Below are 288,358 nucleotides of genomic sequence, written 5' to 3'. Positions count from 1 at the left end.
AGAAAACACAACAAAAAAGGCGTAGGACCAACAGCAGAGAAATGACGACGGAAAAACCAGCAGCAGAAAAATTGAGAAAATACGTTTTTCGTTTTTTGGCTGTAACTTTTGATCCGTTGCTCGCAGCGCATTCGGACTGCGGTCAATCGATTTCTCTCGCAAAATTACGTCGGAATAGGGCTCGAAAGAATTTATTGCAGCACTTTTCAGAATCGTCGAAATTTTCGCAAAAAATCCAAAGGGGTTAGCCCTACTTTTTTGGTCATTTTTGGAGCCGAGAATTTTTCGTCTCCGAATCGATTTGTATGACCCTTTCTAGACTAATTGGACGCCCAGGAACTCAGCAAACACAACAAAAAAGGCGTAGGACCAATAGCAAAGAAATTACGACGGAAAAACCAGCAGCAGAAAAATTGAGAAAATACGTCTTTCGTTTTTTGGCTGTAACTTTTGATCCGTTGCTCGCAGCGCATTCGGACTGCGGCCAATCGATTTCTCTCGCGAAATTACGTCGGAATAGGGCTTGAAAGAATTTATTGCAGCACTTGTCAGAATCGTCGAAATTTTCGCAAAAAATCCAAAGGGGTTAGCCTTACTTTTTTGGTCATTTTTGGAGCCGAGAATTTTTCGTCTCCTAATCGATTTGTATGACCCTTTCTAGACTAATTGGACGCCCAGGAACTCAGAAAACACAACAAAAAAGGCGTAGGACCAATAGCAAAGAAATTACGACGGAAAAACCAGCAGCAGAAAAATTGAGAAAATACGTCTTTCGTTTTTTGGCTGTAACTTTTGATCCGTTGCTCGCAGCGCATTCGGACTGCGGCCAATCGATTTCTCTCTCAAAATTACGTCGGAATAGGGCTTGAAAGAATTTATTGCAGCACTTTTCAGAATCGTCGAAATTTTCGCAAAAAATCCAAAGGGGTTAGCCTTACTTTTTTGGTCATTTTTGGAGCCGAGAATTTTTCGTCTCCGAATCGATTTGTATGACCCTTTCTAGACTAATTGGACGCCCAGGAACTCAGAAAACACAACAAAAAAGGCGTAGGACCAACAGAAGAGAAATGACGACGGAAAAACCAGCAGCAGAAAAATTGAGAAAATACGTTTTTCGTTTTTTGGCTGTAACTTTTGATCCGTTGCTCGCAGCGCATTCGGACTGCGGTCAATCGATTTCTCTCGCAAAATTACGTCGGAATAGGGCTTGAAAGAATTTATTGCAGCACTTTTCAGAATCGTCGAAATTTTCGCAAAAAATCCAAAGGGGTTAGCCCTACTTTTTTGGTCATTTTTGGAGCCGAGAATTTTTCGTCTCCGAATCGATTTGTATGACCCTTTCTAGACTAATTGGACGCCCAGGAACTCAGCAAACACAACAAAAAAGGCGTAGGACCAATAGCAAAGAAATTACGACGGAAAAACCAGCAGCAGAAAAATTGAGAAAATACGTCTTTCGTTTTTTGGCTGTAACTTTTGATCCGTTGCTCGCAGCGCATTCGGACTGCGGCCAATCGATTTCTCTCGCGAAATTACGTCGGAATAGGGCTTGAAAGAATTTATTGCAGCACTTGTCAGAATCGTCGAAATTTTCGCATAAAATCCAAAGGGGTTAGCCTTACTTTTTTGGTCATTTTTGGAGCCGAGAATTTTTCGTCTCCGAATCGATTTGTATGACCCTCTCTAGACTAATTGGACGCCCAGGAACTCAGAAAACACAACAAAAAAGGCGTAGGACCAACAGCAGAGAAATGACGACGGAAAAACCAGCAGCAGAAAAATTGAGAAAATACGTTTTTCGTTTTTTGGCTGTAACTTTTGATCCGTTGCTCGCAGCGCATTCGGACTGCGGTCAATCGATTTCTCTCGCAAAATTACGTCGGAATAGGGCTTGAAAGAATTTATTGCAGCACTTTTCAGAATCGTCGAAATTTTCGCAAAAAATCCAAAGGGGTTAGCCTTACTTTTTTGGTCATTTTTGGAGCCGAGAATTTTTCGTCTCCAAATCGATTTGTATGACCCTTTCTAGACTAATTGGACGCCCAGGAACTCAGAAAACACAACAAAAAAGGCGTAGGACCAATAGCAAAGAAATTACGACGGAAAAACCAGCAGCAGAAAAATTGAGAAAATACGTCTTTCGTTTCTTGGCTGTAACTTTTGATCCGTTGCTCGCAGCGCATTCGGACTGCGGTCAATCGATTTCTCTCGCAAAATTACGTCGGAATAGGGCTTGAAAGAATTTATTGCAGCACTTTTCAGAATCGTCGAAATTTTCGCAAAAAATCCAAAGGGGTTAGCCTTACTTTTTTGGTCATTTTTGGAGCCGAGAATTTTTCGTCTCCGAATCGATTTGTATGACCCTTTCTAGACTAATTGGACGCCCAGGAACTCAGAAAACACAACAAAAAAGGCGTAGGACCAACAGCAGAGAAATGACGACGGAAAAACCAGCAGCAGAAAAATTGAGAAAATACGTCTTTCGTTTTTTGGCTGTAACTTTTGATCCGTTGCTCGCAGCGCATTCGGACTGCGGCCAATCGATTTCTCTCTCAAAATTACGTCGGAATAGGGCTTGAAAGAATTTATTGCAGCACTTTTCAGAATCGTCGAAATTTTCGCAAAAAATCCAAAGGGGTTAGCCTTACTTTTTTGGTCATTTTTGGAGCCGAGAATTTTTCGTCTCCGAATCGATTTGTATGACCCTTTCTAGACTAATTGGACGCCCGGGAACTCAGAAAACACAACAAAAAAGGCGTAGGACCAACAGCAGAGAAATGACGACGGAAAAACCAGCAGCAGAAAAATTGAGAAAATACGTTTTTCGTTTTTTGGCTGTCTCTTTTGATCCGTTGCTCGCAGCGCATTCGGACTGCGGTCAATCGATTTCTCTCGCAAAATTACGTCGGAATAGGGCTTGAAAGAATTTATTGCAGCACTTTTCAGAAACGTCGAAATTTTCGCAAAAAATCCAAAGGGGTTAGCCTTACTTTTTTGGTCATTTTTGGAGCCGAGAATTTTTCGTCTCCTAATCGATTTGTATGACCCTTTCTAGACTAATTGGACGCCCAGGAACTCAGAAAACACAACAAAAAAGGCGTAGGACCAATAGCAAAGAAATTACGACGGAAAAACCAGCAGCAGAAAAATTGAGAAAATACGTCTTTCGTTTTTTGGCTGTAACTTTTGATCCGTTGCTCGCAGCGCATTCGGACTGCGGCCAATCGATTTCTCTCTCAAAATTACGTCGGAATAGGGCTTGAAAGAATTTATTGCAGCACTTTTCAGAATCGTCGAAATTTTCGCAAAAAATCCAAAGGGGTTAGCCTTACTTTTTTGGTCATTTTTGGAGCCGAGAATTTTTCGTCTCCGAATCGATTTGTATGACCCTTTCTAGACTAATTGGACGCCCAGGAACTCAGAAAACACAACAAAAAAGGCGTAGGACCAACAGAAGAGAAATGACGACGGAAAAACCAGCAGCAGAAAAATTGAGAAAATACGTTTTTCGTTTTTTGGCTGTAACTTTTGATCCGTTGCTCGCAGCGCATTCGGACTGCGGTCAATCGATTTCTCTCGCAAAATTACGTCGGAATAGGGCTTGAAAGAATTTATTGCAGCACTTTTCAGAATCGTCGAAATTTTCGCAAAAAATCCAAAGGGGTTAGCCCTACTTTTTTGGTCATTTTTGGAGCCGAGAATTTTTCGTCTCCGAATCGATTTGTATGACCCTTTCTAGACTAATTGGACGCCCAGGAACTCAGCAAACACAACAAAAAAGGCGTAGGACCAATAGCAAAGAAATTACGACGGAAAAACCAGCAGCAGAAAAATTGAGAAAATACGTCTTTCGTTTTTTGGCTGTAACTTTTGATCCGTTGCTCGCAGCGCATTCGGACTGCGGCCAATCGATTTCTCTCGCGAAATTACGTCGGAATAGGGCTTGAAAGAATTTATTGCAGCACTTGTCAGAATCGTCGAAATTTTCGCATAAAATCCAAAGGGGTTAGCCTTACTTTTTTGGTCATTTTTGGAGCCGAGAATTTTTCGTCTCCGAATCGATTTGTATGACCCTCTCTAGACTAATTGGACGCCCAGGAACTCAGAAAACACAACAAAAAAGGCGTAGGACCAACAGCAGAGAAATGACGACGGAAAAACCAGCAGCAGAAAAATTGAGAAAATACGTTTTTCGTTTTTTGGCTGTAACTTTTGATCCGTTGCTCGCAGCGCATTCGGACTGCGGTCAATCGATTTCTCTCGCAAAATTACGTCGGAATAGGGCTTGAAAGAATTTATTGCAGCACTTTTCAGAATCGTCGAAATTTTCGCAAAAAATCCAAAGGGGTTAGCCTTACTTTTTTGGTCATTTTTGGAGCCGAGAATTTTTCGTCTCCAAATCGATTTGTATGACCCTTTCTAGACTAATTGGACGCCCAGGAACTCAGAAAACACAACAAAAAAGGCGTAGGACCAATAGCAAAGAAATTACGACGGAAAAACCAGCAGCAGAAAAATTGAGAAAATACGTCTTTCGTTTCTTGGCTGTAACTTTTGATCCGTTGCTCGCAGCGCATTCGGACTGCGGTCAATCGATTTCTCTCGCAAAATTACGTCGGAATAGGGCTTGAAAGAATTTATTGCAGCACTTTTCAGAATCGTCGAAATTTTCGCAAAAAATCCAAAGGGGTTAGCCTTACTTTTTTGGTCATTTTTGGAGCCGAGAATTTTTCGTCTCCGAATCGATTTGTATGACCCTTTCTAGACTAATTGGACGCCCAGGAACTCAGAAAACACAACAAAAAAGGCGTAGGACCAACAGCAGAGAAATGACGACGGAAAAACCAGCAGCAGAAAAATTGAGAAAATACGTCTTTCGTTTTTTGGCTGTAACTTTTGATCCGTTGCTCGCAGCGCATTCGGACTGCGGCCAATCGATTTCTCTCTCAAAATTACGTCGGAATAGGGCTTGAAAGAATTTATTGCAGCACTTTTCAGAATCGTCGAAATTTTCGCAAAAAATCCAAAGGGGTTAGCCTTACTTTTTTGGTCATTTTTGGAGCCGAGAATTTTTCGTCTCCGAATCGATTTGTATGACCCTTTCTAGACTAATTGGACGCCCGGGAACTCAGAAAACACAACAAAAAAGGCGTAGGACCAACAGCAGAGAAATGACGACGGAAAAACCAGCAGCAGAAAAATTGAGAAAATACGTTTTTCGTTTTTTGGCTGTCTCTTTTGATCCGTTGCTCGCAGCGCATTCGGACTGCGGTCAATCGATTTCTCTCGCAAAATTACGTCGGAATAGGGCTTGAAAGAATTTATTGCAGCACTTTTCAGAAACGTCGAAATTTTCGCAAAAAATCCAAAGGGGTTAGCCTTACTTTTTTGGTCATTTTTGGAGCCGAGAATTTTTCGTCTCCGAATCGATTTGTATGACCCTTTCTAGACTAATTGGACGCCCAGGAACTCAGAAAACACAACAAAAAAGGCGTAGGACCAATAGCAAAGAAATTACGACGGAAAAACCAGCAGCAGAAAAATTGAGAAAATACGTCTTTCGTTTCTTGGCTGTAACTTTTGATCCGTTGCTCGCAGCGCATTCGGACTGCGGTCAATCGATTTCTCTCGCAAAATTACGTCGGAATAGGGCTTGAAAGAATTTATTGCAGCACTTTTCAGAATCGTCGAAATTTTCGCAAAAAATCCAAAGGGGTTAGCCTTACTTTTTTGGTCATTTTTGGAGCCGAGAATTTTTCGTCTCCGAATCGATTTGTATGACCCTTTCTAGACTAATTGGACGCCCAGGAACTCAGAAAACACAACAAAAAAGGCGTAGGACCAACAGCAGAGAAATGACGACGGAAAAACCAGCAGCAGAAAAATTGAGAAAATACGTCTTTCGTTTTTTGGCTGTAACTTTTGATCCGTTGCTCGCAGCGCATTCGGACTGCGGCCAATCGATTTCTCTCTCAAAATTACGTCGGAATAGGGCTTGAAAGAATTTATTGCAGCACTTTTCAGAATCGTCGAAATTTTCGCAAAAAATCCAAAGGGGTTAGCCTTACTTTTTTGGTCATTTTTGGAGCCGAGAATTTTTCGTCTCCGAATCGATTTGTATGACCCTTTCTAGACTAATTGGACGCCCGGGAACTCAGAAAACACAACAAAAAAGGCGTAGGACCAACAGCAGAGAAATGACGACGGAAAAACCAGCAGCAGAAAAATTGAGAAAATACGTTTTTCGTTTTTTGGCTGTCTCTTTTGATCCGTTGCTCGCAGCGCATTCGGACTGCGGTCAATCGATTTCTCTCGCAAAATTACGTCGGAATAGGGCTTGAAAGAATTTATTGCAGCACTTTTCAGAAACGTCGAAATTTTCGCAAAAAATCCAAAGGGGTTAGCCTTACTTTTTTGGTCATTTTTGGAGCCGAGAATTTTTCGTCTCCTAATCGATTTGTATGACCCTTTCTAGACTAATTGGACGCCCAGGAACTCAGAAAACACAACAAAAAAGGCGTAGGACCAATAGCAAAGAAATTACGACGGAAAAACCAGCAGCAGAAAAATTGAGAAAATACGTCTTTCGTTTTTTGGCTGTAACTTTTGATCCGTTGCTCGCAGCGCATTCGGACTGCGGCCAATCGATTTCTCTCTCAAAATTACGTCGGAATAGGGCTTGAAAGAATTTATTGCAGCACTTTTCAGAATCGTCGAAATTTTCGCAAAAAATCCAAAGGGGTTAGCCTTACTTTTTTGGTCATTTTTGGAGCCGAGAATTTTTCGTCTCCGAATCGATTTGTATGACCCTTTCTAGACTAATTGGACGCCCAGGAACTCAGAAAACACAACAAAAAAGGCGTAGGACCAACAGAAGAGAAATGACGACGGAAAAACCAGCAGCAGAAAAATTGAGAAAATACGTTTTTCGTTTTTTGGCTGTAACTTTTGATCCGTTGCTCGCAGCGCATTCGGACTGCGGTCAATCGATTTCTCTCGCAAAATTACGTCGGAATAGGGCTTGAAAGAATTTATTGCAGCACTTTTCAGAATCGTCGAAATTTTCGCAAAAAATCCAAAGGGGTTAGCCCTACTTTTTTGGTCATTTTTGGAGCCGAGAATTTTTCGTCTCCGAATCGATTTGTATGACCCTTTCTAGACTAATTGGACGCCCAGGAACTCAGCAAACACAACAAAAAAGGCGTAGGACCAATAGCAAAGAAATTACGACGGAAAAACCAGCAGCAGAAAAATTGAGAAAATACGTCTTTCGTTTTTTGGCTGTAACTTTTGATCCGTTGCTCGCAGCGCATTCGGACTGCGGCCAATCGATTTCTCTCGCGAAATTACGTCGGAATAGGGCTTGAAAGAATTTATTGCAGCACTTGTCAGAATCGTCGAAATTTTCGCATAAAATCCAAAGGGGTTAGCCTTACTTTTTTGGTCATTTTTGGAGCCGAGAATTTTTCGTCTCCGAATCGATTTGTATGACCCTCTCTAGACTAATTGGACGCCCAGGAACTCAGAAAACACAACAAAAAAGGCGTAGGACCAACAGCAGAGAAATGACGACGGAAAAACCAGCAGCAGAAAAATTGAGAAAATACGTTTTTCGTTTTTTGGCTGTAACTTTTGATCCGTTGCTCGCAGCGCATTCGGACTGCGGTCAATCGATTTCTCTCGCAAAATTACGTCGGAATAGGGCTTGAAAGAATTTATTGCAGCACTTTTCAGAATCGTCGAAATTTTCGCAAAAAATCCAAAGGGGTTAGCCTTACTTTTTTGGTCATTTTTGGAGCCGAGAATTTTTCGTCTCCAAATCGATTTGTATGACCCTTTCTAGACTAATTGGACGCCCAGGAACTCAGAAAACACAACAAAAAAGGCGTAGGACCAATAGCAAAGAAATTACGACGGAAAAACCAGCAGCAGAAAAATTGAGAAAATACGTCTTTCGTTTCTTGGCTGTAACTTTTGATCCGTTGCTCGCAGCGCATTCGGACTGCGGTCAATCGATTTCTCTCGCAAAATTACGTCGGAATAGGGCTTGAAAGAATTTATTGCAGCACTTTTCAGAATCGTCGAAATTTTCGCAAAAAATCCAAAGGGGTTAGCCTTACTTTTTTGGTCATTTTTGGAGCCGAGAATTTTTCGTCTCCGAATCGATTTGTATGACCCTTTCTAGACTAATTGGACGCCCAGGAACTCAGAAAACACAACAAAAAAGGCGTAGGACCAACAGCAGAGAAATGACGACGGAAAAACCAGCAGCAGAAAAATTGAGAAAATACGTCTTTCGTTTTTTGGCTGTAACTTTTGATCCGTTGCTCGCAGCGCATTCGGACTGCGGCCAATCGATTTCTCTCTCAAAATTACGTCGGAATAGGGCTTGAAAGAATTTATTGCAGCACTTTTCAGAATCGTCGAAATTTTCGCAAAAAATCCAAAGGGGTTAGCCTTACTTTTTTGGTCATTTTTGGAGCCGAGAATTTTTCGTCTCCGAATCGATTTGTATGACCCTTTCTAGACTAATTGGACGCCCGGGAACTCAGAAAACACAACAAAAAAGGCGTAGGACCAACAGCAGAGAAATGACGACGGAAAAACCAGCAGCAGAAAAATTGAGAAAATACGTTTTTCGTTTTTTGGCTGTCTCTTTTGATCCGTTGCTCGCAGCGCATTCGGACTGCGGTCAATCGATTTCTCTCGCAAAATTACGTCGGAATAGGGCTTGAAAGAATTTATTGCAGCACTTTTCAGAAACGTCGAAATTTTCGCAAAAAATCCAAAGGGGTTAGCCTTACTTTTTTGGTCATTTTTGGAGCCGAGAATTTTTCGTCTCCGAATCGATTTGTATGACCCTTTCTAGACTAATTGGACGCCCAGGAACTCAGAAAACACAACAAAAAAGGCGTAGGACCAATAGCAAAGAAATTACGACGGAAAAACCAGCTGCAGAAAAATTGAGAAAATACGTCTTTCGTTTTTTGGCTGTAACTTTCGATCCGTTGCTCGCAGCGCATTCGGACTGCGGTCAATCGATTTCTCTCGCAAAATTACGTCGGAATAGGGCTTGAAAGAATTTATTGCAGCACTTTTCAGAATCGTCGAAATTTTCGCAAAAAATCCAAAGGGGTTAGCCTTACTTTTTTGGTCATTTTTGGAGCTGAGAATTTTTCGTCTCCAAATCGATTTGTATGACCCTTTCTAGACTAATTGGACGCCCAGGAACTCAGAAAACACAACAAAAAAGGCGTAGGACCAATAGCAAAGAAATTACGACGGAAAAACCAGCAGCAGAAAAATTGAGAAAATACGTCTTTCGTTTTTTGGCTGTAACTTTTGATCCGTTGCTCGCAGCGCATTCGGACTGCGGCCAATCGATTTCTCTCTCAAAATTACGTCGGAATAGGGCTTGAAAGAATTTATTGCAGCACTTTTCAGAATCGTCGAAATTTTCGCAAAAAATCCAAAGGGGTTAGCCTTACTTTTTTGGTCATTTTTGGATCCGAGAATTTTTCGTCTCCGAATCGATTTGTATGACCCTTTCTAGACTAATTGGACGCCCAGGAACTCAGAAAACACAACAAAAAAGGCGTAGGACCAACAGAAGAGAAATGACGACGGAAAAACCAGCAGCAGAAAAATTGAGAAAATACGTTTTTCGTTTTTTGGCTGTAACTTTTGATCCGTTGCTCGCAGCGCATTCGGACTGCGGTCAATCGATTTCTCTCGCAAAATTACGTCGGAATAGGGCTTGAAAGAATTTATTGCAGCACTTTTCAGAATCGTCGAAATTTTCGCAAAAAATCCAAAGGGGTTAGCCTTACTTTTTTGGTCATTTTTGGAGCCGAGAATTTTTCGTCTCCGAATCGATCTGTATGACCCTTTCTAGACTAATTGGACGCCCAGGAACTCAGAAAACACAACAAAAAAGGCGTAGGACCAATAGCAAAGAAATTACGACGGAAAAACCAGCAGCAGAAAAATTGAGAAAATACGTCTTTCGTTTTTTGGCTGTAACTTTTGATCCGTTGCTCGCAGCGCATTCGGACTGCGGCCAATCGATTTCTCTCTCAAAATTACGTCGGAATAGGGCTTGAAAGAATTTATTGCAGCACTTTTCAGAATCGTCGAAATTTTCGCAAAAAATCCAAAGGGGTTAGCCTTACTTTTTTGGTCATTTTTGGAGCCGAGAATTTTTCGTCTCCGAATCGATTTGTATGACCCTTTCTAGACTAATTGGACGCCCAGGAACTCAGAAAACACAACAAAAAAGGCGTAGGACCAACAGCAGAGAAATGACGACGGAAAAACCAGCAGCAGAAAAATTGAGAAAATACGTCTTTCGTTTTTTGGCTGTAACTTTTGATCCGTTGCTCGCAGCGCATTCGGACTGCGGCCAACCGATTTCTCTCTCAAAATTACGTCGGAATAGGGCTTGAAAGAATTTATTGCAGCACTTTTCCGAATCGTCGAAATTTTCGCAAAAAATCCAAAGGGGTTAGCCTTACTTTTTTGGTCATTTTCGGAGCCGAGAATTTTTCGTCTCTGAATCGATTTGTATGACCCTTTCTAGACTAATTGGACGCCCAGGAACTCAGAAAACACAACAAAAAAGGCGTAGGACCAACAGAAGAGAAATGACGACGGAAAAACCAGCAGCAGAAAAATTGAGAAAATACGTTTTTCGTTTTTTGGCTGTAACTTTTGATCCGTTGCTCGCAGCGCATTCGGACTGCGGTCAATCGATTTCTCTCGCAAAATTACGTCGGAATAGGGCTTGAAGGAATTTATTGCAGCACTTTTCAGAATCGTCGAAATTTTCGCAAAAAATCCAAAGGGGTTAGCCTTACTTTTTTGGTCATTTTTGGAGCCGAGAATTTTTCGTCTCCGAATCGATCTGTATGACCCTTTCTAGACTAATTGGACGCCCAGGAACTCAGAAAACACAACAAAAAAGGCGTAGGACCAATAGCAAAGAAATTACGACGGAAAAACCAGCAGCAGAAAAATTGAGAAAATACGTCTTTCGTTTTTTGGCTGTAACTTTTGATCCGTTGCTCGCAGCGCATTCGGACTGCGGCCAATCAATTTCTCTCGCAAAATTACGTCGGAATAGGGCTTGAAAGAATTTATTGCAGCACTTTTCAGAATCGTCGAAATTTTCGCAAAAAATCCAAAGGGTTTAGCCTTACTTTTTTGGTCATTTTTGGAGCCGAGAATTTTTCGTCTCCGAATCGATTTGTATGACCCTTTCTAGACTAATTGGACGCCCAGGAACTCAGAAAACACAACAAAAAAGGCGTAGGACCAATAGCAAAGAAATTACGACGGAAAAACCAGCAGCAGAAAAATTGAGAAAATACGTCTTTCGTTTTTTGGCTGTAACTTTTGATCCGTTGCTCGCAGCGCATTCGGACTGCGGCCAATCGATTTCTCTCTCAAAATTACGTCGGAATAGGGCTTGAAAGAATTTATTGCAACACTTTTCAGAATCGTCGAAATTTTCGCGAAAAATCCAAAGGGGTTAGCCTTACTTTTTTGGTCATTTTTGGAGCCGAGAATTTTTCGTCTCCGAATCGATTTGTATGACCCTTTCTAGACTAATTGGACGCCCAGGAACTCAGAAAACACAACAAAAAAGGCGTAGGACCAACAGCAGAGAAATGACGACGGAAAAACCAGCAGCAGAAAAATTGAGAAAATACGTCTTTCGTTTTTTGGCTGTAACTTTTGATCCGTTGCTCGCAGCGCATTCGGACTGCGGCCAACCGATTTCTCTCTCAAAATTACGTCGGAATAGGGCTTGAAAGAATTTATTGCAGCACTTTTCCGAATCGTCGAAATTTTCGCAAAAAATCCAAAGGGGTTAGCCTTACTTTTTTGGTCATTTTCGGAGCCGAGAATTTTTCGTCTCCGAATCGATTTGTATGACCCTTTCTAGACTAATTGGACGCCCAGGAACTCAGAAAACACAACAAAAAAGGCGTAGGACCAACAGAAGAGAAATGACGACGGAAAAACCAGCAGCAGAAAAATTGAGAAAATACGTTTTTCGTTTTTTGGCTGTAACTTTTGATCCGTTGCTCGCAGCGCATTCGGACTGCGGTCAATCGATTTCTCTCGCAAAATTACGTCGGAATAGGGCTTGAAAGAATTTATTGCAGCACTTTTCAGAATCGTCGAAATTTTCGCAAAAAATCCAAAGGGGTTAGCCCTACTTTTTTGGTCATTTTTGGAGCCGAGAATTTTTCGTCTCCGAATCGATTTGTATGACCCTTTCTAGACTAATTGGACGCCCAGGAACTCAGCAAACACAACAAAAAAGGCGTAGGACCAATAGCAAAGAAATTACGACGGAAAAACCAGCAGCAGAAAAATTGAGAAAATACGTCTTTCGTTTTTTGGCTGTAACTTTTGATCCGTTGCTCGCAGCGCATTCGGACTGCGGCCAATCGATTTCTCTCGCGAAATTACGTCGGAATAGGGCTTGAAAGAATTTATTGCAGCACTTGTCAGAATCGTCGAAATTTTCGCAAAAAATCCAAAGGGGTTAGCCTTACTTTTTTGGTCATTTTTGGAGCCGAGAATTTTTCGTCTCCAAATCGATTTGTATGACCCTTTCTAGACTAATTGGACGCCCAGGAACTCAGAAAACACAACAAAAAAGGCGTAGGACCAATAGCAAAGAAATTACGACGGAAAAACCAGCAGCAGAAAAATTGAGAAAATACGTCTTTCGTTTTTTGGCTGTAACTTTTGATCCGTTGCTCGCAGCGCATTCGGACTGCGGCCAATCGATTTCTCTCTCAAAATTACGTCGGAATAGGGCTTGAAAGAATTTATTGCAGCACTTTTCAGAATCGTCGAAATTTTCGCAAAAAATCCAAAGGGGTTAGCCTTACTTTTTTGGTCATTTTTGGAGCCGAGAATTTTTCGTCTCCGAATCGATTTGTATGACCCTTTCTAGACTAATTGGACGCCCAGGAACTCAGAAAACACAACAAAAAAGGCGTAGGACCAACAGAAGAGAAATGACGACGGAAAAACCAGCAGCAGAAAAATTGAGAAAATACGTTTTTCGTTTTTTGGCTGTAACTTTTGATCCGTTGCTCGCAGCGCATTCGGACTGCGGTCAATCGATTTCTCTCGCAAAATTACGTCGGAATAGGGCTTGAAAGAATTTATTGCAGCACTTTTCAGAATCGTCGAAATTTTCGCAAAAAATCCAAAGGGGTTAGCCCTACTTTTTTGGTCATTTTTGGAGCCGAGAATTTTTCGTCTCCGAATCGATTTGTATGACCCTTTCTAGACTAATTGGACGCCCAGGAACTCAGCAAACACAACAAAAAAGGCGTAGGACCAATAGCAAAGAAATTACGACGGAAAAACCAGCAGCAGAAAAATTGAGAAAATACGTCTTTCGTTTTTTGGCTGTAACTTTTGATCCGTTGCTCGCAGCGCATTCGGACTGCGGCCAATCGATTTCTCTCGCGAAATTACGTCGGAATAGGCCTTGAAAGAATTTATTGCAGCACTTGTCAGAATCGTCGAAATTTTCGCAAAAAATCCAAAGGGGTTAGCCTTACTTTTTTGGTCATTTTTGGAGCCGAGAATTTTTCGTCTCCGAATCGATTTGTATGACCCTTTCTAGACTAATTGGACGCCCAGGAACTCAGAAAACACAACAAAAAAGGCGTAGGACCAACAGCAGAGAAATGACGACGGAAAAACCAGCAGCAGAAAAATTGAGAAAATACGTCTTTCGTTTTTTGGCTGTAACTTTTGATCCGTTGCTCGCAGCGCATTCGGACTGCGGCCAACCGATTTCTCTCTCAAAATTACGTCGGAATAGGGCTTGAAAGAATTTATTGCAGCACTTTTCCGAATCGTCGAAATTTTCGCAAAAAATCCAAAGGGGTTAGCCTTACTTTTTTGGTCATTTTCGGAGCCGAGAATTTTTCGTCTCCGAATCGATTTGTATGACCCTTTCTAGACTAATTGGACGCCCAGGAACTCAGAAAACACAACAAAAAAGGCGTAGGACCAACAGAAGAGAAATGACGACGGAAAAACCAGCAGCAGAAAAATTGAGAAAATACGTTTTTCGTTTTTTGGCTGTAACTTTTGATCCGTTGCTCGCAGCGCATTCGGACTGCGGTCAATCGATTTCTCTCGCAAAATCACGTCGGAATAGGGCTTGAAAGAATTTATTGCAGCACTTTTCAGAATCGTCGAAATTTTCGCAAAAAATCCAAAGGGGTTAGCCCTTCTTTTTTGGTCATTTTTGGAGCCGAGAATTTTTCGTCTCCGAATCGATTTGTATGACCCTTTCTAGACTAATTGGACGCCCAGGAACTCAGCAAACACAACAAAAAAGGCGTAGGACCAATAGCAAAGAAATTACGACGGAAAAACCAGCAGCAGAAAAATTGAGAAAATACGTCTTTCGTTTTTTGGCTGTAACTTTTGATCCGTTGCTCGCAGCGCATTCGGACTGCGGCCAATCGATTTCTCTCGCGAAATTACGTCGGAATAGGGCTTGAAAGAATTTATTGCAGCACTTGTCAGAATCGTCGAAATTTTCGCAAAAAATCCAAAGGGGTTAGCCTTACTTTTTTGGTCATTTTTGGAGCCGAGAATTTTTCGTCTCCTAATCGATTTGTATGACCCTTTCTAGACTAATTGGACGCCCAGGAACTCAGAAAACACAACAAAAAAGGCGTAGGACCAATAGCAAAGAAATTACGACGGAAAAACCAGCAGCAGAAAAATTGAGAAAATACGTCTTTCGTTTTTTGGCTGTAACTTTTGATCCGTTGCTCGCAGCGCATTCGGACTGCGGCCAATCGATTTCTCTCTCAAAATTACGTCGGAATAGGGCTTGAAAGAATTTATTGCAGCACTTTTCAGAATCGTCGAAATTTTCGCAAAAAATCCAAAGGGGTTAGCCTTACTTTTTTGGTCATTTTTGGAGCCGAGAATTTTTCGTCTCCGAATCGATTTGTATGACCCTTTCTAGACTAATTGGACGCCCAGGAACTCAGAAAACACAACAAAAAAGGCGTAGGACCAACAGAAGAGAAATGACGACGGAAAAACCAGCAGCAGAAAAATTGAGAAAATACGTTTTTCGTTTTTTGGCTGTAACTTTTGATCCGTTGCTCGCAGCGCATTCGGACTGCGGTCAATCGATTTCTCTCGCAAAATTACGTCGGAATAGGGCTTGAAAGAATTTATTGCAGCACTTTTCAGAATCGTCGAAATTTTCGCAAAAAATCCAAAGGGGTTAGCCCTACTTTTTTGGTCATTTTTGGAGCCGAGAATTTTTCGTCTCCGAATCGATTTGTATGACCCTTTCTAGACTAATTGGACGCCCAGGAACTCAGCAAACACAACAAAAAAGGCGTAGGACCAATAGCAAAGAAATTACGACGGAAAAACCAGCAGCAGAAAAATTGAGAAAATACGTCTTTCGTTTTTTGGCTGTAACTTTTGATCCGTTGCTCGCAGCGCATTCGGACTGCGGCCAATCGATTTCTCTCGCGAAATTACGTCGGAATAGGGCTTGAAAGAATTTATTGCAGCACTTGTCAGAATCGTCGAAATTTTCGCAAAAAATCCAAAGGGGTTAGCCTTACTTTTTTGGTCATTTTTGGAGCCGAGAATTTTTCGTCTCCGAATCGATTTGTATGACCCTCTCTAGACTAATTGGACGCCCAGGAACTCAGAAAACACAACAAAAAAGGCGTAGGACCAACAGCAGAGAAATGACGACGGAAAAACCAGCAGCAGAAAAATTGAGAAAATACGTTTTTCGTTTTTTGGCTGTAACTTTTGATCCGTTGCTCGCAGCGCATTCGGACTGCGGTCAATCGATTTCTCTCGCAAAATTACGTCGGAATAGGGCTTGAAAGAATTTATTGCAGCACTTTTCAGAATCGTCGAAATTTTCGCAAAAAATCCAAAGGGGTTAGCCTTACTTTTTTGGTCATTTTTGGAGCCGAGAATTTTTCGTCTCCAAATCGATTTGTATGACCCTTTCTAGACTAATTGGACGCCCAGGAACTCAGAAAACACAACAAAAAAGGCGTAGGACCAATAGCAAAGAAATTACGACGGAAAAACCAGCAGCAGAAAAATTGAGAAAATACGTCTTTCGTTTCTTGGCTGTAACTTTTGATCCGTTGCTCGCAGCGCATTCGGACTGCGGTCAATCGATTTCTCTCGCAAAATTACGTCGGAATAGGGCTTGAAAGAATTTTCTGCAGCACTTTTCAGAATCGTCGAAATTTTCGCAAAAAATCCAAAGGGGTTAGCCTTACTTTTTTGGTCATTTCTGGAGCCGAGAATTTTTCGTCTCCGAATCGATTTGTATGACCCTTTCTAGACTAATTGGACGCCCAGGAACTCAGAAAACACAACAAAAAAGGCGTAGGACCAACAGCAGAGAAATGACGACGGAAAAACCAGCAGCAGAAAAATTGAGAAAATACGTCTTTTGTTTTTTGGCTGTAACTTTTGATCCGTTGCTCGCAGCGCATTCGGACTGCGGCCAATCGATTTCTCTTTCAAAATTACGTCGGAATAGGGCTTGAAAGAATTTATTGCAGCACTTTTCAGAATCGTCGAAATTTTCGCAAAAAATCCAAAGGGGTTAGCCTTACTTTTTTGGTCATTTTTGGAGCCGAGAATTTTTCGTCTCCGAATCGATTTGTATGACCCTTTCTAGACTAATTGGACGCCCGGGAACTCAGAAAACACAACAAAAAAGGCGTAGGACCAACAGCAGAGAAATGACGACGGAAAAACCAGCAGCAGAAAAATTGAGAAAATACGTTTTTCGTTTTTTGGCTGTCTCTTTTGATCCGTTGCTCGCAGCGCATTCGGACTGCGGTCAATCGATTTCTCTCGCAAAATTACGTCGGAATAGGGCTTGAAAGAATTTATTGCAGCACTTTTCAGAAACGTCGAAATTTTCGCAAAAAATCCAAAGGGGTTAGCCTTACTTTTTTGGTCATTTTTGGAGCCGAGAATTTTTCGTCTCCGAATCGATTTGTATGACCCTTTCTAGACTAATTGGACCCCCAGGAACTCAGAAAACACAACAAAAAAGGCGTAGGACCAATAGCAAAGAAATTACGACGGAAAAACCAGCTGCAGAAAAATTGAGAAAATACGTCTTTCGTTTTTTGGCTGTAACTTTCGATCCGTTGCTCGCAGCGCATTCGGACTGCGGTCAATCGATTTCTCTCGCAAAATTACGTCGGAATAGGGCTTGAAAGAATTTATTGCAGCACTTTTCAGAATCGTCGAAATTTTCGCAAAAAATCCAAAGGGGTTAGCCTTACTTTTTTGGTCATTTTTGGATCCGAGAATTTTTCGTCTCCGAATCGATTTGTATGACCCTTTCTAGACTAATTGGACGCCCAGGAACTCAGAAAACACAACAAAAAAGGCGTAGGACCAACAGAAGAGAAATGACGACGGAAAAACCAGCAGCAGAAAAATTGAGAAAATACGTTTTTCGTTTTTTGGCCGTAACTTTTGATCCGTTGCTCGCAGCGCATTCGGACTGCGGTCAATCGATTTCTCTCGCAAAATTACGTCGGAATAGGGCTTGAAAGAATTTATTGCAGCACTTTTCAGAATCGTCGAAATTTTCGCAAAAAATCCAAAGGGGTTAGCCTTACTTTTTTGGTCATTTTTGGAGCCGAGAATTTTTCGTCTCCGAATCGATCTGTATGACCCTTTCTAGACTAATTGGACGCCCAGGAACTCAGAAAACACAACAAAAAAGGCGTAGGACCAATAGCAAAGAAATTACGACGGAAAAACCAGCAGCAGAAAAATTGAGAAAATACGTCTTTCGTTTTTTGGCTGTAACTTTTGATCCGTTGCTCGCAGCGCATTCGGACTGCGGCCAATCGATTTCTCTCTCAAAATTACGTCGGAATAGGGCTTGAAAGAATTTATTGCAGCACTTTTCAGAATCGTCGAAATTTTCGCAAAAAATCCAAAGGGGTTAGCCTTACTTTTTTGGTCATTTTTGGAGCCGAGAATTTTTCGTCTCCGAATCGATTTGTATGACCCTTTCTAGACTAATTGGACGCCCAGGAACTCAGAAAACACAACAAAAAAGGCGTAGGACCAACAGCAGAGAAATGACGACGGAAAAACCAGCAGCAGAAAAATTGAGAAAATACGTCTTTCGTTTTTTGGCTGTAACTTTTGATCCGTTGCTCGCAGCGCATTCGGACTGCGGCCAACCGATTTCTCTCTCAAAATTACGTCGGAATAGGGCTTGAAAGAATTTATTGCAGCACTTTTCCGAATCGTCGAAATTTTCGCAAAAAATCCAAAGGGGTTAGCCTTACTTTTTTGGTCATTTTCGGAGCCGAGAATTTTTCGTCTCTGAATCGATTTGTATGACCCTTTCTAGACTAATTGGACGCCCAGGAACTCAGAAAACACAACAAAAAAGGCGTAGGACCAACAGAAGAGAAATGACGACGGAAAAACCAGCAGCAGAAAAATTGAGAAAATACGTTTTTCGTTTTTTGGCTGTAACTTTTGATCCGTTGCTCGCAGCGCATTCGGACTGCGGTCAATCGATTTCTCTCGCAAAATTACGTCGGAATAGGGCTTGGAGGAAGTTATTGCAGCACTTTTCAGAATCGTCGAAATTTTCGCAAAAAATCCAAAGGGGTTAGCCTTACTTTTTTGGTCATTTTTGGAGCCGAGAATTTTTCGTCTCCGAATCGATCTGTATGACCCTTTCTAGACTAATTGGACGCCCAGGAACTCAGAAAACACAACAAAAAAGGCGTAGGACCAATAGCAAAGAAATTACGACGGAAAAACCAGCAGCAGAAAAATTGAGAAAATACGTCTTTCGTTTTTTGGCTGTAACTTTTGATCCGTTGCTCGCAGCGCATTCGGACTGCGGCCAATCAATTTCTCTCGCAAAATTACGTCGGAATAGGGCTTGAAAGAATTTATTGCAGCACTTTTCAGAATCGTCGAAATTTTCGCAAAAAATCCAAAGGGGTTAGCCTTACTTTTTTGGTCATTTTTGGAGCCGAGAATTTTTCGTCTCCGAATCGATTTGTATGACCCTTTCTAGACTAATTGGACGCCCAGGAACTCAGAAAACACAACAAAAAAGGCGTAGGACCAATAGCAAAGAAATTACGACGGAAAAACCAGCAGCAGAAAAATTGAGAAAATACGTCTTTCGTTTTTTGGCTGTAACTTTTGATCCGTTGCTCGCAGCGCATTCGGACTGCAGCCAATCGATTTCTCTCTCAAAATTACGTCGGAATAGGGCTTGAAAGAATTTATTGCAGCACTTTTCAGAATCGTCGAAATTTTCGCAAAAAATCCACAGGGGTTAGCCTTACTTTTTTGGTCATTTTTGGAGCCGAGAATTTTTCGTCTCCGAATCGATTTGTATGACCCTTTCTAGACTAATTGGACGCCCAGGAACTCAGAAAACACAACAAAAAAGGCGTAGGACCAACAGCAGAGAAATGACGACGGAAAAACCAGCAGCAGAAAAATTGAGAAAATACGTCTTTCGTTTTTTGGCTGTAACTTTCGATCCGTTGCTCGCAGCGCATTCGGACTGCGGTCAATCGATTTCTCTCGCAAAATTACGTCGGAATAGGGCTTGAAAGAATTTATTGCAGCACTTTTCAGAATCGTCGAAATTTTCGCAAAAAATCCAAAGGGGTTAGCCTTACTTTTTTGGTCATTTTTGGAGCTGAGAATTTTTCGTCTCCAAATCGATTTGTATGACCCTTTCTAGACTAATTGGACGCCCAGGAACTCAGAAAACACAACAAAAAAGGCGTAGGACCAATAGCAAAGAAATTACGACGGAAAAACCAGCAGCAGAAAAATTGAGAAAATACGTCTTTCGTTTTTTGGCTGTAACTTTTGATCCGTTGCTCGCAGCGCATTCGGACTGCGGCCAATCGATTTCTCTCTCAAAATTACGTCGGAATAGGGCTTGAAAGAATTTATTGCAGCACTTTTCAGAATCGTCGAAATTTTCGCAAAAAATCCAAAGGGGTTAGCCTTACTTTTTTGGTCATTTTTGGATCCGAGAATTTTTCGTCTCCGAATCGATTTGTATGACCCTTTCTAGACTAATTGGACGCCCAGGAACTCAGAAAACACAACAAAAAAGGCGTAGGACCAACAGAAGAGAAATGACGACGGAAAAACCAGCAGCAGAAAAATTGAGAAAATACGTTTTTCGTTTTTTGGCTGTAACTTTTGATCCGTTGCTCGCAGCGCATTCGGACTGCGGTCAATCGATTTCTCTCGCAAAATTACGTCGGAATAGGGCTTGAAAGAATTTATTGCAGCACTTTTCAGAATCGTCGAAATTTTCGCAAAAAATCCAAAGGGGTTAGCCTTACTTTTTTGGTCATTTTTGGAGCCGAGAATTTTTCGTCTCCGAATCGATCTGTATGACCCTTTCTAGACTAATTGGACGCCCAGGAACTCAGAAAACACAACAAAAAAGGCGTAGGACCAATAGCAAAGAAATTACGACGGAAAAACCAGCAGCAGAAAAATTGAGAAAATACGTCTTTCGTTTTTTGGCTGTAACTTTTGATCCGTTGCTCGCAGCGCATTCGGACTGCGGCCAATCGATTTCTCTCTCAAAATTACGTCGGAATAGGGCTTGAAAGAATTTATTGCAGCACTTTTCAGAATCGTCGAAATTTTCGCAAAAAATCCAAAGGGGTTAGCCTTACTTTTTTGGTCATTTTTGGAGCCGAGAATTTTTCGTCTCCGAATCGATTTGTATGACCCTTTCTAGACTAATTGGACGCCCAGGAACTCAGAAAACACAACAAAAAAGGCGTAGGACCAACAGCAGAGAAATGACGACGGAAAAACCAGCAGCAGAAAAATTGAGAAAATACGTCTTTCGTTTTTTGGCTGTAACTTTTGATCCGTTGCTCGCAGCGCATTCGGACTGCGGCCAACCGATTTCTCTCTCAAAATTACGTCGGAATAGGGCTTGAAAGAATTTATTGCAGCACTTTTCCGAATCGTCGAAATTTTCGCAAAAAATCCAAAGGGGTTAGCCTTACTTTTTTGGTCATTTTCGGAGCCGAGAATTTTTCGTCTCTGAATCGATTTGTATGACCCTTTCTAGACTAATTGGACGCCCAGGAACTCAGAAAACACAACAAAAAAGGCGTAGGACCAACAGAAGAGAAATGACGACGGAAAAACCAGCAGCAGAAAAATTGAGAAAATACGTTTTTCGTTTTTTGGCTGTAACTTTTGATCCGTTGCTCGCAGCGCATTCGGACTGCGGTCAATCGATTTCTCTCGCAAAATTACGTCGGAATAGGGCTTGAAGGAATTTATTGCAGCACTTTTCAGAATCGTCGAAATTTTCGCAAAAAATCCAAAGGGGTTAGCCTTACTTTTTTGGTCATTTTTGGAGCCGAGAATTTTTCGTCTCCGAATCGATCTGTATGACCCTTTCTAGACTAATTGGACGCCCAGGAACTCAGAAAACACAACAAAAAAGGCGTAGGACCAATAGCAAAGAAATTACGACGGAAAAACCAGCAGCAGAAAAATTGAGAAAATACGTCTTTCGTTTTTTGGCTGTAACTTTTGATCCGTTGCTCGCAGCGCATTCGGACTGCGGCCAATCAATTTCTCTCGCTAAATTACGTCGGAATAGGGCTTGAAAGAATTTATTGCAGCACTTTTCAGAATCGTCGAAATTTTCGCAAAAAATCCAAAGGGGTTAGCCTTACTTTTTTGGTCATTTTTGGAGCCGAGAATTTTTCGTCTCCGAATCGATTTGTATGACCCTTTCTAGACTAATTGGACGCCCAGGAACTCAGAAAACACAACAAAAAAGGCGTAGGACCAATAGCAAAGAAATTACGACGGAAAAACCAGCAGCAGAAAAATTGAGAAAATACGTCTTTCGTTTTTTGGCTGTAACTTTTGATCCGTTGCTCGCAGCGCATTCGGACTGCGGCCAATCGATTTCTCTCTCAAAATTACGTCGGAATAGGGCTTGAAAGAATTTATTGCAGCACTTTTCAGAATCGTCGAAATTTTCGCAAAAAATCCAAAGGGGTTAGCCTTACTTTTTTGGTCATTTTTGGAGCCGAGAATTTTTCGTCTCCGAATCGATTTGTATGACCCTTTCTAGACTAATTGGACGCCCAGGAACTCAGAAAACACAACAAAAAAGGCGTAGGACCAACAGCAGAGAAATGACGACGGAAAAACCAGCAGCAGAAAAATTGAGAAAATACGTCTTTCGTTTTTTGGCTGTAACTTTTGATCCGTTGCTCGCAGCGCATTCGGACTGCGGCCAACCGATTTCTCTCTCAAAATTACGTCGGAATAGGGCTTGAAAGAATTTATTGCAGCACTTTTCCGAATCGTCGAAATTTTCGCAAAAAATCCAAAGGGGTTAGCCTTACTTTTTTGGTCATTTTCGGAGCCGAGAATTTTTCGTATCCGAATCGATTTGTATGACCCTTTCTAGACTAATTGGACGCCCAGGAACTCAGAAAACACAACAAAAAAGGCGTAGGACCAACAGAAGAGAAATGACGACGGAAAAACCAGCAGCAGAAAAATTGAGAAAATACGTTTTTCGTTTTTTGGCTGTAACTTTTGATCCGTTGCTCGCAGCGCATTCGGACTGCGGTCAATCGATTTCTCTCGCAAAATTACGTCGGAATAGGGCTTGAAAGAATTTATTGCAGCACTTTTCAGAATCGTCGAAATTTTCGCAAAAAATCCAAAGGGGTTAGCCCTACTTTTTTGGTCATTTTTGGAGCCGAGAATTTTTCGTCTCCGAATCGATTTGTATGACCCTTTCTAGACTAATTGGACGCCCAGGAACTCAGCAAACACAACAAAAAAGGCGTAGGACCAATAGCAAAGAAATTACGACGGAAAAACCAGCAGCAGAAAAATTGAGAAAATACGTCTTTCGTTTTTTGGCTGTAACTTTTGATCCGTTGCTCGCAGCGCATTCGGACTGCGGCCAATCGATTTCTCTCGCGAAATTACGTCGGAATAGGGCTTGAAAGAATTTATTGCAGCACTTGTCAGAATCGTCGAAATTTTCGCAAAAAATCCAAAGGGGTTAGCCTTACTTTTTTGGTCATTTTTGGAGCCGAGAATTTTTCGTCTCCAAATCGATTTGTATGACCCTTTCTAGACTAATTGGACGCCCAGGAACTCAGAAAACACAACAAAAAAGGCGTAGGACCAATAGCAAAGAAATTACGACGGAAAAACCAGCAGCAGAAAAATTGAGAAAATACGTCTTTCGTTTTTTGGCTGTAACTTTTGATCCGTTGCTCGCAGCGCATTCGGACTGCGGCCAATCGATTTCTCTCTCAAAATTACGTCGGAATAGGGCTTGAAAGAATTTATTGCAGCACTTTTCAGAATCGTCGAAATTTTCGCAAAAAATCCAAAGGGGTTAGCCTTACTTTTTTGGTCATTTTTGGAGCCGAGAATTTTTCGTCTCCGAATCGATTTGTATGACCCTTTCTAGACTAATTGGACGCCCAGGAACTCAGAAAACACAACAAAAAAGGCGTAGGACCAACAGAAGAGAAATGACGACGGAAAAACCAGCAGCAGAAAAATTGAGAAAATACGTTTTTCGTTTTTTGGCTGTAACTTTTGATCCGTTGCTCGCAGCGCATTCGGACTGCGGTCAATCGATTTCTCTCGCAAAATTACGTCGGAATAGGGCTTGAAAGAATTTATTGCAGCACTTTTCAGAATCGTCGAAATTTTCGCAAAAAATCCAAAGGGGTTAGCCCTACTTTTTTGGTCATTTTTGGAGCCGAGAATTTTTCGTCTCCGAATCGATTTGTATGACCCTTTCTAGACTAATTGGACGCCCAGGAACTCAGCAAACACAACAAAAAAGGCGTAGGACCAATAGCAAAGAAATTACGACGGAAAAACCAGCAGCAGAAAAATTGAGAAAATACGTCTTTCGTTTTTTGGCTGTAACTTTTGATCCGTTGCTCGCAGCGCATTCGGACTGCGGCCAATCGATTTCTCTCGCGAAATTACGTCGGAATAGGGCTTGAAAGAATTTATTGCAGCACTTGTCAGAATCGTCGAAATTTTCGCAAAAAATCCAAAGGGGTTAGCCTTACTTTTTTGGTCATTTTTGGAGCCGAGAATTTTTCGTCTCCGAATCGATTTGTATGACCCTTTCTAGACTAATTGGACGCCCAGGAACTCAGAAAACACAACAAAAAAGGCGTAGGACCAACAGAAGAGAAATGACGACGGAAAAACCAGCAGCAGAAAAATTGAGAAAATACGTTTTTCGTTTTTTGGCTGTAACTTTTGATCCGTTTCTCGCAGCGCATTCGGACTGCGGTCAATCGATTTCTCTCGCAAAATTACGTCGGAATAGGGCTTGAAAGAATTTATTGCAGCACTTTTCAGAATCGTCGAAATTTTCGCAAAAAATCCAAAGGGGTTAGCCCTACTTTTTTGGTCATTTTTGGAGCCGAGAATTTTTCGTCTCCGAATCGATTTGTATGACCCTTTCTAGACTAATTGGACGCCCAGGAACTCAGCAAACACAACAAAAAAGGCGTAGGACCAATAGCAAAGAAATTACGACGGAAAAACCAGCAGCAGAAAAATTGAGAAAATACGTCTTTCGTTTTTTGGCTGTAACTTTTGATCCGTTGCTCGCAGCGCATTCGGACTGCGGCCAATCGATTTCTCTCGCGAAATTACGTCGGAATAGGGCTTGAAAGAATTTATTGCAGCACTTGTCAGAATCGTCGAAATTTTCGCAAAAAATCCAAAGGGGTTAGCCTTACTTTTTTGGTCATTTTTGGAGCCGAGAATTTTTCGTCTCCGAATCGATTTGTATGACCCTTTCTAGACTAATTGGACGCCCAGGAACTCAGAAAACACAACAAAAAAGGCGTAGGACCAACAGCAGAGAAATGACGACGGAAAAACCAGCAGCAGAAAAATTGAGAAAATACGTTTTTCGTTTTTTGGCTGTAACTTTTGATCCGTTGCTCGCAGCGCATTCGGACTGCGGTCAATCGATTTCTCTCGCAAAATTACGTCGGAATAGGGCTTGAAAGAATTTATTGCAGCACTTTTCAGAATCGTCGAAATTTTCGCAAAAAATCCAAAGGGGTTAGCCTTACTTTTTTGGTCATTTTTGGAGCCGAGAATTTTTCGTCTCCAAATCGATTTGTATGACCCTTTCTAGACTAATTGGACGCCCAGGAACTCAGAAAACACAACAAAAAAGGCGTAGGACCAATAGCAAAGAAATTACGACGGAAAAACCAGCAGCAGAAAAATTGAGAAAATACGTCTTTCGTTTTTTGGCTGTAACTTTTGATCCGTTGCTCGCAGCGCATTCGGACTGCGGCCAATCGATTTCTCTCTCAAAATTACGTCGGAATAGGGCTTGAAAGAATTTATTGCAGCACTTTTCAGAATCGTCGAAATTTTCGCAAAAAATCCAAAGGGGTTAGCCTTACTTTTTTGGTCATTTTTGGAGCCGAGAATTTTTCGTCTCCGAATCGATTTGTATGACCCTTTCTAGACTAATTGGACGCCCAGGAACTCAGAAAACACAACAAAAAAGGCGTAGGACCAACAGCAGAGAAATGACGACGGAAAAACCAGCAGCAGAAAAATTGAGAAAATACGTCTTTCGTTTTTTGGCTGTAACTTTTGATCCGTTGCTCGCAGCGCATTCGGACTGCGGCCAACCGATTTCTCTCTCAAAATTACGTCGGAATAGGGCTTGAAAGAATTTATTGCAGCACTTTTCCGAATCGTCGAAATTTTCGCAAAAAATCCAAAGGGGTTAGCCTTACTTTTTTGGTCATTTTCGGAGCCGAGAATTTTTCGTCTCCGAATCGATTTGTATGACCCTTTCTAGACTAATTGGACCCCCAGGAACTCAGAAAACACAACAAAAAAGGCGTAGGACCAACAGAAGAGAAATGACGACGGAAAAACCAGCAGCAGAAAAATTGAGAAAATACGTTTTTCGTTTTTTGGCTGTAACTTTTGATCCGTTGCTCGCAGCGCATTCGGACTGCGGTCAATCGATTTCTCTCGCAAAATTACGTCGGAATAGGGCTTGAAAGAATTTATTGCAGCACTTTTCAGAATCGTCGAAATTTTCGCAAAAAATCCAAAGGGGTTAGCCTTACTTTTTTGGTCATTTTTGGAGCCGAGAATTTTTCGTTTCCGAATCGATCTGTATGACCCTTTCTAGACTAATTGGACGCCCAGGAACTCAGAAAACACAACAAAAAAGGCGTAGGACCAATAGCAAAGAAATTACGACGGAAAAACCAGCAGCAGAAAAATTGAGAAAATACGTCTTTCGTTTTTTGGCTGTAACTTTTGATCCGTTGCTCGCAGCGCATTCGGACTGCGGCCAATCGATTTCTCTCTCAAAATTACGTCGGAATAGGGCTTGAAAGAATTTATTGCAGCACTTTTCAGAATCGTCGAAATTTTCGCAAAAAATCCAAAGGGGTTAGCCTTACTTTTTTGGTCATTTTTGGAGCCGAGAATTTTTCGTCTCCGAATCGATTTGTATGACCCTTTCTAGACTAATTGGACGCCCAGGAACTCAGAAAACACAACAAAAAAGGCCTAGGACCAACAGCAGAGAAATGACGACGGAAAAACCAGCAGCAGAAAAATTGAGAAAATACGTGTTTCGTTTTTTGGCTGTAACTTCTGATCCGTTGCTCGCAGCGCATTCGGACTGCGGTCAATCGATTTCTCTCGCAAAATTACGTCGGAATAGGGCTTGAAAGAATTTATTGCAGCACTTTTCAGAATCGTCGAAATTTTCGCAAAAAATCCAAAGGGGTTAGCCTTACTTTTTTGGTCATTTTTGGAGCCGAGAATTTTTCGTCTCCGAATCGATTTGTATGACCCTTTCTAGACCAATTGGACGCCCAGGAACTCAGAAAACACAACAAAAAAGGCGTAGGACTAACAGCAGAGAAATGACGACGGAAAAACCAGCAGCAGAAAAACCGAGAAAATACGTCTTTCGTTTTTTGGCTGTAACTTTTGATCCGTTGCTCGCAGCGCATTCGGACTGCGGTCAATCGATTTCTCTCGCAAAATTACGTCGGAATAGGGCTTGAAAGAATTTATTGCAGCACTTTACAGAATCGTCGAAATTTTCGCAAAAAATCCAAAGGGGTTAGCCTTACTTTTTTGGTCATTTTTGGAGCCGAGAATTTTTCGTCTCCGAATCGATTTGTATGACCCTTTCTAGACTAATTGGACGCCCAGGAACTCAGAAAACACAACAAAAAAGGCGTAGGACCAATAGCAAAGAAATTACGACGGAAAAACCAGCAGCAGAAAAATTGAGAAAATACGTCTTTCGTTTTTTGGCTGTAACTTTTGATCCGTTGCTCGCAGCGCATTCGGACTGCGGCCAATCGATTTCTCTCTCAAAATTACGTCGGAATAGGGCTTGAAAGAATTTATTGCAGCACTTTTCAGAATCGTCGAAATTTTCGCAAAAAATCCAAAGGGGTTAGCCTTACTTTTTTGGTCATTTTTGGAGCCGAGAATTTTTCGTCTCCGAATCGATTTGTATGACCCTTTCTAGACTAATTGGACGCCCAGGAACTCAGAAAACACAACAAAAAAGGCGTAGGACCAACAGCAGAGAAATGACGACGGAAAAACCAGCAGCAGAAAAATTGAGAAAATACGTTTTTCGTTTTTTGGCTGTAACTCTTGATCCGTTGCTCGCAGCGCATTCGGACTGCGGTCAATCGATTTCTCTCGCAAAATTACGTCGGAATAGGGCTTGAAAGAATTTATTGCAGCACTTTTCAGAATCGTCGAAATTTTCGCAAAAAATCCAAAGGGGTTAGCCTTACTTTTTTGGTCATTTTTGGAGCCGAGAATTTTTCGTCTCCGAATCGATTTGTATGACCCTTTCTAGACCAATTGGACGCCCAGGAACTCAGAAAACACAACAAAAAAGGCGTAGGACTAACAGCAGAGAAATGACGACGGAAAAACCAGCAGCAGAAAAACCGAGAAAATACGTCTTTCGTTTTTTGGCTGTAACTTTTGATCCGTTGCTCGCAGCGCATTCGGACTGCGGTCAATCGATTCCTCTCGCAAAATTACGTCGGAATAGGGCTTGAAAGAATTTATCGCAGCACTTTTCAGAATCGTCGAAATTTTCGCAAAAAATCCAAATGGGTTAGCCTTACTTTTTTGGTCATTTTTGGAGCCGAGAATTTTTCGTCTCCGAATCGATTTGTATGACCCTTTCTAGACCAATTGGACGCCCAGGAACTCAGAAAACACAACAAAAAAGGCGTAGGACCAACAGCAGAGAAATGACGACGGAAAAACCAGCAGCAGAAAAATTGAGAAAATACGTGTTTCGTTTTTTGGCTGTAACTCTTGATCCGTTGCTCGCAGCGCATTCGGACTGCGGTCAATCGATTTCTCTCGCAAAATTACGTCGGAATAGGGCTTGAAAGAATTTATTGCAGCACTTTTCAGAATCGTCGAAATTTTCGCAAAAAATCCAAAGGGGTTAGCCTTACTTTTTTGGTCATTTTTGGAGCCGAGAATTTTTCGTCTCCGAATCGATTTGTATGACCCTTTCTAGACCAATTGGACGCCCAGGAACTCAGAAAACACAACAAAAAAGGCGTAGGACTAACAGCAGAGAAATGACGACGGAAAAACCAGCAGCAGAAAAATTGAGAAAATACGTCTTTCGTTTTTTGGCTGTAACTTTTGATCCGTTGCTCGCAGCGCATTCGGACTGCGGCCAATCGATTTTTCTCGCAAAATTACGTCGGAATAGGGCTTGAAAGAATTTATTGCAGCACTTTTCAGAATCGTCGAAATTTTCGCAAAAAATCCAAAGGGGTTAGCCTCACTTTTTTGGTCATTTTTGGAGCCGAGAATTTTTCGTCTCCGAATCGATTTGTATGACCCTTTCTAGACTAATTGGACGCCCAGGAACTCAGAAAACACAACAAAAAAGGCGTAGGACCAACAGCAGAGAAATGACGACGGAAAAACCAGCAGCAGAAAAATTCAGAAAATACGTCATCCGTTTTTTGGCTGTAACTTTTGATCCGTTGCTCGCAGCGCATTCGGACTGCGGCCAATCGATTTCTCTCGCGAAATTACGTCGGAATAGGGCTTGAAAGAATTTATTGCAGCACTTTTCAGAATCGTCGAAATTTTCGCAAAAAATCCAAAGGGGTTAGCCTTACTTTTTTGGTCATTTTTGGAGCCGAGAATTTTTCGTCTCCGAATCGATTTGTATGACCCTTTCTAGACTAATTGGACGCCCAGGAACTCAGAAAACACAACAAAAAAGGCGTAGGACCAACAGCAGAGAAATGACGACGGAAAAACCAGCAGCAGAAAAATTCAGAAAATACGTCATCCGTTTTTTGGCTGTAACTTTTGATTTGTTGCTCGCAGCGCATTCGGACTGCGGCCAATCGATTTCTCTCGCGAAATTACGTCGGAATAGGGCTTGAAAGAATTTATTGCAGCACTTTTCAGAATCGTCGAAATTTTCGCAAAAAATCCAAAGGGGTTAGCCTTACTTTTTTGGTCATTTTTGGAGCCGAGAATTTTTCGTCTCCGAATCGATTTGTATGACCCTTTCTAGACTAATTGGACGCCCAGGAACTCAGAAAACACAACAAAAAAGGCGTAGGACCAACAGCAGAGAAATGACGACGGAAAAACCAGCAGCAGAAAAATTGAGAAAATACGTTTTGCGTTTTTTGGCTGTAACTTTTGATCCGTTGCTCGCAGCGCATTCGGACTGCGGTCAATCGATTTCTCTCGCAAAATTACGTCGGAATAGGGCTTGAAAGAATTTATTGCAGCACTTTTCAGAGTCGTCGAAATTTTCGCAAAAAATCCAAAGGGGTTAGCCTTACTTTTTTGGTAATTTTTGGAGCCGAGAATTTTTCGTCTCCGAATCGATTTGTATGACCCTTTCTAGACTAATTGGACGCCCAGGAACTCAGAAAACACAACAAAAAAGGCGTAGGACCAACAGCAGAGAAATTACGACGGAAAAACCAGCAGCAGAAAAATTGAGAAAATACATCTTTCGTTTCTTGGCTGTAACTTTTTATCCATCGCTCACAGCGTATTTGGCCCACGCACAATCGATTTTCCTCACAAAGTTTTGTCGCTACAGGTTATCTTTAATGAATTCCGTTATAGTTATTCAACGGTTAATCTGCGGTGAATCAATTCGAAGCCTTTCTTTTTCTGCAATTTTCAGCGCCATAAATTCCAGAATCAATTCTGAACATTCTGTACAAAGAATGAGCATAAAGATCGAATGGTCGAGCTACCACTTTTCGTAAGATCCGTAAAACCCTGAGCACATACGATATACCATGCACAGCACATCATATATTGGCCTTTGGCGAAAAGTAGTACGTCACAGATCTGTGACAAAAACTAGCATGCTGGGCTATCTACGGCGAGAATTCATACGTCTCAATTTAGATCAGTGATAGTATCATCGCCGGATAGAAATATCCACACAGATTGATCTAGTCATCCGCAATAAGATACAATAGTTGTTACAATTGTAAAAAGATTCAACATAGTTCAGGTATAGACATGTTGATATAAATATGACAAGACCAATTGATATCTATACCAATAAAAAAATCTGGAACAAATTCAGAACATCTGTCACGAACCTGTATAAAAAGCATTAATTTTTCTAAGGTCATCATTGACAACACAACATCGTGGACATTTATAACTTTATTTTTACGCGAAAACGTACACTTCTTAGAAAGTCTATTTTGCATTAAACGAGACATGATCGTTTTTGCGGCAATAACTGAAGCGTGCTTGTTGTCGTGGTGAACGGCGAAACATGCTAGTTTTCGTAAAAAGCTAAAACATGCTTCTTTTCGTAGAGGCGTCGACATCTTTGTAACACTGCCTTGAAGTCACTGTCGCAGTATTTTATCTAATCAAGTACTTTCATATACTCCATATTATTTTTTGTCAAGCGATACCGACATTTTTGATGGAAAAGTTCAATCAACATTTAACTCCATTTCGAGAGTAGGATGAATCACGACGAACCAAAACTTTAATGGCGTAAAAATCAAGATAAACGTCACCCTGAACCAATTTGATAAATTTGTCTTATGTTTTATCACTATTCAACAAGTTTTTCTTTCTTCGTTCGATCAAATGGTCGTACCCGTATGTGTAAAAATTAAATATTGACTCTTTACCATCGCAGATTAACCACACGTTCGGGCAATAATAGTCTACGATGATTGCCTAATACACACCATTTTTTGTACATAACAATAGATTGTGGAATGGACGAATTTCTTAAGATCCAGAGAGATATTGCTGAAAGAGCTGTGCAACTACGTTTTGGAGATATTTCTACAAAAAGAGTTTCAGTCTTACAATAATCGCTAGCCAAGGTCATATGCACACTGCGATTCTTCAAGGCGGCCACACCGACCATTGCGTGTCCATTGTTGGCATGCATTGTCCTAAACAATGAGTATCACGGGAGCAAAGTACAACCTTATTTCGTGAAAAATATTCAATTGAAATGAAGGTGAAGATGGTCACTTTCTGGTCGCATAATCGTTGAATTCAGATAAGATTCAGACTCATAAGGAAGTGCCGTAGTGCATCGGATATGAGTCAGAACTAGATTACAAGAAGACTTAGCGTGAACGGATTTTATAATTATCTGAGTATCTCTTACTACTCAAGTATTCTCCAATCATGGATCTTCACAATTACGTGTTATACACGTTCTTAGCTAAGGATTCGGTCCTCACATTGACCTTCAAAATCTTGCAATTGTTCCGAATTTTTTAGTCATACCGCTATTTGATTAACCAACTTCGCTTATTCATACTTTGAAGAAATTTTCAAAATAATTGCGGTTGCTGAGGAAGAGAGGAAATTTGTTCGTTTGTTTGAAAAACACTTGTTTTATTGACGCCATAAACTAGAAGTCTGGTATAAAATCTTTGACCTTATGAATTTTAATTACTCATTCAAAATTTTTTTCACAACATACTCGAGAATTAGCCGACCTTGTCTGCAGTCGAATAACAATTACTCTAATTATATCCAGTTCCTTAAACTGCAACTTATAGTCAGAAGGTTACAGCGAATTTGTTTAAGATATAATCCGTAATAAATGAGTCTATAAATAATACATTTCGCAAATGGAAAAACTAGATATATACATAAATATATATAAATAATAACCTTTGTGCTCTATTGTCACAATAGCAATATATATGCCATTATTTGGCAAAAGTAAATTGTAATTGTGCGACTTAGTTTACATAATATAATATACATATAATTTATGCTGGACTTAGCATTTCACTAATGACATAGCGAGTGAATAGTATAGTAATGTAATCATATTTTGGGTACTACAGATGTCTTTATAAAATTGTGTTTGTAAAAGCACGAAGTGTTTGCTTTAAATATATTGGATGAGCAGCGTGGACGCATATTCCCTACTCTTTATATCAAATCGCATTTTCCATTTTTTCTCTCTGTCTGCCTCCCCCTCCTCCCCCCTCCGCCCGTTTATTTGTTGTTTTTCTAATTTGTACGTATAAAAATAGTTTGTGTCAACTTGATACTTACGGTACCATGATTTTCATTTCGGACTAGAATATACAATGTGTAACTACGTAGTAAAAACATCAGCACTTAACGGGAATGTGATCATCAGTTCCGTATATATTGCCGTTGGAACTGACACGTGCGAAACTTGACAGTTTATATAATAAGTAACAGATAGATAGAGACCCAGAGACATTTCCGAATCGTTCGAATGCGTCTCATTGTGTGATCACAGAAACAACGGCAATATGCATACAATTCATTCACACCTGGATACATGCATACATACAAAGCGAAGTTCACTCAAGGAATAATGATTTTTTGAAATCTGTAATATTATAATACACCTTGTAAAAATTGACGTAACGTTAAAGTTTCTTTTTTTTACCACCATCGCCTCCTCTCCCATTCGACGGAACTTCCTCAACATTGTTGCAAAGTTGGGCTTTATGAAACGAGATGTGGGAATAAACGAAATTGAATGCATCCTTTCCGGCACATATCAAATTGCAAATGATCTGTGAAGGCGATTCATACTCGTTTGGAACAATGCCGTCAACCGACGACTCGAAGAAGCTGAACAGTGGAAACCAAATTCTTGTTCGATTGGAATCCCGTTGCATTAAGGCTTGATTGTTAGCCAGTGTATGATAATATAAAAAGAGTCGAGAAGTTATGTAAAATGCAACAAACACGTCGATAGAGTAGTGCTCGTGTGCTGCCAGAATAAAAAATATTCCAAACATATTGAGCATCCACGTGAACGTGTGCAGGAAGTACAACTGCCTTGATGTATCTGTAAAAATCAAAAGATTGAGTTGATAGCATTTATGCCCCATATCTTAATGCAATTTGATATTAGCTACACTGAATGACGTCACTCACATTCAGTTATGAAGAAGTTCAACATAGTCAATGCCACTGTATGCCCGCTGAACATGTAATCACCGCAAGTTCGAACTCCCTGAATAGACATGCCAGCGCCTCGCCAGATTACATACGCCATGGATATCTTGTTGTAGAGTTCACCATATGCAGTCCTATAAAAAGACAATAATGTATAATCGGTACTGAAAATCACGTTTATCTGCGTAAAAATGAGATCTTATACGCAAGCATACCCCGACCATTCTTCATCAGACCCCTTCCTTGGCTGACACTGCAGATGAGCACCAGGTACAGACAGAGAAGTTATGAGCATGGTTACGCATCTCAAAAGGAAGACTGTCCCAGACAGGGCGAAGAATCTTCGCAGTAATATAAACCTGGTGAAAATGTCAAGTCGAGATTATAATAGGTTTCGGATAGTACAAACAGACTTGACGTAAAAATCTCAAATCAACTTGATAAGATTGAGCCAATGTAATTCGATATGTTAGATTACCTATATCTGTGAAAGATTAGCACCACCAGCCAAATTGCAAACAGTAAGGTCCCTGTTACTTCGCACATGTCAAAGGCCCACGGTATGTGTGGAACATTATCTAAAAATATGTCTGGCAATGGTGGGTATTTTTTCATATCAGGTACTCGATCGTGAACAATGACCATAACGAAGGCAGTAATCCATGTGACAATGAAGAGGTACCCTAAGCTTATAAAAGTTTTCCAAATTTCTGGTGGTAGATGAGATGCTTGACCATCTTCAGACACGGATGCCGAGTAAGATTCGTGTTCCATAGAGCCGTCATTGGTAACCACTCCGTTGCTAGGTACCTACAACATTATTAAAACATTGTTTCCAATACTGACTAATTTTGAATAATAACATTTTTGACCATATCTACTTTGTTTGGAAAATTCGATTCAAAAAAATAAGAAAAATTTGCGTGAAACTTTGTCACATGATTTCCAGTGTCATTTCACCTTAAGGAAGTTTACTAGTTTTATGAACATGTAAAGAAATATTCAAAATTTTTTTCAATATTCTCCCCACAATTGTAGATAAACCTGGATTAATTGAAAATTTTTGTCTACACCGTTTACTCATAATGAAAAGAAAAAATTGAATTTTCATGCATGGGCTCTTATGGAAGATGCAATGAAATATTGCATTTTCAATTGAAAGTGAGTAATTAAACAGAAGAATGCCGAAAAAAGAACTATTGAAACTACAGAGATGATACTTAGAAAGTCGCGTGAAAAATTTATTTCGCTTTACCTACATCATTCAAGAGTAAACAACACAAAGGTAAGCAAATGTGCTAGTTTATAGGTTTCGCCAATGCATAGAGCAGCTGGTGGGGAAGGCCTATTGCACATTTCACTAGTCCTCTCAGTCACCCTCAGCGACAAAGCTAATGAACCTCCCTAATACTCACTATTTTTTATCCATACTTTTGTAGCTTGACAAATTTAAACCTTGTTCATTTACTCACTTCGTGACGTTGATGAGTATAGTAATTGGGTGATGGGAACAAATCGATGTGTCCCAGCTCATACAAAGTAGTGATGTTGTCTCTTTGCAACTGTTTAATACTGATGTGCAGTCTTTTGATATCTCCAATGCATCTGATGTTCATCCATTCAGGCTTCAGATCCTCCTCCGTTAGGGTCAAGAGTGCTCTGCCATCTATTCCATGAACGTTGAAGGCAGACTTAAATCGGGAATGACCATTTTCTTCCAGCCAGGTCGCGACATCTTGGAATGTCCATTCTGCCACATTCTTTGTGCCCATGTTCTTGATTATGCATTAATTTCGCTATCGTACAATTTTCTAACTGTGCGTTTTGCTGGTTGGGACAAAGGAAAGTTTCCTGGAAAATGAGAAAATTAAATACATACAGTAATAACACTAGACAAGTTAATATTGATAACAAGAACGTATGTCTTGTCTTGGTATTAAATATAACAATCCATTGTAGAGGGTGATGAGTTTTTACATTTTTTGTTAGAACACCAAGAATTTAGTTCATAAATTATTATTGGTGCTCCACTGCAATACTGCAACATACCGATTAACGTTCAAATAGAGAAATACATCATCAGACAGCTCAGAAGTTAAAATTAAAATACACCTTTCATGGCTGCAATAAGAGGGCAATTAGAGGTGTTTGGTATCTAGAAATAGAACTGCAAAATAAGTGTTGCTACATTTTGAGTGTACCAAACAGCGTAGATGAAAATTATAGCAGATAAAAATAAGGAGAGTATATACGTATTACTGCATAAAAATTTTATGATTATGACTGGTCAAAGGTCTCTCGTTACTGAGGAACTGCAATTGTGCTACTAATGTTGTGTGGAAATATGTGTGAACGTGTCAACAAAGAACGGCGTAGCGAATGTCGACGTTAAAAAACGAATTACTGCTTACCAATATTCAATAGTGCAACAAGTGAGAAATAACTGCAGATCTAACAGAACTTTTATTGGTCATTATATCAGCTCTGCGGGTAAAATTAAGAGCTGAGGATGTGATATTTTTAAATTTAATACATGTATACACACTTACGTACACACATGCTACAAAGTAAATTTGTTATTTAGTAACAATTGCGTCAATCATTGACGGTTATAGCCACAAACTACGCCTGGCAGAGTAGATAACACTTATCGCGCGCATCGGCATGCGCAAAATTCTATCCAAAAGACAAGAAACATTTACAGTACGTGTAGAAAATGAGGACATAACAGTACATGTGAGCGGACAGTCACTGCGCTGCCTGCTGCTGCCTGCCAAAGAACGCGTGTTGCACAGATGCACAGGTGAAATCTTACTCCAAATTCTACGATAGTTGCGTGGGATAAAATCAGAGTATTACCAGAATTACACGTCGACGATACGCTGTCTTTTCTTGGAGAAAAGGAACAATCGGAATAACGCGGAACGCAACATCTGCGAATGGGAATATTTCGAACCGAGAATCAAAATAAAAGACACTGTGCGAATTCTTTGACGACGCGCGAGCTCTTGCTAGGCCCACCAGCTGACTGCAGCTGACCAGCTGAACGAACGCGGGTCAATTGGAACGCACCATGTTACGAGATACGGTATATACTGAAGTTGCCCGCACGCATAGGGATGACTCATCTGTCGGTAAAACAGCGTCACGAGCGCGCCGGATGGACTCTGCCGCGGCTCAAAGGTTGTATCAGCGTAGCAGAGTACAGTAGAGATAGCAGAAAGATAAAGAGGGACCAGAAATTCAATTGAACCCGTTGAATTCGCCATACTCTTACCGCATGATGATGATGAATCTGATGACAATTTCGAATTATGTGTTGCTGAAAAAAAAAACTAACCCAGGCGAGGTTTCCTGCGACAAAAACTACGCGCACGCGCCAAATTTTATGAAATTCAAATTCACTCGGAGCTGCACGTGACTGTGCATTGCCTACAAAAGAATATCGAAAATATGAAGAAGCATACGCTTCGAAATTCGTTGATGTTACAATAGCGAAAGCTGATTTGGGTCTGTTTATCACCAGGCAGGGTGAGCTGCTCTCTTTTTCAATATACGTACTATTGTCAAACGAAGTCACGAGCGACGTAGATACGAGGTGTAAATAAACTGAGATGTTTTGTAACAATAAGGAGAAGAATAATGACACGACACAACGGACTGCTAGGCTATTTCTTTGTACAGTAAATTGTACGCTCGATTTAACACTGGAGCAGGTGAATATCGCAAATGACGAATATGAACTGACCTAAACGCGCAATCACCGTTTCGTATATCCTATTACGTCTATGCCGTACATAGGCGTGATTGATATGCGCATAAGAGATGTACTATACAGATATCAGCACAAATAACAGAAAATATATTTGATGGCGAAATATCGATGAAAACATACAGTACAGAGTATCATTCTATTTACAGATCACATCTACTACTATGTACTGTATATTGGCAGAGCACGTGACATGCGCGTGTCAATTGTCACGAGAATATATTTGTAGCTTTTACTACTTCATGCCGCGTATTGTATTTAAAATTCTGATGCGTTGATATGCTGTTTGTCGCGAGAACCCGAGCTTTGTACCTTATATACATATATGAATGATAACGTTTGAAAAAATAATACGAAATACCTGTGTACGTAAATCGCATTACACAGTACCTGTACGTATGCATTAGCTGTGTTATTTTTCCTGCTAGTTCATGAGCGATGATATCCATAACAAATCGTTCGATTTACAGTTACCGATTCCGTGAACTATTTAATGAAAGTTATCACTGTATGGATGTAATTAGCGTGTCCATCGGCACTCAGCACCTCATAAGTACATCAGATTCCTGTGTGCTCACCGCAGCAATCAATCGCTAGATAATTATAGAGATAGAATTTATTCGACAGTATTTGTTTATACCTTCTACTGTAGTAGATGATTGTGTTTAGTCATCCAAATAAATACTTGACAAATATCCGGTCGTGTTAATCGTAAACGGGAGTACAAAAAATGGTGTACAATGATCTTGACTTGAATACTTACTCAAGTGTTTTAAAATACTGCGAATATACATTTCAAGGATATATACCAATCGGCCTTAACCTTGGCTTGAAACTCAGACGGGTCACAAGACAGGAAAAATGTCATTTCAACCATAAAAATATTTCCTAATCACAACACTATAGATTTTGTCTCACAATTAAATACACGATTGTTTTGGAATGCAGTTCCAACTATTTCTATTTTTCGAACTCCCGTTATTAAAACGATAAAGCAACTTACAGAATTTGTAATTATAACCTGATTATAAACTGTGCAGCTTTAATCACCCCATTTCATGCTAGAGCACGCAGGAGCTGGTGAGCGATATTCGTTACAGGAAAAATTCTGCGAGTGTATCATTGCCTAAAATTGATTGACTTCCTCTGTCTTAGGGATACGAAATTTTTTTCTGTATCTAATACAGTGATGTTTCAATTTATATAACTAAAATGGGGCTCAGGCTGCTGCGCTCCTAAAAAAACAAGAGCGCATGTAGATTAGGTACAGCTATAGTCACGGTGTATGTCGCCTACTGGATAGGCAACATAAGTTGAACGTGTAACTTCAGATGCCTATTCTGTAGGCGACAGATACCGTAACCATTGCTGTACATCCGATAAGCCGGGTACTTTGATCAATTATTGGGCAGTAGAAATAATTTTTTCTTTTATTATAGCTCACGTTCAATCAAATATTGAATCGCTTTATCGAGCTCCGATCTGCCAGATAGCTACAGATTTATTTGTGCATTTGGAATGACTTCTGATGCACTCACGTAACTGTTCTGAATACTTGGGGCCGGATAATATTAGATATCTTATCAAGATCTGTATGTGCGTCACGCAGTAATTATTAATGGGTTCAAAGTTCAATTAATTATCTTCTATGCCGGTTTAAATTTCCTCTGTAAATTGATCTCTTATGAAAATCTTACGATCTGTTTACAGAGACAAAGTGTGAACGATAATAAATTATCATGGAAGAGTTCACAGTAAAAATATCCCTTATTATATATTGTCCTCTCACAGTCTGCATATACGATACATTCTTGCAAAACTATAATATCAAGTATACTATTGAAAAAAAGAATCGATTTCACCACTTTGATTTTCCATACATTCGTATAAATTCTTCATAAAATTGCAGAGCGTGATCGATTGTCTTTTATACCTATACATTTTACACCCTATCAACTATAGTCAGTCCCGCTATCGTGTACTGTTTCGCATTTGGAAGATATCAGTACGTTGCACATTTATACGGATAGCCTGGAAACCAAAATTACCCAACTAGTTCTCGAATACTTGAAAAATTTTGTCCGACGACGTTCTGGACTGTATTTCGTGGGCTTGATTATCATCGCTTGCAGGACGCTCCAAGGAGCAATCGGCACTTGAGGTGTCCGAATCCCTGTTTCTTCGCTGGCACTTGTTATCATTTTCATTTAAAGCACAGAGATTCGGCGTGCTTGCAGCCGTCTGGGCGATGATTATTTGAGCAGTTGGAACGCTGCCGATGGTTTTCCTCCGATTGGTCGGCTCGCCTGTATCATCAACGACAGATTTCCACCGAACACCCTTTTTCTTACCGCTCCCCATCGACTTGTGCCGTCGAACAAGATACTTGGGTGAGTTATTTGCGCGCAAAGGAGGCCGCGAGCCCGTGTTGTGTTGACAAAAGTTTTTGCGACGCACGCACGAATGTTTTTTACACGTTTCCAAACTGTTCTCATCATGAGCACTATCCCAACTGCAGTTGGTACTGTTTTCCTCCCTCTTCTTGTAGCTACAAGGCGACAATCGCTCCTGGGAAAACGCCGTGTTAACGATGCCCTGCACACCGCATTGCACCGCGTTTCGAACTTGCTCAACGGGCGCAGATTGCTCGCCCCCGTTATAATGGGGGCATTGCTTCACCTTGAGGGAACTTTTTCTCTGTGGAGTATAATTAACGTCTATGGTTTCGGCCGCAGGTACGGGCATTGCGGAAAGCTGCATGTCTCCGGAATTTTGTGCGTTGTACCGCGCAATGTTCGTGGCGCTTGGCCACGGCTGGAGATTGGCCGTGACCTTTCCACTGCCAAAAAACGACTTTTTCGCCGCTTGAGGCGTAACGTTGTAAAGAGACTTTGACGCGAGCTTTCTCACAGCGTCTGCTATTGTTCGGTGTTCTCTTTCCGACTCGATCGAAGCCTCACCAAACTGGATAATGGTTTCAGAAAGGTTTCGAGGTAATCGCGGAGTAGCTGGAGGGGACTCGCTGATCTGGCTGAAACAAACGAAATTAATTTACTAACGATCATGACTCCAGATTTTGAATTTCCCTTCTTTCCCTCTTTATATTTGATGTTCTTATTCAAACTTATGTATGCAAACTCCATAACTGTTTCTAATCAGCTTCAACCTTACCGCCTGTTATTTAGAGGACTATCAGTTGCGTGAGTAGCTAAGCTCGCTGATGATGCACGCGGTGTCGGTAACGTCGCTCCGGTCTCTTCAAGTTCTTCGGAAATGTCGGGTAAAAACATGGTTTGTTTTTCTTCCGGTACCCTAGACACGCGCATGGTTTAAATATCGTACAAATTGAAAGTAAGCAAATCTACCGAACTCTGCAAGAGCCTAAATGCGAAAGTCCATAATATCCAATAGATTTTCATAATTTTTGCTGAATTGCTGACGAATATTTCACAATTGAGGTGGGTGACTTACGTCATGTTGGCAACGCTTCCACGATACGTTTTCTTCTTATAGGGAACCGATGCTTCAGTGTACGGAAGCGTCAAGTCCTCGGTGTCGAAGTAAATATCTTTGACTAATGGTGGACACCTCATCATCAAAGTATCAACGCCCAAATAGGAAACCTGCCAAAAAGTAATCATTTGCTAATTTATCGCCCTGGCAAAATGTCCAATTTTCGACGTATGTTTGAAATTTCGAGATCTAAAAATTATTTAAACAAAGTATTTTGTTTGACTATCCGCCAGTTACCTTCGTATGCCTGTCGATCAGCCAGTTCAACTCAAAGTCCTCATCATCATCTCCGAATGGATTGATCAGTTGCTCGGCAACCTATAAAAAAATTATAGCTCAACTGATCTGCACCTTACTATACTGTAGAAAGTATTTCAATACGGTTTGATGTTGGTCAAAAGGCTGTGCAGTACCTTGAGCAGCCCCATGAAGAAGAAGAACTGCAAAATCGTGAAAAGTGGCAGGTAAATGTCGACTTGCATTTGGAAGGGCTTTTTAGCTCCTTCTATATACTGACGACCAACGAGAGCAATTGCGAAGAAGCTGTACGTTGCCAAAGTAACGACCTGGGTGTACACCAATGGGATTGATACCCAGTCGTAGCTCCATAGAAGACCGCATTTGGATCGAAATTCGTTAAATTCCTGTGTCGAGAAAAAACCGGATGTAAGATTTACGTTTTTTGAATCTACTCGAACGTGCAATCGGGGACATTAAATTCGATCATAAATATACATGGTTTTTGCTCCATGATTAACTTGACGAAGCTCGACATTAATTGATTATTGCCCAATGAGAAGGTTTGCTACAAACCTCCATTATTATCTTGAGGCCCTGCGAATCTGTCAACCGTTGACTATGACGTGCTTCCTTTAGTAAATTGATAAACCACGTGCATGGTATCCAGTAGGTGTTGAACTCCACACTGGGTACGGATTGGAACAGCTCTAATTCCAAAGCAGTCATAAAGCCTGTTGAACAAACACAACCGCAGCTGAATAAATTCGCAACAAATTCGAATCAAAGCCACTTCAAAGGTGAGCCATTTTGCACGGACAATAAGTGAAAATAGCACAAAAGTATAGTTGGATCGTTCCTATTCATAGTTCAGACGACGGTAGGGCATATAGTTCATTGAAGAATGTAGACGTGGCCAACAGACGGTCCAGCTATACTTTTTCCTCAGTGACTCAGCTCGTACTCTCAGATATCTCGTAAAGACGAATTCTTACCAACAGGTGCCAGACGACTGTGAATCGGCTTTCGCAACATGCTTGAATTTTTCTCACCTGAATCGACGACGTGGTCGAGGGTTGGAAAACGCCTTTTAACAGCTGAGCTGATTGACCGAAGGACCAGAATCAAGGAGAGATTTAGGTAGCGCATTAAGGACCTCCTCAGTACGCGTCCATACTCGTCATTACCAGTCACATAAAGCGCCACGGAATGCATCACTCTTAAACGTGATAAATTTTGCCTTTAATGCTATGCGGAGCAATATAAATGGGATTGTAAAACATGATAACGCTTATTCTCTTAAACTCACTTATCAGGCCAAGGTATGGCCATGTATTGTTCCCACCATCGACCAGCGACGTATGATACGTAAAATCCGAGCACAAAACTCAGAGGAATCAAGCTGATGAAAGTGTCACAGTATACCACAATCTGTTCAAAATCTCTGAAAAGGAATAGTTTTACATATGTGTTCGTCAGCCAAAACTTACCAAATCCCACTCTGTACCTCCTTAGAAGTGAAACACATTTGTGATACTGGAAATGTCCTATAGACAAACCTTTTTTGGGTGGCGGTAAATACGTTGCGATAAAGGGTTGAGAGAATGGCGAAGAGTACCAGGAAGAGTAGAAGTTCCCTGTAGATCAGTTTGTACAGTGATCCACGCCACATGAGCAGCAGCCTAGTAAAACCCCCGCTAGTTGAGCTAGCAACCTCATATTGATACGAGACCGTCATTGTGCCGACTTGACTTGCTACCCCTTCTCAGACTGTCGTTGTCCTCGCAGCCTCAAACACCTTTTTCGTAAGGCTTCTGTTCATTTCGCACGTCCTAGGATGATCATAGCTCACTGGATCAGCGGATGACTGACAAATATCTAGTCGAAGCAATGGATCGCCGTGTATCGCTGCGTCTTTTCCACATCATCACAACCCATTCGTAGTCACTCGGATGTGCAGATTTTTGCTGCCTGAATACTCGAGGCCTCATTTTATATGCTAACAGCAATTGACACTGTTTCTCTAGCGGTTTCAATCTGCGCCCTTTTGTCAGACCACATCGCTTTTGAAATCGGGATAGTATAGGCACGATAAAACTGAAATATGACCCTAAAAAGTTCACAAGGATTCAATCTAGGTGTTGAGGAAATGTTCCAGGGGAAAGGGCAAGACGAAACCAAGAGCTTGCGTGGCACGACGAACTTGGTCTTGGAGAAGCGCAAGGCCACCCTTGACAAACTCAAGGGAAAAAACCGGGCGTTTCACGTACTCTGAATATTCTAGCTTGTAAAATATCGCACATACCGCAGCAGCAATGTTTGCTGGAAATAACCGCTGAATAATCGTAGGACATACATCAGGACAGTATGTGCGTTTGGATCGGGCAAAAATCCACGTTCATTTCCATCCAAGATGCAGATTGCTCTCTGTAGTTATTTTCGCAACTTTTATTGCTTTATCCGATTTGTTAAATGTGTTTTTTTCCCACTGCGTGACAAATTGCTAGTGTAATTTGCGGAGGTATGCATCTTGAACTGATGCCTAACGTAGAGATGAAAGAAATGATCTTCAATTAGCTACAGAAGGTTGTAGTGAGTAAAGGATTCGCGAGGTTCATAACGATATAACGATGTTATTAATAAAATCGTTGGTCAATATTGTATTTTGTAAACGATCCTAGGCGTTTCTCTGCAGTTTCCGGTCAGCCTCATGTGTTATTATAAAATAAACGCGAATATGGATCGTTAAAAAGTCGTACGACATGCACTGAATCGATAAAAGCAAAACGATCCGCGTTATGAATCGTGCATGCGAAGTCAGAATACGATCGTGTTTTAAATTTAATAACTAATCGTCGTTCTGTTTATGTAATAACCAAAGCATGTCGGAACTGACGCGTTGCCATAGGGTGATCTATAAAAACGCGAAATTTGCTTAATTACAGCAAACTCTGATTGTCTCGAGTATCTACAGCTGGAACAGAGAAATCCGGATCAAACACTCCGAGTATAAACGCCTGACATTTATGGCGGGTATTTTGAATCGTACGCGGTTTGAAGACTGAAAATATAATTCGGATGCTTTCCGCCTTTGTTGAGCAAGCCGATCAATCGTGCGGCTCACGAGAGTGGAGGTCATTCTGTTCTCTTTGAGACACGCCGTAGAGCCTCGCAGCGTGGGAATCGCGCCAGTATGCAGCCCGGCGGTAAATATAGCTGTGTCCAAAAATGATTTCGCCTGAGAAAATAGTTTTATATTAGATTTCCGGGGCTGTCCAATCGCGTTTACCCGGCTTGCTCGATTCAATCATGAGATAACGATATCGCGCTACCTTTTCTTTGCGCCTTTTGATCATCGCAGAATATCGAAGCTGTTCATTAAGATCCAACTTTGATTCGACACGGAGCAAACGAGCACAGCATATGAATAATTAGTCGTTACAGGTGCATCGCGTGAATTCGTTTTATTAAAAATCATAAAATTGTAATATTTTTCATTCGGTTTGACGGCGAGGAAATATTACGACTCGACCTCCGTCAATTCGGTACAACGACTATTCGTATTTTAATATAGGTATCGTTCTTCGAGACAAACTTTAGAGTCCGAAATCTGAATACGAGAATAGAAAGAAAATAATAATAATAAGAGTGATGATAATACTCGGAGCGTTGACTTATCCTCACTGGTCATTGCACTGAGTGATTGACCCAGTGAAGAATGTGTTAACAGGATATTGCTATGCATTTTTTCACTCTAGTATAAATATTTGCTTTTTTAAAGCTACCGAGAATGCCGGGTTTGAAAACATTCCTGGATAAATATGACTACACAGGCAATATCGGCTCAGAAGGCTTGCACCGCGATTAAGTGCATGCAGTGCATTAAATTCATTGCACCGCCTGACGAACTCGTTACGTAGCTAACAGTAGATACGTTTGATACGGTAATAATCACTCGACTGAAATGAATTTTAGGAAATTAATAAACGACGGTGGACGCCCAAGTTTGTTTCCATCATTTCACAACGAGTTTAACGGAATTTCGATGGGAAATCCATCGGCTTCAGGTAGTGTAACACTTGCTAACACTCGAACCGTAGATTACAGATGGTTGAGTTAATCCCTCCCATTCGTTTCTTGGCGAACGTCAGCGAAAAGCTTTTTGGAAAATTGTTAGCTCTTGCAAGTTGACGACAAACTGATTTCATCTCACACGACAGGTCGAATGCGGTATAAGTAGGTGCATCAGCTATGCGCTATTTCGCAACCGCCGCGGAGAAGAATTTTCAGCCACAGAGTGATGTGCAGTCGAGTATCAAGGGGAACGAGAGTGTTTACGAGCATTCCTAAACGTTCCTTTACGGTAAGTGATCAGAAATAAAATGCACGCCTGCGATTTTTGGTATTTTACACCACAGTTCCCAAAACGATGAACCCATTTTATCAAACGATAAGGTGACAAGGTTTTGATAAGGCCATCAAAGACCTGCACGAACCGGACAATTTGCAGTGTATCCTCTCTACGTTTATCAACACGCATTCATTAGATGAGCGATTGAAAGAATATGGTGCAATTCATTGTAGGAAATATTTGATGTTGTTTTTGCAAGGAATGAACACGAGCGTATATATCAATAATAACTTCGATTAACATCGTGAGATTGTTTATACGTATAAGGAGAGCAACGAAGCAGGTGACATGCTCTTCAAAGAACTTATAACACCGTCTACCGCTGGCCTATTTTTGGTCTCCTGTTGCCGAATTTTATTTTTGTTGTTCCTTTTCGCGCGGTGCTTCTATGATATATACTGTTAGACCATCTCGGACGTATCACGTATCTTATTATTAAAACGGCCGTTGAATTACCTTCGCAAAATTTCAGATCTACTTCACTCTGTCATTGTAGCAGATCGTTTCGCGTCTTTGGAATGGTCCCAAGAATTCACCAACTGATTTCTAGAAATTACGAATTATTTTATAAGAGCGCTCATGCTTTACATCTCGACTGCATCCACTTGTAGGGTGGTTTTATTTTGTTTTTATTTTCTTAAAAAGTGTACGAATCCGAGCAACACTGACCAGCCGTTATCAATCACGAACACAGTATTTTAATTTGGCTGATTTTTTGCATGTGTGTGGTCCATAGGAGCTTGAAAGCAAATGCAAAAATTGAAGTATTTTAATTCTCAACGCGAGATATGCAGTGTTTATTATGTAACAAAACCGATAAATTCATCAAATAAAATTATTGGGAAATAGAATGTCACTAGTTTACAACTAACAAATTTTGATCACTATATCCACCACGAAGTGTTAGGGTATAATTTCGAAAATTGGTTGTCCAATGCAGACCCGCAAAACACACAGGTGTGTTACCATCGGGCGTTACTCGCTTACTGGTGCGAACTGGCATCACAAAACTGGCCGGCAGCCACTCGTCTGTGCATCGTGGCAATAATTAACATTAAGGCTAGTCGATCTTGATTCGATGGCAGTTTCCCAAAATCTAAAAGGGTCGAATGTCAAGCTCAATGCCTGCATCCTCGGCAGTGCTTAACACACGCTGCGACGTTATCCAGTTCCCTTCATCCTTCACGAAAGTTTGATAATCTGCACTGTATCCTTTGCCTGGAAAAATACTGCACTCAAATATCTTCAGCAGAGTTATTTGGCAATAGTGAATAATGTATAGTGTGGCCAAAAATGACCCGCCAAAAATATAAACGAAAGCAAAGTTGATTTTTGTTACTTTTTCTAAGACTACCTGAAGTAGTTAGAAAAAGAAATCACTCCCCTTCCATTTCAATTTCTTGACGTTGGATGAACTCTTTCAAAGTCATTTTCCCTGTAAGACAATCAGAAATGCAATCTCAGGTGTATGTACCTTATTCTTGAACAGTGCGCGGGTAGATTCTTAAGCTTTTAAAGAACGCTGTATTCTTCGAGCAAATGTGGTACAATTGAGAACTATCGTCTGGCCTGCGGGGATCCATTTAAGCTACTTTCCCTCATACATGCCCATAGGTAATGTTTCGCAAGACCATCGATTATTTTATCTTCAATTACAGATATTAAACAAGGTTGTAATTATGACTCATAAAAATGGAATCGTCAAATTCTGAAACAGTTGAAAAATTTATTCTTAAGACTAACTTACGGTTAGTTTATTTTTTCGCATACGTAATCCGTACGCGTGCTATCTTACCTTTCGATAGACGTGCCATTCCTCACGAAGTAACAAACAAACTTATTGCTACCCACATGTGAGAGGAGATAATATAAAATATGAATGGACAGTTGATCGGTAACCAATGGAAGAAGATTTCATTTTCTTCCGCAAGGTCGAAACGCAGGTTTCTATTACTTTGCACGGTATATTTTACAAATTCACCTGCACCATTGACTCTGAAAACCGATAATGCTAATTAATATATTTTGAAGTGTATAAATGTATTGTAATTTTTCTCATTCACTTCTATGTATGACATTGTGAATTTCTATTCACAAATGTAAATGCTGCTATATGAATGCCCAAGAAAGAGCCAGATAAAAACGTGCGGAATTTCCCAAGTAACGCTTTTATTTGAAATTTACTGCGCAAAATTATAATTTAAATAGTTCGTAAGTATACGATAGAGCGAATATCGCGGCAGTGTTGCTTTATTGAATAATAAAACTGCCAGCGATAAAGACTTTCCTTCCCATAAATTAAGTTCGACCCAATTCCTTGCAACTTGGTCCGCCACCATACGAGTGACCTTAGTCCGATTCTACTGATCATCTATCACATTTCGCAAAAATAAGTCTTATTCCAGCCACGAATGAATTATGTACATTTACTTTGGGCAAAAAAAAAAAAACGACGGAAAAATAATCGACAGCAGAACGGAATGTAACAAGAAATTGTAACTACATTTTTAAATAATATGTATACATTAACCTTATAATGTTCACCAATAATTATCTAATTAGACAATGACCCGATACCACTAGTTCATTTATTCATTGGTGCATTCTTACTACCCTTCGTAAGTTGTAAGTGATGCAACAGAGTATGCAATAAGATGTATTTTTAATTCGAGGACAATTGCATAATATATGGTCAATCTCGTACGCGCCTCTATTCGTATTGTCTTTCTTCGGAGTTTGATGATCGTGTTCGTTGACCGATGACTGTTAATTAAAATGTGTGTCTCAGGGGATCGCGTGTTAAACGGCTTCCGCTAATAAAGAAACTACCTGGTGGCTAACACGATTTCTTAAGGTCTCAGGCAACTGGGTAATTTGAATTCTTCCATCAATGTCGCGTTGGCGTTGACTGACGACGTTGGTCGTGTTCAATTATTCTACATTTAAACAACGATTTAAATAGCGCTGAAAACGGCGAACGCGAAGCACTAAATCGCATTTATTCAAATTACCCGCCAAACGAAACTGACTTTGCATGTCATCTTTGAATGTTTGATCAATGGTTGTGTCGAGTTTGATGCCAACCATGCCGACCATAGACTCTGCAAGTTTATGATGTCCACAGCTGATTCAATTCAAAACACAAAACACCGAGAAGTTGGATATTTTGGGATTCGGGATTTAGAAGAAATTCAGCAACTGAGAAGTTAAACAAGCGTGACACGCAGCCGTTTCACCGAAATTCACGCGATATTTTATCGCTTACTTGGACGTGTGAGTAAAATTCCACGAAAGTATCAAACCATAACCTATAAAGCTGTTTTTTGCCTGTCAGTTATTCACTCGTAATGAAGATTTATTCAAATAGTTGCGAGTTATTTTTACGATATGTGGATGACAAATAGTGAATCAGTTCCAACAAATAAATATAAGAATAAAATTTTGGGACATGAGCAAAAATGGAACAAAATAAAAGGAACAATTTGTGAGAATCAATGCGTACCTGAATCTCCAATTCTGAAATCGGTTTTATTTCAGGTATAATGGAGGTGGACAGATCGATACTCCTGCAAAAGCAGGTCCGTGACAATTCTTCCGATCTGCAAAGCGAATTTTTTGACATGAAAAACTGGGAAGAACAAATGAAGCGCAAAGACTCCGAGCTTTTGCATGCGTCGGGAGATCAGGTATACTTTCCTATATAACCATTTCATTATTATCACAAAGTTTGAGTTAAGAAGGAATCGATCAGTTTCTTAATTCAATTGCAATTGCTATCTCGTACGAAAGGTACTTCCACCAATTAGAAGCCGTAAAAAGAGTGCTGCCAAACAAGTTCAGCCAAAAAGAACAGAGAATGAAGCAAACCGAAAACGAATCAAGTCGTCAGATTACGCTTCGTGGGATAAATTTGATGTGGTAAATGTCACAAGCTCAGAGTTGGAGATTTTTAATCTAATCACTAGCTTTGCATAGTCTCTGGAATAATTTTGAGTTCCTTTACCTTGAATTTGCTGACCTTCCAGGACAAAGCCTGTGAAGAATTGGATAGGCAGGATGAACACGAATCATCAGACGAGGAATTGTCCAAAGAAGAACTTGAAAAAAATCACAATCAAGCATTAGCTCATAAAGAGAAAGGAAATGCTTTTGTCAAAAAACAAGAGTGGAGCCAAGCGGTTCAGTCTTACGACGAGGCAATTAAAGTATTTCCCTATGATGCTGTGTTCTACGCTAATCGAGCACTCTGCCATCTCAAGATGGACAAGTGAGTTTTCTGTGCTCAAAGTGCGAAATTATGGATTGCTTGCGATTTTCATTCGTGGACGATTCATTCTAATAGCATAATGAGCTTGTGATTCGATACCTTCGATAACAAGAGAAATTTCTTTTCTACTAGTTTATATTCGGCAGAAGCTGATTGCACAGCAGCTATTCAGCTTGATGAACTTTATATAAAAGCCTATCACCGACGAGCCACAGCGAGAAAAGAACTCAAGCAATATAAAGAGGCAATGGAGGATTTAGAAAAAGTGTTGAAACTGGATCCCACAAACAAGGATGCTAGCAAAATGTTGACACTAGTGGAAAAAAAAATTGAAAGCTCAAAGGTGAGGTGAAAAATGACCGAAATCTTAACGTTTCGATTTGCAATTGTCGATAGGTGCATCGGGAATTCGTAAAATGTAAAACAGATGCCATAAAAATTTTACAATTTTAGCCCTTAGTTGTATCACAATCTGACCTTATTGATGATACACCAATTGAAAAGAAAATTGGGGAAAAACTATGTGGTGGTCCTGTTAAAAAGTCTGAGAATATAGAAGGCAAGCCTTCAGTGGTTCCAAAACCAAAAATTCCTTGTTGGTCATTGGGAGAGGGAGAAGATGTCGCTATTATACAACCGGTCACAAAACCTCCTCATCAGAGATCTAAAGTAGGTGTTGAGACAAGTGACAATAAAACCATTTCGTTTATCAATAGTCGTAATTCCCAATGAATATCTGCTATATTACCATGAAAGAAATTATTGCATTAAAATTTTCAGAAACCACTGCGAAGAATAGAAGTTAAAGAAACCGAATTCAAGAAAAGCAATATAGAAGGTACCGTTGAAAAAATAGAATCATTCACGAGTGAAGTGATTCCTGAGCAAGAGGTTGAGCGCGATAAAGTCAAACCAACAAACCCAGAGCCTGTTGGATTACCACCTGTGCCAAGAACTACTGTACAATTTTTTATGAATTGGAAAAAAAATAAGGACCCGGAATTTCGCTTTATGTACTTGGAGGTAACTTGTGACGATAATTCTACAAGGCTTAGCAGTCTGAACAATCAATTCAATACATTGTCACCTATTTTTCATATTCTTTCAGCAAATGCCTGTCGATACGATACACAAGTTATTTAAAGACTCTATGGAACCGGATACATTCAGTGAGATATTAACAATTCTGTCAACCGAATTTATAAACAGAAAAAAGCCACTATTTCGATATCTAGAAGACCTTGCACAGGTAAAGCGATTCGGGGCTCTAACTATGTTCATGTCTACTGCTGACAAAAATGGTAAGATATTTGGAAGCAACTACACATTACAGAAATGATTGAATTCTATTTTTGTAGAGAAATATATGTGCATAATAATCTTTTACAGCGTTGAAAACGATATTCAAATACTGTGAAGTGTCTGAAAATAAATCGCAAGATGAAGTTGCATCTCTACAAAAGAAGTATGAAATTTAAAGAGAACCAAGTCATTCCATATGCTTGATTCGACGCAGCAGCTAGCTTATAAGGTGCTAAATTGACGGTAAAATAGCTACTATAGTTGACGATTTCACTTAAATTTAAGAAAATAGAATTTAACAGTTTTGTGTTTGTAAATTTTTACATCTTGAGATATCATATTCCAGGAGCTTGTGAGAATTGATTCATTATCTGTTCCTAACAAAATAAAAAGATTGAATTTTCTGATTCAAGATTCTACTGTTCAGCCCGACTATTGATAACGAACCTGATTGCGCAGATCTTCAATATTCAAATTTTTCTTGTTAATTCAGCAATATACATCACAACCACGTTTCTTATGGTAAATAAAAGTGACGGTTTTGAAAAACAAATTTGTTTTGTGCTATTTTCACCCCTTCCCCCTATAATATTACGATTCTTTTTTTGCCACCTGTTCTTCGGATTTAACGTAGGTTCAGGTTTACGAAGCATGCTTATAGCACAGAGGTTTACAAGTTACGATCACCGCCCTTCTTTTTCTTGGACATTTTAAAGCGAAACTTTCACGTTTTCCGTAAAAGTTGTTCAAAACGCATTCAGACAATTCTTCTTACGTTACCTCAAAACTGGGGAAAAGTTTAGTTTGCATCTATTAATAAGAAGTTTGAAACAATCGTGGGTGGCGCGCGAGGCATGGCGCATGCGCAGGATTTGGCGTATGTAAGGGACTCTGCATTGTTTCTACGCGGCCGTGATAACACGCGACAGAATAGTCGAACTGTCGAAGCCCGAACTTGAGATGCGGGATTAGAGTCAAACCGAGCTAATCGCGGCCGAGGAGATAATTATTTCTAAATTTTAAAATACTCACTCGCCATATTCTGCTATCAAACACGGACGCCGGTAAGTCAGCGTCCTGTAGATCGGCGCAACTGATTTACGTGATTCGGTAGCTTCGACAGTCAGCTGTTGTAAAACCTCCGTTAGAAGTGGTTCGATCTTCCTGTCGTCTGCACTGCAGCGGTGAGATCGCTGCGCGCTGTAACTTCGATCACACGGCACATGGGAGAAAAATTTTGGGTCACGAACCGAAGACCTGGCGAGCGAAACTGGTACTAAACGTAAATATTCCTCGGATGGAGGTTCTTTTGAAACGAAAAGACAATTTCATACATCTTTCTTTTCCACTTGTTAGATTCCTCGAGCCAAATGGCAAGCTCGACGACGGTCAAATACGTCGCGGCGCTCGACGTCGGGACGACGACTGTGCGATGTCACATCCTAGACAAGAATGTGAGAACCGTTGGTGCTGCTTCGGGAAAGGTTTGATCTATTGCAATACGTCTAGATTGATTAAAAGTGTAACACCCAACACGGAATTAGCTTCACATTTCTGTACAGAATCGCGGTATATCTCATTGCTTGTATAGTTACGCAAGTGCTACACTATAATCTTGAGTGATAAATTATTAAGGCTACATGGAGATCAATCGATTATCTAGATCTGGCAGTATCTATGCGTCACATCAGAATAGCGACCAGAATCATAATTTTAAATATTCATTATTCGTAATTTATAACAATGCGTGTAATAGCAAGTTCCTTTCGAATTATTCTGTTACATTTTTCTGCATAAAAATCGGAAAATTGACTACGGAAAGAAGCAATAATATCACTCTAGAGGTTTCAATTCGTTACACGTATTTCGCGATACACAACGCACATTTAATTTGTAAAAAAGACTTCACAGACAGAATACATGCATAGATAAAGTCTGAATGACCGTCTCTAATATTTACATTATCCGTGATTAAAGCATTTTACGGATATTGTACGTATTTTAAAAGTTTTCGGGTTACTTGTACTTTCGAAAACCGCTGCTGTATTGTTTTAATTAACCCCATCGGCAAAATAGTCTCTTTTGTATACATTATAACTAGACTAGATAACGGTAAACATGTGTGACATTATTGATTAAAAAAAACGATCTATTTTCCACGGGTAAGTTAATTGAATAGTCCCATTCATTACAATTGTCTTCCAGTGAAAATATACTGATGCTCACATAGATTCAGGCTATCCGTAATTACTTGTAAACTGCCAAGCCTGGTTTCGCGATAAGACGGTATACATAATAAGTATAATAATAGATTACATAATATTGAAATTAGATATGTTAAAATTTATAAGGTCCTAGATTTTAGTATGCAACGCAGAAGGATTAGAACAGTTTTACAAATATTTATGTATCTTATTCAGTGTTCACTGAATTTTTCAAAGCTCCTTTGTCAGCGTAAGTTGAGAAGAATGAGCGTCGTTACTGAGAATCCACGTCCGATGGAAATAACACTTTTTTTCTTGGTCGGTGTAGAAAACTAAATTCGGACCACGTTGTGCATTAAATTTCTGTTGACTTTGCTGCGAAACTGACTAAGTATACATACTCACGAATCATATTGCAACGTGAACTTCACCAGCTGCAATAAAACTTGGAGCCTTTTACTCGGAATCTATTACAGTGTCAATAGATCGTGACTGTGAAGTAAAGAAATTGCTGTCGACCATTGCAATTTTCGGTCACTTCTCGCTAGCCCGCAGTAATTTATTTCCAAATTGATTTCCGGTGACCTTCGAAGCTGCATGTCTGAATTGAAATAAAAAACACAAAAAACAATCCTGAATAATGTAACGTCGTTGAATGCACTGCCGTTATCAAGCCTTGCACTCAGCGTTGCTGTAATTATGTATCACGATATAAAGACGGATAAATGTATGACTGCCACGGGCGCTTTTATTAGTAGCTATGTGAGAGCGAGCTGTGTGTAGTACCGTTACATGTATTTTATAGTAATTGTCTGACTGTGCTTGATACCAAAAGCGTAGTCTCTAAAGTTGCGAACACGCTGTTTCCACGAATACTTTTGTACAGCGCGCCTAATTCGGTGCAGCCTGTGTCTAATTATTTTATACAAACTTGATTATTCCGCTCAAATCTATAATATGAGCGGGTTAATGTTATTGGTCGCTTACAATTAGACATCGTTCAAACACTTGTCGGAACTTTCCGAACGCTTCGGTTATATAAGAAACTAAGATATGGGAATGTTAAGCTGTTATGGCTACGACGAGTTTTGGGATTTTTAAATAACATTTAAACGATTATGCGATGACTACTGCATCAAACTTAATCGTGAACCTTTTTGCAGGTAGAAATAATATATCCGAAACCCGGATATGTGGAAATCGACCCGAACCGGTTATGGGAGACTATAATTCGAACGATGAAAGATGCTTTGCAAGGTGTTTCTTTTTACCGATCAGTTGAAAAGAGTTTAAAATGAAACACTCGACAGAATATTCCTTATACCAATAAAATTTTTTCACTACAGATGCAAACTTGGAAGCTAATCAGATTACTTGTATTGGTATATCGACACAGCGGGGCAGCTTCACAACGTGGAATCGAGAGACAGGGAAACATTATCACAAGTACGTTGTGATCTTCAATATGATATATTTTACAGATCGGGCCTCGTTCTCGACTAAAATTACTACTGTACCGAATTTACCCGTTATTATTAATTCGATGCAGTTTTATCACCTGGAAGGACTTACGAGCGGACCAAATGGTGAAGGAATGGAATTCTTCCTTAACAATGAAGGGCTTGCGTTCTGGTGCACACTTTCTCTACATGATTTCTGGGAGTAAACGTTTCCTAGCCGGCAGCGTTTTGAAGCTAATGAACACCCAGGTGCATTTTATACAATATTAGTACGCTCGGATAGACGGGATTTGAGTGAGTACGTTATAGCTACCTCGATTTTCTCAGTATCATCGACTTACGTAATACACGGTACTTACGTAGATCCCACGTTTTCGCCTACGAATACGTAAAATTATCCAACAGATTTCAAGAGACTTGAATAATCTAATCCTCATATACATACATTAATTATTCTTTTTTTTTTTTTAACGCAGCACTTTTCTATACGTAAATAATACGTGAAAGTGTCACGTCCACTTGCTTTAGTTAATATTCCAATGAATATAAATATAAATTTGACATTTCACTTATATCTATACTCTGTTTAGAATATAAATTCTTGCTGATCCCACCAACGACAGCTTCATACAATATATTTACCTTAACAAAGTTGAGTTTCTTCTCTCACTGTACTATGTTTAAGCTGAGTTTAGGATACTATATTTATACCGCTATATTTTACGATATATAATTACCTTTCAGACGACGTTGCGATTGACTTGGGCGTTGCACAATGTGCCTGGTCTGAAGGAAGCTGCGGCGGAAGGCAGAGCGATCTTCGGAGGAGTAGATTGCTGGCTTCTCTACAAATTTACCGGTTGGCATACCTATTATCGTTTTTATCAATATATCAGAGATCGTGAATCGTTATATGAATGGATTGTTGAGATCTGATTCGATGCCATTGGAGCGTGGAAGAATTCTACCCGACTCCAACTTAAATTGTGCAACAAATAAAGTAATTCAAGTATCAATTTGGCTACTCACCAATATAAAATGTAATTCAGGTAAACATGTAACCGACGCATCCAGCGCCTCCGCCACCGGACTCTTCGATCCTTTTACAATGCAATGGGCAGGCTGGGCTATAAAGATGTTCAAACTGCCCCGAAACATGTTCCCCGAGGTAGTCGACACTGCTGGAGACTTCGGTACTCTGCCGAAGAATTTACTCGGGGCTGAAATACCAATTCGTTGCTCGGTAAGTAAATCTTCGAGGAAAAGACACTGTTTTTTGGCAAGGCGTTTGAATAGCTGCACTTTGCGTGAATTCATTTCAGATATAAAATGGTTTTCCACTCATGATGAACAAGTGTTGATTTATCATTTCCTAAATTTATTTTAATTATTAGTATACTTTGAAACATGCAGGGAGTGATCCATATCATTCTTATGCGTATGTATATCCAAATAAGTTTCATAAAATCATCTCATAATAATTTTCATTTCACGTTTCGAAGATGGCAGATCAAGCAGCCTCCTTATTTGGATCGACCAGTTTTCGGCCCGGGGATTTAAAGATCACCCTGGGAACGGGGACTTTCGTGAATGTTAACACAGGCCGCAATCCTCACGCCTCTGTGACTGGTGAAAACTTTATGCCATGTTCCTCTCCTCCCTTCTCCCCTTCCCCCTATTTCAACGTCTATACTTACATCAATTCAAATTCATGCAGGGTTGTATCCACTCGTGGGCTGGCGATTAGGAGCAGAAACGGTCTACGTGGTCGAAGGTGCCTCGAACGACACGGGATCCCTCATTGAATGGGCTAAGTCCATTGGTGGGTGAGGACTAACCGTTTAAATGCATTTATAACTTACTATTTCAATATTTGCACCTGATTTTTCGATAGGTGCATTAATTGCGAATGTAATTGTACGACTTGATTTCGTAAAAGAACTGAGAAAATTTGCATTCCATTTCTTCTGAGGCAGTCAATGTGATGAATTTTTATAAGAGTACTATGTATTCGTATACGGATTCTCGTACAATGTTGAAATTTACAGGAATAATTAATCATCCTGCGGAAACGTCCGACCTAGCAAAATCCGTCCAAGACTCCGATGGAGTTTATTTCATCCCCGCGTTCAGTGGATTGCAAGTGAGTTCTCAATTTTTATTTCACATCGTTATTACAATCGTTGCTTGTACATGTTATAAGTGAAATACTTAGTAAATGAATAATCGATTTCCTGCATCGACAGGCACCAATTAATGATCACACCGCGGCCGCGGGTTTCCTCGCAGTGAAGCCTACGTCTAGCAAGGCGCATCTAGTTCGCTCGATCCTCGAAAGTATTGTATTCAGGATACTTTTGATATACGAGTCTCTGCAGCAGGAAACAGAATTCTCATATCACACGATAAGGTGCGTCTAATAAATCAGGCCATAATCACATGGCACAAAGTCCATTCTTATCATGTTAACGAAGTCTTTTGCAAAAAGCATTATATTTTACATCTGCACCGTATATTGCATGAATACAACATAACTTGGGGAAATTTTATATTCTTAGAGTTGACGGTGGTGTCTCGAAAAACGATTTCATAATGCAGCTACTTGCTGACGTGACTGGTTTGCAAGTCGAACGTGCCAAAAGCAGCGAAATGTCTGTTTTAGGGGTTGCATTTTTGGCTGGGTTATCCTTTGGTAAGTCAGTCTTCGGTTAAAACAGCACAGCCATGAAACACCGTTTAACGTGGGTTGCAATTTTGCGTATTGAACATCAATTTTTCACAAATTTTTGTTCAAGCAACATCTGATAGGTGTTACATAGAACTATATGCGATATATTGAACTTCTTCTAATTCACTTGCGTATGCGTATAGGTGTGTGGAACAGCAAGGAAGAATTACTCCAACTTCGTGAAGTAGAGAAAGTGTTCAGTCCAAAACGTGAAAGGCAGCTGGATTATCAGTCGATAGTGGAGCTGTGGCAAAAGGCAGTTGAACGGTTCAAGGATTGGTATTGACAGCCAATAAAAATAATTAGATAAAGTTTCCATATCGTTCCTCATCAAAGAGTGACTTTCAGTCGCATCTGTAACTGAATCATGAAAAATATTTTTCCGCGAAAAATCTGAAAGTACCAAAATATTGGTTCTGTGTTTGAAAGTCGATCAGATGTATTTATAACTATAATTGAAGCTGTTCAAAAATATACGAGAATTAAATATTTTATCCAATTCTATTCGGCGCTAGCAACATTATGTACATATCATATAGTAATTAAAAATCGTTACCTAGTTTATATTCTTTGTGCATACGTACATATCGTGTTATGATAATAAATCCAGTTGCCATTAAATTAAATATTTACATACTGGAATGACCGGCTAGCTTTTCAACAGCTCATACGATGATTGCTGCAATATACATAACACCTTGATTAAAAATCTGAAAGATGAATCGATTTTTAAATAAGCCATGCATTTAAACTTGCAAACCTAGTTGGCAACGCTCATTGTGTAGTGCTCAAGTGCCTTGTTCAAACTTATAATTAATCTGGAAACCAAAGGATTATACATGGATATATAGATATACATGTTGTTGTTCTTTATTGTTTTTTCTCTTCGAACTTATAGCGTAAATTGAAAAATATTTTTGTCGTATGATAAATGAATAAATCGTTACGTTTTATAACCATACATTTCTGAGTTCTGAATGGCCCTCCAAAAACACGTATTGCGTAACTATTATAGATTTTATTCACCGATGAATAGCGTTTCTATTTCGTTAATTTCGTATAACAGTGCACCAATCCATATTTGTTCCTGAACCAGCTGAGTGACTTACAGTAGAAGTAAAAGGCTGAATCGATTCGGGTTCTTGTCCCAAATCGAAGCCTTTAATTATTCAACCGAATCTCAGTTGAATATGTCGACAATTTTTTTCGAGGCAATTTATCAGATATCAGTTTCATAAGTTGTGTTCTAGCTCCGCGCGATTATTCAGTGTATCCCATTCAATATTGATGTTACAGGTTTTTTTTTTTTTAACGAGTACTGGATTTCGTTCATTGGTTTAATTTTTCGCGGCAACAACGTCTACATGCAATATCAATGTATCTGCCTCGTTGTCACATAAGCAAGCATTTTCATTATAATAAAAGAATGTAAGGATATTTTAATTTAATAACTTGTGAATATAAATGATTGTTGGATTATTTAATTAATTATTTCACCGATAGTTTACTCCATCATATAATTATATCAATCGTCGCCCAGTATATTCCCGAGAGTCGTCCAGAAAGTGATAGCAAATAGTTGCGTCAGAATACACATGTTTCACCATCACCGACCTAATGTTCTAAATGCATAATTTATATTTTCACTATTTTGCTAATGAAAAAAAATTCGGCCCGAACTTTTCCCAGAAAAACCATCTCTTACTTTAGTCAGTCGGATTATTGCAGGTATAGTACCAAAGTTGTCAATAATTCAAAATGAAAAAAAAATCAACAAGAAACTTTCTTCACCAAAAATTGTTTACAAAGGATATTAATTTGGCAGCAAACCATGGTGATGTAATTTCATCCGTACCTCAAATACCAATTATGAATAAAAAGTAAATTAAAAACTCACCCAAGTCGCCGTTGAGACTCGATTAATACGTGGTTTTCGTTAGAGTTTCAAGTCCAAATTACTTCATTGAATGTATACTCGTATGAATTCGGAAATAGGTGAAGTCCCGATTAATTGATAGTAGTATACATGTATAATAAGTATTCCTCGCAAATGCTTAATTGTGATGTATCTAGAAAATATAGTGTTTAATCGTCCATTACCGTTCCTGCACTCTATAAGGAGATTGAATAAATTCGCGTGTACCTGAACTTTCCGCAAAATTAACCTCTGACGTTATGAAATATATAGCGATAATCAAGTAAATAAAATAAATATCTGTTGCAATTAAATATCGAATGTATATAGTTGTAGTCGAATGCTAGGAAGTATTCGAGAGTATCAAGAATAAAAAGTATTCACACAGGTATCCTCGGCAGCAGTATTCTGCGAGAGTCCCCGCCGTTTTTGTCAGAAGGGGTAAATAAGCCTACACAGAGTAACTTACGCGTCGAACGTGTATGGTATAAATGTGCTCGACCGCTTCTCTTCACTACAATTTAACAGAGATCAGGTTTCTCACGCGTTCTTACCGACGTATAACTTGACATAATAATAATATGCGTGTGTAACGTGAGCACCAGTGAACTTTATCGCAATACTTAACTGCAGGAAAATACGGAAACTTTTGCTGACTCGAATCGCTCAAGTGTCACTCTCAGTGTAGTCGGCATTTTTCCCCGCAATTGCACGGTGAGCATGGTGAGTATATATAAAGTCTCAAACAGTTGTACTGTGGTTGCGAATTGACGCTAATGGAAATTTGAAAAATCTGAGAAAAATCGTTTTCGTATTTCGCTAATATACGAGCGCGATGCTCTCAGGACCGTAACTCGTTCAGGTTGATAGGTTGAAAGTTTGTCCGAGCAGACTTTCTAGTTCACATAATCGTGGAGAGTGAGAGTCAGTCAGATCTGCAATTGTGTGCTTATCCACTTGCATGGGGAAATGTGTTCGCGTTATAGATATGTGTATTGGATTTGTTATATCACGAAACAGGCAATCGAACGGCGACTCGAGCGAGTACCGGCGTATAATAATCTGCTGTAGCCATCTATACGAGCGTGTACAAATGTGACTTATTGCCGTGACTTTTTGTACGAGTTGATAAACGAGCCATCTTGTGATGATTATAAATTAAAATAATGCCCGAAGGTTGAACTCAAAATACACGACTGTCATTCGTCCCAGTCATTAGAGTCGACCGCCATATTAAATTTGTGAGTTGAAGCTGCGATCTTTAGTAGTCGGTCACTCATGGAGGCTGGAATATTGAAGAACTCGTCGCGCGTACGTAGTTTGAGTGTTACTGTTTACCCAGTTTAAATTACATAAGTACTCTGGATTTTGAGCCCTTGAAAATCGAATGATTTTTCAGGGTGATTACAAAAGCGCCGTGGTTGACTTGACGGGAGCCGTTCCTGCAGACGTTCGTGTGGTTCCCAGCTACGGGATTGACTTTTCATCCTGTGAAAGTTCGGACCGCAAGCATGAATCTGCACAAAACGTCGACGAGTCTAAAGTGAATCTGTTACAACCTACGGATGTCGTTCTACAAGTCGGTGAAACTTGTGAGTAAATTATCAATCAATTGTTAGAGATAATCCCTGTCGCCGTCAGCTTGCTGATAGCGAGAAGTACATTCCATTGTCAATGAAAACACAATGAAAAAAGTATCTCTCTTTGATCCGTTTCTATAATCTACGCTCACCGCGCACCGGTGTGAAATTGTTATACACAGTTTGTATTTATTTATACAAATTTGATCAAGGTTCAAGCCGCCAAATTGGTTTAATCGAGGATTAAATACCTGTCAGTAAGGTACGGTTAAATTTAAATTTTGAATTGATAAGTTCACCGCCATTCAACAGTCTCATTAAACTGCAAGCTTAAGTGTTTTGTGTTGTGCATTTATCGTCTCTTCATCAGCATCGCACAACACGCATTGTATAACTTATTGACTGCTTTCGGTAAAGATGATTAGTATAATGTTTTTCCACACTTCGTGCTTCCTTATTTGTCAAGTTGTATTGTACTTTTGTAAGTTGACGGTCAACTGTTAGGTAAAACGGGGAAAGCGGACGTTGTAAACTGATTATAGCCAGTCACGAATCGCTCTGTCGAACAAGATCAGAAAGCACGATGGAAATGAAAGAAATCGCGTGGAAATTGTTCATAATTCTGTGATATATCATCCGTGCACTTTCTTCGCTTTCGTTTTTACTGATTACCGTGTAATACACGCGTTATATCGATCAAATATGCAATTAGTAGTTCAATGCAAGACCGGAATTACTCTCAGACCGTATGAGTAATGCATGGAATTTTACAGCAGTTTTGCGTATGCTAATTATTTATTATTTATGCGCCGTGTACACGTGTTCGATTTCCACGACAGTCCTGCTTCTGTATAACACGCGAGTCGTAATTTCACGGCCAATATATTCATAAGGGGGGGGGATTATCGAACAACTACTGTATTTGTACCGATAAGCATAAGATTACAGGTAGGTACGTTAGTTATAAAACATTGAAATATTTTCCATTACATCGATTCCAAATAACAATGCAGGGTAGATAATTGTCACACTAGAACTTTCAAACATGCAATTGTCCAACTTCCGCGTAAATACAGAGATTTTCGACTAGGTAGCATTATAGGTATTAAATAAGTGCGCCACGTGTTTTCGGAAACTCATAATGCGTTTTATTAGATTTGCGATCAATTAAACCCAATTTGCACGTGTGAAAGGTACTTATAGCAATTGCTACAAATAGGCTGAAAAATTTACAGATTGTTGTATCAACCAGATATTTGCTTCATCACCTATAACCGTTCGGTTGACTGTGAAACATACTTTTTTTGATTCAACGATTTTTACTAACCCTGTACAGACACCGGGTATGCTAATCTGACGCTTTATAGGTGTGAATACCGATATACACATGAATGCTGCATAAAACAGCATATAGCGATCACGTGCATCGTGTATATTCTTACGCACATACTATAGCTGTAAATCTTTTGGCAACTACAGTGCATATATAGTTAAGCGCAGGCAAAGATTTGACATTGCTCAAAAAATCGCACAACGCTGACTTATCAACACTCGCGAGTACCGGCCGAGTTGGAGATACTTTGAGTGACTCGTGGTACTTCGGACTCTCTGCTGTACGCCAGTGACATAATTCGTAAGTAATCGGCCCCTCCGATGGCCAGTCGACGAGTTTTCTTTTTTTGAGAGTCACGTCCTCGCTTTCGTACCCACACTAACTCCAGTCTGGCCGTCAACTGACTAGGCGCAACAATTGATAACAGGTGAGATCGATTATATCGAGTATGTTGTGATTAATATGCGAGTTGTGCAGGTTTCATTTTATGACAATAGCCATGCGTGCGTAGAGTGTTTTCTGGTTTTAAAGATCACTTTCATTTCTGCACGAGAGACTTATCGGCAGTCTCAGCCGTCCCGAGTGTTCACAGATAGAGATAAACGAAGTGTATTGAGTTCATAAGAAGACAGATCATAGTTGTGGATGGAAATCTTGGCGCCAATTCGATGGTACACACGTTGCGAGGTTCATTGCGATTTTTCGTACTTTCTGTCTAACGAGGTGAATTCCTGGTTTGAATTGAATCGAAAAATATTTTAAAAACTTGGCATTCGTTGATCGCTGTGTTTCGTACTGTTTTCGAAATTCTTTGAGAAAAAATGTACCGAGTTAATGATTCAACGGAATAAGTTAATTGACTTTCAAAGTGTAATACGTTACTTACTTCCTCTGACTTCGGTATGAAAATCATTAAAGAACAATCATACTTTTAAATAGGGATTATAATGTAGCCAGAGAATGTGACTGAGGAAAATTCCAGTACAGTTCGAATAATTCCTTGCTGTGCGACATATTCCTGTGAATATATGTGTCATACACGTTGGTCAGTAACTTTAATACAAGTAGTTTTAACACAATATGAATTTAATAACGTCAACACGAATTTTGATGCCGAGTTCTAGATGTCAAATTTTCATTTCTTCCACGTAACTGATAAAAGTTCGGGTTTTAAGAAAGATTACCTATTTTTTCAAACATTTATTGTAAATAACAATTAAACAAACTTCAGTTTCGTATTTAAATCACTTTTATTAAAAAATTTAAGTGCGAGACTGAAATTTGTTTAATTGTTATTTACACCAAATATTTGAGAAAATAGGTAAATTTTCTTAAAATACAAAATATCGTTCAGGTTTTTACAAAGTCAAACTTCACCTAATGAAAATGTTTTTTATTTTATTAGTTACTAGTTACGCAGAAGAAATTAAAATTTGACATCTATAGAACCCAGACTCAAAATTCATCTTGATCGGTGATTATTTAACAACGTAAAAAAGACAAAAGCAAACTTTAGAAGTAATAAATGAAGACTTTTGTTATTAATTATTCGATGTATAGAATCAAAATTTCTTTCTTTCAGTATAAATTCAATAAAAATTTCATTTTTTTTTGTTGACCTGTGTAATCAAGCACGGGTATTCGGAGCAGATATGTGTAGCCTATACTAAAATACATGAGTTATCTATTCGTAGCATGTAAAAAATGTGAATTATCCCGGCAATTTACGGTTAGCGTTTTGCGTGACCAAATAGAACCCCGTTTACGCAGGTGCGTATAACCACCCTTCTCTCACGTGAATAATTTAACCTTTTACACGTGTACGCATGTGTAGTAAATTGCGGTTGTAGATTTGCTAGTCTAATCTAGTCACTAGTTCTAATTTGTGTGTGAAGTGTTGTACTTATAACGATCCCGATAAAACTAAAAGGTGGACGTTCCCAAATTGAAAATCAAGACCAGTTATTTATTGTTAGACCCATATCACCAGACTCAAGATTCGACTTTTGCCAGAGATTTCTAAAGGCCATAAGTTTATACAGTGACTGGATAAATTGAATGAAGAGAAATCGCATCAATTTAATACCTAACCTTGGACGACGGACTCCGAATTTAGTGACGCAGATGTATCGCTAATAAATATTGCAGTCGTCTGGGATTAATCCATCGTTCTATTCAATTTGTATCACTATTTTTCCGTCTACATTTGTGCTTTTTATCGCCAAACGAAATTAATAATTATCGAAGTTGAAAATCTGTTGATATAAATTATGTCGGCAGAAATTGTTTTCCGAACCGGATCACTCGACTCGGTCAAATCCTCCGGAGTGCTGACTGAAATCCTCACAGAAACAGGCTCTAGGGAGTCGCAAAACTCTGTCAAGATTCTCGTAGAACCATCGCCGTATCAAAATGAATCTTCGCCAATTCATGGTACGATATTCCGACGATTAAATCGCGACAGCAATTAAAATATCGTGCACGCCGTAAGAGATTACGAATAATATTAGTGTCACGTGTATTATAAATACCTACACCAATACGAAGATACGTGCGAAGAATGATGCATCATACCTATACTGCGCATAACTGCAAGCATCTAAAGCTCTTTTACTCATTATAATGTTTCTCTCTCGTGCAGGTAATGAGAAAATCTGTTGCCATAAATGACTCGCGTTTTTGAACAAGAAATTCTACAAATTGACGTCACCTGCGACACCTGTAAAAACATTATCGACTATATTTTTAAAACCAATTTACCCAGCAATAACGCCATGTTAGTTGTATACAGTAAAAACGCCCGAGGCGTATTTTGTGACCGGTATCGACGCAATCGCTTCGTGCCGATTGGATCACACCTTCCTGACCATGGCCTCTGACAGCATAAATTTACATACAAACTGGATCTGATTGCGAGGATGGGAATGCTTTCTGGAATTTTCTTTGCGGTTCGACAATTCTTTTGTTACACTAGGGTAATTGGACTCGTTTTCCGATTAGCGAGTGATTTCCTTATCGTGAAATCCGAGCTGTGGTTTTATAAAAGATTAACACGTTTCATATTGTAAACATTCAATCCGCACGTTCACAATCTCTTCGTGTTTTAGTCAGGCACGCAATCGTCAATTTATCGTCATATTAAAACGAAGGGTTTCGCATCAGTAGCATATTATATTATAGTGCATTACTTTCAAAGGTTAAAAGGAAATAAAATATTTTAGCTTGGTGATACGCGCGTTGAAGCGTGTGGTACCTGTAAGAAATTACAATATTATACCCATACAATGCAGGGTCGCGGGAAAAAGTTGTTGGCATTGAAAACGGATCAATATACGCTGTATTGGTTAATTGGGACAAGATAATAAATGTTATTTTAAAGGTCTAACTTTGGCTCATCGGTTGATGTTACCATGGGAACAAATGCAATGAATTGCGATAAACGAATTGTACAAATGACCTCCTGCGGTTTTGCAATACCTCTATGATTGCGTGACAATATTACAATATACCCAGTCATCACAAACTTCTGCCTTAAAATACATGTTTTCAGGACATTGACAAGAAATATTTTTTACTCCAATATTTTACAAGGTTATAATATATTTGATGATTGACGATCAAGCTCTAATATTGTTTAGCACCTTCCGTAATCGATTTTTAATAAATCAATTTCTAAACCAGTCCACAGATGGTTTTATCAAAACTAGTCGTAAAAATAGTCATTTTTTTATATAGTTTTCATCATTTTACAAAACAATTCAATTACTAGGAGTACCATCAAGTATGGTTAAAATCTTATGTCGTTAAAACTGTCTTTTTTCCATAAAGTTGTTTCCTATTACATTAATAATTTTATTGCTATTGAATGTAAAGTGGTTTGAATTTTTGATTTTTTAATCGAGACATTTTTGAGATCGTCAGGACAGACTGACATTATTCTCAAAACCTGTTTTGGGGATACTAGAGCTCTAAAAACGTAAAGATTAGTGGACTTCGGAAGAAACGATTAGCGACTGACACCGAATTTTTCCTATTTCACCGAATGAAGACGAAAAACAAGTAGGATCCGGCTGAAATATAATCTTATGCGTAATTATACAGTAATATGTTTGAGACAGCCTGAAAGAATTATACGTGATAGAATATTCTACTGATTTCTTTTAAATTATTAATTTACGATAGTGTCGGTATCTTCTATTATCAATAGACCTAATATTGAGCAAAGTGGAACAGGCCATAAAATTCATGTATCGTTAATCATTCTCCAAGTATCATTAGGTTGCATGTGAGTGAATGCACACTGCTGGATAAAAGGCGTCAATAGATCCATTTGAAATGAAGAATGGAAAATTTTTTCAATAACATAATTGAAATGGCTGAATATAAATGGTTACATTGAGAACATTTAGAATGTTAAATGTAAAATGCCATTTACATATTAAATGCCTATTTTAAACGAAACCCTTTCGAATATTACCCAGCAGTAAGTGAATGATAACGTCTCTTTGTCCTTCGAGAAGATATACGTCGATATTAGAAGCCTACAATATTTACTCGCCGAAATGCCCAATCATATTTTAAATGCATGAGAAAATCTTTCCAAACCTTTAAGACGTATAAAAATCGAACCATGGTGCTGTACATCGTATAAGAATAGACGAAGGTCTCTAGTTCTTGGAGTTAGTAAAATTTGCATCTTTCTCCTGAGAAATCTTAATTTGTTCATTTTAATGATTACCATCGATCCCTGAGGATAACTATACACGTATTTATATATATATATACAGTAAAATGTATAGCATCAGTGCCTGCACGCGTAAAAACTTGATATACATACTTATGGGGTATTTTAGGTCAATTTGACTATGGTCTTACCGTCACCCTCACCATTTTGGGTCTTAGTAACCTAAATGAAAATAAATTTCAAAACTGTACCTACAAACCATTCGCAGAAATGATTCAATAGTTTGTCAATGTTTTCGGATTTTGAATACCCATTGTTTGTAAATAAATACCCGGTGATAACGACGTGCAGAATGTTGTCACGAAATTAAGATAATAAACGAGGACAGACCTGTTTTATCTCGGTTACGCTGCCACCGCTGTCGGTAACGGCCTTTGTTGATCAGGGGCTTTAATTTCGTGGTTTGAAAATTAGTTTTAAGAAGGGGAACCCCGCTGATCGCGCGTGCGCAGTGAGTCAGCTGTGAAGTTAGCTTCGGTTTGCATTCTCATTCGAGGCAGCTCCTGAGCTCACTGATCAGCTGATTGACGAAACAATTGAAGACGAGGGGAAGATATTTCGCGGTAATGACAAGTTCGATTTCTCACTTTCTCAGAACTATGCAACTATACTTTATTTGAATGTTACGCTTGAACCTTTCTTGAATTGCATCTGAAAAATTGTTTGAATCTTACAATTAGGGTTACATTGACTATTGTTACTTCTCCAATGACAGCTACTCGGGAAACGATTCCTGCAGTTGATTTCTGAATCGCAATTGTTTTGTAAAGCTGGAATAAAGTCTCAGAAATTTTTTAACGACTACGCGTTTCATAAACTGTTTGTTAATTCTCGCACTGCATGTAATTTGTGGCAATCACTACAAATGTTTTATCTATTTTCTAACATTATTTTTCCTTGTTTACAGCCCAAGCGAACGGAACAGCACCACCAACTATGTCAAACTACGCCGATGTGAGTTTGTCTTCTTTGTATTTTTACAAGTGACTCAACTTTAATTAATCAACTTATGTCCTCATTTTATTCAAGGATGTATTTTTCATTGCATAATTATCACTCATCTGACCACCTTAAGATGATGATAAAGGACTAAAAAACTTGATCTTAGTTTAACGTATTTCCTCTACAATTCAAACAGACATCTCGATACTGCTAAGTAAAATTGTACTTCAATAATACAAAAGTGTAAATATACAATTCCATTGAATTTACAGTTATTCTTGTACTTTTTCTGAGTGAATACAATATCAGTTACTACTCGATATTCCACTCCTTCAACAAAACATGTTACAGCTCATGGAGATGTTAATTTTAAGCATAAGTCAAATAACCAAAGTCATAATGCATATTCAATCAGTGGTCATTTTAGAGTCAAGTTTATGACTGCTCGACTCAACGTAATGGCTATCATTTTAAAAGCAGTGCAGCTCACTCGAAAAGATAAATATACTGCACAGTTACGATGAAATTAAATCAATTATGCAGAGAAATAATTGAATATGTCAATGTGTCATCCTTCTTTTTCAATACTCTTTTAAAAATACCAGTTTAATATAATATGTGTACTTCGTTAGTTTGAAACAGTATACTTTAATAAGTAAGCCAAGGAAGATCGAGGCTCTACTGATTAAGTTACTTTCTTGTTCCAGATTGTACAAAGATCGAGAGACGCATTCCTAAGTGGTAAGACACGCCCACTGAAATGGAGAATCCAACAAGTGAAAGCATTTATCAAAATGATAGATGAAAACGTTGCTGATATACACGCAGCTCTAACCACTGATTTGAGACGAGTACGTAAAATTGTTTCTTACTCTGCTATACTCAGAGTTATTTTTCCTATATTGCCTTAATAAGTAACACAATTTTTGTTTTAGTGCAAATATGAGAACGTTGTTTTGGACTTGGACTTTGCAAAAAATGAAGCTACACTTTTATTGGACAATCTAGCAGAGTGGTCAGCCCCAGAGGAGGTAGATTTCTTGATTTTTATGGCTTGTATTGCATTTTTACAGCCGTCGATGTTGAACTTTTTGAAATAATTTCAGCCACCCAAAGGGATCGTCAATATTTTGGATTCCGTTAAAATATATAAGGATCCATACGGAGTAGTTCTAGTTATAGGACCGTGGAATTATCCTTTCCAACTTTCGGTGGTTCCTATGATAGCTGCTATAGCTGCCGGTAACTGTGTTATTCTTAAACCTTCGGAAGTTTCCCCAGCAACGTCAAAAATTATGGCTGAGTTGATCCCGAAGTATTTGGACAACGTAAGTTCACCTATCTCTTTACTTTTTTATGAAAATAAACTGCAGAAAATTGTATCGAGCTTCTAAATTTCACTCCAGGAATGCTGTCAAGTGATATTGGGTGGTGTCCCTGAGACAACAGAACTGTTGAAACAAAGATTTGATTATATATTCTATACGGGATCAACAATGGTTGGAAGAATTGTTCGTGATGCTGCAAACAAGTATTTGACTCCAGTAACGCTTGAGCTCGGTGGGAAAAGGTCAGTTGTTAAGCTGATTTTTTACTTTCTACCATTTTGAAAACCATCCCAAGCTTTATAACACGTTTCTTTTCCAGCCCGGTATACATAGACAGCACTGCAGACATAAGGATTACTACTAGACGACTATTATGGGGGAAATGTATAAATTCTGGACAGACTTGCGTTGCTCCAGATTATGTACTATGTACTCACGAAGTACAGGAGGCACTCATTAACGAAGCTAAAAAAGTCCTTAAAGAGTGGTACGGCGACAATCCAAAGGACAGTCCAGATCTTACTCGGATGATCAGCGATCGTCATTTTCAGTGAGGCCAACTTTATACTTGGATCGTCTAGATAGCAAAAGATTTGTACAAAGAACCATAAATAATAGAATTAAAATTTTTGACAAGGCGTTTAGCTGGCTTTCTGTCTGGAAATGGTAAAACTGCTGTCGGAGGAGAGACAGACCCTGCTGAGAAATTCATTGCCCCAACAATCTTGGTTGATGTTAAACCAACGGATCCAATAATGAATGATGAAATATTTGGACCTATTCTACCTGTCGTTTCCATAGCAAACGCATACGAAGCCATCAAATTCATTAATAGCCGGTATGATTGTACTATTTTACTAGATGAATTTGGCCACAAAGCAAGTTTTTCAACACACTTTTTACTCTTTAACCTCATCATTTTTGCAAAACTCGTTTGGCCGAAACACAATAATGGAAAGAAATTGCCTCGCAATAATAATAACGTGTCTATTAAATATCTTTGGTACAGGGAGAAGCCACTGGCGATGTACATATTCAGTAAAAACGAAGCTGACGTATCTCTGATTTTGGAAAATACAAGCAGCGGAGGTGTATGCGTAAATGAAACGGTGTTACATCTCGCAGGTATATGGGCAATCATTTTCTCAATACGTAAAAGTCATTCGTTCCATTTCAAATAACTTTGACATGCTTTGATTTGATAGTACTTGTTGGTGTTTTTTTTTGTTGCATAATACATCTTCCCAACCCATACTTTTGTTGCAATGTAATCAGGTTTAAATTACTAATCAGAAATAGTCTAGTCAGGTTCAATATTGCATGACATGATGTATTGTATATCATTTTTGAGATATACATTTTTAATTGTCAAAACTAATTTATCACCGGTTAATACCAAGTGTTTCTCTGATTTAGTTGAAACATTGCCATTCGGTGGCGTCGGCGCTTCAGGAATGGGATCTTATCATGGAAAGTACAGCTTTGATACGTTTGTACATAAAAAAAGTGTCCTCATCAAATCGTTCAATGGTTTGGGAGAGGCTATTGCCGCGTGAGTATTACCTTCCACTTTAATTTTGCTGCATCTTTGATGCTTTTATTTGACCTCAGGTTTGGTTTCATACTGAATTATTTATTCTTAATGATAATTCCAGGTGTCGCTACCCACCATATACTGATGGCAAATTGAAGATGCTCGGCATATTGACCGCGAAGCGGAATATTCCTGGACTCAAATACTTGCCCCATGCCGTAATGTTCGGCTTAGGAATTCTCGTTACTATTGGCTTTAAAGCTGCTCTGAAGGTACACTCCGTTAAGTCGTCATAAATATAAAATGCGTCACAATTTCATATTTTTCCAATGATCATCCCCCATTATACGTATATAGCGAACCTAATCGAAGCTTTCATAGATTTTTTCTTCAGATCATTAACGAAATAAATATTTTTTTTATTACAGTATTATAACATACTATTTTTATTTCTGATTTTTGATGTACATATCTGTACTCGCAGTCTTACCATTCCCATTTTTTTGTATCATTATATATTTCATTCCCTATCTGTTACGCCATAACTTTCGCACTTGTTTCAAATTGATGAAAATTTCATGCTCGTTGCAAAAAAGTGGCGAATTGCCAAAACGATCTTAGCTTTCGCTAATAGTCTTCCAGTGAGAAATATACAGAATCAATTCTTCCCAGTACAATCGTTTCATAGATCTATTTACTATAGAGACTATGTTGAAATAGGAAAAAGAGTGAAACTAGTCAAGGATTACGGACCCGAATAGGTGGTCTTAACTTCCATACGTTCGAAAATGCAAGTCTCACTTTTCCACGTGATAAGCGGACAAAACTGTGAAACTTACCTATACATCTATATCCTATTATCCTGTGCATTCTATGTATTTTATAGTTGCAAATGACATATGTATACGCACAATTATCTGCGCGCCCAAGCTTTATAATATTACGTATAAGATTATACTCATCCAAATATAATTTTCAGTATTCTATTATACAGAATATGTAATTGTGTGATAATAAATATGATACACATTATTCGTTCAATGTTCTGTAAACAGCAGCGTGTTGTTCTTCTTTCTGCTGTATTGCAAATTTTAGGTACACTTGAAAGTTCCGTAAATTCAATTTAGAAACTTGGTTCTTTGATTATTCGCTGAAAATTAATAATTCATCTGAGCCATTCATAAAGTCACTGAAGCACGTAACTTAAAATGAATTGGATATATGAAAACTCCGACTCATCTGCAAAAATGTATTTTTTCAGAGTTTCGGCAGCAACGAGGAATGAATTTATCACAGCGATACTTTTGAAATTATTGTGATTTGGCCTGCATTCCTAACTATACTGTACAGAGGTTTTTTCTACCAACATGGATTATACGTATTCGAACTAACAAACAAGTAAAATTACGCGCTAGTCGTTTAAAGTTACATTTATGCAATTTTCAACATAAAAAACATACTTCAAATTCTTCTAGCACAATTGGCGCAGAAAGTAGATATGCTCTAATGTTTACCAATATTTGCAGGGAAAAAAGATTAGTGAAACATACTCTAACAAATTTCCATCCAAAATAGTAATTTTTGAAACATTTATCAGGTGAAAAATAATAAAAGTTGTAAATATGTAATATTTAATGGAATCAGGACTAAAGTTATTCCCGCATAGATTTTTTAATGCATTGTTAAATATTATTGTATTATATTAGTTTAATATTATTTTTATACCCTGATTAAAAAATGTCCCTTACTATTATTGCTATTTCATTCCGGTGGTTGTAAAGTTGAACGGATTCTCAGTAATCAGCACATCACATTATTATACTGTAATTTTCATAGTTTAATTAAAAATGAAAACTAATGGATTATATTGTACCGTTGACTGAAATGTTCAGCGGCTGCTTACAAACACGGTGAAAATAAAAATTATGATTTGTTCATTGCCACGCTTACTCATTTGAAACCTTATGCATAATTTTATAAACCTCGTTCGAGTTATTTGCCATGATCAATAAAGCGCTCCCAAAGGCGCTCAACCTACTCAAAACTCTGTATGATGCGACGTTCATTTATAACCAATCTACCGCGTTTTTAGAATTTATACACCGGTGTTCGAGGCTGGAATATCAGCTGATCAAGTACACGGCTTGCATATTCAATTTGCATAAGACTAAAGGTCACCGAAAAGCTAATAGAATATAAGCTATAGAGTATAAGGTGCGTACATATCGGGACATCAACCATATTTTTAAGTATACGTACTAATGAGTGCCAAAATGAAAATGTATAAACTTCGAAATTAGAAACGATGCATGTATCACATAAACGGCGCAAAATAATAAGATTAAAATACCTTTTCAAATTATTTTACCGACTTTTTAAAATTCCATTCCACAATCCGCAGAAAACCGATCACTCGCAGAATACAGGTATAAGGTGCACGATCAGCGTTCAAAACGCGTTTTTCCTAAATATTTATTGGAATGCTAATGTAGAATCTGATCTTGACACTGGCACAGTAGCAGTCGTTAGACGCGACAGTACTGATACTTAATTGAGGTCTTTATTTTCTCCTTGAAAAAATGATTATACGGATATGAGTAATTAAAAAATGTACAGCAGGAGCCTGTTTTCTTAAGCAAACACCTTCGGCGGTGTTATATATTATCATTTTTTTTACGCAGGTATAATAGGAAAACGATAAAATTACCGATCAAAACACGTTTTACTGCAGGTTACGAGCTATAAGTATAGGTATGGGTACAAAACTATAATTTCATCGATTTGATGCGAAAATTAATATGCAGAATGCAATGAGTGTATGGCGTGACTGTCGGTCACATTATATTGATTATATCCGATTATCTTGGTATCTACGTAGAAAAGGAAATTTCCGACTATTGCGTGATATGTTTAGTTGGAACTTGTAATTCCATCGCGGAATTTCAGGTACATATAACGATTCGGATAATTATGCTTGGGAATCTCTAGCGAATTTTGGATGGGGAAATTCGTGGTCGAAAAATGATGCAATGGCTAATTGTAAGTAAATATCGTTCTACGATATAGTAAACAGGTAAGGATACCTTATGCAAATTTCACTCAACTATCAAAGTAACCACATACATGAACGAGGTTGTGCTGCGAGTCGTAAAAACGTAAATTTTGGCAATTGGCTGACAACCAAACACGCACGTTCATTAGATATATCCAACTTTTACGCGAAAAGACTGTCATAGACGTGCGTTACGTGTAATTTTTCTATCCGAATAGGCGACATTACGCTTGATAAAACCTGTAGTTGGCTGCAATTTCAAATCTATAAATGACACGTGAAAAAATGGGGGAAACGCAGATTCCGTTCGCTCGTTTGACAGACAGGAACCTGAGTAGTTTTCTTCAGGGTTTGCACGGTTAAATTCTGCGGCTGAATCACATTGTTTAAGACAAGAGTTGATCGGTCGATACACGATGCGCAATAATCACTCAGTGCATTGAGGGTGCACATTGAAATTATGCAACGGAGAAACTAACAAGTGTGCATCATACCCTGGGGTGCATTTATGCAGATATGCATTACTTATGCTTATCTATGGGTGGAAATAGTGTTGCATAACGGTAGATCTCGATGTGGGATAGGAAATTTCCATACTTACAAGCAAAAGGCTTACATCGGTCATTGGATCGTCAAGAAATTTTCTGTCTGACTGTTTTCGGGGTCGAAAATGCAGCCTCTTTTTATCGTGCTGTGTTTGGCGACGGTTTGCGAATTCGTAAGAACGGAACGGATCGTCACTGGTCATTTGATCGAGGATTTTTTTCAACAGAAATACGTTCACCAGGTCACTGTTTTTGCCTGTTGGAATAATTTTGGTAGGTTCATCCAAAGGCAGTTGTCCCGAATTAGCAACTTACGCACAATTAAATGCATAATTTTTTTCACAATCAGATTACGGCTTAATAGCTGATTTAAGGCTGAGATCGAAGCAAAGATTAGATTGATTTGAACGAGTTTAATATGTACCTCAACTTGTTTGTCCGATTAAAAACAGCACATTATGTTTCTTCGTTGAACACTATTTTTCGCACATTTTTTTCTTCATTGCTATCAATATTGAACCGCTCAAGATCTGCGCCACATTGAAAACTGAACAGGGTTTTAATCATCCATAACAGAAGCAGCGGCATTCAATCGAGACCTGATGAACTCTGGTATAAAAACCGGATTCGTCTACGTTCCCAACAGGAATTTGAATATGCGCCAAATTTTGACTGTCAACTATTACAAGCTCGGCGTTGTCTTGGACTTGGACTGTCCGGGGAGCCACTTGGTTCTTGATCAGGTGAAGTATCAGTTAGGCTTTCCATTTCGGAAGGTTTTCGCAATGTAACAATTTCCACCCTTTTCACTTCTCACGCACAGAAAACGTTGAATGAAATCCATAACGCGAACGAAATATTTCTATAGTTTACAGAACAAAATATCCCCTTCAACGAGTCCTACTCTTGGTTACTCGTCACCAACGAGACGATGCCGAGGACTTTACTGAGCACGTTGCCTCTTACCATCGAAACCGAGTTAGTCGTTGCTCTTCTCGTAGCCGACGACACTTTCGAACTCTACGATGTTTACAACCCGAGTTATCGACACGGGGGTGATCTAAACGTGACTTACATGGGGAAATGGAATATTCAACAAGGTCTGACCGTCAATTTGACTCAGTACAAGTACCAAAGACGTGGCGATCTTCGCGGACTTTCCCTCAACGTCTCGATCGCTGTACGCTGCAAATGCACTGATTTGTTGATCGTTATTTTTTTTTCAAATCCAACTCACCAGCCTCAATAATTTCAGTAACAATTCGATTTTGTTTTTAGATAACTCATACTCCTGCTCCAGACTTCATGACATACATCTCGTATCCCATTAACCGGCACCTGGATACGATGCACCGTTTCAATTACGCCCTGGTTTGTCAGCTACGTGACTCTTACAATTTCAAGTAACTCTTACACATATTTATTCCAATTTTATTCCAGAATATTTCGCACTGATTCAGAGAAAAAAAAACATGCACTTGTCAAGTCACGGTGCAACTAGTTGTGGGACATAACACGCTCAACGTTCAACGGACTTTATTAAAAGGGATTTCACTTTTTATCGGTAAATTTATCTCCTTTTTCTAATTTTCTGGTGAAGAAATTATGCAACGGATCAAGGCGAAATTCGGCATGTGGATTTATTTATCTCTGTTCACAAAAAAATTGAAAATGATTGAAATGATGAGCAATGAAAAAAAGTAAATCCCCCCCTTTAATGGTCCAAAGCACGCCCCGCTAATTTACTGCCAGACTTATGTCGCGATTAACGTGTGCTTCTTTAGGATGAATTTAATGAGAGCCACTTCGTGGGGATATCTGTTGGATAACGGTTCGTTTAATGGAATGCTTGGTGACATGATTGCCGGCAGAGTTGATATCGGCGCAACGCCTCTGCAGTTCAAGGAAGAACGAATCGACGTCGCCGAATTCACTGTTCAAACTTGGCTGGCGAGGTTGAAATTATTATTGTTATATTATGAAAACAACATTCAAATCACGGAATTTGGGTTTCTCCAGAAGCGGAATCCGTGTCCAATATACTCAGGAATAAAGAACCCAGATAATCGCTTGACAAAGAAGTTAATTTCCAACTCTATTGCAAAATAAGCAAATACGTAGCGTAATGGAACCTTGAAAATCTAGGCAAATATACGTAACATTGATTAATTCGGTTCTTTGCTTACGAACAGACCCTGCTTCATATTTCGCCACCCAAAGAAAAGCACAGTTCGCAACGGTTTTCTTCGGCCCTTCGCCCCCGACGTTTGGATGCTCACGATGTTGACGGCCTTAGTGTGCTGGTTTCTATTGTACATTATAGTCAAGGTAGAACCTCGTTTGACTCACCGTGCTGCCAAAACTACCCTCGACATTCACGCTGCTTCGGAGACTGCTCTGATCGTTGCCGCTTCTTTGTGCCAGCAAGGTAAATTGCCAAGGTTTTCACCTGCTCCGGAATCATCTTTATGTAAACTTGATCGTAGACTTTATTCACTGTACAAAGATGCCAATATCTGTACGCCACTAAACTTTTCTGCGTCACCTTCTCGTCGGAGATACGCGACGTGACTGCGAGTCGTCAAGCGAGCCGAATGAGCTCAATACTGTTTTGTTTTGATTCGGAATTGTTTACTTCACCTTGGGTGTGTATATACCCCTAATAGGTCGTTCCGGGCGAATGTTACCTTAACTTTGCCAATGTTTTACAATATTTGATCAATCAATTCTGGTTAGGAAAACTGAGAGAGCTTTTTCAGATTTTTGAAACTCACTGTTGAAGCAGGATATCACTTTTCACTGATTTTACTGAAGAATGACCTATCAGAGGTACGTAATTTCCAGGTCTGACGGATGGACCGCAGTTGATCTCCGGGCGTGTCGTCTTCATCTTCCTCTTCATCTGGGGCCTGCTTCTGTATCAGTTTTACTCAGCGAGTATCGTGGGTTCCTTACTCGCTCAGCACCCTAGGTATATAAACACCCTGAAGGACCTCCTGGATAGTGATCTGCGAGTAGGAATCGAGGATATCGCCTACAACTACGATTTTTTTGCGGTAAAGCTGGCCTCTTGCCTCATCCTTCTGATTTCGTATTCGCCTTTTTATCCGTAAACTTTCGATCTGATGGCAGACGACCACTGATCCAGTGGCGCTACGGCTCTACAAGAAAAAAGTAGCACCTGCCAGGAACCGGAAACAGCCAGCGTATTACAGCCCTCGCGAGGGTCTTCGCCGCGTGCAAAAGGGCGGGTTTGCGTTTCACGTCGACGTTGCCACTGCCTACAAGATAATCACGGTAACCTTTCAATAGTCGCCTGATCTACTTCCGGAATTCACTTACCACGTTCCCAATTTTCAGGACACTTTTGCCGAGGACGAAATATGCGATCTCGTAGAAATCCAATTGTTTCCTCCGAAACATACGGCTACAGTTACGAGTAAGCATTCGCCGTTCAAAAAAATGGTCACTTACGGGTAAGTGAGGCTTCTTGCTTGTGGAAATACCTCGAAACCACAAAAGTCTTTAGAGTTATTTTTTTTTCTTGCACAGGATGCGGAAAATCATCGAACGAGGGATGGCCGAACGTCTGCGGCACGTTTGGCACTACCGGAAGCCGATTTGTCCAGAGAGTCACAGTGCGATCCCGGTCCCTGTGTCCCTTGAAGAATTTTCGCCAGCCTTATTTTTGCTCTCGATGGGTATGACGCTGGCTGGCGCTCTTGTGTACGTCGAGAAATACGCCAAGCGCCAAAACGCTTTAAAAAAGAAACGGCACTTTTTCGTGACATGTTAGCTCATCACCATTCGCTTATACTTACTCTCGGGTGCAAAATATTGTTCTACAATACTGCAGGTTTTTTCCTAAATCCTTTTTGTTTTCTTATACGATTCTTGATGAGCATGGCTTCTAGCCGTATACACTGATGAGTGAACCCATAATTATTCTTGCACAGCAGATGACTGTAAAGAATATGAATATGATAAGATAATGATATGATAAGACACGTAGTATCGAGTATGGAGGATAGGCGGTCATGTCGTAAATGTCTCGTTGAGGTATTCAGAAAGGTATGACAGTTCGGGTAAAGGGATATTTCCGCGTGTAAACTGTCGTCACGCCAAAGCAGGAAAATGATCAAAGGATTCTCGTGAAAAGGTAATAGATGCATGAGAGGTCTTTCAGTATCTATCTAGGTAGTTGAGAGACTCGTTGAAATTCACCCCACATATCCCCTTCGATTTAAGGAATGAACGTAACGTGATGTTTGGGTTTCTTTTAGCCCCAAGGTAACGTGTCCGTGTCTTAGATATTGAAACGTGTTCGAGTAGATTGTGCATACATTTATGTGTATTGATTCAAAGTTGAGACCAGAAGCAATAAAAATATGTAGATAGTATAGCACGGAATCAATGGCAATAAGAGTAGGTATCAGTCGCACGTAATCGTTCCAAGCTAATGCTCAAGCTTTAAATACTTGGTTAACGCAAGAGATTCGTTGGAATTAAAAAATGCAATACTCGAGCAGTCAGACATACAAAGATAATCCACGCCTTTAAATTTTTATAGGTACATTTAATTCAAGGTTCGTTGTTATTCACTTGGAATAATCAAGTTTTTTCTTAAGATTTTTTTTGCAGTGAAAGCGTTGAATTGTTGGCCAAACTGTGCTCACGGCCAGCAGGTTCCAAAATTTATTTGATTGTCGAGAAGTGGTCCTCTTGACGCTTGACCTTACTTCTAACACTAAAGTCAAACTCATAAAATGTAACGAGTGCTGATCACGTAGCATTTCACGCTTTATAGTTCAATAAATGACTAACGTAAATGGGAGTGTGCCTAACATTTCACACATCTGCAATGCTTTAGCCTTTCTTTCGATGTCAAAAAACAGTTATATCCAGATGTGATCTCTTACAGTTATACCTGACAAATGGTTTCTGCTTCTGGAAGATATGCATCTTTCCATTTTTCTGACCTTCGCACTACTGTTGGCCGGTGTAACGGCCTCGATAGATCGGAACGAGCTAAGCAATTTAATCATCGACTACGTTAATTACAAAAATGCCAGTCGTTTGATTTCAGCATTCCTTTGTCTACGAGATCTTGGTAAGAACATTGATTTTTCCATCCACAGTAGGTACATTTCAACCAACTTTTTTTTAGGGTTTTTTAGTGACATTTTAGTACAATCTGTCATTTTTAGTAGGTACAATTAAATATTATCGATATCTTCGTTCTTTCATTCACAGACTCGGTTTCACTGAGCCGCAGGATCATGAATGCCTCGATTAGCGCGGCAATTTTTAATTCATTGAAAATCTGCGACGATAAAGAACCGCTGGAGAATCTCCTTCGCTATAATTATCATAGTATAAATATCATAACAGACCTTGATTGCGACAGGAGCAAGGAACTGCTGATTGGGGTAACATTGCGTACTCATGTGAATGTAGAGTTCGAAAGTTGATTTTAGGTTAATGGTGATATGAATATAGCAGACTTGTTTACTTTCCAGATTTCGGCTGGTAATATGTTCAACTATTCCTATTCCTGGCTTTTGACTAGCAATAATAAGAGCGACGCTCTAGAGTTCATGGAAGGGTTGAACCTGAGCGTTGATACCGACGTCGTATTGGCAATCACAGCTGAGGAAACCGTTAGATTATACGATATATTTAACACCGGAAGTGATCGAAACGGGACATTGAACGCGACATTTATTGGCACCTGGCGGTCGTTGTCTCCTCGTTTGAACATCATCAAACTTCAGAGCCCGGTTTATCGGCGCCAAAACCTCACCGGGATAACTCTAAAATTTGCTGCCGTGGTGAGACCATCGCGACCACGCATTTATCCCCTTTTTGCACTCCAACTGTCAGTCTACCTCGATTGATTTTACAAAGGTAGCTACTGACCGTATTACTCACTTGCAGACCATGTATATGGATCCGAAGGAAGATGATCCGATCAAGTACCTTTCCAACCCTGCGAACAGAACCTACGACGCCATCTCCAAGGTCAATTACGCCCTGGGTGTAATCCCTCGAGATTTTTTCAACTATTCGTAAGTTCAACTGGTTTGACTATTCGAACAGCCCATAACCGAGTGAATACATGGTATACGGACGCTGAGAAAACTTCTTACCACAGAGTGGAAGTATCCACGTGGTCCGACTTCGGTGGACGCTGGAATGGGACCCCCTTCTTCGGGATGATGGGTGCCTTGGGACGCAGGGAGGCCGACTTTACCCTTGGTGGTACCGTTATGACGCAAGAACGGTTGGAGTATTGCACTCCAATCGTGCAGAACTACCCCTTTTGGCGAGCAATGCTTTCAGTCACTACTTTGATTAATGCGCGAGATTGATTCCAAAAATCACTTAAATGAAACGACTTACAGGACTGGTTTCCTGTTCAAACATCCCGCCAGCCATTCTGTCAGGAATGTTTTCCTGGAACCGTTGTCGCCTTCTTCGTGGAACGCAGTGGTTGTCTTGTCTCTTCTTGTCATCGTCATTATGAGTATCGCGTCGCGCTATCACAGGAAAGAATATGAGAATCCTTGGTCCTTTGGGATCTATTCGACACTGGCGACACTCTTCCAGCAAGGTGCAGATTTGAGAAGCCATCGTTGTTGCGGATCGTGATTTCAAACCCCTCGATATCTCAAATTCCAACTGTTCTCAGGGTGGCACAGCTCTCTCCCTGGTCACAGCGGGCACATACTCTTCGTAGTTTTTACGCTCTTCAGCATGCTGCTATACAATTTTTACAGCGCTTCTGTTGTTTCGTCGCTCCTCTCGGACCCCCCGCAAAACATTCGTACGATTGGGGACTTGCTGAATTTTGGAATGCCATCTGCCTACGAGAATGCTTCGTATGTTCCACACTATTTCAAAGTAGGTGTATTTCTTCTTGCTGCTCGATCGCAGCCGAGTTACACCGGATGCAGTTTTACTTGGTTTAACTTTCTCGGGCTTTCCAATGAGTATAGATATCAACTGTATCATCGGAAAGGATGTTCTACGAGAAGAAGCTGCTGGATAAAGGGAAACCAAAGATTCTTCCCCGCTCTGAAGGTATCCGAAGGGTTAAGGAAGGAGGATTCGCCTATCACACCACCCCTGCTGACGCTTATGAGGAGATTGCCCACGAATTCGCTCAGCCTGAGATCTGCAGCTTGGCCGAGATCCCCTTCATTAAGAAGTCGGTGCTTGCGATGTGGGCTTCGCGGGAGAATCCTTACAGAGAGCATCTAAAGATCATGTGAGCATATACAAGGCAAGACAAGGACGACAGCTTCGTAAAATGCAAGCAAAATTTATGCACTTTTGAATTCTGACACGGCACAGACATCGGCGTCTGGAGGAAGTCGGAATCCTGGTCAGGGAACACAGGCGTTGGTTTGCTCCAAAACCGGAATGCCTCGGTAGCACTGCAGTTCTTAACAGCATCACGTTGAACGATGTAGCACCGGCATTTCTGGGACTTCTGTGTGGAATTTTTGCTGCAGTTTTCATATTCGCTCTGGAGCTCGCACACCATTCATTGGAAGAAAAGAGGTGGAGAAATGCATTTTTTTTTCTACCACATTCCCACCTTTTACCCAACATCTGTAGCAAGGCGGCACAGTTTGTGAAACGAAATTTATTCGTAAATGAATACTTGCGATCAGTTTGGGTAAAAAATACGACCGATGACCCAAATTTTGTGAAGATCATGCTGGTTATGGTAATTTGTTTCATTGTAGCCAAGCCTCAAGGCGTCATCGGCGGAAAAAAATTCAGAGTTGGAAAACAACGAGATCCAACCACGGTTAATCAGCGCATCTCGTATTCAAGTCACTGATGGGCTCGTGTCCTTGTCGACCGTCACAAAATGACCGAAGGTTTTGGCGCTGTCTCCGTTCTCATACATTTAATGTAGTTTTGTGTAAATGACACAGCATATCAATATCATTTTCCTCGTCATGTATCGCGCACACGATATATTTATACCCGCACGTTACTTGCATACTAAATAAAAATCCGGTTTGAAGCAACGAAACACGTTAGTTATTGTTCACCATCAACTTCTGAAGGCCTGCGAATCAAGAGCATCATCGATGCAATTCCCTCGTTCGTTTGGATTTCAATCTTTTCTCGTCTGTGATATATCGTTAATTGTACAAGTAAATAACGCATTTTTATAACTCTAACTATTTATAACAATGCGGAAAACATCTTGCAGGCACATTATATTTGAGGAAAAAGATCCTGGCTCATTGTAAAGTCGGAGCAGATATTATCCATTAGGATGAATTTTTTAGTACAGATGGATCGTTTGCGAGCATCAATGCCACGTGCTAATGTATTATTGCCCCTCAAGAAGAATAGTGACACAAGGAAAAAGCACTAGCGGAGTATACGGGATGAATTCGTGCTGCATTCAAATGAAACGTTCACATATTTATCCGCATTTGGGTGGCACCACGACCTTTAGGTTAAGTGGGGGATAAACTCATGGCAGGGTATAATACTCACCTGCAATTGCCCTCAGTTTTCACTTTGCTTTGTCTTGTCGATAGTCTTCTGCAGCGAAAGTGATTTCGGTAAGTGGCAATTAAAAGGCGCTGCACTGTGATTAATTGATTATTGTGCATCGAATAATATCGTCACGAATTGCTTAAGGACAATTCATAGTCAATTTCTGCAGTGATCTGCAATGTTATTGTAGTAAAATTGAGATTCTTGTCCTAATTGCGTTATCTTGATACAATTGTATGAATACTAGGGAGTCCAATTTATAGGATCAATGAGCATCAGCTCTTTTTTGTTTATTTTCATTTATTTTTTTCCCAAAAATTGATGTCATTGATCGTTGATTATCCAACTTCTATGCATATTCATTGTTCAGGCATGCAATCAACGATGATGGTATTACCGGCACTGGTTGTTGTGCTCTTTACCTTGGGATCGACAGTGTCCCTTGAGACTCCAACGTATTCCAACAAATACGACGACGTTAACATAGACCTCATCCTCAACAGTGAACGACTCTTAAAGCAATACATAGCCTGCGTCTTGGACAAGGGACCTTGCTCTCCGGACGGAAGATATTTCCGAAGTGAGTATTACAAATTTACAAGCGACTGTCAAAACGGTTTATTTGGAAGGTCACTGCTGTTGTCGATTTTTTTCATCCAGAATTTATTATGTTTGCACGTGGCCTGCATTTATTAAGCTTATATGTTTGCGGCAGTAAAAGTACGAGTGATAATTTCGACTTTTTCGTTTACCAGTTCAAATATTATTTGCAAACACAATGATTAACTGATATTTGAACAGAACTGATTCGTGCAAAAGTACACGAGGCACAAATATTGACTCTTTTATATGTATATTATTTCAGTATGGTTTGAAGCAGTTTCGGAAAATTTGATGAAATTGAAATTCGAAAGGGACTGAGAAACAAAATTGCTAACTTATGATTTTTTGCCCAGTTATATTTATTAACGAAAATTTATTTCTGCTTTCTTCAGCTGTTCTACCCGATGCACTCGCTACGAACTGTGCTAAGTGTACGGACAAAATGAAGGGTAATGTTCGAAAGGTGTCGAACCACATTATGGAGCGGAGACCCGACGACTGGGCTAAGTTTGTTAAGAAATATGACAGTGATGGGAAATACAGACAATCTTTCTCACGTTTTCTGAACGAACAGAGCTAGACGACATGTGATATGAACTGTATCACGATTTCCGATCTGAATCTCGAAATCTTCACTTAAGGCTATTCGTCGATAAGTTTATTTTACTAGAATTATATAATTGAATATTATACTTTTATTACTGTGCGGCATAAGGAATTGTTGAGTAAAATAAGAAAAACTCACTTTTTCGAATAAATAAATAACAACTCATCGTTTCATTCGAATGATTCAAAAACATTAATATTCATCGTTGCGTAACTTTCCTTCGTCATAGTTTCACTCAACAAAAACAACGTTTTGAATAAGTTATAACTCTAGCACGATCGTTAGCATAAAAATGGCGTGCCTCGTATATTTGTCATTGCGAACAAACGTCGGATCGAGACGAATCATAAAATTACCAGGGAAACACGATTTTCACCCAAAAAAGATTTGGCAGATATTTTCTAAAGTTGATTTATGCGAGCACACATGTCTTGCGGTTAGAGTTCCAGTCGAACCATTAAACCGATTTGGATGAAATTTACTGTTCTTATCCAGAAGCACTGCCGATATAAGATTTTGGGCCCCACCACATTTCCGGTATCGAAACAGCGGCTACTAACTCCGCCATTCTTCGAGATATTCGAAATCAGCTATCAGGCAAATCAGCACTGTGCAATCGCAGTTTTAGACTCAGATCCGTTACGTATTTTGTTAGGTTTTGTATGCTTATTTTTTCAAATTTATCCGACGCAATAAGACTTCTGTTGGATTATTTTTCACCAGAACTTTCCGTAGGTAAGTATTTTGTTTATTATATTTATAGTATCGTACGTTTTAATAAAATCATAATAACAAACAATTCAACAGTAATAACAAAATGTACATGTGTGTTCTAAAAACGACTGAGATTCGGGACAGAAATGCCACGTTATCGCTTAGTCAACATCCATCGCGAATCGATGTTTCTTCAGCATTCGCGTGCATTTCCCTCATTGAGTAAATGTGCTTTCTCAATGTTTCTGCTTCTGGGCATTTTCAAGAAAATGCTTGACCAGGGTGTTCCAGTCATCCGGCTGATGTTCGACGTACCATGCCACCAAAATATCCAAACTCTCCTTTTGCTTTTCTGTACATTTACGGCACTTCGTCAATACTGCTTCCGGAAAGAAACCTATTTTAATAAATAAAGCGACGGGTCAGGTAGGAGTCTCTACACGAAAAAATTGCGTTTGGCGTGAAACTTGAAATCTTTTCTTTGATAAAATGTGCTTTTGCAGGATATTTAACTCGTATTATTGTAACAATCCCGACATTGTGTTTTTCACCAAAAGTTCCACTGATGATATATTTACCACGATCACTACTGTTTACTTACGATGATCGACACCTGTTATGATTCAATAGTTGCAACGGTGGAAAAATTTTGGGATTAAATCGATTCTAAACTTGAAATAACGATTTTACATGCGATTTACACATATCGATGAGACTTCCGAGCCAGATTCGGGATTTCAAAATTATCTGCGTTCTATAGATTTTGCATGGATTCGAGGTGTGAAATATAGTATGAATATTATCTCTCACAATTAAAATACGAAATAAATTAGGTAAGTTAAATTCAGAAAAATACGTTCCTTTGAAGAATTGCGCATCAGCGGTAACGCAAGGTCCCGCGTCCATGAAGCATTTGTAGTACTGCTTACGGAGGCGATCGTTTTCAACAATTCCTAACGGGTCAATCCCGTCGTACTTGTCGGGGTACAATTCCTCGGTTGCGACGATCCCCAAAATGGCGAGAGCAAAGCCGACAACAAACGTGAAGCGGAGCATTGTTGATAGTGTCGAAATAATCTTTCACATCACACTGACACCGATTACCGGTTAAGCCCCGATATTTATACGGTTATTTAACACGCGAGGGAGATCCTTCGGTGAGCTGATGCTTATGCAATCACCATCCCCTCCTCGCCCGTCATGCCACTTAATGCGGATAAACATGCCATTACAAACTCCTGTCAGGTGATGTCTAATTCCTAGTGTGCAGATAAGGTTGTGATTGGTACTGCGTATCTTGTTCACTTTTAAGATTTGCATATGTTTTTTTTTTCTTTTTTATTTATTATTTTTTTTCGCGCCGTGCCAATAAAACGCAAACGCTGTACACCAGGAGTTACAACCGTGGTCTGAATCTGAGATGCTGATGTGTTAAAAGTAGGTATGACAAAATGCAAAAAATTTTGTCTATAATTACAAGGATATGCAACTTTTTCTTACTATGTTGAAGACGTTCTTCAGTCTTCTGACACTATAAAAATACGATGATCCCGTTATTTTAACCATTTGGAGTCCTGTTCCCACGGTTTTATCTTTCTCGTACAATTTATTTGCCTAGCAGGCTCTAGAAAGCTCTGGCAATGAATACTATGTCTAGACCTTGACACCGTTTGTGGTTGAAACTTTTTTTCCGATCTCATGAACGTGAATTCATCGACCTTTCGGCAAGTAAAAAATATTCTGGGTAATGATCAGTCTCTTCCTATAGAAAAAGTTTGCTGTGTCGTAGAGGTATTAAATGGTCGGTCGTTCGAAGGATAACGCAATAATTGGACGCCTGCAATATTATTGTGGAATTCAATTGGATGCTGTTACGAAAGCATAATAATTATCTGTTATGTGATTAATATATCAGTTAGAACTGCACGACTTAAACGCAATTAAATCTTTGTTATTGGTTTCTCACCGTATTCTACGTCAGTTTTAAATTAAATCAAACTCGCTATACTTACATACAGCCTGTCAACAACATATATGAAAAAAGGAATTGAAATTCCTGTTCGATAATTTTTAATTCTCGGTATACCCGAGTTCCGGAATTACCACTACTGAATTTTTTTTCGTTGTTGAATATTTTTTTCTTTTTCTGTATCGCGAAGTATCTTTATTTTGATATGTTGGCCTGACGTGCAGATAAAATTTTTATTTAAATACTTTTGAGCAAAGCTTTGAACAAGAAATATTGCATTGAACATCCATGATTGTACGTCGGAACAATAATGTGCTTTCACAAGAATTTCAACAACAATAACGAAATACGCATACAGAATTTTGATATTACAAGCATATACAATTGAAATACCAAGATGTAGTAATTAATATTGGGTATCCAGGAGTTTTCACTCAATGGTCGGCATTCTAGGATCGATGTTCCTTCAGCCTCTGCCTTATTTCCCGGCGTGGGCATCCGCGATGCCCTTAGCGATCAGAGATTTCCACTCTTCCGGTTCGTTTTCGGTGTACCATACAGCCACGGTGTCGAAATGCTCCCTCTGCTTATCCGTGCATCTACGGCAGTGACTGGCTACTGCATCCGGAAAATGTCCTGTTTCGATAAACGTGAATTAGCGGTTAGATGCGAAACTCTGTACGGCAAATTAGTGACGTTTGGGAAAAATTTCGGTCAAATTTATAACGAGGAAATGTGCTTTTGTAAGAAACATTGCATAATTCTTTTTTTCAAACTAATGTCTTGATGATTTATAATCCAGGTAGAAAATATATTCACCATACGCACTACTGTTTACTCATAACCATCGAAACCTGTTATAATTTATTATCCATGAGGGTTGAAAATATCAGGTGAATATTGGTTGAAGATAGTTTTGTTGCGTATTCGAAAGGACAACTCAACATGTATCCTTCGAGTAAGATTTATATTTGAAAATTTACTTGCAGCGACTCGAGGTGTACAACTTTGATTAGAATTTCGCGTATTTATTAAAACGAACTTAATCCTCTCGGTAACTCGATTTAAAGTTAAGGACAGATACGTTCCTTTGAAGAATTTCGCGTCCTCGGTAAGGCATGGTCCCAAATCCATGAAGCACTCGTAATATTTCCTGCGAACCTCAGGGTTTTCGAGAATTCCCATCACGTCAATGTCGTCGTGTATGTCGGAGTAGAGTTCCTCGGCTGAAACCATCGCCAGAGCGGCGATAAGGAAACCGGCGACAAGGGTGATTCGAAACATCGTTGACAGTAGATGTCGAGATAACGTTTCACGTTAGACTAACTCCGACGACTCGATAACCCCTAATATTTATACGGTTATTTAACGTGCGGAAGTGCTTTGCTGAGTTAATAGACGTGCAATCAACCTCCACCTCCTTGCCAACCCTTGTCACCCAGGGGAGATACGGTATGGAATTATAACTTACAGCCCGGTAATGACCGCAGGTGTGCACTTCGGGCTGTGATCATTCCTGCGGTGCTTGCCGCGTTTTATCATTCGCAAAAGGCTTTATGTCGCCTTATACCGTGGACTGATGAAACGCAGGAACTGTTGCGAGGAGTTGACCACCGATATTGTAAATTTCATGTTTGCACACGACTAAACCGTCAATTCTAAAAAATTGCATGAAATTGTTGTATCATATCGCAAGTCATTACAGAGATTTCAGATAATGACAAGCTTTGAAAATGGCCACCGACTACTGTCAATTACTGCCGATCACAGTGAATTACACGGGGAAATTATTTCAAAGCACATTGCATGTTTAAAGGACTCGTCATTTGCACGATGCTTCGTAATGCGTAAAGCGGACAGCATTTAATAATTCTGCCGCTTACGATTAGATATGTCCATCCACAAATGCACAAACATTTATTTGAATATGAAAATAAATCTTCGACATATGGTGAAGGACATGTGGAATCGCTAAAATTTGGCAAGTCACAGAGAAAAGATTTATTGATTGAAATGACAGATAGAAACCGCTGCAATCGCTGCAATCAACCAAATTTTACCAGGGTCAAATATTATGGCGAGATAGGTAGAATTTTTTTGATTCCAACAAATAATTCTCTGCATATTAATTTTCGTTGCTTTATTCTGCTACAGTGACGTTTCACAGCACTTTCAGTCGCGAAACAGCGTTGAGAGTAACGGCAACGATTTTTTCAATCCTACATCCAGTGAAGAATACAGATTCCTGTGAGGACATCCGAATTTTATAGTTAAGATGATTATTTTCACTGTGTGCTAAACTTTAATATTGTATGCGGAACAATGGTTAAAATAATGCGGCGGTTTATCACGAAAATAGTTAAATATATCCTTTCCTACAACTCTACCATCGCATTTCTGACCTCCACTGTTTTTGTGATCGGCAATTTTTTGTTGATACAATTTAAACGATTGGCAGGCTTTAGCGCGTTCCAACTCTCCCGCATTGAACTCTAAAGACTAATTGCAAACGTCAATTTTTTACCGGTTTTGCCGTCGAAAATTGCTCGATCTTTGAGTTGGCAGATATATTGATTAGATTATGAGTGTTTTTTATCGGCTAAGGCTTCCGGGTTTAGTGAATGTATTGAATGTTCAAGAAATGCAACAATTGCGTAACTCCGATTTAGCGTATGTAACTAATTACAATAAGATGCTGTCACGACATTATACACAATCCAATGGGTAGGCAACATCCGTTAATGCATAACTCGATTCAAGCTTCTCAATATATTCATTAGAATATCACACCTAATTCAGTGTAAACTTTGTTTTTTTTCACAAATCAAATCCTCATTATGGGTGATGAAAATCACTTATCTAAATACACTGACGTCGAATCGATTTGCATGACGATAAAAACATTTTTTCTTCCACACGGTAGACGACTCGGTAATCTGTTAAAAAAAATAAAATTACATTTATTGAACAATAATAATTCAACAGTGCTCACACCGCCGAGTTGTAGAATTGCAAATGCTGAATAAATAAAACCAGTATACGGTTTCATGTGTAATCCGGTTAGAAAATTACAATTGTATAATGGTTTTTAATCGGCGGAGCTTTTTTACCAAAATCCAATGCGAAATACGAAAAAATGTTATCACTACATGCATTTGGGTAAGAAAATTTACATCCCAAGATTGAATCTTCCCTAATCTGTCTAATCTACATACGGCTATAGACTATAAATCGCAGTACAGCGATTAGAAATCTGCATTACCCGTGTCACGACGAAAAACAGGAATGATCTAGTCAGCTCCTATTTAGTCGATCGTAGGTAGAAGGCTTGGCGGTATGAAGACTGTGGTAAAAAGGTTTCTGCAGACCTCGCGATCACCTGCAGGTATCATTGCCGTCTGACAGTAAAGCGCGATACAAAGATCGTTAGCCGGTACTTTCTAGACTTCTGTCGATCGATCAGCGGTTCAACTTGTCGGACTTCCATCGATCAGAATATACGAGTATTCCAGAAAAATGCCGGACAGTTCGAAATTCGGACGACACGATATGCCTGTAGCCTCTCGTTTAATTTGGTGTAAAAATTGTCCGAATAAGCACAATTGACAGTGAGATTAAGTTGAATGCTGAAACAGCTTAACGTTTCGGGAGGAAAGAGAGAACCGCATACAACGTGCTTTTTATTAGATCGAATCTTTCGCTCCAGCTTAGATGTATAAAATATACTCTATAACGCATGTAAAACTTTTCTGGTTTTTGCGTTTACATCGTTTTTATAAAAAAAAAAAGATCATGACGAACTGGTCGGAACATTTGACTCCGAACATTTGTTTGTTTCCTGATCTTTAAGGCCTCTAAACAGTGTATTTTTCATCACTGCCAATAGAATGATACCTGCTCTTTTTGCCACGCATCATCCGTTTTGCATTATCCGCACGCGTGATTATAGTAGCAATTAAAAAGCAAAGATCAATTATCGACAATCGAGCAACGACCGGCCTTGTCATTACACGCACACGCACTCTATACAATCGGGCAAAATGCAGGTCACGCGAAAGTTGTACGAATCAGGTATTTCACTCGAAACGGAACCAGAAATGTAAACATCATGACTAGTCGTCTTGGTCCGAGGTTCAACCGGTTGTAGTTATCTACAGCCAGTTTCTGAGGCACAGATCATCCTCGTGATCGAAATCCATCATCAAGATCATTCAATAGAAAAGAGATGAACGCGTTTTACGGATATCGGAGGTGTTACGGCACTGCAGAGATGTAAACATACAATTTCTCCCCCTTCCTGCAATGTGAAATACCGTTTCGTTTACTCGAATGTCAACAAATCCCACAAGTCAGGATAAATGTATACATGTATACATGCATGCATTATATACGTTATATACACCGTGGTGAGATAAAATATCGTTGCCGTTTTACTGCACAAGCTCTGGTACACTTTCGCAACCGTTAACCTACATCGCGTTTCAGCTGTTCCTATGATGTTATTATTGACTTTGGAAAATCATGCTAATTTATTTGTGATTAGAGATCACAGATCTTAACTAAGAAATATCATTTCAACCTTTTTTTTCCTCTCATTTTCGTTCGTAAGCATCAACAAGGAATTCGCGTGTATAATTTATGCGAAGTAAGTAAGATTACTTGACAGCTCCAATAAATTATATGTGTGGGAATGAAAAGATGGGAAATCTTGTTTGAGTTTATTGTAGCTTGGAAAACATACGCAGTTATACGTTTGTTTCATCGAAACTTTACAAAACGGTAGTCTCTTGTCACATTTGATGCCAGGCTTTAATGAGGACTCAGTGACGCTTCTGATCCAGTAAATGTAACCGGGAACTGCTATTATAACCTCGTGCAATTTGAGTTTGCGAAATCAGCCTGGTCACGTATCAACGACTTTTTGACACACCCGCATTCTTGCGAGTTCAACGCGTATAAACAGACATCGCAATTATAGGCAATGTAATTTGAATTCTGAAATCGTCACTCAGATCCAGTGACTTAAGCTTGGAGATTTAGTATTTTCGATTCACCAATGAAATCTCAAAGTATCTTTCAAGAACATATACGAGTCATCATTACTGAATCTCAAAGTAGAATTTTCGGCAATTGTAGTTGACATATTCTATCTCGTGGATCTTTCGAAATATTCAAAACATCCTTTCTCTAACAATAAGCTCTTTGTCCGTTTCGAATTCTCATATACCTACACGAGCATTGAGCATGAGCATTATGCGATATTGACATAAAATACGTGATCACTGCAAATGCGTGCTAACGACACGTGGTACGTGTAATGATTGAGAGGTTGATTTCGAGCATGGTTTGCAACTAGATTTGGCAAGTTGAATGCCCGCGCATCGTAACGGGACATTGCGAACCATATAAACAATACCTTATCTGCAGACCGACGCCATCGACAGTTTCCTTTCAATCACGGAGGCATTTTTCACCGATTTATAAACGTACGTACGTCAATCCGACTTATAGATTCAGAACACCGATTTGCGGTTTCATACAGTGAGTAAGTGCGCAGTAGTTTGAATAATTTTTTTTGTCAATTATTTATGGTAACATCTGAGATAGGTTTGAAGAATTTTTATTGCGATGTAGCGGTGGATTGTGTCTTCGGGCAATCGATACAAAACAGGTATTGATTTTTAATCCGATGAGCTACCGAAGTGCCGATATCCCGTATAACTTTCTGACATTTATAAAATCATGTGGAGTTATCGACTGTTCGAAAAATAAAAGAAAAAGATCAAAACCAGTTTATCTAGGTAACATACTTCATTAGAGAATGATAAGACTGTCAAGTAACCCGTTTCACCTGAAAACTATGCGTCGTAGTCAAACCTGTCAGTCTACATTTTAAATTCTGCACTTCTATTGGCATCGAGTTCAAACTCTTCAAACACTGACCACAATAGGATTGTATTACTTCAAAATCATGAAAACTTTGATCTACACTTATTTCAATTCAAACATTTCGAGATACGAAGAGACAGTGTAAAGTATCTTTAAAATTTTTCTAAAGTATCGCGTTATGAATAGCTATTCGGCAATCAAATTAATAGGTAGAAGTCGGCAAATTTTGTGCAACGGTGTTCTGGCCTCGGATAAATTTCGGGAAGACCCAAAAAAAAAAAATTGCCCAATTATTGAGCTATCGCATTTATTGCTATTCGCGGTTCCCTCGATAATGCGCGTAATTCGAAAAACACTGAGAACCGATGGTTCAAGAAATATGCGCAAGAATGTTCCAGACCGAATCCTGACGCTGGTTACCGTGTTATTAAAACGCTAATAGTTGTTTTTGCGTTGGTCCGATATCTGCTACGGTCGCTATAAGATCTCTGAATAACGATGATGATTGATACTTATATACGGAAGTCAATTCTATAAAGCTTTTATCTATATATATGTCTGATACTGTTAGTGAAGGAATATGTTAAAAACTTATGAAAACCTCCTGAAATCGCATTTGGAAAAAGATGTAAAGACCGTTAGTTCTATTTAAAAAAAATCGCCTGGAAAAATGTTTCGAGGGTTTACATAACCAGTTGTTCTTATTTTGATCAGATACAGTTCGAATACAAATATTGCCGGTTAAATGAATGAGAAGGATGGGTATATAAAGCAATGAATTGATGAAGCTCATCCGTAAAATTTGAAAGCACATTATGGTGAGGTGGCTGTGGTTGATAGCTTTCGGTTTTCATGTACAAAAAAATGATCCTTACCACATGAGTGATTACTACTGATCAAAATCCTTGCGATGTGCACACATGGTTCATCGCCTGTTCATCACCTGAACGACCAGTGGCCACCTTCTGGCGAAAAAACGTCCCTCTTACCCACACCGCGGTTCGCTCATATATATATAAACGGGCACGGCATGAAATCTGGCCAGAATAAAGGCTCGCCTGAAGGGGGCCAACTTCGATGCAAGCTACTGCGTTGGATCGGGCGAGAGCCACCTATAAAACCAAGGTTGAATATTCCATTTCGCGTACTCCGGTTCAACATGGCCTCCAGAGTGCTCGCCCTGACAGTGGTGTGCTTCCTGGTGATCGTCGCCTCGACGGAAGTTCACGGATATATTTGGCCGAAGCAGAACACCTATTCGACCCGATGGGATAAGGTCAACATCGACGACATCCTCGACAGCAAGCGACTTCTGCGGTACTATTTCAAGTGCTTGATGGGAACTGGTCCATGCCCTCCTGACGGCCAGGAGCTTAAGAGTGAGTTTCCTCATCATCTAATTTCCATTCAACAGACGCGTCTCAATTTCCATCCTGCTCGTTTTGCGGTTTTGCGGTTTTGCGGTTTACGGCTCGTGCTTATTAGCAAAGTATAACGTACGTTTGACGTACCCGAGTGCACGCTGATGGGGTGAGGATGATTTACCGGTACCATTCTTGAACAAGATACTTCATTCTCATCTTTCTTATACTCGATTCCATTAAAGGCAATGATTTATAGACTTTACTCGACGCTTTGAGCCATACTGGTGAGCTTTCTTCCAACCTGTTTAATATCCACTTTTTGTATATTTAAAGAACTTTTCGATATACTTCTTTCCGGTTTTTTTTTTGCTATTTCTGATGGCATACTAACAGGTTTTCAACACTCGAGAGAAATTATTGCGAAATAATGTGAATTGTTATTGTAAGAAACAAACTGATTGAGAAAAATCGTAAAAATTGAAGGATTAATTCATTTTTGAGAAAGCTAATTTTTTTAATTACAAGTGTTTGGGGTCACTGATTACGAATCTGAAATCAGATTTTGAAAATTCGGCATAGCGAATCCAATTGGGGACCCCGAAAACCCATGCAAAGAGTTTTTTGACCGTATTCGATCGATTTTTAAACTTTTAAACAATAAGATTATTCAGAAATCAGAGTTCGGCACTCAAATTATTAGTCTTCTTAAACGTGGCAATGGAGATAGACTCTTCGGCATTCCGGATTCGCAAGTAAGACGAATCATTAACCATTCTGCAAGTAAATTTACGAAATTCAGAGGCACGATACTAGACACAGTTAACAAATCAAACCTCATTAGCAATGCGGAAGTAGAAATTATTCTACTGTGCCAGTTTTGCTAACATTATTTTCACTTCTTGACCTTGGAGGTATCCGACTGTGGTTCACTGTGATGGACTTTCGGCGTGGGGACGTAATTGATGCATTCACTTTTAAATTTGGTGCCAATCACCCTGTCACAACACCTGCAATATATGTCATTCAATGTAACCGAGTTATTCCCAGTAAGGCAGTGTCGGGGATGATAATTTCGGTCGCTCACTCAATGCACTGTGCTAAGTGCGTGTGGCAGTCATTAATCAAGTACTCGCATCCATTACTTAAGTAATACACATCCTTACCAGCGGGAGAGAGAGAGAAAGATAGAGAGAGTGAGCAAGAAAACATCAATAATCCGCTGACCCATTATCGAAATCGAATCGATCGCCATCGCAATATCAGATTCGTTCTTAAATTTCCTCTCAGTAACTCTTGAATGAATGTTATACCCTGTGAAAAAATGTAATACACACAGAGAGACTTTTTACGAACAAAAATTAAATCGTTGCACGTACCATTGATTTTCTTCATACATTTCAATGAAGGTGAATGTTCGGAATACGTGAAACGTAATAATGTCAGAAGTGATTGTTCACTCACATTATACGGACAAGACTTGTGATCTGAAAAAGAAAGGGAACGTTTCATACGAGCGTCTCTGAATCTGGATTTCCAGCCTGACCTTCGTCAAGGTGATGGACTTCTGATGAAATCGCAAGATCAACGAACCTCGTGTCCGTTCTTTGGTAGCAAGTTTCTCCAAGTACAACAGACCTGATTCGTCTTTTCAATTTTTGACACGTTCCAAATATTTTCCTTCGAAAACTTTTTCAATCAAAAATTCAATCATTTTTTCAAAATTATCATTGCAATGCATGCTTTGCGGTACTCATGGCCTCGTTCTATGAACCAAGCCGACGACAGAGGAGTTTCATAAAAGTCCGGGCGATACCCGAGGGGAGATGATTACCTGATGCTCGCCGCTTAAACCTCCGAGCGAATCGTTAGTTTCTGCACGCAAGGAGGCGATAAGCTCTATACGTAATCGCTAAACCTCGCTTCATATTCCGGGAGCGTTTTGTCATTTCTCAGTAGCGAACCACACCTTGTCTTGGAGGCACGAACTATCGCTCTGTTTGACGTTCCTACAAATGTAGACCGTTAATTTCCGGGCGTTGAAGAATCTCGTGTTTCTGCACGATTCCTTTCTTTACCTGCGAAACTGGTAGTGACTTTTCACTTTTCTTGGTTTCAGGGGTGCTGCCGGAAGCCTTGGAAACGGCCTGCGCGAAATGCACCAAGAGTCAAATGGAAGGAGCGGCCAAGGTGATAGGATTTTTGAGGTGAGTCTGCCCCCCCCCCCTCCCCTCTTCCCCTTCGAAGAAAAAAAATCTGCTCTTAAGCATCATACGAAGAAACGTCGGAGTAATTTCTCCGTCTAATAGCGATATTAACGATATAGAAAAAAAGAAAATTTAAAGATATTTGCAAGGTGAGAATGATGAGATAGGTTTGTTTACAGACCGGGAATAATGATTCGCGTGTAATTGGTCATAATTAATTCAGCATTGCGTCATTCTCCAGGCACCCACGTATTCGAAAAGCCTGATTTGTTATGCTGTATGAGTGGAAGGATTCCTCGGCTTGCACGCGGATTACATTGTCTGAGATTGGATCTCGAGATGTGCGTGATAGGAATCTGCAAAAAATCATTTCCGGCGTTATGCAAGGCAGTCGCATACTTACGAGTCACACGGCACGTACATTCACGCTACTTGTGATGATCAGTCCGACCTCTGACCAGGCATTAAATCTTTACACTTTTTAATAACAATCTACAATACTTTTAATGATTTCTGAAGATTCCCAATTCACTGCGGCGAAATGTGGCGAATGTGTTTAGCCGTTTATCTCACCGCGGGCTATAAATGCCAGACAGTAAAGACGCTGATGGAAATTTTGCGGAATCATAGACGTCACACCACCTTATAGGACTTATGCCGTCGGCCTTTCGGCCTGATATCAACAAGGATTATCGTTATAATAATTTAGCCGTATTTGTTTCGTGTCATGCTGTAGATATAACATATATCGTGAAATCCGAATGATTCCATTAAATTTTGAAGAGACAGCCAATCTGGCAACTTGCTGTTTTTACTATAAGAAAACAAGTTTTTGTTGTTCCGTTTGAGGCTTGTATTTTTCGCAAACGTTACCTAATTCTCAAATCAAGGACAATTGCTCCGTATTTCCTGTTACCGTTATCATTATTATTTGGGATTAAATAGATGCATGAAATGGGTTCTTTACAAACGGTTGAATTATAGTATTACGTACGATAATGTTGTAGGTTGTTTTTTTAACATATTTTTTTTTTTCGCGAAGAAACATGCATTATATATCGTTGAATTGGTGAAAGCAATTCACGTGTGTAATAGTACATCTTCTAAAAAAAACAGGTTTTTTGATTACTGTTCCGAATTCAAATTTACATATTTGCATTAAACAACGATTTATATGAAAAGAACTTCAAGGCTGTTCATCAGGCCGGAGTAATTTGGAAAACTTAAAACGTGTAAACCAATTTTTTTTTCATCTGTTTTATTTTTTAAGTCATGCCGATAAACGTGTCATCGCTCCAGCTCCAGTCTCAGGAATAATCAGTTAGGTAGTGCCACGCAAAACCGAAAAGTCCAGAATGCGTGCAGAGTTCAGTGGGTTCACCTTGAACCTATGACACGACAATCAATCTTTACAGTCTTGTAGCTTGATTGTTAATGCAAAAACAAATTTTACCAAGTAATATATGAACTGCAATAATTTTTGACAGATTTACAAGTCAGAAGTGAATGCCACGAAATGCATGAGGGAATAACAGCATGTATGTGTATGTGTGTGACAGAGAGAGAGAGAGAGAGAGAGAGAGAGAGAGAGCGGGAAAAGGAGGAAGGAAATTCTCTATTGATGCTGCTTATTTGAATTTCAGGGAAAACCGGCAGGACGATTGGGAGCAGCTTTGTGAAAAGTACGATCCGGACGGGAAGTATCGTCAAAAATACATCGAACCATCTCCGGATAACAACACGGCTTGAAAGTTGTTACCTATTTTACAAGTGGTTCCTTAATTTTTTGAATATTCGCTTTTTCTTTCCTCTGCGCGTCACTTGCGCACCTGTCATGTACATGCCATTTTTATTTTTATATTTAGATATGTAGAATATTTATACAACCTTTTTCTCAAACCTATTTTTTTTTTTTCCATTATTAAGTTTTTTCACCAAACTTTGACTCCCATCCTAAAATGATTTTTTTTTCTTACTCTCAAGTATATTTAGACTGAGAATATCCCCAGAATCGTTGAACGTATGTCAAGTTGATGAATCGGTCGGTGAAGACTCCTTGACGAATACTCTCCAGGTGTTATTATCAGCGACCTTCATACTATTCAAGTTACCTTGAGTATTTCAATCGATCCGGAATCAAAAATTGGTCCAGTATCAAGAACCTCACGGGATTCAGATGCAGGTAATAAACCAGTCGTTGATAAATTGGGGACCTTGTCTAGTTGTAGGAGCAGTTCTGATTACATTGAGCAATTGGATCGAAGCTCTCGCATCTCGGGAAGTTCTTAGGGGGTGGGGGAACGAACCCATGAACTCTGAAGACAACCGACATTCCGATTGACATATGCCACTCGAAATGGCAGTGGAAGAGCCAGTCACCAGGATTTCCGGTATAAAATCGAATTCTCGTCGAACCGTTTTGGGGTATAGAAACCGTGTCCTTAAGTGGGGGGATTTTATTATGACTTTGCGAGCCCGACATCCGCAGCGATTCGTTGCTACGCGCTATTTCCATAACGTAAAATTTGTAGCCGTGTAAATGAAAGGGGTGAGACAGCGGTGGATAAGTAGCTGGAAATACAGAAGCAAAACGTTATTCTTAGCGACAAAGCATCGTTTTCTACACTCGGAAGACTTACGTGGATTTATATCCATCAAGACCAATTCTATGTTAGCCTTGTAAGGTAATTCTATGACGTGGGTGCAGATGCAAAAGCTGCCATTGGCACACTTGGAGGGTTTGTTCTGCGCGTTGCAGAAGGTCGCGTTTGAGCTTCTATTCAGCATCATTACAGTGTCGGGAAATTCGTTCGTGATGCCGTTCACTATTCCGGTTTCCAATATCAACGGAGGCCTCACTGTAGGTGACATTTCGTGAGGAGGTTTACTTTTTCAATGATTGAAATCAACTTTAATAAAGAAAATTGTAAAAACTTCTCGGTTGCACCTACGTTGAAATGGGTTGAACTCCGTTGTTGGATTACTGACTGTCCCGTGCAACGTTTCCACTGTCCATTCCCAGTATCCGAAGGTAACGTTCATCCGAGTGATGTCCGCTTTGCCCAGGACATCTGACGACGACGAGGCTTTGTATCCCTGCAATTCGCTCACGCAAATTTCAGACGCTGACGCCACGCATGACGCGTTCGGGTAATTAAGACGAATTTTGAATGGAAGAGGATTATCCTGCGTGGGCTCCGGTGTGTCAGGATAAATCCCCGTGGCACCATCTGCGGTACCATAGGACAAAACTCCAACCTGCAAGGCACGTTTCAATTAGGCTTTTAACCAGCCCCTTATTTCGTTGGATTGGTGGAATTATTTTCGCGAGTAATTCTACAAATTGTAATAACTTGTGGCATTCTGGTATTGAGCTTTGAAACAACGTTTCCTTTCGCGATGATATCGATGCTCCGATATCCAAGCGACCTTCGGCCACTTATAACTGAATTTCAAGCCGAATATCAAGCTAACGCAAAGCTGCTAGCCTCGAAACGAGTGGTATCGACATCCAGCTATCGCGAGTCGCTGACCTGGTCAACGCGATCGACGTCGTCGCAGACGAACAGTCCCCTGACATAGATCCAGTAGGCACCGGATTTTCGACTAGCGTTGACTATGACGTCGAAACGTTCACCCGATTGGGAAACCAACGCGTCGACGGTTTTAGGATGGACGTCACTTCCATCGGTAGCGATGACGGTCATAGTGTGATTTTCGATCTGGAATTGCATCGGGCAAATCAAACTGGCGGCGTTGATGATCCTTATACGGTAAGACTTTCCGGTCTGAACGTGAAAAGTAGCCAAGGGTGTCTGGGTCGTCCGATTCGTTTCCGGCTAAAATTTGAATGACAGAAGGTAAAATTTGACGTGGTGAAATCGTTCCTGATTAAACAAGTCGGATTTCATCTCGAAGGGGAAAAGATTCAAGCCTCATGCACTAGGTAAAAATTGTTTCGCAGTGAATTGTTGGTAGATCATGCAGCTCGCTTTCCACGAGAAATCATATCTTACATCACGCCATCGACCAAGACCGTTGATCAGAAAGCTAGCCGGTGCTATTCCCGGATTTCTCGTTAAAAGCCCCGGGAAGAACAATTCGGCATACTCGTGCATGTAGTCCGTCAAGACTATGACGTGACTGGGTTTATCCTCGGAGTACAATTTCCTGGCAGGTTCATCACGGATCGGCCGCCTGACTATCAGCGCTCCGTTGTGGCCGTTGGTTTTCTGGAAGCCTTGGTAAAAGCACCGCGTTAATAAGCAAGCAGCAGCAGCTCGGACGGTTCTGAACGTCGAAACACTCACCTGAGTGACTGTGATAGAAGTAGGTGCCGGACTCGTTGACGAAAAAAACGTATCTAAAACTGCTGCTCTCAGGTATGCCGCACTGAGTGATTTTCGGCACTCCATCCATCCACTGGGTTCCCTCCTGGAGTATGCCGTGCCAATGGATGGTCGACTCTGTGCCGCCCATTTGGTTCTTGATGTTGACGGCGACGAGGTCTCCAAGGCAAACCTGGAGCCAGTCGGATGGAAAATGGATGAAGAGGCTCCGCGGTAATGTGATCAATAATTCACTGGGTACGAACCCAGCTACGGTTACCTGAATGCTTGGCCCGATTCCCATCCTGTTGATAGACATCAGACCCCGCTCAGTACCGTCTCCAGTAATGCACTGCGGGTGCATGCAGTCCTTCAGGACGCCACGAGAGCAGTTTCCACACGCGCTGTAAGGAAGGTGCATCAGGTTAATTGGTTGCACTTGATCAAGGTCGGACTGTATGCGCTAAGTGATTGCTGAACCCTGAGGCGTAGCCGGAGTGAGTGGCAGGTGAATCAGAAATGCGTCTTACTGGCGTTGCGAGGTTTTCGCCAATTTTTTTGCCGCACTTTTTTCACGAACGGTAGCGAACTTGTCTTGTGGGACTTTCTATACTTACGAACCCATCGCGTGGTAGTGCTCGAGGACGAATGTGTAAACGCAGACTCTGCTGGTCCCGTTTGCCTTGCAGGTTCGGTTGCAGTCCGTTGAGTTTAAATTTTGCACACCCATTCCGTGGAGCCAACAGTAGAGATTATCCATGGTAACCCGGGACGGTATTTCTAGGTGATCATAAATCGTCTCGTTATAAATCATTTGTTTATCACTTTTACACAATATTGTGCGTAATCTATCTATACTGTCTTTGTGTGTTTCTTTTTCTTCAACGCGAAATAATCGCCTTAAATTTTAACCGTTGCGTTATATCCGAAAAATCTCATACAGTTCCGCCATCAGCAGCTATAACTCAGTTTACATAATTGTTGACAGTCTCCTCTGAATCTTGTAAATTGATTCACCCTTGCGTCAGCCAATATTGACCCTCGTCATCTCGTCATTCCAATTCATTCGAGCTTATCCCGGCTTCTCTGTCGTTTGTCATTTGCGTAATTTGACGCGATCTAGTTCCGTCCATGACTTTTATTGCAGTTGGGTATTATAAAGACACGTAAACGCGGATTTTCAATTCGAAATTAATCCGAAAGAGCGCGGATATCGAGTTTACCTATAACAGGGCCCTGAGCGATGGAGCTGGCAACAATAGATATCGTTAGTAAATATTTATACGGAATTGCCATTTTTATTTTCCTCTCTTCTGCGTATATAACTCACTGAACGAAAAATTCTAAGCAAATCGTACAGCTCTCGAAAAAACCTCGCACTAGACATCGTCCGCATCCTGCAGAGTTTATATTGTAACGTATTTTGTTTATTTGAAAGTAATAAAAACATTTTTCCTGATAACAATTCTTATCTATTAAGAAAACACGTTGCTTCTATACATATTTTACCTTTCGATCTTACCTGCGCAATAATCATCAATAAGTGTAAATACATGTAATTGAATGAAAAGCGTAAGTATTAGAAAACTGCAATAATGTTTCATAGAATAGAATTTTTCGCAAAATAAATAAACCTCGCTCAGGCTAAATTGCCTCTATGTTTTCACCTGTTCTCCTATCCTGCATTGCACTCGTTTACAGATAATGAGATTTCATTAATTTAACGTTCTAATTACGCCTCGAAGCACAGCTGCGACCGGATCAGAACATATTATTGTCATCTCAACGCTTCCGATGCGATGTACAATTGGATTCCTTGTATATGGCAGAGACGTTAGCAGCATCGACCGTGTCTCTTCAATGCCTTTGGTGCGCAACTTGCGAAACAAATATGTTTATTACTTCATGGATAATTCGCAGCGCTGACAGTTGGATGCTCAGCGTTTTGTTTCTCGGTATTCTTTTCAATTCCGCACTCGCGTCATTTAAATCGCATAATTGGTTATTCAGCGTATTCACACTGTCAATAGTTTCTATCTCGCAACGATACTTAGTTTTCACAATCTTGGCAAATTCAAGTATGCCATATTTCCACCGCGATGCATCATGTTATACTCCTACAATGTCTCTGGAACTCCTTGACGGATATACATATACATATAAAAATCGACGTTAATTAGCTGCGATATCAGATTTATCGCAAGAATTACAGCCGTCGGCTTTACGAAAAGGTATTACAAGCTGTAATTATGTGGAAACAAAAGATACAAGACTTGATTGAACTGGATTTAGAATGTTAAGCCAGTAAATTGAAACCGTGAACGGCTGATTTCTTTTTCAATCAGGATAAATAACGTACAACAGATAAGCCAGTCTACAGCCGAGTAAATAATGAGTCGTATTCTCCACCACAATGCCATGGATTAACGGAGGTGTCGTTGTGCTGCGAATCGGATCGAAGCCTCTGAAGGTTTTATGAAAAATATGTCCGCGGTGCGATTTTACGATAAAAGGAACTTGCGCTATTCCGCTATTTCCGACTTACCGAGAATTATGCCTTCTCATATCATTAATGCTTGAACAACCTGTAAAAATATTCAGCTCCTTTTTAAAAACTGTTCAAATTTGAAATATTCTTAGTAAAATAAAAGTCGCTGAAGCCGTTCCTGGAAAATCGCGCACGAATAATTTTATTACACAGTGTTTGTCAGACTGATATAAGTATGAAAGTACGTCTACCCACGTACATGTATTTCTCCCTCGTACCGAAACAATGAATCAATAGCAAGTAAAATCACGCAGACACCGTATATTAAAACTGGAATTGGACAATGGGCTCGAACCACGTTGGGCAGGCGGAAAAACACAAAGGACCGTTGAACTTTGTCCTGTTAATCATTCTGAATTAGTGATATCGGGCGATGCGCCGGTGAATCCTGGTTCGCGAAATTTATTTTTTAACTATATTATATGATATGTGTAGACCTGGATGTATTTGCTGTACGTTTCCAGACGCATTTTACAACCCTGAGGTTTGAAAGAGAGTGGTTGAACGGAAGAGCAATGAATTGTGTAAAATACAGGTCTGCCTAATCCTTATTCAGAACGAACAATAAAGGATAATCTGATTACTCGGGAGATTAGAATCAATCTGAGCGGAGATACGAACAAGTTAACCGGTATTATAAATTCGAAAGTTCCGAAGTAATTACTTAAGATCGTAATTGCTTGAAATAACATCTTTGTAAATCACTCACTTCAGACTCCGCAACGGTTCGGTAAATTACAGGTAATGATGTACATGATTATCAGAGCAAAAATATTTTATTACATATTAATTAATCGAATTTAGGAAAAAACAAAATCAAACGAAACAAAACAAAATAGAACAACTAACATAAAATTACCGCGAGACTCGTCGATTAATATACAATTTCAAGTCTCGGGTTTTCCGGAAATTGATGTTTAAGTGCATCCCTCAAGCTTCCCAAATTTCTCTTCGAACGCAGCGCGATATTTTTGGTCCGGGTCAAACTTTGCGAGAAGTCTGTCGAAAGACGCTCTCTGCTTCATGCATAAGTACCCGAGAGTGTCTTTGATTTTATCTTTCTGTTCTGGCGAGCACTTGGCACATGATGTTTCCAGCGCCTCCGGAAGAACCTCTGCAAACGAATAAAATAACAATGTTAGATCTCCGTCTTTGAGTCAATATTGACTGTCATTCGTTGTCAGTATATTAATTACATCAAATGATTTATGGCTGTAGGATTATTTTTTTTCCTCACTTTCGATAATTCGAAACTGTGACAAAAGCGTCCTTCTAAATGGCACAAGAATTGTCGCACAGAAATTAACTTCCAATTAAACTGACACCTTTTGGCCAAGTCTCCTTCAAAATTTCGCTTCAAGTAATAGGAAAACATGCCAAGCTTATTTGCCTTTGAGTGGTAACTGACAATGAGCTAAAGCTTAGTTTGAGTTTGTTCAAAGCTGGCGACTAGACGATGCTACACTCGCGCGATTCGACTGGTTCTCACATATTCCAGGACATGTAATTATCCTTATACGTCTTATCGACGTCTTCGCTGGCTCCTCGGAAAATGTTTTACAAGCGTACAGATGTACGTTAATAACACCGACTGCCTAAGCTCTTGAGCCAGCTGAGTGTTGACATTTTAATTCAGCAATTCGCTTTCTGTCTACCTTCATTTTGCAGCCGACACTTGTAAAATCGCGAATATAATAAATCGATTTAACTACGCAATACTGAGCTGATTATGATCAAAGGTAATGCTTGTCTACATGAAGAACTCCACGAAGAGAGTTCGAAAAATTGTGCCCATGCGAATCGTTACTCACTTTTTAGCTCCAAGGCGTCCTGAGGGCAGCCGGTTGCCTTCTCTTCCACTACGCACTCCTCGTACTTCTTTAAGAGTCGATTGTTATTAACAATCGCGTGCGTGTCCAAGTTGTTCCATTTCCCATTGTAATATTCATCGGCTGCAGCCACTGCGGCGATACAAGCCAAAACCATGACGCAGTAACACTTCATGTTGAATTGGTTTTCGTCCCCGGGTTGTTAGGATGATCTAAATTGAAGAAGAATAGTAAGGATGCTGACTGAGCGACGCTGTGCCACGAACTGATTGAATCCTGCGTTATTCGCTTATTTATACTAAGCAGGACTTGCCTTCGTTTCTTTCTATGCAGTTGAGGTTGAGGTTGCCGTGACCTCAACCCGCTTGGCATGAAAACAAAAACCTGTTCGTTAGGTAGGCTCGGTTGCAAGGCGAGAGAGTGCAACAAAATATGCAAGCGTCATCAGATGTCGGTTAACGTTTAATGGACTGCAGCTTCATTAATTCGCGATGAGAATCATGCAATTTCCCAGCTTACATCAGAGCACACAGTGTATGAAAATCGATCATCACCTCTTTAACCGTGTTTTCCAGACACTAGCTGACTGTGTCTATCGATGCAAAATTTCCACAGGGAATTGCGTAATTGAGTTGGCCAGTGAAGTTTAGTACCATTACTCTTATTGACTTCGCTCACTTGCGCTCTTACTTCACACATGCACGCACTCCAGTCTCCGGTCAGCCTTACTCCGTTACGTAACTCCAGATGGGACGTACCTTACCAGTAGAAACACACATTACATAAAAGTAGAGTGTAAGTTTTTTGAAATATAATAATTATTCCTGAAACATACGTGTCTAGGCTTTTTTTCGTTGCATTCCTTCTCAGTATCTTCGTCATTGGTGTAAGTATCAACTGAAATTTGTTTTCAATATTACAATAGTCTCAGTTCTCGGTATCTCCACAACGAAGCTGCATGTTGTGGTTTATTTCGCAAAAGGTTCGACTGACAATGAAACCAAATGTAGTAATGTTTACTGCTATTGATTTCTGAGAATAAAATCTGCGTGACGTATGTACTCCATATATATATTAATCGCACCTGATCGCAACCACGTTCGCTTGTTTCCGACCAAGCAGTTCAGCGCTAATTGACAGTTATATGCATTAATTATCTGGATGTAAATGTCGCGGCAAACCATCGGAGTAAAATGTATCCTCTCGGTGCAGAAAATTGATCGAGAAGTCAAATGACAAAAGTCCTAAAACCGCCGACTTATAACTCTCTTGACTATGAGCCTTAATCACGAATCCGCCAGTCCTAAAAGTCCACCGATAAAACGCAGAAGGAATAAGGTTAGAAAAAAGCCACCCCACGAAACCTGCGAGCCCGTGGTGACTGGGATTGCCTGCGTTTCACGAGATCGACGTTGTGCCTGCTGTGGAGGGCTGCTGTGTTCACCGGAGCCCTGCCATAATCTGAAACTCCCTGATTTCGAGGACAAAGATTTCCTTCCATCAGAAGTTGAGTCCTTGTTATCCTGCAGGGGAACGGAGGAAGTTAACGCCTCAGAACATCAGCTGTGTGAAAACTCTTCGCCAACATTATGCGATAATGGGGTGCAGGACGAGTGCAGAGGGTACAGCGAGCGAGAAATTAGTCGCTTCGTCGAGATCATTGAACGGAAGCTAAAGGCGTCTCTGCGGAAAAGAGCCGGGTCGTCGGTTTGCGGTGAGGATCCTGCGGCCCGTGAATCCGCGCTTTCGACCAGAGTCTGCAGCGAAGAGTCCTTCGAGGAAACTTACCGCGGTGCAGTTTCTCTCGATCAGGGAAAAGTTTGCGCGAGATATTCTCATACGTGCGAATGTATCGCGGAAAATTTCTCCAAGGATAGTGTTCGCGGGCTTGTAAAGCCCTCGGAATATGAGAACCAAAGTGTTTGCGAGTCTCGCAAGCCGGTCGTATTGCAACACGAGAAGCGATATAAGAGGTATCCTCACGTTACCGGAAGCGAGGAGGACATCAAGTTCGATTTCAAGATCGGAAATATCGGGAAATCGGACGAGTTGAGCAAGTGGGGAAAGCTCGACGTCGCCGACCGGCTCGTGGCCAAGACGAAGATCGGCTCGAGAGGGATCAAGGACAACTTCGAGGACCTCGAGAGGTTTTCACAACTAGATAAAAAGGACTTCGCTACGATTTGCAGACAGTTGTTCAGATGGTAATTCCTACCAACGAGACGCCGATGTCTGCATTAATTCTGTACAAACTTGTAGGTCAAGTCGGCTGTCTAATAGATGGCGATGTGTCACCGGTGAGTCACACGTCGTAATTCATCTGCCGTCCATGGGTTACCCTTCGGAAATCAGAGGCCGAGCCTTGAGGAGTTTCAATCTTCTTCAAAATCTGCAGGTAACCGAATCAACCCGGTGAATTGTCAATTTGGTCGTGTCAAAGCAACTCAGATCCGCCTATTTCCCTTTCGAAAGTTCACGCGATTGGGATGGCTTGCGAACGAGAATGCCCAAGTGCTGTACATTCTCCCGAGCGACGAAAGCCCGGAGATGATAGCGCTGCTTCGTGATCTGGTGAAAAAGGTTCGCCCAGACGTCTCGGAAGACAGGCTGTGGGTGATTCAGCCCGACGGTGCCAAATGGTTCGTATCCGTTATTTGGCTTCTGATTTGTATCCCGCGTTCAAGCAGTTCTCCGTTTCTTTAAAATTCCTCCGCCGCGCTTCGGTCTCGCGGAATACAAACCAGAGGAAAAATTGTCCCAGCAGATCTCGCCCTAACGTATTGCCGAAAAAAACATCGAGACATCGAGAGCATAGCTATTGCCTGCTTAGGAAGAAAATCCCCGGCATTATTCGGCAGGCGATTAGTTTTAACGCTGTTCGTTATTTACCGGTTTCTCACCATACCTTGCAGCCCAAAGTCCCGATCCTTGAATGGTTCTCGAGTCCTTTTTCAAAGCCCGGAAACTTACCGACGTGTCAGAATGCTGACCGCTGGTCGCCAGGCGTTCATAGTGCCCGGAGTCATGGAGGAAATCGACGTTCTCATTGCTGCGGAGCTGAGATCGCCCATGATGGGTAAGTCGATGGTTCGTTCTCTTCTCTTATCTCGTACTCTTATCTTGGGGAGCAAAGGGCTGTCGTTGTTGCTGCGTGAAACTAATTGTTAGTGCGTTATATTGCCGCTCCACCCCTGATGCGTTTCACCCTTCGATCAATATTATATGGATTGGGGAATATACGTGGCATCGCAGGGGCGGAAGTCGAGTGTGCAGACTGCAGGAAGCCATCTTCCACATCGATAATTGATACGCTAACCAGCCTTCACGCGCCGCTGAATTATCTCCCGAGAGATCCGTGCGGCGTGATACTAACCAGAGATGCGATACCCAGTTATCTGTTTTGCTGCGCGTAGTGTTCGGCCACTGTTTTTACTTCGCATCTCCGGGGGTTTTGCTGACCCAGCTGCGGTAAATCGGCTGATCGATATTTTCCCAATACGCGGATATAAAATGCGGTGTTAAAAAAAGTGCTTGGCGAAATATCGAAATCTTTTTACACTGCGTGTTGTTCCCACGGTGTGAATGGAAGTAAACTGAGTTACCGTAATGACGTGGATCAGTGTAATTAATCTTTCAAACTCGAAGGACAACCGTTCTAGTCATTTTCTATGTGCTCGAATTACGCATACCAAAGCAATGCCGGTTGTATGCGCGAAACGGCTGGAAAATAAGACTGGAACATATTTTTTTCTGAACAATTGTTACGACTCAAAAACTCAAAAGTCGTTTTCCGCGTGGATATCGAATTCATTTTAGTTTCATTAATCCATGAATCTGACTTATCATAAAAAAATTGTAATGACGGTAGAGAATATTCCAGTTGCTTCGAGTAAGTCATTAGTCTAGGTGGAATATAATTAGTAGCTTGATCGTTGCATTCGGCTAAATCGTTGAACGGATATCGAACGAGGTTCGTGTAGTTGAGTAAAAAACATGGCGCGCGTTACGTAACTCGTACGAGATGTATCATTAATTTCTTGCTCTTTCGTACAGTTCATAGTCTAAGACAAGGTGTGGAGAATCGTACTAGGCGACTGTGTTAGAATTGGTTTTTATAGATAAGTTGCGTTTAGTTTTTATAGTATAATGGATTTGCACGTCGTTATTTTCGTCCATTAATCATGTCTCGTGTACATTCAATTCTTCAACGTCCAGCAATTAAGAATGCAATAAATCTGTCAAATGGATGAAAAAAATTTCCATAATTTGCACGTAATCGATCGTTCGACGGACTAAATCGTTAAACGCTGCAGTTTTCATCAAGAGAAAAATCGTAAGTGTCAAATAAAATCATACACGAGTAATCACCTCGGTTTTACCAATCTTACAGTTCCGCATTTTGCGTTTCATAACGAAAAAAATTTGTTTCAGGCCCGCCGCTCAGCTTTCAAAATTACCTTTTGAATAAATCGAACGTTGCGAATTTTCTGCAAGAGACGAAAGTTGAGCAGCCCCCTTTCGTCTCGAATCTTCGTACTTTTGCAGAGGTAAGCAAGATCGGCGATGAAACTGTACTTAAGAAAGTCTAAGTTGATCTGATGTACTTTTAATTACGCCTGATCCAGCTCTGCGAGGGGCTTGCTCATCTGATGATAGCCTTCCCGAAATACGTTACGTGGTTGATAAAAATCAATTACGGTTTCTGTGGACTTCAGACCGCATTTATCAGCTTTAAAAAGAGTCCTTCGAGTGAGATCATCGCATCTAAGGTAAGGCTGGGTTTTTTTTTTTTTTTTCTCTTTATGTAAGCCAGCAAGCACGACGGTTTCACTAATCGATTATCTCTGCCCGTTGCACATCACGTGAGAAATACCCGTCTAAAACCGGCGAAAAAACACTGGCGATCTTTCTGATGGAAATTTTACCGTGCGAAATATCGTTCAACAAAGGTGCCTACAAATGTTACACAGAATTTCTTAGCGACTTTGAAAAATACGGTAAGTACGTACGTATCTCTCAATTACCATATTACGACATTAACAAGATTCTCAGCAAACAATGGCGGCTTGTTTTCAAAATCAATATTATTCAAGGTCGTGTCCTCGGGAACGTTGAGTCTTAAAGAGATCGCCGAAACGAAATGTATAAATTTCAGACACGAAGGCGTTTCGCCGGCCATAACGCTTTGGAAAATTTTTGAAATACCAGATTTCACTAGACCCAGATTCCCTCCTTACAGGAGGCCTAGTGCAGCCCTGTCCGCACGCCGATTACCGAGTGCTGAGTCTCGGCGTGTTTTTGGAGAACGACATGGCGGAGCCGAGGATCTGCGCTTCCGGCGACGTCTTCCAGGCGAAGGGCGATTTGGCCGTCGATTTGTGTTTTGGCGTTCCTCAGACGGCGGGGCTGCTGTCTTCTCTGGATAATTTGGCCCGCAGTGTGGGAACCGAGCTTCGGGAACGGCAACATGTCGGTTACTTCGGTCTGGACGTGATTACCTTCGTGGATACGAACAGCGTGAGCTTTTTATACGTTTGTTAACGCGGCTGTTTTGCTATCCCGACGTTGCAGATTCCCTTTGTGCCGCATGTCCCACGGCCATGCGGGTATATAAGGGAAGGAGCTTGCGGTTGAGCGCGCTTTTGATGCTTCAGAAACATCACCGCGCTCAAGTGGAAATTATCAAGTCTAGATTAGCTACGTTTAGGTATATGTATATACGTACAAAATCCCAGCTGATGGATTAGCTTCGCGCGTAACGTACGTGTAGAGGTATAATAAACACTTGCTAAAGCAAAAACATCGCTGGGAATATTACCTCATCGCAGCCTGCAGCAAAATACACAATTGTCACGAACATGTGGCAAAGTTTTACCCCTAAAATGCCAGACACCCTTCGCCATATTTGATTCTCACATTTGTTACATCAACTTGCGATTAGACACGGAGGTTTTGGGTCGTCGACGTCGATCCACACTACACGGATCTAATCGCTTTTACCGACTGGGTGAAGTTCTGCCTCGAAGTCAGATCGCCCCGCCAATTCTGTCGATCAAAGTGAGCCAAAATGTCTTTTACAAGGCTCGTTAATTTGTCCAAAAATTTTTTTCCTGTCACACTTTGTAATTCCATCCAACTGAATCATACCGACTAAAAATAAGAAGTTATGGTTTTATTCTCATGCAGGATTCCATCTTCGAGTGGAAAGAAAAACCGAATTAAGGACCCGTGCAAAATGACCAAGCCGAACGATACGATGGAAAGATACGCGATGTGCAGCGGAAAGTTGTACAGTAACGGGCTAGCGAAATACGGGGGATCAACTTTAGTCAGCCTGTGCGAGGAACGTAACGTGCGTTACGATCCAAAGGTACATACAAAATACTTTGCAAGCCTTTGCGAGAAGATCGAGTTTTCGAATCAAATGTAAATGACCGTGAAACGATTATCGCCATAGAGAAAACAAGGCTCGATGATATGTCCGATAGACGGGCAGCGCCGCGCCCTCGGGCTCGTTACTCTCTATCCTAAAAGGTTCCGGGCCATTCAGGAGTTCGCGAGAAGTCTCAAAGTTATCCACGAGCTCTCCCTCGAAAAGCACAACGATAAAATAAAATCCAACATGCTGGTAAGCCGTTTGTCAATCAAGATTTAAACAGCATCAATTTTATTTTTATTCTAATATGTCAAAGTTTTTTTAACTTTCAAAATGCGATGCTAACCTTGTTTTTTTCTTTTTTTTCAACCAAACCAGCCATTGGTGCAAACCCTGAAAAGGATGGAACTATCTGGGCGAACTGAAAAAAACAACAATAACGAATGCGTGGAATATTGATGATTATGATAACCGAAAAAAATTTACCGGTACTTCAGATTTTATTGGCACGCAAGATGACTAGGCAATGAGTGGAGTCATCGGTGCGTTGTGCTAATGAGTAATTAATGACGCTGTTTTAAATCCGTTGATCTGATAACGATTTCTATGTACTTTGAATTCGCTAAAAACCTGTTATTGTAATATAAGAATTGATCGTAAATGTTGAAAAAATTGTTTAATCAAGCATGGACGAGTGTAGCAATACACAGCATTTATTCTGATAAACAAAATGAGCAAAAAGAAATGAATAAAAAGAAAAAAAGGAACTTTTATTTTGATAACCTGAAGCGTCCTACGGCATTGCTTTGCACTTGGCATAGATTTGTACGTACCGTATGCACACTTTACATAAGCGTGGAATTTCAGGTTGCACGTAATAACCGGAAGTGCCCGTTGATGACAAAGTCCTGCCTTGATTGCTTTCAATTCACGTGTTCGCATTCAGATTGGTACGTTACGAGTATGCTGCAGCCTGTATAGATCGGCTCACTATCTGATGGAATATAACTGCGTCATATCCCACGAATTTAATTCATTTTCAACCAAGCTTTCAGAGCGGATAAAGAGAAAAAAACAGCCCGAAATAATATTTCCGGTACGATGCATTCGGCTAGCAATCGTTATCAGTCGGTGCGAAAAGCTGTTTCGGTCCTCGACGATGAGAGTATTTTCTATACGGTATTCTCCACAGTTCATTGCTTACAGCGAAATTTCATTTGCTTGACCTATTTTTTAATTTTTTTTCTAATCCGTGCAAGCTCTCCTTTCCTTGGAATTTAAGGTCCGAAATTTTTGCCTCAAGTGCGACAGCAAGAAAAGTTTTCCTTTCGCTTAGGCGCTTCGCTGCTTGTTCGTATAACAGCGTTAATTATCTAAGAATTATTCATGCGCAAGCAAAATTAATTTTACCCAAGTGCTAACAATCGTTTATTTTTTCATTTCGCTCCGTAATCACAGGGTTTAATAAACTCATTAAATACGAAAATAAGTACGAAAATTATAGATAATAAAAATGGGGATGAAAAAAGTATCGAACCAGAGATGCTTACAAGCTCCCTGTGATATAATTAGAACATAATTAAAATCCCAACTAATTGCAACTCGAGTTCGTAATAACCGACAAAGTAATTAGTACTGTACATCCAGTAGGACCAACTTCTTTAAGGTAACTATCACATGACATAATACAGACATGTTTCAAATTTTAATCGAATCGCGTAATATGACACACGGGCGATTTATGCAGCCAGATTATCGTTGACCTCAAGTACGTACCCCTTGATTATGTGAAACGATCCCCATGCAGCGGCGGACTCATGAAATAGCGGGTTGCAGGTCCAGCCAGAAGCGGAACAGGTCACAGGATACGGCTTCCGTTTTCCAATAACCAATCAGAGGGCCATTGCCGCTACGTTACTGTACTATGTATGAATATATTACCCTTCCTTTCACCCTGCAGGTCGGCGTCGGCGTCGGCGTCGGCGTCGGCGTCCAGTTGGCTCGTTCAGAACCGCACGTCCCTCTCGATTCTGCATTCAAACACCGGTTTCTCAGGCGTCACGTAATTTCTGATTCTCGGTTTCACGCGCACTCCCGGTCGTTATGCCACATTCTGGCCTACCATCATTATCGCTATGTATCGCCGTTCTGATCTGTTGTCACAACGCACTCTTCCTACCTCCTGTCTAGATTTTTCTCACACATTGATGAATATCACTCATTGATTAAAACAGTCATACAAGGTGATTGTCTCTAAAACACTCCCTGCAAGCAAGTCATGCACCTTCTTTTATAATTACACACATCCGATCAGACAAGTCAAGAACGGTTAAACCGCTTTGAATTCCATTATATCAACATTCTCATCCTCAGGAATATCGCGAGACGATTGTTCGAGGAACCTAACGTTTTTTTAAACACTTTTCTCTTCCTCCAAATATCTGTAAGGGAGAAAACCGCGGACGTGTTATCGTCGTGCGTGACATGGCGTGCGTAGAACCGCCTGTAATGAAGTGTCTCGTTGGGAACAGCTGCGTTTTAGTTCGTCTGTACACGGATATGATATCCGATCGATCGGTAGACAGAGATGATTTTGTTCCGTTTCATCCCTTACATGTTCGACGAATGTTGACTTCGGTTATTCCGTAAAATGAACCGGAGAATTCGAAGAAGCTCCATCTCTCCAGCTTTCGTGCCACCAGTCGGTGTTTTAACACTTCGCAACGCGGACTGATGGCACAACATGCCGATTTATACTTAACCAAATTGTATCTTCCTTATATTATTATTATTTACATTTATATTTAACAATAATAGTGAAAATAGTCTGGCAACAGAGTTAGTTGACCACGAAAGTCATACGCGTTCTGCCCTGCTTTGTAAAATTAGCCGAGTTCGGAATAATCAACCTCGACGCTAACTACCATGATTGATCTAGTAAAGCTCATTGATTTAGTCAATCTTACCAGCTCAAGACTCGAGCTATGCGTAGGTATAGAGGAAAGTAGCAGATGTATTATTATACAACAGGTGAATTATTACTTGACGCTCGACGCATGTCAGCCATGACTTTGACATTGGGGTGAGAGGTAGACAAAGAGGTAGACAAAGAATTTAACGACTCGAAGCCCGAGTACTTCCGGCCCCCGGTGTCTAGTCTTGAAAGAATTCTGCGCCTATTTTTCGCCAGGCTTGTATCACCATCAATCATGCGAATATAAATACACACACACACACACCATCGATCTATACACTACACGCGCTTCTTAGGGTTGTGCAGAGAACGAGGGCGAGTTCGAGTATCCAAATCCTGACACCAATGGCCAACAGGCGTACCACTTACCGAAACTACTCCCTATATTCCGATTTTTAGTGGTCCCAAAAGGCCGACGTAAGGTCTCTAAGCGAAATAAATCCACCGCACCTTTTTACACCCCTCAATTTTCAGCCGGAAGTTCTCGCGGCGTTGGCCTCATTCATAACGTATGCATTTATTCAAGTTTTGTAGTAAAAAAATTCATTCTCATCCCTAACAGTAGAGCTTCTCTCAATTTCTGCCCCCTCCGTAATTCAAGCTGTATTCCAGAGTTCAATAATACTTACGACTCACCAGTAACTCCGATATTTCAAACATCAAAATACCGCATTCACGAGTAGCCAGGCATGCTTCTAGATATCTTTGAAACCGGTTTGTTTTGCATGATCCTTAAATATTCCTCTACTCCACTTGTTACGCCGGACTAACGAAAAAAACTGAATCTGAAACCAAAACAAGTTCGAATGGCAAATACGACTCCTGAGATGAGATTCTTGAGATTACCGATTCAACGCTTAGGCCAGTTTGTGAAACGGCAGCTCGTCTCAGTCCAGGAAAAATATAAGCAACCGGAGGATGCAGGCCGTCTTGCATCCGTCGAACGTCGTGAAACTGGCACCTGGAGAACGGCGTCCTCGTTCGAAATAATCAGCTCGGTGCCACTTCGCTGAAACGAGAAAACACGTAGTCCAGTTGCCCTCTCAATTCCCGCCCGCCCCCCGCGCCCCTTCGCCTATCTCTCCAGACACGCGACATGAATCGAAACTTTCCGCCGACGAGCTCGAAATACAGAAGCCGCAGGGCTACATTATTTGTCCGAAACTCGAGATGCCCATTCCCGTGACAATTCCCGCTCTATCCTAAAATTTTCCATTCAATTTCCGATCCACGGACTTGCAGGTCTGGCAGTCCAAGATCGACGCTTCGTTTTACCTTTTCTATCTTCTTTCTTCGCTTTTATATCTTACGTATAAAGGGTGGACACAGCAGCTTCGGGAAAACGCTGAGTGTATTCTTTCATGTGAATAACCATTCAACATCTCGTGTAGCTGAGATAAACCTTGTATGGGGCTTCTATAGCTTAATGAATAAAAGAAAAAAAAAAATGAAATGAAAAAAAAAAAAAAAAACAAAGCGTTGGACATTCGATGTGAACCAACGAGTATGAATAGGGTCTTCTCGGATCTGTCAACCCAATCACCTCCTGCAGGACGACGGACCGATCCGAGGCTTGATTGAACGTAAAACATCTAATGCCGAAATCTCGTTGATTGTTTACTGCCAGTGACGGGATCGGACACATGATTAATCGTGTATCTGAGTGCCGATGAACCCCCAACGATTGGCTATAATGATATCTTTCACGGTGAAATGGTTCGGCCGCATATCGAAGAGAGTCTATGATTATCCTGATTGCACGTCCCACTCGCTCTCCGTGTACGTATCGCAAACAAAAAGATATCGGCAGACGGCTGCTTTTTTTGCATCTGTCTGAAAAGATGGATCGTATGTCGGACCGCAGAGTTTCGTTAACGTTCGAGGTTTGACTCGTCCTTTCTGGATCCCCAAGTAAATACGGAGGTAAAATTCCTGTCCCAGAAGCCAAAATGTTGCCCAACGAAGAAGCCTCTCTACGATCACCGCGGAATTAAAATGAAACTCTCGGATCCGAATATCGCAATCTTTTGGCCCTGATCACCCTGGCTAATCCTCAAAACCATCCGCTCTCTGCGTGGAAAGCAATGAAATGACGATTTTAACGGTGAGTATTTAAGCTTTTCGCGTTTGTACCATCGGGGAATTTATTTGCCGGCGATAGGCCGGAAGTTGGACCGTCTAGCCAGCTAATCGTGGTGGAATGTATATTTTGCGATTGAAATCGGCTGAAATTAACGGATTACAGCCAACGCAATCACAGGCTCGTATCTAATCGTTTTACAGATAATTGCACGGCTATCCGAGTGTCGCACGGCTGTGCAATAAATACTATATGCATTAAAACAAAAGTTTTTTCTATAAATTTGTGCATAACAAATTAAAATATAAACTATACTAAATGAGTGCTTACGGTAGTTTTGAAGAGGGGAGATTTTTTCAGTTGTCACGATTTGATTTTGGGCCTGCGATATTGTTTCACATTCCAGATTGCCGTCGGTGTTTTGGAACTCACCGCATTGTTCATACTGACTGGATTCCTCGTCACCTTGTCAGTTTTGTCACACATCGCCGAGTGGATATTCGTGATAGTCACGCCGATGATAAATTATTTTTTACATCAAGTGGACGACCTGATACTTGTGAGTAATAAAAACCAGGTGAATACTAAACGTCGTGGAAAATGCCGGCTGGTGGATTTTTATCGTCGCGAAAACTTTTCGACTGCCGTAGTTTTCATTTTCTCATCCGTTTCGATTGACAGACCATTTTTTGTCACCGTATCAACGAGCTCCCACCGAGCCCTGACCGCTAATTGTGTGGTTTTTATCTGTTTTCTCTGTTTCTCCGAACGTGCTTGTTTGCGCCTAATTTTACGATTAAATTCGAAGCTGTGTTTGAGTTCGGTATACGAGGAAATTTCATGCTTTGAAAACAAATAATTCATTATTTCTACACATATTGTCGTTTTTCAAGCTGGATAAATGTTTGCGTCTGATTTTACGGTTAAATTTAGAACTTTGTCCGAGTTCGGTATGGAGGCATACAATATGCGTCAAAAGTAAATTATTATTTGGTTTACCGTATAAATACGAAGGAGGGAGAAAGTACTGTATAGTCAAGAGAATATTGCGACACGATAAAAGAAAAAAAATGGAGAGACGAGAGTAGCCGGAGTTATAGGTATAAACAGACCTTGCCAACGAGGCTTAAAAATTCATAAATAAACACAACACGTTGCATTAGTCATATCTTGACACTCAACACTGCTGATCATATACATTTAGAACGAGATGATTCTATTTTCCTCGATTCTGCACATGTGAGTTTTGAAATATGGGCACCCAGACCGTATCTGTCACGCCTATATTGATTTGAAATTATAATAGCAGCAAGTTGACTTGTAATTTAATTCGACCTTGTCAAGATGTGGATCGAACAAGTTTCACACGCTTAATTATTTGTAAGTACATTACTTCCGCACTGTTTCTATGGCGCTTGGCCTGAAACTTATTTTCGCTTCAAAATTACGCAGGTACCTTGCGGTATACGTGATTCAAGCTAACGCAGATAAACCGCCGCGTCCTCGCCACAGAGATCTGCTGTCCGATTAACAAACAATGAGGCTCATTTCCATAATTACACCGGCACCATGTACTCAGCGTACCTACGTACACTGTAATTGTGATGCAAACCGAGTCCAGATGGCCGGACGAGGTGCACGCGAACTATGCGACATTCTTCTCGTTATGATATTTCTTCTTTATGTTGTATATTATATGACACATATACACACGGACACACACTCACCTTCGTGCAAACAATATTCCTCGTAATATGGGTAATCAGAAATTTGGCAAGATTTAGAAAGGGTTCAGTCAGAGGCATGGACTATACGTCAAAGCTTGTAATCGTAGGGAAAAGTGAATATGAGACATTCAAATGAGATGAGAAAATGAGATAAAAAGCATATTTCAACGGGTTTTAGATTTTCCAGACTACGGGTTAGATTTTTACTGCTCCGAAAAACACGAAAATTCAATTTGTTAGAAAAAAAGTGTGGAAAAACGATTAAAATGTAAATCTGTGTTTTTTGAATTTATATTTAATCCGATTTTTCTCACTTTTCAATTACTCGTCTCGCCTGTAGCCTCTGGACTAAAAGCCTGCCCAGTTCTACCACGCTCTAAAAATTTTCGTTTATTAACAAAGAATCCACGAGAAAAATTAAAAGCCAATCGATTAGGGGAATTCATTAAAAAATTGGATGCTTGTGTTTTTGGAAGCAGTGAAAATCAAACCTGAGATCCAAAAAATCCAAAACTCAGCGAAAGAAATTTTTTTTCTGTATTCTATATCACAGTTAAAAATTAAAAAATGGGGGTGAAATGCCTCGTACGTATAATACGAAGTTGAAACTGAAAATTTTGATTATTCACAACTTCATTGCAAATAAATGGCCGTTACGGATGTCGCGAAAATTCTTCGTGATCCAGAGTCCCCGAAACCTCGGCTTCTCGGCTTTCCAAGGACAGTTTCGAACCCCGGTCCGATCCGAGTTGTAGGGATGAAATTCGGGGCGGAGCTGGACAGTCGAGGGATTCGAGTAGGCGATAGGCTTACCGTCAAAAACACGTTGTGAACAAGGCAGGCCGATGAGCCCTCTGCCAGTTAATCTTGTACTCGTGGTTACTCTCAGATCCTGATCATCTTAACGGCCAGACTGAGTTCCCGTGTGACGGGCGAAATGTTTCACTGCCAAGAGACTGATTCCTCGAATTGCCAACGGCCCAATGTCGACGACATCGACGAGCTTCTTTCTCCCCCGGATGAATTAGATCTTGAAGAATACCCGGAGAATAATGGACCGAGTGGCGGACTGGCCTGTTCCTGAAGCATTGCACCGATATAAATAGCCTGGCCATTAGGCAAATCGGCGAATCATACATCATAGAGTGGTTGGAGTGATGGAATACTTTTTTCGCGTTACGAATCTACTCGCTTCCAGCTTTGAAAACCATCGGAGGACAATTTTTACTCTATAATCATATCACGTGTACTTTTAAACCGAACTACAAAACGCAAGTTATTTTTTGATGAAAGTAAAAAACGATTTTGTTTTGGTATACGGCTCACGATTATTTATTTCGTTTTGAAGTCGTATCAACGGATTAGTAAAGAATCTATACCCAAGTCATTCGCGGCATGGTTTATACGGTTTTTCATTTTGCCAATCAAATCGAGGCCAGGTAAAAGTGAATTCGACCATGAGGCCACGAGATATTAATTATGTACTGTATGGTATTATATGCATGTCGGAATCCTGGGTTTCCGCGTCTCTTTCAATTCTCTAGATATATCATACAATTTGGTTATGAACTTTCTATTTTTGTCTTCCTATATTCTCGCGATCAATTCGATTTAAATCTAGCTGATGACGTTCAGAATTTACTTTGCCTCGATTGAAATATTTGGGATGATAAAGCCTAACTTTAGGTATACGCTCTGATTACATACATGCTTATACGGGACAGCGGAAAATTTCGGCGGAGAACGAACTGAAGAAAATTATTTGCACGGTAAGTTTAATCTGGTTTCCACCAGTATAAACGGCGTTGATTAATTTTTGCGTATAAAATTCTATTTTCTTTTACAAATTAAAAATGGAAATATCCGGCATCATTTCAGTTATTAAAGCTCTGCTTTATACGTAATAAATAACCACAGGCAATTTGTGAACATTATATTAAAATTAGTTGATATTCGATTTTTGATATTGTTATCTCCCTTTGAGGCTCACGTGGTGGCTTCAACGTGATTTTTTTTTTCTTTTCTCTTCTTAAATATATTTACTGTTTTTTACTGTACGCATCTGAATGCTTAGCAATATAATTACGATGTCGATGAGTTTTGTACATTGGAAGTGAATGCATGAAAAATCCGAACGCTTATTGGACTTCGTGAAGCCCAAATAGATTGCAGCGCAGTAGAAAAAATAACAGGAAAGATGAATTGAAAGCGGACACTCTTCAACTGTCCTCGAGGTTTCGTTTGAATCGTTATTTTTCTTCAAAAAACTAAATTTCAAGTTCGACAAGTTCTCATCGCTGGCCAAATATGAACGTAAGTATGTACACTTTTCTTTGGAGGAGCTCCGTAACGCAGAGATTTCAATACCACTTGAATTCCATCAGCTCTTGTTAGTACTAAAAGTAATTAAACCGCGTCTCCCAGCCTCGCCGAATAACCTCAAAAATAGCACTACGTCGATACAACGACTAAGTGGAAACGCAAAGTGCTCGCATCTTAATTGAACGAAGCAATTAGCAATCGATGGCAAAGGTTGATGCGCGATAATTAATTGCACACAAAGCCGCGTCAGGATATTTCGTTCAAGCGAAGTTTTAACTTTACGCGAAAGGCTGTGAAATTAAGATTACAGGTCGCGATTAGATCTCGGAATCCAAATTTTAACGATCGCGAAATATAATTCACCTTCTTTGTACGAAGTCGCGATTGTTTGATTGCTTTTCACGCTTTATGTGTGCATATATATGCGTACATTTGCCCGAGGGAAATCCCTCTGAAGACATGGGATACGTGACCCATTGAAAATGGGATTTGGATGATCGAATCATAAAAATAAAATTGCTTCATTATAATTTGATCGATCAATTACGAGTTTTACGAGCAGCTTGACCTCCATTTTGTCACAAGCATCTGGTGACAGTAAAATTTCCACGAAACGTCCCACGTCGATATTCAAAAATTGATTTTCTTTTGCCACCTCGATTTTCCTTCTTGTCGGACATTTTCCGCGTCATGATTTAGAAATTTATACCTTGAGATGATCACCTCGCGTAAGTTTTGGAAGAAACCGATATCAGCAAATATTATTTCTTATACTTATATTACATTACGATATCTTCGACGTATACGTTCGTCTCTTTGCGGAAACAATGCTTCCATTTCGCCGCGTGACATGAATTGTCAGTTCCACTCGTTTTCACCGAACCGCGGAGTGACAAAGTTTACCGAAAATCTGGCAACGAAATGGCCGCGAGCAAAACGAGTTCCCGTAACAAGAAACTCGCGTTGAATTACGGAAAAGCACAAGGGGTGCTGGAGAATAACTTTTTCCCAGGATGACCGCGTCGTTCCGTTCGCACAGCTGTCCGCAATCCGGCCGCAACTACCTACTTGGCGTAGTGCCTCTATCCCATACGACCACTTCCGGTTGTGTGCGAAATAAAACATGATGAATTTGCGAGCTTTTCTGGCGAGTGTAAAAACTGTAAAAACGTGGGGGGTGATTACATAAATAAAAAGGAACGAAGGACAAGTCGAGCGGCGGAAAGTTGAACGGGAAAGATTAAACTCAGGGATAATCACCGCGCGGTGGCTCAACTGCGATCCGGAGCTCCGTGTACTAATTAGATAATGACTAATCGATGCTTTCCTTACTACCGGATAGACTGAAGCCCTGCTGGCAGATTTGTGCACCAAGGCGCCCTTCCTCCAGCCGGTTCTCAGGCCGGAATACACGTCCTATTTGAACACAGCCGGCACCGTGATTCTGGGATGGATCGTCGTCGCCTGGGTATCCCACGTACTGAGAATTTTCCCTTTGCAATGCTAATTGCTCATTAATTATCTAGCATCGCTATTCGCCCAATGATCATAGACGCGTAATACGCCTGATCGCGGCATGTTATATTGCGAAATAACGGATCTTGGTACGGGCTTTGAAAGTGACTTTCGGACAGAGTAGGTACACGCAAATCACATCCTGTGCAAGTTTATTGAATGAATATTCAATTTCCAACTGACGACTGTTTTCATTTGGCAAACATGACATGCATAGAGGGACCGACCGGAAAGGGTTACGTGCAAATATACCCGGGGGTTGCAGCTCGGAAGCTGCGAGATTTGCGAAATCTGCGCGATCCTTAGCCTGCAGCTTTAAAAAATTGCAAATCTAGGTATACCGCGTGCTGTGATAAATGGTTGTTCCCCCGGAGAACGAGGTCAGCGCTGTGAATACGCGATCAAATCGGATATCTGATCTCCTTATAGCCACGGGATGCTCGTCGCTTCTCTCTGCTACGTCGTAAGGTGGCGGGTATTATTTGAGAGGAAATAACGCGCGTCTGTCGTTGGTCGACGCAATGATTATGCTCGTGAAACCGCCGCCTTTCTCGGCGAAGAAGCCTTTGTCGATTGACGACACCGCGTCGATTTACCCCCTAAATCGGCCCGAGAGGAGAGACTTTTTCACGCTTTGCGTCACCGGACACAATCGCTCGCTGACTAAGCAAGCCTAGCCCCTCGGTTTGACCTACGTTCTTCTTTTTTCAGTATTTCTTAATTCCCCCCCCCCCTCCCCCCCTCCCCCTATTTTTCTTCTTATTCCTTTTATTTTTCTTCTTCTTCTCGCTTCTATTATTTCGCACTTTTATCGCTCCAACTCGAGTTGTTACGGGATCTTGAGACCCGCAGGCTGCACGAATCGAGGTGAAATTTCCGAGAAAAATTTATAGCCCACCCTCTATTCTCCCTCATACCGCGTTGTACCACTTTGATAAGCTTTAAAAATAAAAGAAACCTGTCGTCGGATACCCGCTAAAGATATGAGCGATATATATTTTTCTCCCACCATTTCCTGCTACAGTTGTTTTTATTTTATTCCGGTTCTTCTACATCGCTTATCGCTCCATAAGTCATACGGTATCACGTTACGTTAGTAGAATCGGCTTTTACACTTATCTGTAATTTTCCAGTGATCGAACGACGTGACGATTATATTTTTTCCTGTTTCTTTGTTATCTCAGTTAATCTGGACGCTAATCGCACCGCTGACAATCAGCGCTTTGGCTGTGGTGATGGTCTGTCCGACGACCATGAAATGGTTGCTGCGACAGGTGGCTCCTAGTCGAGAAGACGCGGTGTTAAAATTTGTGGAAAGCGTGCAGGCTGCTTTACCGAATTTTTGACTCTCGTCCCACTGTCAATAACCGAAGCAGATACGATCTGGCGATATACAGGCAGTGAATTCATCCGTAAAACGAAATAAAAACAAAAAATGTGTGAGCATGTATATGTATAAAGTAATGTATATGGTGTATATATCTATGCCTATCCGTAAGGTGTTCGAAAAGTGGAAAGACTTTATGGTGGCGGTTACGTGAGTGGTGATAATAAATCAGGAAATCTCTGAGGAAGTTTTCGTCCCCGTCCCACGAGCGAAGAGTTTCTCCTCGGTTTTCTTTTCCGCTTCTTACTTTTTCCATCGATTCACCGTGTCGTAATCCCTCGAGAGCCTCCGAGGAAACCCTGTCGCGGGATTTTTTAAACTCTTGTCAAAAAACTATTTATTGAAATTGATCGGTTCTCTTCATATTTCTTTACTAGCTATCACGGACCATCTTTTTTCGTTCTCCACGAAGAGAAACGATGCGTGTTCCATCGACTTTCGCAAGTCGGCAGTTTACGATTTTATACAGTCAACTTTTAACGCCCTTCGTACTTAATCGTCGAATAACCTCCGGCCCCGAGTGAGTTTCGAATGTGCAGTTCTTCCCGATCGAGCCCGGGACTTCTATCCGTCCCCGTAATCTCGAATCTAAACCTCAGACGATCCGGTAAATCCTTAGCAGTGCAAACGGTCGTGGAAAGATCTGGGTTAATCCAGTTCATCGATCCCCGTAACATTTTTTACCATTGCTAACGATGCACTGAGATTTGTCACGGTGTTCGTCGGCTGGCTGTCGCGTTGGATAAAGATTTTACCTACAGCCGTGCCATTGTGTCTGTTACAGGAAAAAACGAAGCACGCGGCTGGCACAGAGTCCTAATTAAATTTCTCACCCATAGACGATCCTGCTTCTACCGTCTGAATTTGCATCTGGGTCCTGATTCCTCCAGAGGCTTCCTTTGCCCGAGTTCCAAAGTAGACCTGGGCTTGTGAAATAATCTAGTTAACAAACGAATGAATAAAGGATGATCTCACTTAGCGGAGAAAGAATTGAGCGAAAGAAAATTCGTATTTGATATATATATAAACGGTATATACATATATACAGATATATATGAAAGAATACCTAGGAAGATCGGACCGTGGGGAATTCAGTTCTACCTGAGATTCCATCTAGTCTTGCTGCAACATCTATATCGGCAGGATAGAATCGCTATCCGCGCTGTAACATTGCACACTCGAGAATTGCAGCGCAAGTGGTATCTCGGCAATTTTTCTCTTTATTACTCAGCTTGCCCAGCACTTTTCAGCCTCGGAGTAGAGCCATGTACCTATCTACATTCCATGAATAATAATCACACGGCATATCGCATCGGGATTTCAAGAGAACGTGAAAAAAAAGAATACGGAAATAAAATGAAAAAACCGAACAGAAAATATGGTTGCATGTACATTATACCCATTAAATTTCCCCGACTTATACATCAAGTTAGGCGAAAGCTCGTCGCCAGATCTTTGCCACACGGCACCAACTGCAGCTTTAAGTTTACTCTCATAGTACCGATGCATCGCGGGGCGAAGAGAGCTTTTCTTGATGCACCAATCAATACCTAATTACGGGATTCAAAGTGAGCCAAGTTTCGAACGTCCATGTAACGTTCCTTAATGCACGTCGTAATTTTGATTCGCTTCCAATTCTAATGATGCAGGAAATCGGCTGTCCGTACTGCCTGCCTTCGAGGGATAGCGACCAGCTGCTTGGCGCAGCTGTATACAACGAGCTTTTCCGTGCAGGCTTGGCGATGTACCGACCCTCGAATATGGGTAACAAAGGCTTCCGGCTTCACGCACACGCTTACTTTTCGCTAAGCTCTCGAATCAGGCCCCGCCCTTTGTCCAAGTCCGTTTAATATCCGGATGACAAAGCCAGACCGCAGTTTTACCCGGAACCAGTAATAACTACGTCTCTCTGGAGAGCTTTTTCTCCAGCTAAGCGAAGCTCGGTGTTTTTTCCCGTGTTAGGCATCGGGAACGCCTGTAAAATCGAATTCTATATCTAAACGGATTTGACTACAGTTTAAAGGGTTTGCACCGAGGCGAGATCAAAAGGCACCGGGATGAATAACGATTAAGGTCGCGAGGCGCCGTAACTTCGGGGATTCCTTATATAGGATTATAGCGTATTTCACTTGCACCATCTTCGGAGAGCTCGGCTAAAGTTGCTTCCAGCTAACGTGAAGCGCCCGGAGGTCCCGAACCCTTCCACCCTTCCCGCTTCCTCGTTCGCTACATTTTCTTCTTACTCTCGCGATCTTAACTCCTTAGTGCGCACGAGAGCGCTCTCATTTCCCGGACGGAGTCATCCTTCCGGATGTTGCACATCGGTAGTCTCATACGATATTCTACGGATCCCTTAAACGCACCCTGGAACTTATTCATGCCATGCCGGTGCGCTCTTTTTCTCTCCACGGTCAGCCCTGTATTTTCGTATCATTCGGGCGTATCCAGCAGCGCTCTCCGGGACCTTTCCACAAATTATGGATTATTCGTGGGTGAATTTGAAACCCTGAAAATTCCCCGTTCGTTTTGACATTTGGCGGCAGAGCTACCGAAGAGGGTTACAACACGGACTCGATGTTTGTTTCTCACTAGGGTGGATTTGTCGCCCAAATTCTAATCCCGGCTTTGTGAATATATAGAGTAAGAATTAATTACTGAGGATGATTCTCAGTCGCGTGTTGTTTAGTCACCAATAAACCTGAAGATTCAAGTGTGCGACATTGAAATTCGTGTCTAAACGTTTGTAGCCTTTCATCGTTATAGTTACATGTCGCGACTTGGATGGCTGAACAATTATTATCAACACGATCAAAAGGAAAAGAAACTAGTAAATCTTCTGATCAAGGCATTCGTTTCCTTTGCAATTGTCATGTTACCGAGAAAATACAATAATTTTCGAAAAATGGATAAAACACTTTGCTCGACAAAAATGCGTGACATCCCCAACGAATTATGGTGAGCCATCACCTGTCTTCATATTCTTTATACTAATTCCGGACAACGTTGCGCGGATTGTCTGGATTGAGGTAAATCGCGGGGTCATTGTGTGCGATTGGAGATGAATTGCGGGTGTAGAGTAAGCCAGCTAATGCGTTACGACCCGTGTACATCCGAGCGAATAGATTGACAAGCCGGTCGACACCGGAGGTCAGAAACAGCTCAGCAATGTCGGTTCCCGCATTCCAGAAGCTTCCGAGGCTTCGAATTTCCGAGAATGCGATCCAGCGGTCATTCGGACCCGGCTCCAAGGGATACTGGACAATTATAAACGCGAGGCATTCTCTCCGTACAATAGTCCCTCTAATTTGTATTCTAATTGAACGAGCGGTTATCCGTGTTTGAAGTCAGCTGAAGATCTCACGATCCAGACATAAAGCGAGCTAAGAGCTTCTAAAACTATAATTTACGGGCAGAGGATTTCGGTGTAAACGCCACCCTTCTTCGAATTGTTCACACGTCGTTCTTCCTCGCCAAGAAGCGCCAAGAGGTGGCAAAACGCGAGCCACTCACTGCCGGATATTTCTGAAGTTACCGCAATATTGATACGCGCACAATGAAAATGGTGGATCGGTCCATACAACATCTGGCAAAGTACCTACCGGCAAGGTTGTCGTCAAACACTACCGTGTATAAATATAAACCATGAAGTAATTTAGCAAAGGGTACCGCAAGTGCCTCGGAGTCAAAGCCCCCTAATTTCTTCGTACAACACACCTCGCAGTCAAGTAACGCGGAGACATCAGCTTCTCGAGAGCTTTTCTCCCCTGCAAGCAAGCAGCGAGCAGCAAGCAGCAGGCAGCAGGCAGCAGGCAGCATGGCGGTGGAAATGAAATACTCGCCTTGGGTGTCGCTGCTGCCCGCGGGTTCCTAATGAATTTGAAATAAGTGGGTAGACGGCTGAGTTTCGGTGGATCTCGGTAGGTAGGCGCTCGACACATTTCCTGATAATTGTCGGCGAACTTTGTATGCCGTTTCCGCTCTTTCCTATCCCTTCCTTTTCTCCCTCTGCATCAGAACTGGGACTCCAAGGAGGCGAAACTTTCGCCTCGAGTTAATTGTAGGAGTTGCCGAAGCTCGACTCGCCGGCGGGAAAAGGGGGGGAAATAAGGCATGTTTTATACCACCGGGACGGTGAAAATTCGTTACGTTCGATTGCACTTCTTTTATTTTCCGGGAGCTGCTAAATTTTACCCGCAATCGACATCCGCCGGGTTACAATTAACCTCAACTGTTCCAACTGCTCTAACTGCTCCGTATAACTTTTCGCGGCTGTGTGCACGACCCAAACAAGATTGCACACATACACGCACGCACGTACACACACGTCATCCTCCATACCTTTTCCGCTTCGTGTGCCGGCTGCTGGCCGCCACCACTTTCTTTTAATCCGAGGTGTATAACTCCGTGTGGAAGGAAAAGTTAGATTAAAAATGTAATCGAGGGTGTAAAAAGGTAAAAAAAAAAAGAAGAAAAAAAAACGACTGAAATAAAAAAAATAAAACACTCCAACCGTATTCGGCTCAGTCATAAAACAAGCCACTATAATTACACTCCCGCAATTACATCTTTTTCATTCGATAACTCGGTTATAATGTGTAACTCGCTTTTTTAAATCCACCTAGCTCGCCAGCCTTGCATGAAAGTATTCTTCTTCTGTTTCTCTGGTTGTTAAATTTTTCTGACACCCCTAAAAGTGCCTGAATTTGCGAGAAAGGAATGCGAAGTCACTAGCTTCTATACGTTGTTATATATTATACATCTTTTTTTATCGCCATAATTCGTAATCCCTGTCCTCGAAAGGTTTACCGAAAAGCCTTGTAGGTCCGCTGTTGCGTCTCTCCCAGATCCAAAAGCCCGCTAAGGCAGTAACTATAATTTAACCAGCTCCCCGGGGATGAAACCGCCTTATTGGGACCTTATTATCCGCCATTCGACTCGCGTCGTCCACTCTATCGCGTGCACGTTTTCCCGAAGCCCTCTGGTCTTCCGACACTTCACCTGCGTGGCACCGTTGCCGCGGAAACCCTAGTTATACCAGACTAAAGGTGACTTTATCTTTTCTTCCCAGATTCTTGAGGCGAGCACAAAGTATAAAGCGCACGGACAAGATTGCCAGCGAACCTTCGCTGGAATTGAGTCATATTTATATTTATTTTATTTTTTATTCGCACTCTTCCTTCTCGTTTCCACGAGCCGTAGAATTCTGCTTCGCTTTTGTTGCTGGGTATTTTTCGAAGGGTAAAGGAAATTTCAACTGTCATGTCACCTGGATTCGTGCCAGAAAGTTATCGTGTAGTAACACGCGTTTACGACATATTCATTCCGTCAAGATATCCGTAACTGAAGAGTCGGTTTTTCGACCTTAAACTTTTGCATGCGAGAAAAACAATTATAATTCACTTTCATTGTGTAAATAAAAATAAAAAAATTACCTCGCCTTTCATACGTGTCTGTTAACCCTTTAAGTCATAGTGGTGAATATTCTTATCGACTATTTTACATCCATTTTTTGTGTGTTTAGATAACTTTTCAACAAATTTCTGCTATTTCTGAAAGTATACGAATAGGTTTTCAATACTTGAAAGTAATTATTGCGATAATTACTAAATTATAATTGTTAGAAACGAATTGATTGAATAATATAGTGAAAATTGATGGAATAATTCATTCGCGAGAATATTACCTCTCTACACGTATACATGTTTTACAAAAATTATAAGTTTTTGGGGTCACTGATTACGAATCTAAAATTGGATTTTGAAGATTCAGTATCTCGAAAGCAATCAGCGGTTCTCAAAACCCTTGCTCAGAATTTTTTGACTGTATTCGATGAAATTTGAAATTTTCATCCATTATATTGGATCCGTCATCTCGAATTTTTGAAATCTGATTACAGATTCATAATCAGCGACTCCGGAACCTATAAAATAAAATACTATCTTGTTATAACAGTTGACTCGGTACAATAATTCGTGACTAAAAGGGTTGATATGTCCGATTATATTCCAGACGTCTCCTTTAATGGCCTGAGGAAAGGCCGGATATGAGAGCTCGCGTTGTGTACACAAGGAGATACATGTTTATATTCGTTTAATATGCCACATGAAGAACTTTGCGTCCTGTGGCATAAGCGCTAAAGGCTCGTGACGAGTTTCACTGTCAGACTCGTTCAGACTCGTCAACTCGTCTCGTCAAAAAGATCGGTAGCGATGAGCAAAAACGGACTTTAGAGATGCGTGCCAGCTATCGCCAATATTTAATCCGATGAGTTGTTCGTCATGCCGTATTTTATAACAAGCAGTTGATGGATGTAACTGACAAATGACTGAAAAATTGAAAACAATTTTTTGGATCAACGAAACGGATGAGGGGTGATTTATAGAACATGACTGCTCATTTTCCTTGACTTTTTTCGAGATCCTGATAGATGCAGGTAAGTTGTAGGTGCGCAATAAGCGACGGAGTATAAGGTTGAGCATAAATTTCCAAAATTCCTAATTTCGTAGGTATAGGATAAGCGATTCTCCGAAACGACGTGTGCACAGAGGTTGAAAGAAACTAAAATTCACGGCGAGCCTTGTTGTACTCAAGGATTCCTATCTGAAAGTTTTACGATTATAGCTACTGGGAATGTCTTCGTCTGGTGAATCGTTGGGATTGGTATATATATATAGGAGAAATCTCATCGCAGTGACGCCCTGTGAAGAACGTAATTGAAACGTACGGCAGCCGGCGAACTGGGGAGACAATTTTTATTTCTATATTTTCCGATCCGGGCATTTACACATTCGCGACTTTAATCTGTGAGTTTTCATCGGCACACGGATACGCAGGTATATACCATACATACGTAATCTTGGAATGTCACTGGATCGGCGTAAAGGGAGGGAGTGAAAGAACAGCGAAGACAAGAAACTGATCGGAGTGGAGGAAGACGGTGTGCAGGACGATCCAATCTTCAACCTACTTTGATGACTTCAGCCTTCTTTCCGGGATATTGCGTGCCGTCGCGGGTGAACTGAAATATTTGCCCATTCAAATTCACACTCGATTTCATACCGCGACAGAGTGTCACTCTTCGTCCCTATACATTCGATATGCTAAATCTACTGCGAAATATTTTTACACTTGTGTTATACGTGTCTTACGTTTTGTAATACCACGCGAACGTAGGTGGGGAGAATTTTTCGTTTCGGTAATAAGAATATCGCTCATCATAGAATCGAGAGGGACGATGATAAATGCTCATAACCATTCTACTCGATTTGCGGACTGGAGGCATAACTTACTACACCGAACAATTATTAACCAGTACGCGGTGCAGCGGTGCTAAGAAATTCCGAGCCCGTCTCAGAGGTATAAACAATTTTTTACGAGTTAGCTGGTGACAGTGTTTCATGTACTTTTATCGTTGCTCCTGGTCGGCATGGACTATAAACTTATAGTAAAAAACGTCTCGTGACTTGCGTGATAAACAATTTTAATAAAACTATGTGACGTAACTACGTTAGCGTTACTTGTAATAAGGAAATATATATATATAATGTAGTAGACCATACACCACATCTTCGTTATTGCTGAATGCTTTTCAAGCGCGTGGCGTTCAACAAAGAGGTAAGAAAAAATCGTCCCACTCATTATCCATTTCATTCCATTGTGTTCTATGAGCGAAATCAAGTACACGTCTGACTATAACGCAGAGAGCAACATATTCCATTGGCTGTGTAACCTCACCTGCGATTTCCAGGAGATTCAACTGAATTCAAATTCAGGCAGTGACGTGGAAATCCTCAGACGTAACTCATTATTATTTTAATATAATTAGCCAACTGCTTCGCTTCAGGTAGAAGCATTTCTGCGACTTGGTACGACGAGTAATACTATCCACAGTACGTCGGTTTTCCTCCACATCTGTGCGATGTTGTGAACACTATTATTCAAATTCACTATTCCCTCGATGCTCAAACTCCTTCAGTAGGGACTAAACTAATAATCTGGGCAATCAGAGCCCAATTAACGCGAGTTATGATTCAAGACCGGTCTACGCTTTGAGGATTGAGAGTGTTTAGAAACGGAATAGACTAGCCAAAGCATATACACGTTTAATCCGCAGCCCTATCCTACATCAATATATATGTATATTAATCGCATTATTTCCCTCAAGTCCTGCAGGCATAGCTTTGCCAATCATCCTTCTCCAGGGCGACTTGATATCTCGAATTTATTAGTTTCAGTCGCAAATCTGTGATGCACAGGTCGTATCTGTAATGCGTATAAGTGAGTTCTGAAAGAACTTCAGAATCGGCGGTGCCAACATTCTATATAAAGTTATATACACACGGTCTTGACTTTACTGTGAAAGTGCTTCAGCTGCAATGCTGCAATCTACCTACGAAGAATTCTTCAGCCTGATCTAAGGGTTTCAGTAAGACTAAAACAACGCGCGCTCAACCCTCGTTTGCAAATGATACGTAGACGTGTACCTTTCTGCCGCGGTCAACGATTTGACTTCACTAAAATTCCATTTCAAGATTAAGTCTCGGCAAAGTGTTCGGGAGAGTTCCGAGGATCTGGATAAAAGTCGAACGGCAAAGGAGCGATATTTCGATGGCCCTTAACGTTGCCTGCAAGCTAAGAAATATCACCGGTTCAATGCTTACTTCCTAAATGCTTCTTTTTCTTTCATCCCCTGGCAGCGGACGGCCAAGGATTAAAAAGAACGGTTGGTACAGTTGCCATTCCAGGATGTTTCAAATCCTCGCCTTAACAAAACACAACTGCGAATTGGTGGATGGTGGGTAGCAAAGCCTACAGCGTACGCTTACCAAATGCGTGATTTATATACACTAGGTTTGAAACTCGGTGAAATTTCACGCGGATTGCCCCCCGTATAAACAGGTTTGTGCCTCTCCCTCGCAGACCGGGTGTTATGTCCTGCATGTCGGTACTAACATGAGCAATACATATGCACATAATATTACGTATGTACATACGTATGTCTGTGTATACGTATAGATGTGAAAGCACGTTTTACGGTTTTCGCGTGTACACGGCTTGCAGGAAACAAACACCCACACACACACACACACACCGGTGTTGTAGACAACCAGGAGGTGAGCGGGTGCAAATCGAGTGTGGGCAAAATAGAACGGAGACGAGATCCGAGGATAGGACTCGGGGAGAATCTGCATGGGAACCGCGTGTTCCGAACAGCTGGTCTTGATGCGGCATAATTCCTGCACATCGCAATATGCATGAGCGATATTTTGGACCGCGGGTGTGTAATCTAACCTTGTCGCCACTTCCTCGAAACTCTGGATCCTTCGTTATAACGCGGAGGTTGTTGTTTGATTTGTCATCCGCGGTTGGAACGAAAGGTAAAGAGAAAGGTAAAGCAATATCGCAGATCAAACTTAGCGCTCTTTTTGATAAGGTCCCAGAGGAGAGGTTCGTCTGTTTTGGGATTCCACTTGATTGGAAAGTGGTGAAAATGACGAGAGGGAAGCTTGCGCGTGATTTTCGAAGAGTTCGTATCAGCGAATCACTGACGTTATCATGTTAACTCCGGGGAATGGATGACGCGGTTTTACTACAGAGTTTCCGGTTCGTGAGAACCTGCGTCGGGATTCTATATCAGTGCCAGCAATTATATGCAACTTCGCCATCTGTGCATCCGACAGGTTTCCTGCCGCGCAACTGTCTCTCATTAAATACAGCAGCCTCATTCCGGGGTCGTAGATCTCACATTGTCCCGTCTTCTCTCCGTTTCTCGTGTCCCGGTACACCACAACGGACAACTGGAATTTACTTCTCTGCGAGCGAGCCAACGACGATGTTTCCATTTTAAAAAAAAATATTCAATTCGTGCATGGGAAAACTTACATTATTTCTTCACGTTTTAAAAAAAAGATTTTTTTTTTTCATTCGTCAACTGGGGACAAAATTTTAAAGCCAAATTTCGAGGGCTGATTTTTTACTCGCCGTTCGTTCTGCAGAAACTCAAGTCGTCTCAAACACGGTTGAGAAGTGTAGAGAGTATTCAGTTAGTGAAATACATGAGAACGATCAGATGGTGAGTTTCTTGAGCTCTTGGAAGCTTCTTCAGTCAGCAATACATTCGGCTCCTCCGGTTTGAAGAGCTTTGCAGAGAATAGGATGTATTATTACATGCTATAGCCGTAGAATTTGATCTCTGCTTTATCGGTCTTCGAAACTTGCCCGGACAAATACAGAGTGGAATTTGTTCGACTATACACAATCAATACAGAGAGAGCGATAGAGAGAGGGAGAGAAAGAAAACAAAACTAGAGTTAAACGAGAAAATAGATAAAAATGAATAAATATAAAAATAAATAGAAATATACATAAAATGTACAAATAAATAATAATATAAATAAGCGAAAATGTACGGATAAATAAAGTTGAATAAAATAAAATAAAAGAAGAAAAATGAATAGACAAATAAAAATATGCAATAAAACGAGAGAGAGAAATTATTCCTCTCTCCTCTGCATGGAATCATTAATTTTTTCACCAGAGACAGGATCGTTTCAGTGACTTTGAAAGAGGTAAGCGATCCTATCTCTGATGTAAAAAAGCTGGCAATGCAGGATGACCCGCCCGTAATAATGGCTATAATCATACTTGATGGACACTCGAGACTATAGCTGGCAACTCCAGGCCGCAGATCAATGATGCTGGGGATAGAATAATGCCGTCTCTTAAGTACGAATTATACCTATAATAGGGATGCATTTACGGAAGATTAATATCTCGGGGCTGTTCGTTTCACGGCTTTCCAAGATTTTACGTAGCTCTAGGTTGATTTTTACGCCAAGTAGGTCTGGTACCTCGCCTGTATTGGACTTTGCAATAATTAAACTCAGTGTACACGAGTCGGATGGTGGAAACGAGAAACTTTGAGAAAACCTAGAACAAACTTTTGCTGTTCGACGTGTTTTGTAAGACGTTATTAAATTCTCAGTACCATTGGGTAAATCCTTTTCATAGAATATCCGTAAAGCCAGGTTATGTTATATTTTATCTCAGCGAGGCTCAGGTACTGATCAATTTACTCAACTTTACAGTTGTAAAGGTCTTAGTAACTGCTCGTCAGAAAATGGCTCCTCCGTGGTGAGAATTCACGACGCATAAAGGAAAGCAGGTGTTCAGGACTCGTCGCGGGTGTGAGCTTTACACGTACGCGTGCTTGTATACATATGCATTTGCGGTGGTTGTATATTTTTCATTAATGAAAATGGTCCCAGCCGGTGAACAAAGGTGGGATAAATAATAAATCAGACGCGTCCAAAGTATCGCTTGACTTATTCACTCAGCTTTCCGCGCGCGTTTGATATGCTCGCCTTCTCCCAATACCCTGAAAGAGTTTCCAAGTGGATAGCCAAGCCCCAGATCAACGTTCTTTGTTTCTTTGTATCTAATCTCACTTTGTGATCCGCTGGGATGAATTATCTATCTTTTTCCTTTTTCCTTCTTTACAGCCGCAAGCGATAAAAGATGAGCTTGGAAACCTTTCTCCAAATTGCAATGCACTAGTCATACGATCAGTCATTAACGGGTCTGGAATCTCACGTCGTTTAACAATTATATCCGATAATTTTGTTTGTCCTGCGTCCTCTTCGCTGCTTTCTTGTTTCCAGTTTGGAACCTGTGGTTAAACTAAAACTATTAATTTTTACTATCCTCGTAGGAGGTAAGGAAATTCAGTTGTGATCCAAACACGTCAAACGTTCCTTTGATCCTTCACCCCTTGTAGCAATTTAACTTGTGCTGCAAACCCCGGTGTCACACTGCGTTTAATTACAACGTGGTAATCAACGTCATCCATATTTATAGCTTCAACTAATTAATGGCTGCAGGAAAGTTATGCTGGGTTTAGATCAATCAGTACCCATCCTTTAGGTGCGTGCTTGTCTGCGCAGTTTCCAGTATAAGAAACTTTTATCTCCCTGTTCAGGGCTGAATTGGTAACTATAGCAAATTAAATTTTCATATATTTGAAGTTACAGGAAAGGGTGTTGGAAACGGCGTAAACAATTATCAAAATTAATAGAACGGATGTCGTTCTACTTACAATCGAATTAATTACAAAGGTAAGAGCCGAGGCGGAACTTTAACATGTGAACCAATGATATACATACAGACGAAGGGAGCCGCTCACGCGTCGACAGTTGGTCTTGCAAACGTCAAAATTTGGTTAATCGTCTTAGAGGAATTTGAACCTGAAATGCGAGTGAATCCCCGAGTGAATTTACCCTTGAGAAAATAATTTAATTCGCTAAACATCTGAATTTCTTTCCCCAGCAAAAGTACTGTTCATTTGGCAACATGCAAAGCAGAACAAAAAAAAAAACAATAATCATAACAACCAAACCATGTACCGGCATTACTAAAACCTGTCTTTTTTTTATTTTTCATCAGGAACAATGTCAACTTACTGCCCATTCAAAAAGTTCGAATTACTTGCGCCGCAGGCCAGAAGAGAATTCGATATGTCTCTCAAATTTCAAAGCCTGCTCATGTAACTTACTACAACATGATAGTAGTGTTACAATTTCCTCTTCTCCGATCGATACGAGGTCTGAGTATTGTAGGGGTTTTACTCTAATGTGAATAAATACTGTCGAAGTGGATTTGAAGGGAGAAACATTTCAATTACCGGTAAGCTCTATTCTTGTTCCTAGTTACGCACAGTGCGGAGTAACGACAGCTTTATGGTGCACGACTTGCAGTGTAATTCGAAATTCTGTAGCGATGGAGAACCAGAGATGTTGCATCGATCGAGCCATGCTAGCTATCTATCTCGAATTGAGCATCAATGAAATGATGTTGGCCACGTGCAGCCCGCTATGCATACAATAGGGGCGCATGCACGTTTCGACAATTCGGTTACATTGACTCGATTGTCGATTTTCGAGCAAATCTTACGTATCACGTCCTCCAGGAGTGCTGGTGAAATTCACCTCTCAGAAATGCACGTCAATGTACACGAATGGCTGGGTAATGGAAATTGAGCCGTTCTTGGAACGGGAATATTACTACTGACTGGGTGGGATCAATCGTTTTGACGCTTGATACACTCGCGTTTCCTGTCGCTGTATTCTCAGATACTTTAAGAGCCCGACTCCTCAACGTAGACATTGGATCTTGCAAATGAGACCCAATTAGTTCCAGTCTACGACAACCCATTCGGATAATTACACTGATCAGGGGCTAAGAGATACTCGAAGCGTCGCGTCGCGACCTTGTATTCAGAACCACCGTAAGGTACGTATTATATACTGAAGGTGGACTCGCGCAGTACATCGTGGTTTGAGAATTTCGTAATCTGAGTCAACAAGATTGTTCGGAATTGTTATTTTAGGCCCCTGGGATCTCCCAGAGTCCTCCAGGGTTCTCGGTCGCCCTTAATGTCCAAGCTCCTGATTAATTGGAGTTGAGCGCGCACACGAGAGCCCAGACAGCCTCAAGGGTCGCCGTAAACTGTCGCGCTGGCCCCGGACTTGCAGCCTTCGTTCATAGACTCATTTGATCGAGTTTAAACTGTCCTGGACCGCCTAATACACAGTTACAACTTGCCAAGAGTCTTAACACCTAGAATTAGAGAACCTGCCCGTTCTGACCGCGAAATGCCATCTTAGAAAATAATTTTCATAGAAATATCAGGTAGATCCAACGAATCCTGTTATAAGTAGTTCTCTTAATGACTCACAACAAAACGTGTTAGAAAGAATCATGACTTTAATCAAGTGAAACTCAATGCAACGTCGAGTAGGTATGTGTTTATTACTGAATTGTATTTATAAACTCCCAGAAAGACCTGCCTAGAAAGATGTAACTAAGTGTAACTATGGCTTCCATTACTATACGTTTCGAGTTACATGTCACGGAAGAATGGACCACTGGAAAACTTATATTAAACTGGACTACAGATGCTCATGAAACTCCAGCTGCAAGTTCAGAGTGCACTCTTAATTCACACTGAGAACAAGAGCCTCAGGATGTGCTAGTTGGTTTTTAATTATACAGAATTGTTATACTGTTGCTGGTAGATAGATAAAAGGACTCGGAAGCGTGGGCTAATATAACTAGAAGTTCATCTTGCCATTCAGGGAATAAATATTAATGTACGACGACGTTCTTCTGCCTGCCTAGACTGGCGGTACAAATATTTTGAATTAGAACAACATTCTATGAAATTGTTACGCGTTTCTCACCGTGGAACAAAAGGTTTTATTGTTAGTAAGGGTGTTCATATTCTTGATTTTTTTTTTATGAATTCTTCTTGTATTTTTGAAACATCAATAAAGATGTCTTGTAAAAATATGGATGGTGAAAATGCTTTTTATTTCTTCTTCGTCTCACTTAGAAAAATGCCTAAAATTTAGACCTCTAGACAAGAATAACTCCTTAATCAGCGCTCGTGCTGCGGGTGTGATTTTACCCTGATTATCTACCCACATCGAAATTGGAAGTTAAACCAATGATTAGATGGGTCAACTTAGCGTGGATCCGAGCTAATCAGAGCACGAAACAAGCAGGAATAGAATCAGACGGAGAAAATAAAAGGATGGGAAAAAACTACTATTTGAGTTTGACTTGGAGGAATCGAAGGGTGAACGCATTACGGGAGATCCTTTAGCATCCACTTTGAAATTCGTGGGTTGTTTGGGGCTCTTCTGATTACGAACATCGGCGACATCCTTTGCGGCTGGAACCCTATCTGTGAAATGAAGAGGCAAGGGTTTGGTATAAGATAAGCGATCTTGATGTGGGGTGGTGGCTGCTTTAACGGTGTATCGGAGGGTGTGTCTCGGATTTCCTGATAATGTAATACCCTTTAATGCGATAGCGAAAGATCCGAGCTTCCAGTTTACATTTCCTTGCCTGAATCTCTATAGAATTCATCTCCCGCTCGAACCCCATGTAGCGCGCAAACACACGAGTCGGCAAACACGTTTCGGAAAATGTGTGAAAACACGTGAGGTATCAATCGTGAAATTCACCTGAAAAAATTCAACCCCTACAGCTGGTAAGCTTGGAAACGCGGATGCATAAAATCACTAGAAAATTTCGCGAAAACCTTACCGACGATAAATGATTGACTTAGGTGGCACAATAGATCGGTAAATCTTGATGATAGACGCGTTACAGCTTAGACGCCATCAAGCACGGTGATAGAGCTTCCGGCGCTCCAACCTGTCTCAGACGCTTTCAAACAGATGGGCCACGTTGAATAAGATCCACAGCCTTCGCGTTCGCATTTTCCACTGCTCGGTGAACAAAACAGCGAATGATTTGTACAAGACGAATAGTGGTTCGGGTCACTAGTATTCCGTACACCTCGTCCTCTTAATTACCTCAGCTGGCAGAGATATGCTGTAATATTTCATCGACATTGCTTCTGCTACATCTTGCGTGGGACGAAGTTGTTTTTTAATCATGTATTTATTCATAAGCGGAATAGGTGCTTCCGTATCTATAGTTATTAAAAACTAAAGTTTCAACTTTTCCGGGTAACTTGAATATTCAATATTTTGCAATTTCACCCGCATGAGAACCGGAATTTTTCGAATATTTTTAGATAAGAAAAACGCGGAATAATACAAAGTAGGAAAAGGAGTATGCAATTTGATTTTTATCCAGCTGAATATTTGCGTTCAGCACAATCGAATTTCACGTAATGATGCATCAAAAGCATCAATTTGCTTTGGCATTGTATAGTGGAATTCCAACTCTATTTGCACCGTTTCCAGCCGATATATTAACCCATCAACGAGCTCATTCGATTTGATCCTCGTCTAGCACTCGTCTGTGATGTATTTCAACCACATTCGTGTACGAATAAAAATTACCATTGTAAACAGTTCTACGCCTGAAAAAATGTGTAATCAAGTTTTCATCCGATTCTTAGAGTTCTTACCAATTGGCTACGCGAGTCAAGTACTTGGATTCATACTTTAGAAGCGCTAAGTAAGATCCGTGACGGGAAACTGGAGAGGAAGGAAGTTTCACAAGCGAGAAACGCTCCAGGAGAGAAAATGGAGAGAGCAAAGAGAGGTGGGAGAAGATAGTCTCGCCCGCAGGTTGTCTAATTGGGTCATCGCTGGTGCTTCCGGAGTTTCTGGGATAAGCATAAGCGCAACGTGACGAGATCCGGTATACTCAGGGCGGTTTATTTCGGGGAAAATATTACAGTATCAGCTAAGCGTTAGGTACGTCTTGAACATTATGGATACGATCATCCGGGACTAACGATGAAAAAATGGTACATCATTGAGAACGTGAGCGAATTGAAAAAGCGATCGATGTCCTTATATGCCTATCGAAATCCTCGAGTGCCGAGGTAACAAGTATTGTTGGATACAACCCTTCATGAGTAGCTATGCGGAGAAATTTTTTTACCTCGAGAAGCAAATATGACAGAAGAACTTGAACTCTAAGTTTGGATAGCTCGGCTTAGCGAGCATATCTTGTTTTTTCGATGGAGGGTAAACTTCCAGTACAGGGTATTAGAATTGGCCGGAATCAACAAGCTAACGATAAGTTCCAAAATAGAAGAATAACATGAAAATACGCCTTTCCCGTCTGATTGAAAATATTTCATCGACGATTGAAATATTCCGTAAACAAATTGAAGCAATTATTATTTTCCATTTTTCAATATTATTATATATTAAGTATTCTCATATACTTAGCCTGAAATAGCCTATAATTAGTTCCGCTAGGTAAAGAGCGTGAAGAGCCTTCAGTTGCCTGAAAACAGAATCATATAATAATTTAAGCAGTTGTAGCCAGAGCTGCGTTAACATTTATTACGAAGTGAAATGAATTTGAACCATAGCACAAAACCTAATACAGCTAAATCTAAAACACAAAAAGAAGTGTCGAGGATTCTTTACTAGAAAACATTCTCATTAATATTCCATTTCGTACGTATATAGGTATGCAGAATGAAAGAGTTTTAATTTGCACCAGTGGCTGAAATGCTCAGGACGGTTCCTCCAGCGTAAGGATAGCTACCTACAAAGTAGGCGCTGCACAAGTCCTAACACTCTCTGCCCCTGGAGGTGTAAATTCATATTAATTTCCGCGCTTCCACCTAATGCAAACAGAAATTGCAGACCCCATCAGACCCCATGCCTCATGCGACGCACTACTCGCACGTCTGCAGGTCTTAAAGCGAGACTGAGGAGCGTGTGTCTGAGGTTATCCGTAAGCTGGGCATCACACCTGTGCGGCATCTCACGCCCCTCGTAATTGCAGCAGAGCCAGCACGTAAATTAGCCACGTGGATATCGCCGCAATTCGAAATCACGCAGCCCAATTACAGCCGTTGTCCACCGACCATGCATCAAAGACCTGAGGAAGGACAAGGTGGGTACCAGTTCCTGGATGGCGTCTCGCGTTCGGCGCGAGGTGTAATATCACACCTCCTACACGAGGACCCGTTACGCCATAACCAGTCTCGCGTCCAGGTCAAGACGCGAAATAAGATGAACGAGACACCGGAGCTCCGGCTGAAGAGGCTCGCTCCAGACACCCGAGTTTTCTTCTATTCCACTTACCCCGAGGTCTCACTCGCCTCAATATACATATATAATATATATATAGATTTACTTTAATTTTTACCCCGTTCATTTTATTTGTAGGGTCTTTTGCCCACGCCTGAAAAATCAACTGTATCCGTAAGTGATTGGAAAGAAGACTGATGGTTATACAGCCATCAAGTGCTGGCGTGTGTACCATCAAAATTTACCATCGAACTCAGCGGCGCGGTGTTCTTGCGATTAATTCTCCAGAACACGAGCTCCAGTGTTCTTTGTGTCTCTAATTCTCTGAAAATTTCGCCCACCCTTGAAAGCAGCCTGATTCACTCATTCGCAAGCCCCTGGCATCGACATCCAATACATCAGGCCGGGATCTCTGGTCATTGCCTCGAATTCCGACACCAGAATTAACGCTCCGTAAGCGTTTGGACTACAAGCTGAGTGAGAATGAATTTCTCCAAAACTGTTTATACCCAAGCTTTTGCAATTGCCTCTCTCTTCGTGACACGTGAATTTTTCCTTCCGTTGTCAACCGGTGGATATAGTTGATAGTGTGCAGTTGATTTATCGCGTGACAAAGACCCGCAGAGTAGCTTGTAGGTACTATAACGATTGAAACTTTTGTTCCGCCGACGAAGCTGACGTCGAACTTTGGCTACCTAGTCTTGCATTGACTTGGAAACTGGAAGCGTAGGTCCGTCTTCTCTTCGGCGGTGCCTCCCCAAAGTACAACCTGAGAAGACATTACTTTGAGGATGACGAGGACGTGGAGGCTGAAGTTTAACGGCAGCTTCGTTGACAGGTCAAGAGTTTCAATCATGATGAAATTCAACCTCGTGTCAAACGGTCCAAGATACACGATATTATTTCGTCACCGCGACGGTGTTTGATCGACAGAAATTTTTTCATCAAATCGAAAAAGATTGTCCAGGAACTATTTTTTATTCCAGACTAGTTGTGACTTTGAACGAATGACAGCTTCCGGCAGAGCTGTTTCACTGGTTGTACGAATACTTCATAAACCCCGTGCGGTTCAGAATGAAATCTACAATGTCTGTCGTTATCGTTCGTTGCAAGATTTTAGTCATATCAGGCGTATTACATGACGACGTCTAGGTTCAGAGTCAAACCTGTAAAGTTATATCTGAATAGATGATAGTGCCAGAAAGCCTAAACCCCGTGTCAGATAAATTGCTACCCTAAGCTCACTTGAAAACTAGACGTCATCCTTGTTCCTCGCGGTAATAATTCTTCCCGCTGTATATACGTGCGGATCTTCTGGTTACTGCTTTATAACAGTTTTAGACCTCTCGTAAATCCCGCCACCTAGAAATGAACGTAGACACTGCGTTACTTAGTTAACGTGACGTTATAATTTTTCCTTCCAGTTTTTTTACCTTCCTTGTATTGTCAATTCACCTTCAGATATTTTTTTACTTTTATATTCTTCACAGTTGTTACCGACGAAAACCGCGCAGAAATATGTTTATTTAATCTTTTCGCTGACGCTTTTCTCTCGCATAACTACTTGTTTTTGTTGATCTCTCCCGTTTAGTCTTTAGCGTACTACGAAGATTGCAGGCTGGTGCAGATGCCGTCCCTCGATCGAAGTTTTACGTTTTGCTGGAATGCCGAAAGTTTTTTGTTGTACGACCTGGAAGTGAGGGAAGAATAATTAGAAAGTTGGTGAATCGACTGCAATGCAGACAATTTTACGATGAAAACTTTTTCCACAGTTTTATGACGGTAAAATATGCTATATGTGAAATATGATCCAATACGATGAATAAATATTTCCGTGTTATTGAACCGAGCGTCCAATTTCGACGTTGATCTATTTTCAACGGGAAAAAAGTCTCGGCCGTCAACATCCCTCTATTTCTTCTTCCCCCCTTGCCCCAATTCGTCAAACTCTTTTTCTCGCCTATAACTCAATGCCTTCCCGCCGTATCGAGAAATTAATTTCGCTTCGTCTACGTCACAGCATAAGTCCATAATCAGCGGTACAAATAATAAGGCATATTTTTCGTTCGCCTTCTCTCGCTTTCGTTCGTTTGTTTGACAGCTTGATCGAACCAAACGCAATGTTCCAACGAGGCGGACGAAAAAGAACAAGAAAAGAAAAAAATACAAAACGAGGGAAAAAAAACAAAAAAGTTCGAACAGCGACAGTTAAGGGAAGTTTCTCCATCTCGGTAAAACTCCCTCAAATCCTTTCTCCCCTGATAGAAAGATGGCAGAGTAATTTATCTCTTAAGCTAATTGTAAGCTGAGTAACCGTAATCAGCTCCACTTATGCGTAATCCTGATATCCTTTATCTGATAATTTCTGGTATAAAACTAGGCCCGATTTTTCTTCAGATAAAAAATGTGAGGATTGTAGAAAGCGGCTGAACAATTCGTGTTTATCTTTAAGACTCGCATGAGCCTCGCTTGACCAAAAGCCTCACGCGTTAAAACATCCCAAGTAAAGCGTGCAGGGCACTTTTCTCGGAAAACAAGGATGAAAGAAGGAAGAATAACACAGATTCCGGCTAAAAAGAATCCAGGACAAAAAGCATCTGTCGTTAGATCCTGGAAGAGGCGATAATGCTGCAGGTTCCGTCGTTGGCAAAAATTGCGAACGTGACATATTGCCACAAACCAATGCCGCACGTGCCAACTAAAAGAAAGGAGGTCTGGTTACCTCGCACAAAAACCGTATATATTACCTATACCTTGGTGAAATACGATATCCTTAGAAAACGATAACGGAAAATCGTCCGGAGAAATTCATCGAGTTCCAGTTTCGCTCTGATCTGGAGTAAGTAACTATTCGGAACTAGGATTCCGATCGCAAAACGATATCCTGGCAAAGTGACACTTTTCGCACGCGTTGTTGGTTACAATTTTACCGATTCGCTGCAATTCGTATGAACACGGCGTCGCGGCAAAGCTATCGTTAGTTGCGAGGCGAGAGAATCGATAAAACAATTATTTCCACGAGCTCTGGAGTGTCTCCTGGTCTCGATTTTACCGGGCATCCAACCTCGACGCTGATTATAGATTTTCTCACTACCGAAGGCCGGGCATCTCTGCACCCTCAGAGCCATTTCCTGGTGAATTAGTCGTGCTTTTTCACTCGCGGGAGATGAGTCTGATTTCCGGGAACCTCCCGGGTCTCCCATTCTCTGGGAGAGCAGAATTCAGATCCCAAATGTCGCCTTGAGCCGATGCCCTATACATAGTTGATTTTGACGTATGTATCTCGAATTATCCAAGTCCACGTATCTATGAACGCAAAAATGAAGAAATGGCATAATTTCTACGATTTTACTGTCGCGAGTTTCGTTATTCCATTATTCAAAGGAATATTTATTGCAATCAAATGCAATTCTCGATTTCACTTGAGTAATTCGGTGAGGAAAAAAATTCCTGGCTAGTATTTCAACTCTCGCTTGTTCTGGAAAGTTAGTGGTTACGTGGGAAGGGTATTAAATAGAAATGTTTCTTTAGCGCAACGCCGCCAACTCTTGGCACTCTAGAGGCAAAGCCAGACGCCGTTTTCGTTCACCCGGAATTAATAACACTGAAACTGTTGAAGCTGCTTTCGTTAAGCATTCGAGTTTATAGTCGCCTCTCGCCTATGACGAACACTCAACTCGAAGGGCCGTAACTACGCGCTTCAATAACTTTCAAGAATTATTTAAGATCACTTCCACACTATTTGCTCTCTACACTTTATCAAACAGGGTTAAAACACCCTCAAATTTTCAGGTAACTAAAACTTGCGGTTCACGGGTCGTCACTGCCACTCTAGCTGGTCTCGTTTTGTTGAAAAAAATTTTCCCCTGATTACGACACCCACATGATCGAAGACCGGATCAAATGGAACTGCAGACTCCGAAAAGCCTGGATTACATTATCGACGTCCAATTAATAATACCGGAGGTGACATCGGTGTCGATCACTCCGTGTCTGTATCTATTCATATCCTGTGCCCTTGCACGTATATGTACACCATAATCCAACTCAGCCTTCCCACGTCACGTGTGGGTGGCATTCAATCACAAACTTTGCTTTCAAACTCTCCGTGTCCTGGACGAAATTAGTGCACACAACGCATCATATTCACGAGCTTTGGAAGCTGCTGATACAACAAGTATCGCTGCAGCTCCGGTCGAAGATTTGAATTTATCCCAAAAACACGAGCAGTTTTGTGCCGCCTCGAGGGGTGTTTTGCGATGAAGAATCAAACCCGGCAATCCAGCGCAATTTGCAAATCGAAAAGCCGCACACTTTCGCATATACCAAATGGTTTTCCAGCTTGTGAGAAATTCGCGGTGTTCTGTTATAAGGTCGAATGGAGTCACGTCCCCGTTTAGAGTGTACATTTGTTCTCTGCATCAGCGGGTTCGCCCCTGTGTCTGCATAGCGAATGAAAAGTCAACTTTGTTAGCGGTCCGGGGTGTTCGAAATTTAATTTCTGCCGTTGGAAAAGAGCTTAAGCACCTCGTCAAAACCACCCTTCACCTTTTGCTGGGGCACATGTATAGGCCCTCTGTTTTCTCAGGACTCTTCAGTAGCACGTAAGCTTATGCCTGCGTATAAAGATCGCATGAATCTATGGATGCGAGCACGAGCGAGCCTCGGTTGCTAAAATCGTAATTATAGCGACACGCTTGAACGATCCCGGCTTAATGTTCTCCTGTGTAAATTTTTCAATTTCGAAAGTGGAATCTTGGCCAGACGAGGCCTCGGGATCCCCGGCGAAGGTCATTAGCTATCGCTTTAGCCAGCGTCAAAACGCAAGCACGATTAATTATCCGAGGCGTAGAAAATATATTCAGCACTTACACGTGACACTCTATGCATTCTAAACCCAACCGCGTCACTCGCCTTGAGTTCGCTCGGCTCGCGCTTATTCTCCCCGAAGAGCAGAGCACCAATTTTCGTCAAACGACTTGAACAATAAATTAATTCAGAACAAGCGTTGAATTAATTAAATCAGCGAGATACACGAAAGTCTCACCCGCGAATTTGTCTCGGGTTGAGGTAGGTAATAATTAACGTCAATACGATTACCTCGGCTCGAACTAGCACCTGTCGCACTACGAATCCTGTCTAAATTCATCACTCTGGAGTTGTATACACGGGCTCGAATGACATCGTACCGAGATCAAGACTGAGGACAAAAGCATCGCTGATGATACTCCGAATCGTCGTGTCAGCGGGGAAAATTTTTTTTTTTGAGTGGATCCCAATCGGTAGAGCAAGAAGCGCGATGCGAGCTTCTTGCGCACCTGATTACGGCTACGAAGAAATATACGCAACTCGAGCTACCTCCAAATTTTCCAACTTCAAATTACTGCAATTACGAAACGGTTGATCCTTCGTGGACGCGTGAAAGTTGCTCACCGTATGTTTCAGACCGCAAAATTCACAGCTTCGTAGATGACAGATGTCATCGAGAGTTAGAATTTACGAGAGGCTTTTCCGCTGGTAGACAATTATCCTGCAGGTCAGGATAATGGGAAGAACAAATTAGCAAGGGTTGAACCGGGCTAAATGATTAGTTTTAGAAACTCTGCTGATAAATTTCGAACTGTTTCTATGAGGTATTCTATACATCAGCATCACTTTGTACAAATTTGAAAACACCATTGGAATGGAATTCGACCTTTGAGTCAACTTACCGAATCTCGCGTCATGAATTTGACGTAAATTGCAGGGCACGGACAACGGGTTAAGAGACTGTACAAAGACGTATCATTTTAGGCATCGAACCTGTGTTGAATAATCCCGTGATCCAATTTTCAGATCGTAAAAGCTATCGTAGGCACCAAAGCCACGACGGTATTTCCTTGTCACTGCACAATCCATGCTCTTAGGGATGAATCCTTTCTGATATGAAACTCAGCTCCCTTAGGATCCCCCGTTCTGAATCGGTAACTTATAACGTATATATACATACATATATATATATAACGGTAACGTATGGAGTAGGTACATACTTTAATGGGGTATTTCACGTGCCACTAAGCAAAGGATTACATTATATTAAGCGCAATATGCGATTTTTGTAAGCACATTGAACGTGTAACGGCGTCACTGATGTAATTTTGAGACGAAACGTCATTAAAACACGATATGCATTTCCAATGCGCGGGGGATGTGTTTGGAGCTTCTCTTTTCTTCTGTTTCTTTTTCGCCACGACGAATGAAGAGACACAGTAGAAAAGCATTCGGGAATGGAGAAAAGGAAAGAACGGCGAGAACAGCGATGACATTGCCGTGGGAATTGCCGCTTGAGAGCCACGTGCACGATTCTCTTTTGATTTACAGTTCCTTTTTATCTCTGCAGGAGCTTTGACGACACCTTTTTACTGAGTTATTATCTCGGATGGGGTATCTATATATGCGCATACCGTCAACCGGGATTGGTCGTCGTGAAAATGCTGACCGATTACGCGGAGATTTTTTTCTCTCCCCTGATCGCGTTTCGGTGCGTAACAAAAGTCGTTTATCTTATCTTGATCCCGGACTCAGTGGCGTAAACTTTTCAACATCTTTCGCCGGCCGCACAGCTCAGAGGGTAAGTCTCCAAAACAAGAAAAGTTCCCAGAAGCGGAGTAAAAAAATAAATTAGCTTCATAATTTACTCTTAGTATCATCATTTCAGAACACATTATTTTCTATATAACGTTAAATCATCGGTACGACGTGAGTTAGATTTTCTTTCCCTTAAAAATATTTCTTTTACACACTGTATATTATACGAGCGGCGAAGTTATTTCCTCTTCGATTTTAAATCAGGAGATCCTTGATTGCGTGTAAATTTATTCAGCCTCACCTGTTGGTTCGTTATTTATTGCAAAAGCTAACAACGATAAGTAATAATAATAATAATAATAATAATAATAATAATAATAATAATAATAATAATAATAATAATAATAATATCCTCTAATTCAAAGAGCAATCACCAAGAGCTTGAGCTCTGAAAAAGTACACGTTGAATTGACGGTGAGAATATTTTACGGTGAAAAGAACAAAGGAAGTAATTCTACTTATTGCACAAAGTAAGTTGGCGCAGCCAGCTTGTAAGGAATGAAAATAAGGCAGTTGTCACGGTAACAGCTGATCCTCTGTACCCACTTACCGACCCACCTTCCTAATGATCAAACGTTTGCGAATTCATTGTATCCGCAAAAGGAGCAGTTTATATAACTATGTATACAATAGACAGTTGCCGCGGTTCTGTTTGAATTATTAAGAAGCTACTTACTGCCCCGTGAATTTTTCAAGTAAAAGGAACAACGGCAATTGCTTCGGGTTGGCAAATCTCTCGTGACCACTACTTACAATTAGATCATCATCTGTATCGTGCGATACTCTATGTATATCCTTACTACACGTCACCCATTTTTTCATGCTAGTAAAATTCTGAAGATCAAACAAATTACAAGTTCTTTCTATCGCGCATTCCTAACGCTCGATTTTTTTAAACGGGGCACTCGTTCCAGCGGGAATTCCTGCAGTCTACGGGAATCGCAATCTACAATCCCGGTAATTGAATAAGGTCTCCCACTAAAGAGCCAAGCTAAAAAAGAATCCTGAGGTTCGCAGGGTAAAATAAAAGAAAATAAATTTTGAAAGAGGTAGAAGGAAAATAGGAGAAAAATATTATTGGAAAACGTGTCATGGCAGCTAAGTTAAACGCTCCTGTTATAAATTAACGGTCAATCACGTCTAGTTTTAATAGCGTGAATCGCACTTCATTAAAAACGCACTCGAAGCACAAAGCTTCGAAACGAATAGAATCTGACCAGATTTTAAACTAGCTCTCATTCAACGTTTGGAATAAACTCCACCCCGATAGTTATACCCTGATTATATACGTAAGGGTGAAGATTGTCCGTCGTATCGACGGCATTGTGGCGAACGGAGGCGCAGGTAGCGGTGGTCGTGATAGTGGGAGGGTCAGGTTATTGATAAGCTGTTCGAGCGATAGAACCGGCTTTAACCGGAATGGCGATTTTGCGGTTGTTTACGACCAATAACTGTCGTTAATGCGTCCTTACTGCCGTTGCCACCAACTCATCCCTTCCGATCGAAGAGCCCCGTGGCAACGTTCCGGTCGGTTGTCCGAGCCCTTAAATCCCGGGGCACAAGGACTTCACACCCTTTTTCTACGCCGATGGATGCTCCCGGCTTGCAGTGCGAAATATAACTCTTCATTTTGATCTCCTCTACAATAATACACGAGAGCCCGTGTTGCCCGAGGAAATTTACGCTCGCGTACAAACAGTCGGTCTTCCGTTTTGTGGACCGTTTCTCCGGCTCGGCGCTCGCGATTCTCATTGTCTGGTTTCATCCTAGAGTCCTTCGTGGATCCCCGAGGATGTTTAGTTTTATCTTACTTCCCATTAAAACAGCTGATGCCACAAGTTCCCTGCACTAATTGTAGTAGCACGATTTCCTCTTAATATCATGCTCAGAGACCGGAATGAAATTTTCTTAGCAACTGTTCTCTACTGTTGTAGACATCTCCGAGGGCAACTTCACAAAAGAGTCGAGAAAAGGGACGCAGCCGTCCAAGAATCGTTTGAATTTTCCACAACGTGAAGTACAATGTTATCACGCGTACATTGCAGCTTGATTTTAACGAAAAATATTTTCATTTCGAATTCGTGATAAATGTCTGGTGTGAAAACCAGTGTAACGAGATACAAGATAGGGTCAAAGTTCGGTGGTGGACACTGGATATGAATACTATCGATAAACGATATCCTCTCCGGCAATTTCCGGTGCTCGGCGCTGTAACCACGACTAATTAAAATCTCGGTGTAATACCAGAGGCAGCTCGACGTGAGTTTCACTAACTAATCCCCGTGGGCGCCAGATAACGCTAAATGATTTTACCTGCACGCACGTCTGTGTCCTGATCACATTACGGTATGCCCGAGATATATGTATATATATATATATATATATATATATGCGTGTATGTGTGTTTGTATTTACCGGGCCACGAGTATAACCAACGGGTTGCAAGTGTAATTCAAGCTTGCAGCTCGACCAAGGATTACAACAACCGAAATAGAATATGATGACAAAGCCGCGGAGAAATAGTGAATCGAAATATCACCAAGCATTACGCATTCATCAGTTTTGTTTTAGTCGCTGCATTACGATAAAGTTTGACAATTTTATACCCCTTTATTCTGTGTCATTTTAACACTGTACCGACAATGCTACAATATTTAAACTCGGGTTTAATTATTGAGATTGATTAAGCTCTAAACAGAAATTCTCTATACACCGGAGCATACCGATGTAATTATTTTAGACTTGCGCCCGGTAAAATGAAACAATTATTCATTCAGAAAATTATAGCGTGTATTTATCAAACACAGCGGCGACCTGTTTATTTTGTTAAATTATTCACCCACAGTAGGAATTCCTAATTGGAATTAATCTCAGTACTATAATTCGCATGTGTAAATTCGATGATTTGATACATATAACATTTCATAAAATGGCTACACGATGGTGAATGAAAATGTTTGACAAAAGACAAGAAGTAATCACAAATAGAAACGATAGATGCATTTAAAAAATTATGTGAGAATATCTGGAACAATGGGAACGCGATAAAGTACTTTCAGTAGTTTAAATATAAAAAATAATTTCAAAATAACTCAAACTTAGAAAAATAATGTTTCTTTTTTTTTTATCGATCGGTATTATAACTAACGCCACTATGCCACTGATGATGCGTGTAACATAAATTTACAAACAGCGCGTGGGAGGCGTAGATATGAAATAATGAAAATTGTGATGGCATTTTTAACCGGCCACGTGGAAAAAGCAGAAACGGACTTTTATTTTTCATTAATTGATGTACGAGAAGCGAGATGTAAGAGTGAACCGAATTCGTTTTTCAACCAATTATACAGCAGCTCGTTACTCGCCAGTTTGTCCGATGGAAATCACGTATCTTGCCGGAAAAAAAAAAAGAAATATACCAAACAAATTCGCAAAAAGTTACCAAGCAGAGTAAATATACCGATGAAGAATAAATATACCATTCGTCTAGCCAAGTTAACCTATCGCGTGCTGGCACATGTAAGCCTAACAAACCCAGACATTGATGAAGAAAAAAAGCTCGCCGAGTTTCGCCGACAGAAGGTGATTAATCTCTCTCTCTCATTCGAACTGGAAAAAAATTGTTTCTCGGACACTAAGTGATTCATTTGTATTTTAGAACGTGCGGCGCTCGGGCTTTATCACCTCGCCAAAATGGAATTCGATATATTTTCAACAACTATTCCAACCTAATTACACCCCCACGATATTTTTTCCTCTAGTGAAAATCGCGTGCATTTTAGTAACTCGCGAGCGATCTTCAAGAGGCATCTTATGTAGCGTGCAAAGGTCAGCTAAAAAAAAATTAACCAATTTTTTAAATTCCGTTCTAGTTTCGCAACGAGCTTTCATATTCTGGAAGAATTCCCCACACTCCGGCCGAAACGTTAACGTAAATGTATGCGTTTCGTCATGACCTTCATTTCCAATAACCTTCAATGAAAGACAATTCTTTCTACCGCCAGCAAGACTGACTGTCAATGCGAAATCACGTATTTCTATCAGATAAACTCGCGCGCAGTATAATGTGGGAGCTTGCAAGCTGACCTCGGTCTTCAATTGTCCTATCAATTTCCGGTCAAAATTCGCAATATGCTTTTCATCAAACCTTGGAACTCAGGATTTGTCGTATGAGCTTGAACCTAACAAGACGAGAACACGTTTTCCCATTTCCACCCTAATTCGACATCAACACGATGATTATATTGCGCATTGCAACAATTAGGCTCAAGAATTATACTGCGTTTTGTCCTCACTACCGCGGCTTTCATGATTATCTCGATTTTCTGTACCATTAAATATCCCCGTACATTGCGAGGAATCTCGAAATTCCGTACTATGTTCAACCATTTCTGTGATACAGCGTTAAAGAGATAAATCGATACAATTTGTTGAATAAATTCTACTTACAATTAATGGCCGTTCCTTTATTGCCATGACTAGTTGAATATCCCGAATATTCGCTGAAGATCCTTTTTAAGTTCCAATTTCAGACTAGAGGGCACTGTTCCGGTTTGAATAAAATAGACTAGAAAAAGTGATGCGTATTCGATGCACATTATTGTGCTAGACTACATTTATTTCAATATTTCCTCCATCCCTGCGGCCTGGGTCGGTCTATTTATGATAGTTTGCCAAATTAGTACGTTGATTAATTCAATCTTACAGGTCACGAAATCACACACCTGATTAATAGGGGTGTACAGTTAGGGATATTAGTAGGGATGTAGAGTTAATATACGACGGTGTTAGACTTACGAATATTCGCGCTTGAATGCTTACTTCGCATGCTCGATATATAGAGGTATAAATATCAATACGCAGTTTTGATGCTTGGTGTAGTAGTCAGTGTTTGCAGATTGGAATTTCCCATCTAATACATCCGGATAGTATATAATTCAGGCATGGCAGGAGATTCGGTTGGATGCATCTGAAATTAACTTCTAATTAGTGCTTTGATTGAATATGTTTCACGTTAAATGTGAGGGCTGTCGGTCAAAGAGTGGAAGCCATCAGGTAGATATATTACACAGGTAGAGTAATATTTGCTTCAGCGCAATAAACAGAGATCAAGCTACAAAACCAAACCACGCTAATGAAAATGCTTCGAGAAATGTGAACATTTCATTGACAGTCTCCTGAAGCCAGAAGAGTTTAGCAAAAATTCACCTTCACTGCCGTTTACGTTTTATAGATCTTTACTTATGTCGGAAAATAAAAGCAGACCGGAAACTGCGAATTAATAACTATATTCAAATTTTCGCAAGAAGCGTAAAAAGTAAATACCGCAAGTTTCGATTCTCGCAATAGGTATTAGGTATGTGTATGTAGTGACCTCATTAAAGGACGCGTAACAAGAAGATAAAGCCTGAAGTGTCGAATTAAAATAGAACTTTTCCGTGCAGCGATTGCATTTGAATGATTACCAAACGTTTCCTGCTTCTTCTACCGTGGAAGCTTCCATCAATTAATGTCACATAGACGTGTATAAATTCTTACGTATGCAAAATTTTTCGTCTATAAAATGAAACCAATATCGATAAACTCGTGGCGCCTAATCTCTGCAATTTTAAAATGTATAGCTTTATCGTTTTCACGAATGCAACGATAAAAAAAATGAGAAATTTTGATTCGACGCTTACCCACCAGTTATAAACAATCTACTGAGTTAGAGAAATATACGGCTGAGAACAAACAGCGCATAACTGCGAAGTGTGTACGCCTACGTACATTGACAATGAATAATAGAATACTAAAAACAAGGCTGAAGTTGGCTCAACGAACGGAGATTCTCCCGGGAATATAAACCATTTTTAATTGGTTGTTAGAAACGAACGGCATATCGGTTGAGCGCACCGCCCATGTACTTCGAATTTCTGCCAACAGCTGTATATGAATATATTATAGAGATTCGTCCAACGGCTTCAGGGATTTCCGGATTTCATCTTTTATTTTTTGCAGTCAGCTGTATCATTTTTCTATTCGAGATTTGATTCGCTTCGCTGCTGAACGATTTTATACGAGAAACAGAGGGGGGAAGGAGGAAAGAAATAACGACGATGGTCAATAAAGTGGGTCCTTCATCGGGCCGTGATCCCAGCCCAACGATCCGTCCGACTATTTCCCTCGCTTGATGCGATCACGTTTTCCGCTTCACGCTCGTTGAAAATCGTCGACTCTTGCCCGTACCGTGATTCACAGGTGATTCCACCACGAAATTCCGTACATATGCCCCGTACGTATTTATCAAAAGCGAGATACTTGACACGCTTCTAACGACGTTTTTTCATTCCACTCCCCAGTCACGTTTCATTTCCCACACATACGATATATAGATTGCAGTGAAATATTCATTTTTCATAATGATATTAAATTTGAAAATGGTATGAAATCAGAGAGTTGCTCGTGCATCTTTATTTAGTATTCACTGCTTTTGCTCCAATTGCGTCAACCTAGGCAATGAATATGCACGCGTGTACGAGTGGCTTTTACCAGCCGAACGTTGTTTTTTTTTCTTACCATCGATCAAAACTGAATAGACAGCTAAACTATTTTTGCCATGCTTCTTTCCGACGCGATAGCGTTCGATAAGTGGTGAGCGCTGAAAGCGATCGTCGATATAGTCGGAACAAAATTTCAAGCAGGTTAACGGCAGCCATGTTGATTTTGTGCCAGCACTCGAATCTGGCTGTGAAATATTTTACGAATATATTTCCTTGGGCATATGAGCCAAGTTGTCCCAACCGATCCACACCTTTGACCTGGAGAATCATTTTCACGCATTGAAATAGTTCGCATTATTCTAAAAATCAGTGGGTTTCTTTGCTGAACCTAGAACCCCTGCGGACATGGCTAAAAGGGATTTAATGAATGTTTTTCACGGATTTTCAGGACAATTATGTGTCAGTAGATACGCTTCCGCGAAGCGAAGTATTATACTTACTCATAAGCGATCGACATTTGGTTCAACTTCACCCTCGCAGTTCCCCGTAACAAAAACACCATCGAAATGAACCCAGCGCTAGATAGAGAGGCTTTCTGTGTATCTTAAGATCTGCAAATTTCCGCATAATTCAATTTGTCATAATAATTAAACTGGCATCATCACGATGAAAAGGGGAATAGTGGAAGAGGAAGTAAGAGTCTGGAGAAAGAAGACAAGAAATGATACTTAAGACAAAAGAAATGATTGATTTTTCATAAATTTGAGGCCGATTTTATACCTTTTCAGATCCGTATGTTGATCAATCGATGCACCGAAATATGTATTAGACTTTGTGTCGATGGGAACATGACTTACGCGTCAATTGTGATGGGTGAGAGAATCTGGTGAGACATTTAGGCACGTCTAAAAATCACCCAAATTTCTTACACATTTTACAATTATTAGAAATTTTCTCGATCACTTTCACTTACCTTATATGTATATCATAGGTGTTGAGTGATCATTTTTATAATTCGTATGGGGTACGTAATGACACATAGTAAATACTGAAACACACGGAGAACGACATTCAGAAATAATTATTGCAGTACAAATACTAACGTTGTATTCGTAAATCTATGTTTATTTTATTGATAAATTTTTGCTTCATCTTCCGATCGTTATATAGCCGTTTATTTATACAAAGTAACAGGATTAAAACTCGATGTACTATGAGGCGTGGCCCTTTTTTTTCTTTTCTTTTTTTTCTCTCGACGCAACAATTTTTTATCGTTATTTTTTTCATTTTCTATACGTTTTCCTTAACGAGATCGGTCCAACTTCTTTTTATTCGCAACATTCACCTCTCACTGCAAGATCACGAAGGCTTTAAGTTTGAACAGATTAATGCGTTTTTTTTTTTTGTTTTTTTTTCTTTTTTTTTTATCGTAATATATCACCTTAGTTAATGCACAATTTGCCGAGGTATGTTCCGTTTCATTCCTTTCGCTTATATTTATTTAATTTTCTTCACGGACGGTTGAATCACACGGTATTATAGATATGATTACGAGTTATTGCAAGATCCGTCACATCCTTTAAAATTTAATATATTTGACATAGTAACCGAACATATCTCGTCGTTTATTGCACATGTATTATATATTCAATTATATACAACGATGCATGACAAACGTCAAAATATGATATGAATTTGATATTACGAATTACGATTAGACCAATTGCAACATTCTAAAGTCTTAAAATTTACGTATGATACATTTATTTATGTGTGTGTGTGTGTGTGTGCGTGTGTGTGTCCTGTATAACTTTTATTCTCAATTTTATTATTCTTATCATAATTATCATTATCGTTATTTACAACGCTATATCTATGGACCTGTGTGTGTGTGTGTGTGTGTGTGTATCTGTTTGCAGGAGAATTCTGGAAATATAACGTAAAATAGGGATATACATTAGGTATAGTATACGAAGTATTCGTATAATATAAGCTATTTCATGCCGATATAGCGAAAGAGTATGGAAATCGAATTACATTTCCCCATACCTAATAATTAAATTAAACGTTTGAAAGCTTATGCTAAATAATTATTTGATCGACGGTCGCAAAGGGGGCCTTACGGGGCTCAGGTTGGGCCCCTGTTGAAACCGTGCAAATAACAGCTTGTACGAGACAAAACGATGAGAGCATTACGGTAGAAAAACAACTTCCTTCGAGCGAAGCGAGAGCTTTAGTACATACATGTGATATTCACGACGCGGAACCGTCAAAATTTATAACCATGTGCAGCTGCGATATAAAAGATGAAATTTTGTTTTTCGAAATCATGTTTCTTCTTTTGTTTCATTATACCATTCAATTTGGGTAGCATCGTTACGTTAAATTATTGATATACGCTCCGCGATGGTGACGGAAATTTATAATATTATTATACGTACACATATTATTTACAATTCCGTTTTTTACTTCTATCTTTATTCTTTCAATCGTATCTCTTTAAATTTTCGTTAAAATTCAAATATATTATTATACATTACACGTATGTATTACCAGGTAGGTAGATATTTGTTCACGTCAAGTTCTCCCGTATTATTATTATTATTATTATATCCTAAGCAATTTCCAACACATCATACGCAATGAATATGTCGGTATAAGCACGTTATTATTTACAAATTAAACCTTCGACTATATTCATGTATTATACGTAATATAGAAACGATTTTATGTACAATATAATATAGCATACACGTATACATTTATTAGATGCATATGTGAAATAATACTCGGCGGTATTTATTGGAAGAATCATTATTTATATATGTATATATATATATATGTACACCTGTGTATACGTGTGCATGTATATCCATATACATACCTATATATTTATACTTTTTATGCGTAAAAAATGAATAATATCGTAACAGCAATGATAACAACGATAATGATTTGCGTAACGCGCCGTTTCGAAGTTTTATAAAGCTGCGATATTATATCTAATATTATAATTATAATTATAGCGACCGATCAGCAGATATACGGGCACGAGCTACATTTGCGTTTTTCCTTTTCTCAATATTATTTAAACAGTGACTTCTTCCGAAAATCTACTCTTGTCGTCGAGATTGATAACTATCGCGTGAGTCCTGGCGTGTCCTGATTTATTTTTACACTTATCCTTGACCGCCTCGTCCTTAACTTTGTTAACCTCGACGCCAACCTCGAGGATGTCTTCCTGCCCGCCGACGAGAACAGCTGTGGTTTGCAAGGACTTGGAAACCGTATCCTTGGTAGTCCCCTTTTCATCACTCTCAAGGAGTTTTCTGTCCAGTATCTCCTTAGAGTCCACTTTGTCCACCGTTATCTCTGGAGTGTTGGTATTTTTTGCGTCAAGGTTCGTTTCCTTAGTCCTCGAACCATTTCTCACCGTTTCGTCCCTTCGTTTTTCCAAATTCTTTGCCACCTCCTTATCCTTAGCTCGCTGTTTCGATTCCGGGTCTAATTCCGGCTCCGAAATGCTCAAGTTATTCAATCGCAGGCTCGACGAAACCGCCTGGATCGTTGATACTTGAGGTTCGCCTCGGTTCGCCGCGTCCTGCATCGCCGCGATTTTTGCAACCACGTGCCGGTTACCCAGACGCATATTTTTCTTTTTTAGGTACTCGAGCTGCGTGTAGATCCGACGAAATTCATCCTAAAACATAGCCAACGGAAAACGAAACTCACGCGTTGCGGACGCAGTAAGATAGTTGGAAATTATAAACCTTCGAACTCACCTCCACTTTAATTCGTGAAATAATTAATCATGAGTGAATTTCTGGATGGCAATCTTTTTTTCGTTGTTTTCGAGCTTTAAATGCAGGCGAATTTTTTACTTCAATGTTTCTATTATACCTTTGTACAAATCCGAAAAATCATATTTAGGGTATTACGAAGTACCTACAGAGGAAAAAATTAGCTACCAAAAGTAAATCGTTATATATTTATATTATACCTGTTCAATTCCCTGCGAAGAAGGCAAGAGTATCGGAGTTTCGTACTTTTTAAAACAATAAGAATCAAACCCGTGGTTAAAAAAGTCTAAAACTCGACGAAAGATGTTTTTTACACATTCTCCACCATATTTGAAAAATAAATAAATAAAATAAAAATGCTGATGGCGAGGGTCCGGGGTAGATCTGTTTGGGATAGAATGCCTTATATTCGTTCACGCCATTTTCACTTTCAACCTTCTCAACCTCGTTCTCAACGTATAACTGGTCGACGAATATAAAATCGACGAATTTGACCGAGTCTAAATTCTCTTTTGCAAAACACTTATCCGCGTTCTGAAAAGTCGCGGACCTTTTCGGTCCTCCATTCAAGTACGTTGACAACGATAAATGAAAAGTCGACATTCTAATTTCTCAGAATTTTTTCTTTTACCCCGGAATCACTTAATTTTTCCCTTGACGTCCATCGGTGCACGAAATGGAAGCAAACGACGATCAATAGAACATTAGGGTGCTTTTCACAGACTTAAAAAAAAAAAAAAAAATTTTCTTTGATAAAGGTTGGCCGAATTACTTCTGTTGATCTTTTGAACATACGTTCAAGCGGGACCGAACGATGTACGCTCCACACAGTTTTAAAACGGAATAATTCACAAAAACGTGACAGTATTTTCTCGTTCAATAATCCCCGATGTGGTACTCTGGATTTTCTATCAACGTACTGTTTTATCGTGCCTTAAAGAAAGAAGATATTGAAAAACAATCTCAAATTTGGTCATCTGCCCCCATTAGTTTCGTTAACAATAACGTTCCTACCAAAATGTGTAAATTTGTGCACTGTTTTTATTTTAAACGTCATTGACACCCGATTATATGGACGATTGTTTCAAATTAAATGCTCAAGATTTTTTCGAAACACAATGAAGCCGAAGCTTTCAGAAATCTTTCCTCGCTAATTTTCTTATCAACTTCAATAATGTTCGAATTTTAAAACAATTAATTTAAATAGCTTTTGTATTCTCGTGTCACCTTATTTTTTTTTATAATTTTCCGCGCACGTTTTAAGTTTCCAAAAGCAAAAGTAAATTTGTATTTTAAACCTGCCTCTGGCAAATGAAGCGCTCGGCTAATTAGCTCTTCAAATAACAAAATTAAAATTTCATTCGCGAATAAGCCAGGTTACACGGACGTGGTTTCCACTGTAACGCGTCGATTCTCGTCCACTGAAAAATGCCATTTTTGGGTGTACGACAATGAAAAAACTCAACCATTTTCTCGATAGATATTAAAAATTTTCCGCATTCGAACAGCTTACGCATAATTTCTTTTTCTTCGACCTTACCGAAAATCCGTCGATCTCTTCGGTGAAGTTTCCTTGCTGCAAGGTAATGGAGTTTGTCTGGTTACTCGTCCCTTGAGTGCGGCAGGATTTTCCCAGGAACTTTCCCGTAGCGCCAGGAAGTTTGCCGGCAGAATCCTCCTTGTCGCCACCCCGAAATACCATGTACGCCTGCAGGTACATAACGAAGGAATATGCATGGGTATATGTGGCAAAAAAAAAAAAGAAAGAAAAGAAAAGAAATCCTTCCATCACGTGTTATTCTCTTCTTATCTTCTGTCAGAAGTTCAAGCGGTGGACATACACGGATACTCAGCGAAGCTAGAGAGACGAATTGTTCCCCAGGGATTTAGGCCGACGTTTATTACGCGTAATTCAATTTGCTCGTCAAGTGAGGAGATAAATTTCCCACTAGGGTTAGGGTATCAAAGGGCATCGTTATCGTCATCCACATCACAGCCTTTGATGCGAATGATTCTTTCCGCCCCCTGTTGCATTGATTCATTTCCACCCCAAGCTGACGCTAAAGCGCTAGCAATGCACACAGGATAACAGATATCATCCAACATCCAACAAATTGATTGCTTCATCCGTATATGGACAATATGATTACGAATAAAATTGAGAGACAATCGGCTCTTCTCTAGACTAATAATTACTTCATCAACTGATATGACACCGAGCAGCGATTGTGAAACCGGATTAAACGCAGTTGGAGTGCAGAAGGCATTTTGAAAATGGCTTTGAATGGAACTGGCTTAATACACGTTTGTATAAATGCGCTCGCTTGGAATATTCCTGTGAATACCAAACACAAACTACGCTTTGCATAACATATGAATTATAGCAGAGAACCGGAGTTTCCGAACTAGCGAAACAGGTCCGGAACACTAACATTCTGCAGTTATTAAAGTTTTGGATTTGCGGCCAAGTCACGAGCGCTTGAGTTAAGAACGATATTAAATCGCGGACATGGGGTTAAAACGTAGGGAACCTCCATTGGGATTCACATTAATAATAGTACCTACGTTCCGCCGATAAAACGGTACGCAGTTGCAGAACTCGCTTTTAAGAACGATAAAGCAATTACTATGCCAATTTCACGTAGCCAAAAATACTATCAGCAGAGAATCATAATGATACACGGTATATGAGCCATTCCTCCCCACGCTTCACCCTCGCGATCGGCGATTTTTTTTATTCTTAAATATGGTGTGGAGTGTGCAAACAAAAAACGTCTTTCAACGGTTTTTAGATTTTCTAGGTGACGGGTTTGATTTTGAAAAAATATTTTGCTCCAAGCGATTCGCTTCGAATTTTTTGTCATTCATTCTCTGTTGAAAAACGAAAATTTTGAGACCAAGATGGAAATGGACAAGCTTTTGATCGAGAAGCTGCAAGTGAAGCAAGTGATTGAAAAATGAGAAACAAACGACTGAAATATAAATATGTAAGTATTTAAAAAATTTATATTTAATTAAATATTTCTGGCTTTTTAATTACTTGTTTCACCCGTATCTTTTAAACTAAAAAAGCTTTCGCCCACTTCTACCTTGGTCTCGAAGGTTTCATTGTTTAACAAAGAATTTATGAGCAAAATTTGAATTTAATCGATTTAATCGATTGCGGCTGTTCATTCAAGAATTGCATTTTTTTGTTTTGAGGATCGGTAAAAATCGAGCCCGTGGTTAAAAAAATTTAAAACACGATGAAACATGTTCTGTGTCCACTACACCATACTGGAAATAAAAAAAAAAATTACCGACGATGAGAGTCGTACGTAGTCGGATGAAAAACGAGTGGAGTGGAATGCCTCGTACATAATATAAGATTACTCGAAATTTTACCTTGCTTCCAAAAATGAGACACAACAAGAGCGTGACGGTCAGTTGGGTGTGACAGAAGAATATGATGTAGAGCAGATCCGGATTAGCCGGTGACTGTAAAAACAACCTGAAACAGTAAAATACGAGCATAAATAAAGTGTCAGGCATGTGGATGCGATCATTCAGGAGCAGCTGTCAGGGAAAAGTTCGATCACTGGCGATATTATTCGCACCCTGCAAACAGACAGGTTACGGTGAGACACAGAGGGTGGCTGAGAGAGGCTGATTGTGAGAGAGGCTGGGAGAGTGTCTTCCGCGCGTGACCCGGAGCTGCGAAGGCAATATTTTGATATATCATGAACCAGCCGGAATTTTACATTTAAAAAAGTGAGTCATAAATATTACGCTGTATATCACTGCCTCAGCGGTTTTCGGCAAAAAAGGCGTTACCAGCTTCGACGACATTGAATTTATCACCCTGCGTGTTTCTCCCCGTTCTTCGAAAATTGAATCCAGCTACACGAGCCAAAACAATAATCACGATTGATAAATAGAATTCAAGAGCTTTCCGTATTCGCGGCTCTTTACCGTCCCTTTATTTTTGTAGACGTATGTCATATGATTTCCAAATATCGAAGTCCACGTATTTCAAACAAGAAAAAGGGCTTAACAGCCCTATTTTATATGCAGCTCTGAACAAAAACACTCCAAAGTATTTTCATTTGACGCAGAAATAAAGAAAAGAGACAACTTCAAAAGCGAGTAAATTTTCTACCGCTCGTTCGCATGCCCGAAATATTGTCATTAATTTAAGCGTCAGAGGTAAAAGAGAGAAAAAACAGTAATGGAGTAGACAAACCACTTTTGGCCACCTTAGTACCGCGTGTGACCATTAATCGTACCATTCGTGACTGTATACATTACGCGTAGAGAAATATACTTGGCTAGAAATAGCACAAAAGTGTTTGGTCAGCTTTAAGCGTTGTAAAATTTGATTTCCAAACAACTGAGTAGACAAAAACTGCACTGATATTGACTGCAGAAGATATTCTTAATAAAAAGTTAAATCGCTCTGTACGACTGGACAAAGATGGCGCATTCGGCACAAACGGTAACCCCTATCTGACGACTTGTTTTCCGATCGTATGGATCTCAACATGTGCCGGTTGAGTGAACAGTTACGGATACGTACGCAACTTTGATAATGTTTTAATTTTTCTCCTGCGACAGTTGGGACTCGAAACGACACTTTTCCTCGATTTCCTGCCGGCAGGCATCCCCTGTAATGACCCGGCAAGGGCTGCGGCAATTCGCTAAGTGTCCTGCTATGCGGAAAGCAATAAACGCGATTTCGTCTCCGGTTCGTGAAACAGGCCAACTGGCCATCACCGTCGGCAGAGGATGATGGTGTTTGAATTGCGCGTGTGCCGTGTTTACGCGTTATATGCATGCAGAAATAGCCCTGTACCCAGCGATTGTGAATGAGCTACAACATTGACAATTTCACGCAAGCATTGACGAGTCTTGTCACCGGTGTCCGCAATTAAACAATTTCGAGGTTACATAGATTGCTCATGCATGAATTTACCGATAATCAGAAACGTTGATTAATTTCGCATTATTTTTCAATTTAATTTAATTTTTAAGAAAAATAATTACTTATAGTATCCTCGTTCTTTTATAGAAGTATAAATACATCCTGTTTCAATCGACGCTAATTCGTTAAAGATACTATCGTGGCCATAAATATGTTTTCAGTTCAATTGAGATGTCGGAGTCCCTAAGAATCAAGCAAATTGTATTATACACTTTGTTCTTCATTTCCTGAAGGAATAAAACCGTTTGAAATTTTATGAAATGATAGTATTTACTGTTCTACCCTTGCAGGGAGAAAAAAATGTGAAACACGATTTATTTACTGCATCAACATTCCGAAATTCCCTCAATTCATCGCGGTGTACAGAGTCGTAAAATCATTGGAATTCGATCGATCAAAGGTATAACCAGGAATACAGTTAAGATGAAATCCGATTAGGAATACAATGTGACCCGTTCACACGCTCTGATACGTTGATGCAATTTGGCATCGGTATAGTGCACGATCAATGCCATTTAGATCAGTATTGTGTAACGAGATTCGGATCCCTATTCCTAGACTATAATGCGATAAATTTAATCTAATGCTGTACTCATCCTTAATACGACACCACGTTTGGCTCCAGAATTTGCACGAAAAGTTAACTAAGTTACTTCGGTAAACTCCTAATAAGCATGCAGATGGTATAACGGCGTAAAATGCCGCGGTAGCTTATCCGAGGATTTCGGACTTTCGAATGAAACTCAAGGTATAGAAACTGTACACAGAGTTAAGCACCTTCAGAGATTATCTCTCCCACGCTGGCAGCGTCAGACCTTCTCCAGTGTCCTCTGTACACCTCGATTACGCATCTAGGTCTAGGTACGTTGTCTCTAAGTCAATCGGATGTACATTAATATTCATTAATGCCTTCCGCTTCCGGCTACCTTGTTTTCGCTCGGAACCAAAATGATTGTTCGATTCTTATGATATACCAATTACGTGACAATGACTGGCGATACAGCCGACACGCATCCCATTCTCTGACCAGTCATTATACAGAATCAAACTCGCATTTCGTTTCGGACAGGAAAAAAGCTAGTTGAAACGTTAAGGTATTATTGAATATTATTGTACGTACCCGTGTAGTAAAAGCTAGTCCGACAAATCGCTTGGAGTACATAGAAGTGAGCATAATTGGTGTGGCAAACGATCTCCCAACAATTATTCTTTTCTTACGGTCTGTTTCCTCGTTGAGACGAATCCCAAGTAGCACACGGTAGATTCGCATTTGACTTATTGACGGCAAAAAATGAAGTCAATCAATCGGAGACTGGCGGAGAGGGCGTATTTGTAACCAATAGTTTACTAGATGTTAACCATCCCTTTACGGATGTCAGCTAGGTTGTCAATTGACAGTCAATGGTGTACAAGTCGACTGTGAATTGACTTGTTACCACAAAAGAAAAATAAAAGAAAAATATATCATATTCACTATGCCGAGTTCGATACGATAACCAATTTTTGATTTGACTTTGTTTTGATTGTGACTTTTTTGCTTCGAATTTTTACTTATTGACCGCAGCCATTACACCACATCTGAGGTGAATAGTCACCAGCTTACTTGACTTTATGCCAACTCTACGTTAAATTTTTCATCTGTTGACATCATCTAGGCTTTGAGTAGTCAAATGATGATCGACATTTCGACAAGGTATAATAAGATAAGAATGACGATATTGCAGAGGATGATTTTTAGTGCGCGGTACAAATCATATGTATATACTCACATTGAAACGTTGAGGAAAACGGATAGTAGAAATTCGTTGTAAATCGCCATTGAGATGAAACGACTTTCGTTAAACTCCGAGGGCGCCTTCCTCACTACGATGCACAATCTGATTCCCCAAATCAGGAACATTACCTCCACTGCAACGAGACATGATAAATAGTTAAAAAATTTCGCACAATAAATTTATTGCTCTTATTTCCGACCACTCATATTCACTATACATGTGCACCGCGCCTCGTGAATATTTTCCATCTGAGTTACACGATCCGCTTTTCCAGTAATTACTTCAAGTTGTATCGTTGATGGGCGTCATTACGCGGTACATGAGTTTTCCGTCATATTCTGCAGGTTTCTAAAAACTCTACTTCACCGGCAGAGGATGCAATCACTAAAGAGAAAAATAAGCTCCAGGTCACGTTCACCCTCAGCTTTGAAAACCATGAAGCATCGTCCCTTATTACACTGCAGTAGGATTAAAAGACTATTCTGGTTAATGGCTGGTTTATTGGGCTTCCTGCTTAGCTCCTGACGTGTAGCCTTAATCCCCGAGCTTTCAGTTATTTGCAATTGCACCCGTTTAACCCGTGCAATAAGCACGTGAATAGAAATCTCACGTAGGTATGTATGTACCTGCATAAATACATAGCTACATCCCTATTTGCCTACATCACCGCGGTGCACCCACTCATTTTCTGTTCTTTTTCCTCGTACAACGCTGGAAAGTCGGATAAACCTCAAACATTTTATTTCCGTCAAAAGCACTTTTTCAAGTCACAGCTGTTCAAACGACTTACCGCCGGTCTTTTTCACCCATCAAGAAATATTCCCAGAGGTTATACGCAGGTCCAATGTCGAGGTGATACCTAAGCTTTCTATTCTGTCAACGATCGCGATGCCTTATTTTCAGATAAAAGGACTCGTACAAAGAGATGTAATTATCTCCGAGAAAGAATGCACCGCTGACTGTACAAACGTTCATTTGCAAAGAAAACTGTTAAATACGAACCAGCATCGTTAAAGTGCAATGCCGCAGTTCAACTTGGTCATTAAAACGTAAAACTTATCTGCATAGAATTACGCGGAGAATGTAAGGTGAAGAAATGAGAAAACATTTCCTTACAAACACCGTCCCACTTATCGGACAAGTCTATGTTTACGTGACTGGAGGGAGGCCGAAGGACACAAGGCAGGAGAGATGAAGAGATAAAAGAAAACGTGTAGAAGGAAGTATATCTTGTGCGAAGGGATATAAGCCCCCTAAGAGCACCCAAAGCTGTACATAGTATGTGAGTCGACGTGGAATATAAATTGAACTACCAAGTAACTCGAGCCTAGATAATGCTAAGAAATTACACCCAGAGGTGCGGGCGATAAAGGAAAACTGGAGTGGATATGTAAGACGCGATAACCTGCGGTGAGGACGAAAACAGGCGACTACGATCCAAGCGGGCACCTAGCATGCGGGAAAGAAAGTAATTTTGTTATTGGAAGCCTTATGTCTGACGAGCTTTCCTGTAATGGAATAACACGTGGAGAAAGCAAATCGTTCGATGCTAATTAACCAGTAAGGTGCTCGAGTACCAGTGTACTTCATCTTTATCTTCATCGGAAGTTTGAAGAGAGCAGCGTAGGCAACGGTATCGACGCTAAAGTCATTCGCCAAAAATGGGCTTCCGGTCCTTGAAAGAAACCAATTTGCCGAATCAGATTTTAGGCGAATGCCTCGATGACTCGATGTTCCATCCCGTGAACTTATGCAGCGTTGCCTTGTGCGGAATTGATTAAAGGTTAAAAGTTGAGGTAGAAGGAAAAAACGCGAAGATCGCTGGGTGATAATATCTTTACCTTCCGACTTAGATGGACCAACGTTTGCTCTTCCAGGGACGATACTTTGGATAGATTTCACTTTGGAAAAATTCACTTCGCAAACCAGCGAAGGAACGTCGATGTGACTGATTGCGAGAGCATGGAGGAAATTGAAAACAGTCTTGTTGCCTGAACGGAGGGAGATTTTTTGCGGAATTTCTTGATGGAAAATTTCTACTCTAATCCATAATCGTCTCCGTGCGAACCCGGTCCACAAGAGTGAACGCTGCCAATTATCCGTCAGCTCGAAAGCACCGAGCTTTTCACCTCTCGAGCTTATACATCAGTCGTTCCCTCCTCGTTCGTTATTGCGAAAGAATTTTAGCGCGCGCACTCGGCCTGATTTTTTAGTATGAATTATTAAAATTGTCAAAAAGAGCGAGAAAATTCGCGAAAATAAATAAAGGAACAAATAAGTACACAGAACGTAACGAGGCTCGTGGCAGGAGAGCAGAGTTTCAACAATATATCAGTCGAGTCGAGGAGCTGAAATTTGCATCCCTCCGTGCTTTTTTGCCACTCGGAATACCTGGCTTCGCTTACTCTGGCCTAAGTTTCTCTCTAGTTCTCGAGAAAGCGCAAAATAATCATCTTTTTTACCAAGCATTTTTCACCAAAGAAAAACTAAACCGTCTCCTCGTTCTGTTGCGCGAACCGGAAGCTGACATCACGGACTCCGAGCTCTCACGATCAGCCAAGAGTGATTGAATAATAATTCTAATTGCGTACAGCCAACACCGAACTTCAAGTTTTTATCACGTCATTATGTATAACGGCACTAAAATGCTTCGGAAAAGCCGGGTTCACCCCATCTGAGTGACGTAAGCTGTTATAAACTGCTCTCGCAATCCGCTCACCCTAACCCCATATTCGCCGGCGTGACCCGCGAGCCAACTAACGCAACTTTTGGCGGTCCCAGCCCTCGGCTTGACTAACCAGTTCCATGCTCGAGGCATCAGAAGCCGAGGATAATTTGGTTACACGTCACTTATGCGAGGGACTGGCTGGATTGGGATTACAGTATCGGGGTCCACGTTGATGAATCGACACCAGTCTCGCGTTTCACCTGATGCTGGTTAAAAATCTGGGTTAAAAATATTCAGAAACCGTATTTTCTGAATAAAAATCACAATCAATTACTACTTTACTACTATCGACAAATTCCCGTTAACGATAACGAAAATATGTAAATAACGAAAGCCCGTAAATTTGCAGACAATTTTCTAGAGTGGCCGGTTGGGTGTACGAATGACGTTCTACTTCTAACGATTCGACGAAAACTGTTTTCAAACTTTTCCGGAGCAATGGAAAACTGCGATTTTGCTAATGAAAGCGAGGGTGGCCGTTTCAAACAATATCACCGTTCACGATATCGAATTTGATCAACGCAGTAACTTTCATTCATAGCCGAATTGACAGTCAAAATTTGAGCATATCTATACGTCCACTCAGTTCTCAACACTGTGCAGAATAAATCATTTCTGTTGGTACAAACATGCAAAACTTGATCGCGATAAATCCTTACTGTGTTTTTTTCTTAGTGTGTCTGAAAAGTCATCCAAAACAAGATCGTAAATTTTCGCTTTTGCTTGTGTATTGACCGCAAAAAAAGAAGTTTGTCCGAGTTTTGAACCCATTATAAGCTGTGCAAAGTAAACCGTTGGGGGAGAAAAAAAATTAACTGAAGGAAAAAGTTCGTTAAAAGTATTTACCTGAGTAAAATCCGGGAGGAATAAGTATTTTTCTTTTACTTTGAATAAAATAATTTCACGTAAACTTAGGCATAACAAAAATTTTCCCTCTACAAATAGTTTGTACTCTATGATTATTCGATTGCTCATTTGCGGATCGCCGAACTTATTAAGTAATCCACATTCATTCACGTTTGTTATTTTCAATAATCCTGTTTAATTAACGTAACGATTAACGGCCCTGTAGGCTCTACTCGATCGTTGCGTAAATACTAGAATTCGACCGAGGGTTGACAATTTTTAATTACCCTTTGAGGCTCACACAGGCGTTAGTTAAAGAGTATTAATCACACGAAGTAACGATCAATTTTTTAAACCGACGAAACGTAATGGCGGCGAAGTTTCATCACGGCGTTGCATTTGAATGAACACGCGAAAGAAAAAAAAATAAAATAGTAAGGTCATACAGAAATCTACGTGAAAATTTCAAACACCTTTTCAATTTCAGCACACAAAGCCTTTCAATTTACTCGACCAAATTGTTATAACGTGTCAAATGTCAAATACTGCCCGAGACAATTACGCGCACTTAATTCTTTTTGTACTCAACGTCTACCGACCTGCAATACAACGTACATACATAATATAGTAAAAGTACCCACGCCTTAGACAGATTCATATTATAGACGCACACACACACACGCAGTAACCATATTATTATCATTCTGGTGAACGAACAAATTAAATCACTCGCCAAATAAGCAATTGCCGAACACACGACGGCAAGCTGTGCAGTGTCTAGACGCGCATATTTATACAGTGTCTGTCCTCGCTTCCCTGCACGAGGTCCTTATTACACGTATGCCTACGTATGTATGTACATGCATCGACCACATTTCACGTTTTGTTCAATTAAATCTTTGCCAACTTGACTGAAGTCTTTTATGTACGTGTGGTTTTGTTTTTTATTTTCAATTTTATAATACAATGACCGCAAGTCGGCTTCTTTCGTGGGATATTCAAATTTTAATAATTTTTATTCCACCACCACTGTTCCATAAAGGAATAATAATAAAAATATAATCATAAATGTAAAAACAGTTAAATCGCATCAGACGTGCTTCGCGAATGAATTTATTTTAATTACACTCGTGTTTCATTGGGCGAAATTTCTTTTCGGTATACGATTCTATGAAGAGAATAAAATCTTCACATCTTACGAGCTGTGCCCTACTTTCGAACTCGCTATTCATGATCGGAAGGTTTATTTCACCATTTCATCCCTGCATATCTTTCAGATTGAGGGAAAGATTTTTGGCGTCATGCCACGGGAAGGAAAGTTATCCATCCGTTACGCGAAGTGTGTTGGTGTCAGAACAGCGCGAGTAAGTCGGCGTACTATTTTATTCCGCAAAAATGTATAAGCGTAATGAAAAAACGGAATAAATCTTGTTTGCAAACCTGGTTTTACGTCGGTTTTTCTTTCACTCATTATAGGCAGGCCGTAATTATAACGCGAGTATCCATTTCACACTCCTCTGTAGTTCTCTTGGAATGTTTAAGTGAATTAGTATTACGCCGAATTATGCACTACTGCTACCGAATTTGCCTAGGTATTAATTTTACAATGCTGATAATTATTCGATGTCACCGAATGAAATGCTTGAAGTACGTTTAGTAGCAGCGCACTTTAATGAAAACTCGGAAATCTCTCACTCCGTTATTGTGGTTTAATTTATTGTTAGTAGTCGTGTAGTCAGAAGTTTGTATCTGTAATTTATAAAGTTTTTCCACTGCTTTGAATAATTATAGGAAGATCATTATTGTTTTTATTCCAATTTTTTTCTCTTCTCTTATTCCATTTATTCGAGAAGTACCGAATCTGTGCGATAAAGCGACGTTCCAGTCGGTGTATTTACGAATGAAAAGCTTAATCGCAAAAGTCTTCTGGCGGCTGATTAGTTCGACGAAGAAGTTTGCCTCGTGTGCGAAGGGTGGCCATGGCATTAATTCACTACGGGAACTTAGAAAGAAGTTTTCGCTTCATGATTCGCAGTGTTGATTTTTCCTCGTTCTTTCGACTACTTCTCCTCCCATGTCCTATAGTTCTTTGCAATACTGATTTTCCACATCACCGCAGTATATCAGAAACCAATTAACCTTTATGTCTGACGTGCAGGAGAGACAACTACAACACGCGTGTGTATTCGATGATTATTATATGTATATCTATACATGTATATATGAAAAAAATTATTACGACACGGTCCAGTTTCCGACTCGGTGATAATGGCAAAAATTTGCAATTTTCAAACTGCATACGATTCCTTCATTCGCAGTCCTCTTCATAGTAGATTTTAGCATCCGCGCAATGAAAAAAAAAAAGTGAAAAATCATGTAATTGTCAAATGCAAATTTTTTCATCAACTTTCTCTTCGACTCATCAGCAGCTTCAAGGCTCACTTCAACTTCTCTCAGCTTGCAAAGTTTCATTCCTTCCAAGAATTTAATACAGCTCGCCTGCTGAGAGTGACTATAAGATATGTTCATCATTTTCGGTAGAACAAAGTTTGGCAGCCTATGTTTAGCCTGTACCTACGTCAATGTATGACACCGTCCGTTGTTTACCGGGTATTATTGAGCATCCAATTTTCCAACAAAAATATTTTAAGCACGGAAATGAATCTTACATGAAATATGATGACATATTTTCCAGGCAATAAATTATGATCCAGACTATGATTTTATGAAGAATTTATGAACACATTATGAAGAATCAATGTTTTCATAATTTTGTTGCATACTAAAATTTATTTTACTATCTTAAATTTTTTATGCATAAAAGAGGAAGTTATAAAGTAATAAGGGAAACTTTTTTGTTCGTTTTTTGTGGTAAATCTTGCTTGTATGGCCGCCTGAAGCTTCCCATATTTAAATCTGACTGACATGACACGATATCTCAATTTTTAAGCATTTGAAAAAAAAAACTAAGAGATTAAAAAGTACACTTGCCGCTATCGCCCGTAGCAGAATAATGCAAATTGAAAAAAAAAACAAAATAGCAGACTTCGAAAATTTTTTACCTCTTTTTTCAACTTCAATTGTTGAAATAATGAATCGAATATTAATAAATCATTTTGATGGTGCTTCGGCCGTGAAAATTTCCACTCGACAAGTGCAAGAGTTTTTATTTTTGTTTTTTTGTAGAATATCAGTCAGATTTAAATAGAGATAATTTAAAGCGGCCATACCAGTGAGATTTACCATCAAAAACGAAGAAAAAAAACTTTTCGTATGACTTCATAACGTGTTCTGTTACGTGTTAAAAATTTGAAATTATTAAGTAAATTTTACGACGAAAAAAAATTATTATACAAAGTCATTGAGATGGGAGACTACCCCCTTAAGGTTCGTCATGAGAGTGTCTAAGATTGATTTTCGTTTACTTTACTGACGCCTCGATTCTATCCGCGACATCTAAAAGTCGTTTACTTATACCAATTTTAATGACCGTCGAGAATTGAGTTCCGGGTGTCGGCAGCGAGTTGAAAGTATGCCTCTTCGTATCGTGCCAGAGCCTTGTGTAATGGCTGCGTGTTTCTCGAAACATCCCGACAGAAATACCTGGATCAAATCCCCCGGAGAGAGTAAGCTCGTTCCAGTCAATTAAAAACAGTGCTCAATTCCAAGCGAGTGGCTCTTTATAATACTCAACATTTTTATACATACATACATATATATATAACCTTTCCTCAGACATAGCAGAAGACTGCGAACTTATTATTTTGCGTAACGATAATTCGCGCTGGACATTTTAACCACGTATGTTTGAAATTTTTTTAATGCAGAGTAATTTTTTCGTAGCTGAAAAAAAAAATCAATTAACATTTAAGAAAATCAAGTTCGTGGCAGTAGCTCGGAAGCAGCGATACTTACGACTGAACTGATATCAACAGTTTGCTTCCCCCTGGGAACCATACAGTTATTGTCTGAAACATTTTCTACTAGCAACTCCAATTTCAGAGATATTCTAATGCGTGGTTGCATTCATATATATATATATATATATGTATATAAACATATATATGTATGTACGATTTGTTTTTGAATTTCAACGAGACAATACTCAAGCTTTGCGTGTATGATGCGTGCCCGTGCAGAGAACAGCTTGTCTGGAGATCTGAACGGTGTCGCGTTAAAGAAGATTATTTTGTTTACGCAAATTACAAAGTTTGAAAAACGACGCACACACACCAATTCCATAACCTAGCGTTACGAATGTTTCGCGAGTCCGTGTGTGAGCTTCATCGTCAAAGTCCTTTTATCAAATTCACCAACTTTAGCGACAGCCCCTCCCCTTGGCAGGCTCGGTGGTCCCATTAGATGCGAATGGGGAGTCGGGTGGAAAAAGGGAGGGAAAGAGTGAAAAAAAAAGAAATTAAAACAAAAAATAGAATAAAAATTGTAATCGAATTTTGCGCGTTGCGCAATTAATCCGGTGACAGACATTTCATCGAGAATTATAACGGTCCACTGATCTGCACAAGCCGCGTTTCCTCTCCGCTGTTCGCATAAAATGTAAAAAGGGGAAACACGCGGGAAAAGCCGGCTGTAAAAAAAAAAAAAAAAAAAAAATTGATACGCTTCTGACTGATTCGGCGACAGTGGTTCGATAATAGAATGTCATTCATAACACCGAAACAAATTCAAAAGAGCTTCCATATGGTTACCTGCCCTGCCAGCATTCAACAAATTGTCCGTATACCGCGGTTTCACTGTTATATACATAGGTATACAATTAACAATGCACAATTATGCACGTATACCTATAAACGCATTAAAGCGCAAGTTTTTTTTTCTCCCACACTCTACAGTCAATTTAGAATGATTGTGCCACTGAAGATCCTTTGATAAGGAGGTAATAATTTTCTGGAAAAATCCTGCAGGGTGTCGATCTTATTTCTTTATCATTTCGGAGGATATCCTACGCCGATAAGCGTGGCACTCTTAAATGTAAATATAGCTAAAACCTGAGAGAGTCAGGCATATTATTTCGAGAGAATAAAAGCGTTTTTTTACAACCGTGTTAAGCTGAGGTGACGATGTGATAAATTTCAAACAAACTTAGACGTCGTTGGCTCGATTCGTTGTGCGGATGTCAGAACAGCCTTTTTGTTTGTTTTTCCTCTCGACCTATCTGCATCTTTAAACTCAAACAAGCCCCTCGAATTAGAGCCAGCCTGATTAAAGTACTTGTTTTGCCACGGTGCAGACATTTCACGGGACGTTTAACAAGATACGTAATTTTGTGGTAACCAAGAACTATTGCTCTTCGTCGGGAAGAGAATGTGTACCTGCCGTCTAAATAAATGGAGACGGTTTGTGCAACTGGGCAGGTACGTCAAAAAAAAGATAATAATGAACTAAAGCCTGTCACGTCAAATAAATTCGTGATATTTTTCAGGGAAAGTGAGATTCTGACAAAAACAAGTTTTCCCATTTTAAAGCAGAACACTTCTCTCAGCCGGTTCGCTGGAGGTGAAAACCAGCTTTTGATTCCTACACTGCCATCCAATTTTCGAAGGCATCGGACCAAAGCAAAATACCACAGAGGCTCGGTCTCATCCTCCATACTAAACCCCAGTAATCGTGATATCGGGAGGCCTGTACGGTAATTATCCGAATTCAGAAAATTGGAAACCATTGTTCGTATACGAAAATGTTACCTACAAAAGTCGGATCGTATAACAGTCTAGCAGTTTCACTTAAAGCATAAACACAGTTCGCAGCAGCGTACTCGTCATAGATTTTAACGACTTCTCTGAAATTTGATCCGAAGCTTTGTCGAGTTTACACATTTCCAGAAAAGGTGTTTTCCCAAAGAAAGCTTCCACACTTCGCTTTAACACCGCGTTCGCCGAGTTATATATCAGATCTGTGTTGACTTGGAACTAATATCTTGTTCCAAACCGTATGATGTGCCAGATACAACCGTATCACTTGCCATCACCCCATGGCACAAACCTCAGAGAATTATTACATAAATTTTTATCCAAAACTGTTCAATATCTTCGTGACAGTTTCTCCCTACGATTGTTTGATAAAAATCTACAATCTTGATGTTTCTATTCTTATGTACTCACGAGTTGTGAAGCTGTGGTCCCACCAATCAGTTCTGCAGAGGTAGGCTTTGAGGTCGTCCGCCGTTCGGCCTACGATGACAACAGGCGGTGCGACGAGGGTGCGAATCATGAGAAATACGCTGAAAATCGCAACGATAACTCCCAATCGCTTCAGCAGATTCATGTCGGTGATTTTCACCGCTTTCGCAGATCGCACTCGAAATATCACCGATATTCTGCAATAAAAAGTTGCGGATATGTATCAGAATATTAACAATAATTTTCGAAGCACACTTCAAGTTTATGAATAGCAATCTAGTTCACCATTCTCTGATGCGAGTAACTTTTTAGCAAGGATATAACTTTTAGTTAAAATCAATTTTTCATTAGGTTTTTTATAATAGGAATAAAAGGAATCGGGAACATATTGGCAACAATATCCGTAGTATTCTACAATTAATTATAAGCGAGGTCGACTACTCGTGAAAAAGTCAGTAAGAAGTGCAAATATGAAATGCACAAAAAAATAAAACATTATCCAACAATTTCAAAACTATCTTTGCAATATCCTACAAAAATAATTAAATTCAGTAAAAATTCTGATGTGAATCTTTTTCGTAAAAAAGATTTTAGAGCTTTCGGCTTCACAGAGTTTCAAAAGGTGGCACATATCAATCAAGGATCCTAACTTCGTATCTAGATGTACTTCAAAAGACTTGTAGTCATCTGGCGCTGGTAATAACATTGCAATGTAAAGAATAAATATCCTTGAGATTACATGTACATCAGTAGTTCAAAGGTATCCTGTTAAAAAATTAATGTATTCCCTCGACTTCTTCCTTTGCAGGTAGGTGGTACAGCGGTGAAATGAAATAAACATGAAAATCAGGAAATTTTCATCTACTAAAAGCATAATGCACGTATAACAATGAGCAGAAAACAACATCAATAAAAGAATAGAAAATAAATAAATAAACAAATTCGGTTATTCAGTCGGTTCATCGCTGATTGACATGGAATAATAGATTTTTCATGCAAGGAATTGTTTCCACATAGCGAACTTTACTGAGATACTTAGCAAAATTTCCTCGGAACGGAGAAAGGAATCGCTATAAATATATACCGGCAAAGCATAGCTGACTATCCATAACAAGGTTGTAGTTTCGAATCTTTTTCACCGCTCGCTGATCGATGTCGTGAAAAATATCGGCGACGTGATGGCGATTTGTTCGTTAGTTTGCCGACCGCAGCATCTAACCGTTCTGCACCATGTGGCGTCGTCGTGCGGAACGGAGATAAAGAATAATTCTCATTTTCTCTCGAAATTGATCGAGAATTATGTGCAAGAAGGAGATGATTTGACCCTTTCTCCTCTACCCGGTATTATAGGTAGGTACGTACGTCTGGTCCTCGGTATAATTCCAATAGCGTAGAGGTCTTGTGTTCAGAGGAAATCATATCGGATAATGTGATTAATTCCGCGTGTGTCGCGCCTGTGTAAGCTAGCTCGCGCACTAATCCGATCACTCACAGAGTCGACGCGAAGGAAGCCTTCCTTCGTTATGACACCGATTACTCGACTCGAGCGAGGTTCCGAAAAGTATGAACAGAGTGGATGGATACATCCGTGGTAATTGGATCGAGTTAGCACAGCACACAGTTTGATGCTTCATTCCGACGGATTGCACATGAAAAAAAATTCTTTTAACCGCCCATGAAGAAACGATTCTCTGGATAGCTGAGCGAAAATGTGACGAGAGTTGTCTGCGGGTTTATACATATTTCGCGCAGTTATATTCTACTCGGTGAAAATTATTTTCTTTTCTCTACGACGATGTGCACCCACCACAATGATAAAATAGTTTATTTAACGTTAACAAACGTATATTAACACATGGCGAAATAAATGGCCAAATAGTGATCGATAAGAATTTGTTAATAGTTGACAAATCATATTTGATTCAGCTAAAATTTATTAATAATAACGAAAGATCCAAATATACGTTTATGAACTGCAGTAAATAAACTCTTTTCTCTATGTATAATAACATTTCGTGGCAAGTATATATCACGGTGAATTATTGATGGTAAATTTATGCCGCTGCCTTAGTCAACATCGCTCAAGATAATGCCACCGGTGAATTGACTGTTAACCAAAGTACGTCGCGAATAACGAAATTGCATCATACGCGTGTTTACCGACAATATTAATCCAGTAGGCGCTTCGACAATTGGAAGATATTGAGAGGAAAAATTGATTGCATCAATATTTCATGAGAATACGGAATTCCGGTGTACAAATTATTCGTCGCGTCGCGTCGGTGGGAAACTTTCCCGGGTCTTGAAAACACCGGGGACGTACTTATAGATTGAAAATGCTTCGATTAAACTTCGTAGCCCGTATAATATATAAGAGCTAAGTGCGCTTCGCCGTTACCGACTTGGCACCCGCTGTTGCGATCCATTAGAATTATTGCTTCACTTATTGTCAAACCTCGGTACGATTCAGCGCTTCGAATTCGGTTTTAAGTTCGCTGTTACCCGATGCACCGTAACGAAAAACTCTCAAACTATTAAGGAGCATTAAATTTCGCCGATCTACCCGCCATTGCTGTATAACTGTGGTAGGAATTGAAACCGCGTGAGTAATTTGTAAAAACAAACCTTTTCAATTGGGAAAACGTTTTAGCGAACGAAACAGTGATCTGGCTTATATCCAGTCGCAGGAATAAATTTCACGCGTTTCCCTACATCCCCTATATAGTAGAAAAAAGTTCTTTTTACGCCGGGGGAATCTGTAAAAAAATAGAAAAATCGCTGTTTTCACCAAATTTTACAAGTCAGTTGTTACAATTTCTCGATAGCTTCTGTATAATCGCGGGTAAATATATGTATATATTCCATGTTTGTTCGACAATTTGTACGTTTCATATACGTATACATATAGTGTGATGGCGTTGGACAGACATGTAGCAATGCGAATTCCCCCGACCAACGCGCATGACGTGCTAAGCGTAGCTATAATTCGACGGGTGATATTCCCTAGATATTTGGAGAAAATTGGACGGTGAAAAACGGTGGCAAAATTTGTAATTTAAATGGAATGGGGTAAACGAACGAGCGAACCGAGGGTGAACCGAACAATTTTAAAGACCGTTGGGATTTCTACACGTACTGGAAAACTCTGTCGATAACAGTCACGTTCCGGTTGGTAAATTTCAAAAGTACGAAAAAACGCGATGCTTATTATATTCCCCGATATCCATGACACTTTGTAAATATTCATAAATATACAACACGGATTGGTAAGTTTGGCGTGCCGGTAACCGTAATCATGAAAAAGCATGTACAATAAGCAGCTGAATTGTTCGTCCATTACAATAACGATGATATCTACCCGCCGCTGCTGCCACATGCTAGGATTCTCTGTACAGCAGACAACGACCCGAGGTCCTTGTCACCGAGAGAGCGTTCATATTCGCCATTTTATCCGGCAGTTTCGTCCCAAACCCTAAAGGCTCCGAAGGTGTCAAAAGTGTCTACGGAAAAAGGCTGGAAGCTTCGCGGCGGGTTTCGGGCCCATCGACTTTCAGAAAAGCCATTTTTACACGTTATAGATTATTCTGCGGTAGGACTGATCCGCACTTAATATTTCACGCGCAATTTCACGTACTCATACATCTCCTCCTAACGTGTATTCGCCTCGAAATTTGACGATTGACCACAACTACGTCTTGGAATTAATTCACCGAATTACAGAGCGTGATAGTAATGAACGGAGTTTGTCTTCGTATAGGATAAGTTTGGGTTGAGTTTTATGACTAACTGATTTCATGAAATTTCGTCGAAGGCTTATTGATAAAACTATCAATTTCGAGCAAGTAAGCATTAACTCGCTCAATGTTGAAAGTTAAACGATTCTGTGCATGCAGCGTTTCTTGAATATACTTTTCTTCGAAAATCTGACAAGTTAGAAGAAAGTGCCTTTGTCGTCGTCGCTAGGAGTGGGCTTTTAATGTTTCAACCTGAGCTTTCCTTTGAGTTGTTTCCCTTGGTCTTGGAAGCTCCAAAACAATTTTAATCCTCATGCACTCCGCTTTGATGCAGTGCACAAAGGTACGGACTGGATGCTTTTATCCTGTGACCTACGGGAATATGTAATTTCCGGAAATTCGTCGGGTACTTGCAAAAAAGCTTGAATAGCACTTCCAAGAAATACAAAACTCTAGTTTATTTAGGTACGACTACCGATTAATAGATATTTTAAAAACGTAAATTCATTTCTACGTAGTTATTTTCGCGAGGTCAAGATTAATGAATGTTACATCAATTTTCTCTGTATTTTGGTAGCGATGTTCCATCCAATCAATCTGTTATAGGAAAAAACCACCCTTCGCAACTGATAACGTCAAACAAACAGTACCGAATAAATTACCTTTCGTTAAAAAATATTGACGCCGCAGGGGTCATTTATACAATAATTTAACTAAAAATTAGCTTTCGCATCAATTGGAGTAATTTTTCTGCGAAATGATATTTTCCAATCGCATAATCGCAACTTCGAATGATCGTCAGACTCACTGACATATTTTTTCAAACGTAAAGTCAATTAAAGCTGATTCTGAACTTATTCAAACCACCGTTTCCACCAAGGGGAAAACCTCCCCGAGTTTCACTTCTTTTACCTTAAATAATAAACCAAGCCCTTTCAACTCCGTTGGGGATCCCATATTTTTTTCCTCGCTCTTACAAGTTCAGCAAGAATTCCGTGATTACACACAAGCGAACCGAAAGACCAATATTGCCATATGATGATGCGGTACAATGAGAATTCCCTAAACTTTTATAACATGAGACGTTTATACATTTCACTAAATTTTTATTGATTGTTTATTTTATTTTTATTTTTTTTCAAGAGATAATAAAATTGGTGATTTATTCCGGTTTCGATAAGCCGTGAAAATTTCTAACGGACTATTCTTCATCGTCACCATTATCTCTGACTCGAATCGGGGCTATCCATTAAAGTGAAATATTACGTTGCATCCGTCAATTACCTCGAAATCGTAACATGCATATAAAACTCACTCACCTCCAGGTCTTGAGCATCAAAGCGCCGTAAGTCAGGGAAAATCCAATCTCGCGCAGCCAGACCCTGACCGTACAAGTCACGACGTTAGGCCTCGGATACATCACGATAGTCTGCAACATGGGAGAACCAGAGTCTTTCAAGGCTTATAGTCACGCAGACCGAAGGCTAGTTGCAGGCTTATCTAGTCTGCTAAAAGATTGCCCAATATTAAGCCTCTGAAAGCTGTTCGATTCTAAAACCCAGCCGAATTTTTTCCACTGTACCTATTCCATTTGAAAATGACTGGAGATTCACAAACCATGATTACAAAAGAATGCGGTCCTCGGTTTGAAATGGAACAACTGAGTTTAGTCAGGTTGAAAAAGAAGGACCCGTAGTTTTCTTGAAGCTATAGAGTATCGAGTGTCGCTTGCATTACGCGAGGCGGTTAAAAGACCTCCGAGTAAGTATAAGATATAAAAGTTTGAAACTTGGACGGTAAAAAGGGTGCAAGGTCCTAACGGCGCGGATTCTTTTTCAGTTTTTTTGCCTCCCCCCAGCCACCGTGTCATGCTGACGTACCTCAAGGGCTCTGAGAGTTTAGCCAAGCATAGTGAACGCGGGAAATATCGCCAACTTACCGTGCAATAAATAAAAAAGGCACCCAAGGCGATGACGCGGAGAAGAACAGGACTCGCCGCTCTGACTACCTGGAACAGAAAAAATGATCGGAGGTCAGTGCGATAACCCGCAAGACTCCGGGAATCTGAAGGGCAAGGAAAATGCACTTCATGATTCATGAGTTTTTTTTATGGCGAATCGAAGTGGCTGATAGAAGCGAATGGCGAGGCGCCATGTGGCTCCTGCTCCGAGTATGAACAGTATCGGGATTTATGTACCTGCACCTTCCGGTGTGCCTGCGGGGTAAGAAAAATTACATGAATGTTGAATAAGAAGCACCCAAGGCTCGCGTTTGCGATAACTTCACCACACTTATACTCCCACTCACTTCATTGTGCAGAATTTTTCTATCGGCGAACCAAAGGAAGCAGACTTCCCGTAAATTTATGAAAAATAAATAAATAAATTGTCACAGAATATGATTTATTTTTATTCTCAAGTACAATTCACGTATCTATCTGCGTGAATTATACGGTTCTCGGTTTGGTGAAAATATTCTAAAGTACCGCACTTTGCAATATCATTAAATTTACGAGGCCGGTCGGTGGGTTTTGTGAAAAGAATGACGCCGCTGCAGCTACGTCGATATCGCAATATGCAACGAGACGCGAGGCATCTGCAATTCAAGAGGTTCGCACGAAATGACAGTAGCTGCAGCACGTTACGAGGTATTGCGAACAAGCGCGTTTACGCGTCCCCGTTTATACGCGTTTGCCTTTATACGACCCTCAACCGAGCATCGCGTATATTGCGGAGAGCGGCTTGTAAAACGACGCTTAAGAGCTGCATCAAGACTTTTATCATAAGAACTGCTTACAGAAATCGTTTCTTCCTGTCTGCGCCCGATGATCATTCTACAGATAAAATCTCTCCCCACGACTGTACGACTGTAACAGCTTGAGGTGAAGCAGACAGAAAGCGTTTACCCCTTCGGTTCGCGGTTCTGTAACTTTCCCATCGCTCGTTCTGTTCCATCTTAGCGGATGATCCCCGAGTGAGATGCATACAAGAATCAGAATGTATCATCGAATATCTCTTTTCTCATGGAAAGTCGTTACACGGAAGCTTGATTCGAGACTTCTGTGTGTATCAGACTTTGCAGATATTTTACGATCAGCTCCGTATGGTTTCTCCTTACGATACTACCTCAACCTACTTAAACCCTACGTGTATAGGAGATTATCCCTTCGCAGAGAACCAGAAGGCTTTGCCGGACCTCTTTCCGCGCGAAATCGGCTTCTTTTCGGCCTGTCTGGGCAAGTTCTGTCTATTGGAGTACATCACAGGTCAATAGAGAGGCGATTAAGCATTAATATTATTATTAATACCGAATACGTGAGACCAAATTAAAGGATGACTCGAGAGGGCTTTTGTAGGCTTTATTACTCGTATATAGAACCAAAAACTCAAAAGAGTTAATATCGTGTAATAAGGATCACTTGAACGTTTTCGAAAATTTTCCATTGAGAGTTTGAAAGCTTTCGAGTCGTTCGTACCTGTATAGAAAAGACGAGCTGTCGCATTTTCGACCACAATAGAGGCTGTTATGAATTTTCAGTAATATTACGGATTCAGCTAGAAAATCGCTGGAGGATTTTGCAGACGGAGAACACATTGTAAACATGCTGCGATAGATGTAACGATATACATACCTACTAGACAATGGCGGACGATTTAAATAACCTAGCATGCTTTCGAGCACATCGTGTATGTTGCAAGATACATAAAACGGAGCAATTTTTCAGAGCGAACCTAACGGAGATTTTGAGCCCATATCCTATAATGACGTTTCTCATCCTAGTGACGATCCACGTAGCGAACGCCGTGAGGACGGAGTGAAGATTTCAAACTCAGTAGCGAAGTTCGTAAAATAATTCATATAAAATATTTATATAGTCACCCATAAAGGCTCTTGTGTGAGTTGCAGGTTGCCACGGTCGGTCCGCACCCAGTTTCGAGTTCACGCAATATAAACGAGAGAAATCTAACTTTTCAAACCACACGGAGAGACTTTTGCTATCAACGTTTTCTTCATTGCTTATCCGTGATTATAATAATACGAACCAATTTTAATATAATCGAAGTAGAGTTAAAAGAAGTCACACAGTGATTGTGAAAATTCGGAATTAGGTAATCATATTTTTCAGAATGACTCATAAGAATATTAAACTCTTACATTGAAAGAATTACACTGTTCAAAGATTATTATATTAAATTTTCCAATGGAGTCGAATAACAAAAATTAGTAAGTGCAAAGAGCGAAATGAAGTCTTGCATGTTCGATATAAACGCATTGCAATTTCCGTGAACTACTTTAGACAAAAAATGAGAGTCACGTGTTGGTGTTGGGAGTGCCAGTGGTTTACGACTACTACGATGTATGTACCATTGTCGTTTTTTTTCTATTTTTTATATTTTATTCTTTATTCCTACGTTACTTCCGCAATAGTAAATATGCAGGTGCCAGTAACATCGTCCAGGTTTCCAAGGGATCGCGTCTCCTGCCTTTCCGGGATACAGAACATAAAAAATAAAAAAGAAGAAAAAAAAGGGTACTCGGGGCGATATATATAATGTACGTATCGCGTATACATCCTGCTCGATACTTGAGAACGATATTTATAGAGGTGCCCATCATTTCCCGAGAAATGGCTATAATTTTTATACGGCAAATGGATCTCGCTGAAACGCTGTAAATGCGAGGTGTAGTTCGCGATAAACATTTTTTTATTAGCATTAGTATCGTATCTGGTTTTCTTTTTCTTTTCGTTTTTTTTTTTCCTTTTTTTCTCTTTATTCGCAGCTCTTTCGACTCGATCAATCGTCGGGAAAAAAATATAACGATCTGAACGTTTTTCAAACACGTACGGAAGATGTTTCGCCGAAATTCCTTGCGAACGATTTGTTGTTGTACCTACGCGAGTTAAATACATGTGCGAAATGATAATTCCCCTAAAGTGTATAAAAATGAATTTCTAAGGTGTGTTATACATGCTTACAGAGCGTATACCAGCTGCTTGCGATTCAAAATTCCGTTTGAAATGCAATCTAGTAAATTTGTGTCGTAAACACGATCGATAAACCGGCATAACTGTGCAACTATTTCGAACAGAAATTAAACTTCTGAACGTCTATATTTTCACATACAATGATGGGAGATTGATCGAGCATGAGAAACTTGGCACATCGGGTAAGTCCCTGAAAATCTGTAATCGAGACTTGAGCAAACCGAGGATTTGTGAATATTTGTAAAACCCGTAGCGTTGAGCAGATTACAGCGAATTGTTAGAAAAATTGAACACCAACGGAAGGTACTTCCGGGGACGTGGCAGCTAAGAATGCCGTACAGTAAAACCTGGCTTACTTGAGATCCGTGGATTCCTGAGCCCGTAACGCCGTCAGGATGCGCACCCAGCTGTGCTCAACTACGTACAATACTGGGGAGGGAACGGGGCTGCCTATTTACTGCGAAGAGCCGAGGTCGCCGGGTACCGAGTCGGTAGAATAGGTGAGGTTTTACCGTACACACCAAAGTTATGGGTAAAAGCCAGTGGCATAAACGAGCTGACTCTGGCAGCGGCGAGATAAACCGACCTCGTTGACGTTCGCCGGGCGGGCCAGGAACTGCTCCTTGCGCTTCGCCGTCGACGAAGCTGAGAGAGAGAGAGAGAGAGAGAGAGAGAGATAAAGAGAGGGAAAGAGAAGAGGAGCCACCTCGTCTGGCAATTGAATGCACCATTGCACGTGGAGAAATTAGCCTCCGCAAGATGTTTGGACCGTCTTCGAAAGCCCCTCGAAGTCTGGCCGATGGCTGATTTCTGCACGATCACGAAACATTTTTTTTCCAATTTTGCATCAAGGTTTTTTATCGATCTCAATCCGTGAACCGTCACAACGACTGTCGATGGCATCGAGCGGTGGCGGATGGAATTGTTGAGGCTTGAAATACAAAATTTTCCGACTGTAAGCTTGTCTGAAATTCCATACCGAATCCCCTCGGAAAATGATGCAAGAATTTCGCCTGCAATTATCTGATAGTGGAGGAAATTATGCAGTTCGCTAAATATGCAGAGAATATAACCTGGTTCGACATTCCCGTGCGAATAATTGTTCTGACCTAACTCAACCCGTGTTACCATAATGGAGTCTTGCACGGAATGCGTAGACTACAATTTGAACCTTGTTCTCCGGAATTCACCCCGATGTTAATCGTGAAATCAAATGAATTGGACAATGGTGAAAATCCGTTGAAACTTTCAGACGACGAAGGCCATGCCGGCGATGCCGAAAGCCGAACGACGACCCCATGACACCCTCGAGGGAATCTTGAACTGGCGGCGGTAGCCCTCAACGTAATTCATTTACTTCTGCTCCCAGCTGCAATCGTGTGGTTTCCCGAACCGATCGTCGACTACGAGACCAGCTGAATAACTAAAGCGTAATTTCCATGCGACGGTTCTGTCTGCAAGGACGTTCAATTCCTGGATTTCCTTCGAAAATTGCAGGTTGCTTTCCTTTGATTCTTTCCGATGTAAACAGAACTTGTGGTTCTTGATTTTTTTTCTCGCCTCAAGTTTGCGATGCTCAAACGAATTCGGTGGTTTCGGTAGCTCAGTTTGATTAATTTGATCCTTATATTGGAGCAGCAGATACGACTGTTCACGGCCACGAACGTCGTCACAGCATAAGAATCGTCGAGGAATTCGTAATTAGATACGGACAAAGCCTCAGACTTTTGCCCCTGTAACTTGAGGATGTCGAATAAATTAGCTGTGTGACAATCAACAACTCGTGTACATGAGACCCGAAATTCACACATCAATCCTTGGAATTCTCGGTGCGAAATTGCTTTCGAGAAATGTATTACAAGGAATCCGATGGGAAGAATTGAGAAGCGAAGAGCCTTTAATTCCAATTCCGTGAAAATTCCAGCACCGTTCCGTACATAGCAGTTGTTCGATCTGCTGATTCGGCTCAAGAGGTGTCTGTACGATTAGATTTTAAGGACACAGCTTGCACGCTTCTTACAGGTATTCACACCCATCAAAGTCCCAGGGAACTCTGCGAGTTTGCATGTTATGAGAGATAAATTTTCTGCCAGGTACCTAATTTTTATGCTAATTTTATTATCAACGCATTTTTCACAACCGTTGCCATATACACGCAGAGGCCTCAGCTGCTCCACCCGCAGATATTTGGTAACAAATGTTATTAATATTCTTCAATGGATTAAGAAAGTAAAAACCTTGAGCGATTTGGAAAATTTCTTATTGCATATTCTGGAGAACTCTTAACTCGAGACTACCTTTATTCACTGTGAAATCAAAGGTTACGATTCTCTACGACTGAAATTCGACTCTTTGCATTCACAAGGCTAAAAAAATCTCATTCTCGATTCACTGTTTCCATTGAATTCAACTATTTAGCTGCGATCTTATGTACCACGTCTCGTCGGTCTCGTTTATCTTCAGTGATGGTCTATCCGTATTTTTACTCAGCTATTTTCACTGCCTGTGAGTAAAATTGGCATCAAGCGCCCGTAGCTCTTATCCTAATAACTTGGATTTTCAACAGGTATCTGTCTTCTGGAGATAGACAGATAAAATGGAAACAGGGATACAAACCAGAGAAGAAACTCATTTGATCCAAGTGAGCGATGACTAATTTATTTGCCACATAGATGTGCAGTTAGAATAGATTTCGTTCACTCAATGGAACGAAAGTTTATACGATTTTACAAGACATATATATTTAAATGAATGAAAATAGATTTAAAATCAGTGAAAAAATTGTTTGTTTGACTGATTGTGAGTCAATTATTATTCGTAGCACGTTTGCCCCGACGAGTTTATTCTTTGTATAAAAAAATCTGGACACATTTCTACCGCAGCCTGTATCTCGGAAACTACTGACTTTTGATCTTGCGTCGATGAGAAATTTTTATCACGAGGATATGTACTATAACATGCTGCAAACCCAGCCAATTTGACCGGGAGTCAATTTCCATAAGGATTCTGCGCGGTTCTTGTATCCGGTACTACATTGGAAAGAATATTCAACGATCGAACTGCCGAAATTTGAAATATATTTTAACTTGAAGAAACGGCGGTTGAAATTTTCACGCACACCGAACGTCACGCGTATATGCGTTCCGGTGATTTGGTCAAACGAATGTATAAAACCTGAGGCTCGCTATATACAGACGTTGAAAGGCGAATTATGGTGAAGGAGGGAATGGTTACCTAGAGGTATAGAGGCAGAAAAGAGTATCGATGGAAAACGTGCACGTTGAATATTGAATGATACCTGGCATCGGGTTGGCTGACGGTCTAATGTTCCGTGAATGCGGTCTACCGAAGCAACGGAATCCGCTAGCTTGGCTCTTCCTTCTCGGAAATACGTGATCAAAGTCGAGAAGTAACCATGCAGGTGTATCACGGTTGTACGTGTATGCACGCGTGAAAAATCGCTGCTCCGGAGTTGCTACTTGGGATTCCATCAGCTACGAAATATCCTGATACGTCAAACGGGCGGAGGATCGATGTCGATTTTTCTTGGAAAAAATAAATTGTCTAAATCCGAAAAAGATATACGCTGCACGAACATGGTCGTGGCTATCACGCCTATTATGACGCGAAACTCTTTGTGACGCGAAGAATTTTCTAACGGAAGTCACGATGTCACGTATACCGGATCTTGCGAAAATTGCTCGCCAATTTTTGCATCGAAATGCACCGCGACTATATAATCAAACGAATCGATGATGATGAATAAAATTTTGCAAAAAAAATCTTCAATTGCGCAAAATTCTTTTGTTTCACCTAAACAGACATCTGCCGGAGGGAAAAATTTATACTTCGACTGAGCTGAATTCAACTTTTCAAATTGAATGTAAACGAACGGATTTTTAAATGTACGTATGACAATGGTGAAAATTGGGTATATAGATCCGTACGTCGCTAGAGGTCCATAGAGGAGATTATTGGGTATTCAAGGGAGCACTTTGGCCCGCTGTCAATTCGGCATTGTCGTGGGGTAAAGTTGAAAAAGGTTATTGTTCGGTCGGAGGTGCAAAGCGGAACGGCATTCGAGTTCGAATGGAGAGGAGGGGGTGAGGGGAGATAGAAAAATAAAAAAAACTGCGGGATAAAACGATGAAGTAAAAGAAAAATGGCAAAAGGTATCCGGAACACACAGACCCCTACAAATTGCTGATTTCCTTCCTCCGACTTGATGTCAAAAAATTTACCGAGATCACGTAGGTATGAGATCACATGCAGGCAGGCAGGCAGGCAGGCAGGCAGCGAGCGCGTATCTTGTCGTTACTTTGATTGGTGCTTCCTACGAGAAATGCCTGCGCAGAAAATTCCCAACCTGCAAACGGATGCCTTTACACACGCGCGGTGTGTGTGTATGTGTGTGTGTGTATGTGTCTGTATACTTCGTAGCCCGGGTTAGCTCTGGGGTTTGGGGCTGGCCGAGGCTACGAGCTTCGTCGACGCCGAGTTGAACGAGTGGCTGCGTCTTTCTCGAATACGGGGTCGACCTTTCGGGGGCAAAAGAAAGCGGCCAAAGGGCGACGAGAGAAAAGGGGTGGAGGAATAAGGCCGGATAGATATGTGCGGAAGGTAATCTAGAAGACAAAAGACGTGCGGTTGGTTGGTAAGAACCTTTGGCAGGCGTGAAAAACAGGATAACGATATATACAGGTATACGATTAACACACGTTGTACTGTATATTACTGTATCTAAGGTATATTCGTTGCTTATACCGCGGGATGTGGAATAGGGTGAGAAGAAACCCGAGGGAAAATGGAAGCCCTTCTCTTTTACAGGAGGATATAATTGAACTCATCCGTAGAGACACTGAGGGACATGACAGCCTGTAGACGGACGATCGCAGCTTATAGGAGGAGGAGTGATAGCTCGACTCAACTATCGGAAGGTGTACTCAGCTGCACGATTGTTTCGCTACTGATTGATTTCGTATATCGACGTACGATTGATTGATTGGATTTATTCCACAGCTGTCGCGGTTCTCGTTGAGCTGACAATTTTCCGCACTGCTGCTGCATCCTCGGATCCTTTTCGGCATACATTTTTTTGTTTCGTTTTTTTTTTTTTGTTTTTTTCTTCACCCCAACGATCCCCTAAATCTTCGCTCTATATGATAATGCAAACACACTGCTATTCTGGCTGCTAGGGATCAACATGCTACCGAAGGGAAACATGCAGTATTCATTTTAATCTCTCTTCTTCTTTCCAGCACTAGGTCAAGGAAAGTTCGTCGATATCCGTTCGCCCGAAAGAACGGACGCGATTTCGCAAACCTTGTAAGAATCCGGTACAAAGGACACAGGCTACCTTTTGCAGCTTTAAAACTTATCGCGAATCTCATTTGAGAACTGGTCTCTTTGCGTTTAGGGTTGGAATCGTCACGCGATTCACAATGATCCTGTACAGCGGCGGGAATTTCACCTTGGCTATGCTCCGGAACTTGTTCGGGAAAATAACGCGTCGGATTTTCATCGATTGGGAAATTTGTCGAATCGCTTTTATGCACGGTAAACACGTGGATACCGCTAAGTATCGACAAGCAGGCCAGCGAATGTCGCGTCGTGATTTTCGTCATAAAGGGCACGTCAACCGCTGTCACTCGCAGCTTCTGTGGTGTAACCTGAGTTTGCGTGAGTCACATTTCATCTGGTTCTTATTGTGACTCAGAAAAAGGCACTCTTTCTGGAAAGCCAAGAAATGGACAATGGACCAGGTAAAAATAACTTTTTCACCGCACCTGCACGGAAGGTACATTTTTTGTGCCCCCTCGCATAAACGGGAAGTCCGTACTTTGCGATACAGGGGGTGGTGAAAAGTAGTATACGTCATACAGGATGAAAAAGGCTAACCTAAACTGCGTTCTTGTCACCCAAGCCGAAGGTGAGGGTCTCAATCTTGCAGTTTGGAATAGCCTACTTTCCCACCCTAGGTGCGTAATATATTATAGTCTCCGTTATAACGTATGTCTACCTACTAAACTTCAGACGGAAACATTATCATCGAATAGTGGGAAAACATGTTTCGAATGTCAAGGTTTCTACACATTCATTTCTTCATACACACATATTTTTTTTATAGAAAAAAATGGAATAATTTTAAGGATGTCGTGTTTTATAGATGCATAAGAAGACGATGGAGGGAATCATTTTGAAAGCTCTGTTACGACGTGAATATCGCGCATATATTATACGTATATGTATAGCACTCTCTCAAGTTTTGAAAAATAAATAAATCTTGAAATGGAAAAAGCAAAGCTTCTTGTATACCAAACGCTGTTCTTCTTTTTCTCTCACTTTCTGCTCTCTTTCGCCGTCAAAAATTCGCACGGAAAAAATTTATTTTCCATTTCCTAAGTCTTCCGGGACCATATTTTTGCCTTTCGCGCATAAACGTGTCTGCGTTAAGTGCATTTACGTATTAATGCAATCAGCATTTCGCGAAAAGTTTTTCCCGTCGGCGTGCGAATATCTTTCGCTCGGCAATGATTTATCCACGTCGATAATGCTTTCACCGGAGAGACGCGGCTTTGCCGTTTCGCCTAATTAAGTGACAGACGGCTTCAAGTCCGAGGGATTAGCCATGAGTGACGAACGGACGAATGGACGATCGAACAAAACAGACTAGCCGGAGATCGGACGAAAGAATTGATAGGGCTGATGGGCTCGCTCACCCCGAACCGACAACCATGAAAGATTTATCACCGAAACAATTCTTTTTCTTTCTTCCATCGGGATCCGATCGACTTTCTCGGCCCTTTCTCTCAAGAAAATTCCACCCCTCTTCACCGTAGCTGAGAAACTACATGAGAAGCCCAGCAATCGAGAGTACTTCGTTCAACTCCGGCTCTCGAGGCTTCTGCAATAAATTGCTTTAATTAGAATTCGTGAATTTAGCTGTCTGTCTGCCTGCTTTTTTGTGTATTTTTTTTTTTTTTAACTCACAAGTCTTCCTCTAGTAATCATATCTCTTCGAAAAATTTCAGTAAAAGCGATGTAGAAAAATGAAAATGCAAATCACTTGTGATTTAAAGCGTCTGAATTTTAAGTATATATATTACCTATATATATAGAAAGAAACCACGGCCCTCGAGTAACTTAGTTTTCAAATAAACTAAGGCATATTGTTATTTGGAGTCGTAATTACATTACTATCTTTATGAAACGTTATAGATAATACTTACTTGGTGAAAGTCTATGTATTCCCATATTTTATACGCGTTTCGAAAGCCGGTATTGTATTATAGAAGTATGTAAATACATTCAAGTATGGGAAAAACATATGATAGCGCCGTAAATGACGTCCTGAGACTAGTTCACTTAGACTTAACTATCTTACCTTGGCACTAAAAACAAAATAAAAAAAATAAAAACAACGTCATATCAATTTTACATCGCAAACTGCGTGATTGGCATATTTCATAAAAAAAAAATTTGTTACTTATCCGCACTTCGCTTGATTTATTTCTCTTAAAAAAAAGAAAAAGAACACCGAATTTTATGAAATAATTTTTAGTCGCGATTGAAAAAAAAAAAAAAATTTCTAATCAATTTCACGAAGGAGAAAAACTATAAATGCTGTCTATAGTGATTCTAATTCTTGAAAAGTGGATAGCAATTAGTAATGCGCCGAAGATTAAATCTCCTCCACGTATACTAAAGACGAAAATCCTTTACAGATGGTCGAGAGAGAATAGTTACCCGGTATGAATCGGGGATCCTCTGCAGGCAATTTGCGCGAAACATTGACGGATTTAATGGTAGCTCGTCGATCTTAAAGCTGAAGCAGATGAAGCTGCAGCGACTGTGTATAGTGCGCAAGTGAAACGTCAGGAGGAAATACAAGCGTTAATTGCAAAGATATTTCACTCTGACGATATATTATTCGGCGAAATATATATGAGCAATAAGACAACTTCCCCAAAAGGATGGCGATACCCCGTCGCCTACCTGATATTGCATAAATAACTTACTCGCTCGGCTGGATTCAGAGTACAAAGAAGTTAGAAACAGCCCACGAATAATACGCTTGTATGGACACAGAACAAACCTCATAAATTTCAGTCACCAGGAAATTTGTGTTTCAATTTATCCTGTCCTTGTATACCAATACGTAGATATATCCAAGCAGCATCGCGCGCTTTAAGCTTACTTCGAAAGCTTCGCTACTCTGTATCGCGAAACAATTTATAAAACACTATTACGGTCATCGAAACGGAAGAATCGATTTTCGCTTCCTTCCAGCATCGAGTGTTCAGCGATATAATGGCCACCTAAATGTACCAATATAGATATATGCAGCTTGCCTAGAGAATTGGTTCGAATAGAAACATGACAAGTTTTACAATAGAACAAATCATTTCCAGCAGAATACACAATCAGCTCGGCATAGCGATGTATTCATTAATGATTAATATTTAGATTAATTTATATCTACATTATAATCTCTTGTACAAAGAAAAATTCATGGACGAAACGATGGTGTCTCTTTAAATTAAAATTGTCGAAGACCTATGTACATACACTTACCCCCTTGTAGCAATGAATAAATTAACTCTAAATGAGATGAAAATCTGATTTCAAAATCCCCCCTCGAGAATAATTAATCATCATAGACAACCCACTTATCACCAGTCAGCATCGTGGAGGTAAAAAAGAAAAAAAAATGAGGCGAGAAGAGAATTAATACTCTTCGCCAATGCATTGATTCAGCAATTTAACTATCGAACAATACAATTCTGTGCTCTGCATAAGATTCTAACGTGTTTTTCGATCTATGAGGAAGAAAAAAACAAGGAAATATTCGTTTCAATAGTATACGAATAACTTACCAGACATTCAATGGTTCAAAATAGTCGTTCACTTGAAGTATAAAGAGTAATATTGATTCGACCTTTAAGAATCACAAATTGGCCATAACCCTTCTATCCATCAGCATAAAACGAAGATGACCAACCTACGGTGAGGTCAAAGATTGAATACTCGACACAAAGAATCCAGCTCATCCTTTGCCACGGTAAATAAACTCCGAATCTAGCATCCAATCAATACCGTACCGAGTACTAAAGAACCGTAATTACTCTCGAACCTTTTGACACAGAGCGGGAAAATATCGATCGTGATGTGACATCGTCCGAGCACATGACCCATGTCATTTTGAATCCACTGCCCTGAAATGTCACAATTAGCGGTGAATCGGGATTTTCAGTCAAAGTTTCGTTACGACATCAAGTGAAAAACAATTCGTCTCACACTCGATCGAATTTGTATCGTGTTCACACAGTTTAAAAAAAATATGGTGTGAAAAAATGGAATGCAAATGGTTGTGAATGAAAAGGGAGAAAATTTAAATGACGGTAAACGGGATATACGTCTACGTATAAAATGATCTTGCAAGCTATTATATGCTTCGACTTGGGAACAGTGTAGATCGGAGCAGAGATAGTTTAGAATGTCTGCAGAAAGCAGTAAATCACTGCGCAGTCTATTCGATTACGGAGGCTAGCCACTATTGCAGCGTTATCGGTTTGCAATTGAGGGTCGGACAATAGATTAGAACAAGAAGTCAATCACAATGCGGTTCTGAACCTCAGTATGAATCCCTCGATATTCAACCTGCAGTGGGCTAACGATAGCTGGGCAAAAACAAACTTGTCCAAACTACGAACAACATAATAATTCTACAAAAGTGCTGTGGTGTGATATAAGAGAAAAAAAGTAAAAAAAAAAAAAAAAAAACCCCAAAAAAAAAAGGCAAAACAACAACGCACCGTGCATTAACGAATAATATGAAAATGAGGTCCCGAGCAACGAATGCCTCCCGTGATATCATGACCGGGTTAAACCGGGTCCAGTGCCAGTGTCAGTGTGCATTGTTTGTTTGGAAATGCGGAATGGCGGTGTAGCAGGACAGGCAGCCAGCCGGGCAGGGATTTGCATTCATGCAACTGCAGCTCTAGTTACAGTTTGGCCGGACCATCAGGAGTAGGTATCAGGTTATAGGCATTTGCCGACTAGTTTGCCTATCTCAGTTTCGAGGTGGCATGCCGCGGTAATGTGTGTTTCCATACACCATTGCCTACCCACCCGGGAGAATCTCCTCTGCAGCCCCTCGAGAATTTGTGCGCAGAGTATCAATACCGGCCAGATATCCTGTACATACATATATACATATGCACGCATACTCGTATATGTATGGATGTATGACGTATGTATCTACCTACACGCAGAGGTAACCGCACCATCCGACAATGCAAGGTATCGTCCACTCCCTAGATGTCAGATTGCGATATGACACGTAGATTACCACCAAGGCTAATTAAATTCCTAACCGAAGTACGCCGGATTTAACCCCTAATTCGACGGATATTTCTCTCTCTTTCTCTATCTCTTTTTCTCTTTCTCTTTTCCAGGAACGAATATCCTCGACCAGATCAATCCGACAATCATATTATAATATCCCAGCGAATTCGAACAGACGAACAACGAAGAAATGGAAATTAAAAGAAGATTCGAATCCTTTGACTAAAGATCAGCCTAGCCGAAAAAATTAATTGTGTTAATCAATCAGTGACGCACGATTTAACTAAATCATGGTGCAAAATGTCAATGATTTAAGGGGCAATCAATTACCTCTTTTCCTCTCCTTGTCTCTGAACGCTTCACTTAGACTCGCATCCGACTTAAGAGCTTCGAACTTGGAGGTTCAACCGGAGCACGTGCGCATGACGATTTATAGCTATACTCAAGTGATGTACGACTTCGTTTTGGCCGCGTGCCACGAGAAATCTACAGCCAACAGCTTAGCATTTAAATATCTGCGAGAATCTTTCCCTCCACCTTATATATATATATATATATATATATATATATATGTATATTTATATCGTGTATATACATATAGGTATATTACCGCTTTTCCGGGTTAGTTTTCCTATTACTCTATACTTCGCGATATCCTATACTACATTCCACCATGGCTAATTAGTTGACTTGGTGCACCTCTGGGATGCTGCTGAGATAAAACGGTAAAAATATCCCACCGAATAAATTGCACCTCCTCTCGTATTCCCCTGATAATTATAAATTTAAACCACTGCAAAAATGTAAAAACTCTTCTTATTCACCCTTTTTCCCCAATAATCTTCGGGAGGGGGTGACTTTTTTCATTACAACAGGGGACACGACCTTTCCAAGTTCCAGCTGTAACGTGACAGGTAAAAATAACGGGGAAAACAAAAAAAATCACCCGATAATCGAAGTGAGCTTAATTGTAAATGCCGGAGTAGAAGTAAGCAAGTATAGCTCGAATCTGAAGTCATTAAAAAGTCGGACCGTTGGACCATTCGGGATTTCCAGTTTTAACCATCGCTCGCGTAGGCATTTTGAGTATTTGAATAAGGGTATCGTGTAGGTATAAGTTAGCAGCAAATACTCGTTACGTTTAGCTTGAACTTGAAGCAGTTTCTCCGTTACGACCGGAGCACCTGATTAAAACGACGTCTTTCAACCGTTCCCACCCTCCTTTCCCCAGGTTGCAATGAAAATACCCAACGAAACAAATTTCCTTTGTAACAGTTAAACTATTTTCCCGAGTTACTTTTTTCCGTCTCAACTACGCGAAACTTCTCAGGTAATATGAGCTGACTCTCTCTCCCTCCCTCTCTCTCTCTCTCTCTCTCTATCGCTCTCCCTCTTCGTGAAAGCGCGACATTATACCTTTGCAGCGGTTATTCATGTCGCGCAGTTTCTCGTCGATTACCCTTCGGTTATAGAGGTTGCACGTACTGTACGTGCAATATATGTATATACATACACCACATTTGACCGAAGTCGGCGTTGAAGTCGGCGAGAAGTTCGTTCCCCGGCTGCAGCACTTCTTGCAGGCCATGCAGGGTGGAAACTTTTCATCGAATTTCGCTGCACTGAACGAACAAATCTCTGATCCTACCCAGCCGCGTGACCGGAATTCAAAGAATTTCTGTACTCGCGATCCATTTTCTCCACAAGTTACAAGTTCTTAATTAGTACGGGGGGTTCAACGACCCTCTGCGCAGGGTAGTAGGTATGTACGGGGGTACGTCGATTACCAACGACGTGGCGGTCATATTTACTACATTCAGTTCAAACGTAATCTAAGTTTCCCCGGCAAACGCGAACCGGCGAAGGAAAGCTGAAGGGTGCGAAGCGGCGCTGCAGAGAAATTACATAATTTCAAGGGGCGGAGAACACGGCTATTTAAAATCATTACTTCGGATCACTGCGCAAGTCCTTACTATTTTCAACTTAAGTCTTATTTGATTGATTGATCGTTTACACGTAATAACGCGAAACCGCACGGTCTGCAGTGCGAAAGGTCGAAACTTCGATTGATTCCGATTACGAAGAGCTTTTGGAGCCAATCGTCCGAATGCCTTAGATAAATTTCAATCCGAAGATTGGATCCATTTGAAACTGCGATTTGCAATGGTTATATATTTTAAAGTTAATTTGGCAAAAAAATGTATCTTCACGAAAGACTGAAAATAAAAAACGGTTATCCAGACGTTCAGCTTCAGTTTAACAGCTTCGGAGTGTTCGACTGAATTCATCCGAACGGTTCTGCACATCACAGCCCGTAATTGTTATTCATTTAATTATCGGCGACATTGCCAATATCGCTAAAAGCAATGCTATACGTAACGACCGATTCGCCTATAAACGTCTAGAGTTTCTCTGTCAACTCCTTCGGGAAAGTTTGGATCACTTTCCCGTCGAACACTCCCAATGAAAATACAGTGAAAACGGTGGGCGTAAATCTGCCTGCCCCATCCCCGCTGGTATGTATTCGATATTTCAAAGTTGATCAGGAACAGTCTGGAATTGTTCGAAATACTTGTTATTTGGCTAATTCCCATTGGGCTGCCAATATAGTGATCGAGGAATAAATTCGATTCAAGCCTTCCCAACTTCTCCAACAATTCGGGGAAAAGTTTAACAATGAAAGACTCGTTTGTCACGAGACCCGTGAAAGTCGAAAGACCCTGCGGATATGCCCTCATACTCCCATTTACACCTCTTTGAGGAATGGGCCGACAATAGTATAAGAATATAAATACGCCCCCGCAGTTCGGACCGATCCCCTAAGGCGATAAATCGGACTGAGGTGAGATGAAAAAGTTAGCAACCGGCTTACTCCGCTTCTCTTCGTTACTATTTTCAGTTGCTGTTTACACTGCTATAGAGCATCGTGAATTTCGATCAAGCTTCAATTTTGTCCTTTTTCGATATCGGTTTTGAAGAGGGAAGAGAGAAGACTTTGTACCACTTGAAAATTTTTAATCCTCTCGGTTTAACAAAAGCGTACGAGCTTATAGAAACAGGTTACAAACGATACGAACAGGTTGAGCTATGCCGCCGTCACCGTACGCAGTGTTTCCCAATATACGGTAAAAATTTGCATTCTACTTGCAAAAAATATTAAATCACCCAAACTCGACTTTGCGCTCAGTCCTTGACGTGTACCAAGAAACGTAAGAACTTACTTTTCAGAGTTACACTGACATAAATTCCCATGAATTTTCAAGTGGAATGTCACGATATTTCCGTATGCAAATGCGAAATAAATCGCACGAGTTCTGTATCCAAAAAAAAAAACATCGTTGGGCACAAGTTAGAAAAACTTGTTGAGCACGAATCGTATCACAGATCTCGTACAAGATCTGATTTCCAAGTTTTTTTCCCTGTGGATACAACGTGTAGTACACACGTCCCGTTATCGGGAGTCCGTAAACAAGGAAGAGCAAGAAGGATCGTGACGAACGGTTGTTCGACAAGAAAGACAAGAGGTTGAAAAAAAGGCTAAAACATTTGGCCAGTCACCGAGTAACTTCCTATGCAAGTTGCCGCCTCTCACTAGTCCCTATAGGGCCAACAATTAATCATAGATATGCGGTGGAGAAGTGAAGCTGCCTGTGTAAGGTGGTGGAGTACCTACGTAAAAGTCACCGAGTGCAGGAGGGAAGATGTAGAAGGTAGAGACGCCGCGACGCCGCGCCGGTTGCAGCGAACCCCATCCGGAGGCACCGCGACGTGACCACCATAAGAAAATGCTCGACCTGTCCAATAATTCACCTCGGTTCTCCAGGGGGTCTGCTTGGAAATCGCGGGATTCCCTCGCGGCGGGCTTGTCTCCTCGAACAACTTACCGTCCTTCTTAGGGATTTCAGAACGTCACGTTGGGCGTCGAGTCTGCTCGTCGTCTGCTCTGTCTATGTGAACCTTGATACGTGAGATTCATTATCTTGAGAGTGGGGGCATTTATGAATGCATTTATTTATACGTGCAGTCAGTCGGTAAGCAGTTTGACAAAATTGTTGGTTGAATCCCTTTTCAATATCTCGCCCTGACGAATCTGCATAATAATATTAGTGGAGCCAAATATATCGGGAAAAGCGACAACGAAATACAGCATAATTATTTGCTATTTAGCTGTTGATTTGGTGACTTATAATCAACGTTTAGGTGCTCTATTGTTTTTTTGATCAGTAAATTTTGTTGATATATTGCTCTGCCAAGACGACGTCGAGGAGCAAACCATTGGGAGAAAGTAAACGGAATTTAGAATTGATTTATAGTTGGAATTTTTTCGCACAATATGTTCCACGATCTTTCAGTCACTCCGTTTATTCATCTCAAACTTTTTTATTTCACCGTAATATAAAAATGTTGAGAGAGTCGTGGAAGTCTTAAGAAAATCACTTTTTGATAGGCTTCTATTACCCGTCCCCAGAGCCGAGTCTGCAGCAGGGTTGAAAAACGGCACGCGATTAACTCGAGGATTTATCACCGCTCCGAGCTGAAATATAGCGAATTTCCCTTACCTTGACGTTTCCATATTTCCATGTAAAAAGAACGACCGCCGGTAGACAGGCGATTATGCAACACTCGAGAATCAGAATTGCCGTTCTCATCAGCCAGTTGAGTGACACCACGCAGGGAGAACCATCAACGCAGGATTCGCACCCCTCGGCGCAGGGCAGACACTCAAATACTCCGTCCACAGCGTACTGACTCTCACCATCCTGAAATCATAAAAACAGTTGTGATTCTTAACGGCCCGTGAAATGTCTTTCATTCTTTCAATACTTCGACAAAGTCCGAGACGAAACATTGAATGCAATTAAAAATATTCAGATAACTGTTCCAGTCGATTCTGCAGCACCTCTGAGACTCTCCTCTCTCGTTGAATGAAAGAGAAAAAATACACGACGTCACGTGACAGACATAAAAAACTATTATTCTACCTGTCAACGTACATACGTTGAAATGTTATCAAAAATTATTGAAACACTGAAGATTTTCTGGGATGGCTTACAAGTTTCGCTCGATGCTGAAGCCGTTTCGACAAGCTGTTCAAGCAACGGTAAAATATTGTAGATCAAATCTGGCAAAAGAATCGACTACGGTAGGAATGCGCGATATAGTTGCAGGTTTATGCTATAAAAGACGTCGGATAAACGGTAACGAATAAATACAGTGGCCAATTGATCGATAGATGATCTTTCACCTCTATCGCGTCGACCTGCAACCACCTTTTGCTGACTTTAGCAGACCTCCTGCCACGGTAACTCATTGATTTATATCCCGGTTATAACTGCGCGTATAACGCTTTAGAACGCCGTCGAAAATTGCTCTGCAGGGTTTCCTTAACGGCGAAACGAGCCAATGAATCTAGAAACAAAGTGTGAGATTTTTCCGAGATCAATAGCCGAGCTCCTCTTTTCCGTATCGACCCCATCATCCCCGCTGTTGTTCCCGTTCCTTTTTCTCTCCCCTAAACGAGGGTACCGTGAATAAAGTTGACGCGATCCATACAATTTTTAGCTGCGGTCAGGAAAATCCAAGTCGAGGAAATCGCCTGGCAGGATTTTATCTCCTCAGTCCGATTTTTCACGGTAGGCATAACACTATTTTCACCCGGATAGAGAAAAAAAAAACCCTCACGGTTTTTGACCGTCTGGCCGTTCGCCCCTATCTGGCGTTCGATCACCATCTAAACTTTCATATCACACTCATATCGGGCTCTTGTCAGGTCGTTCAATCACAGACTGGACAGTCATTCATTAGTCATTCGAACAACAGATGGAAAGTTTCGATTGTTCAACGTGAGCAAAAAGAGAGAAGCAACATTATCACCGTCATCGCAATCTTCCGCCACATAATTGAATCGCTCAAATAAATGAAGAAACACGTGATTAACCACAGTGCTACAACTTTTTGGATCCCTAGGGATCCTCAAATGTGCCGCAACACTCAACGACAATGGTCTCGAAATCCAGCACACTAAGTATACCATTAACCATAGACAGAGACAGGCATCCTGACCATCAGGGTAACGTAACGTAACGTAACGTAACGTCCAGACACTTCTATAACATATATTGAGTCAGTGACTATCAAGATTCTAAGAGACGCGGACTTTGTTGGGAGGCTGGAGATCGTCTTAGGTTTTCTCTACGGTGGTGCAATCAGCAGCGGATAATTGGATGTGGTACGTTGACCCGATGAAGAGGGAAGCGAGAAACGGAGTTGCCTTGATTTTCGGAGCCTCGATTACCTGCCAAACTAGACATAAACAACGGCTGTTTGGTACTACGTTACTACGTTTTCCGTGACTGCGTAGATTTCCGAGCTTGAAGATAAGGCTGGACACAACGAAATTCAAGGATATAACCGACCCTCGTTAATAGGAGACAATGGATCCTACGATGGATGAGCACCGGTACGAGCACGGAATCAGGCTTCGTTCCGGAATGTTGTACATTCCGAAAATGTCAATATTTAGCACCCGCTGAGAATTTTTGTTGAACATAACTCGGTAGAATTTTTTTATTATTATATTTATTTTTATTTTTTATTTCATTCTTTAAAATCGATTCAGAAAATCCGTATACACAATGTACGACCAAGTAGAGAATTGTACCGTGACCGAAGAGCGTGCGGACCATATTACCAGCGAACAATAGATTTCGCGAAGAAACCGCCTCCCTACAAACACCGAATCACGATTTAGTCTCCACCGTTCCATTGTTGAATCAGCTACACGAGGACATTCTCTCTCCCTCCGATATCCAAGACCAGACATATTTTCTTCAAGGTGCCTCGTCGCCATTTGTATTTGAAATTCGATTTTTCTAACCCACATATTTCAAACGAAGCTGTGAGTATCCTGTGAGCATACACACAAGTTCATCCTGGAACTTTACACAATTGACGCGATATTTGATAAATTTTCACAGGACCGAGTTGGTAAAAATTCTCGGCATTCCAAATTCCTGCGACGGAATGAGAATGGAAAGGAATTTCACAAAATCTGGGAACCGAATTCAGGCAACTGGCTTATCCACCAATTCAGTTTGAAAAATTTTAAGCTAGTTTATTTGGATCTACCATAAATCCCACAGTATACCGGTGAGGTGATTTTGAAGCTATTTGGAAACAGATCCTAAATTTGAACAAACTGCAGAGGCGCTCTGACCGGAAGACAACACATAGCCTCGTAAGCTGGAAATCACGTGTAGCGTAATAATTCAAGATTAAGGAACTTGGGTGAACAATTACCAGCGATAAACGGCGCGTGAAAGGTTGACAGAGAGAACCAGGAGTACGAAAAAGCTCCGAATAAATACGAGAGGTAAATTATTTTTTTTCCCAGTTTCCTTCTCTCATGACTTTGTTCAAGATCATATATATATATATATATATATATATATATATACGTAGGTATGTGTGTGGGTATAGCTATATATGTACATATATGTACAGCTAAAGAGTGTGATATAGAGAGCGAGTATTCACGTCGGCCACACGGTTCTTGGCATTGCCCACCAGCAGTTTACAAATTTACGATCCCTGGCCAATTTTTCGGTCAATAAATTTCACATGGGTCCGAAAACCGGCAAACATACGTTACGCGTGTTTTACCCTTCCCTGGTCAGCAGTGGCCCCACAAAGCTGATTGCCGCGTTGTCAGCTGCCATACCGTTCGCGCACAGTACAAGTCCGGGAAATAACCGCGTTAAAGCTGAAACTTCAGATCCAGCTGACCAGAGCCAGTGATTCATCATCCATCGTACAAATTCATCATCCGCGAGTGTAACATCGGCGTGATATACCCGTGACGAAATTTCGGCATTGTTCAAAGCTTTTCGAAAAAATGTACTGTAATTGGATTTTTACTTTAAAGGGTGAACTACCCTGTCAAAATGAAAAATAAACCGATTTTCAAACGAAAAAATCATGGTCAATTGTATTCCAAGCTATTAACAACGGGAGGACGAAACTTGGAGTGCCAAGTTCAAATAGGACTGGAAGTTGAACGTATGCCATTTACTCTGCAAATTGAACTTCACTCTAATGTAAACAGAGAGACTTTCTCGTGCTGTATATCACGAGTGTATTATTTGCAAGGTAGATGGAAAAATGGGGGGGGGGGGGAGAGGGGGGGAATTCACTCGACTGTGCAGTCGCGTACACGGGGAGAGAGCAATTTACTGGCCAAATTAGGTACTACCAACCACGCTGTGAATACAACGAACCTAAATACACGCACCCCTTATTGTAATGGCGACTTTGTCGCAGGCTAATTTCTACCGATATGTCAAGTTGTTTTTGATATAGCTGAATGTTGATACACGCCATATGCTGGAGTTGAAGTTCCAAATTTGAGAAGTTCCGAAAGCGCCTAACTCCGAATTATTTGATGGCGGAACTTGAAGTAAAAAAATGAAAGTTTTACGGAACAACAAAGTTTCGAAAAGTTGGGAACCAGGCGGCTGTATGTTCCGAAATGCAAAATCCCGAAAATACGAGTTACTATAAAGCAAAGTTCCGATAAAGCAGAACTTCGAAAAATAAACTTTCGATAGAGCAAAATTCTGAACGTTAAAATATACCCACACAGCATAGATTACCTAACGAGTGGGTGTTAAAATTCAGAAAAATCGAATATCAAAATGACCAGGATTCCGAACGTAAATTGTCAAAAATCCAAACATTCACGGAACTGATAATTTTATATCATTCGGAATTTCGATGTTACAAATTCTTTAATTTTCTCATTTTCGCACTTTCGTAACTTTGAGCGGCGGATTTCCGACGATTCAAAACTTTGCTTTTTCGTTAAAGTTTGATTTCTTTACGTTAAGTTTCACCATAAAAAAATTCGGAATCCGTAGCTTTCGGAAGCTTTAAAATTCGGAATTTCAATCCCGCCCCTATACAAACGACAATCCGCGCTTTTAACCAATCATGCAACGTTTTAAAAAACGATGATAAAATATCAAGCAAGCAGCAACGATTCCTCGTTGCTCGGCAGTTCCTTTCGCGTCACATTCAATTTGTATGATGAAATAACGGTATACAAGCTGGCGCATTGTCAGGATAATTACGTCGGTGCTTTGTCATACCGTATACCTACATCTGTTTTATTTATTTTTATTTTTTCGTTCCTTTCTACCAGACGAATGGTACCTGAAATAATTACGAACTCCTACCAAGATGGAGATACTCCGCCTTATTTCCGCGTCCTTTAAGTATAATTAGCAGTTCACCGAGGGTGAGTGAGCCAGTTTTTGCGTATCTGTCAATGGCAGATAACGGGGCGTGCGAAGTAAGCTCGAAGACTGAAGTGCCTCTTTATATTTGCAAAGAGGTCGGCACTCGCGTAAGGTGAATACGGACGATTCGGCTCGCTTGGCTATGTCGGCGGATGAACTCCTTCAAGATGATCCAGGTAACGATATAAAGCCACGCCCAAGACCGGGACAAAATTAAACCTCCTTACGGTTATTTTATGCGCAAGTTTTCAACGCCTACCCGCGGCTACACCTGGGTGCGTAATGCATATTTGCCGTGTAGACGTGGATACCGTCGTTATTAGAGGGAGTCGACTGCGAGGGGAACGTTATCTCGGTAAGGCACGAACGAAAGCTTGGACGGTTCGTGATCTCGCGACTTCGCGACTCCCCTTTCGCTTTAAGAAAGGTGAATCCCTACGTACAACTTTGCCCTCTTTACAACCTTACACTCTGCGCAACCTTTTCCGTTTTTCTTGATCTCTAACAAGCTGGCAGCATTGAACTGTGTGGACATATTTCGCGAAATGAGTTCACCTCTAGCTGCTGAATAAGTTTTACTTTAAAGAAGTTGTGAAGATGCAGCAAGATTCGTTTCCGAGAACGAGGTATCCAATATACCCGTTCTCGGATGTGTATTCGTGCATGAAACGCACCTACCTTGCTACATTGAAACTCAGACGGGGTTTGTCGACTATAGCTTCTACGCCATCGTCAAGACTAATTGACGTATCGAAGCTTTCAAGGAGCAAATTCGCTGGTGGAGAAATTCTTTTCCGAGCTCGCGTAATACGTTAATATTAAGCCGTCAGTTTCCACACGAACAGCTTCACTGCAGTGGATTCCAGCAACAAGGCATAAAAAACCTCTCAATATTATCAGGAAGTGAAGCTTATCACGCCCACGAAATCAGGGAAAGGACACATCAAAGAGGCCTGGGCACGAGAAGGTTCGACAATTACCATAACAGAAAGACAACCAAGACGGAGCAATAGCGGTATGAAGATATACAAAAGTTCCTCTGTTTCACGGAGTTTCGACACTTGACTCCTCAAAGTTCTACTCACTTGAGTACTTCCTGGATCTTCGGACGGAGGATAAGTGGCAAGATTATGAAAAGATTTACCAGCGAGAGTTGAGACACAACCTGCATCTGCCACAATCATGCAACATTAGAGTCGATACTGAATTACCGATCTGATCGTAATCATGAATCATAGACTCACGTATGGACGGTAAAAATAAAATTTCAATTAACTGAATCTGTGTGATTGTAAATCTGTATCTTATCTACGCATCGATTCCGCGATATGCATGGAGTTACGTATGCGTGATATGCAGATAGAATTGTACAAAGTTCCGCATTGTTGCTAGTTGAAATTAATCCCAGGGTGTAAAATGAATTCTTCATCTATTGTCCGAGAGGTTGGGTTGAGCCAGTCACTCGCCCTCAACGTTCCATCCTCGAAAGACCCTTGGCAAATGTTTGCCGAGTTAGTAGTCTGGAGTGGGTCATTGCCAGTGTGGAGTCCTCGTTGTCACGTTAAACGTAACCTAAATCTCGCGAGTACTCGTATTTTGTAGTTAGTATGACCAAGTAATTACCTCAGGTACCTCCTGCATCCCCAGAGCCTGTTGCTCCTCTGGGAACAATTCTCGCTACCTATTTTCATGAAAACTCGTCTGCTGCTGCCTCGAAAATCAAAACCAGATTATTTGCTCGTGGGATGTTAATCCTGTGTGTTAATCCCCATCGTCGGTTTATAATAGATTCCGGAATTTCGATAATTCATAAAAGTGGTTGAATGTAGATTTCGGTACTTCGAACAATTTTAACCATCGGTCCTAGAATTTGGAAAGGATACTTTAATTGCGATGGCGTGATCAAAAATTGATGCCGTTTAAAACGAGACTTCGTTTACCTGAATTGAAAGATATATAATTAGTGAAGTAATATCATAAGTCTGAAAAAACTACGGTCGTTGGTAATTTGGATAAAAAAAAAAAAATAAAGAAACAAAAAAGCATTATAGTGTATTGCAGCTTGTTTGGAAAAAAATGTTTCCAAAAATTTTAGATCAATGTGTAAATGACGCAAATTTTAATTCTGAGACAAAAACTTATCCAAGTTTTTTTTTTCAACCAAAGGCACGATATCCAGTTGTTCAATGAAACGCGGTATAATATAGGAGAGCAAAAAAATTTCACCTAAAAATAAAGGCATGACAAGAAGAGAGAAGAAAGGTAAAATCCGGCCAGCACTCACGAGCACCCGTGGGAAGATTCAATTTGGTGTTGAAGAAAGCTCAGCGCAGTTGCAGGTTTCCCTAACTTTTTCCAAGTCCATGCCCCAAGGGCTCTGCCGGAAAACAGCTCGCAGAGTCGATTTATACGGAGGAAAAGCCCTTGCATTAGGTTGTTGTTACGCCGAGTTCTTGACGAGCGAAGCCCTTCGGCTGCTGTTGTTACATTTCAACTCCATGCACGCTCTTCGCTGAAACCCCAGCTTCCTGACTTCCCTCCTGCCTTTTTTCAGAACAAAGCCAGAGAAGGAAAGAGCTCAAGTTTTCTTGCGTTCTTATCCGTCAACTATTCATTTCAACTTGAAATGCGGAGGAGGGAACCTCTCAACTTTGGCACTGCTGGCGCGAGTGAGTTGATGATATAAGAAGAGAAAAAGAGAAAACGAGACCAAAAAGTGAAGAAAGCAGAGAAAATGTGAATGAGAAAAAAAAATAGACGTGATAAAAAGTGGTAAGAGTGGGGTTAAAACTCGACATGTATACGCTGAGAAAAAAGACTTACTTTTCTCTCTCTATGCAGCCGCTTCAGGTTTCGACGTTCTGAGTGACTCGAGATAGAGCAGAGAACCATTTCTTGTCAATTTACGATGTTTAGAATAAGAAAACTCAACAGTCATCGCTAAGCTAGCTGAGCCAATACTATGAATAATACATAGAAAACTGAAGACTCTTCATGCAAACGAAGACATGCCTTCCCCCCTTCCCTCCCGCCGCTGGTGCACTCCTCCTCCCTCCAGGAAAGGGCGAACCAATAGGAGTCAAAACTGACCTCTCTGCTGCCTCTTTTTACATGTAAGCATAGCCTGCGTTGTCACTTGTTTAAAAAAAATCTAAAATCAGTTGGAACAAAATTAGAATCAAATTTCCACAAAATCATCGACAGCAGAAAATACATCACGCATTTTCTTTTTGCTTGGTAATTCAAATTTTATCAACGCGACGCTAAGGGTAAGCGAAACAGAGACAAGAGGAAAAACAGACGGTGATGCGAGTATGCGCAACTTTGAGAATTGCCATTTTTATGAAGCTGACCGGAACGGAATTGACGGCTGGCACTAAAGCCTCGGACTGGCGGTTTCTTTCATAATCCGCTCCTCGGACTGTAACCTCGGGGCTGTAAGTTTACGACCGGATACTTCGGAGAGTTGCGATTCTCGACCGGACATGGTGGCGCTGAAAGTAGCCTTGAATTTCCGGTCGGCAGTTAATGGTGGTGCGAGGTGCCGGATTCAATAACGTTTGCACCACCAGTCGAATGACTCTGGGGTGTGAGGAGGGGGGAGAACTCGATACTAAACGAAAAGCCGCGTGAACTGCGGGAGCCGGATAAAACGATAGAAGGAAACAGAAAAAAAAGAGGATGGTAAGAGAGAGAGAGAGAGAGAGAGAGAGAGAGAGAGAGAGAATGGAAACGCCGGCGTAAATCGGCCGATAATAATCAAATTGCCGTCTGAGGGGGTTCGACGCTCCTTGAATTCTCCCTACTTGAGGGAAATGCGGAGAATAGCTTCCGAGTTAATTTATAGTTTAGGATAAAATCGTCATGCATCTCACGTAACATTTCCGTCAGCATAATAATAATCACTTGCCATTACGCCCTTGCTCGTGCCAGCGATACTACTGCGAGCAGCGTCGAGAAACGGGAAACTCATCTTGGCTCATTGATCGTCAAGGGTTGATCACAATCGCGTGGAAATAGATAACGATCTTTGTTCGTCAACTGTCGCATTCTTGAATCCCTCGAAGAAGACTACTTCGTCTTGTTAGCAGATGTACCTACTTTTGATAAAATTTTACTATTTCTAGACAGAGATGTTCCTTGAAAGGACAAAACTATCCGGTTGTATACTCACAGAAATCTCGTTACCGAGTTGGCTGTGTCTAATTTTGTGAAAAGTTTGAACCATCCACATCGGACTAGAACCGACTTAGAACCTCGGAACTTGACTATTAAGATGTCACGATTCGCAAGTGTGTGTATAAGAAGTCTTAGAGGGGATTTCTAAGGTCCGACAATGAGATGTGACACGTGGATCATTTCGCACCCCTTGAATGATATCAGGCAAAGCTGTGAACGAGGCTGAGTGAAAAGGCCTGCTTGGGTAAAGGGGATAATTTGCGAGACGAACTCCCCAAACGTCGTCGGAGAATCTATCCATCCCTACGACCGTGACTAACCTCGTGAAACCAAACCTAACTCGGTGTAACCCAGCCTGACTCAACGTCGTCTCAAGCTTTCAAGAGCTTTGCTCGCCTTGCCCGAATGTATATTAAAATTCCTCCTTAACGGATTTTCTTCTTTTTTCTTTTCTTCCTTCAATCTTTCGACTGAGGTTTGGTATTCAAACTCGCACATCATTTTTCTTGATAAACTAAGTACCGATTAATGAGGACACTTAAAAAGAGGACGATTCGATCCCAGACGAGATTATTCCCCATTGTAAATATCATATTATGATAAAATTAATGAGAAACTTGCGAATCCTCTTGAGCGAAATCAGAAGAAAAAAGTTCACCCATCGAAGCACTTTAATATTATATTTGTATTTTCACGAAGAGAGGAGAGTATATTTATAACACTTAATGAGTGCGAATTTTGTAACGTTGATTTAACGATGAAATTATAGGATAACTCATTATTGCACAACTTTATGATCACGAAAAATTCAGCAAGCCATAATAAAGTAGACTATACTCAACTTTTGCAGACTCAAATCTCGCGGTACTCGACCTTTTTCAATAGAAAATATGTACACATCTAAATGGTTTATTCCCTTTAATCATGCACAATGGAAATTGAATCTGTTCCCGACTAAAACGTGAGTGAAATATTTTTTTTTGTACAAAAGTAGGTATCTCACTCTTGACGCAGACTTAAAAAACTGAAGAGTGAAAACTTTGTTAATTTAACAAATTATGTTGTCGCAGCACGCGCTCTAGGCATCCTGCAAATCGACCAAGAACAGCACTCATCATATCAGTTATAAATTTTACGCGTTCGTACTTTCATTCCGTTTGTAACTCATACTCCGTAAAAAAAAAACTGATGAGAGTGTATTGGGATGAGTGAAATTTTTATATGAGAACTGTACGAATTCTTATGTACAAAGGAAATCTGCCAGGGATCTACTGTTTCTGAGGCGAGTATCTTTCAGGATAAACGTAATCCTCGACCAAAGCTATCGCCGGATAGTAGGATACCAGAAGTTTTTCTGTGTGTATTTATTTTTTCTTTGTTCACGAGTTTAGAACTTCTCCACGGTCGGACCAACCGTGCATCTTTGACGAGCTAATATCGAAGTCAGAATAAACGCTCGTTGTTAAAGTTCTATGCTGCACGATTTCGTGAAGTATTTTAAGAATTCTATCAGCCTAGAGGTGAAATAAGAATAAAGAATTAAGAGAGGCGAACAATTTTCAAAGTACATCCCACCGAATGAGCTGAATAATTTAGGCTCAAATTTTAAAGGCATTTGCAGGTGGTCGCGCTTAGTCTCGCCTGAGATAACTCAAGGCTTGTCTTACCAGGTCAAATAATTTCGACATCAACTTCTCGTTGTTTAACAAACGTTCCACTGGCATTGAATTTCGTTCGTCTTATCATTTTAGTGAAATATTTTCAACGACTTTTTTTTTGTCTTCAAATGATTCGGTTGCAGAACTTACCATCATTAATTTCTCGTATTCTTCCTCGATTACAGTACCGTTGTAGTATCGCGTTGTTGACTTTGTCTCGGGATAATAAAAGCCACGTTTGCAAACGCATCGATAACTTCCCCTGCGAAAACCAAGTCCGGGTATAGCGACGCACTGAAACAAGAGGATAATAATGAATGAAGAGGAATGAGAGGAAATGTGAGTGGTATACAGATAAGTGAACGATTACGTTGCCCGAATGAATTTATAAAACAAATAAACAATTCTAGAACTATTTTCCATTTATTCTAAATATTTCAGTTTGATGTTGGCAAAAAATTTTGCCGCATTAAAAATAATGTCAGATGAAATACGTAGTACATATGTATGATCATTCTACGATGTAAGATCAGAGGTTTTAATGATAATGAAGACCCTTGAAGCGTAGCTATAGAGTGAAAGAGGCTTCAGAATAAAATAAAAAAATATCAAACATGTCCAATTTGGCGATAGTCAGATGACTCGAACAAACTGCTTGATCAAATCTTGTTATTTCGTACAAGTGAATTTGATATTGTAGTGTGAAACGGCACTTTATATTATCAGTGGAGTTCAGCCGAATGGGTTCGAGAGTGCAAAATGTAATTCAACGATAAGCCGGCCAGACGGGACAACAAATTTTGCAGAACAATTAAAAAAAGAGCAGTAATAACGATGTCCAGTGCTCGCTGCCTTCAGATGGTAGATTGCACGTGACGTTCGATTTAATTGCAAAAGAGAAAAACACAACACTCAGAGAGTTATGCAAGAGGTAAAAATATGTCACGTTGAAAAAACAGAGTAATAAACAATATCATCGTCATCCAATTTCAAACATTCAATCCTGCTATGATAAAATGTTATTGCATTTTCTGTCAAAGGAAATGGTGTATTTTGGAACAGACATGAAATATTTGACTCCTGGTTTTACCAACCATTTAATCACGTGTTTCGTCAAGGTTTGAAAATATTAATAAAAAAAAATTGATGTGCGTTCGGAAAACAAAATTCCTCTCTCACGTTTAATGAATTTTTTTTTTTTTTTTTTTATTCGTACATCGATATCATAGAGAAATATAATACAAAGGAAAAAGAGCCTAGTAAATCTACGTTAGCCAATCGATGCACCTTCTGCTAGTTACGAAGTCCGCAGCTCGACCTTTGTTACAACACCAAGAAAATCCACGACGTCCGAGTTTGGGAAAAAGTATATATGAGAGAATGCCCCGTAGTCAAGATCAGCCAGAACCGTCGGGAGTTGAAGTGGATTAGGCGAGCCAGGCTTGATTAAAACAAATGTTATTTATCGCGGTATGTGCCCGGCATTCGAACCAAATTCTGCTCCCTCCACTTGTTACACGATTTATTAATCCCAGCCTACCTACGCGGCTGTAGGAGTCGAGGGCGCTAGCAAGAGCCTAGGGCAAGGTGAGGATTTATCCCTTTTTATTTGCCCGAGTAACTTAATTCCTATAACTCAAAGCTGCTCTCTCATTGCTTCCGAGGATTCGCCTGATAGGATCTACCCCGGGGTTTAAATACTACGATTCGTGAGTGTAAATTGGGAATTGAAGGACAAGGATTTTCTCCGGGATGTAGATGATAGAAAAAAGTGAATGAAAATCACCCGCAAACGAAAGAAAAAGGGAAAAAAAAAGAAACTATGGGACACTACTTCGCCTCACCTCGGTTGTTCGTTTTTTGCACTTATCACTGGCGGCGAAGATGTTGAGCTGCGTCGATCCAGGGGGAAGAGGGCACTGATCAATATCAACTCTCCGCAAGTCGATGTCAATTCCACTGGTACCCCTGTAACAAGAAACGAAAAAAACTTGTTTGAATTTGGAAGAAGAGACGAAAAAAAACGCAGGTTTCATTATTCAAGAATATAGCAAAAATCCTCTGCAGCGTTTCAGGTAACAAAAAAACAAAAACAAAATAAAATAAAAAAAACGGCGAAAGAATATATGTACGTAAGACAGCATTCCTCGGATATGATTTGAAACGGCATTGAGTCGCTGCGCAAAAATGTCCCATTTCTTATTTTCATCCATCAGACCGAGACTAGGTTGAAAACATCCCTTGCGCTGTTACACTTTTTTTTTACAACCAGATTGCGAGATTCGCGAAATGTCAATTCTCCAAGGCTCACGTCTATTCGGTATGCGATACCGTTTCTACATTTTGTGGGTATGAAATTCAAGAATACGATGCTTTGGGACGCAAAAAATTAGTTTTTTCAGAAGATGGACATCACCGAATAAACGATTGCCAGGTCTAATTCCAGAACAAGTCACGAATTATCCGAAAACTAAATCTTCAAACAAATAAATAACGGTAAAGTAGTTGTATTATACTTTCGTATGAAGTTCATTCGGCAGGAATTGGATATTATTTTTCCTTCAAAATACTTGCCCACCCGATGAATATTGACAAACTATTAATCATCCACAGTTTTCGTACATCAAAATAATAAATTCCAAAAATCAGATGCAGTGTTCAAATACCTTTCGCGCATGTGCTTCCCGACACTCTCGACACACTTCAATGACTTAAAGCTGAGCACCTACCACAGATTGCTTTAAACTCACTCCACTACAATAGCAACACTACCTGATCAATTCGTGAAATCCTTAACGAGATTCTTCCATGCTACTTATCAAATGACGACGAAGTGAGTAAGAGAAAAACCAACAAAATTAAATAGTTACAGTTACAGTAAATTTGACAACTTAAAACGATTTATTTGCGAAAAACTCATATCGGCATTACTATAAAAAATTTCTTCGCAAATGAACGAGATGATCGACAGCAGAGAAAAACACTTTTTTCACTGGTTTATGGTTGGTGTTATCGTATACATGTAGATTTTATCGCTTACTATTGAAGAATTCTTTGTTGTTTAACAATAAGATTAAACGTAGAGGTGATGGGTAATGGACAAGACATAACCTTGTAGTTGTAGGTATAACTGACTAGAGAAAAGAATTATGAACAAGTTCAGTTGGAACAATGTCGAATCTCATTTGTTCTTGAGCCACAAGTTTGAAAAAATTCATTCCCGTTTTTGCCGGAATCTTTTCAAAGTATTTAATCACTCTTTTTTTGTAATCTATTTATTTTCCCAAACTCTCCATCTCCCTTTCATTACCTCTTCATCTCTCTTACTCCGTAAATACACGGACTCTAAATCGCTCGACAAACTTTCCGGAACGTAAAAGTCCGGCTGACTGTGCTACATCGCTGCAAGTTCTAAAACAAGGAGTTTAAAGTTTGCACTGCGGAATGCTTGACTGGATGGTAAAAAAGGTAAAAAAAAAAAACTGAACGGTTTTCTTTGCCAAGAGATGTCTCTTCCGGAGCGAATTTGTTCCTATTATACCGTTGGTTCCGCCTCGCTATCCTGGCAAAGTTCAAAAACCCAAAATACCACGATTCGAGTAATAGCAGTACACTCAAAACGATTGACTCGATGTCCGAAGGGTGAAATTAATAGATCAACGAATCAATGATTACAGCTTACTTATATTATAGACATTATACCGGAACCCATGGAAGACTGAAGTTCCAGAAAGAAAAATGGTTCTCTAGTCTAAACGGACAGAGTGACGGTTGCGCCTCAAGTATCAGGGGATAAAATGCGAAAATTGGCAATATGATGTTATCGATCAAAGCGTAACTGATCCGTTCGCTGTAAGTTGATACGTTTCGAACCGTTGAAGGAACAGCGAGAGGATGAAAATGGGAAATGACTGATTGACACTAATTGGAAAGTGAAGGAGACAATCACAGGCCCGAGGAACAAACCAAAGGCGTGTGCTTACTGCTCAAAAGTTGAATAAGAGCGGCTTATATATATATATACATATATATACCTACGTATTTTATTTTAGTTTCAGTTTCCGCACACGATTAAATTACCGTCCGCATCCAAAGGATGCCACCCTGTATATATTTGCTTGACTTATCCCCCTCCTGTTCTTGAGTGTTAACAACTCTTGGCAGGATTTTTATTGTCCTCACCTTGGTGAGAAGTTTCGCAGGACACACAAGGGAAAACTTGCCCCAGAAAGTAGCGTCGAGCTGAGGACGAATTGGAGTTTCAGCTGTAGGCAGCGGCAGTGCCGGCAGCAGCTTAATGGCCTCCTGTTATTAACGAGGCCTCGTAATGAGATGAAGATAAGAATAGCGAAAAGGGGAAGAGAAGCGATGGGTTGCGACAATGTGACCATGTTTTCGCCAAAACTGCGTAGGTACCCAGTGTTTTTAAAATTTCGTTACAACCTCAGGCAAGTATTAGATTTCAATAGTGTAACACGAGACGTGATTTGACGCCAGACTTTATATATAACAACGCAGACGTCGACCGAATCCGAAACTGACAATCTCATCGACATCCTTAAATGAGGCTAACGAAGTTGAACTTCTCTGACAAGAAATTCAACAGCACTTTCAGTTAATTCCTAAAGTTGAGACTGATAAGTCAGGCGAATCTAACTCTACACTTGACAATAGATTAAAGCTCGTGTAATTGAATTGCAAAGTACTGTAAAGGCGAAATTCGCCATCGAGACAGACTACGAAATAGCCTGTCACTGTAACATTTGGAAAACCGGGCGAGTAGTTTACTCTTGAACTTTGAAATCTAATCAGCGTGTGGCCTGCCGACGCATAAAGTATAAACAATGCGTTGAATCTCTGTGCCCAAATATAATGGCGTTCAAAATGACATGAAATGGTTGGCGAGATTGACGAGATTAACCAGCTCCGTTTCTATGACTTCCGAGGTGCCGATAAGAACTTCGTGAAGGAATATAGACTGACTTAAATATCAAGGTATCTCCTTTTTCACTTTTTCCTTGCCTCCTTTTCCAACGATAAAATGTTACGTTCACCTCTGTCATAAATCACGGAAGTATATTTCCCGGGGATAATACTTCCTGACGCGCAAGCTTCCTCGGTTTCCATATACGTAATTCCGCAAGTTACGAGACTCGGCAGCCGCGTGCTGTTCGCGAATTAAAAACATGTCAACCGAAAGTAATACGGCACTGTGCCTACATTGCATTATAGGTATAATGGAAGTAAGAAATATGACTCTTGGGATATGAGTTGGACAGTCAATCACCGCATCTTTCGCAGCATTTTACTGTGGATTCTAATGGCGTGGATTTTGTTTTTATAATTTATGAAAAGGTCACGTAGGCGCGTTCGCGATAGGATAATAATCAGAAATGTATTCACAAGTTTACACTCTTGATTTAGAAACAACAATTCTGTTTATATTATTGCGATTACCGGCAGTGCGCTAAAAAAAATATGCCAACAATGTTAAAACATACCTCTAGCGATGTCTAAATTCGGAATAAAAACTAATTTCAGAAAGAAACGAGACAATTTTCAACTTGCAAAATAAATAACGTGTGTGCTATAATCTGATTTCAACGATAATCGATATATCATGTACAGGTGACCCTTCAATTCGATTTATACCTCGTGATCATAATGAGATATCAATACTGCACCCAATGAAAATTTTTTTTCGCCTCAGCTTTGAATGAATGACATTTGGCTCTGGATACCGAATTCGGGCATAAATAAATATAGGAAGACTGGAATGACGGGGAAGAAATTCACGAAAGCTGCAATACAGTACGAATGAACGGACACAGACACTGGTCCTAAGCGATTGGCATTCAATTTTAGCGCATATTGGTTTTCAACGTGTGAAAATAGAAAAGATACGAAAAAAAATATGAAACCTCTATTTTACTTTGTGACAATGCATTGACATAATTGCATGAGTTATATCATTTGATATCAATTATTAAATCACTTCTGCAGTTCAATTTCGTTGTGAACACGATGCCATTTTCACTCTGATATAATATTTCGTTCTAGTGACAAATGAAAATTGATTTTACACTCCAGCGTGTCGTTCCAATCAAGCAACTATAAAATTATTCGTCAAATTCGTACGATCAGTAATGAACATCACTACTCGATACCAACGGCATTACGCAATGACTGCAAATTGAGATAATAAGAGATTCCTAAATTTTTCAATGTAAAAGTATGAAGAAGAAGAATTTTGTTTCTCCTGAATGAATTTTTCCTAACTACACTCGCCTGTTTTCGCCGAAAATTAAATCTATCAATAAAATTTCCACCACGATTCGAATAACCAAGAGGATCATGTTCACGGCGATAAGTGAAGGAACCGATAAACGCCTCTCACGTAAATCATCGTTCTTTTTAATACAGCATAAAAATATACGGTGTGCGTTTAATAATGCCGCAAGAACAAGCCTGGATTTAAAATAGAGCGACATCAACCGACGGGAGTTCCTTATAGACCTCATATACATACCTATGCGTAACAGACGTTTTCACGTTTATAGCGGGTGAGTCGTAAATTCCTAAGCGACGGGGCTCGCCTGTCAAAATAGTTATTACAATCTTACATTTCGCTTGAGTGAATTCCTTGGATGTGAGAAGCATACATCGTACGGTCATCCTTGCGGTTCCTAATTTCCTTCCCTAGAATACCTTCTTTCTTCTCTTCTCCTCGTTCAATATTATTCGCATATGGTAAGAAAGGGCGAGAAAACCGTTCGCGTTATTGTAACTTTCCAAAATTGTGACACCACACATTTTTTTTTCCTTACCAAATACGAATATATTACCGACCATATAGCAGATTTTACGAAACCACTCTGTTAACGTCTCTATCTTCAAACCCCCACAGCGATTGTCTCATCGTGAAGTAATTTCCTCCAGGCCTTGGCTCTAATGTAATATCAACGACACTGCAACACCTGGGTATCCCCGAACTCGCCTGCAATACTTCTCGAAAAGTATTTAACAAGTTACACAGCGTAGCTGGTCGCAGAAGTAGTTTGAACCCAAGTGGCCTTCGACGTACTTAGTTTGTGGTAAAACTTTCCCAACTGACATATACGTATATGTATATAAGGTGGTAGGTTAGATACAAGCGAGTAAATGCAGTGCCTGCAGAAAGGTAAGCACCTGCCTGCGTGTCCACATTGCACCCCTCAAGTTCTCCTTGAAACTTGTCTCAAAGTCCATTCGATCCTGGAACCATCATGTTCCTCCTACCATTCAAGGAGTCAAAATTGGGACCATTGATTCTCCAGTTTTTTTGTAGATGCAGCAAACCGATGTGTTGTTCGAAAAATTGTTCCGTCACAAGTAAAAAATGATTTGAACAAGATAGAGGAAAACCGGAAATCGCCCGTGTCCAGGTGGTTCGACATAAGTTCGAGATCATCCTGAACTGAATCAATTTCTGTCGATTAAAGGTGTGATTTGGAATTACAAAAGAGACACGTAACTGAACAGAGAATTGCACTTCGAGATAAAAGCTTTCCTTTCTATTAATTATGTATCCTGCCCCCCCCCCCCCCCCCCCGCAGTTCGACCACTTGTGTACACCTTGGAACCCTCTCACTCGGATTAGAAGATGTCGGGAGAAAACTGTTTCGTAGAAAAGACATTGATCTCGCCCGCACATCGAGGAAGAATCTTTTATTCACAAGGAAAAAACGAAGAGGTGAAAAAAAAAGGTGGATTTCAGTGAAGAAGAAAAAAACAAAAAAAAAAGAGAAATTAATCTCACCCAAAGTAACGGGATTTCACTAATGATTGCAGGGATCATGCTTACACGGAAAAAGCTTACGGTTACATGCGTTGGTCAGCTATAAACCGACAAACAGACGCGAGTTGTTTTTTTAAATCCGAAAATAATTGCCTATTCGAGGGTCGATATATGTCACAGATATAAATTAACGATTTGCGGCGTGATTACGTTCGTCGGTATTAAAATCGGAATGTAATACAATACCGTTTAGCTGTTAATAATGGTATATTCGATTATTTTTCACGCTTGCAAGCAATGACGGCGTGAAATCTATATTACTTACACAGATTGTCGCTAACCCGAATACCCACCGACCGTTGTCTGTATCGGTGGCAAAGCCGCGCGACGATGCACGCTAGTTTCATTATAAATCCCTGAAACGTGGAAATCCCTGGTATCCATAAAACGCGAAGGCCTGCTAAAGCCTCGCGACACGAGCCTTGGCACGACCGACTTTATCCCGGATTCATTTTCCTATTGTGAATGGTAAAACAGGCTGTCAAATGTACCCCTGGATTTCCACGACTTCGCGCTGCTTTCACCAATACGTGATCGACAAATATACATATGTAGATATAAAAACACACATACATACATACATACATGTCTATAGAGAATACGTATGCGAAAATTCTTTTCCAAGCATAGAAAAATACATTATAGTCACGCATAAAAATTCATAAGCCATATGCATATAACATGATTCGCACCCGGATATAGAAGCTTCGCCAAAATTACACTATGTAAATTCAGGCTCTCGATGCCTTACATACTTATAACTTGAGCGCAGACGACTCGGGGCAACGAGTTGAATAATAATCGTTATATTACTGTAGAAACGACGAATCGTACCATCTAACCACCTAGGTGCATTAAAAAAAGGTATGAGCAAAACTTAACGAGAGTTAATCATCGTCGGAATAACATCTTATGCTACGGGTCTGCTTGTGATGCTTTCAAAATTACAACACAATTAACAATAACTCTGCGAATTTCGCCAAAATGTTAACTCATCAAATCGAATTTGTGTATTTGAAACACACGTGAATTACGACATATAAACGATTCTCTCACAGCGAAGGATAAATTGTGCTAAAAGGAAGAACGATAGATTAAGTAATGAACAAGAAAAAAAAAGATTGCACAGACGCGAGGACATTGATTGAATCTACAACTCGCCGACTAATTTCAATACGTGAATAGAGAAAAGTTGAGACCAAGATGAAACACAGGAAGAGTATAGTTTCGAGATTGATTAGACAACTAGCCCTGGGGTGGGGGTCACAACTTGGGAGGGTCAATATTGCGAATGGCCGATATAAGTAGGTAAGGAAATTTCAAACACGTGAAAATAAAACACTTCAAATAAGACACTTTCAAAAATCAAGATTTCGATCAATTCATCTTTCGTTATTTTATTTTCACATGTTTGAAATTTCGATATATAGGCCATTCGCAGTATTGACCCGTCCAAGTTCTGCCCCTCAGCCGTTTAAAAACGCGTGTAAATTAACCCTAGTCGTTCAATTAGGTTGCGACACTCAATTTACTTGCATCACCGTTTTGATTTTACACGGTGTTAGGAGGCACTTAGGAGAAGTGTTCAGACCAATTAGCGATAATCACCGGGCTAAACCCTCCGTTTTAAGAACTTCCCCTTTTCTTTCGCGTATCTAATTATATTCCTGGCTTTCATCCCCGAGTTCCTGATTCGATGATTATCACCTCCTGCGGGTTTTACGAACGAAGAGATAACCGCCAATTACACGGAACGCGATCGACAAAAATTATAGACATAACTACAGAAAGAGTCTTAACGACACTGGCTATAGAGTCGCGTTATTTAAACAGTTACTATCATTATACCAAAATAACTCACGACCGTACCCGCAAATATTTCCTGTCATCGAAACATAATCTTGACTTTTATTAGGGAATAAAATAATACCATTCCAATTGCAATTGTTTCACGTTTATCGGACACTTTTCGCTATTGTCACCCGCGTGTCCGCGGGCTTTGCTGAATCTGGATACTCTGCAAATGTTTGTCATCAGACTATTGTTTGCCGATACTTTTCGACGAACAAGTGCGCGTGATGCGCCTCTCGTATTTCGAGTAAACAAATATATCTCTACCACCTATATTGTACTCAGTTATGGCGGTTCGTTCAGATTAAACACGGAGGCACGCACAAACCTATAGGTATCAACCGCCGCTCCGATACATTTCAACATAACCCATATATGCGGTATATTGAACGTGTTCGATACCTACAAAGGTATCTATTATGGGGGCAACGTGTTTCACACCGCAGCACTGCGTTTCCCACAGTTTCAAACTAATCCGAGACTCAAAGGCACTTGACGCACCCAATCCGCAAATTCCAATCAACGTACTTGCTAATCAATTTCAACATATTTCTGCCACTTTGAAAACGTTTGTTTTATCATGCAACCTAATCTGCAACATTCCGATGAATTCGATAATGAAACAGGAGCTCTCAATCTGTTCCTGTGAAATTAGGCCGAAACAGCTCATCATTATTCAAATATCTATCCCAATGCGAACACACAAGCACCCTGCTTAATTCCACAAATTTCTCAAAGCCCAGTCAAAGTGTAACGTAACGTGTTGCAGTGACATTGACAACTCCCTCTGAGATCCCATTAGCCTTCGGTATTGGTAAATCTTGAACGAGAACTTCACGCCTCTCTGGCAGACTGTCTGCTTTACAAATCAGCTAGCAGATATTTCTGGGATATTTGTACCGCCCTTTTGACGTCACCGGCAAGACCTACAACCAAAGGACTAATCGAATTTGAATACGGTTTAATCTAAAATCCACGGATCTCATCCACAAGATAAATTTTAGTCGAATCTCGTAGCGCCTTCGTGTGTTGATTTTTAAAGTGTAACACGACTGTGACTCCAAACTGTAAATTACACTGGACCGGAAATCGGTGTGCTTTCGGTGGAAGAGTTGTAGCGGAAGATAGTATATATATATATATACCGTGAATGTCTCCTGAAACAGACCACGTTATATAGAACATACCCTGTACACGTGTGTCAGGAAGGGTCTTTTTCAAAAGACATTGAGGATATAAAAAATACGCTAGCTCGATTAAAAACCTTGAACCTGAAAGGCGAAAACTTTCTTTACGTTTATTTTGTACATTTTCAGATTTAGCAGGTTAAAATTACATGATTAGCTATTTTTGGTTGGGTTATCTGGTTAACCGGTTAACTATTTTGGCCGGCTAATTACTTGCCAACTAACTTTCGGGTAATTAGCCAAGTTAACCGTCTTAGCCGGCTAAATTGTACAGCATTAGAAAAACCTCATAAAAAAAAATGTTCTGATATCAAAAAAAGAAAAATTCAGAATACGTATATGTCCGGTATCTAAAATCAGACATTACTTGTACAATGTGGAAGATGGCAAACTACGCAAGTGGACCTATATCAGCATAATTTTTTCCCCATTAAAGCCCTAAAAGTTGCATATAATAAACTTTTTCATCTACCTCGTTTCGTTTCTAAAATATTACCTGGAGAGCTTAAAACCGACCACCCTGTACATGATCGCGATGAATGAAACTCGAGATATGATCTGAAGCCTCCAACGACAAAGATGAAAGAACATCAAACGCAAAAAGGATTTTCTCACTTTATTATAAATTCAACGTCTGCGGTACGAGAGACACTTTTCATAGCTACGATCCCAACTTTCATACACGTATGTCGTGTATAAGGTAAAATGTGTAGTATCACGAAGTGCGTGTTATGAATTTGGTTTCAGAGGAATAAGGGAAAAAGGGATTTTCATTTTCTTTTCTTTTTTTCCTCGACCTATGATACATGATACGAAATCCTCTGAAACAAATTCTTAACAAGGTCTCAGTGTGATATGTTCGATATATATCTATACATATACATACATATATATATATATATATATATATATATATATATATATATATATATATATATATATATATATATATATATATATATATATGTATACACCAACATAATATATAATGTATACACCAAAGCCTGTACGTCGAACTTGGATATTATTTTCCATCTATGTTACTGCGTGGCCATGCCAACCTAGTTCAATAAATCTCCAAAGCCCCCACGACTTACAGCGTAGTTGATTATTATTATTTTTGTTCAATTTCTTTTTTTAATTTTATCTTCTACCTTTTTCACAGCTCTCATTAGTAAGGATATTTCGTAGGGACTCTCGAAGTTGAGGTATGGAGTCGCGACCGGTGCGCATACACGAATCTGAAATGTTGTTCATCCTCTTGATACGGTCTCGTTATCAAAATATATAAGCATGAAAAATTGTCCTGCGGATTTTCTTATTTTTCCCTCCAAACGATATACCCTCCGCAGCTCAACTTGTCTCAAACCAAAACTCTGAGCCCCTCTCGAGATTTTGTCGGAATGAATTTCGGCCGCTTATACATAGAAGAAGACGTCGACGTCGTAGTTCCGTCTCGAAGGAATAAGTTCAACTATACACTGTGCGGTAGTAGATATCTTCTTATACCTACTGCGTGTATAAAATCAAGAACGAAGTGCAAAGCCCGAAAGAAAAGTTTCACAAGATTTTATCTCTCATAACGGATTATTAAAATCAGTCTCCAACGACGATTCTCAGCGACGGCGACTCGCCCCGAAAGTTACCTCTGCAGGCTTCCCTCGAGATATATAAATTCGCAGAATTATTTTCCAAGAATAATGGCTTCTCCCAGTGAAAACGAAGTTATATACAATAGCAAACAGCCCCCTCCCCCCTCATTCCTGACACACCCAGCCTCCTGGCTACTTTGCACCGTCGAATACCATTTTAAACGTCGCTGAGAAAATCCATCGTTCGACAGGAATGCGAGGCGGGTAACGGTGGACGAAAAAGTGCCATTTAATACGCGTTCAAACAGTAAAATTACGCTGTGTCTAGACTCATCGAGTCGCCTTCGATCATCGTTATCTTCTTATAATGTCCCAAGTGTCCCTTCGCCATTATTTACGTCAACTTAGTTCTGATCAACCGCGAGGCGATTTTGAATCTTCGCCGTATTATTATTTCAATATAATGGTATGCCAGAATTATATTTTCTCTCCCTCCCTCTTTCTCTCCCTTTCTCTCTCTCGCGAAAAAAGAGCACATGCCATCACACCTCACCGTCGAGCGTTGGGATCGGAGGTAATTCTTTTCTTGGACGCTTGCTATTTTCGGTTTCTCGCTCTGGAACACCCTATTATTTGAGAGATTGTTCATTTCTCGTGATGCGCCAACCGTCGGTTCGACTCGGCTTGTAAGGAGCGATTTTGTCCTGCCCCGTTTTACCTGCAGTGAGGCTATCAGAAAGTCTTTCTGTGTCTCCAGGCTATATTTCTGGGATTCTCTTCCTTTATCTATAAGAGAACTCCGTCACTATTCTACTTTTAAAGCAACACTTCGGAAATACCTTTTGGATTCTGAATTTTCGCGGGACTGACCTAATTTTCTTTGATATTCATGACAACTCAATCACAACATTGGTAGCCCGTTTCTGACTTCATTTTCTCATTTCTCACTTCTCATATTTCTCTTAATTCAAGTCTACTTTTTATCTCGAACTCTAATTGTATTGTATCTCATCCGTTGTTTTAACCTACTATCGTACTCTCCACTGTAATCTACTTTAACCTTTTCTCTTCGTTTTCGATTTCTAATTTGACCTATTTTAAGTTATTATTTTTTACAATATCGTTATGGACATAATAAACTATATCTATCTATCTATCTATCTATCTACCTCACTCGAGAAAATGTTCAACTGCAAGAAAAAATGACAATTCTTTCTCCGTTGACTTACACAAAACACATTCGTTCGATCATTACGCCGGATCACAGGCTATAACATCTTCGATTAAGCACAAAGACAGGGTATAAAAACCATCGATAAGCATCTGACCAACAAACACCGTCCGAAATGGCCATAATGCTGCGTGCATTCACTAATGAACGTTTCTTCGCGTGCCTGTATTATCCCCGAGAATTTAGCGGAGCTTTCCCGGCATCTTAATCTATAGTCTCCTCAACCGCAGATGAGTGAATATCGGTATCTACGTCATTTTGCACTCAAATTACGTCCACGATTTGAAATGAATATTTTTTCAGACGATTGTCCGTCCATTTATTGATAATTAATTGAATTAATTTTCATACGATGATCAATGGGTGAATAAAATATTGTAATACTGCAGGTACATATTTCAGCAACAATTAAAAAAAAGAGTCTCAATACCTACTGGTTTACTTTGTAGTTTAATCTACAGAGAATGAAATTGTTTTATTTACATAACAAATCGTTTTTCTCGGATTAAAAATGCCTCCCAAATCTCCGTAAATCATTACACGGGTGAGGATTAAATTCGTACAACGTGCTCCGCAGGCCACCTGAGCAATGCAGAACCATGAAAGACTGAAAATCTGAAGCATCTGTTTTCTCAAGCCGCCGCGTTAATTATGCTGGTAAAAATTATGCGTAAACAAAATTGCCATTAGACAACTTGTGTAGGTGTATATTGGTTTTCAGTCGACGCGTTACGGCGTTTACGACGCTATTATAGTGCCATTAAATTTCACCAAGCTGCCTTGAATCATGCCTCGGGCAACTCGGGCGTTGATGGTTACTTTTTACTGCAAAACGTCTAGATGAGTACTAAACGTAAGAAAAGAAAAACTTTTCTCCAGCCACGCCAAGAGAACAAAGGTAGTTTCTATTCGGCTTTGTACATCGATACCTGATTCGACATGCAAGCTATTCATTGTTCCAAAATGTCGGCTCATATCGACGGAGATTCTCGTCATGTTTTCAGGCGTCTGGAACTGACGATGCCTCGATTTTCCTGTTGGACCCACTTTCGGCACTCGCGGTATATAAGACGCGTATATATGTATTATACACCTACCGAAATATCAACCGAGGTTAGATTTGAAAAGTTTCTCCTGTAAAATTCACCGACGTGGTAAAGTTCCGGACACTTTTCTAATTGATGACCTTTTTTCCTCAACTCCCAGCTAAAAAGTCACGGTAAATTGTCTTCAGACTTGAAAGGCAGGAATGCGTCAGTCAGCTTCAGAAAGGACGCTGGAAAGGCGTGGCTCAATTTTCCTCAACTTCGTCAGTCGCAGTAACCGCATACGATCGATCATCCACTGACGAAATAATAACGAAATCACAAATCTAAAATAATCATTCGTTAAATAAAACGTCAAGTACATCTTGCCAAAATTACAAGAATTATTTTAATTATTTCCGACTCACAGGCTGCGAGCAGTTTCATCCACGCGAACAGAATTTACGAGGCGATAATTGGCATCAATTTGAAACAAGTTCAGACGCAGGTTTTTCCTCCTTAGAAATTCAGGCGTTCTTTTCGCAGTTGAAGTGACTTCAAGACGAAGAAAAAAAGGAACAACGTGAAATGACTTGTCTATATGGCACGAAAGCATCCGTAATGGAATACCTATACAATTCCTTTTCAAGTGTCACTGCTTGTTTGATGTACCCTCGCAGGCGTTTTCAGAAGTTTCTTTTTGCCCAAGTGTTACGCTTCCAAAGTTTCTCGAAAGTACGAAGTTAAGAGCCGGACGTTCATTTCCGCACACCGTCAACTGTCGAGTGTATACATAATATATACTATACAGATTACAGAGCATTACATTATAAGCAGAAATAACGTCCAACGTAAGGAAGAGCTTTCGAGCGGTGCATTATTTCGATGACCAAACTGATAGCCTCGATATTTACCGACTATGTTTATCCGTCCATCGAAGATGAATAAAATACAGAGTTCATATAATCTTTGAATCCCCAAGACATACCTGCAGTCTATAAAGTGGACAAATTCACGCCCACACTGTTGGAAATTTACTAAAATTGTAATGGAAGTTTTATCCTCTTACGGAAGAGTAAATTTACTTTACTTTTTTCGAGTATTCTTCGAAAACTTAATCTTTTAAATTTACTCTAACATTACCGAAAATTTACTACGCATTGGTGCCGTAATTTCGAAAAATCTGGGTATTATTTTTACAATATTATGGATTGAAAATTTAATGGGTGAAGCAATATTACAAAAATTTATTACAAATTTAATAAAAATGTCTAGAAATTCATTTTAAAACACGAAATTCTTAATTCATCTACACTTTTGTATAATAAATGTGTGGTAAATTTAAGAAAATGTTTAACCGTGCGACTTGGCGCCAAAGAGAAGTGGATCCAATTGAGCCGCCGTGAATTGCTGTTCTCTGAAGCGTGAACTGAAGCCTGCAAGCTCGATTCGCGTGTTTCAATAATCGACTGCATTGTCGGGTATATCCGATGAAAGCTCTTAAGATTTAATCCTGAAGCTCACCAGACGATAAACTGATCGCGAAACCTTTTGAGCGAGCATTTTTTTATTATTCATCAATTATTCCAACCGAGACAACTCGTCATATATTTTGAAATGATTCGTTTTCGAAAAATCAAAGTGGCCCTGGACCATTATGTGATCAATCCGCGATTTAACTATACTAGTTGACTGTTTCCAATTCAAAGTACGATCAGGTAAAATTCAGGAGCTGTAAGATTTAGAGAAAATCAAAATAAAAGCGAATATATCGGGATAAAAAAAATCAGGTCAACCGCTACTTGGGCTGAAATATTTTGGTCTTCGATCGTTATGAATATGTACACCAGATACATAGATCTTATATAATCGTATAAACGTCGAACTTTCTAATTATCTTGTCTGTTTCGATCTAAAAATTTGGTAATAAATAAACGATGAAACGCTTCGCGACAGAGAAATGTCGCAAGCAAGGTAAACTCAGCTTTATGCTTGGAAACCTAGGCATAAGCGTTTAGGTTTTAATCTTTTACGATTGAGTAATCTACAAATTGCAAGGCATGTACGAAGGAAAATATTTATGAAGATATTCACACCCTTTGGGACGAAATATTCCCTCGGAATAATTAATTATTAATAACAGCCAGTCGCTGCAGGCTGTCTTCGCCTATGTATTCAGCTATTTTTCGTAGAAACTTTATCGTTCAAATAATATAATACATCTAGTCCAAAGCCCTAAGATCGATGTGTCCCTTTCTTTCCTATCACGAACTCCACCCTCGCAACTGTCGCCTGTTCCATGACGCATTGGCTCGACGACAAGCACCGGAAAGCGACGAACACTCATGTCATAGCAAAGAATCCGTCTGCGTGAGGTGACCAAAATCCTGTATTTTCCGCAGGTTGGAACAAAACGATGGAAAAGTAAAACCTGCCAGACTTCAGATGTCAAACGACGTTGGTATTATACGTAATTTACGGGGTATTAATTGCGACACGTGGCGTATGTATTTACGTAGGTGATACGTACGTATGTACGGGCGATAATTCACCTCAGCGTAAAACGTTTAACGTTGTCGTGGCGAACGATGCTTGCTTCGAATTAATTATACTTTATCGTTTTCTACTAGCACTGCAGAGGCGGGAACGCGACCCGCAGCTTTCACAAGCTCGTGTAACAAGTTAATAAAACAATTATGAAAAGAGTAATTACAGCTGGGTGTCGTGCAGGGCTGGTGCTGGTACAATAAGTTACGAATAACACAAGCAATGCGCGCCTCCTTTAAAGTCGCTCTCAACTTCCCCCATTATAGGCTTTGGCAAGTTTGAAAGAAATTCGATCTCAGGATCTACGCTTATCACCCACCCCTGATACTAATTCCGAAAGTGGTCGTTTGCTTAGGTCTGCGATTAACTTTAAATTAAGTTTCGTTTAAGAAATCGAAGATTCTTTATCTCTTTTCTTCTCTCTCCCTCAGCTACTGTTAGACTATCTATATGTATATATGTATGTAGATATAAATTACGGAAGGAAAAACGCAATACATTTTATACAATGGATACAGAACTTTGAACGGTGGGAAAAAAATATCGAAAGTATAAAATTACGTTCCAGATATACCAGGAAAATTTTAGTACAAGTATTTCAACTCCGCGAGCAACGAATCGCTTTTCTTTGTAAGTATATTAAAAACTGGGATAAAAAATATATCGCGAGAACAATGTGTATTATATATACACACGTGTATATTATGATTTGATGAAACGTAAAATTGTAACAAAAAAAGAATAAAATCATAGGTATATGAAAGAAGGAATGTTTCACTGAATATTCATATTCTCCGAAAGAATTTATAGTATAGATATACACCTAATAACACATATGTTAACGAAATTGTGAAACGAAAAATGCAAATCGGCTCAACTTGCGAATAACAGAATTTGAGGCCGTGCCTTACTCGAACAGGTTAAAAGCTCTCTCGGTACGACTTTAATAACAAAATTAATTTAAAAATAAAATTAATAAAATTCTATAAATGACTTAAAATTCTGCGGTGAATTTCAATTATTTCTTGTATAAATTTAAGCTCAAAGACGGCTAAAGAGAAAACTATAGATATAATCATTACGCAGCGTCAAGAAAACATCTCAAAGTAAAGACGGCGGTGGTAAGATGCGATCTTTTCGAATTTCACACCCATTAGGCAACAATTACTAAGGCCAGTAATAAAACCCGTTAATAGCACCCTCTGCAGGCCGGATGGCTGCTGCCTGTAAATTTAACGAGGATAGATAAAGCGAAGGAACATCAGAGTTATGAATTATCGCGTATTCCGAGTAATTATAGTCGTGGGGTGGTCGTGCAGGAGGAAAGGAAGGAGTAAATGGGGGTGGGGGTGGGGGTGTGGATTTATTATAGTAATTCTCACCAGCGTGACGTGATAGACGGAAGAGCTAACAGGTTATCAGTTTACTGCCTACCGATATTAGCCTAACGCCTGCAAGACTTTACGATTGTCGCCGAGTGCAGAGTAATTTTCCCGGTCAACGGATTCTCTCGAAAACTATACGATCGGGTATATATCCTGGACTGCGTCGTATTTGTCGTGGTAAACAATGCAGAGCGCTTCTAGCCGGCCGTATATATACCAATACCCGTGCACAACGGGTCATAACGAGGACCAAAACCCCTCGTGATAGTTTAATATCCGAGGAGACCGAACGCGATTGGTCAAGTTTGATCTCGAATATTCGTCCGCTCCCTGGGCCGGGATAACCGGGACGACGACAGAAGGTCCTCCGAACGAAGGATCTGCACGCGCCGCTTGATTGCTTCGGCCATACTTGAACGCTCGTCAAAGTATCCCGCGCTCTTCCCCCTTTCGCATATCTATACGTTTGTGCTTTCCCGAGATAATCGGTAGGTAGAGGCCGACCAGCAATCGACTGACCTCGTCGTCGTGACCCGGAAGCTGCGTTAATCGTCTCCGGAGAGTTGAAACAGTGAAAGCGATTTAACTTAGTCACTCGTGACTCTGCGGTGAATATAAAGAAGTCCTTGCGTTCGTCGTCGTGTAAAACGATTAATCAACTTCAACGATGTTAACACAGCCGAGGTGGGTGAGTATGACAAGTCAATCGAGAGAGTGATCTTGGTTGATTGTATAGCCTCGAAGAAAGATCGTCGTGGAAAGTCGCGATCCTTCGGCTTCAACGCTGCAAAGAGGCGGTTCCCTCGCGTTGTTTGCCACGATATGACGGTTGTTTGTCGAAGCGATATCGCAATTAAATTGTCCAAGAGTCAAGTTCGTCACGTAACGTAGTACAGAATTAATTCGGTGGGTCCAACTGCAGTCAAGATAACGACGATTGTGTCTGCCGAGGGCTTTCGGACTTTTGTTTGACTTAGTGGCTTCCTGTATGCAAACAGGACCGCGGTCGTCTGCGGCAGGAGTCTTGAATCGAGTAACCTCGTCCGAATTTTGACCCCCTGACAAGAGATCTCGTATAAATTACTCCCGCTAAACACGATTTTCTAAAATCAATATTTGCCTCCGGTCTTCTCACCGGAGTATATAGTCAATTTAATTGAATCATCGTCCCTGCATGTCTTACCATCAGAATATCCATCACCCCCCCCCCCCCCCCCCCCTCCTCCCCCCTCTCTGTACGATATAATAAATCGTCCGAACGATTTCCGGATGAGGAAATCAGCAACGATCGCTGCGAGAGTTGAAGGGTATTAAAATGCCGGATACTGTTCAGGCTCATCCATCAACGTTTCAGGAACCGGAGAGACGGAAAAGATAAAAATAAGAAAAAAAAAAAAAAAACGCACGGTGTGATCGATCTGAAGACAAGAAACAGATGGCAGTGAAATATATCGTCGCTGAATTTGAGTCAGCGAGACGCGACAGATTTCGTCGTTGCGAGATAAACCCCAAAAACCTAATTCCGCTGAGGACAAACTATAACTTTTTTTTAGTCCTCGCATCGCTTTGCTCAGGATTCCATATTTCCTCGTGTTTTTTTTTTTATTTTTTTTTTATTTTTTATTTTTTTTATTTTGCTTCTCTTTTCGGAAACAAACACGCGTGTGAAAAAGCTTTGTCATATTTTCATATATGTCAAATGTACGGCATCTCATACGTTCTAGTCTGAATAAAATTCGCATGTATTTCCGGCTATTTTCACTGCAGCCCTTGAAGCCTTAACTTTCTACATATTTCCGCCGAGTTACGCGTGTCCGATATCCATCCACGCGACAGGAATCGTTTGAGAAATATATTTTCATAACAGACCAGATGCATGGATGAATTTTTCGAAGATTGATATTTGATCAAAGAGAATAGAAACTCTCTGTCGATAAAACGTTTGCGCTTCGATACCGATTCACCGGTAAACTGTGACATCAGGCTTCTCTATACCCCGGAAGCTCTTCGTAAGATCAAGAATCATATTTTCCGAAAAGAATTCTGAATAGGATGACTACAGCTGACCTAGCCTAATATAGAAGAAAGTGGGGCGAAGTGGGCTTCCTGAAATTTTTCAAATAACAAGGAATAAAATTCAACAACCTGAACTTTTTAGTAAATATGAATTATACGAAAATCATAATTACTCTAAAAATTTTATCTCGATTTTAGGCATTATTATCTTAAGGAGCCGACTTTGCCCCACCCTCGCCTACGTATACAAACAACGCCTGTTTGCTCGAGTTGAATAATTTTGTGGCATCGTCTGATCCCCCTTGGGCTGATGAAGAAAGGCGGTCGAATATAAAGAGTACCGATCCGTCATTCCGATCTATCTCCTGAATTAGTCAAGGGAAGCGAATAGACACGAGCTGCAGAATGAACAGCTGAGCTGGTTATTCTCGAAGCGCATGGCGGCTCAAAGCGTCGCGACGTCGCCGACGGGGTGGTAAAGTACATTAAAGAAGAGTGAAGCCGAGGTGGCTCGTGCTCTAGCCGCTACCCCGGTGAAGAGGCCTCTCTTCCAATAATCTCTCTCACTTGGCATTGTCCGCCATCTTTGACCGAACCCCCGCGACGCCGGCGGCGAACCATTATCGAGTGTGGAGGATTAAAGGTCCGTTTCCCACTTTTTATGACTCCGGAAGTTCTTCTCCGTCGCGTCGCGTCGGCCGAAAAAGATGTCGATCTCTGTTCAAATTTCGACGACACTGCGACATTCTAGGAAAATTTTCAACCGCACATTATATGTATATTAACCGATAGATGTATGTTGTATACCTACGGGACGTGCTGCTGCGACTACGTCGCGTTGCAGCCCGATGTTACCGCATCCGTTGATGTAATTAAATTTGTTGCAGTGATGAGGGACTCTGGTATCCTGGGACATAGCCGCAGGGAGTAAAAGAGGCCACGTTCCACCGTATAGGAGAGAAATGAACTTCATTATTTTACTACGAAACAAGTCACCGCAGCTGACGTAATGAAAATTAAATGTACTAGATAAATCCAATATACCCTTAGTATAATGTTTCAAATGAATTACCTATACGTCACGCAGTGGAAAAAAAAATTCGACGGAATAGAAATTTAATCAGGTAAATCCTCTGTTTGCAGAACAAATAATGAAGGCTAACTCTTTTCCGAGGTAGAATATTTTTTACACCGTTATACTTCTCAATCAGACTAAAATTATGTGATTGTTAATTGGTCTATAGTGCTAGGAATAATTCTGTATATAAAATTGAAAGGCTAGCTAGCAATTCCTTCAATATGGCGACCGGAACGGAATTCGTTGTCAGAAAATATCAGGGCAAATGTAAACCCGCGGGATGATAGGAAAATAAAATTGAAAACTTGCTTTCTTTTATATTCGCTTCAGACCTTTTTTCATCCTTATGTATTTCAAGCTTCCCTTGATCCTCTCATTTTTCTTCGCCTCTATATCCTGAGAAGGTTAGAAAAGCGACATCGCTTCGCGGAAAACGAAGCCGCCATTACCGATTCGTGGCTATCGGTGGTAGGTAGGTTATATATATATATATATATATATATATGTACATGACCTTCTTCGAAGGACCCACCGCGCTGGATCTTGGGACTCGATTCAATTTCGTACCGATAAAGAAGCTCGCTGTCCTTTTCACTCCGACGAATGAAACTTTCCTCGGTCTCCCATCGTGCCCAGATGCTACACCCGAGGGAACGACATCCCTCAATCCTCAGCCTGCACCAGTCACCGGTTATATTCTCCACTCTGCGTATAATAGACTCCGCGATTCTCTTGGAACCATACGGGGTTAATACACCCTGTTTTGTGCATAACAACTTGCAAAAAATGTATCCAACGTCATTTTCGGACGTTTTCTTTTTCTCGAAGTAACCTCATAACCCTCCCCGCGACCATTCGTCGTCTCGAAATTACAGCCAACCGCAACAAGACGTTTTTCCAACTTAATTCTCGCTTTTATTACAATTATTCTCCCCCTTTTACTGCTTCGTTTTATTCTTTTTCTCCCTTTCATCAACATTCTCTCACCATTATTACACTCGTTTCTTGACACATCATATATATATATATACAGATATATACACGTTGTGCATTAAATTATTACACCGTCAGTTCTTAATTAGCGGTATTATAACTATATAAGATGGTCACTTACTCACTTTGCACGCAGCTAATAATCACGGTGAGTGCAAACTGTGAAAACCAATCCAATTTTGTTAACGCAACTATACAATTTTTCTCTACTACCGAGTAATGATTTAGTAGAGCGTCTCGCTGCGGAAAAGATGAAAATTTTCCAACGAGATGAACGCCGTGGCAAAATCCTCGAGCATACTTGAGCGTGGCAAACAAGTTGAGCAGAATATTCAGTTCTTCTTTTATTGCAGCAGAGCAGGGATGGCGACAAGTTGGTTGCGAGAACGTCACGGTGGAAAATGGGACAACTCTAAAAGCTAACTGGATGCCTGGGTCATGGACACACCTCGTGTTCAATCTCGTGGCTCCAGCTCTTTTCCACTCTTGTTCGTTCGTTCGTTCGTTCGTTCGTTCTGCGGTTTCGATGTTATTGCATACTTCTGTGTGCGGAAAAGCTCGTGAATTCATCTCACACACATATAACCAAAGATCTGGAAAAAATGCAGGAACACTGAAGTGTTCATCACTTGCCAAATGCCACTCCAGACTCGAACATATGCAGATACCCATGCTGTAATAAAAGTCGAGTGAATTATCGGTAGGTAATTCACTTCCGTCGAAAGTGCAACTGAAAAAAAAAAAATCTTCCGGGCTTTCAGAAAACATGGATGATGCGGAGTGCATATACCTGATCCAACTTGGGTTATGACCACTCTCCACAATTTTGTTGATATATGGGTATACCTACAGTTGTATTTACTGTTTGGTAACTTCTTGTTACATACCCTGCAGCGTTCGAAGTAGGTACTCGCGTAACTCAGTACCTGCAGAGCGATAATGATGTCGAAGAATTGGTGGGGAGTTATTAAGGCCAATGCCATATGATGTTGATCGATGCGTGCCACGACTTAAGATTGATTTATTTATTTAACAGCCGCACTTGCCGTGACAGACGTGGAAATAATTCATCTCAAGAAGTATACTGTTAGCGAATAAAATCTTATAATTAACAGACATCAAGGACTGCAAGTCCAAGTTTTACGAATTTGTAGCGTATATAATACCTACCGATTAACCAATGTGCTCAAAATTAATGGCTTGCGAGTTAATAATTAACATCACTTGAATATACTGATCAGTCGGCAGACTGCAAAGCACCAATGTAAATACTTGAGAGATATATATAATTTTACCTTGAAAGGGGTAAAAAATTATGAGAGATTATTTTTTTTAAACTCAATGATAAAAAACATACCGGTTGCGACGAATGATTTCAAGCCACGTCGAATTTCGCTCGTCGACTCTGCTTTAATTATGAATACGCATTTCCACCGCAGAGCAAAGCATGCGTAGGTATAGAAATAGCCTTGAAACATACATACGTGAAAAGCTAATTCCTTGGAACGTAAAAGCTGTACGATAGTGTTTCATACAAATTGTGTCTTTTGTGAAGCTTTAGCTTTGCGCGGTTGACAGATGACGGGTGGGAGGAGGTAAATATAATGATGAAAAGCAATTTCAAAGCTGGCAGTAACATCAAAGCAGCTGTGAACCTATGGACGAATCAGACTGCAGAATCAGTGCAGAGAAGGCAATTATACGATGTATTTTATGTGTAATATGATCAAAAAATTCATTGCCTAGTTGCAACGCATGTCGTACAAGTTATCCGTAAATGAGATAAGAGAGAAAATCGAAACTCGTAGACGACGTGTTTCGTGATGAATACGTTACCCTAGCTGAAGAAAAAAAAATTGCCACATTTAAAAACATAGCAAATAATCTTAGCCTTACTAAACCTTATAAATTCTTTTCTTGTAATCACAAAACGACAATGTATCTAATTAAATTGAGAAATCTTCTTTGATTCGTAAAAATTAATTATTTCCGGAATGCGAACAAAATATTATGCCGGGCAAAAAAAAAATTATACATCCAATCAAACCGAAAGAAATTTAATTAAAGCAATTAACAATTATTTCATCAGTAGCCCGAAAAGAATTCATTTTATTGTATAAACTGGAATTTCCTCAATGCAACCAATTATTTCTGTATTTCACAGTAACAAGTAAACAACACTTTCGTCAACACAAAATTTAATAGAATTAAGCGTGTCGTTGCATCGAATCAACAAAATGAAAATAAATGGAATTTTTTTCCTTAGTGTATGAAAATAAAAAAAAAATGCTTTTACCTACCACAATTTTACCCAAAAGATATTACACGAAAGAATTACAAACCTGCTAACAATTATTATACATATTATACGTTTACTACATAACTTTTCACATACGATGAAATTTATAGGATGCAAGTGTGCGAGCGAGATTTAAAAACAAGCCCACGTTGGTTTTCTTCCTCCTTAAAACTCTGAACCGAACAAGAAAATACTTTCAGCTCAGCTAAACGTATATATATATATGGTTGGGGGGGGGGGGGGGGGGGGGGGGCTCCGTGGGTCGGGCCATGCCACAAAAACGTAAAGGGATTGAGAATAGAGGAGGAGAATAGGTATGAGGATGAGAGCGGCTTAACATTCGCACGTGGTCCAGCATTAGCTGTTTTCTGTATTTTTTAAATCATTTTCCCGTCACCTCATTGCTCACTCTTCTCAGAATCGTCTGTAGGATACCTATAACTTTATTAGATATACCGCAAGACCGCGACGGAGAATAAATAAAAACCAAAAATTCATTCAAATTCGAGACTACGATGGTCACAGAAGTCGTTAGATGATTTGGCTGATCTAATTATCCTGTATAAATATTTTTCAACGACTTTACTCTCTCTACCGTCGCGTCAATAATAACCAATAACGTCACGTTTTTGGAAAGCCAGTAGATATATACAATAATGAATACAAATACTCTTTAGTGTAACTATAACTTGACAAATGACGTGTAAAGCTGACGATCAGCAGCACAAAATTCGACTGTGCAGTTATCGAAGATCAGGGATATCGATAGATCTTGACGTGAAATAATGGAAAACTCGCGGAATTTTCCATCACCGGAAAGTATTATTTACGTCGGGAAAATATGTGATAGTAAAAGAAAAAAAATAATAATTGGCGAATGAAATTGGGCAAGGTTTGAGTGAGAATGATTTGGGTGTGGGAAAATACGCGACATGTACAGGTGAAGGAGGAGATTAATCGAAAACAAGACGACAAGACGACGGCTAGAGCGCGAATGAACTCGGTTCAATTCCACTACTCTATAATAGAAAATCAGCGGACCATCTGTTCCTCGCTAGGCAGCTGTAGATTAAAAACTGATCAACTCGACTATTGTATAGCTGACAGAGACTTCAACCTCGGCGTTTACAACGAGGCAAGGATGAACCTCTGCAGGAAAAGTTTACGGGGTCTATTCTTTCCTCGCAATTAAAATGAAAACTTCCTAGTCAGGATCGACCGAAGTGGAGGATAAACAAAATCGACTAGCAGGAAAACAGGAAGAGTACACGGTTACGTTATTCTACGATATCGGATAAACAGGCCACGCATCAGTAAAAGGATTAAGAAAAAATAAAAATATAAAAACGAGCCGGAAAAAGTTTTTCCGCGATACTTTTCATCACCATGAAAAAGGATAAGAATCTTAGGATCTGTCCGACAAACTTCCGCGACTATCTCGAAAACGACCCAGTGAAAAATCTGAACCTGATATAAATTATATTATATAATAATTTTTTTGTTTTAAATAAATCTATATAAACTGTGAAAAACATACTCGATTATTTAGAAAAAGTAATAACGAGGAAAAGCAGAGATTTTCCGGTAAAACATGGAAAATCGATTTGAATCCGGTAGAACCAGAAGTTAAAATTAAACGGGATATGGCATTTTTTCATGCCAATCATTTCGCTTTAAGATCCTGTAAGTTCAAAATTTTTTCATCGAGTAGCATGCAAGATCATCGCGGACGTTTTTCGGATTCTGGAATATAGAAAAAGTGATTTTCGACCGCCGCCAACACGTTTTTCACATCACCAAAGGTAATGAAAAGTAAAAAAAAAAAAAAAAACCACCAAGACATTATTTTATTCCACTAACATGTCCGGATACGTGATTCGAACTACTGAACCTGGTTAACGTCAGGATTAAGATGAACCCATGAACCTGGCTATGCGGATCGTGTAGTTACACAAAAATAATCCTAAAAATTAATCGGAAGTTTATACAGTTTTAACGAATCACAGAAACGATACGTCCTCAGCTCAGGAATAAGAAAGGTTTTTCTCATAAAATAAAAGAGTATAATTTTCCCGGGGGCAAAAACGGCCCATTTGTGTTCAAGTCATTTAGCACAATCGTGACTGCCGGCTGAAAAGCGTACGTAAGTGTATATAAGGTGTGCAGGAATGAAGAGACGGAAAAGTAAAAGGCGTGCAGGCAAGTACGTACTTGAAGAAGTACGTGTCGTTGGCATATCCAAAGAAGGGCACCGTGTACGTGAGCATCCAGATGTTTCCACCCCCGCAGTCGTAGTAGGGTTTCGACCACCGGCCATCCTCGTACTTGACGGTCAGAATTTCATCCTCGACGCGAACCGTGTGAGCACTCTCGTTGTGCGTGTACGTATGAAAGCCTGCAACAAATCGTGTAGAAAACCAATCGTTATAAATTCTCTATAATAATCTATGTATTCCATAAGATATCCGAGGAAAGCGATCGATTCAGTACACAAAAATAAGGGTCGTAAGCCCGATGATTGCACGTAACTTATGAAAGTTCTTCAGAATTGGACTTTCGTTATATATATATATGCACGTAATGCGATTCCACGGGTAGGAGTAAGGAACTAGAATTGCTGACTGATGGAAGGAACGGAATATCGAATTTTCATAGACGCGAAAATCTTATTCGTAGAATTTCGAAGTGTAGAAAGTTCGAGTACGGAAAATTGAAAATATAATACGTCGAAATACAGAAAGACAAAATATAGAACGGTCAAAACATGGTACAGCAAAATCGAGAATCTGTATACGACTCTACATTATCGAGAGAAATTTTTCCGATTCTAAAATTTGGCATTCTATGTTCTGACCTTTCGAATCTTTTACGTATCCATACTTGGACTTTCACCATTTTTAAATTCTGTATATTAAGTTTTCACTTTAAAAAAATTCGCTTTATTTTCAAAACAAACAAAATTTGGACTGGCAATCGTCCAACATAAAACTCCAAGTTGAAAAACTCCAAATTTTTTTCCATTTTTGTTTCGCCGTGATATATTTTAAGAAAATATAACGAGCATAGTTAAAACCGAGATTGGAACTCCACACTGAACCTGAACTTCATCCGTCGCATCGTATAATTCGACGAAGATAGAGCTCGAGATGAAAATATTCCTACATTATTATATCCGTGTGGTTGAATTGCGTTTTGAATAAGAAGAAAACGAAAAACAAACACACTCGCATTCCCAGTGGGCGTCATTCGCCACGGGAATATATTTTTAAACTACCTTCTAATGCTTGTTTCCGACGCAAAATATCCCGCCGTTGAAACGAGGGTGGTAATCGGAATTCATTGTCAGTGTTAAATACCCCAAAGTGCACACGGGACGGGCGGCTTGATATCGCCCATTCCCACACAATCCACCCTCACAAAAATCCCGGGTAATTATCAAGCTAAACCTCTCCCAGCGGATATGTATAATGTATTAATACCGGAAGGGCTAATTCACAACTTTCTGACAAAAGAAAAAATACACTGCGCCAACGATTCAACGATTCTGTCTGTGTTGCGATTAGCGATGAGTGGTTATTGGGTAAAAAGCGGTGATCGAATGCGGGTGGAGGATAAAAAATTTGATTGAAACTAAAAAAAAAACAAAAAAAAAAACAAAAAAAAAACAGAAATGAACATAAAAAAATCTATTCAGTCGAAAATTTCAAACATCGGATTGATTATAACGCACGGTTGAAGCTTCGGGCAAAATATGAGGGATATACACCGTCGGAATTTTATGATTGAAAGCGGTGTACCGCATATTACTCTCCGAAAAAAGGTAACAAAAGTAAAAAAGGTCCGCAAACATATCCGTCTCAATATTATTCGCGTCCATATTAATTACTCGGAAAAATTTGAAATTATACATAAGATGAAACTTTGTTCGGTTGCGTTTTTTTTTTTTTTTTTTTTTTTTTTTTGTCATCCGTTCGTTTCATCCGCATGAAAAAAAAAAAATTTCAAATCTACGTCGAAAAGTAAAATAGTCAGTGAGATAATGAAATATTCACGAAGATAATGAAATTCCGTAACGGCGGCGTGACGTTGTTGCGATCTTTACTGTTCCTACGATTATTGTATCACAGTTATATTTCCCGTCGGCAAAAACTCGAGAATACGAAAATCCATGGCCTGGACGTTTATCGCATAGCAAATTTACGTTTACTCGGGCGATTGCTCGGGTTAATGAAAAAAGGGGTAGGCTTTATATGAGAAGGGTGAAGGAACGGTTGGATTTTATAAATAATTTATACATCCTATGGTCCTCGCTTCGCCCTTACATGTCCTTTCTTGTTTCAGTTGAATTTACATGCCAATGTCCTGCAGGGACCATAATTTGTCTTCGGTTAGATTTAACCGCTAGGATGAATTTATTCAAGAAGAAACTCCGCCAGATGTCGAGTAAAGCATATTGCAATAATTTGGCAAGAGTTTCATTCGACGGATTCGCTTATCCATTCGCATTACACACACGCGAACGGTAGTGGGGGACGAGGAAATATGGCGGTCAAAGTAAGGGAGAAAAAGCCTCGAATCGCGTGCCGACTTGCAATTACTAATTCGAACCATTAACGGCGCTTCTTTCATCCTTTCAGTCTCCGCTGTTGTGGTCGGTGGGCTTCTCCACTTACTGTTAGTACAGTGCTGACTACCCGTCTGTTCTCAAAGTCTGTTTTATTAATTAAACTCGAGGTCGAATATTTTCCTTAAACGTTGCGCGGTCAGAGTTGCCGGATTTTTAATCAAACATTGTCGAACTGCACGGCTGCAGACGTTAATGGAAGACATAATGAACGCTAAAGTCACCAGAGTAAGCTTAGCATGAATTATACTTTATGTATTTACCCTCGTGTATACAATAATACTATTAATACATTTTGCTGCATCTTACACGGCTGCTGGAGAAGTTGGTTTTGTGCAAAAAATAAAAATGCAAACAGTCCAGAGCACTGTTTCGAATAGTATATATATCTGCCATTGTTAAGGGGCTGATTCATCGTCCTACAAGATGTATCGTGCGTGCCTCTTGTGAAACAAGATAAATGATATAAGAAATTTGGAGTAACATTCGCCGGAATGTACAAGACTTGATTGCAGTCTGAGTATTTTTAATCAAAAAGAAGTTCGCATTTTTCTCGTACCAATCATCCAGCAGCAGTATTTCGCGCGTATCCAATATTAATGCGCTTGTACAGAGCTGGGGATAAGCAAAGCTTCATACCTTTTAAAAATTATTTTTCAATCTTCTCGTTCTTATTCTTATCCTTCAAGAGAATATAATAAATGTATATTAAGACTGCTTCGATTGTCGGAGAGAAAAGAAAAATATTTCCGCTGTCGCGGAAGGGAAAGAATGAGAGGAAAAAAAAAATACACAATTCACCATCAGCCCGAGAGTAAAAGTTGAATAATTAATCACGCGGCTTAACAATTCCTCCAGCATTTAGATTTTCAGAATCCGAACGCAGCTGTTTTTCATTACACGGGAGCTTCCCCGTCTGTTGACTGATCTGATTCTGAAAATTTACTTTAGGACACTTGCAATTTACGCTTCGTTTGATAATTATTTGAAACCTGAATTCATCCATCTTCCCGTTATTTCCATAAAAACACTTGAGATACACATGAATTTGGCAAACCTTTTGCACTCAACAACATATCCATCGTATTATTTTTACGAAATTTATATAATTATAATTATAACCATTACCATATTTAAATCATCAAAAACTTGAACATCTACGATCTTATTGTTAGACACAGTCACAATCTCGTCGAGGAATAGATGTCTCTAAAAATCTTGAAATCGTGTCCGAGCAGTAATCCTTGTACCGTATCGCAATTGCATATCAGGCTTGTATCCTGCAGGACTATCCTGTTCCAGCCGCGGCTTTAGCGAACGCACAGTATATACATAGGTATACCTAAGTATGTAAAGGAAGATATTTCAGACGGTCCATTCTCCAATCACGTCTCTCTCTCTCTCTCTCTCTCTCTCCCGCTGTTTTTGTTTTTCACCGTGACAGTTTCAGCAAAGCCCGTTCACTCCTGAGCACTGAACGGTGAAATATTACCTGAGAAACTTTCTCAGTCCGGGCATCTAATACTGTTTTATTCCGTTTTATTCCCTCCTATTCCGTATTTTACGGGGTACCTTGACGTCTGTCTTCACGCTTATTGCTAGTCAAACGAAGAGCTATATACTCGTACTTTGTATATCCGTATACAGTATACAGTATACTATATGTATACGTACACGAGCCCCCTGCAGGAACTCTAGTCTCATCGTCAGATATAAAACGAATCCATCGAATGTTTTATGACGAAAGATCGAAACGCCTACCGTTTCGCAGTGCAGATATACCTTAGATACACATATATGGTATAACCATAGATACAACACTATACCCAATGGTTTATAATTATTAATTAAATACCAAAGTGAAGTAAAGTATATTTATTGTTCAACCTGACGCTTTATCTTATTTACCTAATCGTGAGCCAACCGCAGACTTTATCGCCTAATGTTTCAAATTACCAAAGCTTTGTTGGCCGAGTGAAATTACCAACCGCTTTTTGCGTTTACAGGCACCTTCGTTATACGTATACATATATACACGTATATAAAGTAATACGTAATGAAATTAACTCCTGTATATCGTTAGGCTTCCCGAAGTTGGCCGTTATTCCACTCGTTGAGAACCCTGCGGTATAAAGAAAAGAAGAACACACACGCATACCTGTATTTCACCGCCTTGGCAAATCCCCAATTTGCGACTAGGCCAAGAATTCTTGAAAGCTAACGATGAAAAGTTAATTTTCTTCCACTCGTGCAACCCTAGAAATTACTAAATAAACTAATTTGCCGAATTTCACGACATTAAATGCGATTACAAGTGACTCTTTGAAATTTGAATTACTCCGAATTTGCTCATAGCTCGATTGAACGAGTAAATTTTTTCTTCTCTTTGCATACGACCTATTCTACAGCGAAACGTTTATCCGAAAAGATGGAGCAAACTATCCGACCAGAACACCGCACGAAGAACCCTCGCTCCTCGGCTTTTGTACAATAAAGTGCACATTAAACCTTGATATCTAATTAACTTGAGAGCGGAAGATTTATTGATGGCAGCAGAAAAAATACGACTCCAGGGAACATCAACAGCTCCACAGAGATCCTCCCACAAATATTTTGCGAGATTTCTCGCTGCTGTACAGTTTCATTCCATTGATTATAGGTTAATACTGCCCTCTTAAGAGTTTTTAATTGCAGCTATAGTAAAATAACTTTTCCTCATTATTTAGGGATAAAAATTGACGTTAGCGTAGAACGGCAGCATCGCCGATGAAAAATTGCAAGACTGTTACATCCAACATACTGTAAAGGTTCACGTTTCAAAAGTAATCCTGTTCTAATTCGATATGCGATATAAAAAAACCCGTTTTTCGCAATCATTTGAAACAAAGTGCGGAAAATCCTCTTAAGGAATACCTTTAGTTAGGTAAATACATGAATTTGACCTACTTACTGAAGAGCACTTTTATTTTCGCGAAACAGAAGAAAAGAAATCATTCACCGTGTCATGTCGTCAACACTCAATGGCTTTCTACCAGCCCTTCGATACCCGATAATACTTATAAAATATTTTCTGATTGACTTGCAATTTATCGAATTATTCAGTTGTGTAGGTTAAAATGGAACACCCTGTATACCGCATACATGGATGCGTATACACAATACAATAAGTTTGGGGATGGTTTGGATTACTCGTACGATTCTGAAACCGGCACGAATAGTTTCCGTCCGAGGATGAGACTTGTGAACTGTCGCAAACGGCTGACGTACAAGCTGCACATTGCAACAAGGTATGTTATACCTATACAACAAAGTTCACCGACTGCTGTTTCAACACCGCAACTTCGTGTTCAACGGCATGCCGCGGTAAACAAAAGGACAATAGATACGTCACTTTGAGCTGTACAAACGTCTCTGTCTTCGCTAGCATTACACGCGTTTTCCGCTGAATACCTATCATGCTCAGAATAACACGGATTACACAGGCTGAACAATCGTCACGCGACTTTTCGCAAAACATATTATCCGGGTAATATATTAGATCGTTCGCGGGCATCTTTACAATTCGCACAAATAGTATTATAATAAAAGCGGTATCACGTCGTTGCTTGTGAAAAATTATGCGTTTCAATGAAAATTATCCAGATATGAACGATGCGCAATGAGTTTAAGGTCATGTAATACTCCTTCCCTTACCGACCGATCAAAATCACTCTGTTTCTTCGTATATCGAATAAACAAACGAACGGAGTTCAGGATAGTTACTCATATGCCGAAAATGGTTCAAGAATGTGTGGATTTTGACACATCTTTACGGAGCCAACAACTGCACAGCTGAGATATTTTTTTTTCTCCCGAAATTGAGCAAAGTATCTCAACTATGAATGTTTTACCCCCTGAAATTCGGGAAATGTGATAATAGTAACACGCGTCAAAAACCCACACATTTTCTTTACGATTTACGGGATACAAGTAACTTTCCTGAATTTTATCGACGAAAAACCGTTGGACCGTCGAAATTTAAACCCTTTCCGTCCATTTGCTTATTTAATATAGGAAGAGAAAGGGTGAGTTTGTTCGGTTGGTAAAAACAGAGGTACTACATGATCTTAAAACTTTGATAAAAAGCTTAAAAGTTCGCTTCTAAATCTTTCTAATACGAAAATCACATCGCTTCCCTCGACGAACGCTAAGGACTTGCAAATTTACATTCCACACTGTTTACGTTTCGCAATATTCTCACCTAAGCTTAAAGTCACTCCCTTAACGACGCGGCTGTCACGCCCGATGCTTCAACATGACTGAAAATTTCAAAAAACCTCTGCTCGGCTAACCGCCGCGTAACGTTTTGCCCCCTGTAATAACCCGGCAAGCATGAAAGCGCTCTACATATACGTATACATATAGTATATAATGTATGTATATATACATGTATATACATAAATAAAATTTCCAGCGCCATGCACCGCGGTTATGCTGTACAGCCTGTATAATAAGCGTAGTCCGTTCCTTCTGTCGGCAGTTTCGAAAATTCAAGCGTATGACGAACAATCGGGTAGACGCACCGCAAACTTCGGGAGGCTGTAAGGGCGCCGAGTTATTATGCTAATGTTTTGCGCGATTTCCAACGCGGGATCTAAATTACGCAACATCTACCAAAATTTCACGTCTTCCCTGTAATCTGCAGGGGTGATATAGATTCGAATTTATGTAAGTTTTGCCGGTAATCCGCGCCTCGTAAAACGTAGTAAAATTACTATGATACGTAATCTCTAATAATATAAAGCTTCGCGTTCGTTTATCCTTCGTATCAATTTATCGCGGGAATTTTCTTACGACGCGACGCACACTTTCGAGAAAAGATAAGCAACTAAACGAGGAAAAATAAGAAAAACCCCGGAAAATTTTTATTCGTTTCAAATACCCAGCGAAGTATTTAAATATCGCAATTACGGTGATAATATTGTGCGTATTATGCTGCACGTATCCCTAAACTAAACAGAATTAAATGTATTATTCATGTTTTACGCGTGCACTGAGAAAGATAAAAAAAAAAAGAAGTGATTGACAAAACAGCATGTAATCGAGAGATACTTGGAGGTATCTAGCTATTATACATATTCACATGTTTCAGGATGATATAAAAGATAAAAGGCTCGACGAGATAAGAGAAAGATAAAAAAAGTTAACGGATGAGAGAACAGAAAGTTTAAGACTCGATATGTCATTACAGATAATGATAAACATCAATATCATGTCAAACTTGTCTGAATCTATATTTTCTCTTCTCTTTCCTCGCGTGATTTATCCCCGACGTTTTGAAAGACATCACATATTTCATACATCTCCGATCCATGTTTCTGGCTATCCACGCTGAATGTAGAAGCCAGATATGTGTATATTATACCTAGCAGAAAAATGGCTGAAACTGATTCCCGTCACGTATATTACAGACGACAAATCTCTGAAGAGTGTCCTCCTGCATTTTGAACGGTGTTATTTCCTTTTTTTTTTTACTTTTTTTTCTTTTCCATCTCGCAAGTCTAGAACTTCGTGCAACCTACAGGCAGAATCGTCGTTTAAGTAATCTCTCAGCATTTTTCCGTTGCAATAGCGTATAAAGCTAGAGTACCATAGTAAAGTTTTTTTTTTTCTCGTCACATTTCTTGAGTTTCGTTTCAATCGATAAATTTCCGCACACACGTTATAACACATAATCGATGTAGATTGAAATAATATGATAGATGTAGATATAATATGGATCACGTGAGCTGGTTCAAAATTGACACAGAACGTGCGATATAAGTAACGTAAAATAAAAATGAGAATATCACATTGTACAGGGGAGTTTGATGGATCGGAGTTTTCCGTAGTACCAATTGGAATTCTATACGCGAAAAAGAAGAAGGAGAAGAAAAAATATTGTATAAGGGAAAGAGAAAGAAGAAAGAAAGAGAAAAAAAAAACTGTAAAGAGCAGACTTTTCGCACGACAGTTACGTGTATATTGGTACGTTACATGAATGATGGGAAAATAAATAAATCGATGAGATTATTTTTTCAGTCATTTAAGGATCACGAATATCTTTCAAAAGAGTAGATTTGTCATAAAATGATAAAATACCTTTTTATTGTAGAGCGTTCAATTCTCTACAAAAATATGTTTGTAAATTTTCTGTTTGACGAATCGTCAGCTAATTATGAAAATCAGAAGGAGCAAAAACCATTTTTCCCATGTTATTCTTATGGAAAATGGAAAAGTGAGATGTGCAACCTCTTAATGTTAATATTAAGAGCTCAAATTTAAACAGGCGTATTTTTATACCTAAATAAACTTTCAAACCTGTTCGAAAGAAGAAAAAAAAATTATTCTTTTCAAACACCCTGAGATATACATTTCGGATTTCGATGTTAGCTTAATCAAAGACGCAGTGAAATAAAAATAAATCAAGCAAGAAAGGTTCAAAGCGAAAGAAACCGATCCGAAATCATTAGAAGGAGTGTATAAGAAATGGAAAAAGCCTTCGCTGTTGGAACCTGTTGCTGAACGCTTTCGAGCATCCATAACAAAGGTATGAAGACAAAATAAGTTTTGTGATACAAGAATCATCTTTTTTCCAAAAACCAACATATCTTTAAATTATGGCGTCTGTAATTTCTGAGATTACAGACTGTGTCCAATTTTTTTCAAATACACGTTGAATAAAGGTAAAAAAAAACTACTCGAAGCTCTCACGTACACGCAAACATTCACGCATAACTATACATAACAATGAACGCGAAAATTCGCGTCATCATACATCCGACATTTCCGCGGCTCGTAAAAATACGCGAAATCACACAACTGAGCGATAACTGCAACTCTTTTATCATCGAATCACGACACGTGGAGCCACGTTTTATCCATAAGTTTGATAGCTGAAGGGGTATAGCAAAGGCCATACTATACAGCCGAGTTGGTAGGCGAGACGAGGCGAGGAGAACTTGCGCACCGTCATTTTTACTACCAATATATGAATGAAACGAGTCCGCATCCTCGGGCGTCAGCAACGTATCTTTGCAGATATACGCTACGTGTATATACGTATCTATACATTGTCACATACCGTCACACACATATATATGTTATATATATACATATATATATATATATATATATATATTAAGTGCACGTTGTACACAGTTATATACACATTATAGATACTGCACGGGGAGTTGGGGGATATAAAAGTTACAGAGAGGTGGATGGTGGCAGTTTCATCCTGGGCAAGAAGAATCGGTAAAAAAAAAAGTCTCCAGAAAATAACACGGTATACATATAAAGAGGAATAAGCCGCGAGGGAATATAATTTTATGATTTTTTTCCCACTGAGAGGCTATAAAAGCTGAAAAGATGGAGAAGAAGAGAGACAAAGCGAAATATATATATATACATATATATGCATAGAAAAAGAGAGCGAGAGAGAGAGAGAGAGAGAGAGACGAAGAGGTAATGACCCTTTGAATATACCTTATTTCTCTCTCTCTCTCTCTCTCTCTCACTTTTTCTTTCTCTATCTATCTCTCGATCTCCTCCTACCTATTAACCCCTCCAGACGTACGGAAACTTTTCGTTCAAAGGTGAGAAGATAATGCGTGAGATTCGGATCGAGAGATGCAGTCAAATTCAATCGTAATCAAGAGTGTTTCGAAGCTACGGTGGTATATTGATTCTTGGTAATACATCTGGCCGTCGGTAAAGAGGATATTTGAAAAATTCGAACGTTGGCGTAGTTTTCCTCCACCAAAAATCTAGGACCTCTTCATCTCGCTCATTCTCCGTACGTATGTATATGTACAATATGTATATACGTACCTAATCTACCTAATCTACCTAATCTCGATTTCTTCTCATCACCTGATATTTTGATTCGTCCTGATTCTGAAATCATAGATATTCTGAATTCCGGAAGAGAGACCAACCACCTTCCCCTCCTCGTTCGTTCTGAACGTAGTCTTCTTCAGGAAGAGACTTTCTTTCACGCTCGGCATGCAGTGATTCAAAGACCTTGTTTTATCCGTTTATAGCACAAAATATTTGATTTCCTTTGCTAAGGAGAAATCACAGCCGACTAAACGACACTGAAAATACTTAAATTATGCCTATATTCGTTGCGAAACAAGGTTTGACACATGGGTGTAAAGTACATCATTTCGTTAAAACGAATATGAAAGAAAATCCGCTTTCCATTGAACAAGAAGGAAAACAATATACGTGAATACACGATTGCACGATTAGTATGGTAAGCGTGTGACGAGAAGAAAGAAAATGGGGTGAAAAAAAAAGAGAGAGTACGATCGAGAAAAAACGAGGTCACGTTTTTTGACGTCAAGGAAATATTTGTGTCATTCCATGTGAGAAAAATTACAAACGTTTCCCAACCGCCTATCGGCTACACGTGGAAGGTACGAAATGCTTCTCTATCTTTCCATCGTTTCGTTATAAATCAGGAAATTCAGCCAAAATAAAATAAAAACGAGATCTACGATCGAGATTCGATGCGCGGATTCCCGATTGTACAGCACTCTTCAAACCAAGTGCCAATCTTTGTTCGGCTGTCTCGATCGGGATACATATTTCGAGACGATGGATTACCATAGTACACATAAGCCTATTCATGTAATACAAACCAAAATGAAAGGAAAAAAGTGAGAACACATCGCTCGGTAAAAATGATACAAGATTTCTTTTACCATAAGTCTTGAAGAAGAAAGATCAAGATTATAGGTACTAGAGTATAATTATACTTGAAACGAAATTAGTATCTCGGAAATCTTATATGTATACATATTTCAAATATCGAATTGGCCACAGCAAGTGTTTTCAACCATCATTCGTTATGACACGATAGTACTTAATACAAGTTTGTATAATTTGAGAATTTGGAATTGAGGATGAGAAAGATTCTTTATATACCGTAACAAGGTCGCCAATCAACAAGTGCAATTAAATGCTAAAGTTTCGATTCACCGATAGTTCGACTAATCGAATCCAAATCCAAAACTAGAACCAGCGGTAAACAAAAAGATGTTGTATTTTCAAAAGACAACGATTCAATTGAATTCGCACAATTTCCTTACAAGCACAGGATTAACAAAAAATCGTGGGAATCGTCCATCGACGCTTGTTTTCCCCTCCTCTCCACGCTCCACCCGAACGGAACTTTGAAGAGCGGTTCACTTGACCCGTGATAATTATGTACCTACTTCATGCACCTCGGTTATTAAAATCTTCAAACAAACGAGAAGAGATCCCACTAACGATCAATCTCGCAAGTTTAATTAGTTACTTTATGACGTCACTCTCAGCCGAAGCCATAATAATGTCTTCCCGTTTCCCGCTCCTCGTCAATCAATTCGGTTTATCGAGCCAGAAGTCAAACCTTAATTGGGATTACGTATACATACCTTTACAGGCTGTTAACGATATACACTGTACGAAAAATGGGGTGTGAATTTGTAACGTAACAACACTGTTTTAAGTCAATCCAATACTACCTGGTGGCCACACAAGTGGAAGAGTAAGAGAATAAAATAGCACACACACACACACACACACACACACACACACACACACACACACACACACACACACGAAAAGAAAAATAATGTAGATTTTAAATCTCCAGTCGTGAATGTATAGACAGCACTTTTTTAAAATTAAATTTACAGAAATTGTAGCAAGATTTACAAATCCGACAATAAGAGTTACAACATGCTTAGGTAGATCTACCGCAATTGCAGATGTAGATTTGAGTCGAAACAGTCCTGTCCTGCATATCATATTCATCACAACAGATGTAAAATCTGCATGACTGTTTACCGTGGAGTGCAAAAATGGTGAAAAATAACAAACACGGTATTATAAAGTATATGGATATTATGAAAAAAAAACGAAAAGCATCGATCCCTCTGAATATTCAATTAAACTGCGCAGCTCGTTTCTTATACACATGCTCATTAAACGCATGTAAACTAGAGTATTTAATTTTTTAACCAATTTTTTTCTTTAAGCTGCTGCTCAAAAAATTCGTGACAAAAACTGGAATGAAAAAAGAAGAAATTGTCGTAAAACCTGGAGAAGGTAGAAAAATATTTATAGCTCGCTACCAATTAATTATTCTAATATTTTTCATTTATTTTTATGTGTACACCTTACGGACTTTTGTATATATATATATATATATTAGTTTATTTTTTTCGTATCGTGGTCCAATTAATCGTTCAACAATCAACAGCACACTACGCCTTTCGAATCTGCTGTTGACTGTTCTCGTATTTTATCCGACAGATTATTAATTGTCTGGAAGGAATTTGGATAACGGTTTTTGCTACCGAAAGAGGAGTATCATATCACCTTAATATCCCTATTTCGTTTTCAGTATTGATTTTTATGAACAATGATTAAGGTGTACACATAAAAATAAATAAATAATATTGCAATAATTGGTAGTGACCTCTAAATATTTTCCTACCTACTCCAAGTTTTACGACAATTTTTTTTTCAGTATTTGTAACAAATTTTTCGAATGGCACGTAAGAGAGAAAAAAAAGTTAAAAAATGAATCAGCGTGATACACACGTTGCATACCCGGTTGAAAAAGTAATAAAATGACCATTTTCCTGCACATTTTAGTATGAAATAAGAGATATATAGTAAGTGTGAAATATACCTCGAAGCTCTCTTCGTCGAAAGAGCTGCGCTCAAGAATCGTCTGGATAGAAAACCCGGAAGCCATAACCGTCGCCTCGCCATTTTCCAACTTTCGTATCACGCTATCTCGTCCGCGAAAACTTGGCTCGCAAACCTCAAGAGGCACAAAACACTATACAATTTTCACGTATAATCTATTCTACTGTAATCGCTGTTCATAGAAGATGGATTTCTTGCGAAACCCATGTAAAGCGGAAATGCATTATAATACAAAGAGTGCGAGTCGACCCTTCGGCTCGCTGCAAAATTCTACCACTTTGATGAGGGCCGAGTCGAGGGCTGTAGGGCGGATCAACCGTCAACCTGTTCCTCGGCCCCTTTTCCCGCCGCGTAATTGAAACATATGATGCACACACGGGTGGCGCAGGTATAACAGGTTCGGACTAACACAGCTCGCTGATTAATGTTTAATTAATTGGTTCGGGATTACACACGGCGACCAACCGTAACCGTGAAACGAGGTAACACGGTGCACGCACACTCACTCACTCACTCTCTCTGCCTCTCTATCTACCCATCTATCTATCTCTAGCTGTCTCATTTACCTTCTCTTTCAAAATAATGATGAGAATTTTGTTTATGCCCAAATGTGGATGCGTTAATTTATTTGTCCAACTACCGAAAAGGGTGGGAAGATACAACGATAATGTAGATCCGAAATTCCGATTCTATAAACGAAGGTTTAAACCATCGTGTAAACAATCGTAAGTACCGGTAATATTTTCTTCTTCAAATCTGTGTGAAATTTTTGAAACTCAATGCGAAATCATTGAAATGAAATGAAATCTTTTGGCAAACCTCAGAGAAACTTTAAGGATGTCGTTTCAAAGTTTTGCGAAGCTGAATTCTTCGAGTCTGGTGTATAGGTATGTACCTACATACCTAGAGAGAAAAGTTCATGAATGGCCAACCCCTAGGGCACCATTTCATGCTTCTCGACTCTAAAGTGTCGTCGCCCACGACAACACGGGATATATAGGAAAAAGTTCATCCAGGTACGCGAGTTACACGTACAAAACCGTATATGGATCTACTGCAAAGTAGCGTATACAGTTGTCCTTTTCTTTGTCTCTTAAGTTTTATTCGCGTCTCTAAGAACACGTCATGAACATTCCGACGCGACAAAAACGAGGCAAAACGAGTCCGATTACAAGGTTCTTTATACTACATAAAAAACGAGTGATTGTGAGATTGTGATGGAGGATGAAGTTGGACTAATTGAAAATATAGCGTGGTTCACTGTATGATGACCAAAAGGATACTAAGCATCGACATGGAAGAATCCCTGCATAAGTGCAATGAGAGAGATACTCGAGTTACGGTTCGTAGTCAACCTTTGTCTCCTCTTTTTGTACCCTCTTTTCTTATTCATATCATCATTATCATCGTCGTCGTCGTCATTCCTTGCCATTGTCCCTTTTTTAAAGTCATTACAGCGTCGAATGCCGGTCGTTAAGGAGGCTGACGTCAACGTTAACGTCCTCGCGGATGTCCTGGGTAGATTGTTTCGACGATGCTCCCTTAGGCGGAAGTAATTTTGGTCGTCGGCCGGCACGACGACGAATCGTATCTACCTATAATCCTGTGAAGGTTCATAACGTGCCTGCCTAGACCCCCTCCGTTCACCAATCCCTGTCCTAAAATAGTCCTTGCATTTATACACGTCGAGCCTGCAGAGGAGTTGGTAGATGGGGGTTAACTCGACGACAGTGAAATCGCGAGAGTAACGTGTATCGTCACCCTCCAATTCGCGTTACACATACGAAATACCTACGCCTGTCTTCGCCAAAGTGGAATTCTGCATGTCCCGCGAGAGAAGGAGGATCCTGTAAATTCCCTACCGAACTCGAATCTTAATTGCACATGAATATTCATAGATAGGTATAATATACGATACACCTACTATATATATGCACCGTTGTACCGTCTTATTACTGCGAGCCTTGACCGTTGTACTAACTTGTACATAACGTGATACATAAGTGGTAATGCCGAAGGAGACAAAGAAGAGACAGATTGAATAAAATAAAAAGTCACAAGCCCAAATTATTCAAATTTCATTGCAGGATTATCGACGAAACAGCGTCATGAACAAAGAGCGGTAAAGATGACAGTGTAATTAGAAAAAAGTCAGTCTACATGCAATACTCTTCGCAGCATGAATTTAATAAAATGAAAAAGAAAAGCGACTGAAACTCGTGTAAACTTTTACCAATAGATTGTACAAAGTTCGGCGAAAGCTTTGCGCTCCAGTTACACTGATAGATTAAATTCCATGTAATCGAAAAAATTTCGAGTGTCACTGACCGCGTTAGGCGACACAAAAAACCGGCACATCGATTTGGTATGTCGGAATTAGCCCCGCGGCATTGATCGGATGTGGAGGATATTGTCCGACGCGGCGGTCGCGCTTCGAATGAACATCGGAACTCGGGTGCTCGAGAGCGGAAACGGCAAAGGCCAGACGCGGCGCGGCGAGGGCGAATCCCGTAGGAATTTGTTCGTAATTTCGGGAATACGGTAATACATCACGGTGCCTGCGGACCATCCGGACCCTCGATCTCCCGGAGGACGTTGGATCCCGTATGAATGGACCGGGAACCCATGCCGCCCGGTCCGCGACAAGGCCTGTCGTTCCCGTAACCCATTGAGGCCCTGGCCCAGCGGCAATTAATTTTCGAATCGCTTAGCTGTCTTCGGGTTCGAAGCCTCCGAGATACCCCTCGATTGCAGCAATCACTGACGCACTTTACACACCGTCGAAGGACCAAATCTGACGAACCTGTATTCAATCAGTCTCGACTTCAGACGCGTCTACCCAATCATATTGAAGTTGTATTGGTAATGTAATCGTAACACGATTCATGCTTAGGAAAAAGTGTTATTTCGCGATTTTGGAATTGTCTGGAATTCAGTAAGCCGTAATAAAGCAAAACATACTAATATTTCGAAATCTTAGTTGGTTGAAAATCGTTGTAAAATTTAAAAAGTATAAGTAATTTATTCCTTAATGTCTCGTTATGATAAGATTACTAACTTCAACCTCGTTCTATCCGTATATCTCTTAACGACGGAGAATCGGATGCTGCGCAAGTTTTGCCGACTGATATAATCATTAAACAATCCTCAGATTCGAAAACTTTCAATCCCGACGGGATTGAAACTGTTACGTAAGCCTTGGGATATTTACGTAGATCAATGTTGACTTTTGTATTATAGAATGATCGCCGGTGTCGTCTGTTGAACTTGATGGAATAAATATAACTCTTATGTTTGCACTTTTATCACGAAGAGATTAATTATCGAGCATAGCAAGACGTTTGTCTTGTCTGTAGAAAACCGGCGAAGGATCATGTTTCTCGCAAACGTGATCAAAGTATACGGACAAAGTTTTCGAGTTTTATATTAGTTTATGAGACTTGAAAAGTTAATATCCCGGTAATTAGTGATCTTCAATATCCTCTGGGAAGGGAAATTTCCCCAAGTTACTGGAAGAAAAAAAAATACTAAAAAGAAGAAGTAAAGGAGAAGATACGAGATAATTATTCATTCACTCGGTACAGCTTTATACGTATTATATACATATGTTTATAAAACTGTGCGCATATTGTTAAAGAGTAAACATTTCTGTTGTATGCAATACCAAAATTCATGTAACATTAACCGGGAAACTTGATGCGAAAAGTCTACAATTCCGCAAGAATATTTGCTACTGTGATCTGTATAAAAGTTAGCAAAGTTACTGCCAGCCTCTGGAGCCCGAGATGCACGCGGTTGTTTATCCCCATGTCTGAGCTGTGAAAAATTCAAAATATCCTCTGTGTGAAATTGTCGGAGCTGAAGCAATTTCGCAAGATGCACTCTTGCGGTCTCACCCAACACTGATGATATAACGCATGTCTAGGTACAACTCGTTATGTGATGAATGGGGTGAAAAATAAGGGGAAAAATCCTGCATCAGGCTGACAACCCGGAGTTTCCCGCACATTTTATCCCTTTCCAAACGACAACTTGAAAGTTCAGTTTCAGTTACTTTTTTCCGTGTATTATATGTATTTCGTATATAATATATTATAAATCGCAGAGAGAAATTCCCACCTTCGTGGAAGTTTGCGCGCGACAAGTGCAGTTTCAGCGGTTAAAATAAGGCGAATAGAGGAGAAACGTACAAGGATAAGGTGTTCCTTATCGCACCTCGGGGAGTGCAGATGAATGAGATTCGAGCCACCTCTTCTACTCTTCTATGTATTATATATACATACAAGCGAGAAACTTGAACCAAGTAATTCCATGACCTCCAATTAGCGTGGATGTGTGTTTCCCGCCCTCGACTCCTACCATTTTCAGCCACCTTAGAACCTTCGGCTAGGACGAAATGCAATTAAGAGACGCTGGCGTATCTCTACGATGATATCCCACGCCCGCACGGAAGGCGCTAGAAAGGTTAATCGCGAACTCGTCAGGCGAAACCTTAACCCTCGGCTCCATCGTAAACCGATAAAAGGAAGAAAGTGGCGGAGGGAAAAGAACGAGAGGGAGAGCGAAAGAGAGAGAGAGAGAGAGAGAGAGAGAGAGAGAAGAAGAAGAACTCGGAGAAACACAACAACGCGGAAGAGCCGCACCTCAAATAATGCGGTGACACGTGTAATATATTGCAGGCATCGGCTTTCTTCCAAAAACAGAAAAATGTGTACCTTAGACTAAATAAAAATAATCGACCATTTTTTTCAATATTCAAGTCTAAAATATTCATCCAAATGACGTAAAAATAAATTCTGTTCAAGTTTGAGCTCTCAACATTAATATTTAGAGGTGTATCGTCGTAATTTTCTAATTTCCATTTGAAAAACACGGGATTTTTTTTTTTTTTTCAACTTTAAGATTTTATAACACGTCAACGTATTAGTGTACTGATAAGACCGAAAGTCTTTTTGTAGGGAATTGACCGCTCTACGAAAAAGTTCTCTCTTATCATTTTATGATGAATTTACTATTTCAAAAGTTATCCAAGGTCGAAAGTTATTTAAAGACCTATTTCGAGATAACTTTCGAAAGAGTAGATTCGTCGTAAAATGATAACAAACCTTTTTTGTAGATCGTTCAATTCCCTACATAAATACGTTCTGGTCTTCTCAGTACACGTACTAATGCGTTGACAAGTTATAAAATTCCAAAATTAAAAAAACAAAAATTTCCCTGTCATTTAATGGGAAATAGAAAATCCCGATGATGCACCTCTGAATATTAATATTAAGAACTCAAGCTTGGGCAGAATTCTTTCTCCGTAATTTGAAGCAGTATTTTCGACTTGAATTTTGAAAAAAACAAAAATACTCATTCTTTTATACAGTCTGGTGTACCTACAATACCAATTCTTTCAAAGCTAATCATTCGAATATCAAAAAATCGAAATTCCCATTCGTCCTTTGCTCGCAGCTATTTCCCTGCGCCGCCGATCGAAAACTAATCGTACGCGGCATTATTCCGAGTTTCTACACACGGTCAAGACCCTGCAGCCAGGAAACTCTCAAGCCTTTGACGTGACAAGATTCCAAGCAATACTCTACGGCAAATATCACAGAAATATAAACGCGGAGATGGGGTAAATATTTGCTCGATTTCCGTCTCTTCGGTATCTCTGTTCTTGTGTAAATATCTACAATCCCGTACTGACGGCCCGCAGATATTCGATGTATCAATGAAACGAATGTTTCGTACCGATCGCGAGGCTTTAAAACGGATAGTTCATCCCAAGTTTTACGAGACGAATCTGGGCGCGTGGCCTGACCAACCAAATTAGTTTATCATTCCGTTTCGATTCGATCAGTTATCTGGATCATTCGATATGCTGCGATATGATTTCCCCCGCCCGGAGAATGAATATCCCCCGGATTAAATTATCGACTATCTTCAGGAAACAACTCAGGATATTATTTGATCCCGGGAAAGTATCCTTAAGTCTGAAATATTGAATCGTAGAAGGTATTCCGAGAAAAATTTACGTTCTCAGCGTATTCACGTGAGTGAATCTCGTTCACGTTTTTTCATCCCTTATATCCCTTATCGATGCATATTTTTTGCTCTCTCTCTCTCTCTCTCTCTCTCGTTCTCGTTCTCCTTTTTATTTTTGGCGAAATTTCACTTCCCTATTACCAAATTCTATAACAGGGCTTTCCCCTGGCGGATGTGTCAAAAGAAATAGGTGTCGACGTATATTTCCAGACACCATACATCAAAAGTAAAGAAATGCGTCGACTGTGTTGACACGGATACCAAAGTTAGCGGAACGGTCCTACGTTTGATATCCGAAAAACTTTTCCGAGACACTCAGTGAGGACAAATTCCCGCCTTCCACATAATATATAAGATTCAAGTGATCTGGCAGAACTCAAGAGATTTCATCCATTTTTGTTTCTTCACTTTCATTATAATCACCAATATATTTTTACCAACATCTACTTGGAAAGTTTGACTTTTAAAAGCTATGGAGTGTGTGTAAAATTCAAATCCTAAAACTTTTCCTCTGATTCTGCCGACACAACTTTTAAACGATAAAAAAGCTCGAATATTTTTCTGAGTCTCTCCCTTTCAAAAAGACATCATAACGAAGATGCTAGCCCTGATCCTTGGGTTGAAAAAAGGAGAAAGTTAAAAACAGAGCGTAACGGATGAAGAGTATACGTATGTATGTACCTTAGGGTTTTCGTAATTTTATGAATTACTCAATTACCCGAGTTATTTGGTTCAAAGCGCCTGACGTTGCGAGCGTGATAAATAACACGGTATATAAAATCCGTGTCTTTCCGCTGCTTTATTAATTAATTTTTTCCCGGGCTGGTGACTTTTTATTGAAAATTGCGAAAAAAAATCTGAAATAATATAATCAACACCGAAGGTTGCATAAAAAATCAGAGCTTTAGAATTAATGAGTATTTAATTGAATACGGGACAAAGAGCTGGAAAAAACTTGCGACATAAGAAACAAGAACATCCTGCTTCGTAACTGGATATAATAAATAAAAGTCGTTCCTCGGCAAGCATACAATTCATTTAGGTCATAAGAATTCTACAGGAGAGAAATTTCACTTCCATTCAGTAAATTCAAAGAAGAACAAAGTTTCCAATTCTCCGAAGTTATATAAAACGTAACGAAGTGGCTCTCCGTTACGGTGTGCTTTATAAATTGGAAAAATTGAATACAAGTAAAATCGCTTGATTTATCGGATAAAACGATAATAAGATGGACGCCAAGCCATTCGCCCGTGCACCGAGTGCGACAATTTAATTTTGTCACCTTTCTTATTCCACATTTTTCATCGGCCATGAGTATCGAAAAAAAAAAAACCGTACCGGGAAGAGATTTGTCTGCAGTGTATCAGGCGAGTTGAGCCGCATTCGAAACGAGTCGAAAGAGAGATTTGGCCGACGTGGAAATCCTGAATTTTTTATTCACGTAAGGAGTGATTTATCACGAGCTGTCAAATCCGCGAAGAGACGACCAACTAGCTTTTAATAAGCCAGTTTCAACCCTTATCTCAGCTGCGGAGTTTTATTGCTGCATAACGTAACACCTACGTGACTCGATACCAAGTTTGTAATTCATACGCTTTATGCTTTACCTTAAATTATGGTTCTTCTTCCAAAAAATGTATACCTATTGCAAACGGATGTAACCTCATTTCGACTGTATTAACCTGCATCTAGGATAGATACTATAAATCGGTCTCAACTAGCTATTCAAGTCATACATTAATTACCCCTGCACTTTGCAGGGCAACTGAAATACAGCAGTTTGAAACCCCTGCAGCTAAGTACAAAGCAAAAGAGACAGAGTAGTTGAGGAGAGGGTTGGAGGTAGGATTGATCGAAGCAAGCTTCCGGCATCAATTTTCTCATCAAAATATCTCGAGTTGCCAAAGTTCATCTTCTCTACAGTCTGAAGACCTTGCCTCGTCGTCAGATATAATCAAAGACCAAGACGCGGTAGAATAAATCGGAGCAAAGGTTCGATCAGTTAATACGTATATGCTCAGTAGGTATAGTAAAACACACAGTGTTAAAGTATAGGTCAATCTAATTTTAGACCTATCAATTATCGCTGAATTAATTTCCATCCCCCTCCACCCCAACGACTAGCTACTGCTTATACAAAGTCGGCGAAGTATGTATTTACCTTCGAAGTTAGTTTCATGGTTCATCGCATGCCAACAAGAGAGATGGGTAATTCGGGTGTTTCAAGGTTACCGACGGCACACTTTGTCCGTCGAATTGATTTAATGATTAAACGAAACTCTCTACACCTTGCAGTTTATTAATTGTATTACATATATATATATATATATATATGTTTGCATCGAGAACCGCGCAGGGCGATCGATCGAACCGTTATTTACCATCAGTGAAATCTGAAACGAATTTCGGAAATTAAAATACGGGTAACAGTGATAATAACGAAACACATATTCATTCGTATTTTGATTTCATTCCCAGTTTCGACTTCATATTCATACATCGCATCGGTATGGATTTTGATTTGCGTTTGGAAATTTTTACGAATAAATTCTTTCTCCCCCACCCCTAGATTGAATGAAATCCCTGAAATCGGATTGGATTCTTTCCTAAAGATAAAGCGGTACTCGGAAAAAAAGAATAAGCAAACGAATAACCTTCGAACGATTCGATTCAACACCGGTGATGGTTATCATGCTTTTTCATACACCTCCGTACCTCTAAGGCTATTTTTTATTCATTGAACTTATTATTATTTCAAGAAATAAAATTGATTGAAAAATAAATTTTTCGTACTTCAAACTTTTTCCCTCACGATCCTCATTAGAAATAGTAAAAAAAAAAATAATGTAACCAACGATTCGTAAAGTTCAAATTGTCACTTTCGTCAAGTATTCACATCCAGGACTAAAGAGCCATCGATATTTCACATCTACTTTATACCAATTATTATACAAACGGTTTATACATGTTGCGCGATACAATGCGGAAGCACATTTAAAATAACAGACTTGAACATAAGTTTTGAGTAAATAGAATTTGAGATGCAAAATACTCGGCGCATCAAAGTTTATTTATATTTAATATACGTTGGTATATTTACTGAGAAGCGATCACGCAACCCTTATACCGTATACGATGCAATCCAATTTAATAATTTCCATTTTCTCGTCTTCCTGCTATTTCTGCATTCGCTCGATTCATCTTCTCACGCAAATATACTCGCGTGTTTAATATCAATCAATTATATACAAGGTGTACATTGCAAGAAGAGAGGATTACACAAATGCATAATATCCCAATGACAATTAATAAGCAGCATAAAGAAGATGTGGCATAAGACAAAAGGATAGCAAACGGCACGTGTTAGCTTTCGTCAAGTTTTTTTCGTTTTATTTTGATTTTTTCTTCCGCTCAGCTGATTGATATCTTGTTCTTTTTCACCCCAACACGCGAAACTCGCGCCTCTCAACGTCTGCAAGTGGTGAACGAGATATCGATCAAACCGTAAAACTGACACCACCTTCTGCAAGCGGCACCTGCCGAGTATTAAATCGCAGCGATGATTCGAGGTCGAGAAAAGAGAAAAGAAGCTGAGAGAGGAGTGGGGGGAGGGGGGAAGGGGGAAGGGGGGCTAAAAGAAAAGAAGTAAAGAATAAAACCGAAAAGTAAAGCCGTAATAGGCGAATTTATCGGTGTCTCTAATCCAGACAACGGATCCATCCAATTTGTCTCCAGACCGCTGTAAAGCCTTCAGCTTCTTCGCTAAGGCAAAAGCGTGGTGAACTATAGCTTATTATACTGTATGTCCGCAATTAAAATGCGAATTGATTACGTTTTGAAAAACGGAATCATCGATCACAGGGAGAAACTACCAGAGGTAGTAGGTAGAGAACGTAAAGAAAAAATAATGATAATGACAATAATAATAATAATAATAATAATAATCGAATAGAAATAAAAGTATATGGAAGAGAAACACGAGCACCGTGAGATTGAGAGGTGAAATAAGAGAGGAAGATAACCGGGGGAGGCTTTTACTTCCGCACGGAAAAAGAGGGCATTCCAACGCGATCACGTCTCAGCACTAAACCAGTGGTAATGCTCAGCCTTAAGTAAGACCTACGCGACGACTTCGACTTCCCGTTTCACATACGTGACTCCGTACGCACTGCATTCAGGCATACATACCTACCGTGTATATATATATATATATATATATTATACACATGAGTATCGTTCATCTACCCGCTATATACTTCAAGTACTCATTCGAGCAGAGAACGAAAGAAAGAGAATATCGAAAGAATATTGAATTGAAAAGAATCTCAGTACTTGAACCTTACATAAATTTTTTATACATTTATCCAAAGAAAGTGTAGAGGATAGCGAGAGGAAAAATTCTGACTGTTGAACACCTTCACCATGCTGCTACCCAAACGGGTGAAGCTACCGTATTTATTCGGGAAATAACATACCGATATAAGAGATACTTTCTAATCATTGACGTAAAATGACGTGAAAATTTGAAGCCCGAAGTAGCTACTGGCGAAAAACAATACACAATTTAAACTTGTAAGGAAGACATTGTACTAAAGTTTTATGGTAAAAAAAAAACTTCGGAATTAACGTTCAATAGGAAAAGTTCTCTCAAACTGATTACATATTTCAATTTTCTGTGTTACTTCTATACGTGGAAAAGATTATCTCGAGATCGGTGATTGACATAAAATATTGCAAAAAATTACAGAGGATAACCTGGATCCAGATGTTCGTACTGTGAAAAACAAGAAGTTAATCACTTTCTAAAATCCACCGCAAATCAGTAATCTGAATGTTCGCGAATTTTTAGAAGGTAAAGCTTCCAACTGAAAATCTGGAAAAAATCTTCAACGTGTGTTCAGATGTCTGCTAGGTCAACAATTCTTTACATAATTTTTTAAGTAAAAACATTTTACTTGAATGAAATAAACTGAAATGCACGATTCTTACGATAACTCCTACAAAAATGGAGTTAATAGACTAAAATTTGGTATAACTCAGTCGTTTACCAACAAAATGCAGTAGGTTAGTCGCAGAATTTATTTCGCGTGGAGGTACTTTTGACATGCTCACCCAGCTATAGCCTTTGAACGAACCTGTACAGCTGTCCCTTCTTTCATTGAAAAATTTCTCATAACTTAACATTTGTATGATCGACGTGTAGACTAATCAGTTACATTCAGAGCCATGAATCAATTTCCCCAATATACCCACACTTTCGTAGGAGTGAAAAAATTTAGGAGCAGGTAGGTATTCATTCACCCCTGTAATGTATAACATATCCTCCTCCCCTCATCGTTTTAGTTTCCACCATGCAATATCATAATTCATACAGCGATAAGACTTTAACGAGAATAAACTAGCCCTCAGGGAGGGAGGGAGGGAGAGAGAGACAGAGAGAGAGAGAGAGAGAGAGAGAGAGACCGTCGCAGTCGCGAGCAAAAACTAACAGAGCCCATAACAGCGATTGTTTCTTCACCGACCCCCCCAGCGAATTGAAATTTCACAAGGCGAGTAGAATATAATACACATAATATTTATAAAAATTTATGTTATATGTTCGACAAGTTTTGTCGTAGGTTAAGGTTGTCTGTATTTGCATTGTTGACGATTTTCTATCGTGCCCCCCCCCCCCCCCCCCCCCAAAAAAATAGACTGCAAATTATCCGAAAACAATTCCCTAATTTTTTCATACTCTTATCTGTACTTCTTATGCTACCCCACGAGGCATTTGTTTCGCCATAATATTAACATGGGATCTTACGATCACTTTACAGTTAATTCTTTTTGCTGCCAATTTTTATAGGAAAAATCTAAATCAAACAGGGATATATCAAGTATAAATGTTAGCTACACTGTAGGTACCTGAGACATGATTTACGGAAATTTTTCATCACAAATAATTGAAACATAAAGCTAAGAAGAAGAGAATAAATTTCGAAACAAGTTGATTGCTCTTGATAAATCTGCGTTTGATTCAAATTTTTCCCATGAAATTTGCCGAAGAAAAAAAAAATATATATATAAACTGTAGAGTGATCGTGAAATCCCATGTTATTCTTTTGCTGAAACAAAAGGCTTGTGGGGCATCGTAAGGAGTTGAGACGTACAAAAAAAAAAAAAAAAAAAACATGAATTCGTTTTTTAATTACTCGAGAGTCTATTTGGCGAGTGGCACGTAAACAAATTCGTTAATACCCTTAATATGGACCACCATATATACATATATATGTATACATAAAGTTATATGTCAGTGTATCGAATCGGCAAACTGGAAAGCGGGCCGTCTAATCGTTTTTCAATTACTCGATCGTTTGTCTTAGGAAGAGGCGCGGGTCCATTCGTGATAAAGCTATAAGCGAATAGGTCCTAATTAAATATCTGTTTAATTAGAGGCAAGACAATAACTAAGGGTTAACCTTCGCCCTCCTCGCACGATCCGGGATTTAGACCCAGATTTTGTCGTCCTCCCCCATTTGCCCCGATTTCCCTCAGCATGTATTAAGACAGAAAGCTCGCCCCTCGATTCGCCAAATACACGAACATAACTGTAATGTAACTGTCAAGGAATCACCGGGACGCGCATATAACACGGAACGTAACATTCACGACTTGTATTTAATTAATTATTTAATATCATGCATGTTTAATAATTTATCCCATAACCGCTCCGCACGCAGTTCCGTGAATCAATCCGGCACTTGTATTAATAATATCGTATGATTGTAGAGACCTCGAATAAATCTTGATAATCAGATGGCGGCGAAAAAGGTTGATAGCCATGCAGATACCGCACGCGTTGATGGACCGTCACGTCGCGCGTCGCGTCTGGAGAAAATAAGCCGATCCCCGCTCGTCCAGACAATTATTTGAAAGTTTCATTGCAGATCCACCGTTGATTATGGCAGACATACACCTCGTGCAGTCACCAAGGTTATCATCCAGACGTACTTTACAACCCCTTTACTACCCAGTCGTAAAACCACTCGGACCGGGACTTCCGTTGCTACCGATGATACGAATACGGGCCAATAACTGTGCACAGTACGACGAAAGGCAGCCGCACGTATCTATGCATGAACTACGTATAGATGGAGATGAAATTTTAAAGCCTTGTCCGTGATCGGCTTCCAGATTTCACATATGCAATACATATGTATATATACATTGTACGTGTATATATATATATATATATATATATATATATATATATATAAAATATATGTACACGTACACACCGTTTTACCAACTTCATCCTGCATCCCCGCGTTATTCCATACTCCGTAGATATATTATATTTTTTTTTACTTTTGCGGAACTACATCTGCAAGTGCAATTTCCATTCGCTGAACCATTTAACTTGTATCTGTATGTATATACAATAATATACAATATTCAGCGGTTTATTTTTAAGATCAACAATTTTTATTCCCGTTGATATTGTTTACAGTCCGACTAACGTCTCTGAGCGAAACTATATGAAATAAGGTTATATGAAAAAGGAGATGTCCGACAAGTAGGTAATTTAAAAAAAAAACTTCTACTTATATATTTGAGCGCAGTGAAACTTTTTCGCCTGCGTATCGCGTTCATTTCGACACTCGCCCATATTCGTACGTGCGAACCCAAGGTAATGGTTCATAAATCAATTAAACGTATACCCGACGACATTGTCAGTCATTATAACTAATGGGCTGCGGGAGAATTTCGTCGAGTTGAAAAACTTCGAAGAGCCGAGATCCCCGTATCCCAAGACTTATGATCGTTGACATCCACATAACGCGTCACACGGCGTGGCGAAGAAAATTCACCACCCTTACCTTGAAGGTGTGATATAACGCATATATATATACGTATATGTATATACACAAAACTCAGAATTCTTTGAGAACATTTCTCAAGCCTCGAAGGGTAAAGCTTTTCATCCAGTTGGTATGATGAAATAGAAGAGTGGAAGAAAGAAAGGAACGAAGGAAGGAAGGAAGGAAGGAAGGAAAGAAGCAAAAAATGAATCAGTTGGTTGTGCATGTATTAAAGATATCCATACTGCCGAATCAAACAGAGCTTTTACCTGAGCCAACATAGTCTTTACATTTTGTTCGATGGCTTGAACAGAAAACTGAAAACAAATCCAAACGACTTCAATTCAATACTGCAAACGGTCGTATATTGTATGCTTCGATTTTTCCGCAACAGTTAAAAACACTTTCCGAGGTTTGAAAAATGAAATATTTTTACTTATATATTTATATTTATATATATATTTTTTTCTTCAAATGCCTACGCACAACATAAAATGCTCGGCGATTTTTAACTCCGCACCAAGGTTACATTTCGACAGCGAATACGAACAGTTACTGTTTGAAGCACACATGCGCAGACACCCCGAGTACCTGAGGTTTCGCTAATTAATTTGATACATTATCTCAGAACCGCGAAACAGACTCCGCTCGTTCCTCTCTTCGCCGCAACAGACCGAAAGCTCGCGTCGCCACTCGCTCCAAGTCAAGGAGCTATTTTACCTTAGTGAAATTAGTGAGATTGAAATTAGTGAAGTTATTGCAACAAGTGCGTAGAGCTTTAATTGATAGAAAGTTTGATCGAAAAGTCAAAGTTTCGCCTATTCTGAATTCTGATGACAAACGTGTGCAAATCAGTGCAACATTATTAAACCTGAGATCCACCGCTTCGTATTTTTGAAATAATTTGTCAAGTTTCATTTAATTATCAAGTTCTCGTTATTAAAGTTTTCAATCGTCACGTATTAGCAACGATGCCTGTTTAGAATAAATCGTCACCTCACAACTTTGTGATTACCTAAAAAAGATCGTTTGAACAGTATGACTAAAACACTGAAAGAAATACTTATATTTTGAAGGCTCGACACGTATCAGCGTTCAAAGTTGTTGAAAAATCGCAAAATAGATATTGCATTTCATTACAATGTTTCGTTGCGTTACCAAGTCACCAACTTAAACCCTCGTGGAAATTAACTATACCGAGATGTCGTGAAATTTGACGGTAACTATTTAGCCTACATCTGCGAACTCTCGACTTATCGTCAAAAATTATTTCGGAATTATGCCTAAACGTGTAAAGTTGTAAAATTTTAAGAACAGAGCAACAAAAACAAGAAAATCGAAAAGTAAATAATCGACAAAGCGGGCCGCACTTTCCTCGAACAAATTAGCGGTAATACCCAATTTCAAATGCATCCTCTGTAAGGGATAAAGATCGAGGAAAGAATCGCCTCCGACAAAGGCTTGTTAAATGACTACATTACCCGCTTAAGTGGCGGGGGTGGGCGGCTTCATTCATCGTCGCACCTCCGCAAGTGTTACATCGTTAATCAGCTGAAGCGACTCGTCCGCAGGGCTATTCAGTATCATCTTCAGCGGATTCCTCGGAGTAATAAATGGGTCGAGGGAGAAAACTTTCCCCGATACACAAAATTCAATATAACACCTAAAGCAAATACCCTTGCCCTCCACCCCCACCCTTGCTGGATAAGCGGTTGCTGGGTTTGGTCACGCTGAACATTTCACGTTACTCGGAAGCTTGGTGTCTCGTTAACGTTCTCTAAAGAGAGTTTCGTACGACAAAATAAATAAACTGCCCTCGTGGGTTTGGACAGTGACAAATTGAGGTTGGCTACGTAGCTCCGTTCCCTACTTGTTCCCACTTCTCCTTTTTCTTACCCTTCTTCTTTTTACAAACTACTATCCCCGCTTTTATCGTGCGGAGTATCACGCTGGTTTGTGTATTACCTCTTTATAGGTGTGTGTGTGTGTATAGGTATAATAATCGGTGGACGTAGGCGAGTCGGATCCATGCATGCAAGCCATGAATACAACAACCACATCGCACCGATCTCACTGACTCTGACACTGCGGGAGTTTCGCGATACGGACTGGCAATGTGTTTAAAAGGTTTTTTTCGCCAACTCCCGGGGTAAGTTTTAAACTTCGGACGAATCTATATACCGACTAGATGAGGCGAGACGAGACGACAGGTATAAGACCAGCAAAATGATGGCACGAACCGCTGGTATAAAGTGTTGAAAAGAAAGACTGTATAAATTAAACGTTTATCCAAAGCCAGAAATTGCGGTGCTTGCAGAACCCATTTCTTCCATAATTTCTCGTTTGTTTTTCAACATTTCTTTTTATCTTTATCTCTCTCTCTCTCTCTCTTTCTCTCTCTCTGACACCAGTAGCGAAAATCTGTGAGACTTTAATTTACATGGAAAGTTTTTCTTATCGTGGCAGAAGGATTACTATTTTTCATCAGATACTGCGGTGTGAAAAACGAAAAAAGCAAGAATACTCTAAACGTCTTTACCGCGACGAAATTGCATTAAGGTTTTAATCAATTTCTCAGAATGGCAGACACCGCCTTTACAACAACTTCGTACGCAGAGTTCTGAGTAATTTAAAAACGAAGCCCTTCCAAGCAAAAGTATAAATTTTCTGTTAGGTATACATTCACGGTTTGTCCTCGTAATATCCATTCAAAATTACAATAATAATAGAGTTAGTAATCTAAAATCACAAAATGTTTTATCCTCAAGTGTTCGATAGAATCACATGCAATGCAGTTTTTTACGATCCAAAAATCAGCTTCGACCGTGGAAGAAATGAGTTTTGAAATATAAGGGTTATGCGAAAATTTACGATAACGTAATAATACGCGTAATGTTCCTTTATTTATTCTTTTCTGCAATTTAAATTTCATACTGCCTCACGCAGGTTTTCTTATTACTGAGAAGAGTCAGAGTAAACAAATGGAATGCACAAGTATAAAATGTAATACCCAACCGACCGCATTGTAAACGCAAGTCAGTTTCCATGAAATTATGAGCATCAGCGAGCTACTAAATTATGGTAGCAAAATTCGAGCATTTCCAACTCCGTATGTTTATCCACACTTTGTGTTATTTCAACCTCTTGCTCTAGAATATCTAATTAACCAAACCGCTGATGCGGCAAAAAACCTTTTGGAAAGTCATACCGGGATACGCTTTCACTAGTCTGTAATTGCGGGTAAAACGAACCCTGCAAAATTGTTGGTAGTAGAAAAATCACTCGCTGTTTAAATACTGCCCGCCAAGATTTAAAAGTATGAGGAATAAACTTGCTTCAATAAGTTTAAGCTCAACTTTCAGGCATTACGTTAATTTGAATATAAATGTCCATCGATTATAGATCGCGAACATTCGCGAAAATACGGTTATCACTGTTTTGCTATTAGATATGCATTGTCAAGATTATAGAAAGAATGATGATATTCCAAGAGAAATCGCGTTAGTCAAGAACAAGTGAGGAGCAATGTTTAAATTATTCCAATTCGATCCATTACCCCATTTCTCGAGCGAAGCTTTCAGTCTCGATCAGATTAACCCGATCGGCGACCCAAGGGATTTCGTCTTTTCGCTTCGCCCATCGCAAGAGACACACTTCGATAATCTTTTTTCCTTTTTTCACACCCCCGTTGAGGCTATTACTCTCCGAAGTTAATCGACGTTACAGCAAAATGACGATGCGCCGAAACATTAATTACCCTAACTTAAGGGATGAAAGATCGTTTCTCATAATCTATCCCCAATGGAACTGGTCCTCGATAATTGGGGTAGAAAAGTCCGTAAAATTATCGAATAAAAGTGAAAAAATAACATAGAAATAGGGATGAAAAAAATATTGCAATTCGCATCTTTATGACTTTCCAAAATTTAGTAAATCATTGCAAACAAAATATACACTGATTCTGAAAAGCCGACACCTGAAAAGTCATCCTAAAATTAGCGAATAACAATTTTTTTCTCCCGACGTATCGTTCCGTTAACATTTCTAACTTCAGCCTCATGATACTCCGTATAATTTAACGGAGATCCGAGATCCCCATATTAAATAGTAATACAAAGTGATTTCACAAGGAGTGGAATTTAACGCCCCTACACCGCAGGTTCTAGAGATATCTGCTTGTGCAACAAAATCCCGGATGTAAGATAGAAGAAACACACCTGTGAGTTGGGTACTCTAAAAGCACTTCGGAAAATTCTCACGTGTGAGAAGAGCAAGAGTTGCAGAACGCAGCCATGGGGGTTGCCTGCGAAACGGTTTGCGAAAATACGAGCATTGTAAAAGGGAGTAAAACACGAGAGCAAACTCAACGGGAAGCGTTTGCCAAGGGTATCAGGAATCCGAGTAACAGGGGTAAAATAGTAGTTTATAGGAAACCCTCGCGGAATACAGATTGAACCGAATCATGAGTGATCGTCCAGCCCTTCGAAAACTCTTCGGACATCGGCCTTTCCATTACCGCATCATGAAAATGCATTGCGATTTCAAGGTATACCTGCGCGGTCTGAATAGCTTCGAAAAAACCTTCCAAAACAAATAACGACGATTATATTTTTCGCGTTTTACTTCTATTCAGACTGCAAAGCCTCACGGCTGACTCTGAGGTGTATGGAACTTGTAAACAAATCATGAGCGATGAATAATTGAGCGATATAGCGATTATGACAAGGCAGTGGGTAGTAATTATGTAGCAGCCTGACTCCTGGGTATTAATTAAACCGTGATACGCGTTCCGTAGCGTGTGTTGTATAATTAACACGCTTGTAGACTTTGAACAATGGCAGTGACTGCGGATTATCCGTGCCAAAATTCACTATCTTATATAATATCACATTCTAAATCAATTACAATACGATAGTTGATCAAGCACACGGCTGTAAAGAATTTCGACTCGATTTCCAAGCGAGCTAATTTTTCGTAGCCGCTATGTTCACTCGAGTGCTTGAATAAAACAATTAGGGACATGCCATGGAGCAGAAAAACGGGGAAATGGTTAAACCCGTAGGCCTGGTTATGTATAAATATGAGGTATTCCCCGCCAAACCGACCTACGTTTGATCCTCACCGTCAGCTATTATATTTATTTCCAAGTTTGGTATAAAGTGTACAAGAAAATCATTTTTCACCGAGTTTTAGATTTTTTGGACCACAAGTTTAATCGTTGGTTGTAGACAATAATTTCGAGGAAAATATTCATACTGTACTTGCACCATAACGCACACGAAATTCTCATCGCGTTGTGAATCGCAATTTCCGAAATCGTTTCCCAGACAACAAAGGAGAAGAAGAACGAACCGTTCGATGAAAAAAAAAACGCTGATTGTTCCGTCCGAGAATGTCGGGAAAAACGGGTTTCCCCTTGTCATCTTGAAGGCGGTCAGCCGACAGGATAAATGGAATAATGGAAGACGGTTCTCAAAGTTTGACGTGCATAAATTCCGGAGACAAATATAGGTAATCAAGAATCGATTTCTTCGGCAGAAACCGAATAATTAATCGAAGTCAGACTAGACGTTTTCGCGCATCTTTATGCAAACAATTCGTGGAACGTATTGTGTAATAAACGAGCGTGTTACGTCGGTTCCATTTCGGGTGCAGTCGAGTTAGAAAGGAAAATTCCATGTTTATGATCAAGCTCGGAAGACGCATTTGCAAAACGTCTGCATTGCGCCGACTTCGCAGGTTCAATATCCTTGAAAACGGATCAGGATCAAATTGATTATGCCTGCACCGGCCGTTATATGGTCGAACTGAAGTAGTCATCAATTCGTTGATTCATTGCGTTGACCGATGCGTCGGACAGCCGTGATTTAATTTCCAATTTGACAAACAGCTCAATGCAGTCGAGAAGTTGCCGAACGATTTCCAGCTAACAACAAGTAATTTTAAACCGTAATAATCATCGCAACATTTAATTCGCGTGTAATTCATCCATGGCTAATAATCATTATACCCTATGAGGAAATTCCGATGAAGGAAGAAACTCTTATATCTATTACCTACTCGAAGGTTAAAAACGAGCCTTGTAAATAGAAATTGAAGAATTATTCTCGTGTATTCGTATCGTCCTTCATGCATTATTTAAGAAGATCTTTAAAGCCTCTACGTTTGTGAGGCCGTACCTACATTGGATTCCTACGAAGCGTCATCAAACCGTTGGAGTTTGAAATTGAGTGAAATTAAACTTGAGGCATTGTGGAAGGTATTGCCTTTAATTACTTAAATACCTCAAACTAATTACAGACGATACCTTTCGCGAATCGTGGGTATAATCATTACTCGGTTGAAGCCCCTTATGGAGAAGATCGTTATGCCGAACTTGCCGATACCGCAGACGAGATCTTGATTCCCCGCAAGTTTGTATTTCAGCGTTCAAATCAACTGCAAAAGACTTTCCTCGTCATATTTCATTAGCGCCGACCGAGCCTCGGAGATGAACGTTCAAATACACCAAGCAGAGAAAATTGGGCTGATGAATGGCTGATTAACCTGGCAACCGATGCTGCCTACGTAAATACACGTACCTACATACCTATACCTGTAATAACGAAAAACGAGTAGCCGGTAACGAAGGTAAATTGAAAAGCAGTCGCTCATCTTTTCAAGAGGCCTCAACCAGCGGCAATTGCCCAATCATACTAATCCATCTTATAGATTTTCATTAGACCGGAAAGCGTCGAAAGGGTTTCGTATCGCCTCGGGCAAGGTATATTAGCGAAGGGAGTTACAGTAGATATAAGAGCACAACGGGCTCTCCTAAGCTAAAGATTCCGCCGCAACCCTGCTCTCCGCTAACCGTTATACAGACCTTAAGTCGACCTGAATATGTGAGCCGGCCTCTTTGACTTGACAATTTAACTTCGGCTTAGCGTGATATTACTCGATAAAGCATTATAATAAGCATTCGAAGATATATAATCATATTCTACGACAAGAAGCAGTCGTATAACAATGATTCCATGCGCCAAGCGTTCACAGCTGTAATCCCCTACCTAATTACTGCCACGAGTTCACTAATTAACGACGTATCGATCATGTACTGAAAATCCTGTGTCTGTACAATGAAACTGTGCAATATAGGAGGAAGAACTTGATCTTTTTGAAGCAAGTGCAGATCAAGCATTTTGTACGACTACTTATACCAACGCAGCAACATCCAATATCCGTGTTACAATCTATCAAACATTCTATACAACGATTAATATCTATCGAAGTATGGATCGATGAGCAAAGCCCGGCTTTCAGGTATTCGTGATATTGACCAAATATATCAATGAAATCCCGATCAATCGCCGATTTGCAATGAAAACAGGTGACGTGAGTAGCAGTTTTATGACATCTAGCATAACATTAAGATATGATAAAAATATAGGAAAAAGTTAGCGATCAGCGTTGAAAAAATATGGTAACTCTACGTGGTGAAAGGGAGAAAAACTAAGGCCATATCTGTTTTCCGGCTGTCACCATAGTTATGCGAGAAGGGTCCAAAAAGGATTGAGGGTTAGCCGGAGGTTACCAGAAGGCATGGAGATGGAAATGGGAATGGGAAACCCAACCCGTCTGCAGCTTGCGGGATATCTCTAACTGACACGGCCAGGATGGCGCTGGTTTTCCCTAAAAAAAATTTTCAAACATATTTATTACAGGTTGATTTAGGGTTACACGCCTTGGGCCGTGTTTATTTAACCAAAAAACAAACGCGCGACACGATATGATTCGGTGACATTGTTCAAATGTCAATATTGATATACCCGGGAGCGTGATCAGTTTTTCATAAACTGTCAAAATATACTATGAAGTTACAACCACGACAGCTTATATGATTTATCGACTTCATTTTTTTCATTCCAGGATAAAAATTTCAGTACGAAGACAATGTCGAATTTCCTTTGTAGCGCACAGATTGGCGTTCTTCGATAGAAATAACCGTGAAAATTCCGATCGATAACAGCTGCCGTGAAGTAAAATTGATTGTAATGAAATAATTAAGCTACTTCGGAAGTCTCCAGGCGGCGAATGTCACACTTTCATGAGCAGAGCGCCAGACTACAACGTAATGGTTAAGAAAATTTCATGTAACATGCAAGAATCTCGATTTCAAACCTCGACAGGTAAAGCACCAAGTTCAAGCATACCTCAGTCGTGTGCACCAAGTAGGTAGGATGGAATTAGGGTCACGAACATCACGATATACACAGAAGTGACAGGTCGATGGAATGCAAACTAAGCCCATCTCGTTAAAATGCATCGCATACACTATCATCAGCATGGTCGGATTTCGATACGGGCCTCCACCCTCCGTAATCGTTCTGCAAATCGTCGTCATCGTATGCAAAAGGATGATCGAGAAATCGAAGGACCCGAATACCGTGAGATAATAACATGGGGACAAAAGAAGCGAAAAGGACGAAAATGGGATCTTTTCACATGCTTTTGCTTCCCTCTTCGAAATCGCTCCCAGACTAAATACGGCCGAGAATTTGAGTCCCCTCATTCAGAACTTGTTGAAAAGGAACCTGTTCACTACAAACATATGCAGATAAATATATATATATATATATATATTTCATGAGAGAATCATCGAGAGTTTAAAGTTTGTAAACGCCGGACTGATTCCGAGACAGCAGAATTCCGTAGAATTTGAGGGAAAAGAAGAAAGTGTGGAAAGGGTAGACGAAATTAAGTAATACAAAAATTATACTAAAGCAGAAAGTTCGTTCGATATTAAAGCAACGTGGAAGAAATAAAATAAGAGTAAATCCCCAGAGTTCCAATCGAATAAATTCGCTTCTTTACCAACTACTGTGTCCATCGTTCCCCAATCAATAATACCTAAACGTAGGTACAAGTTACACAGAATCCGACTATCGAACTCCAGCTGGAGTTAATCGGAGAGAAGACACGAGATGATGACCTGCTGCTGCGAATTCTATCAATCAATTGAAATTTATTAGTGACGAGGTTAAATTGGTCGACGCGACGGGGTAATTCTGATTCATTCGGGATACACGATACTAACCATCCGGAACTAAACCCGGAAGAAGAAGGAAACCTCACCAGCTGCTACGTATCTCAGGAATCGATCGGCGAACCTTCTTGCGCCGTTATAAACCAACGAACAGCGGCTATAAGGGTTGACCTGTTGCGAAGCTGTGCAGCGTTTACACACCGACCATAATTCCTGCATGCGCTGCATACCGTCGTGTCGTGAAATAGATGAATTATAAATGAGTTTCTCAGCTAGACTCGAACCAAGGTACCTACGTGACTGATGACGGGATGGAACTGAGAAACGGCAGCGCGACGTTACTGAATCGTATCAAGCAGACCATAAAATTAGTAACGCATGGGGTACCATGTGTGTGTGATGGGAGTTACTGCGGAACACGAGACTAAGGCATTGTTTCGGCAGTTTCGAGTTTATGGTGAATAATGAATGTACTCGAGTGAAATCAACCCTTTTGTGAGAACAGCAAACACTGCCTGCAAAACCGTTTTGTTGTAACATTATGTTCGTGCTGTGAGAAAATACCTTAACGAACAAAATACAACAGCGTTGTAACTGCGGCTTTTCTACGTCGCACGGAATCGGTAAAAAGAAAATTGATGTAGGTTCCTTCCTCCGGAATCAAGACTTTTCTACGAAGTCTTCTGACACTTTGAAAATATTTTGAATTTGTGAAAAAGTATTTCAATGTATGTATGTATAGAACGGCACGCGTAGGAAGTTATAAGGAGATTCAAGGTTGCTGGGGGTGATAAAATAACGCCGTGGAACGCGAGACTTAGGTATCATCGAATCTCTGCTGCCGAAGAACAAACTCAGCGACAAATTACGAACAAGATGTATAATCTGTACTTAATTATTTCTCGTATTTCGATGTGTACAACGTGGTACAACAGTGCCTCAAACTTTGCAAAACAAACTTTGACCCTGTAATTTTGGCCGAACGAACTTTAGCATTTAACTAATAACAAACATCCCGTTTTCAAAGGATAGCCAGCTGTCGCTGACGAGATGAAAAAGGCCAAGTGGAAGTCTGCTAATTGGGTAAATCCGTGCATTTTCACATCCGCATTTCATGATCCGAAAGTAATCGCCTCAAGATTCCCCGACCGATTCATCATCTGACTAATTAAAACAAACGTAATATCAACGAATGAAAAATTTTATTTAGAGTTCGTATAAAGTCTTCAAGACGGTGACTATTCGCCTAAAATGTGGTCACAACTACGGTCAATAAGCCAAAAGTCGAAAAATTTTGAGTTCGAGCAACTAGCAATAATAAAGTTCAACACCAGCGGTGACACGCTATCAAATTCTAGTTATCTTCGAATAAACCAAAATGGATTCTGAAATGATTTCCCCAATGAACGTAATCCCTCTGATACATATAAATGCAACCTGGTTAATTCTAACGCAGTGCCATTTTATCTCTTACAAGGGCTTCCAGCAGCTCCTGCAGCCTCATTTCTCTCATTGGAACGAGAGGCGTTAATTTCCGCATCGCTACCTCCAAGTCAGGCTCTTATATAAATTACAAGGGAATAAGACAGGTGGAAACGATTTCCTACTGCCTCGCGTAAAGCCGGAGCGTATAGCGGAATTATTAATGCTTACAACTAAATTGTAAGTTAAAAAGTTGAACGAAAATTCGAGCCCCTTGGCATCATCAACGTGATGTTGATTCTCTGCTGTCAACGGACTATCTCCTGTTCATCGGCTCCTTACTGGTTTCAATTAACTCGGTAACTACCACAATGGGGGCAGTTTTTATGTGCGTCTCCCCTCCCTCCCCCCCCCCCCCCCCCCCCCCCGCCTCTCTTTCTTTCTTCACTCAACAGCAGTAGCGGAAAGAAACTTCCGCAGAGAGGCAATGTTGAAACGGCAGTTAACGTGAGGATTATATAAGTTATATAAATATATACATACGTTTAACATACGCGTCAAAAATTGCAACGAGTGTACGTCAATTTCATAAGCATTTTTTTCCCGTCAATTACAGTGCCCCAACCAAAGGGTATCGTTGATGTAGGAAATGCTGAGATGTCGACGACGATTTTTACATTTCATTTGGATATTTTTGGAACAAAATATTAAAAAAAAAAAAATATATATAAAAAATTGTACGGGAAAATTTTTACAGTTCTTAACGATTTTTTGAGATACAATGCTATTCTTTCTTCATTTCCTGATTAAAAAAGAAACTGCGCGATACATCGTTTTTTTACAAATCATAGTTCAATGTCTTTTTTAATGAATTGTAAGCGCATGTCGCCTAAAGTTAAATTTTTACTTAGTCTTTCAATTAACCGAATGTTTGAATAACTTGTGTAAAATATCAATACAAACCACATGCAATAAACTGATATTTTTTCTTTCAAAATACAATTATTTTACCAAAAATCCATGTCAGGTGATTCATTGCACGAAATTCATTTAGCAATGAAATAAGCCATTATTTATTGAAATTGGAAAAACTATCTAAAATTTGGCATTACTAAAACGTATTCAATTAATTGAAAAATTTCCATAAAAATTCACAATATTCAGTTTTTTCTATCACACCAAGAATATATAATTTTCTGAAAAAACTTGTACAAAAAATCGGGCAATTGTGTTGACGAATTTGGACCTCTCTTTCTAAATTCCAGCCTGGAATTTACACCTCACATATCTTCGATTCAAAACTGAATCTTGCAGGCAAAAATTTGCAAAGTTTTACGCAGAGTTTCATGCATACGTGATCATCGAACCTCTAAGAAATCACACCGCGGGATTTGAAGTCAAGAGAAACGGATTGGGTGAAGGGTGGGAGGAGGGCGGGGGGGGGGGGGGGTAAAAAGGTCACACAAACTTTTATCAAGGGATTTTGACCCCCGCATATTCTAACGAACCCATTTCTCCAGACCATTTAGTTCGATTGATAATATTTCCCGTCGCACCGGAACCGCCATCTATTTTCTGCAAGACCGTACCTACGTACCTACCACCTACCTACCCAGTAGGCAGATTCCGGGAGTAACTTGCAAATTAAATCAGCAAAGTTCCCGCCTTGAATGAAGAAGTTTTCCAGGTCGTTAGACGCTCCGGCAAACTGCAAACGCATCGTCGAATCTCACCAAAGCAACTAAATTTTCACTGGACAGTCGGTATCCAGCCATTCGAATAAGTAAGTCAAAGCCTCAAAAATATCCTCGAAATTCTTTGAGAATCTCTTTATCCGCAAAAAATTACAACGCGTGGCTAAGGCTCTAGATAAATCTGATTTCGACCGGTAACAATTAACTCGCAGTCATGTAACGTCTTCGCTCAAATTTCTCATTCCAAAAGAACTTGTAAATAACCGGGTGGCAAGTAGCTTAATTAAAACTTCTTATTTCCAACAATTTCTCATTAACAGACCGTGTCTGCGACGGGTACAAATTGCAGATTCATAAGTTCGCCAATACGGTGTTGTATATATCTATGTGTTTTTGAAAGACTTGAAAAAACTTCTCCAGCCTCTTCGCCGTCAGGCAAAAGTGTGAAGACAAGTGGCATATTTATCAATTGTCTCTTCATCGTAACAATAATCAAGAGGCCTGATTATTTTCTGAAGAAAAAACCTGCAGTTCTAGCACTTTTTTTATAAATCAACTTCCACGCTGGTCCCTTAAATTAAAAATTAATTCGTAACGATCCTACAGATTTTTAAAATTAATTCTTCTCAAAGAGTTTGGGGGAGGGGGGGCTGAAGATTTTCATGCGGGATTCGTTTAGGATCATTTCATACGACCACTAAGCTGCGAGATGATCCTGAATACAAATAAAAATTTCCGCCCTCATCGCGCGATTATTTCATGTGAAATAAGCAGCTGAAATTTATCAGGTGTTTCATACTCGATAAAAATTTCGGAACAAAGCCAATCGCAATAGTAGAATGAAAGAGATGCGAGAATATCGTAAAATCCGCCAAAATTTGCACATCGTAATACAACATTTACGTGTAACGTAGACGTAACGACAGATTTACGGGAAGAACTCAAGAGGGCGATAAAAGGTGGAGAGAAAATGAAAAGAGAAAAGGATATCGACGGAATCTCGTAGTCATTTTGCTCTTCGCTATTGACGGGAAAGGCCCGTGGGAGCGAAGAAGTAACAAATCCCCGAGACTCCGAGGGAGGCAAGGAGTTGATAGAATAGGTATAGAGTGCGAAATACTTTCGGACTAGATCGTGTCGAAAGATAAACTTGTTGGTCCTCGTATTGGGAAAAAGGAAATAATGTGCCTGCACCCTTTCTCAACTTTAAAAATCACCACCAGACGGGGAAGACGACTCGACAAAAGCGGATTACACGCGCGGGCAATCCCTGCAACATTACTACGTATGTCTATAAGGTACAAGTAAAACAGTTTTCGCAACCTCGAGACCGTTTTAGGGGAGATTGTTTCAGCCCGTAGCTGGGTTATAAGCCGGGACGCGATTTTGCGAATATAGACGGGAAAAAAGTCGATATTTCATAAGTCACGCCTGGTAACCACCCCCGCGAACCCCGATTTCCTCCCCTAACGCAAAGTTTCCGAGCCGCTGGAATGCGCTCAACGGCTCGGCTCGTCCTCCGCGAATCTCACGGGAAATAGCGAGTCTCGAATTTCAATAACATATCCTGCTTTTCCATCTCTCGTATTTTCTCTCTTCCGCTGTATAACTTTCGTTCATTATAACTCTGACAGATTATTTTTCTTCTCAACATTCTTTTTCCCCGTTTCTTTTTTATTCTACTCCTGTTTTACTGTCACCTAATTAATCGTCGCAATAATATTAAAAAAAAAAAAAATACAATGTATCAACTGTAGAAAAATTAAATTCACATCAATTGGTAAAATTAACAAAAACTGCGTATTTTTAAAATTCGGCGACAAAAACCGAAAAATCATTTTCACGGAATAATGTAATAAAAAATATTTCCTCCGCTCAACTACGGAAAAATAATTACTCGATAATTACTATTGTTTGACGGTTCGATTTTTCCTTCTTTATACATTGACTCCGTGAACAAGTTTAAATGAGAATTCTCGATCCGCTGACCTGAAAAGTGATAAAATCAGAGTCAACTTGTAATTGATGTAAAATAATCATCAGTCGAGCTGCCGATATAATATGTACATATATATATAATGTATAAACGGGATATCGTCAACGCGTGTCGCGTTGTAACGCCACTTCACCGAGGGAATATTATTTGCAAAAGACTGCTCTTACCCCGTGTCTTTCAAGTCTCCAAAGGATATGAAACCCTCTCGGCGAGAGGAAAATACATTTGTGGCGAAACATGTATTCTGACAATAAGCTAGAAATTGAGTTGGTACACGTAGAGAATTTAGTTATACGTGTACACGCCTCGTGGAACATGATACAACAAGGCGAGATCCGTGCGGCTTTTAACGGCGCGAAAATACCTCGCATTTATGATGTGCTTTCCAAGTTCTGTTAATAAAGTGAATTTAATTCCCCGATATGATATACCTGTAACACCCACGTCCGAATTGTACAGTTCGATAAAAATTGTTTACAACTGAGAAGCGTTAAGATCAGGATTCAAGGAGCAACATTTAAGTTCATTGAGTATAACTTTATTCGAAGAATCTCTCCGCGACAGGAAATAAAAAATTGAAAGTATAATTTCGAAGAAGGTTTGGTTTTCCCAATTAAATTTACCAAATTTACAAGAATGTGTTTAATAAAACGCAACTCAATTATTTTCAGATTTCCACTTATTCTAAGCCCTGAATTCATGACCATTTCGTTTCATCAATTTATTTCACCCCTAACTTTTTTTAAAACACGTATTCAATACGTATTCAATCCTACAAGATTAATTTATGTTGAAGCTTTTTTCTTCATTTCACATAACAGAGCGAATCTGGTAACATATTCTAACTTTTCTCCCATCTCTATTATATCAGCTTGAACGATAAAACTAACGAAAAATTAATACAGACGCGGCACGGTTTACTTCATAGCTTCATCGAGGCATTCGACTTTCACCGAGAGCTAGGAAAGGAAATGATTGCCGATATGTATCAACGCTCGAGATTCCAGAAGCAAAATGTACGAGACTTGATGCACTCGATTCAAATGGAGTAAGTGGTTCCGTACTTTCTTTTTTCTCCGCTTCTATACGTGGCAGAAAGGAAAATGTAGGTGCAGAAATTAAAGTCGAATACGAAAATTGACAAGCGGAGGATATTTATATTATATTTCTGTTGAAGTGTACCTATCTGTAATAAAATGTAGTTTTGTTTAAGTACATACACCCTCGACATTAAAATTTCTCATTAATATTCTGCCATCTTATATAAAACAACTCGATTGTGAACTTTGTTTGAGTTTTACAGCTACGAAGAAACTTGTTCCACACACTTGCATTAACACGGATATGCACAATTCCGACGGTACGTTTTCCCTGACCCCAAAACTCGAGTTCCGACGAAACCCTAATTTTCTCAATTTGCCCCTTTCTCTTTATACATATACAGTATAGTTTCGGTATCTCTTTCATCTTCATATTTTATTCAATTCTGAATCCAAATTTAATACCCAAAAAGACGGATTTATACCAACAAGTGTAAAAGAAAATAAGCGATTTTGCGAAACATTTTCAACTGGAATGATGGTTTACCCCTGTAGGTACTCTAAGTAGCTTATATAATATAGAAGGTTTGCGAGATTAGCGGGTGAAATATGATCGTCGATCGTACACGAAAGTTTAATCCCTAAGGAATTGCCAGCAACTGAAAAAGAACGAAATAAGAAGAACAAATGAGAAGAAAATACACTTCGAGAATTCAAGGTTGAGTGTATATTACACATATACAACGATAAGTTATAATCCCGACGAGAGGAGCTTAAATTCTTCTGTCTCCGAACTCAGAGTTTGATCGTATGATACATATATGAGACATTCCACACTAAACCGACCTACGTATGGCGATCCTAACTATCGGCGATTTTTTCTTAATCTTCAGCTGTGGTGTCGAGTGTACAAAAAAAATTATCTTTCACCGAGTTTTAGATGTTTTGGACCACGGGTTTGATTTTCATTGCTCAAAAAAACACAAAACCCCAAATTTAGAATGAATTCTTTGTTAAGAAAACAGTAATTTTGAGACCAAGATGGAAGTGGGAAAGCTTTTGCTTCAAAAACTACAGGCAAAACAAATAATTAAAAAATCAGAAAAATCGGATTAAATATAAATTCAAGTAATACGAATTTACATTTTATTCGTTTTTTCTCACAAATTGAATTTCAGTGTTCTTGAGAGCAGTAAAAATCAAACCCACGATTCAAAAAAATCTAAAACCTGGTAAAGATGTTATTTTCGTTTACTCTACACCATACTTAAAAATAAAAAAATCGCCGATGGTGAGGGTGATACGTAGGTCGGTTTGGCGTGGAATGCCTCATTTTCATACATACATCTATATTTATTTTTTCAATATTTTCATTAAAAACCGGTCCACGTTTTCGGGTTAAGGTTAAAAAAATCCTCCGTAACACGCAACGACTTTGGAACGATCAATGAAAAAGCAATGAAACGCCTAAGATAAATATTTGCAGTCAGATTTTCCATCGACTCCAGGTGTTGCGTATCTCTCGCGTCTCTCATACTGATCACAGAAGGAAGGTGCCCAGCGAACGGCGTCGTCGCCGCGACGCGCATACCAAAAAGGTTAGAGCGTCGAAGCGACGCGCGACGTCGACGTCGACGTCGGAGACACGCGGAAAAAAAGCTCGAACGCCGCACCGTCATCGGGACGTTTGCCAGAAAACGAACGCTGCAGAATTCGACTACTTTACTCTCGATCCACCGCGTCTATCATAGCAGGCCTGCTGCATCTTCTTCCCCCTCCCCCTCCCCCGCCCCTGTCTTCCCATGAATTGCCGCCGTATATGTAAACGTGAGTTATACACGTTCACCATTGTACGAAGATCGTATTGAATTGATTTATGAAGGGTAGAGGTAAAGAGAAGTATCTCATATTGGTTTTCAACTGAAAAATTGACTACCAAAAAGCGACCAGAATGCCGCAATTATTAAACACTCAGGGTACAATCTGATTGAAGCTTTTTTTAAATGTGAAACTCTTGCTACATCAAAGCCACCTTAATTGTACTTTATTTTAAGGACACTTTCTATGCACGGAGATAGTCTTAGGCAATAGAATTATTCCAATCCGTGACACCGAGTAATTAAAATTTCACATGGAAAATGACAATCTATTTTTTCGATAGCAATTCTCAAGTATTTCTTACACACGATATAGTATATCGATAAAAAAAAACTTGTAACTTGGCACACTCTTCAGACACATTATGACGTATCCGTATGATATACAATTTTTGCAGATTTTTTGAACCGTAAGGAAAAAAAAATTTGAAAAATTAAAAACACTCTTGTTTGTGAGCAGAAAAATCATGGCTCAAAAAATCTGCAAAAATTGCAAAAAATGCCTCACAATATGCCCCAAGAATGTGCCAAATATCAGATCTTTTCCCTTAATATTATGTGTGCAATAAATATTCAAGTACTGGTATCGAAAAAATACATATAATTTGTCCCATTAAAAATGTCAATCGCTCGTTGGCACGGCTTAGAATTATCAGAGTGCCATCAAACTTTGCATTGATTTTTTTTTTTGTTTTTTTTTTTTTACACACCTTGCTTACACCGTCAGGGAGGAATAAATTTTTTTTACCAAAGCCGAAATAACGGCCACCCTAATCACCATGTGTAATACATGGGTAACCCACGTTCTCTGTACGTATACCTAAAACATCCCTTGCGAAACTCCAGGCGGACTAATTTGACCTCCGGTGTACCTGCACCGCGAGCAATTCTGCATTTCCAACGAAGCGGATATATACGTATAATATGTGTAATATATCTGTATATACTGTTTGCTGATAAATTATCTGATTCGGTGAAGTAGTATATTGGCTCGGTTTATAATTGAAAATGTCTCAAGCTAGAGTGGAAGCAGGTATTCCCATATGCGTTAAACCACCACAGCAGCCTATGGCGTGATGGTGTTGTTTCCATATTTTTTAAACTCAGGAACAGTTATTTCACCGCTTTGCTTGCAATTTTTCCTCCGTTTTTCCAATCAATTATATGATTATACATCGACCGCGTAACATAGAAATTATAAAACAGTTCGGTCAATGCACTGCAGTTAGACTTATCGAATTCAATTGACAGATATCTGTATAGTTTTTTTTGTGACCTAATACTACGATTTTTTATTATTTATAAGCTTTAATTAATTACCTATGAATATGAACACTACACGCTTCTCTGACAAAATTGAACAATTCCAGAGAATAATCGTATAGAAGCGGCTCTGATTATCATTTTGGCAGAAAGTGTGATCAGGCGGTTTATTGAAAGTGAAATAAAAGTGATGAAAAAGAAAAGCAAATACCTACCGAAAAAATTATGTGCACAACAAACTGCCTGCCTATACCGTCACAAACTGATTTTGAATGGTTTTGCTTTAAGTTCATGGAAATAACGTGTATGGCAAAAAACTGATATAGGATGTGGGAAACTCCGAGCAAACTCCGGTCAAAAACATCTGACGCGCCTAACAGATGCATTATTATAGTATGTATAATACAAGGGTTGGTCCACGTTGCAATCAGTTATCGGTTATTTGAGTTATTATAACGAGACCAGCCATTGATTAAAATTCTACCTTAATTATCCCAATAATCGTCATTTATTTATGCGAAATTCCTATATGCATATACGTACTATGTTGTTAATTTCGGTATGCGGTAGAATTTGTTTATCGGCCAAGTTTGCACAGTTTAAGTAATTTTCAAATGTTGCAGGCAGCAATGAGAATTCGTATTCGAAGAAAAACTAGAGCCGACAATATAAAAAACACTCCTGCCAAAACTTCACGCAATATTCCCCACGAAGTATGACTGCATTTCGAGTAATATTTACACAAAGAGTTGAAAAAAAATTTGATGAAATTTCAACAGCATGAATTAAACATCAGGAAAAATAAGTCGATGTAATTTTTCATTTTCAATCTTAATCATCTTTCTCGCCGTTTGCAGAGTTGGGATTATAATTATTGTTTCGCAAATTCTTTTCATTATGCGTTGACAATCGGTTAAAGAATATTTGCCTCTGTCATAAGACGACCTATTTATTCATACAACGTACACCTTGTATAACAAATTCCTTGCATCGAAGGTAATCCCAGGCGGTTTAGACGTGGTGTTTATTAAAATTTATAACCTACAGACGGCAATAAATCCGTTTAATTGCTAGTAATTAGTCCCATTGCGGTGCAGACGTGTTTCGCTCGACTCACCCTTAAACTCAAAACTGACAATTCAAACGGTCCGAATTTACGAGACAAATTCAGAATCTCGACGCAGTCTCTGATCCTCCTCGTCGACCGGGTTATACCTATACATAGGTGGACGTATATTTCGGAGCGTAACGTCTGAACAGGGCAGAAGACAAAAGCAAGGCATAAATATATGTGTTCGTCGGAGATTCCATAGTTTGGACTGAGAAAATACAATGCAAGAGTGCGATACGAGTGAAATCGTGCATCATGTACTCGTGACAGCAGAACGGGAGTCGAAACGCCTGCGAGGTGAAATCACTCTGAATTTTAATCCTCGGGATCGGACGAACGTACAACAAGCTAACCCTGGACCATTCTGCCAATCAGCGGTAAACGATCTCACGGATTTCCATTTCCCAAGCAATTTTCACTGGCTAATGGGACGCCGCCTCGCCATGGTAACTTGATTTTCGTATGTGTTGGTGCGTGAATGCGATAAAAGCGCGTCGGGATTCAACTTTGTTTCGAAATCGGTGCACCGTATGCTGCGTAAAACTGCGGGATTTGAAAATCGAGGAAGATGAAGAAGATGGTGAGTAAAGAGAAAAAGGAGTGAAGAATACCGGCCGGAGAAAATGAAAACTGGCGAAGAGCTGCGTCCACGTGGAGTTTAAATGTTGAGCTTTAAAGCTTCATCCCTTGGGAGAGAATTGAACGGAAACAAATACCGCGAATGCTGACTTGATTTGTGTCTCTGAGAGCCGTGTTCGCGGTTGACGCGAGAGTGAGTCAGAGTAGCAGATAAAGATCGCGAAAGTCTAGTGGATGAAAAGAAAAGAAAGAAGAGGAAAAAAGGAGGTGCAAAGAATCCGAGTGAATCCTCGAGCGAGTGTTAAAACGTTCATCTGCTAGCGGAGTTTTATCTGTTTGCACTGCCTCGTCCCCGTTCAAATCTCTTCAAGCGCGCGTAGAAAAGTTGCGGGAAAAGCGAATAAGTTCAGAAGCAAAGACTAGAGTAAATAAAAGAAGAAAAGGAAAAAACTAAAGTAAAAGAAAAATCAAACGAAGAACCGATGGAACTGCCGTTGAAACATAAATTACGTTCATAACCTCGGACGATCATAAATGTCTTATAATCGTCAGGTATTTCATGTCTCCGAGAAAACATCGTCGACTTTTAAGTGCATTCACGACGACGATGCGTCAAGTATTTACCGTGTTTTTAAAATAATGAATAAATTATCTGAATAGTCTCTTGTTTAATGCCATATTTTCTCAGAGACGATTTATCCAGTTGTTTATACGGTCAAGAATAAAGTATTACGAGTAACGCGTTTATACTCTTAAATAAATTTAAGGGTAATTAAAACCATTTTATATATACCTTATATATTATAATTACACACGGCTAATTACGCCACAACCATAGTATAATTTCTTATGCCGTTTAAGTTTAAAATTCCACACGAAATAAAGAAGAAAATTATTCTGCACATTAACCATCGATAGCTGCGTCGGGACTTCTTGAATTATTGTAAAATATAAATGTGGCTGTAGTGTATAAAAATTTATCACGATAATAACGGCGTCGTGTGTTTCAGCCTTGCTTTTTGCGAATCCATTCAAAAAATTTCAAACGGATAGACTGTGTGTGTAAGAAAGAAAAAAAACCGATTCGGGTTGTGTACTTTATTGAGAAGTGAAACAATGCGAGGAGAATGATAAATTTCGGAGAGCGACGTTCACTGCAATTGTTCGGAAAACTGGTTGACACAGTGAACGTGTAACAACTGAAATTGAAACAAAGTTGAGAATAAAATTTTACACATAAATTAACACTGGTGTACATACAGTGTACGAACGTAGATACCATAATACGGGGGAAAGAATAAATTATACCACCAAACGAAAATTCTGAGCCTGTCAGAAATTTGTCAAACAATATTTCGCATAGGATTTGTGGCTCGGGATACAATTATTGTACGCCTCGCACAGATGTCCGCGTCAAGAGAGAAGTGGAAAAGGAAACTGTTGATAAATTTGTACGAAGGATCAGTAGAATACTGGGGAAATAATTGGAAGAAAGGAAGATACAAACGACGAGCTGAGAGGTAGAAAAACAAAGCTATGAGAAAATGAGAAACAGACGCTCAGCCGAAATTGCTTTCGGCCTTCCTTCCACCCTGAAATTCTGATGAGAAGTCCTTCTCTACTTCCTCCATCAATTATACTTCGAAAAGAACCTAATCTACTTCTATATGCGACCCAAAGTCGACCACACGATTGGGTCTCAAGAGAGTCTTATTACCTACTTCCAGCAGTTCCCCGATATTTCGATAATCTTTTTATGTGTCAGGAACACGTATTCGAAAGACACGATCACGCTTGAAGAAAGTCACTCGTCAAGTATTCTAAGCAATACTAATCTTTCGAATATAAATGAAATTCAAGGCGTAAAGTTGGAAGCCCTGGAAGAGAATCTTTCTTCTTTTTTTTTTCTTTTTTTTTCGCAAGACTCTGCGAATTAGGCCGATTTTTCGAACAATTATTAACAAACGTTCGCGTTGTAACACGCGATGCGTAATAACGTACCGCTCTTCATGTCCTTTGCGACGAACGTGCAGGTACGTGCCGAGGAAGGTGAAAAAAATAATCGAATGACGCAGAGAGCTGGGTATAAGGAAAAAACTCGTACATGGTAATCAAGTTTTTCACTCGGTCAACCGTAACGTGCACTTTTTCAAACGGCGCTCCGATTTAACTACGTCGATACTTTTCAATTGGACCATTAAAATGGTTTTCAGCCATACGTCGTGTGTCCGTATCGTTGAAAATTCGATCAGCCATTGGAAAATTGAAACAAAAAAAAAAGAAAGCAAGCAAACAATCAAAAAAAAAAAATAATAAAAAATTGGAAGGCCAAAAAAGAAACGAACAGAGGCAACCAGACGATATTTAATTGAATTTCGAACACGTTCGTACGTTGAAGTAAAATTATTTCCGAGAAGTGTGAAAAAGGACGAAACTGAATAAAATGATGCAACTCACCGTGGCTGAACTGATTATTACTGGCGATAACTCTCTCCGCGTTTTTCCTAGCGATCCAAAACCACTCGCTGCTGTTACTCAGATACTTGTACTCAACGGCGAGATCCTTGACCAAGACAGCGTCCTGGTCCTCGAGACGATGAGCAAACGGACAGTAGAGCCAATGATCGCGGTATTGAAGTTTGTCGTAACAATTTCCAGCAGCGAAAATATCCTCGTCAAATTCGACCATCGATAATATACTAGCGTGAAGGAGGTACTCCGACGACAGCATAACTTCCGGCGCGTACTTCCACAATCTCGTGAGCATATTGGCCCTGTTAACGGCGAGATTGGCCTCGAGGCGAAACCTCTCCTGAGCGTAACGATCCACGACACCTTCTCCGAGGTTCAGATCAGTTCCGGCGGTGCAATTCTCACCGAGTAGATGCTGGTTCTCAATGATTCTCAAGAAACGCGTGACGATGTCGACCTGGACACTCTGCTTCTCGGTGCGTCTCGTGACCACCTCTTCGTACTCGGCCAAACTCTTTTCCGACCACTTCGACGAGTTCCGGGACTCGTTCTGCTGCACCTCGTCGTAGGCCTCGTAATCCTCCAGTTTCAACCTCACGTAATTTTCGTTCACCCGTTTCTCCTCCTTCGACGACGTGTGCACCACGGTGCCAAATTCTTCGGTAGTGTTCTCTCTCTCCCTCTCCCTCTCCCTCTCCCTCTCCCTCTCTCCGTCTGAACGGGCCTGCTTCTTATCCTGGGGAAAGGCTTTCCTCAGCTTCTCAAGCGAGCCGCCGCTTCCCGTGGAACCGGAAACTTCACCCGCAGCACCGAGCTTTGTTTGAACCCTTTGATTCCTCCGTATTTGTCCTTTCTCCCGGACCGAGGCAACGTCCTGCATTCGCGGGTGCATTTCGTTGAGAATTTTACCGAGCTTTTGAACGGCCTCTTCCCGAAGGATGTTCCTGGTCAAGTTCGTCCTATCGTCGTAAAATTCGTTGGTGATATTCGCCTCCTCGGTGTTGTTCGTCTCGAGGAAAGGGAGGGCCTCCTCCTCGCCTAGAAAAGTCCCGTTTCTGATCGTCGTCGTCGAGCCGCTTTTCCGTTTACCTTTCGCAGGGACAAAATCGTCGTCGAGATCGTCGATTATTATCTGTCTGACGAAATGACCGCGAGACCTTCCGTGTCTTATTTGCGCAGCGGCGGGCGATCTTTCCAAGCTCGTGGTATCAACGGCCTCGTCGTAATCCTCGACGAATTCCCCGCTTATCTGCTTTTCAAATTCACCCAGAGTAATTTGTCCTGTATTGGTCAATGGAAGCTTTTCGAATCTCGTGTCCTGCACAAGCTTTCTCTCGATGAACGGCGGCCTGTGCTTTTGTTGATGGCGCACCAATTCTTTCGGCCTTTCAATCTGTACCTCAATTCCGCAAGCTGATCTCGGCAAAATCTCACAAATCAGTGAAAATAAAATAACCACCGTCCAATAACCGTTGAGACTCATTTTACGGAGGGCTCAGAACGACACCCGAATCAATCCGCCATTCTGCATCAACTAAATGTCTGTTAATTATGTCGAAAACTTCGTCGATAAAACCGTCACGCCATGCTGCTCATTTTTGTAATTTATTTCTTCTTTTTTTTTGTATATTTACTTCTTTCTTCAATTATCTTGTTATCGATATTCCACTCCCGAATTCACCACCTCAAACCTCGCGTTGAAAAAGTATTTTCTTTCGCGCCCTGGTACCTTCCATTTATCAGACCGTTTGACACACGCCCATATTCAAGAGAACTGCTGCGACAGTAGCACAGCACCGTTGATATAAATTTTAACAACGATTCGCACAATAGTCAGAGTCTACATTAGAGAATCGGTATCCGTCCACCAGTTAATAGCAATAATTACAGGACGAAGTGAACGGTGCATAAATTTTCATTCACAGTTAATTAAACCCCGCTGATAAAAGCCTTGCGTACAACAATGTAAATCTATAATCACTGGAGTTTATATTGGATAGTTAAATTGTAGTCTGATAATAATTAACGGTATTATCACAGATTTAGCTGGGGTGGGGGAGGGGTGGTGGTTTCAAATCGTATCGTTACGTTTATCACGTCACATTATACACCTACACATTATATTATTACCAAAGGTTATTTGTTTATTATGCGAAATTCGCAAGCGCCATTTTTATCACGTAATTGCGGGACATTTATACTTATATGTTTGCGTATTGTCATAATGTTTATACCAACATAAGTTCGTCCCTTAGAGTATGACTACCGGTGAGAACGAGGAAACTACGATTAGGAAGAAGAGAAATTTAACGAAGCAAAATTGAAAACAAAAACTATACAAATACAAGCGTTCTTATCGAACTTTTTAATATCCTACGGCGTTAAGTGTTTGACCAACTTTTTACACTTCAAAAAACTTCATCTTCCAGTTTGCTGAGGGTGAATGTTCCGCAATGTATACTGACAAGCAAATAAGCAACATCAAAGAGTGTCATCTAACATTGTTTACGCTACGATTATCATTGTTCTAAACGCTATTTCGTCACGCGATGACTACTTGAGAAAAACTTTGACAACCAACAAAATTTACTTCACTCCGGTTTTATCAAAAGTGTTTCTACATGTGCAGCAAGGTAAGACATGATCAAAAAAAAAGAAAAAAAACTTACAAATTATCCGCAGCCTATATTGAATTTCAATATTATCCTGTAATCGATTTATCAAAATTTCGAATCGTCGTCTCACTATACTGACAAGCATTTTTTTTTTTTTTTTTTCTTTAAATTATCGGCAACAACTTAGATGTATGTGTGTATATATATTTATGTACATATGTATATACATATATACATTTATATATATATTTATATATTTAAATATGTATGCATGGTATATAAAAGCAACAACAGTGTCCAGAATAAAACGGAGGAACAAACTTCAGGCGGCTAATTGTGCGAAGAGTAAATAAGACGTGAAATTGTCGTCAGATTGTATTACATATAGAAAAATGTCGCAGTGCTTCGAGATGGGATCGCGGGTGCACGCGGCGCCTGACTG

The 288,358-nt window shown here is 40.0% G+C and overlaps 15 protein-coding genes and 4 long non-coding RNA genes across 38 annotated transcripts; 10 read left to right on the top strand and 9 right to left on the bottom strand.

Annotated features, from left to right (window-relative positions):
* The first annotated feature begins 32,521 nt into the window (after window positions 1-32,521).
* Window positions 32,522-51,942, top strand: LOC124411174. The gene is made up of 3 exons (XR_006929653.1): window positions 32,522-32,653; window positions 37,245-37,251; window positions 51,931-51,942. It is a non-coding gene; the product is annotated as an uncharacterized LOC124411174 (long non-coding RNA).
* LOC124411063 (ceramide phosphoethanolamine synthase-like) lies at window positions 33,050-36,721 on the bottom strand. 6 transcript variants are annotated; one of them, XM_046889926.1, is made up of 6 exons: window positions 36,467-36,721; window positions 35,103-35,481; window positions 34,109-34,440; window positions 33,840-33,989; window positions 33,610-33,764; window positions 33,050-33,520 (listed from the first exon to the last, which is right to left on the bottom strand). In XM_046889926.1, the coding sequence occupies exons 2-6, from the start codon at window positions 35,400-35,402 to the stop codon at window positions 33,093-33,095; spliced, it is 1,365 nt and encodes a 454-aa protein (XP_046745882.1). In that variant the 5' UTR covers window positions 35,403-35,481; window positions 36,467-36,721; the 3' UTR covers window positions 33,050-33,092. The 6 variants fall into 6 exon arrangements, with proteins under 6 accessions (XP_046745882.1, XP_046745905.1, XP_046745898.1 ...); XM_046889949.1 differs by having other exon boundaries at window positions 35,103-35,785; window positions 36,490-36,721; XM_046889942.1 differs by having other exon boundaries at window positions 36,490-36,721.
* On the bottom strand, window positions 39,088-46,106 carry LOC124410989 (bestrophin-4-like). Of its 4 annotated transcripts, none has more exons than XM_046889785.1 (10): window positions 46,020-46,106; window positions 42,712-43,262; window positions 42,462-42,596; window positions 42,205-42,371; window positions 41,729-41,886; window positions 41,329-41,559; window positions 41,153-41,233; window positions 40,874-41,025; window positions 40,574-40,714; window positions 39,088-40,433 (listed from the first exon to the last, which is right to left on the bottom strand). In XM_046889785.1, the coding sequence occupies exons 2-10, from the start codon at window positions 42,888-42,890 to the stop codon at window positions 39,455-39,457; spliced, it is 2,223 nt and encodes a 740-aa protein (XP_046745741.1). In that variant the 5' UTR covers window positions 42,891-43,262; window positions 46,020-46,106; the 3' UTR covers window positions 39,088-39,454. The 4 variants fall into 4 exon arrangements, with proteins under 4 accessions (XP_046745741.1, XP_046745750.1, XP_046745759.1 ...); XM_046889794.1 differs by lacking the exon at window positions 46,020-46,106 and having other exon boundaries at window positions 42,712-42,941; window positions 43,005-43,262; XM_046889803.1 differs by lacking the exon at window positions 46,020-46,106 and having other exon boundaries at window positions 42,462-42,598; window positions 42,713-42,846.
* On the bottom strand, window positions 46,429-55,966 carry LOC124411158. 3 transcript variants are annotated; one of them, XR_006929648.1, is made up of 4 exons: window positions 55,826-55,966; window positions 55,534-55,641; window positions 52,165-52,259; window positions 46,429-46,781 (listed from the first exon to the last, which is right to left on the bottom strand). It is a non-coding gene; the product is annotated as an uncharacterized LOC124411158 (long non-coding RNA). The 3 variants fall into 3 exon arrangements; XR_006929649.1 differs by lacking the exon at window positions 52,165-52,259 and adding an exon at window positions 47,038-47,209; XR_006929650.1 differs by lacking the exon at window positions 52,165-52,259 and having other exon boundaries at window positions 46,429-46,792.
* LOC124411049 (RNA polymerase II-associated protein 3-like) lies at window positions 48,691-51,606 on the top strand. Of its 2 annotated transcripts, none has more exons than XM_046889915.1 (9): window positions 48,691-48,817; window positions 49,084-49,249; window positions 49,353-49,481; window positions 49,589-49,830; window positions 49,963-50,173; window positions 50,284-50,499; window positions 50,611-50,853; window positions 50,939-51,131; window positions 51,220-51,606. In XM_046889915.1, the coding sequence occupies exons 2-9, from the start codon at window positions 49,106-49,108 to the stop codon at window positions 51,306-51,308; spliced, it is 1,467 nt and encodes a 488-aa protein (XP_046745871.1). In that variant the 5' UTR covers window positions 48,691-48,817; window positions 49,084-49,105; the 3' UTR covers window positions 51,309-51,606. The 2 variants fall into 2 exon arrangements, with proteins under 2 accessions (XP_046745871.1, XP_046745861.1); XM_046889905.1 differs by having other exon boundaries at window positions 48,691-48,836; window positions 49,101-49,249.
* Window positions 51,960-58,107, top strand: LOC124411039 (putative glycerol kinase 5). Of its 2 annotated transcripts, XM_046889884.1 has the most exons (13): window positions 51,960-52,200; window positions 52,489-52,616; window positions 54,500-54,593; window positions 54,683-54,782; window positions 54,886-55,045; window positions 55,541-55,655; window positions 55,846-56,039; window positions 56,299-56,425; window positions 56,514-56,618; window positions 56,845-56,939; window positions 57,043-57,206; window positions 57,355-57,488; window positions 57,668-58,104. In XM_046889884.1, the coding sequence occupies exons 2-13, from the start codon at window positions 52,503-52,505 to the stop codon at window positions 57,808-57,810; spliced, it is 1,545 nt and encodes a 514-aa protein (XP_046745840.1). In that variant the 5' UTR covers window positions 51,960-52,200; window positions 52,489-52,502; the 3' UTR covers window positions 57,811-58,104. The 2 variants fall into 2 exon arrangements, with proteins under 2 accessions (XP_046745840.1, XP_046745849.1); XM_046889893.1 differs by lacking the exons at window positions 51,960-52,200; window positions 57,355-57,488 and having other exon boundaries at window positions 52,499-52,616; window positions 57,668-58,107.
* LOC124411168 lies at window positions 52,339-52,618 on the bottom strand. The gene is made up of 2 exons (XR_006929652.1): window positions 52,482-52,618; window positions 52,339-52,402 (listed from the first exon to the last, which is right to left on the bottom strand). It is a non-coding gene; the product is annotated as an uncharacterized LOC124411168 (long non-coding RNA).
* Window positions 58,108-60,613: 2,506 nt separating the features above from the next.
* On the top strand, window positions 60,614-73,249 carry LOC124411021 (aldehyde dehydrogenase, dimeric NADP-preferring). 4 transcript variants are annotated; one of them, XM_046889842.1, is made up of 13 exons: window positions 60,614-60,750; window positions 60,839-61,031; window positions 68,004-68,050; window positions 68,746-68,889; window positions 68,974-69,069; window positions 69,145-69,366; window positions 69,445-69,608; window positions 69,686-69,916; window positions 70,004-70,204; window positions 70,376-70,491; window positions 70,783-70,918; window positions 71,022-71,172; window positions 72,162-73,249. In XM_046889842.1, exons 1-13 carry the CDS (start codon window positions 60,718-60,720, stop codon window positions 72,183-72,185), a joined length of 1,758 nt encoding a protein of 585 aa, XP_046745798.1. In that variant the 5' UTR covers window positions 60,614-60,717; the 3' UTR covers window positions 72,186-73,249. The 4 variants fall into 4 exon arrangements, with proteins under 4 accessions (XP_046745798.1, XP_046745808.1, XP_046745826.1 ...); XM_046889852.1 differs by lacking the exons at window positions 60,614-60,750; window positions 60,839-61,031 and adding an exon at window positions 62,529-62,652; XM_046889870.1 differs by lacking the exons at window positions 60,614-60,750; window positions 60,839-61,031 and adding an exon at window positions 62,761-62,779.
* Window positions 73,250-74,554: 1,305 nt separating this feature from the next.
* LOC124416256 lies at window positions 74,555-82,444 on the top strand. Its single transcript, XM_046897184.1, has 24 exons — window positions 74,555-74,770; window positions 75,074-75,240; window positions 75,366-75,677; window positions 75,776-75,900; window positions 76,282-76,452; window positions 76,690-76,925; window positions 77,342-77,553; window positions 77,630-77,794; window positions 77,858-77,973; window positions 78,050-78,288; window positions 78,510-78,568; window positions 78,781-78,787; window positions 79,068-79,083; window positions 79,183-79,265; window positions 79,419-79,634; window positions 79,751-79,926; window positions 80,017-80,328; window positions 80,435-80,565; window positions 80,652-80,822; window positions 80,902-81,110; window positions 81,189-81,400; window positions 81,496-81,767; window positions 81,854-82,063; window positions 82,252-82,444. Exons 1-24 carry the CDS (start codon window positions 74,623-74,625, stop codon window positions 82,319-82,321), a joined length of 4,035 nt encoding a protein of 1,344 aa, XP_046753140.1. The 5' UTR covers window positions 74,555-74,622; the 3' UTR covers window positions 82,322-82,444.
* On the top strand, window positions 81,408-84,332 carry LOC124411103 (allergen Tha p 1-like). 4 transcript variants are annotated; one of them, XM_046890009.1, is made up of 3 exons: window positions 81,408-81,411; window positions 83,395-83,606; window positions 84,022-84,331. In XM_046890009.1, the coding sequence occupies exons 2-3, from the start codon at window positions 83,399-83,401 to the stop codon at window positions 84,207-84,209; spliced, it is 396 nt and encodes a 131-aa protein (XP_046745965.1). In that variant the 5' UTR covers window positions 81,408-81,411; window positions 83,395-83,398; the 3' UTR covers window positions 84,210-84,331. The 4 variants fall into 4 exon arrangements, with proteins under 4 accessions (XP_046745965.1, XP_046745957.1, XP_046745975.1 ...); XM_046890001.1 differs by lacking the exon at window positions 81,408-81,411 and adding an exon at window positions 82,591-82,627 and having other exon boundaries at window positions 83,397-83,606; window positions 84,022-84,332; XM_046890019.1 differs by lacking the exon at window positions 81,408-81,411 and adding an exon at window positions 82,946-83,091 and having other exon boundaries at window positions 83,397-83,606; window positions 84,022-84,332.
* An 810-nt stretch (window positions 84,333-85,142) lies between these two features.
* On the bottom strand, window positions 85,143-86,091 carry LOC124411127 (ejaculatory bulb-specific protein 3-like). Its single transcript, XM_046890046.1, has 2 exons — window positions 85,809-86,091; window positions 85,143-85,345 (listed from the first exon to the last, which is right to left on the bottom strand). The coding sequence occupies exons 1-2, from the start codon at window positions 86,004-86,006 to the stop codon at window positions 85,187-85,189; spliced, it is 357 nt and encodes a 118-aa protein (XP_046746002.1). The 5' UTR covers window positions 86,007-86,091; the 3' UTR covers window positions 85,143-85,186.
* A 521-nt stretch (window positions 86,092-86,612) lies between these two features.
* Window positions 86,613-104,007, top strand: LOC124411155. Its single transcript, XR_006929647.1, has 3 exons — window positions 86,613-86,625; window positions 101,348-101,354; window positions 103,356-104,007. It is a non-coding gene; the product is annotated as an uncharacterized LOC124411155 (long non-coding RNA).
* LOC124411133 (ejaculatory bulb-specific protein 3-like) lies at window positions 87,178-88,264 on the bottom strand. The gene is made up of 2 exons (XM_046890058.1): window positions 88,008-88,264; window positions 87,178-87,555 (listed from the first exon to the last, which is right to left on the bottom strand). Exons 1-2 carry the CDS (start codon window positions 88,201-88,203, stop codon window positions 87,398-87,400), a joined length of 354 nt encoding a protein of 117 aa, XP_046746014.1. The 5' UTR covers window positions 88,204-88,264; the 3' UTR covers window positions 87,178-87,397.
* On the top strand, window positions 93,710-98,281 carry LOC124411093 (ejaculatory bulb-specific protein 3-like). The gene is made up of 3 exons (XM_046889978.1): window positions 93,710-94,187; window positions 96,289-96,376; window positions 98,020-98,281. The coding sequence occupies exons 1-3, from the start codon at window positions 93,719-93,721 to the stop codon at window positions 98,123-98,125; spliced, it is 663 nt and encodes a 220-aa protein (XP_046745934.1). The 5' UTR covers window positions 93,710-93,718; the 3' UTR covers window positions 98,126-98,281.
* LOC124411009 (oxidoreductase OpS5-like) lies at window positions 98,486-102,754 on the bottom strand. Of its 2 annotated transcripts, none has more exons than XM_046889820.1 (9): window positions 101,928-102,754; window positions 101,322-101,484; window positions 100,985-101,108; window positions 100,687-100,897; window positions 100,393-100,616; window positions 99,910-100,215; window positions 99,328-99,634; window positions 99,016-99,234; window positions 98,486-98,947 (listed from the first exon to the last, which is right to left on the bottom strand). In XM_046889820.1, exons 1-9 carry the CDS (start codon window positions 101,998-102,000, stop codon window positions 98,595-98,597), a joined length of 1,980 nt encoding a protein of 659 aa, XP_046745776.1. In that variant the 5' UTR covers window positions 102,001-102,754; the 3' UTR covers window positions 98,486-98,594. The 2 variants fall into 2 exon arrangements, with proteins under 2 accessions (XP_046745776.1, XP_046745785.1); XM_046889829.1 differs by having other exon boundaries at window positions 102,358-102,753.
* Window positions 103,676-105,363, bottom strand: LOC124411121 (ejaculatory bulb-specific protein 3-like). The gene is made up of 2 exons (XM_046890032.1): window positions 105,064-105,363; window positions 103,676-104,366 (listed from the first exon to the last, which is right to left on the bottom strand). The coding sequence occupies exons 1-2, from the start codon at window positions 105,254-105,256 to the stop codon at window positions 104,170-104,172; spliced, it is 390 nt and encodes a 129-aa protein (XP_046745988.1). The 5' UTR covers window positions 105,257-105,363; the 3' UTR covers window positions 103,676-104,169.
* A 986-nt stretch (window positions 105,364-106,349) lies between these two features.
* LOC124416255 lies at window positions 106,350-107,497 on the top strand. Its single transcript, XM_046897183.1, has 5 exons — window positions 106,350-106,821; window positions 106,987-107,031; window positions 107,064-107,228; window positions 107,271-107,378; window positions 107,477-107,497. Exons 1-5 carry the CDS (start codon window positions 106,357-106,359, stop codon window positions 107,495-107,497), a joined length of 804 nt encoding a protein of 267 aa, XP_046753139.1. The 5' UTR covers window positions 106,350-106,356.
* On the top strand, window positions 107,389-123,442 carry LOC124411149. The gene is made up of 5 exons (XM_046890081.1): window positions 107,389-107,720; window positions 109,936-110,082; window positions 110,386-110,462; window positions 110,495-110,598; window positions 123,260-123,442. The coding sequence occupies exons 1-5, from the start codon at window positions 107,629-107,631 to the stop codon at window positions 123,419-123,421; spliced, it is 582 nt and encodes a 193-aa protein (XP_046746037.1). The 5' UTR covers window positions 107,389-107,628; the 3' UTR covers window positions 123,422-123,442.
* Window positions 123,443-156,985: 33,543 nt separating this feature from the next.
* On the bottom strand, window positions 156,986-286,919 carry LOC124413884 (probable G-protein coupled receptor CG31760). Its single transcript, XM_046894677.1, has 12 exons — window positions 285,287-286,919; window positions 235,808-235,991; window positions 210,400-210,523; window positions 208,706-208,849; window positions 197,982-198,182; window positions 180,028-180,096; window positions 179,408-179,517; window positions 174,337-174,551; window positions 164,635-164,773; window positions 161,290-161,395; window positions 159,446-159,613; window positions 156,986-157,805 (listed from the first exon to the last, which is right to left on the bottom strand). Exons 1-12 carry the CDS (start codon window positions 286,782-286,784, stop codon window positions 157,194-157,196), a joined length of 3,570 nt encoding a protein of 1,189 aa, XP_046750633.1. The 5' UTR covers window positions 286,785-286,919; the 3' UTR covers window positions 156,986-157,193.
* Between the last annotated feature and the right edge of the window lie 1,439 nt (window positions 286,920-288,358).

The sequence above is a fragment of the Diprion similis genome, chromosome 2 (genome assembly GCF_021155765.1).
Source record: "Diprion similis isolate iyDipSimi1 chromosome 2, iyDipSimi1.1, whole genome shotgun sequence".
In the NCBI taxonomy this organism is placed as follows: domain Eukaryota; kingdom Metazoa; phylum Arthropoda; class Insecta; order Hymenoptera; family Diprionidae; genus Diprion; species Diprion similis.
This window is presented reverse-complemented; position numbering and strand designations above follow the sequence as displayed.

Excerpts from the sequence above, each read along its gene's own strand:
- LOC124411063 (XM_046889926.1), bottom strand. The coding sequence starts at position 35,402 with ATGGGCACAAAGAATGTGGCAGAATGGACATTCCAAGATGTCGCGACC. Across the intron at positions 33,990-34,108 it reads CTAATCTTTCACAGATATAG|GTTTATATTACTGCGAAGAT; the intron begins GTAATCTAACAT and ends CATTTTCACCAG. Across the intron at positions 33,765-33,839 it reads GAAGAATGGTCGGGGTATGC|GACTGCATATGGTGAACTCT; the intron begins TTGCGTATAAGA and ends GTCTTTTTATAG.
- LOC124410989 (XM_046889785.1), bottom strand. The coding sequence starts at position 42,890 with ATGACGGTCTCGTATCAATATGAGGTTGCTAGCTCAACTAGCGGGGGT. Across the intron at positions 42,372-42,461 it reads GCCATACCTTGGCCTGATAA|AGTGATGCATTCCGTGGCGC; the intron begins GTGAGTTTAAGA and ends ATCACGTTTAAG. Across the intron at positions 41,234-41,328 it reads TCTTCATGGGGCTGCTCAAG|GTTGCCGAGCAACTGATCAA; the intron begins GTACTGCACAGC and ends ATTTTTTTATAG.
- LOC124411049 (XM_046889915.1), top strand. The coding sequence starts at position 49,106 with ATGGAGGTGGACAGATCGATACTCCTGCAAAAGCAGGTCCGTGACAAT. Across the intron at positions 50,500-50,610 it reads CTCCTCATCAGAGATCTAAA|AAACCACTGCGAAGAATAGA; the intron begins GTAGGTGTTGAG and ends TAAAATTTTCAG. Across the intron at positions 50,854-50,938 it reads TTCGCTTTATGTACTTGGAG|CAAATGCCTGTCGATACGAT; the intron begins GTAACTTGTGAC and ends ATATTCTTTCAG.
- LOC124411039 (XM_046889884.1), top strand. The coding sequence starts at position 52,503 with ATGGCAAGCTCGACGACGGTCAAATACGTCGCGGCGCTCGACGTCGGG. Across the intron at positions 56,619-56,844 it reads TGAATGGGCTAAGTCCATTG|GAATAATTAATCATCCTGCG; the intron begins GTGGGTGAGGAC and ends TGAAATTTACAG. Across the intron at positions 56,940-57,042 it reads CCGCGTTCAGTGGATTGCAA|GCACCAATTAATGATCACAC; the intron begins GTGAGTTCTCAA and ends CTGCATCGACAG.
- LOC124411021 (XM_046889842.1), top strand. The coding sequence starts at position 60,718 with ATGGAGGCTGGAATATTGAAGAACTCGTCGCGC. Across the intron at positions 69,609-69,685 it reads CTTGAGCTCGGTGGGAAAAG|CCCGGTATACATAGACAGCA; the intron begins GTCAGTTGTTAA and ends TTTCTTTTCCAG. Across the intron at positions 71,173-72,161 it reads GCTTTAAAGCTGCTCTGAAG|AGTTTCGGCAGCAACGAGGA; the intron begins GTACACTCCGTT and ends GTATTTTTTCAG.
- LOC124416256 (XM_046897184.1), top strand. The coding sequence starts at position 74,623 with ATGCAGCCTCTTTTTATCGTGCTGTGTTTGGCGACGGTTTGCGAATTC. Across the intron at positions 80,566-80,651 it reads CGAGATTTTTTCAACTATTC|AGTGGAAGTATCCACGTGGT; the intron begins GTAAGTTCAACT and ends TTCTTACCACAG. Across the intron at positions 81,111-81,188 it reads GGCGACACTCTTCCAGCAAG|GGTGGCACAGCTCTCTCCCT; the intron begins GTGCAGATTTGA and ends AACTGTTCTCAG.
- LOC124411103 (XM_046889991.1), top strand. The coding sequence starts at position 83,348 with ATGTCATTGATCGTTGATTATCCAACTTCTATGCATATTCATTGTTCA. Across the intron at positions 83,607-84,021 it reads GGACGGAAGATATTTCCGAA|CTGTTCTACCCGATGCACTC; the intron begins GTGAGTATTACA and ends TGCTTTCTTCAG.
- LOC124411127 (XM_046890046.1), bottom strand. The coding sequence starts at position 86,006 with ATGCTCCGCTTCACGTTTGTTGTCGGCTTTGCTCTCGCCATTTTGGGG. Across the intron at positions 85,346-85,808 it reads ATGCGCAATTCTTCAAAGGA|TTCTTTCCGGAAGCAGTATT; the intron begins ACGTATTTTTCT and ends ATTAAAATAGGT.
- LOC124411133 (XM_046890058.1), bottom strand. The coding sequence starts at position 88,203 with ATGTTTCGAATCACCCTTGTCGCCGGTTTCCTTATCGCCGCTCTGGCG. Across the intron at positions 87,556-88,007 it reads GGACGCGAAATTCTTCAAAG|GACATTTTCCGGATGCAGTA; the intron begins GAACGTATCTGT and ends TTATCGAAACAG.
- LOC124411093 (XM_046889978.1), top strand. The coding sequence starts at position 93,719 with ATGTGCACACATGGTTCATCGCCTGTTCATCACCTGAACGACCAGTGG. Across the intron at positions 94,188-96,288 it reads TGACGGCCAGGAGCTTAAGA|GGGTGCTGCCGGAAGCCTTG; the intron begins GTGAGTTTCCTC and ends TCTTGGTTTCAG. Across the intron at positions 96,377-98,019 it reads AAGGTGATAGGATTTTTGAG|GGAAAACCGGCAGGACGATT; the intron begins GTGAGTCTGCCC and ends TTTGAATTTCAG.
- LOC124411009 (XM_046889820.1), bottom strand. The coding sequence starts at position 102,000 with ATGGCAATTCCGTATAAATATTTACTAACGATATCTATTGTTGCCAGC. Across the intron at positions 101,485-101,927 it reads CGCTCAGGGCCCTGTTATAG|AAATACCGTCCCGGGTTACC; the intron begins GTAAACTCGATA and ends ATGATCACCTAG. Across the intron at positions 100,617-100,686 it reads CTTCTATCACAGTCACTCAG|GCTTCCAGAAAACCAACGGC; the intron begins GTGAGTGTTTCG and ends GCTTTTACCAAG.
- LOC124411121 (XM_046890032.1), bottom strand. The coding sequence starts at position 105,256 with ATGAAGTGTTACTGCGTCATGGTTTTGGCTTGTATCGCCGCAGTGGCT. Across the intron at positions 104,367-105,063 it reads GGACGCCTTGGAGCTAAAAA|AGGTTCTTCCGGAGGCGCTG; the intron begins GTGAGTAACGAT and ends ATTCGTTTGCAG.
- LOC124416255 (XM_046897183.1), top strand. The coding sequence starts at position 106,357 with ATGAGCCTTAATCACGAATCCGCCAGTCCTAAAAGTCCACCGATAAAA. Across the intron at positions 106,822-106,986 it reads ATCCTGCGGCCCGTGAATCC|TATGAGAACCAAAGTGTTTG; the intron begins GCGCTTTCGACC and ends AAGCCCTCGGAA. Across the intron at positions 107,229-107,270 it reads AACTTCGAGGACCTCGAGAG|ACAGTTGTTCAGATGGTAAT; the intron begins GTTTTCACAACT and ends TACGATTTGCAG.
- LOC124411149 (XM_046890081.1), top strand. The coding sequence starts at position 107,629 with ATGATAGCGCTGCTTCGTGATCTGGTGAAAAAGGTTCGCCCAGACGTC. Across the intron at positions 110,463-110,494 it reads GATTTGGCCGTCGATTTGTG|CTTCTCTGGATAATTTGGCC; the intron begins TTTTGGCGTTCC and ends CGGGGCTGCTGT. Across the intron at positions 110,599-123,259 it reads CCTTCGTGGATACGAACAGC|TTAATCTGGACGCTAATCGC; the intron begins GTGAGCTTTTTA and ends TTGTTATCTCAG.
- LOC124413884 (XM_046894677.1), bottom strand. The coding sequence starts at position 286,784 with ATGAGTCTCAACGGTTATTGGACGGTGGTTATTTTATTTTCACTGATT. Across the intron at positions 198,183-208,705 it reads AATACGAGAAATTAATGATG|GATGGTGAGAGTCAGTACGC; the intron begins GTAAGTTCTGCA and ends TTATGATTTCAG. Across the intron at positions 157,806-159,445 it reads AAGAGATCGACGGATTTTCG|GATGAATTTCGTCGGATCTA; the intron begins GTAAGGTCGAAG and ends GCTATGTTTTAG.